Genomic DNA, 281,138 nt, shown 5'->3' with positions numbered 1-281,138 from the left:
GATACCATAGTGAAAAACCATACAAGAACCTCTGTTACTCTTGTGTGAGCAGGTGTGCAGAAAAAAAAAACACTGAATGTCAAAGACATGATTCTGTTGGAGATATTAACCCATCTGGCCTGAGATAATAACATAAAATTTTGTAGTGTCTTTTGATTTAGTAAGTCTTTGATAGTTTATGCTTTCTGAAGATGTGTGCCAAACAGAGTATCATCATCTTTCAGTTAATTTAAAATGGGAGATGGGTAAGATCCGTCACCCTTCCCCTGTGTTCTGGCCCAAGCTTGTCCTGGAGAAGATAGTGAAATGTGTGCATGTTGGCTATCATGTCACCCCAGCAGGCACAACACCAGGACTAGACTGTAATCCTTATCACATGTACATTAGTATTTCCTTTCTCTCCAGTGGAGTTTCACTGCTGTTATGAGGAACATCAGCTACAATTCCCAACGGTTGGAAAGCAACCAGAAATTTGGTTTCCACAGATGAAACAGTATTTTAAAGCAGCAGTGTTTTAAACACTGCTGTTTTATCTCAGATTCACTAAGTCTTTGAATATCAACAGGAAGCTTGATATATAAACCTAAGTTTTATGGCTTTAATCTTTATAATTTTAATATATCCTTATTTCTAAAATGGATTTCATTCATGTAACCACTGTGTAGTAATGCCTTACAGGCACTGTTAATTCTTTATCCGGGATTACAAATATACCTAAGAATAAAATGGAAGTAGATGTTAGGGTATTAATTTATGCATTTTTTGAAAACGTCAAAATCATATAACCTTATGGCTAATGATTTAATTTAATTATATGGCTACATTTTCATCTTCAAAGAAACCTACAAACAATGACTAATTAATCCTTGCAGCAGCCCTTTGAAATAGATAGATAGACATAATTAATCCCATCTAACCAAATTCTTGCCCAAGGTAATACATGGAATCAATATTTAAACCAAGATTAGAGGTCACTCTTAAGCTTTGCACTCACTGTTCTCATAGACCGTGGCCCATATCAAGGTGCAGCCTATGATCTGTTATTGAAGGTAGAGGTTTCTGAAAGGCTTTGCAGCATATTATGAGTTACAAAAACAGTTTATAGGTTCAAGGGCAGACATTGTCTTTCCGGTAGTATTGAAGTCTAATGAAATTCATGAGTACAGAGATGAAGAGAAGTTGACATAGTAACAAATAATATTACTTGCCTTGAAACTGGACTAGTGATAATATTGACTGGAGTGAGGCGGTTCTGAGCACCATAGTGAGCAGCAGGGATTGCAAAATGACAACAGCTGTTTGTGGCAGATTGTGATAATATCCTGATTTGACAGAAGAAACTTATTCTGCATAGCATGTAGTGATGGATGGGGTACAAGAAAAGAGAGGAAAAAACAATGGAAGAGGAGATTCCCATCTCATGTCATCAAAGTATGGCACGAAAACCTGAGAAAGTGCTAAAAACCTGGACTTCCCACCATGGCAGCATTTAAGATCTCGTCAAATCTTATTGGGCTTTATCTTTTCTTATTGAGTAAGAAATAGAGTTAATGTGATGTATCCTGTAGCTGTAGATAACAAAGCCACATTTGTATTTGTGCTTTGATGTAATATGTCAGACTAGAAAAGGTATTCACAGTGACTATAGAGATACTGCTCCCCAACAAATTAGTGAAGGGACCAGAAGTATTCCTGCAGGCAGCTGATCCGACTGCTGTAAGTTGACATGCCATAAGTTGACATGCCATACTAGTTGACATGCCAAACCTTCCTCATACTCATAATTTCCTTTACTTTATAGAAAATGTTATGTTTTGATGTGACTGCAGGAGAGAGAAAATAAGAGGATACAGAGAGAACCTGAAATTCTCCAGCAATGTTGCACAATATCTAAGGATATATTCCTGATACACTACTGCAAAAACTGTGATTTCTCTCAGCATTCCCAAAAGTATATGGCTGAGACTGCATAGCTATGTCTGATGCTTGATTCGATTTTCTTTAGAAACATGTTGGATGCTCTGCCCCTGACTTTCAGGCTCTCTGTAACTGACTAAAAGGGCAGATAGCTTCCTAAATAAATAGCCTGATTTACCCACAAATTGACTGAGCTTTGACTAAATAGAATTTTATGTGGTGCAGAAGGTCAGATAGATGATTATAATTGTCCTGCTTGGCTTCAGATCATTGGATTTACTTGGGTACTAAGTCTCTCCATTCAGCATGATTCATGAGAGTAAAATTCTGAGCTCCATAAAATAGGAATTGTCCATTCAACCAAATGGAGAATGGCTGAGTATAGACATATGGCAGTCATTTTTTTCAGGCTGTTGATAATCTCAAAGAACATGTAGTAACAGAACAAATCAGCATGTTGGTGGAGGTTCCCCCGCCACCCACAGCACCTGATATTTTGGGGCATATAAACAGGATTGAGTTACAGTAACACATCCCTTTCAATCTGAGTAATTTTTACTGAAACCCAAGATGACTACTGTCAAAAGAAGATGTACAGAGGCATAGTCTTCTTTCTTGTTTAAAATAATTATATATTGCAAATACGTGCAGGAGAAGGCAAATCGCTTAAGGACTTGTCTTGGAAGAAGTAACATAGTGGAACTATGAATGCGTGTCAGTTTCCTGACATAGTTCAAATGTTAAATGACAGATAACCTACTATCACCCAAACTAGATGGCAAAGCTGTATTGTATGATACTGTCAATGAAATCCTGCCTCTTGACAATTGAATTAAAACATTTTTTTCACAGCCATGTTGAAGGTTGCCGTTCCGATACTTTCTCTTGCACTTACATGACTCCCAAATCTTCATTCGCGAAGCCTAGCCATGACATGACTCTACATATGTATAAGTTATGTAGAGCAAACATAACAGTGCAAGATTTGCTGCATAAAATCTTGAAGGAAATTTTCTTCTAGTCTAGGAATATATTTTTTTGATTTCTGGAATTAATTGCCTGATAGCATCTTATAAGCACAAGGCAAAAGCCTAGCCCCACTGAAGTGTTACCAGGTACTTGCTCTGTAGTGAACAGAATCCTTTTAAGATGGTGACTGCTGAGATATATTCAGTGGTCTGTGTCTCCCTTGAACAGAAAGGGAAAAAAGAAATGTCATCTTTTTACTATGCAAATTTTGCAGGCAGTTTACTGTGTTTAATGAACTGTTACAGCATATGCAGATGAACACTTCCTACCCGCTCTCCACAGATCTGGCACATGTTAATCACTTGTCCCGTATTTCTCTGCTATATAATGGCTACGTCTGCTCATAGAAACACAGTCCTCAAAACTGAAACAAGGTCCCCACAGGCTTCAGTAAGCCAAAGGTTAAATCTGTCTCCTACTGTCAGGCCAGGACATGAGAGACTGACTGGTGGTGTCTTCTCAGCTTTTAAACAAAGCCAAAGGTTAGATGGCCAGAAATAAAGTCTGCTGCCCTTTCTGTCCTACAGCAAAGACCAAGCAAGACCATTATTTCTTTTTGTGTAGGCTTTCACCTTTAGAGCCACAGAACTCACCATGGAGCTTTGAGCTCCATCTGACCACAGTGACTTTGCCAGGGTAATACTGGAATTGGGATAGTCCTACAGAAGCAGTGCAGGTAGAAGGAAGCAGGTTAAGTGGGTTCTGTGAAGTTCAACTCATTGCAGAGAAGACACAGCCATCAGTAAGGTGCCTCTTGAGGTCAGTTATGCATAACCACAGCCTTTTTTTAGATCTTCTTTTTGCTGTCTTCCATGTTAGGCATAGCACTTCCATTCCTTCCTTTTCTGTTTTTATTAATATAAAATTACATCCACACTTGTTTGTTCAAGAATATTTACTATCCAGAGCCTGTAGATAACTGCATGATAGCTTCCTGTCTCTTAGCGTAAGTAGTGCTAGTGCTGCATGGGTTATATCTGAGTATGAGCAAGAATATATAATATCTACATATATACCTTATACATAAAATAAGTATACATGCACATACATACATATATAGACTGTATACACTGGCATTGCCTCCAGCAGTAATGTACTCCAGTTGTGGTCCAGACAAAATTTTAAAAATATTTTAAGGAATGGTTCAATGGATTTAAGTTGCTAGCCTTGAGACTTGTTAAGCATGCATGCTTAGTGCACTGTAAAGATCAGACTGTTTATCCATCTTGAGTTCAGTCTGTAAAATGAAAATATCCTAGACCAGTAGATCCTATTGCATGTTTAGGTCTCATAGACCTGTCAGATTTTGTAGTCAGAACCTTTGCAGATGAAGGTGCTCAAAGTCCAGATTTTCTGGGAAGCTCTTCCCTTTCTTGAACCAGTCTTTAGATTTACCTGATGAATTGGATAGGAGACCTGATTTAGTTGTAAAGAAGTCATCTACTCTTGTGCTAGGTTGGGCTTTAGTTAGATCAGCTCCACAAACCTCTGCCTGATCATTCTAGGCTGATGTAAAATAAGGTAGAAACACATGACAAGGCTTAAGAAAGACATTTAATTCCTAGGTTGCTGTAGGATTTCACACTTACTTTCTAGTGTCTTTTGTGCCTAAGAAGAACAACTTATCTTTCTCTTGGTTTTCCCCCAGGCCCTTTTGATTTTACCTGCAGAACAGTGCAAGTAGATACCAAAATATTTTGCAAGATAAGAAGCACTTAACATACTGCAGAAGTGATGTAAAAAATAAATGAGATCAATGCAGCATCCCTTTACTCTGCTGTAAATCAGCTTTGGCTCAGCCTGACTAGAAGTTCTTTAACAGTATCTGGCCACTTTTTCCCCCATAAGCCTGCAAAGACCTCTGTCTTCTCCACTCTAATGGAGAAGGATCTAAGGATGCAGGATTGTCTCTCTGCATCCTGTAAAGAAACCAGAGAGACACCTGCAGAAAATCAAAGGCAGCAATTCCTGCAGTCAAGATGGTTTTTTTAGCCTTTGCTCCCAGTCCTTGCAAAACTGTGTTATATTTAGTGATGCAACAAGTCTGACATCATAGCCCCTGCACAGGAAATAAAATCTTAGTATATTCATATGAGGGATGAAAGACATTGAAACACTGGAGAAGAAGTTGAAAAAAATGGGAGTATTGTTTATCAACAAAATATATCAAGCTACCTGAGTTGCCAAACCTTCAATTTCAAACTTTCTTGTGAAGTTTTCAGAGCTTTTGTAGCATCTTTATCTTGCCTGATATGCTAGGTGAAACTAGAATAGTTAGGCATTTTTATAACTATTTGCTTCTCCAGCTGCAACATAAATCAGTTTATATTTTTCATAAATTTAAAATACTGTTTTTTCATCAGCGGTGGCTTTAAAGAAATACCAGTAGAGGGCAAGATGACAGCTGTAAGCCATTTGAATTTTGCTATTTCAGTCCTGCAGATGTTGAGGTTGATGAGAAATTATTTACTCCAGTGGTGCTAAAACACCATTATCTTCCACAAATTCTTAAAAATTCCATTATCTTCCACAAATTCTTAAAAACTCTGCCAAAACCCTTAAATATAGAAAATAAGCTATTTCATTTAAGCTAACATGCTATGAATAACTGTGAAGTGTAATTAACAAAAATTATATATATCATCAATCAATATTAAAAAAGCAGATACAAGTATCATATCAAATGTCCTTCTGAAATTGCCTGGAGTTCCCCAATATAAATAAACAGCAGACCTTACCAATTCTGTGATAGTTAAATAAGGTATTTCAACATATATACTTTTATATACACACATACACAAATGCATCCATGCCTACACATACATTACATTAACAATATAGATGGAGTGCTGAACAAATATGGAAAAGCTGGTTTTGATTCCTAATACTGTTTTATTGTTCCTTAGAGCTTCAAAAAATGCTTTAAAAAGTACCTAATGCAGTCCTACAGCCAGAGGCTTTGAGCTTGTCAGATGCCATAAACAAAGCCACAGAGGTCCTGGTCGCACTTGAAAGAGAGGCCTCAGAGGCAAGAAAGGAGTCTGTGGGATGCATGTAGTTTTTGCTTTTAATCCTGCTACTATTTCAGTCTCCCACAGAAGTTCTTGTATTTCAGTTTGTTCTCATTGTGAAAGCTTTGTTTCCTTTTCTCCTTATATTTTAAAAAGAAAATTGTATACAAACAGTGGGAAAAATCCTAAATTACCAGCTCATTTTTTATTCTAAACACTACTTGCATAAGGCTTCAAAGGAAATAATAAGCAGTGTTTGAAATAAAGTCTTTAGCATTTGGCTCATTGTTAAAGGATGCTGGGGATAACATTTCAATTACCGAGTTACTGTGGCCTCCACCTGGAGCCATTTCCCTTTAATTTTGTCCCACAAATGCGCATAACTGTGATAGTACTTTTTTGTTACGCTTATACAGTATTCTTTGCTTTAAAAGTCCCTAAAGAGACTTCATGAGGCATACAGCACGTTGATATAGTAAAGGGGTTTCCTGCTGCAAGAACTGGGCATTAAGCCTTGGAAAAAATAAGAACTTCAGCACAGCTTCTGGAGGCTTCCTCCTGATGGAACACCCTGAAACTTTGGGCTCTTCTTGCATGACAGACCAGGCCTGTAACTCACGCCCGTCCATGCACCAACAGCCTTTAAATCTCCAGCTTGCATTGTCAGATCCAAAAGCAGTATACTTTTGTGTCTGATGGGTCCTTGGGGCAGATCCTGTTGGCTACAGATCCAGCTGAAATCCTGCCCTTCCTCTGCACAACTCAGGTCTCAGAGGATCTCCAGGACCAAGCCTTGAGGACCAGCCAGCTCCTGCACAGCACAGACATAGTGACACCACCTCCTAGGGATGTTGCATGAGGCCCCTTTCCTATTGAAGTGACATCCCTGGTGCTTGGAAAAATGTAACAATGGGCTGCTAAAGTGGGGTGAAAAGTCAGATGCTTCCTTTTACGACAAGGTGGACTGTGCAGATGTTATTTGTCCTGTTTGTCTATTCTTTTGCAGTCGGTCTCTGAGCCAATCCAACTGTTGGTAATAGCAAAGCTATCAGAGGCACAGGCAAGGGGATGTAGGGGATATAGGGGAAAGCATCATGCCTGTGATTCAAGAGGGGGAAAGAGGATCCCGTTTGTGAAATCCTGAGAGATCCTCAGTTACTGATGGAATCCTGCATGTGGTGATTGCAGTGCCCCACGGGGTAATACTGGCATTAGAGACCAGCTCTTATAAGCTAGCACAACTGAGGAGCCCATCAGTTTTGCTAGGCTTCTGTAGGACTGAGTCATTTATTTGATAGATAGTTGCACAGCTAGTATTTTTCTAAGGAGCTACATCTGTAATGGGTGGGGTACGGCACAATTAGAAGACTTGACTCTGCAGCAGAGGAAATTTCCGAAGTAATTTGGGGAAAAGTGTTTCTTCAGTTTCTGTAATTTGAAGTATTCTGAATATAAGTTTGCATCACCACTGTTAATCATGCATATTTGAATAACTGTGTGCCCTGTACATTAGGTGCCTACATGGGATAGTACTATCTAATGATGATCTTTATAGCTAGTTGGGTAAAGTATGGCTAGTTGCATTTTTCAAAAGAAGTTAAAGACTAATACCTATACACAGACACATGCACACACATATTCTGTGAGAGTTTTCCAGTGACTATTTTATTATTTTATTTTGCAAGTAATAATCTTCTTTTTGGTCCAGTTTATCCATTTATCCCATATCTGATGATCTATCTGATGCTAAATAATGCTGATCACTGGAGTTCATGACAACAGTGCACCGGGGGAGGTGGGCTCAGGACAGCAGACCGAGAAGAGACAAGGAGTAATGAAACTCACAGGACACTTGGGTGCATTTCTAAACGTAAAATTTTGAGGTTCAGAGAAAATGTTTTGTCCTTCAGGTTTTCATATTTTATAGAAAAATCAAATGGAGCATGAAAAACAGACCTTGGAAAATTAAACAAAGCCCTAATTTTCTGCAAAAAGAATGCTTCAGTAGAAATATTTTCATCAAGCTGTTAAAATTATAAACCCTGACAATTCAATATAGTGCTCTGCTCTGAATTGGAAAAATGAGTACAGATTCTTATACATTTGCATATATACTAAAGACGCAAGTCAGGTTCAAGCAGAAGTTTGTCTTTATGCAAGATGTCAGTCCCTTGAACTCCACTGAAAGCTCTTACTCTCAGGCAAGGCCTGGGAGATCTGCTTCCAGCTCTTAATTTTGCTTTTACCTGATCTCTCTGTTAGTTAATAAGAAGCTATTTGCACTTCATTAGTAAGATACTCCTGTCAATATTAAAATATAATTGATCCTCAAATTCACCATTTACACTGGCAACAAAGTTAAGTGTACATTATCTTTATGATACACGTGCTTCAATTGGGCAGTGGTTTGCATCAAACATTTTCTTATGCTAATGATATCCTTGCCTTCATAATATAAATCAGCTAATTGTCAATCATGACAATCCTGCTATGGGTTTGAATAGGGCATTTCATGCCTCTGTTTATTAACCCTGTTTTCAAACAGCAAACAAAAACAATGACTGGTCTCTCTTAGTTACTGTTGCTTTGGAAGCTAGTTACATGCCTTTATGTGTAAACTACTATTCTTAAAAAAAAAAAGACAACCTAAAGAATCTGCGGGGGTTTTGTCCTATCTTTCTTTCTTTCTTTCTGTATTATTATTAATATGCTATGTCCAAGAGCTCTATTTCAACTTGGTAGGATACAATTCCTGAAAACTAATTAACTCATAATTCGATTTAGAGCAGGCATTTCTCAGCAGAAACTTATAATCAGAGACGAAGGATGGTGTAATGACTAATGAAGTCTTGTTCCAAGTCCTTTACCAGTCTTCCTCAGTGACCTTAGCAAATCTCTGTGTAAATACTGTTATTCTCTTTTCCTGTGTCTGGTTTAGGGAAGTATTTTGAGAAAGGACTATCGCTGTATAGGAGAATGACTTCAAAGTGCTGCTGTCTTGTCAATATTCTTCAGATATGTTCCATGTTGCCTTTGAGTCAGTAATGGGTCTCTGGAGTTTTTCCCAACATAACCAATGTAGAAGGGTCCACTGTTACTTAAGGTCTTGCAAGTTAGAAAGTAGAAAGCTTGGAAAAATCTTTCATATTCCATGATAATATAGTCTCCAGTATAAAATCTTAATGCTGTATATTTGTGATTGTAGATTTTAAATGCCATTTTCATTTGGTTTGAGATGTATCTGTCTAATTCATGAGACTGAGAAGGAACTTACATGGATATCAGGTCCATGTAATTTTTTTAATAGTTTTCATGAAACAGAAAATTTAGAACAGGTACACATCCATCCCATGACTTATCCTTTAAATACACTGTTAGAAACACATCTTTACCTAACATCCAGTAATTGCCTCATTACCTCCATCCATTGGATGAGTACAGCACTGGCAGTGACTGCTCAAGCTGCCCTGCTTTGTTCTATTGCCATCCACTCCAGGCAAATGTAGAAGATCCACCCATAAAAAGGAGAGAGACAGCCTTCATGATTTCATACTAAAAAGCAGTGACAATTCTGCAGTGCTTCTAAATACTAAAATCCTCTATTGGAATGACATTCAAAATCACTACTTTTATTTTCATCTGTCTTGACTGGTACCAGTTGATGATAACTAACTCCACTAAAATAAGATATTTTCTCCTTAATCTTTGTATAATCAATGCAGAGAGGTAATTTCTGCCAAAGTAAAATTCAGAGCAGGACCCTAAAGTGAGGAGCTGCAAATCTCTCATGTCACTCTGCATTCCCCATCAAATTGCCAAAGATTGAGTGTGCCAACAACAGACTTACAACTCATCCCACCAGGCTCCCTACAAGTCCTGGAAGTGATTACTTTTTGGTATTCTTCTAAACTACCTGAAAGGAGGTTGTAGTGAAGTGGAAATTGGTCTCTTTTCCGAAGAAGCAATTGTTAGAACAAGAGGAAATGGCCTCAAATTGCATCAGAGACGTTTAGATTAGATGTTAGGAATAAAATCTTCACTGGAAGGGTTGTCAAGCACTGGAACAGGCTGCCCAGGGAAGCAGTTGAGTCACCATCCCTGGGGGTATTTAAATCATAGAATAGTTTAAATTGGAAGGGACCTTTAAAGGTGCAACTCCCCTGCCATAACCATGACATCTTCAACTAGATCAGGTTGCTCAGAGCCCCGTCCAATTCGACTTTGAATGCTTCCAGGGATGGGGTATCTACCACCTCTTGGGCAACCTCTGCCAGTATTTTACCACCATTGTTGTGAAAAAGTCTTCTGTATATCTAATCTAAATCAACCCTCTTTTAGTTTAAAACTCACAAAGTTTGTTCCCATCTTTGTTGTAGGCCCACTTCAAGTACTGGCAGGCTAACCACAAGATCTCCCCAGGGCTTTCTCTTCTCCAGACTAAATAATCCCAAGTCTTTCAGCCTCTCCTCATAGGAGAGGTGCTCCATCCCTCTAACCATCTTGGTGGCCCTCCTCAGGACTCACTCCAACAGGTCTATGTCTTTCTTGTGACACAGATGTGGTACTTAGGAACATGGTTTAGTGGGACTTGGAAGTGTTAGGTTAATGGTTGGATTCTTAAAGATCCTAAAGATCTTTTCCAACTAAGCGATTCTATGAATTTATGATTCTGAACCCACAAGGTTACAGTTCTCTTCCCAGGAAACATCTGTACAAGATATAACAAGAAAAGTTATATGAGTAATGTTGGTCTTGAGAATGCACTTTTTCATTTCCACCTCCTAAAACACTTCAGCAGAGGAATGCTGGTACTTTTTTAATATTCTTGAGCAAAGTATTTGATTTCTCTTGAGTATTGCCCAGGACACTGATACAAAGAAGTCATACATTGTTATAGTATTGATATAATTTAATTTTACCCAGATATTCTGAATTTGTAATGCAAGACAAATTATGTCCAAAGCAAACAACAGTACTTATTTTTAAAAAATGCCCAATAAATGCTATTGTAAATATCTAATAACAGACGAGCAACAAATATTAAAGAAAACCATGGGTTGATCCTAATCTTGTATCTGGAAGTCATCTAGCTCACAAGCCATAGACGCTAACAGTTACGTAGTCCATATGATCCATATGATGTAGAATTTTCATACAGTATCTACAAACAGGTTGCATTCATGAGAGGTGATATATTAATGATGGACTGGGGAACAGCAAATGCATTTCTGTTTAATTTTCCTTGATGTTGCCCACAAGGGAGCAGGAAGGGACTGAGACTGGGGTTTTCACTGAGATTTCTTCCTCCTTTATGATTCCTGATCCTAAACTTACTTAAGAAGGATGTTGATCCTCATAGACTGCTTTTCTTTGTATGGAAATATTAATGCCCCTTTTACAGTCATCGCTCGGTGGTAAACATGGCTTGTTTAGCATGGCTTGTCTAAGCTGCTAGCAAATCTTTACTGTAGTGAGAGGTAAAATGCTCTTCATACCCTGGCATTTTGTAGAATTCATCCCAAAACCATTCTATACAGGGCACCTTATATTTACTGCAAAAATGTATCAACATAGGATTAGAGCTGCATCTCATTACTATTGCTCTCTTGAGACTAGAGGATTTGATAATCATTTTGAGATAGCTGATTTCCAAACCTTGTCCCTAAACAGTACAGTGATACTACTGCATATACATACACATGCTCATTCCCTGCCCAGCAAACAGCTCATTCACTGCCCAATACACTTCTTTGTTAATTAACCTCAAATTTCTTAAGAATCCCTTTCAATTTGCTACTACAAGATACATGCAATCAAGATTATGAAGCTTTCAGAAGTCTGGGTGTTAGATTGAAGCATGTGACATACAAGCATCAGGCACTGGAGACAACAGCTTAAAGTTGTAATGATCGTAATTACTCTTCCTTTCTCAAATAAGAATTCTTTATTCCTGTTTAGGATCTATGTGCTCACATATTTCACAGAAAATATTTTGTTGGTCTTTGAACTGCAAACTCCTCAGGTCTCCATGGGAACATACATTAAAGGATGAAACTAGATGTTCTTGTGAAAGCTGAAATCTGCAGGCACTGAAAGACTTCATTCCTAAAAATATGCCTCTTGATCTATTGTGAATCAGCTATCTCAGTTTATCCACTCCCCGCTTAATGCACTAATAAAGAAAAAATTCCAAATGTACTAGAGATTTCTTCAACAGCACAACAGAGTAGATAGTATTGTTATTCTTTTGTAAGCATTAGCTACAGAAACTTTGAAATTCAGAAAAAAGTGACCTTCAGCTTACTATTCCCAGCAAAGGTAATGAACGGCATCCTGGATATAAGAATATATTCACCTCATCCACATTTAAGGCCTCTTTTCACTTCAATGAGCTTGGCAGAATAGTCAAGGATTTTTGTATAAATTATCTCATTTTGTTCCTCTTCCAGGGACTAGTACTTACTGTTCTAGGCGTAAATTTTGACTTCCTCAGAAGAAAGGAAATTCTAAAGTGTTTGAAAAGTATTTACCATATTATGCTTGTTGTTACAAATGAAAAATATGCCTGGATGCACCTTATCAGGCGAAACGTACACAAAACAGTTGTTCATGCTGACGATGAGGGAGCATCTAACATGCTGAATGTCAGAAAGAAGGGAAGAAAAAGTGTTGCCCCACAATAGTTTCTGTCAAATGATAGGGAACAAAATATATATCCCAGATTTTCTCTTTTGGCCTGTGTTTGACCAGAAGCCACTGCATAGAAAAGGTGCTGAGTGACACAGAGTCTTAGGAGAAAAGCCGAAATGCTGAGAAGAAGCAGAAGCAGAGAAACTTTCCATTCTAGCATGTTCTGGAGCTTGTAAAAAATGCAATCAGAGCCTTTTTTCACTGTGGATAAAAAGATCTTTGAGAAGTGTGTGCTCTGGTTATATTTTGCCTCTTAACGATGCACCAGGACTACTTAATTGCTCCAGCTGCCTAAAAACAATCTGCCTTCCCAGCACAACATTAAAATCACAGTGCTCCTCCTAAAACAAAAGGCCTGACAGTTTTAGAACATATTAACTTTTCACATATCCTTTGATTGTTTCTAGTAGAGATTAAAAAAATGAAAAGCTACATCTGTGGAAAGAGCTGTGATCTCTGTTAAGATCCCTATCCAGAAGTTTTGTGCTTATTTAATGCCTTAAGTTGGTAGCTAGCTTTCACAACGTCATTATCAAAGACACAGACAAGACATCATGTATGGCTTTCTTGGAAAGCTTTCTGCAACAGCATCATACTTTTTGAATTGTAAATAAAGATATAAGCAAACAATGTACAGATAAATGAAAAATATTATTATTTTAGGTATCTGACAGAACACATCTTTTTTATTTCCAAGTAGTAAGTAGTGAGGTTCAAATCCAAGTGCATGGAGACCAAGACAACACACGGGACTGAAACCAGAATCTTAGAAATATTCAGTTTCTCATACTGGTTTTTTTGAATGACAACAATATACTTTCCTGACATTTAATGGCTGCTTTCCTAACTGTACCTCTTACTTCCATCTTTACCCCACGGAACGTATTTTGAGTCTAATACGTTATAACAATATTGTTTCAAATTAAAAGGTTCTGCTTTAATCTAAAATCTATCTTAAGAGACTCTTATTTGTGGTGATGTATTTTCTTCAGGTCTAACTGCACCACATCTAGTTTGATGTTTTGAAATATGATTCACATCACCTTTGCACAGTTAATGTAAGATAGTTTTATAGTTCATCAGCAATTAGAAAACAGAAGGACATAGGCCTATATTAACAGGTAAGTGATGCAAGTATGAAGCAGTGTCACCATAGCAACTCGGCTTGCACACAGAATGCTGTATTTAACCTTGTGGAGCTCTTTAAAACTCCTCGTTACTGAAATAAGTAAACACTATGTGGTAATGGGGCTGTGTCTTCAATGCTATAGAATTAGATTTATCCTAGAAACATGCAATTGCTTTGGCCCAATATAACTTCTAAGAAACCGATAATGTATGAGCACTCAAAGAGACATGCCTCATGGAAATCATGATTTTCTTGTATAAGTGTGCGAGATTCCTTGCTCTTTTGCAACTTGGAAGGAATTATCTGTAGAGTTTATTGCAGTAAGAGAGAAGCATCTTAAGCAGGAAAATATTCCTAGGAATGACTCTTAGATTTTTATTCAATTTTCTTCTTGCTAGTCCACACACATGCTTCTATCTGCACAGTAACTGTGAGCTTTGTCAGCAAAAGGCAAAAAACATACATGCTTTCATATTTCTCTTGTGGGTTTGAATTTTCAAGCTTCTAAACTAGCCATGTGGATGGCATTATTTAGAAATCTGAATCTATATGCCCTCAAGTCAGGTAAAAGTCACGTGAATTAGCTTCGCTAGAGGATCATGCTGCTTGTCAAAAAAGCTCTAGGCAGGCAATTTTTGCAAAAAAAATTATATTTCAATAACTTTTAGTAAAAAAGATAGGAGTTTTAGAGGTGTGAGATCATAGGATAAAAATGAATTCTTAGAAGAAACAAACAGTGACAGGTTTGAATATTGTGTGGGTTACAACTTCCCCTCAGCAGTCAGGCTAGAATGCTTCACCATTTCTTCATCTAGCTCAAGACTGATTAATATAATAGAATACCAAGGGCAAGAGACCAGATTTGTTGGAGGACTTCTTGCCTAACTACATTTTAGGGTGCTGAATCACATATCATTAAGAGTTTCACAAAAACCTCCTGAGCTACTTTATGTGTCTACAACCCCTTGGCTTTGTGTGTCTACAACCTCAGTTTCCAGTGGTAAGTTGCTTCACGTTCTGAAATTTCTGTGGAAACAGTGGATACTCAACCACCCAATGTCTGCCTCATACCTATGCTCTGGAAAGACTTCCAAATGAGGCCTTTCCTGTCTGTAAAGATAAGATAAAAGATAAGATAAAAGTGCTGATTCTTTATATAAAACTATTTTCTAGGGAGAATCACCCATTTGGGACAAGGAAATGAAAAGGTCTGTCAGCAGAAGAGACATATTTATTGGGTACATAAATTCCAAGGGAAAATTTAACAGAAAAGCCCCTCTCAGCTTTTTAAGGAAATTATTGGCTAGTTTACCAATAACTGACAAAACAATGGTGTTCATAACATACAAGAGAAAAAGGAGAGTCACTGTTACAGAGCTATATCATACCTGACACAGTGTGGATTTCAACTATATAAATAAGAAAAATGTATAGAAAGAGTTGTGTTAAATGGATTTTTTCTAAACTCTGCTATAGCACTGCTGTTCAGGAACATGTGCTTGTACTATACTGTATTTTAGTAACCTGTCTGAACAGATAATTTAAAACTCTCCATTATACTTAAGTGTGTTTTACATTAGTTCACACTCGGAAACTGTTGCGAAAGGAAAAAAGTGCTGAAAAAAATCTGGTAAATAAGGGAGCAAAAAGGAGTGTGAATATTTTTAAAATTCCTACCAACTATCAAAATCGGGTTACGTGACTAGCTGAAAGTATTATGGCCAGCCCATCAGTTTCCAAGTCAGTAACCTGTAAAAGCTGTGGGTTCTTTTAAGAGTCAGGTCCTGTGCCTAGTGAATTCAGATGCCACAGGTTCCCCACTGACTTCAGCAGGAAAGAAAGGTAAACCTCCTTCAGGAGGGATAAATGCTGAAAAATTCCAGCTTGAAGACAAATAAGTTTTGGCCCAGCTCTTCAGTAAGGTACAATCCTATTATTTGCTATGCTGCTCCAGTGACAAACTTCTCAGTTGATGACTGTGATTAGAGACTCTCTGTCTTGGGGCCAGAGACGCCCATCTGCCAGTCTGACTGCCCTGCTGGGACATGGGCTTCTTGATTAATTCAAAAATCATAGGCACAGTGGAAAGATTGTTGAGGCATATCCAGTCCCTTACTGTGACTCATGCTATTCATGTTACTCATCCATGTGGGCACTAATGAAGTGACTGTGAGGTTCTGGGAACACAGGGGATAGAGTCCAGGTCACAAATGATGCTTGCCAATACTCCCATTTGACTGCGGAGGCCTACTCTGGGTCATATGAGTCATGAATTTGAATTCAGATCTTTACTAATAGTGTCAGCGTTGGGCTTCAGCTTCCTATAACATCCTGCTTTTTTAAGGCAGAATGGTGAGAAGAGGGAGACTGTGACAGGGAAACTGTCCAATACCAGTGCTCAAACTTTGCGAGAAAACTTTGATCTAGGGTTAAAAAGATGTGCACTCAGTCTCCAGAGAAGTCAATTAGAGTTTCAAATGCTGTTTTCAATGCTATATGTCATTCACAGTATTGCAGAGACTAGCAAATGTCTAATCTAATTCCCAGACTGGCCTTCACGTTTTTTCAATAGAATGACTGCAGCTTTAGTCTCAATAGGATGACTTCAGGCTATTTAAAATTATTATTATGAAAAATTAAAACTGCTTAAAAAACACTCTCTGAATTCAAGCAGAGACATCTAAAACAAATAGCACTGTTTTATAAAATTAATAGAATCACAGAATGGTTGAGACTGGAAGAGACCTCAGGAGGTCTGCAGTCCATGCCCCCTGCTCAAGCAGGGTCGGCTACAGCAGGTTGCTTAGATCCGTGTCCATTAAGGTTTTGAGTGTTACCAAGCTGGAGACTCCACAAGATTTTTGGGAAACTTCTTGAAGGGTTTGGCCACTCTCGCAGGAAAAAAGAAATTCTGTGTTTAAATGTAATTTCCTGTATTTTGGCTTGTGATCATTGCTTGAAATTGCAGTGCCAAACCAACTACATACATGCAAACTGAAGCAAACCTGCTGCTTTTTAGCAAGCAGAAGATAAACTTTGGCTAAACTGAAAAGACACAGGCACCCCGATGTTCTTTAGTTAAAACCTTTCTCTCTTTCCGGTTGGATGGGCTGCACTCAGAGCAGGCAGATCCTTTTCTTTCATGGAGCTATCACTGTTTTCAGTCAGTGCAAACAGGCCACTCATTCTTGTGAATGCTCTGTAGTTCCCCACTAGAACTAAAATCATCTAGGAATATAATGTTTTCTTTATTTTTTAAAATATAATTCCAAATGGTCTAATAGATAGTGCATACAGGTGCCATAAAGCATTTTTATTGCTAAATCTTAAAACACTGTTGCTCCATTTTGTTAAATTCTATAGATTTTGTCCCTAAAAGAAGCTATGCCTAAATGCCTTGCTCCATAGCAAGGTCATTTCAGGGCAATATACAGAAATTTCTCAACCTGTATAGTTTAACTTTGTCAACATCTCTCTAAATGATTTCACAATAAACTTTGTGGGACAGATTCATTCCTGAGGAAAGTCATCAGAAGTCTGTATAAAAAGACTTATATGAGAGCATTTTCACCAGAGATGAATCTATCAGCCATTTCACAGTTGAAAAGTTCGATAGTAAGGCATCAGAGAGTGAAAATTAAAACTTAAGACAAAAGATACTGTCACTGACTGATAGAACCTATGTTAAAACTGCTAGTGTTCCTTCAAACCCAATTCATTCCAATAATTACACAGTCATTAAAGCAACAGTCTAAAGCGAAAAATACCTCCATGGAAGTGTTCATGTGAACAGTTATTTAAGCTGCTTTTTAGAATATCTAGATGAGTGGCTTTTATGCTGAATTTAGGACTCTCTATTATCAGATCCTTGAAGTCATTCTACTTAATTACTTCTCTGCCAGGATCATTTTTACTCTAGATCTCTATATAAGGCTAGTTTAGAGGGAGAAATTTTAATCTTGCAGCTGTAGGAGAGCCATTTTCATCATTCTTTGAGTGGTTTCACAGTGTATTTTCCTCACATTATCCAGCACTAAATAGACAACTATTAATTTCCAGATAGCCTCTTCAGTAATGTGTCTGAGGGCTGCTGCCTGTTTAATCCCCAGTGTGACCTCCTCAGTCCCAAACATAGATCAACACCCTTGCTGTGCTGCTTCTTAGCAAGGTGTGCTCTCATTCCAAAAGAATATGTTCCTCTTACCCACCTTCCCCACTAAGCACCCTAACAACCCAGTTATAGACACCTTTCTGCACTTTTATTCTCTCAGGAGCCTGATGAATATTCATTCCATGCAAAGTGGAACAGTTTGAACAGAAATAATGGGATGCCTCACCCTTGTGCCTTAAAATAGCTGACCTTTTGTGATCAGCATATTCACCTCCATGTGGGAGATACCAGGTCAGATTCCCTCAGGCAGCAAAAGGAATTTAATCCAAGCCTCCCAAAGTCTTGCTGGGTCAGGTGGGTTTTATGATACCAGCTTGTTCTTTGCTATATCTTTCTGGTTAGCTTGGCTTAGCTTATGCCTACATGTAACTCTTTATCCCTTAAAAATATTGGTCATTTATGAAATAAGTATGACTTCATCTGCATTCTCAGAGAGAAGTCACTAGCAATCAAGGACGGGTTGGATGGGGCTCTGAGCAACCTGGTCTAGTGGAAGATTTCCCTTCCAATGGCAGGAGGGTTGGAACTGTATGATCTTTAAGGTTCCTTCCAACCCAGGCCCAATCCATTCTATGATTCTGTGATACAATGCTGTGTGCATAAAAACAGGAACTCTTTGTCACTTCCATGTGTATATAGAAAAGAAGCAAACGTTTAGGAATAGTATTTCTTTTCGTTTGTGGCCCACAAAAAAAGACTGTAGTAATTTCTTTGTGAATGCTTGTATAATATTAATAAACAATTTCGTGTTGCTTCTCTTGACTTACAGCTGAACAGGACATCACAATCGAGGACTATGTAGCTGACACCTTTCACAGTTCACCTTTAAAGAAAGGAGGCTTGGCTTCTGCTGCAGCAATATCAGCTACCAATGGGCCTCAGCAAAGAATAGGGGTCAAATCTCTATAGGAGAGGGATTTTGTTCTTCATACCTTATTCAACTCACTTCAGACAAATAAAACAAGAAAGGTAGTTAAACCTATAACAATAAAACAATCAGCAAAAATCAGACATGCAATACTTAATGTTACTATAGACTGCCTAAAACACAGACAGTATACTAACCTGCAATCATTACATTTCTTGAAAATTCCTATTCAAAGTTTGATCTTTGTTGTTATTAAGATGACAGTTTGAGAAATCCAGAAGTCAGAATTACAGCTGGAAAATTTGGGGAAAATAAAGAGCAAATATATCATTTACACAAATAATGAAAAGGTCACTAGTACAAATAATTATAAAGATAGGGCTGTGAAACATGAAGAAGGGATGTGGTGCTCACCCTCAGATCATGCACATTGCCCTCTTTTGCCATACAAACTAAAAAGAGATGGGGCGGAACTTTCAATATATATCCTTTAGATCCTGTGCAAAGTACTTAAAAAATCCTTGCACTGACACAACTACTAAAAGGTTCATAAGATGATTTGTGATCCTTCTTGAAGAGTAGTTTTTATTTACCCACACAGAAGAGATTAATTACTTCTCTGTTTTTTCAATGTTGATTTCTATTGGTGAAGAAGCAGCAGACAATGACTCCACTAAAAAAGCTAAAATGCTCAGGAGAGGGTGTAGGACACTTTTTTTTAGTTTGCTCCATGTAGAAACAGGGTCCACAGAAGATGGGGAATGAGTATTTTCTTAAAAGAAAGATGTCTAATGCTGAGTTAGCACAAACTTTAAATTAGGTAGAAGATAAACTTTAATTTTACTTTGCCTTTTATGTAGCAAATAAATTCTTTTCTTAAGTTGTTTCCATGGATAATCCCCAGCAGACACTGGTGAAATGATCTGAAGGAAAACAGAGCAGGGCTAAGCTTTCATCTTCCTTCTGGGAATACCCAAGCAGTACACATGAGAGATATGGACAAACTGGCAGGGCAAGAGGTACTGGGAAACCTAAGCATAAAAGGATATGAAAGGTATGGCAGGAGAGAGAGAGAATTTTTAAGTGGAATACAAAATTATGCAGAAATCATGTGGGTTATATTCTCTCAAAGCTGAAAATTACTCATCCCTTTCAAATGCAAATGATGTAAAGATGTCTTCTATCTGAAAAGGTAAGGCTGCTCACTCACTAATGACACATAATATCAAACATATTTTAATTCAGACTATGTCAAATTTTCTAGTCATAAAATTGATCTAGGCAGCAACAAAAGTCATTAGAGATATTTACAGAGGTTTCAAAAATAGGCTATACATTTTTACCAGAAGTCTGTATTCGAGAAGGTGGTAGCTAGAATTAACTTCAATTTCCTTGGTGACAGTAACGGCTGAATGAAAGTTTTCCTGTAGTGTGGTGAAGCTGGTGCTATGGAACATCCTTGCAAAAAGTTATTCCTTTTAACCCAGAGCTCAAGAGAGTTTAGATTTTAAATGAAGCGAAGTTCCACTGCAATTTCTTACACTGAAATGTTAAGTGAGGTGTTTGGGGATTTATTTGCATGTAAAATGATTGACTTACACTTGAGAAGGAGGGGGTAAATTGGGGTAACAATCTAATGAAAAGAAAATTTACAAAAAGTGCAAGTTTAAAAATTCGGTGTCTGACTTTATTTGGCACATTCTCCAGTGAGTCTCAAGTTTAATTCTCTCTGGCTGGAAAATTATTAAACCACACAAGTTCCTGTTGGGATACATTCAGGAGGGTGTCTAAATAGCTAGTCTACAGAATTATTTGCAATTGTCAAAATGTTCAAATGAGCTATAAATAGTCAGAAATAAAGTATAACAACTTGCTTACTCCACAAAGTTGTATTATTGCTCCCTATGGTACTTCATGCATATCAGGAGATTCTTTTGTTATAATAGGGTCCCTGTTCCTCAGTAGTCAAAAATATCTGGGAATAATTCAGTTTGAAGACTACACTGTGCAAACGTGTCCCTGCTGTGTCATGGCTGCACTGCTCCCTCCGAGCCGGCCCTCCACCTCCGCTCTCCACTGTCACCTGCAGCGTGGCTGTCCTCAGCATGGGCAGAACTCATGCTGGCAAACAGATACATGCATGTCATGTTTTTCCAAGATCTTCCTTCTCAAAGATTTCATCAAGCATGCCAAAATTGCTCTGAGTTGACAAAATTTCAGTGACATGAAAAACTGTCAGCAGTTGTAAGAGATCAGTGTTAAGACCGTGTATGTGTGGATCTTGTCCTCTGTAATGGATCTTGTTAGGATAAGAACATGCAAAGCAGGTTTTGGTAATAACACGTAAGTACCTGCTGCTGCATCCATTTTCCAAGGGACCACAGGTGGAGGGAGAGTTGGGGGAACAGAACACTTTCTCAAGAGCAGTGACATGCTGCCCAACATTATTCCTCTCAATCTTCTGGGCTCCCACAGACCACAAATTCTCTAGCTCAGAAATTTTAAAGTCTGATCAAAAACCTGCTGAGGTCAGAGGTAGTCCTTTCCTTTTTGAGGGACCGAATGATAACTTTTAGCACATCAGTGATATTTTTGTGCATTTAAAATATTCACATATTTTGCTAAGTATGTTTCAGAGGCAGCTCATCAACTTGTGAATCTATAATCAAGACAAGCTCGATGCTAATAACACTATGAAAAATTTATTTCCTTTTATGCTTTTGGTGGGGGTCCTAATATTTGTCTACTGTGCAGCCAGTCAATGTCACTCAGTGCCACGTGTGTAGGATATAGAGAGAATTCAGACTGTTTGCCTCCCTCAGTGAGACTGAGTCATGGAAGAAAAGGTTCCCTTCAGATCTTGCAATATCATTCATTATTTAACACAATCCTATATTTTGTTTTGTAACAAAAAAGGTCTTTAAAAGCACTGAGTAAAGGTAATCTCCATTTGTGTATGGAAAGGTGTGGAAAACCGTTTGGCAGAGTGTGACTAATGCTGCGGGAAGCTGGTTTTGTTATTGGGTTTAAAGAGGATTATGCAGTAAAACTCTTTGATTTTAGCAATCAGGAAATTTTAAAAGAAGCAGTCTGATCATGGCAGCTCTGTGTCTCTCTGGAGTTACACTATTCAACAGTAAGTCAGGCGTTGCTATGGTAATTAAGCATTTTTCAAGGTTTTGGGGTTTTTTCAGATTTCTTAAGTTATTAATAATTTTCCTAAAACAGTTTGGAAAAATACTGGTACATTAAAATATCACTTGTTCCTAATAAACGGGCCAGTTAGAGTCTAATCCTTGTCTTTTAAAAGTCTGTGGCAAATCTCCCACTTACTCTTATGGAAACATGACTCAGCCTTAAGTATTTGGCCATTTCTGTATTATTTCCTTCAAGTATATATTTTTTAATCAGAAATATTGGAAATGCCATGGTTTCTGACACACTAATTCCATCAGGGCTTTCTCAGGCAAGTGTTTCTGGCAGCACAGTTCATCTAACTTGCGAAGCCCCAAGGCCCCTTTCACCCCTCCTGCTGATGCAGAGTTGTCCTTTGAGGCACCACAGCACCTGGCACGGCTGTTTTCAGCACACTGTCTGAGAGGCTGTGAAACCACAACTTCTTGTAGGAACAAGAGAAGAACTTCACAAGAGGGAAAAAATAAGAGGTTATCATAAAATCACAGGATGATAGCACAGTAGGTTGGAAGGGATCTCAGAGATCATCTGGTCCAACCTTTCTTGTCAAAGGTACCGCCTAAAGAAGGCAGCCCTGTCAGTTGAATCTTAAAAGTGTCCAATTTTGGGGAGTTCACCACTATAGTAATCCCTGGGAGATTATTCCAATGGCTGATTTTTTCTCATTTTAATAGGCAAAATGATGGTGTAGTCTGGCAGCTTTCACCATTGACATTCACTTCTGAACTACCTCTGTCTCAGGGTGTCTTTCCCCCATAACTCAGTAGCAGGATGCAATGGAAAAATCCCTCTACAAGGAGATCCTGGAGGCAACTCCCGGACTGGAGCTGAAGGCTGTCACCCATCACTGCAGCATCCAAAGTGAAGGTGTCTGCTCCTGGGGGAATCCAGAGACACCAGAAACTGCCCGGGCACCACCAGGCAGCTCAAAACAAAAGTCACAGTAGTCAAGCACAGGGTGAGGAGATTCCTGCCTGTGCTTAGCTCAGACTGTCCTTTTCAGATACACCTATCTCCTCTTTACTTGGCAACTGCCCTGATAGTTAGGATATTGTATAAACAGTGATCAGTCATTGCTGCCACTGCCATTAAACAGCAGTTGCTGTTGCCATTTCATTAAATTCAGTGTGTGTGCAGTATGTGCAGAAAAGGCCTCCAGATGGGTCTGGTAAGAGGCATGCCTGTTTTGTAAATCTTAAGATGGAGATGGAATCTTTGGGTGGAGATGGGGTTGTACCAAATGTTCAGGTCAAGCAAGAAAGGAATATCTCTGGCCATTTGTGATAACACAGCATTTGGCACTCCAGAAAGTTTTCTGGATAAAGCTTAGGTACAGACAGACTTTCAGGCATTAGAGGAGGAGGGGCAAGATTTTTTCTTTTTCAATCCCTGTCTTGAACCTTTATATCTTCTACTTCAACAGTGTTTTAGACTCCCAAATGAGTTTTTTGGAACTTGTCCTTAAGGAATTATGAGATGGACTGTCATCTCAGTTTTGCCAAATATGTAGTGTCTACATACTGGAATCTTTATTAAACTTCTGCAGTAAGGTGAGACCAATATAGACAAAGTTTTCAGTCTTATTTTTACTAATTGGAAAATCTACCTCTTTATTAAAAGCTCAGAGAAAGAAAACAGATGGTTTGTTACAAGATCATTTATTGATGATTTAGATGAGGGGATTGAGTCCATCATCAGCAAATTTGCAGATGACACTAAGTTGGGGGGGAGTGTTGATCAGCTGGAAGGCAGGAGGGCTCTGCAGAGGGACCTGGATAGGTTGGAGAGTTGGGCTGATTCCAACAGGATGAGGTTCAACAAGGCCACATGCCGGGTCCTGCACTTTGGCCACAACAACCCCATGCAGCACTACAGGCTGGGGACAGAGTGGCTGGAGAGAAGCCAGGCAGAGAGGGAGCTGGGAGTTTGGATTGACAGGAAGCTGAACATGAGCCAGCAGTGTGCCCAGGTGGCCAAGAAGGCCAATGGCATCCTGGCCTGGATCAGGAACAGTGTGGCCAGCAGGTCCAAGGAAGTGATTCTTCCCCTGTACTCAGCACTGGTGAGGCCACACCTCGAGTACTCTGTCCAGTTCTGGGCTTCTCAGTTCAGGAAGGATATTGAGGTACTGGAGCAGGTCCAGAGGAGAGCAACTAGGCTGGTGAAGGGACTCAAGCACAAGTCCTATGAGGAGAGGCTGAGGGAGATGGGGTTGTTCAGCCTGGAGAAGAGGAGGCTCAGGGGAGACCTCATCACTCTCTACAACTACCTGAAAGGAGATTGTAGCTGGGTGGGGGTTGGTCTCTTTTCCCAGGCAACTATCAGCAAGACAAGAGTCCATGGTCTCAAGTTGTGCCAGGGGAGGTTTAGGTTAGAAAGAAATTCTTTACAGAGAGGGTAATCAGACATTGGAATGGGCTGCCCAGGGAAGTAGTGGATTCTCCGGCTCTGGAGGTTTTTAAGAGACTGGATGTGGCACTTAGTGCCATGGTCTAGTAACCGCAACAGTAGTGGATCAAGGGTTGGACTTGATGATCTCGGAGGTCCCTTCCAACCTGTCTGATTCTATGATTCTATGATTCCTCAAGTTGAAAGAAATCTCTTTTTTTTGTGATAGAGTCACAAGATCTGGAGCACATCATCCTTGAGGAAACTTCATCCCAACATGATTTTTCCAGGCTGTCTTATTTAACCAGGACAAAAATGATTCCTTGACACACTACTAACTCTAGTCTTCCATTTTCAGCTCTCTGATTTTTAAAACAGGGTTCCTGCAGTATATCTCTCCTTTTTTCTGAAACAACCTGTACAGATAAGATGTGTAAGTACCAGCATAGGTCTTCTCAGCTTCTCCTCTCTTCTTCCAGAATAGTAGTTTACAGTAATTTGATGCAGTGTGCCTTACAGTATATCTCCTCATTAGTTTACTCAGCAGTTAAGGATCTGCATCTTTAATTGCCTACAGATTTCACAGAATATTCTGAGTTGGAAGGGACCCGTAAGGATCATCAAGTAGTGAGCTGAAACCAGTATGATACAGAGAAAACTAGTTTTAACCCACAAAGACAGATGTATAACCCAGCACCCTGAGACAAGAAGTTCAGAAGAACAAGTTCATTAACCCCTGTTCTGAGCATCATTTCCCACTTGTTTCAGTTAGAAGCAGCATTAAAAATAAATGATACTGGGGTTGTTACCCTATAAGTAAAAACAATGGATCCTAAGGCCCTGCTTTTTACTCAACTCTTTCATTGATAATGTAAAACTTGCTGTTACCAGAGCTTCCACTATTTCCCCATACTAATGCTAAACCATATAGCAGGTTTATTGTGTTAAAGACACCTTTCTTAGAGCTGCTTAATGTACTGTGTTTTTATTCAGGGGTTGCTTCTTGCAAAAGGACAGGATGGTTGCAAACAGGAGATGGGGAGGTCTGTAATTTATTTATCTATTTAAAAAGAAAACACGATGTTTCCATATAACCATAACAGAGAAGGAAGACTCCACTTAATAAATTAACTAACTGTATTTATACTTCATTCAAAAAAAATATACTGAACATGCTAGTGGTGTTGCACAATGTTTAGCTTGTACAGTCTGAACTCTGTGTAGATCTTGTGTGGGGCTCTGGCATTTCCTTTCTTATGATTTTTAATAGCTTCCAGTTCATGCATATTGGAGCATTTAAAAAGCCCTGCACCTTATATTTGTTATTCTTTATTTCACTCCAGGGTCAATCACCCTCTACAGGGGCCTTCTGCATTATCCAAAGGACAAGTTGTTTAATGTCTCTCTTCAGTATATGAGTGTATCTTTACTAGCAAAATGTGGCAGATGCTTAGGGATGCTCAGGGATTACTCTTCCCTGGAACTAGGAGTTCCAGGGTGCAGCTGGGTGTTAATCAAAATGAGAGCTAGGAAAGGCTTTGGGGACAGCTGCCCCTCTGCCATAGGACTGACCAAGAGGGAGCAACCAGAATCACAGAATCACAGAATTGTTGAGGTGGGAAGGGACCCCCGGAGATCAAGGTCACCTAGAGCAGGTAATTAGATGTCTGCGGTACCTCAGGCCTTGAGCCCCATGGAAATGTAACAAAACAGGCAAACATCAGGCTGCCAAATCTCCCAGACACTTTCCTGACCATAAATACCCAAAAAAATGAAGATTATTAATAATATAAATAATAATGTGTCTATTATGGAACCTGATCTTTTCTCAGTTGAAGGCCTGATGTGCTGGAGCAACAGCCCCTCAGCACTCACCATTTGGGCTGTGTAAAGCTCTGTTTTTCTAAAAAATTATTACAGTCAATGCATCAGACATCCTTTTTGCTGCTGCTAGCTTACCTTGCCTGCTGCATTATTTTGGGTTAAGTCTACTGCATAATGTATTGCCTCTGAAGTGCAGGAACACCAGACTGTGGGACAAAATGAGGAGAATAATTTCTGGTTAGCTAAAAACTCAGGTTTTAGTCATGTCACATCATGTAATGACAGGTAAAAATATTCTGTTATCAGAATTATTGACTTCCATGGCAATACCGGGGGTTCCCGGTATTTTATATCCACTACTTGACTTCTGGAAGGAATAATTGCAAGGAAAGGTAGATAGACTCACACTTAATCTTATTCCCAACCCAAGTTTGAGATCTGAACTGAAAATTATAGACAGGGATAAGTTTTTTCTCTTTAAAAATCTCTAAATACTTTTATTTAGATATACACTCTGTATCTCTAAATCAGTCTGATGGAAATACTCTGAATTTCATGTCAAAAATTGAGAACAGTGATCCTGAGTTGTATTTGTATCCGTACCTTGAGCTGATTATGACATCGTAATTCTGAAAAGGCTAAGGCCTAGAGACATGATTTATTTCTAATGGTGACAGTATGACCATATGTAGCATCAATACTCATAAACAGACATAGAGAATTAGTAAATGGTGGACCAAAATAAACATTTAACAATTCTTTATCATGAGAGAGAACTCCCTGGATTGTGATAGGCAAGGAAGAGTCAGAAACGCCCAGCTGTCTTTCAGGCAACTGGACTTGTGAGAAGGTCTAAGAAGTAAAAAAACATTGAATTGTTGATGCTGACTCAGATATCAGCTAAATTAGAGAAATAGAGATAGATAGAAGACGGCCAAAATAAAATACATTAAGTGAAATTCACGAAATTAAGGAAGATAGTTCAGTCTGCAGGATGGGAGCAGAAGTAAGAGAAACAGGTATCAGAGTTAGAAAGGAAGGTCTTATGATGGGAGAGGACAAATGAACCAAGACTGAAGCTTAATTAGTCACTGAGGTATCAGCACATTAGTAGGAGAGAGGATCAGAAGATGAGAGAACAGGTGAGAAATCATTAAAAATAATGTCTGAGAAATTAAGGACACATCAAGCATAGAGGGAGTAAATGGAAATATGAAGTTGAATTAGAGAAAGGAATAAGAGAACAATGTCCAGTGCAGGCCAAGTATGTGAACAAGAGTGTTGAACTGGGGCTACCTTTTCAAGGGTAGCTGCTCTTAGCAATATAGAGTTACATTGTGAATATTTTCCATTTTTATGGAAGGGAACATCCAGTGCTTAGCTTGTCACACTCTTTTTTTTCTCCTTCTATCACTTCCAGAGGTATTGTGTTTGTCCTCTGGAAATCATCCTTCTCCAGTAAGATATTATGCAGCACAGTTTTCTCAGTGCCTGATAAAGAGCTGAAATAAGATATTTCAGACTAAGGTATTTTTAGTGCCTCACCAGTCACTGCTGTAACAGGCTTTTATGGCTCAGCATGAATTCCCTGCAGGTAGATACTGAAAGCCTAATCCAAAATTGCTTAAGGACAATTAAAAGAAGTAACATAATATTTGCAAGCAGATCTGCAATTCCTTTGTCCTGCAGGAATGTGATCAGAAACCTAAGCTAAAAATACATTTGTTGAATATGCTCATCTTAGACCTTTGAAAGGAAAAAGAAAGAAACAAAAGTATAAAAATAGATATAAAAGACTTAAACAAGAAATATAGGGGATTAGAGCTCTTGTTGCCTAGTATAAAGTATAGCAGAAGGATGTCAGGTGCTGCTAGATGTATCTCCATTGCTTGATAGTTTATAAATGACCGTTTCTTTTCAGGTAGCAAATCTAATGATTCGGAAGTTTTAGTCTTAATTTTTATCTTGGGCTACATTTGAGCTGTTAATAGCATCAGGAAAAAAATCACCTTAAATCTTGAAATGTCCAGGTGCAGCTGATCTAATTTAAACAGGAACTACATGACTAGACACAAAGTCATCTCTTTTTTATTCAACAAACAGCTGTTTTATTGAAACTTTCCTACTACCAGCTGTGTGATAACTCTTCCAGAACATATCGTGTTCCTTATGAAGAAAACTGTTCACCCCAGCTTTTTAACTCATCAAACCATGGCACCTCCACTAGCAAAAGAGCACAGGCAGTTGTGGATCCCTGCTTCAAACTCCTTTCACACCCACCACCCACGTCTGCTTTCAGTGGTAGGTTCTTGGCCATGGAACACCTAGTGGGATCTGGCACAGTGATGCTCCCTGAAACTAATGAAAGCTCATTTTTCCCTTTAAAGTACACATGCTAAGCTTATCACTCAGTCTTAGTGTATATGTTAGAGGGGTGATCAAGAGCTTCCTTGTGAAATTAATCTCAAATGAGAAATTACAGTTTTTTGGAAAAGAGCTCCTTGAGCTAGTTCTGCCAGTTCAACCTTCTCTTTGATTATCTTCAAAGCCTCTGCTTGTTTCTGGTGAGCTGGAGGTGGGTTAGGGTTTCCAAGTGGTCACAGGGAATAGGTACATATGTATCTGAACAGTACATAACTCAAGTGTGTTGAGTTATGTACTCATGCAGAGTGAGGGTTCCTGGCTCTCTCAGCTGGCTGTCTCTGCAGATCTCATCCCAAATGCTGGCCTTCCTGGTGGCAGTAGACTCTTGGTCATCAGGAGAGTACGTTGCTGGTTAGGTGGGTATCCCCTACCCAGGGTGTCCATATCAGCCCAGTGAAGAAGAGAGCAGCAGTCCCTTGGTCAGTCTCTCTTCCTGGTAGTCAGCAGGTTTCAGAATTTCTCCCTCATGGTCTCTAGGCATCTCTTTCTGCAGAACAGGCTTTCAGCTCTGTGGGACCCTGCCTGCATAGCAGGCAGCCAGAGGAGATAGGCAGCCCAGGAAACAAACTGAAAAAAGCGTCCACATCCTTCCAAAGAAGAATTTTTTCAGGCTTTTCCCTCCCACAACAATGTTCTGATTGTTAGCTTTTGTGTCCCAGCTTAGCACAGCTTTGCTTTTCTTTAAAAAATAAAGCAAGTTGGAACAAAAGACAGTCTTCTGACCAGCTCTTGTTATTTTATTTCCCTTTTTGGGCTATACCTGGATACTCGCCAGGATACTCTAACTGGGGAGCCAGAAGCATTAGGCTCTTTTGGAAACTAAGGCTGAGATTTCCATCTCTGGATGGAAAACTAACCCATGGAGAATTAAAATGACCTCTCTGGATCACAGTGAAAGCTTGGACTGGTGGCTCTACAGTTCTACAATAAAGGAGAAGGCTAAGCCGGGCAGTATTTGATGGGTGGCATAAAGCTGTTTTGGCCACACTCTTCTTTAGCTGATCTAATGATGTTCAGAAAAGATAATTACTTCAGCTATTGTCATGAGTATAGGTACTGCAATCCATGCTCATAACCTCACAGAGGGAAGGAGTGAATGAGAAACAGTGAGACATTTAAATAGCAGAGCTGTAACTGATTATTGTCAATATGCAGGCAAAACCCATGTTAGTGGAGCTCACTGATAATATTCAGCAACAGTAGCAATTCAAGGGGCATCTAACAAGCTTTACACCCTTATAAAACTCGTGCTGACACTGTAGAGCTTTTTGTGTGGTTTGTTTTTTTTATTGTTGTGTTTGGTTTTGTTTGGTTTTGGTTTTGGCTTTGGGTTTTGGTGGGGATTTTTTGTCATTGTTTTTGAGTTTGGAAAAATTATTTAAATTTAACTATTACATGATGTGTATCATAAGGAGATGTTTAGGTGTTAAATGTTTAATATTGCTCTTAGTTTTGTCATGGTAGGAAGAATTACATACATGTAGCTACATATTAACAAGATTAACTAAAAAATATTATGTGATTATATGTATCACTTTTTTACTGAGGTTTGCACTTCTTATCATTATGATTTCTTAAACTCGATGACCATAAAATTGCGATGAACACAGTAATTATGTTTTATTTTTCATAGTAAGTGTTTTTCATAAATATAGCATTAAAATGTTTGTAGTAGCTCTTCAAAGATCAAACCTCAGAAATGGAAAAAAAGTTTGAGAAAGTGTTTTGATGAGTCCATTAGCTGTAAAATGCTTTATTTGACCAAGTAAAGAGGAAATTTAATATTGTAAAAAAAAATGTGAATAACAATATATTTAAATGCTTGTTATGGAAATTTGATAAATATACTGAGTAAGCAATCTTCAGTGAGCTTTGTCAAATATTTAACATTTTACCATACTAAATATAGGTGCCAGTATTGCAAAACATGTATAGAAGAAACAGTAGCTCATCTGATAAAAAATAGTTGTCAAGCACCTTCCACCCACTTTCTAGATGGTTCATAAAATCAGTAATCTCTCCCTCATTTTGGTAGAAGATCACACTGGACATCTTTTAAAAGTCATCTATCGAGATGTCATGGCTTATAAAATATCCTTTAATTGTATTTTGGTGACTGATTAGTGACTCCAAAATATTTGAAATTACATTAAACAAAAGTTATCAGATGAAAATAAGTGTGTTTTGTGAGGCATTAATTTCTGCTATTCATTGTTTTCATGATTATGAATTTGAGAAATTTAGCAACTTCCAGGGAGTCAGCCAATTTTTAGTGTAAAATAGGCAAGGTTCAACTGTGCTTGAAAAATTACTCTTGTACTTGAATAAACTTGAAAGAAGATAAAATACCAGTCTGCATGTAATTCTTTTAGTATTAATTCAGACTTTGCAGTTGTCTAAAAAGCTTTGATTTTTCACAATCAAGTCTTTCCACTCGACCCTAAAGTGAAAAGTTCAATCTTGTGTTTCTCATAGAACATAGCGGTGTAGCAATGAATGCCACTAATTCATCTCAAGATTGGGTAGGAGGAGAAGTGGGCTTACTCCTCACCCATCTTGTTCGTATAAATAATAATGCTGCCTTCCTTTTCTCACTTTGTTTTTTTTTTTCTCAATCTGAAATATTTGGCAAGAAGCTGAGCAATCTAGACCTTGCAGTCAAGAAGAGTTACAAAGAGAAAAATTGCTGTCCTGTGCCTTCCCCTACCCTGCTGTGAAGCAGCCCTGGCCACATGCTGACCTCTCCCTTGTTGCCCCTCAGGAGGCAGCCACCACCCTCCTGTAGGCTCCTGGCAGCAGTACATCACCTTCTCCCCTGCACCTTGCATCACCTCCTTAGCCCCTGCTTATATTCGTGACATGAATGACTTCTCAAATGTCTGTGCTGAAGCACTACAAGTACAGATAAGAAACAAAACAGCTGCCCTCCCCAAGCCCATAAATCCACAAGTCTGATAGAATCAGACCTCTTTTTCTCATCTTAGAAACTTGTTCTCATCTCTAATTGTACATAATAATTCAGTGAAGTCACTGGCATAATTGGCCATCTGTGTACTTTCATATGTGTGAAATGAATAGTGGGAAAGGTTACACAGGCTGATGCTTCTAATGCTCATGAAGGAGTGATGGAGACTAATCTTAAGGGCTGGATTTGAGCTGAAATTCATTTTGGAAATGAAATGTGATTTTTCTTTTTGGCTTTGAGAGTTATAAAAGGACGAGACAGTATGACAGCAGAGCCTGATGGCTGGTGGAAAAGCAAGGGTGGGACCAGAAGGCTTGCAATTTGTTTCAGGGGAAAAGACAATTGTGTTTTTCATACTTGTTGCTCAAGTTTTGATTTTCTCCTCGACAACTTCCATTATTAATGAAATAAAGGACAGTGTTTCAAAAATGCATCTTCAAAGTTGCCTCTCTGAGAAACTCCAGTAACAGGCCTTACTACCTATTATGCCTTTTTTCAAGCTTTTCTAAAAATTTAAAATTAATATGGACGCAGTGAATAGAGAGGGGAGAATCCTCATCCTTATTTCAAAAGGCTTCATTTGAATAAGAAATCACTGCAGAAGGCTACCAGGCTCAGAAAGGTTATAATGAAATAGTGATACGTTTCTTGTGAGATAATACTTGATGAATACAAATAGTGGACAATTACATCCTTCGCAAAACCAGTCATTAGCTCCCTGTTTAAAAAACCAACCCTTCTCTTAGCAAAAAAACGAAACAAAAAAAAAAACAACTTGCCAAGAGACCAGTTTCTGCTTTACCATATAGAACGATATTGCTCAAGTATAGGGATGTGAGCAGTTGAGGTGGCAATCTTACTTCTGCAGCAGAATGAAGATAAATTTTTGAAGAGCTGCTTCTTCAGATCCTCTGTTTGCAGTTTGCTTGTCTGCACTCCCAGGACCCCAGCTCAACTCTGCCAAAGGTTCAGAGAGTGTTCCTTCCAGCAAGAAAGCTTTCCAAAATGTTATTAAATGGCACAGGAAGTGGTGGCCAGGAGAAAATTGCTGCTGTAAAGCAGATGCACACTGCCTTAATGCACCAAAAAGGGATGTCTGCTTTGTGGTCCTGCATTTATCGCGATCTCTCAAAGGTTATGTATGCATTACATATAGTCAGATCTCTGTACACATTTACTATATCTCACTCTTCTTTGAACTTTGAAGTCAGAAAGGCATTTTGATATTGAAGTCCAGCCAATGGGGAGTCTGAACTCATGCTCAGACACACACACACATACGAGCCAGCTTCAGCACATAGAAACAGTGCCTTACCAGCATCCACATAAACACACAGCAGTCACAAACAGCACAGGCTGCCCAACACTGTTCCTCCTCTCCAGTTGAATAAGATTCAAGTCCACTAGTGCAAAATATGTGCGTGTTTGTGTACATATTTTTTTAAGTATGTGTATATATATAAACACATTCTGGATCATTCCAATAGCAGGTCACAGATTTCCTAGTCTCCCCAGGTGCTGGTACCCAGATGAACTAGGTATGGAGTTTCACATTCCTGCTCTTATTGCTGATACACCCATCTCTTATCTTACTTGCCTGCAAATCCATCTTGGACCTCAATAGCATCCACACATTTCTACTAAGAACAGAAGATCATGACAAATAGGATTTAACCAGAGTATTGACTGGACTATGGTGAGGAAGTACAGAGCTAAGTTGGGAATTGCACTGACTAACAACCTGTTTACACATAACCAGTTCCTTTTGTCCCCATTTATCTCTATTTTCACTTGCTTGTTCTTCCCCAATCTATGTTGAAGCTTTCCTTTCTTTACCTTTGTTTCATCTTCTAGATGTCCCATGTCATACATTCCCACAGCCTCCTTAAAAATCCGACCTAATAAGTTGCATACAACCCCCAGATGCCCTTCCCGGTGTCCTGCAGTGAGTCCTGTGCCCTTGTAGACAATAACCACTGGCAGTCTGCAAGGTCTTCTGGGGAGACAGCTTCTTCAGTTAACTCATCTTGGTGGGTTTCACACCAGACATGGTGGGTGAATGCTTCTCCTTGGATAGTTTTCAGAGCAGCCAATTCAGCATGTGCCACAGAAGGCCATCACAGTAACACCACCGGGATGTGCTTGGCAAGATGTCGAGTCCCAGGCTCTCCTCAGAAAACAGCAGAGGTGATGAAAGAAGAGCACAGGAAAACGCCACTGTCTTTCCTGAGGCAGAAGCAGTTATTTGCATTCTTGAATAAATACCTTCTATTTGGTTACCATCACTATATTTGTCTCTGCAAAAAGCTGCCATAAAACCTTTTGCTAATAGAAAAATACCACACTGGTAGAATGGTTGTTTCCATACTAATGTGGAATACTGGGATATGAAAGCAAATTTTTAGAAACTTGTGAGACAGAAGTGACAGTGCTCTTCTCAGGTAATATGCAAAAAATGGAGCTTGTAATTCAGAATGGATTTTCAAAAGATATTTTGGCAATCATTTTAAAACTGAGTCCCTTTAGTGACTCACTAGAAGTCAGATCAGAGACACTGAGAAAAATGGTTCTTAAAACACTAAACAACTCGGCTAGGAGAGACCTTGCTTCTTAAGAAGCACTACAGAATTTAGTATTTTGAGATTATTGGTTTGTTACAAACTTCTTTTTATCTTCGACAGGTGTGCCTGTCCACAGAAGGGGAGTTTCAACTAGATGATCTTTAATGTCCCTTCCAACTCTAACCATGCTCAGATTCTATGATTTATATTGTAATTTTTTATATACTTATTACAGTATTTATTTCCTCTATTTTAACATAGTTTTAAACAATGTAGGCTCCACCTGTTTAATATAAGTGTGAGCCATTTCAAGTATTTTTTTCATTAAAAAACCCACATCTTGACCAAGGGACATTACAAAATATATGGCCAGAGTTTGTGGATCTCTGAGTGTCCTTTGGCTATGGAGGAAATTGCTTTTGACTACCTGCACAACAGTTTGTGCTAAGGCTGGGCTTGGCCTATTTCCTGGCAATCCTGGTACACTGTAGGTACATCAGAATGGCCATGCTGGACTGCAAGCATGTGCTAGCACACACTAAAGTAGGAAATGGCAATTCAGGGCTGTCACCAGAGAGGTAAACTGAGGTCTAATCTACTCTTCTGCCACTATTTAGCATAGGTCACTCTGTGAGAGGGGTTCAGCAGCTTGCACCAAAACATCACGTCATGGCAATCACTCCTATTCTTTTGTGTGTGTCTTGCCCAGATTCAGGAACACAGTGTCTGAGAGGTTTTTTATTCCGCATTATGCCAAGGTTTTCTGTGCAGTCAGCTCCACTCCAGACCACTCGTTACCTTTTCCTTTAGAATCATAGAATAGTTTGCTTTGGAAGGGACCTTTAAAGGTCATCCAGTCTAACTCCCTTGCAATGAGGAGGACATCTTCATCTAGACCAGTTGCTCAGAGCCCCATTCAGCCTGACCTTGAAAGTTTCCAGGGATGGGGCATCTGCCACCTCTCTAGGCAACCTTGTTCCAGTGTTTTACCACCCTCATTGTAAAAAACTTCATCCTTATACCTGGTCTAGATCAACCCTCTTTTAGTTTGAAATTATTACTTCTTGTCCTATCACAACAGGCTTGGGTAAAAAGTTTGTCCCCATCTTTCTTATAGGCCCCCTTTAAGTAGCGAAAGGTCACAAATGTTACCTTCTTATTTTAGCATGTTACTTAACATCATGCCAGCTGGAGTTTTAAATATTTCTTTAGAAACTAGATCAAGAAACTACTGCACCTTGTGATGAATAAATTAAGACTGCAGAGCTGCCACTTTGCCACATGCATTGTCACCTAACTAAACGATTACACAGATGCATCACCAGAGCTGAGCGAACAGTCTAAACACATCTCTATAAATAATTATCTGAAAACCAAGCTATGAGTTCATGGCACTCATATTCACATCTAAATAAAGACAGGCTATTAAGTTGCACATTCAATCTAGAGGGAAGTTTGGCAATAAATTTCCAGTGGTGTATGTGATGATGGCAATGAGAACTTGCCATTTGCCTTCTACTGTGTTCTCTAATCCTGAGGCAAACCTAGCAATGCATGAGTTACAATGAAGTCCAAATAACCAATCCTTTGTTACAAAACACTCACAGGCTCTGCACTTGGGAAACATTCTGCAAAACAATATGAAAATAATTTTGAATGAGCATATCTGAGGATGTCATAATCTGCCTGCACACATTTCTCAAACAGAGGAAGAAGTGAAAGGCAACCATTTTTACATGATGGATTAAACAAGGAAAGTGTCAGGATTTAATTTGCCTGGTGATGTGTATGTCTGTAAACTCTTAGGCATATCTCCACTGCTGACTTTGTGCCCAGATAGGCTTTTGATGGACTAAATTTAAATGGTTTTTCCTGTCCTTAAGGTAGGCATGTGTAATCTGCTTTCTGAATCAGCTCTTGGACTGATAAAGCTTGCAGAATCATGTATGAGGATAAATGAAAATGAGAATTTGTTTACCTTCATTGCTCAAAACTGAAACAGATGAGAAGATCCTGCCTGGGGAACAATGACGGCCATGAGAGAGAGGGGCAGATGAGGGTAAAGGACTTTGAGTTGACCCTGCTGTCTCAAGTACAATTGAGGCCCTTTGCTTTCTCAGCTCTTGCCCCTGCTATTCCCCTCCTCCACCCGTGAAGTGTTTTCTCTAGATCGCACATAGAACCTTGAGGCCAAGAATTGCTTTTCTTTGGACTGATGATTCACCCAACTAAGTCACAAAGGTGCTGATAACTCCCTGCCTGCCTTCCCACAACTCTCTTTGTACCCAAAAGGACAGGCAAGTTCATTGGTATGAAGCAAAAACTCTCTTTATGGCTGTAGAAATAGGAGCAGATCAATCCAAGTGCTATCAAGAACTATCTTTTGGAGAGGGCATAGGGACTGAGAGGTGGAAATGATCCCATTGAACCTGGTGTAACTGAAGAGCTCAGAACTGGGTGGCCTCTTGACCACACAGTGTAGATCCCCATGGTCATGGACATCATCTGCCTGAAAACTCCCCCTCTCTGTGCAGAAGGGTCTCTAGTAGGTGCCTTTCCGTTTGCCCTTCTGAGCAGGGTAGCCTGCCTGACTCCTGATGCCTAGCCAAGGTGCCTTGGTGAGAAGTGTCATGCTCTCCTCTCCTGGTCTCCAAAGGCCAGTGACTGATGTGTAGACATCTCCAGAAAATGACTCAGGTTTAGGGGCACTGAATTGTCTTCTCGTGACATCTTCATCTAGTCACTGACATAGGGACACTGAGTAGGCATCTTAGGTGCCACAGCTGGTGCCTAAACTTAGGTGGCATTGAACTCTCACTGCTCTGTCCCTTCTAATCCCCAGCTGCCATTTGTCATGTCTTTACATATATATAGCAGTCTTCCAAAGAAAACAGTGAGATATAAACTCAGAGATAAAAGAAATCAGGCTGAAAACACTTTTGTAACTAATACTCCCACAGAGAGGTAAGAACAAAAGAAGAAAGGCCAAAACAAAATATTTGCAAGTGGTGCCAGGGAGATGGAGGAGGGAGTCACATGTCTACTTTTCTATTGCCAAGCAACCAGGAAAAAACCCATATGATATATCACTGATATAAGGGATTTGAGCTTTTCTGTTTTTCTTTGCATATAAAGCTTACAAAATAGGAACACATTTGCAGGAAACTTGAAAGCTGTGGCATAGACCTAGAAGAAATAGATAATTTAAGAAGGTATTTTTAAAAAACCTTGGTGCAAAAATTTAGGAATATTATCTATTGGGCAAGAGAAAGGAGACAAATATACAAAAGTGGAAATCATCCAGGAAGAGGTAGACAATCCTTTGAGTTAATCATCAACCAAACCATCTACTAATATAATCCAGATTTCTCACCCATCAAACAGTGTAGGCAAGTGGCATTCCACTCTTTACAGTTCAGAAAAATCCCAGATTGCAATCACTGTAAGAGGAAGAGCTGACTTGTAACAAGATTGTGTTTGACCTCCTCTACTTCTTTCTCTCAGTTTTTCATTAATAGATAGTGTCTGACAAGAGAATAAATTATGTGCATATACTATACAGTAGATGTAGAGGTTTTCTATTCATAGTGTGTTGTGTCACTGCATAATTTGTAGAGCACAATATGCTTTATTTATTACTCCTGAAACCTGGACCCAGAGTATATATCAGTAGGTTTCCTGTGTATATCTGTGCAACATAAGAGGATTAAATGTATTTATTTAGGACATATCTCCTGTTTGAACTATTCTTCAACCCTTCCAGTGAGAGAGACTGCTCAGACAATATTTTCCAGACAGTATTCTTCCAGGTTCCAGAGCCCCTCAGATATCTTTTTTGCCCTAAAGTGTAATTTGAGTCATCAATTGCACCTTTGTAATTTCTACCACACAGGGCAGTTTATATCTCCATCTTTGCAATTGTTATTATGTACTTCAACAGCTGAACTTAATTTTCTTCCTTTTACCTCACATGTCAAAGTTTCTATCCACCTGATTTTTTTTGTTGCTTGCCTTGAGTGAGACTACTTTCTTGAAGAGTGGGACCTGTTGCAAGACAGAGTTGGGCTGCCCAACTAAGGACCTTTCAAAGCAGAAGAGACAGATTATTCCTTGCTTTGTGCAGATTATGTGCCAGTTCTATGTTCTCAATATGATATTTGCCCACTTCTCAACAATGACATTTTTTTCTGGTTTACATCTGCTGTCCATGACAAGTTATTAAATTGCATCTTTAAACTACAGAATATAACAGAAGGGCTGACTACCATGAAGAGTAACCCTCACAGCTAACTTGAAGAACTTGGCATGGTAAGCATGAAGACTTGCAGAGTACATTGTGATCCTGAATGTCAGATGTGTGGTAGGAGAGAAAGTCAACCAAACAAACCAACGTTCAGCTTTGTTCTGCCTTGGATTGTGGTACTTTCAGCTATTAAGGCTACTTTTAGCATCAAAAGTATTGATATAAGGTGAGGCAGGTTAAAAAATTAATCCATGTTTCTTATTTCAATAGGTACTTAACAGGATATGAAGGCAGACAAAATCAATGTGATTTAGAAGTGGCTTTTCCAGAACTCTTGGAATATAAATCCACCAAACCACTGTCCTTGATTTTTGTGAAATCTGAGAAGTGTTCACTGTTTCTGTCTCACACTTTTCCTTATAATTCCATTTCTTTTTCCTTCTGCTCTCTTCCAAAGCAGCTCCGCAGTTAGTCTTGCCTTCACCATGCCATCACCCTCTAACCTCACTACTGTGATCTCTTTCCAATAAACACCTCAGCTGCTTTTATATTCTCTCTCCTGACCTTACAATCCTTCTCCAGTCAAGCTTTTTCCTCTTCTCCAAGCCATCCATACTACTGACTTTATAGCTGTTCAAGATCTCCCTCCACTTGCTCTCCCACAGCTCCAATACTCTGCCCAACCTTCACTGCTTTTGAGGCCATGGTACCATCTGCCACGCTACTTGCCAGGTCTGACATCTGGATTTCCTGCCTCTGCTCCTCCGCTGGAAGACAGATTCTGGTGAAATGACTGTGTCCATGCACTTTCTCTTGCTACAGCAACTCTGGGTAGCAGCAACACTGGGTAGCAAAAAGCTAAATAAGATGTCAATTTGGTAGGAAGTAATTTTTCTAAAATATATATGATACTAAGATCTTAGGCTGTAAAATAGGAGGGGGATGCTTAACTGTAGCTGCGGCATCATTCTTAGAAGCCTGAACACTACTAGAGTAAAGAAACTAATTCCCTGCCTGCGCTTTTATGGCTCAATGTCTCCGAAAATCATTCCAAACAGTAGTGTTTGCCTAGAAGTTATACCCCTGAAAGCAAACAAAATGCTGCTAAATGTCAGTATAACTTCACATATGAGGACCTGAAGCTAAAAACAGAACTGACCAGCATACATTATAAATAATATCACTGGAAAATAAGAAAAAAGCTCAAGGACAGACAGCTCAGAAAATTGATTTTTAAGCACTCCTGGAAAGCCCAAAAATGAAAAAGTGAGAAGGATTCAATACTTGAATATATCACAAAAAGGGTAAAAATAAAGAGACACAAGTGCATTTGCAGGCCATGCAGTCTTTCCCACTCCAGAGACTGTTTGCATATACACATTCCCTAAGAGGGTGCAGAGGCAGCTTGCCACACAGTTAGTTGTCACTCAGCAGCTGTACCTTTCCGGACACAGATTAAGTGATTTGGAAAAGGAGAGAGTCTGATTCATAAAAAGTCTGATTAATTTGAATTTTGTAAAGCAGGGACAGTTAAAATCTTATTCATGAAAAAACACTGTGATCAACCTCTGTTATGGTGATGGTGACAGGGTTAAAAAGAGATCATCAGTCTAGAAGACCCTACTGAAGAATAGATAAGTGGTGAAAAAGACTTTTAAGCATGTGACTATAAGATATATTAGTTATGAAATTTGCACCATAAGCTACGTACTTTCCTTACACAGGTTTCAGACAGAGCATATTCAATAAATATAGAATTGGGGATGTCCTGTGCAGGACCAGGAGTTGGACTTGATGATCCTTGTGAGTGGCTTCCAGCTCAGGACATTCTGTGATTCAGTGATCCTAACCCAAATCAGCACTTAGGTGATAAAACTGAAGACATATTGTGTTGAGACCTTTGTCAGACAACAGATTGTGTTCAAACTTATGTAACCTGCATACTTTTTGCTTTGCACATCTGAGGCCCAAAATAGCAAACAGGCAGCATAGTGACTTGGATGAGAGCATATATAACAAAATCTCACAATATAGTTGCTTTTGCACTGGGAGTCTAGGTCAAAATAACTGCCTGATCAACAGCACACAGTACTTCCACTGTATTGCAAAAATGTAGTGGAGTGTGTTCATAAGACCTTTAGGGAAGAGTAAAAAAAGTATTCTTAACCAGGTCATGTCTCAGTTTCATGTTGTTGGAAGTAAAGCAAAAAACATGCTTAAAATTTAGGAAATGACTAATGGGATTACTGCAAATTTTTTACATTAGTGATTTTCTTATGACATTACTGTTTCACCACCTATAGTATCACAAATTAATAAGAGAAAGAGAAAATATAAGAAAAAAAATCCCTATAGGAGAGTTAACAAGTAAACTAAAGCAGCATACAATTAACATATCCAAATCAGTTGTGCGCAGGCCTTCTCAAATCTAGCCAGAATCTCTAGCTAAAATGTAGTGTTATACACATGTGGAGCTATTGAGACTGTCCCCATGCATTCATGTTGCACTTTTTACAAATGTGTCCTCCTTGAATCAGGAGCACAGAGCAGGAAGACCTCATCAGGGCAGCAGCACCCTCTAAATTACACCACTTAGCATTAAAGTAAACAGAAGAGAATTTATCTGAGTTTAATCTGTTGTTTTCTTGCCATCCACAAATGATCAGTCCATATTTGAGGCATGTATGGTAATACTTTTATTTAGCTCGATTCTTCTGTCTAGGCTGAGCAGTGGCTTGATTCTTTCTTCATGTCCACAGAAAGACACAGTTTTCTTCTATTTCCTGTCTTTTTGAACTGCTGCATTCTGCTGTTGGGACAACCCGCAACTCTTTGACTATGTTAGGTCCTCTACTTTCTCCCTTTAATCAGCTTGCTCCTGAAGTTTCATTATTTTTGCCAGTCAGAGTTAAGATGTTTTGAGCAGTATAATTGGCATGTACCCATCTTTCAACTGCCTCACAAACATTTTCATAAATTTTTTTTGTCCTGCTTCCATTTTCTGCAATGCTTCCTATTCCACAGTTTCATTTTATGGCCAAAATTTCAAATCATGAAAAGGCAAACATCACAGTTGTTACAGAAATCAAACACAAAAATGACCATTTTGCTCAATTTCTCTCTGAAAAATGGCATATGAAAGACATCTAGGATTTGTATTTCTGTTCACAGCTACACTAGTGAAAGCAAGGAGGTTTGCATCTTTTTGTGTTAGCTTACTTGGGATCTCATCTGTGCTCTGTACGTTAATGGACGTTTCTTCCCAAGACACAAATTTGTCAACCAGGAACCTCTTCATTACCCAGAGATTGTTTACCCATTAATATTTCTTTTTTAAAAGTTTGAATAATTACTATAATATTAGCTGAAATCTACTTTTTCATTTTTCTGAGGACCTGTAATACTGCAGAAAACATATAACAATGTGGTTTGGAAAGTATTTCTTATAACTGCCTAACAAAACTACTTAGCTTTAGTTAAAATTAGACCTTTATTTCTGATTGACTTGCATTATCAGTACTCCAGCTCTTCATCACCTCTTGAACTAGTTTATCTGGTTTTTCTTTTTATCCTTCTTTTGGTTAAATTCTTTATTTACCCATAGCAGACTGCTGTGTAGTTTTTATCTGTTGACAATTTTGTGTAGCACCATAAGAGTACAGAGAAATAAATGCATGAAAATCATATATAACCTAATAAGTGAAAGGTAGGTTTTATGCTATAAGACTTTCCTTTATCATTTTTAGTCCTGGTCTAATTGGAGCTTATGGTTGGGGAAAACCAGGGAAGCACTAGACAAGCTGTTGAGAACAAACCTTGAAGTAAAAAGTGAGGAGGCAATTTATCACACATAGTGGTGGTCCTGCCAAAAGCCAGAGAGCTGGTAGGCCAGAGAATGAAAACTTCAGAGTCACTCTACAGATAGTAACCCGTAATAACACAAAAAAGGAGGGGCCACAGTTTGCTGACTTAGGGAAAGAAACACAGGGAGACTGTATAAGAGTGCTTTGAGGCCATCCTGAGCTACAGCTGAGATAGCAGAGCATATATAGCCTATTTTGAGACCTGTTTTCTCAAGAAATAATACTTGGAGACAGTTGGCTGGTTTTAATTGCTCTTGTAATTACACCTGGAGGGAACAGAATTGCAGGCACTGAAAATAACTCAACCCTGCCAAAGTAATCACTGTTAGTGCTGCTCTGTGGGTTAGTTAATCAAGTGACTGTGTGGAGGTGTGTGATGGTGAAGGGGTAAGCTCTGATGAGAGCTATGCTCAGAGGCTAGTCTGTAATACCTGCAGGGTAGACTGGACCACAGTGCTGTCCTGAGTACCCCTATCACAGCAGCATGGACACTTGCAATTTGATTTTTAGAATACCCAGAGACTATTCCTAATTTGTCTTTACATGCTGGGACTGAGGCACAATGAAAAGCCTGGCATGCTTCCTGACCTGTCTCAGCGTATCAGGAGGACTTTTGCACCTTGAGCACCCTACACATACACCACTGCATTAGGTGACACCAGTATCCATCCAATTACCAGCATCAAAGACATGATAGAAAATGTTGAAGTTAATACCAGCCTATCTGCCTCTAGATAGTCACTAGGTGTGTACTGTGGCTTGACTACATGATATTTACCTGAGTTTTCTCATTCAAGATTGTCAAAAGTCACCTCTAGCCTGTGTCCAGTTGTGCACTTGCACTACCGTGACGTTGCATCAACACAAGGTAGTTTTTTCTTGCTACCCAGAATAGAAAGGAGACTGAGTGTGCTGAGATGGACAACATAAGGCCTTTCTAGGAAAACCTCTGAGTGATTCCCCTGTGCGTTACCAGCCATGAAACTCCAGTGACGTGGTCCTGGGCATGTGCCATAACCACGGTCATCTGTGGTATCATCATGATATTTCCAGACTGTGGGGAGTGATGAAGCTAAATGTGCATTAACAATTATGGAAACGAGTCCCTCCTCCTCCTTCCGTGGTGTTGTGGAGCTCATCTTGGAAAAGGCTGATGTCCAGATGGGATAGAAATTTGTTGGAACTGGGGCTAAGTAAGGATTGGCCTGTTTTTGAAAAAAATAAAGGAATAAGAAGTATGACTGACCTGATAATTGTGACAGATACTACTTGTTACAGGACTTCTGTAGACATTTTGTAGCATTTTGACTAAAGCAAATAGTCTGTACAATTACAGTAATTTTCCTGCCTCTGTACCTGGAAGCAGCAGGTTCCTACTAGACTGGAACTCCAACTGTCTTGCTTCCCCTTGAAGAATTCAGCTCTGTTAGAAGCAAACGCATTCTGAAACTCAGCTTTAAAGGAAAATTTTCCAGTAATATTCCTCAGTATGAACCATTCAAATTCATAATTTCAAAATTATCTTTTAGATAAGGTCATTTATGTGAACATAAGTAAAGCCTTTGACACTGTTTTTGACAGGAGTGTCTGTTCCTGGAGACACTGTCTGCTCATGGCTTGGATGTATGCATTGTTCACTGGGTAAAAAAATGGTGAATGGTTGGGCCCAGAGAGTAGTGGTGAATGGAGTCAAATCCACACAAGTGTTGTTCTCTGGGGCTCAGTATTGGGGTCAATTCTGTTTAATATCTTTACCAATGATCTGGATGAGTGGATCAGGGGCACCCTCAGTCAGTTTGCAGATGACACCAAGCTGGAGTGTTGATCTGTTGGAGGGAAGAAAGGCTCTGCAGAGGAATCTGGACAGGTGGTATTCACACAGATGTTATTTACAGTATGCAATGCTTGATTATCAGATTCAATGCTTGATTGCCAACTGTATGAGGTTCAACAAAGCAAAGTGCCAAGTCCTGCTCTTGCATCACAACAAATGCATGAATTGCTACAGGCTTGGAAATGAGTGATTGGAAAGTGACCCAGCATAAAAGGAGCTCAGGGTGTTGGATGACAGCTGGATAATCATGAGCCAGCAGTGTGCCCAGGTGGGCAAGAAGGCCAATGGCTTCCTGGCATGCATCAGAAATAGTTGTCCAGCAGGACTACAGAAGGGATCATCCCCCTTGGCAATGGTGAGGCTGCACCTCGAATCCAGTGTTCAGTTTTGGGTCCCTCACTGCAAGAAAGACATTGAGGTGCTGGAGTGTGTCCAGGGAAGGGCAACAGAGTTGGTGAAGTGTCTGGAGCACCAGTTTTATGAGAACCAGCTGAGAGAGCTGGGATTATTTGGTCTGGAATAGAGAAGACTGAGAGGGGACCTTATCATTTTCTACAACTACCTGAAAGGAGGTAGTGGCAAGGTGGGGGACAGTCTTTTCTCCCAAGTAACAAGCCACGGAACAAGACAAAATGGCCTCAAGCTGCCCATGGGGAGGTTTAGATTGGGTATTTGTAGCAATCTGAATCAGATATCAGCAAAAAACGATCTGATAGGATTATGTAGCAGGCCGTGGACAATAGGAGCTGGAAGAAACTCCTTACAGTTCCTCACAAGACCTATTGATATTTAACTATGTTGATTGGCTTGTCTCCTGCAGCAAGATACGGAGAGACTTTGTGATGATGTTATCAGATCATGTTGAAACCCCTTTTTTCTCTCCCTCCCATGTAATACTGGTTACCAAAAGTGTTAATCACTTGTGTAACTGTAGCAGAAACTTGTGTAATCCCCCAGTTAATATAATCTATCCCCTAGTTAGCATAACCCATCCTCCTCATTAACATTCCTGCCCCCAAGACCCTTATATTGCATTTTGCGTGTTCAATAAAGATTCCAGTTTTCACCCCCAAAATTGGGATCGTGTAGTTTTGGACCATTACAGGTATTAGGAAAAATTTCTTCACAGAAAGGGTTATCAAGTCTTGGAACAGGCTGCCGAGGGAAGCAGTGGAGTGACCATCCCTGGGGGTATTTAAAAGACATGTAGATGTGGCAATCTAAATGATTCTATGATTCTATAATTTAAAAAATATACAACTATTAACATGCTGTTCCTGCAGACTGTCATATCTGCTTACAAAGCTGTGAGTTTCAAGAAGCTGAAATTGAAGCAGAACACTTCCACTGAGATGATTAATGTTTTTGCATAAATTTCCTCCAGGAAGGATTGCAACTTTTTGAAGGGAGAAAGTGCTTCTAATCTAGAAATAAAGTAAATTTCGGGATTTCAGTTTTCTCCATGTGTCAGGCTTCCTAGTCTTGCAAGAACATGTAGTGGTGAAGCACAAATGTGCACTTAAATAGAATAGGATCCACATCATAGCCTTTTTCTGATGTAGCTGCTTGATACTGTACAACAAAGATAGCTGGCATGACTTTGCTTTACTAGCTATCTAGGTGTTCATCTTCTCAGTAATTCCCTGTATATCCACATCTGATAAAGCAGATCTTCATGCAACCTATCATGGCTGTTGGTGCAAAAATAACCTTAAGGAAGAAGAATGACATGAATGAGAGCACCTTGGTCCATTGTGGTGGGTCTGGCTGAGCTGGAATTTATTTCCCCATAGTAGCTCTGCATTGGTAGCTAGAGGAGTGTTGATAACACACCCATGTTTTGGCTACTGCTGAGCACAGCACTGTAACGTTCAATCAAGGGTGAGATCCTGGGAGGGGACACAGGTAGGCCAGCTGACCCACACACACCAAGGGGATATTCCAGACCATATGACATCAACCCAGATATAAAAGCTGAGGCAAGGAGCTGGACTGGAGGCACTCATTGTCTCTGATGGCTGCCTGCTGACAACCATACACGTGCTGGAGCCCTGCTTCTCAGAGAAGTGGCTGCTCATTGCTGCTTATGGGAAGTAGAGATTAACTGCTGGCTTCTGCTTTGTGCGCACGCACGCTGCTTTTGCTTTCTTTTTTTGCATAAATATAAACTGCCTTATCACAACCCACGATTTGTGTTGTTTTCCTTTCCCACCTTACTCTCTCGCCTGTCCAGCTGGCAAGGGGAGGGATAGAGTGGCTGGGTGAGCACCTGGTGTTCAGCCAAGGTGAACTCACCACAGTTCATTCAAAGTGCAGCAGCCTGAGCGGTGCATATCTTTTGCAATGCAGATCTCAGGTTCCCCTAAGAATCACAAAGATAAAGGTATATTTGATTCCTTTGTGCCAAGTACTGAATAGGAAAGCATAACATCCAAGGCAATGTTTTTGTGCCTCAGACAACAATGTTGTGTTAAAAAAGGAAAAATATACCTGCTTGAACTATCAAATGACACTGCAGATATTGAAGTGTAGGTCTGATGAAGCTTTTTATTGGGAAGTTTTTCATTTATAGCCACTCTAAAGAAAAGAATTCAGAAAGGTGTTTTCAGAAAAGAATTAGGCTTCGGGTCCTCATTTGTCTCTGTCTAGGCACTATACATACAGTGGCATTGTCTATATATACGTCTATGTCTATGATTATCAAGCATGAACTAGATCCCCGTAAGTCTTCATACAAAAATCATGTTGGACTAAGAGCAATCTCTTCAATAACATTTCACTTATTTTACATTCAGGATAGTGTCTGAGCAGGAGGCTGCAATTAACGACCGCATTAATAGGCTTAGCACAAACAGGGTATGTGTACTTTCCTCTCCATTTGCAGAGCATCTGGTAGCAAAATTAACTGACCTGTGATTCTTATGCATTGTTAGCGAGTGCAGTACCAGTCTGTCACTGCCCTTATGCCTTCTGAAAGCCAAACAGATCTACTTTTTTGTAGTCATTTGCTTTTATATAGAAGGCAAAAGGTAACAGTAAGATGATATTCACAGAATCACAGAATATGATGAGTTGGAAGAGACCCACAAGGATCATTTAGTCCAGCCCTCAGTCTTGCACAGAACCATCCCCAAGAGTCACACCACATGCCTGAGAGTACCATCCAAACACTTCTTGAACTCTGTCAAGCTTGGTGTGGTGACCACTTCCCTGAGACGCCTGTCCCAGTGCCCAACCACTATCTGGGTGTAGAACCTTTTTGTAATATTCATGGTATTCAATACATGATTATCAAACTTCTGCAAACTATGGTTTAAGTTTAATGTATGATGCTTCTTTCAAGCAGAAATATGGCATGAGAAGGCATGCCATATTCATGACAATCTGAGGTTTTTTCTCAGCAACAATAACGTCATAAAGTAGATAGTAGCTCTGTAGCTACTCTAAAGAAATGTTCTCATCTAAAATTTTAGCCAAAACAATTAACATTTCATAGTACAAATATTTTCTCTGTAAATCACTTTGAAGAGCCATGTCCTGGCTCCATTGAAATCTCCTGCAGGAAATCATCAAACAGGTTTCCTTACGGTTTTTATTTACTAATATATATGTTTATCAGTCAGGTAAGCAAATGATCCCAAGCCACTCTAGCCACATAAACCCATGGAGTAACTGGAGAACTAATTTTCTCTAGAGCAGATAAAAAACATTACTATGGAAAAGAACAATAAAATACACCTGGCTTCCAGCAATTGGATTAAAATTAAACACCAACATGTTTATAGGGCAGGTAGCATCCACAGACTTGTTCTTGGGAGAACTAGGCAAACTCCAAGCTTCAGTCTCCAGCCTGAGACATGGAAGAAGCTGCTGTATTACTGGGAAATGCTTATTCGAGCACAGACAACAGCTAGAAAAGATTTCCAAGTGCAGATTAAACTTTCAAAGCTTAAATGTTTGCCATGTGCAATCACTTGATTTTGTAGTTGTCAAAAAGAATCTGTTTCTCTGTTATTTCTGGAAAACAAGCAAATCTCTGAATTGTTAACTTTTGTGGTCAGCTGGCCTTGAGATGCCAACTTTTCGTTTGTCCTAAACATTATTTATTTGTTTATATTCTTTCCTGGAAGAAAAGACATATATACACATGTACCCATCACTTTCACTGAAATACAGGCCCTCAGTTTGGCCCTCATTCTCCTTTCAGTAACACTAGCATGGATCAGGTTTTCCTTACCTCTCCTCAATGTGACTTATTTACCTCAGTATAGAACTGGTAAAATTGAGGAAAGAGCAAAACCTCTGTTCAGGTGAGAGTTTTCTAGATCAGAATCTTTCCTTCGGCTCTGTTGTTAAAATTGGAATGTAATATCTTCTGAACTTTGGGTTAAATAATGATCAATTTTTAAGGAACTCCTTTTTCATACCTCTAAATTTCTCAGTTTTTAGGTTGCATCTCTCTCATATTTTCAAAGTTTGCTGGTTTGCTGGAAGGTAACAGTAGATCTAGTTTTCTTTTTGCTGTGAGTTTTTTTTTCTTTCCTGTTTTTCTTATTATTTCTTCTTGTCTTTCCTTCTTTAATAAGAAAGGTATGCAGTTTCTTAGTTTAAGCATCCGATATTTTTAAAAATATGTCTACGGTTGTGAAACTCAACGAAATAGTAGCAGGCAGCCCTTCTATTAGGGACAGCAAGGAAGGCATGAGTACCAAGATAACATCAGAAGCAAAACTGGGGGCGTAAGAAATTGGGAAGGGCAGATTGTAGGAGGGAGTAGCAGGATTAGTGACAGAGACTGCAAGTATTTTTAAGATCCTCACAGACTTTCTCTGATGCCAAATGGCACAGAAGAGCCTGCATCCATATTACTAAACTCTTCTTCTCCAAAACAGGGCAGCAATATGCATATATACTACTGCAGGTAGTCCCTGGCTTGTGCTGGTTCCTGAACCACACCTGGGAGAACTTTGAAACCCTTGAATTGTTTGTGAGTTGTAGTTTACACAGGCCAACCTGCACAAGGGACTTTTCTAAAGAATTGTCAGAGTCAGTCAAGTCTCTGGGTTCACCTCACTTATTGATATTGACATTGCAGAAATTCTGGGGCAAAGGAGGCACCTGAGGGCAAATGACCATATTCCTGTTTCTATCTACTAGTGCGTGTCGACCAATCTAAGACTGGGGGGAAAGGTCACAAGTGATAGATGAGAAGGTGTTTAGTGCTTAGCACCAAGTCTGGACCCCTAATATGCATTAAATTCTTTCAGAGGACCATTTCAAGCACAAAATGGGAGGTGCAAAGTCTTTGATATCCTCTCCATCCACATCAATGTGATTACCAGCCACTAAGGTTGAGCACATGTGATCAGAAAGTAATGACACAGCCATCACAGCTGTGTTCCCCCAGATGGACTGACAAGTCACTTTTAAGAAACTTGCCAGATATTACAGGAAGGTTTCACATTCACAGCACAGCATGGTAGTAAAAACCACTGAAGTTTGGAAAGAGGCTCTCACTGTGGCATGAGAAGTGAGAGACTGAAGGCTGCTGCTGCTCTGAATAGGGAGAGAGGCTGGGAGAGAGGCTGTGATTTCATGATACAGCAGTTTTGGAACCATTTGGTGATGTTTTAAAGCTCAGTGTCCTTAGTGCAAGCTGTTACCTGGGTGTGACAGGGAGGCAGCACATCACAGCAGGAACTGAGCCACAGGTAGGATACAGGTGCTGGAGTTGGTGTGGCTGTGGATCACTGCACTGTGAAACCACACCTGAAGCTTGCTGGAGGGCAAAGACCTCTGCAGTCATCCCAGCTGCCCAGGCAAATAAAGAGTTGAAAAGTTTGCTTTCAACAAAAGATACAGAGTCAAGAAGTGTACAAAAACAACATCTTCATGCAAAGTGCAAATCGCACAACTGCTGTCCCCAGCTCTCGTGGTTGCACATAGGAAACAGAGCAAAGCTTGGCTATCCAAAGGCTGTGCTGGCTGTAGTCCTCACCAGCAATCATCTAAACAAGTTGTCCTGCTGGACAGCACATCCCAGAGATGGAACAGAGGATCACCTCTGTTTGCTCCCTCCATGGCCATTCTCCTCATGTCATCCTTTCCCTCCTTTGGCTTCATGCTAGCTGTTTGCCTAACCTATGTGCAGAGTTCTCAGCATCACTCCACAGTCTGTTCCTGAGCCACTTTGATATCTCCTGCTTTGTGCTGACACTCTCTACCTTTTAATGCACTCTGCTTTCATTTGACTATTCATTCTTCTCCCAGTCATCTGGAGATATTTTATGTGGGAAGATTCTAAAGTCACATCTTCTGAAAGAGTGCTTTTAGCTGCAACCAGCGAATGGCTCCTGACCAGCTTGAAGACATTTCAGAGGGCAGTCAGTAGCAGCAGATGCCTGAGAGTGCAGCTGCTTTCACAATCCACGGCACAGACTTGGCATGTCAAAAACAGATGAAGGTTATCTTAAGAGGTGAAGAAACTGATGTTATCTATAGTGAGGGGATTTTATTAATGAGTATTTGCTTCAGACCTCAAATGCTAGAACAGAAGAAGGCAAGGGTAAAAGCAGAAAAATCACAGTTTAATAAGCAAATCAAAGAAGCAAATACATGAAAGACTGGGATTGGGGTCAGAAAGAGGCAAAAAAATACACTAAGTTACCCATAGCACTCCTTTAAGAAGGATCTTGCACCACATTAATCCCTGTAGACTTTTATCAGCCAGCCTTTAATTCCTCCAGTGGAAATGATAAGCCACCTCACTTGACAGCATATTACACTGCCTCTCTGTTCTCTCAGATCGGCTACCAAAAGCAGGAGCAGGGCTTCTGTGAAAGTGTGCTTAGGAAACTGCTTTTGGAAAGATGAAGACGAACATGGCTGCCAGTGCTTCCCAGCCTTGTGCCCGGGCAGCTTCCCAGGGGCCAGATGTGCAGCCATGTGCCACTGGAACTTCTCTCCACACCACTACTAGAGAGACACAGACTCTGCTGCTTCCCAAAAGTGTTGGCATGCCAGGTATCATGTAGCTCGAGACAGGGATAAGTGTCAGCAGCTTCTGTGTTGTACTTAGGAAAGCTAGAGGCAGAAATACCACTGGCCATCAACAGAACAAGCCCACTGCCTTCCTCGAGCCCTGTGGTAGCTGCACTATGGTGCTCTGGGGACATTTTATGATGCTTTTATGGAGATGGTTTCTACTCTTTAATTCCTATCAATTGTGTGCATTGCAGTCTCCTTCTATGGATGCCACTTTTTCAAGGAGCAGTCAGATCCTCAGGTAGCAGTGTGTTGTTGTGCTGCCGGCTATTGTTGTTATTACTTAGTATTTTAATTGTTAGTGTGACGCTTTAACCTGATGAAAGTGGGATTTCCAAATAAAACCTGCAAACAGTGAACCTTTTGAAAAGTATGTTGTATAAAAATGAATCCCACTTCAAAGGCCCTACTCAGATTAATACTGCTATAGCTTAGAGCGGAATTTAGTCCCATGTTATTATCTCTGAAGACAGATTAAGGCTCAAGATGCAATTAGTTTCAGTTTAGTGAAAAGGGCAGGATAGAACAAGTATGCTACCAGTAGAGTATTTTCCATAGGAGAACAAGGAACCAAAGACCATCTCAGTTGGTATCTGAATTTTACCTGTCTCAAAGTTTTCTCTAAACCTTTCACAAACCAGTCATTAGATTGTTTGCTTTTGTATTTCAGGGGATTTTTTTTTTTTGTATTCTGAAATAATCGCCCCTGTAAAGTTCCTGGCTTAAACACAAGAATATTGGTATGAAAATGTTTTTAGGAATAATGAACTCTACTTATATAAGCCCACTGATAGTGGGTATAAACACTTTTCCCCAGATACAACTGATGCAATTCAAATCTTTATGTGAAACAGCCATTTTCCTAGTCCCATGTATCCCCTTCAATCAGTGTGAGGAGGAGGAAATATATGAGTCACTAGAAATGTGCTTTTTGCTCTCCAAAAAAATTTAGATTTAGGAGATGTAAAAAGTGTGTTTAGTGTCAATATGGTGCTGTATTCTGGCCCAGCATTTCTTATTCAATAACATTCTCCAAACCCCACAATTTTCTAATGCCTTAAAGCCAGAATGAATCAGGTCTAATCTTTGTTCTTTGTCTGCTACAACTGATCATTTCACAGTGATCAGTTCCCCTGTCTCCTTTGCATCAAATCAAAATTAGAGAAAACCTTGAAATGTAAGAAAGATTTAAATGATTTTGCTCGTATTGACTGTACATTTTGGGCAGGGGCAGGGTCACACTACAATTGCTAAGTCTTTCAGCTCTGAGTGATGACATAGGATCTCTACACATTATCATAGTCTACATGTTATACATTAAATATTTGGTTTGCAAATCATTCTGGAGGGTATTTCTCTTTGTTTTTTGAGAACTGAACTTCATGGAATAGGCTAAGAAGAAAGTAGGAATGCTTAAAAGGAAAAAGAAAAAACATTTTGAGAAAGTTTCATTTTAGACATAGTAAATACAATAAACTTCACTGCCTGAAGCAAGTAATGCTTAAATATAACTTCTTATAGGCACTGTAGTTTGAGAACAGGCTTTGGGCTTACTAAGACAGTAACTGGTTGAGAGTAGCAAAAGCAATAACAACAAGTCTTTATCAGAAGAATGTCCAGCTTGAAATTCAAGCCCTAGCTGGTCTAGACACCAGAGCTTTTCTTAGAGAATTTAAGGCCCCCAAGCACCCTAATTTATGAAAGATAGAATGTTTTCCACTGGTCTATGGAGAGCATACAGACTATTTTCTGGAGAAAACATTTAAAAAAAAAATTTCATTTTTCTCAGAATCAGTTCCTTCCTAATAGTAAGGGTGACAGGAGTAAGAGTGTGTCTGCAGCCTGCCTGGGAGCAGAGCTCACAGTTTGTGTGCTGTAGTGCATTAAGGTGCTCTGTGACTATTTCCTCGGTGAATGATGTAGAAAATTGCTTGTCTTTCTGGGTGTGAGCATAAAGAAAAGACAGACTCTGTAAAGTTATTTGTTCTTGTATGGGTTTTCTTGCATGTCCATTGCAAGGCATGCAGTCATCACCAGCTGAAATTGGCAGCCAGTTTTCAGCCCATCCCTGGAGACTGGAAAACCAGCCTGGTCTGAGGTCAGTGTCAAGTTCAAATTCTCTGACTTTTGACATGTGTGACAGAGGTTCCAATGTGTCAGTACAAAGTTGAGATACATCCAGCAAAGACTTAAGATCTTGAGAATACCATATTACCTATGGTCTTTCCCTCTATCAAAACAATTTCTTTCATTCCATGACCCATAATATTTCTTTGCATTAAAAACAGGGTAAATAATACTCCTGATTTTTTAGAAAAAACTAGAAATGCTTTTCCATATCCTCAATGATCAGGCATACCCTTTACTGTATGGTATTCAAATTATGTGAATTTGATTTGAATTAGGAGAAAGCATTAGCTCTCAATTATCATCTGCTAGTTCTTTTCAAATATGTTGGTGCTTTCTACCTAGGTCTCTTTAAAGAACAACCTGTTGCATAATCAAGTAGGAAGTAAGATAAAACAACAACAAAGTAATAATTCAAAGCTCTTGAGAACTTTGCAAGACATCATTTATCATCATTGTGGATGTTGCTTTTTCGAGAGGCTAAGTAAAAGTATTTATAACATTAGAGTAGTTCAAAGCCAGTTGTGTTAGATGCTCAAAGATGAAGCTTGGAAAACCAGGAGCAGTGGTCAGCCAAAAGCTTACACAGAGCTGATCAGATTTATAGAATGAAATACATATAGTCTGAAAATCATCAGTGGAATATTTTTGTACAAACTCTGGAGCCTTAGCTGCTTGCAGTCCTTCACAAATGCTTTTATTTATTAGTTACGTTTGGTGCAGCTGTACCTAGGGACTAACTCGGAAGCCCATTTGGACACAGAAGAATGCAAAGGATATGCATTGAAGGGTCTTAAAAGTGAAATAGATGTAGGGAAAAGACATAATGTGAAAATCAACTAGGCAATGCTTGAATGTCATCTAGTTGTTTTTGAGCACTCACTTTTAAGTGGATTGCAAAGCAGAGTAACAAGTAAATTGAAACAAAAAAGCATTGTACTGGGTAGAAAAGGGCAAGAAGGAAAAGAAGTGTGGCATGGAAACATGGATGTAACAAGGTTGTGAGGAGAAGGGAAGGGTTAGGCAGGAGAAGAAAACAGAGGAGGTTTGTGGACACAGAAATGAGCAATGCTCATCATGATGCACTGGGTCCAGTGTCCCAGTGTATGTCCAGCAAGTCCCTCGCACAGACACATGCACCAAGCCACCAGGCTGGATACACCAAAGGGCTTGCCTTTCCCTGTCCTCTTACCTCTTCTTATCCCCTGTGCCTGGCAGGGAGGAGGCCTTCAACCAGATGTGGACTGGGAGGAGGGCTAGGCCCCATGGGGGTGCTGAGGCTTCTCCAAGGAGTGGTCCCACCTTTGCAGCATATCTCTGCCAAAATCAGCTTGGTTTGCTCCTCTCTACAGTCTCTCCTCATCATGGCATGCCGCGAGAAAAGGGTAGCACCAACAGAGCTTGAATACTTGCTGACAGACTTGTCAGTGAAGGCAGGTGCTGGGGGCTGAGTGCACCAGCTCTTGCTTTGGGAGTTGTTGTAGATGCACCAACCACCCGGACTGCTTGTACGCAACACGAAATGCACTTTCCCCACAGCAAAACAGAGGAGGATGTGTAGCCAAATCCTTTTAAGACCGACTGGTTGCTGGGGCTATCATAGATTTTTCTCGATTTTTGCAAGTAAATGGTCAGTTGTTACAGGTGGCTTCATGGAACACAGATGCAAGATAACAGTGTTAGCATGACATGATAAAATTTTCTTCAGAAAGACAGTTAAAACCTTGTACAATTATTTGAAGCAGCCTCTGTGTATTAGCTCAGTTTAGTATTTTGCCTACTGCTACAGAAGCCCCCCCTCAGGAGCTGGGAATATCTTGCAACACAAGTAAGAAATATTATAAATACAAATCCATTATATAGTTGGATGTGAGAAGGACCAGAAATAATAAATGCATGTTGGTTAAAACATAACCATACAGAAAATTCAAACTTGTATAACTTATATGCATTTTTGTCAGCCTGGCAATCTGGAAAATGCCCATGTCAAGTGCAATTTTATGGAAGGCAGAATAGCATACTGGCAATCCAGATTTAAATTCAAACACAGCCCCAGGTTCATGCCTGCAACACCCATTTATGATGAAACTGGAAGCACATTGTATTAATGAATGCAGCTTATATACTACTGGAATAGATGGGCCACAGATGGAGAGATCATGGTGGGATCAGCTTGAGATGCATATATTTTTCTGATACATTAAGACGTGGAACTAACTACAGTCGAGTTTCTCACGCTGAGGTATTTTTGACATATTTTTCCCTAGGTCTGCTTGTAAAGACAGAATAAATTGTCCTTGACTTTCGTAAACATATTTCTTCTGTCAGTCTGTGCCCCTTCCCTCTCTATGTGATAGCCCATGGAAGTAGTGTGTGGGGGAAGCCGTGCTTAGTATTCTGCAACAGTGAGTGCCTGAGAGCTCTGAAATGGGAAGCTCTACCCTCCAACAAATTACTGCAGGGATAAATAGACCATGCTTGCTTTCAGCCTACAAATATTTGCCTTTCTGAAGTGTAATGTAGTTTGGGAAAACAATGCTGATGGCATTTTCAGATGAATCTGGATTTCTTATATTACTGAGTAGTGAAGAAAGATGAAGAGCTGGGCCATCCAGATTATTCTAGCTAATGACATATTCCCTGGACTATATTTGTTTGCATATTTATATGTATGCAGTCTTCTTTGTACATGTATGAAATCATGCATGTGTACATTATAGAGCATGTTACCACCAAGAAGCAAAGATCCTACCTCATCATCTAATGATGCCATGTGTAGTCCAGCTTTCTTCCTTTTTGCTTTCACTCACTTTACATAAAGAGCTCATTTGAGGCAGAGACTGATGTTGGTCCTTTGCAAATGTAAATCCATTTCAAAAATTTGTCAATGTTAATCTGTCACACAGGTCTCTCCTGAAAAATTTCCTGTCACAGTCCCCTTTGCAATTCTGCTTAACAAGAACTTAAATGTTTAGGCTGATGGTGCTCTAAGACCCTTTCCTGTCATCCTAACAAATACTGCTGCAGTGTTCCTTAGGATTTCTCTGCCTGTCTGGATTAGTCTGCTGTCTCTAGTCTTCTACTTCTATCACATGATTTTTTCTGGTTTGCTTTTTTTGGTGATTTGTACACATTTTCAGATAAGGACTATTGCTCCTTATGCATTAAGATAATGCAAATCAATAATAATGAATCAAAAGTGAAATCATTAATAATACACAGGATGAGAAATGAGCAGAAAAGCCTGAAGGAGTTAAATTAAATTGAGATCGACAAAAGAGAAAGAAATTCAGGAAAAATAATCTGTGGGTTTTTGTGGATTGTTTTTTTTTTTGGTTGGTTGATTAGTTGGTTGGTTGGTTTTTGGTTGTTTTTTTTTAAGATAAAGAATATAATCTGTTTTCTATCTGAAGAATGACAGGATTTTTGCAAGATCCTTGTTGGCTAACTTAGACACACTAAGATACCAGAATTTTATTATTATACTCTTCTCTTTGAGTAACCACTAAGACAACAAGCAGCTGCCTACAGTGATGGTTTCACCTATTCAGCTCTTTGCACCTGAAGAAACCTGCAGAATGTAAGGTGTATTTAATGTAGAGAATAGGCATTATTTGCTCACAAAACTGCCATGCTAAAATGCCACATGTATAGCTGAGCTGGTCTGCACTCTGTGATCCAGCTCACAACTGAATTGCAGCTAAAATGGTTAAACCACTACCTTGCCTTTGTGTCCTCCCTTTCCCTGTTATCCCAGCCAGTGCAGAGGCAGAGCAGAAGGGGCGGCACGTGGCTCAGCATTCCTCAATTTCAAAGCCACTAAAAATAAATCCATTGATAAACAGGCAGGCAGAAGATGGCAGCTCGTGCTGCAGTGAGCATGGATGCAGCAGAGCCTGCAGGAAACATGGAGGTGTGAGTAGGTGGGAGTGCTTCTCACGGGTGGTACCCAGGCCCCAAAGGAAGACAACTCATAACATGTAGATTGGCACTGCACATTTGCAGTATGTAGTCAGTTTAGGTTGCGTGGAATGTGGGACCCAAACTGGCTCCACTTAACCCAAAACACTGCATCCAAGATGCCTCTGCAAGCTCCGTTTCCATGGAAATTAACGTTAGCATCAGCTTCCCTTGTAACATGACTATTACACTGAGTTCAGTAAAACAGGTATTTTATCCCATTTCAGTCTGGGAGAAGATAAGGATTAGTTCAAAATCTGCATGTGGCATTATAAGAGCATGATTTGATTATTCCTTCTGGGCTTTAGATTGTGGCCTACTAGGCTGTATTACGTAGGTAGAACAATATCCACTAAGGCTGACTCATATGCATTAACTCTGCTAAAACCTTATAAATCTTACACCAAAAGGAGGACAAAATAAATTTGAACGTATTTGCCCTCAAATTAGGCTTTATTACTGACATGATTGTTCTTCCAAAAAAGTAGAACTATTCTGATTTCAATAGGCAAAAGGTTGCCCAAGTAACTTTTTAAAGGATTGGATGTATTTCCTACAAATTAACTCTCTTCTTTACCACAACATTAAATTATTAAATCATCTAAGTAAAGTGAAAAACAGGCTTTTTCTGTAATGCCATTAAATAATAAGATAAACTATATCTCAAACATGAAGCAACGGTGGGATTTGTATGGATTTAATCTCAATATACATTACCAGAAACACTGCCTGATCGATTTCTCTCCAAGCTATTGAACAAATGGTAAATCTCCAAGGAATATTTTGGAAAGGAAGTTTTTAAATAAACCAAAAGAGGTTTCAAAGCTATTTTCAAAGCAAGGTAGATCACTGAAGTTTGACAGAATAAGTGCAGTGTTCACTCAGTTTAAATGTGGTAATCTTATTTAAAGTGGTCAGTAAAAGGGCTAATGCAGAAAAAACGGAACAATTTTTCACATTCTCTCTTCATACCTGTAAGCACTGGAGAAACACACTATCTCTGGGGGGGTCATTGTCCCAGTCCATGGTTTATTAATATGAATCACAAATAGAAATGCAGCTGCAGAATCATTAGTTTCCTTCCTTATGTGAGAGAAATGTAATAAGACTTCAGATCCCAGCTTAGATTTATGGAATTTGGTTCACATTTAGTAAAATCAAAGATTATTTGGCCCCTTGGTCAGAAAGCAATTAAATTCTTTCTAATTTTAAGTGTGGTTTTGGTTCTTTTGAGGCGAGGTCTTGACACAAAATAACAGAAGGTTGTACCTGGCCTATTATGCTAGCATGACTTCTGGAGTGTAGTATATGCTTTCGTAGGAAATAAAGTGAGCACAAGCAAGGTGCCTCTCCTTAAGTGCGGGAGTGATCTGGTGAATTCAGGAACACCCTCCCCTCCCAACAAATCCTGCAGAGCAGAGTGTGACCATCATCCCACTCACATTATTAGCATCTTACAGCCATGCCATCCTAGTAGCTGATTGGAACAGATATTGACAGAATTGATGTCTTTTTTTTTTTTTTAAAGCTGAGGAAATTTTTTCCCTAAGTCCAAATTTTCCAAGACCTTCTGTGTAACACCTGTACCAGTAAAGTTTTCAGGCAAACATACAGAGCCTTTGTTCCAAGTCATTATTCCTTCCCTTGCAAACCTAGAAATATACAATAAATCTAAAATCCTTAAAAATGCATCCTTCTGTCATTCTAAAGCAAATACATATATATAAAAAAACCTTATTTAAAAATTCCACACAAGCAATAAAATTCTTTCTAACAGAAATGAGGTTATAAAGGTGTCTTAGTTTAACACAGCTAATTCTATTGGGGCATAACCTGATCTCCTACCCTGCGACAATATACTGTTTATAACCTGTTCTTTTAAATCTGTTCCTGATCAAATCCTTCCCCAGTTCATTAAAAATTATTGTACAAGAGTAGCTAATAAAAGAACTAATTGGGACACAGGCCAAATTCTCCCAACTTCGTGATAGAGTTCTGACATGTTAGTACTTCTAATGAAGTGTATGTGCTGGCATTATAGCGTTCAATAAATTCTGCAGTAAAGATATGGGAAAAAATTCAGAATTCTTTCTTTAGGGAGGAGACAAAGTCAAAGTTTGGTTTTGAAACAGATGGACAAAGCCCTCTTAGTCTTCCTTTCTTGAACAAATGCACCAAATTTTGGAAGCTTCTTTCCTCCTCTTGGTTTCATAGTCCTGCAAAATCTTCTTTCTGTTTCTCAAGCTTTTAAAATTTCACTGCCTGTAACAAAAGAATACAACTTTTTTTACTTGGTTTTATTTCAGTAGTGATACCATAAGCAGAGATCTGAAAAAGAGAATGAATTCTGCAAATACATTGAATTTCTGTCCTGTTGCCAAGATCACTTCATATTTTCATTTCTCCTCTCTTTAGTGTCCCACTGTGTTTGAGATACAGTTTATTCTTCTTACAGCACTTTCCAAAATCTTTGTTCCCATCATCATGTAGGTCAATATAAGTTCTGCAGTGGACCTCTGCACAAACAGGCTCAGCCTGGACCACAGATATGTGCATACAAAGGGACAGATCATGGACAGAAAATAGGAGGGGCCTAAAATGACTAAGGACATCACAATAGGGGTAGAAATCTTGTTCATGCCCTTTCTATCCACACACAAAAACTTATTGCTTGACATGCCAGTGGCCCTTCCAACTGACACAGCTGGAGGCTGGGATGAAACTTTGGCCGGGAATTCACTTGGACCAACAGCTTCCTAGAAAACACAGATGTGCACAGTGCCACACATGACATGATGGGCAGTTTATGCCTTCTCGCTATTTAAGTCAGAAGAAGAAACACGTCTTTCTGTAACTCAGCGGGAAGAAGGAAGCACCAAGGAGCTCAGGCCAAGGCAACACATAAGACATGCTGCAAAGACTCCTGGCTGCCTAGAAAGTCTGCAGCATGGCTCTGCATATCCAGGTAGAATCCAAAAAGTAGCTAATTTTCAGTATAGTTACAATCTGAAGGCCATTGTCATCTAATAAATATTTCCTGAATTCAATCAACTAAGAGATTTTAACCCATTTCCATTTCAATCCACTTATTTTAACTCCAAAGCTATCACAGGTATTTCCTTTTGTTTGACCTTCTTAAGTCAAACTTAGCTGAGTAGGTAAATACTGGGTTGACAATAAGCAACTTCCATTTCACCCTTATAGACTGAGTCTCTGCCTGTGTTCTTGCCTCTGTAGCGTACATTTGTTGTTTAGAATAAGTTGGAGGAACAATGTGGAAAGTTGATACTATGTCTGCATATATCTTTTTATATTTCTAAGAGATCTTGTTTTATGTCCAACATTGCCTGTAGGATACTTTTTATAGGCATATAAGTCAACTAAAGGAAGCTCAGTGACATTTAACACAGAGCTTGATATATTTCATATATAAAAGTTTTAACTATTTTTAAGTGTTTGTATTTTGAACAAGGATAAGTGACTGTAATTATTATATCACAAGTTGTAATGAAACAATTAAAAGAAGAAACAAAAATAATGGATTTGAGATACATTTATCTGTCGACTGTTATATGTTTGTTACCATGCTAAAAATCCTAGACAACAGCCACAAAATTTAGGTTAAGGAAGATGATAAAGCGATTAGTATCTGATCAGGCATCTATAAACAAGCAATGTAAAAAAAGCTTTTTTCACTAAACCCTAATTACTTTGGGAGAAAATCCTTCTTTGCACACAGAAGGACAGATCATGTGCTAGCTCTAATTTATGCTTATCCTTATATATTGTGAAGTAGGGATATGCCTTATCCCTTGGCTGTCTCTACGTGACATGCAATTTTTCACAGTACTTCCCAGTGATTTTCAGAATCCAGGAGCAATTCAGCATGGAGAATAATGGCAAGCAGGACCTGGTGAGTTGCTCATGGCAATGCAGTTACGTTATCTTCCAGCATCATGAAAAGAGATTGCATATTATCATGACTACCACCTGCTCTTGTAACAACGGTAAAGTAGCAAATAATTCCTACATTGTCTTTCACAATCGAGACATGTCTCCTTTCTAAAGTAATTTTAATCTTTTCTCTCTCTTCATTATTTATTCTGTATCAACATCTAAATTCATTAAGGGGATGAAGCGATGTAACTTCATCTACAACAGCTATCAGATTTATTCTATCAAATACAAAATGTTTCTTCATTATAACATTTATGTTTATGACCTCTGAAGGCTCTGCAAAATCCTTGGGTGATATTACTGGTACAGTGAGCATGGTTATTTTAGGTATATGTTCATATTTCAAGATTAGCACAGGAATTTTTTTTAATATGGCAGTTACTATAGTGACAGTTTCAGAGAGGAAAGATGGTATTGCGATAAAGATATTGTACTAAGATTCAGCTCAAATTGTCAAGAACTCTTCAGAAAGAATCACTTATATCTTTTTACTTTCTAGTATTTTTTAATGTGGCAGTGCTTTGGTGAACAAGTTGTTGATCTGAATTACAGAAGTAAAGCTGGCTGAGAGCTGTTCCTTCATTCTGTAGAATTCTTCTACATTTAAAAAATGTTTTTATTCTGTATCAAAACAAACCCAAACCTCTTGAGAGCTGTTTTGTGTTAGTAAAATTAACCATCCCACCAAAATCTGGTGCTGAAGACCCATACTTTGTGCTGAAGGGGGAACTGATCCCAGGCTGTCAACCTGTCCCAAAAAACCTAATACTGCTACAGCAGTGAGGAAGTTCTCTGATTTATCTTGTTTTGAAAAGGAATTTCATTCTGGATTTGGAAAAAAACCCACTACCTAAAATTTGTCTGGCAATAAATTTGTCATCATTCTTTGATGAATTTCTATTGAATTAGTATTTTTGCAAAGACTTTCTTTTCCCTAGAAACATCTGTAGCCTACACAACTGTGCTGGTCAGTTTACAGTTATCTACATAAAAAACAAGAGAGAATTGATCTGTATTGATTTCATTAATCAGTGTGTGTAATTCTACATCTTATGAGGCTGAGCTCTAATTCAGGCTTGGTCAGAAGGTGCCTGTTTACATATCAGCCTTTCATCCATAACTAGCAAGCTACAGAAAGCCTGTTCTCATAGTTGCAACCAAATATTCTCCTCACACTTGCCCAAGATGCAAAGATGAAGCTCTGTAGTCCAAACCTCTCCAAAACAAAACTTGTAAGGGGGCTGCCATCTCACAATGAATTGTCAATGCCCATAATAATTATTGAAGTAGCCATGGTATGATAGTATATCAGTGGCGGCCCAGGTGGTCCATTCTTGCCTCTAAAGAGCCTTTGACAGCTTAAATTTACTGTACATATGGAATCATTCATGGCTGCTGGCAGCTGAAATGCTCATGGCTATAGTCCCAGTTACAGCTGAGACAAGGTTCAGGCTGCTGATCTCTACTCCATTTCAGTAGCTGACTGCCAACTTAGAGCTGGTAATTAACTATGTGAAGCATTGCTATCTCTGGCCTGCAAGTGTAAGCCATCGGTGGACACAGCCTAGCAGAGGATTGTAGGATGCTGGTCACCAGCCACAGCTAGGCAGCATCAGAAGTCACTGATTTTTCAGTTGACTCCTAAGAAAGATCAGCATCCAACTGAATGAGCTGATAGAGAAGATTTAAGACCAGAATTTTTGCCCAGTTATAACTGAGAGACCGATTCCTTATCTCTTCACCTCTTAGCTACCTGTGAATACTCAAGGGGAAAATCTACAAGCTCAGCTTACACCACTACAATGTTCATTGAACTGTGAAACACTGTCCTGGAGGGACTGGAAGTGTCAACATAATCAATTAGTGCATCTCAGGAAGCAATTCCAGAGAAGCTTTCTAGGTTATCTCTGTACTGAGGTCTTCAAGATAAAGCCTTACTCAGTGCACCCTCCCAGCAAGTACAGTATGTTCCAGAGTGTCATAATGCCACATGGTAGACTTCTGGTAATACTGCTGTGTCCAGAAACATCAGAATCTCCTATGAAGTGGGTGTTGGTCTTTGGTAACATGAAAAGCTTATTCTCCCATTTTTCTTTTTTTTTTCACCTTCCGGCTTTGGTAATGTTGCCTCTAAGAGAAAAATGATGATAAACTCTCTCCCTATGCAAGATAAAGAAGCCAGATTTCCTTATTTACACAGTGTTATTGGAGTGGTGTGATGACAATATTGTTATATCTTATTTGGAGGTGATTTGGCTCATGTGGGCAGCATTGGCATTATTGCCATTTGGCATGGAGCTGAAAGGCCTAAAAAGCTGATTATACTGAAGTGTTTGAAGGAGGGATTCAGGACATAGCCCCAGGAGCATTATAATCCCGCTCAAGCACAATGTCCCTTTAAAGCCCACTGTTCCATTCAGTTGTTTCTTCCTTATGCCTGTAAACCTTCTCTATCCTTCAGACCAAAGTTTATTTCTTATTTTGAATAAGATGATATGAGGTTTGAAAGAAATATTGTTGCCACCTGAGCTTACTCCATAAATTAGCTTTTCAAAGGGCTATAGAATGAGAGCAAGTCTCTGTTGGTTCTGCTGGTAGAGGGTGAAACAAACGGTGTTTAGGTTTTGAGAATACAATTTCACCTGAGCTGGTTCTTCAGATGGATCTGTAATGTTAAGTAAGATGGGTTCAATAGGTCACATTACCTTGGATGAGTTGGTTCATAAGTGTGACCCTGTTCTGGGTACAAGCTCTGAAATCTACCACCAGAGGAAGACGGATGCTGGAAATGGTTACATACTTTATAACAGAGTAACAACAACAACAATAATAATAATAATAGGGTTATAGAAAACAGGGTTACATCCAGGTGGTATACAGTTCACTAGTGGGGTTCTGTAGGGCTCCATTTTAGGGCCAATGCCCTTCCATGTCTTCATAAAAGACTTGGATGCAGGACTCGAAGGAATACTAAGTATGTTTGCCGATGACACTAAATTGGGAGATGTTGACTCCCTCAAAGGCAGAGAGACCTTGATGGATTAGGGGGCTGGGCAACCACCAACTGTACGAAGTATAGCAAAGAAAAGTGCCAGATTCTGCACCTGGGACAGGACAATAAGAGGCTGTAGAGCAGTGCCACGGAAAGGAAAAGGGACCTGGGGGTCCTGGTTGATGGCAAGTTGAATATGAGTCAGCAGTGCCTTGGCAGCCAGGAGGGCCAACCGTGTCCTGGGGGGTATCAGGCAAAGCATTGCCAGACGGTTGAGGGAGGGGATTGTCTCGCTCTGCTCTGCACTGGTGTGGCCTCACCTTGGATATTGTGTGCAGGTTTGGGCACTGCAACATAAAAAAAATATTAAACCATTAGAGAGTGTCCAAAGGAGGGCAAGAAAGATGGCAAAGGGCCTTGAGGGGAAGCCATACAAGGAGCGGCTGAGGTCACTTGGTCTGTTCAGCCTGGAGAAGAAGGGACTGAGGGAAGACCTCACTGCAGTCTACAACTTCCTTGTGAGGGGAAGAGGAGGGGCAGTCACTGATTTCCTCTCTGTGGTGACCAGTGACAGAACCTAAGGGAGCAGACTGAAGCTGTGTCAGAAGAGGTTTAGGACAGATATTGGGCATAGATTTCTCCCGCAGAGTGTATTTGGGCAGTGGAACAGGATCCACAGGGAAGTAGTCACGGCTTTCAGAGCTCAAAAATGCTTGAACAACTCTCTCAGACACACGGTGTGATTTTTGGGGTTGTCCTATATAGGACCAGGAACTGGACTTTGATGATCCTTGAGGGTCCCTTCCAACTCAGGATATTCTGTAATTCTATGATTCTGTGATTCTAGCCTGTTATAAGGGGAAGGTGAGGTTCACAGTGGGAAGAAAATGGTAAAGATGATTTATGATTGTCATGACTCAAGCACAGCTGGAAATTAAGAAGCACACAGCTGTTCATTCAACCCCCCTCTCTCCCGCCCATTCCAGTGGAATGGGGGGGAGAATCAAGGTAAAACTTATGGGTTGAGATAAGAACAGTTCAATAATTGAAAATAAAATAAAATACAGTAATAATGGTAAATGATGACAATAATAATGATAATAATAAGAGAAAAACAAGCAATGCACAATGCAATTGCTCACCACCTGCTGACCAATGCCAGACTCCCCTTTCTGAACCCAGATTGGCCCTGCCCCCCTTCCCAGTAACTCCACCCCATTTATATACTGGACATGACATTCTATGATGTGGAATATCCCTTCGTTCAGTTCTGGTCACCTGTTCCAGCTACGCTCCCTCCCAATTTCTTTTGCATACCTCCTCACTGGTAGAGCATGAGACTCCTGGGAGCAGGGATGGAATTGGGTCTTATCCACCAGGGCAGAGACTTAAGCATGGTTAAGTCAGCACTCATCTTATTTAGGCTCTTTTTACACCTTCACATCTTCCTATCTGCACAGTGGCCCAGGTTAAAAATGGAGCTGGAAAATAATCCCACCACAATCATATCATTAGAGCCACCACCCACACTCATGAGGTGGATTGGAAACCATTTAGGTTGAGGAACCAAAATTTATCCTACCAGGCTGGGTGATTGCTGCCTCCTATAATGTATTGCTGGTTTGGCACATATTCCCCCAAGAAATCAAAGAAGAGCCTGTTTGGACACAGATTATGCCTGGGGTTTCCTGTGGGTTAGTCCTTGGCGTCTCTCTGCACAACATTCAGGATCATTCCATCATGCAAGTTCCTCAACACCCTACAGTTACGAGAAGGAACTCAAGATGTCATCTGAGGTACCTCACTGTTTGTTGCACTGATGTGTTTGTCTTAATAAAACATCTGAACTGGAAGGCAAGGCTCGGATTTATCTCACCCATATTAAACCATCTGGAAGATAGATGCTTGGTCCTGACTAATTGTTTCAGCTCTGTTATGTTTTAGCTCAGTTATGGCATAAGGATACCTCCAGGGATCAGTTCTCATCTGTCTCAGATACCTGTTTCAGTGTACTCTGAATTTGCCTCTGCAGCTGCCTGTCTCTCAGCAGTGATTTCTTAGGGAGATTGCATCATTATTTTCAACTGGATCTCCACTTTTAGATGGGTTAAGGTGAGTAGGATATCATTCATTTCTACAGCACTACATCAAAATCTGGTATACTGTAAGTCCATACATGAGCCACAGTGGACTAAACGCTAGAACTGCTAGATCACCAGTGCACAGCTTCTATTTTTTTCTGAGGAGCTTTCAGTTAAAAATCTGTCAAAACTGATTCCATATAGATATTGGATAATAAAGTCCTGAGCCCTGCCAACACAATCTTATTCAAATTAACTGAAATTTGAAAGGGAATGGAGAAAATGGTGGTCCAGGATCTACACATTAGCACACACAGCACAACAAACAGACTCTCCCAAAGGGGAAAATTATGAGGTTGTAACTTTTGCAGTGTTTGAACTTTAAAAGAAGTTATTTAACAACACTCTTCAGACATAACTATGCATTTACACATATGTAGGACACTGAAAGAATGTAACGATTTACTCAAGGGCGAAGTGATACCCCACTTGCATAAGCTGTTCATCCCTTAGGCAACGTGAGATTATACTGTCTTTTCCACAGAAGCCTTACTTGTGGCATTTAACACACTTGCTATTAAAGAAACAGTGGGAGCTACAGTACCATAAAGATTAAAGGAAGACTGCTTAAAGCGGAGGGATTTTATCATATTCTAATAGTTGTATTTACTGCAGTTTAGCTCTTTGGATAGTATTTAATATTATTAAGAGATAGTTTTCATAGCTTTAAAGGATATGCAAAGGTACTTTAAAATAATGCTTTTAATATCTGAAGGGAAGAGGATTATGCATGTAGTTTGTGTAGGAACTGTTGTTTTCAACTCTCTCTTTAATTATAAAAGAATAGTTTTAAGAATCCTGATGTTTTAGACTGGTAAGTTTACATATTAAGCAGCTTGATTATCTCAGAATAGGAATTAATGGCATAAATCCTCTTCTGGTACCTGAAGGGCAAAAGTATAATTGAGGAACAGTTTGCAGTGGTGGCTGTAAGCCATATGAGTGCTGCTTGGTCTTAGACCAGCTGTATGGTGATCTACTTTCCAGTTTCAACACAGTAGCCTCAGGGCTGCTCTTGCTTGTACCAGTTTCCCAAATCCCCAGCACTGCTGCTGTGATTGCTGAGAGCACAGTGAGACACATGGGACACATGGAGGGGGGAAGGTGCCCTTACCAGAAGAGCCCACAATCTGGAACCTTCCACAACGTCCTGTGCAGAGGAGCAAAGTCACCTATTGAATTAGACTGGCAAAGTTGCTTAGATTTTACAGATTTTTCATTTTGCTGCTAGAGGATTTTTGTATGGATTTTTTGTAACACTATTGTTCTTTGTTTGTATTTGTCTGCAGTGAGGTTGTACTAATTAATATTGATCACTGTGTTTTCATATAGCTTTCCACTAGGATGGGAAAGTTGAGATATAAATATTTTTCAATCATTTGGGTATCTTATATATGAGATACTTTCAAAATATTGCTGGGAGATAATTTAAAAAAAAATAAATGAAAGTGATACTTTCCTTCTCTGAACCTCTCTTTTTTTTTTCCTTTTTTTTTTTTTTTATGTGACAATCATCACATTTAGTTCATTTAGTTCCCCACATTTTTGCAAGAGGAGGTGAAATGACTGTTCTATCTTCAAAGAGGATGGGCACAACAAAATCTTCATGCTCCTGGGCACATATCACTGATGTTAGTGCAGGTCTTTTATCTAGATGGGAGATGCTTAATGCAGTGCAGAGGAATTTCTTTACTGCTTTTGGTAGAGTCTATGAAGCAAGTTTGTATTAGAAATGGCTGTGATATTTCTGCATAAATGGCAATTTTTCAAATGAAAATGTTTCAGAAAGATGTATAAATTTTAAACAGAAGAGAGAGAAGGAGAAAGATTTTAGCAGTATGGTTGGTAAAGTACTGGCCCTGGGAAGCAGGAGGTGGCCAGTCAAGGCCTTGTAATTGCTTCAAGATTATCTGTGTTAAAGAACTTTCATTCACTGCATGTAGATCTAGATTTGAAGCTTTGTCACTCTTTGAGAGAAGTTACTCCAAGGACACTCTGTATCAAGGCAGAGCAGCAGATCCCAACACACTGGCTTTTACTGAGGCAGGAGTATACCAGGGCAGTGGGGAGAACTGCCAGGAGCCAAGAGTGCTCTCATGGAACAGGACTGATTAATGTCTTTATTGCTTACGTAGACAAAGGGATCAAGTGCACCCTTAGCACATTTGCAGCTGACACCAAGCTGAGTAGTACAATTTACATACCTGAAGGATGGGATGCCATCCAGAGGGACCTGGACAAGCTCAAGAAGTGGGCCCATGGCAATGTCATGAAGTTTAACAAGAGCAAGTGCAAGATGCTGCACGTGGCTCAGGGCAGCCCCCTGTATCAATACAGGCTGGGAGATGAACAGAGGAAGAGCAGCCCTGTCGAGAAGCACTTGGGGTGGATGAGAGGCTGGACATGACCCGGTGATGTGTGCTCACAGCCCAGAAACTCAATTGTGTCCTGGGCTGCGTGGCCAGCGGGTCAAGGGAGGGCATTCTGCCTCTCTACTCTGCCCTTGTGACACCCCACCTGGAGTGCTGCATCCAGCTCTGGGGTCCTCAGCGCAGCAAGGACCTCCACCTGTTGGAGTGAGTCCAGAGAAGGGCCACCAAGATGATTAGAGGGATGAAGCACCTCTCTTGTGAGCTAAAACTGAGAGAGTTGGAGTTGTTCATCCTGGAGAAGAGAAGAATCTTGGGAGACCTTATTGCAGCCTTCCAGTACCTGAAGGACACCTACAAGAAAGATGGGGAAAGATTTTTACCAGATCCTGTTGTGATAGGACAAGGGGTAATGGTTTTAAAATAAAGCGATATATAAACAACTATATGTTGGATAAAAGGAAGAAGTTTTTTTACAATGAAGGTGGTAAAATACTGGAACATGTTGCCCAAAGAGGTAGTGGGTGCCCCATCCCTGGAAATGTTCAAGGTCAGGCTGTGAGCCTCTCATCTAGTTGAAGATGTCCTGTTCATTGCAGAGTGGCTGGACTAGACAACCTTTAAAGGTCCCTTCCAAACCAAACTGTTCTATGATTCTATCATATCCTGGAACATATCCTAACCAATTTAAGACATCCATCTTCTTGATGAAATCATCAATATTTTTCACTCGATTGTGCTCTAAAGAATCTCTTAGGAAGGTTTCAGGTTAATTCTACAGTGTAGTGGAACTAAATAGTTAACCCCCAGCAGGTGCCACAAAGCAGAGTAATCTTGAATTCTGTTTAGAGTGGATGTAGGTTAGTCTAGGTGTGGGAGTAATTTTAAGAGTCTTTCATGATGTCATTCCAAAGATGCACACCTGTAATGTAAACCATATCTGCTTACATTCCAGTCTTAGTAAATATGAGAATCATATAGTCACATATATTTTAGTTTGTTTCCAGTATTAGCTAACAGCATCTCTTTCCCGAACAAATGCTCTTCCCTGCAAATACACATAAAAAAGATATTCAGCAAACTTCATAATCTTAAAATATAAGAGGTTTTCCACTAATTAAGTGTAATATTTCATGACACTATAGGTCCAGAAATAACAGCTTTATCCTTTTGAGTACAAGAAATTCACAGACTACCAATGGAACCCATAGCTAGTTGTCCACCTAGGTCTCTCGATAATGTGCTCAGAAGGCATAATATAGGTTGTTTTCAGGTATTTTATGGAGTACTGTTAAAGATAAATAATGTCAATTTAAAAGGAGAAGGATTTGAAAGTAGGTGCAGTACCATTTCTAAAAATCCCCTTAAATATTGTGCTTTCCCTGCCCCCATAATATGTGTGACATCTCCCAACATCATATGTTCTGCTGGAGGTGTGAGAATTTTGCATACGTAAGTTTTCTATCAGATATTTAATTGGTTCATGATTTACCACCTACTTGTAGATAACTATCCAAAATCCTGATGATATTACTTTTATGTGTCATCAGATAATTTTATATTGAACTGCAAAATCTTTAATAATTTTTTTAAAAAAATAACTATGATGTATAAATATATATGCATGAGTTTCCTCTCTTGTTTTAGGCTTTAATTTTATTCACAAATGTCCCTTGATAGTCACTGCGTGAACATCTATAAGTAAAAGTTCTGGTCCATATCACACAGAACACAATGTGGGAAATTTCCTCAATGGAACTGAACAATTTGTATGAAGATTAATACTCATGTCTAAATCTTGACAGTAGTATTTTAATCACATTTCAAACAAAACTATACACAGTATGAGAAAAAGGGTTAATGACAACCTTCCCTGGAAACAACATGGACAAACACAGTTCATCATATAATTTCATTTTTAAAAACTAGATTTATAGATTACATCCAACTGAATAAATTAGTCCTGTAAATAACTGTCTTTCCAACAAGAAGCAGCTGTGTTTTTCCAATACTATTAAAATTTGAATTAATACTTAAAGAAAGAAAAAATGAAGTGAGTAAGTGGATTATAGCCATTACTTGTTCCAAATGACATAATTCCACCACAGGCTCCACACTAAGTATTTATGGTAAAATGATACTTCAGCTTTAAACTATGATTTCTGAGCCCTTATTTGTATTTACTGTAAACTCTTCTCTATGGAATTGGCAATTGCTCTCAAGAACAAAAGAAAGAAGTGAAACTCAATATGAATAAAAAGCTTTTAGTTTAAAATGTGATTAATTAAATCTCAGCTCTGTTCTTCACAGATTTCTTTCATGAGGTGATGGCCAGTAGGGACCGGTATAATCAGTTGGTCTGACCTCTTTCTGCAGACATTTGCTCAGAAGCTGAATTAAAACACATTTTATAGGAAGATGCATAATAATTTCTTGAAGGTCTAAGGTTGTGATGAATTTACAGCCTCCTGATAAGTTGATCCAATTTTTACCTACCATCACATCCAGGAAGTCACATGTCATTTTAGGGTTCAAAGTTGTTTTTTTCCCCCTTTATCTTCAGTCCCAGCCACTGGATTGTTCCAATGCCTTTGCCTGCAGGACAGTATGTGAACATGGATCACATCTTAAAAAAAATCCAGAAGTAGTCGTCAGTTTGCACATTGTAAATTGTGTCTATTGTGACCTGAAATATTTGTGGGCCCCTTTGTACAATCTGCACTTTTCACACTGTTACTTAAATGGTACCGTCAAGAATCAGAAACAGGACCCTGGTAGTGATCTTAGCACTTCTGTGTTCAGAGACAAAGGGCCTTTTCAGTTTATTCTCATGTTACCCTTGGTGCATATGCAAGCTTCTTACTAAATGCTTTGGCTAGAACATTGAAATGGGTTAGTGAAGAACACTTGGGTTTTTCTAGTGAATCCTTCAAAGGTCTCTCACCTGGGAGACAGCTGGTGGTCTTTGTACCCAAACACACTACACAGCACTTGCTTGAATTAGAGTACATTTTGCTGGACTATGATCAATAACTTGTCCATAATCTCATCATTTACTGCCCCACCCATCTTGGTGGTATTGTTATTCTACAGTTGAACTATATCTTCTGTGGGTCATTGATAAAAACATCCAAAAACATTGGAACAAACTCTTCTGCAGGTTTCAGGAGGTTTCAGAAGACACTGTGGGTGCTGGATCTAGGACTAAGTATGAGGTAAAACTCACTAATACCTTAATTTCATTAATATCTTAGTAGGCATTCCTGAGTGGAGATTAGCTTTTCACCTCTCCATTGCCATTCACTGTACCTTGCTTTTGCTGCTGTCAGCATTTGTAGAAGTTTTTGAAACAATAAAAGAGGGACCCTTTAAAATCAACGGTGGTTAAACTTCTCCAGGACAGGAAAGAACCCGTATGTGGTCAAACAATGTGACCAAAACACAGATGGATTTGGTTTATCTGTGCTACCATAAAGAAGTATAAGAATAAGGCAAGGCACTTTAACAAACCATTGTTCACAATGCTGGAAGAACAGCATGAAACTATAAGAGCAGTGGAAAAGTCAAGGAACAGAGCATTCATTGGGAAGTTTTGTTAGCAGCTGCAGTGAGATTGAGCAGAGCACGAAGACCATGCCTAATAAGAACAGTTAATAAGTAGTCATCCCACAATGCTGTGGAAAAGTCAAAAAGATACAAAGAGTATTATTATTTTATGTAGACAGAACACACTATTGTTGAATTTCAGACCCTTGCTAAGTCAACATGCAGGTTTTACAAATAGCTATGCAACAATCAATCAGATTTAGAGTAATGATGTTTTTTTTAGCATGTCAGTTCTCTGTGGTGCAGGTCGTATCAGTAATCAGGCAAAATCTCTCACAAGGTGGACATTGCAGAGTACTGCTGTGAGAAAGTTCACTGACTTATCGAACAGCCAGAGGAAATAGGTGCACGATGAATGATGCAAAAAAAAAAAAAAGGTAGGCAAGAATCTAACAATTTTAATGAAAGTACCTCTTCAGTAACGTATGGTTTAGGCAATTCTTCATATGCAGTTCATAGGCTAAACCCCTCCTCTCTTGCTAATGCTTTGTGCTACATAGATTGACCTAAGGGCAGGATTTGAACATGATGTTGTCCTTGGGGCAGGGATTTTGCAGCCAGAAATGCAGGAATTAGCTTTTTCTCCCCTTTAATATAGATTTACCACCAACACAGAAGCCTGTGACGCATTTTCCTCTTCTACCTCTAATGACACAGATGCCTGAAGTTCTTAGCCTGAAAACCTGAATTTACCTCTGCTTCTCTCTCCATGTAGGATGAATGATTCATTTTGTTCCATGACGCTGTTTCCAACTGCAAAACTGTTACATAAAGGCATTCAAGCCTTCTGCTTTTCATTCAGCTTTGGGAATTTCCTGTACTTTACCACCAAAACCTAAGTAGAGTGAACCTCAGGATGATTTTGAGTCAGGTGCCAGCAATCCACGCAGAGTATATTTTTTTATATTTGTACTATTTTCCTTAATAGTGCACTTTCTGATATTTGAGTCATCCCACTTCAGTATGTTCAATATATTCAATATGTTTAAGCTAAATACTGCTTCATCTTGTCCATGAAAGATCTCATTTCATATCTATATGACATTTACTCAGTCCCAGTTCAAGAAGATTGTCCTTTTCAGGAAGGAACTCGGGAATCTGTTTAAATCACAAGACTAGCAATGGGAAGAATATATATGGATCTAACTAATGAATAGGAATGGCTCACACTGGGAATAGGTTACTCCATAGATTAACTCGATTACTTCTTTTTCTTCTTGTTTATTTTTAAAACAAAAAGTGTATATATTTCTTTTAATTGTGAAGTTCTTAGTCCTAATTATCCTCCTGGTTCTCATTATTATTTTTTACTTCTACTCGTGAGTTTTATGCTTGTCCATAGATTCAAAGGTACTTAAATACCCTGACTTGGTAAGCCCCACACATGGGCAGCATCTGTTCAACACAATGAGTCTTCACAGAGATGAGAGCTGACCTATACAGAGATGGGTAACAGAGAGATGAGGTCTTGTCTTGCTTTCTGACCCAGGTTTCCTTTCTTCATGATAGACTAGGCCACTGCTTTGATTGTAACACAATCACCATTCCTAACAAGGTGATTTCCAGTAGAGGAAAATTTTCGGTTTATTAATATTTTTTGACTTTGGAAAACTGATAATTAGTATATGCTAAGACGGTATACCTCAGGCTTTCTACTGTTACTTCTGAAACAGGAGAAAAAAAGCCAGGAGTAATGGAACACTATTAAATTTAGTTTGGAAAGTGTTATTAATATGCTATATATAAAATAAAGCAGCTATTTCTGTGCACTGTAAGCTGTTATTGAAACAGATTAAAGGCAATCACCACAGTATGCTAGACATCATACTATTCTCTGTCAGTGTGTTATTAAATAGCATCATATATATGTCAAATGTGTTCTCTAAGCATTTAAATGCTTTGTTTTGTTTGGGGGAGGAGGGGGAATGCAGCAAAACAGTACTATCAGGCTGTATTTTTAGCTGCTGCAAATTAACATAGCTCCACTGGGAGTAGTGCCAGGAATTTAAAATTATTGTTGAACTTTACAGTAGAATCAGCTACTGTGGTACTTCAATTATATGGAGGGCTGGGGTGTAGGAAAGATTTGAAAGAAAGCATAATAGATTATTTGTGGATAAGCTTTGCTTCAGTGCCAGGTGAGCTGAATAAAACATTTCCAGCTGCAGAATATTGAATGTCTGTAATATGTTTCAGTACTGGCATCATAAATGCCTTATAAAGGAAAAACCGGTACAAAACCTATACCTTTCTAAAACAGTAGAATTCCCTGCATGCAGACTCTGAAGTAATGGCTAAAAACCCTGTTGTTTATAATCACCATGGGGATTCATATATTCTCTAATGGAATCCCTGCAAAACAAGCCATATGGTTGTTACACTATGGTTTGAAGCAAGAGAAAGGTATTATTTTGAATCGAAAATCAGATAAAGAAGCATAAGATGGAACCGTTAACAATTTTCTTTTTTTCAGCAAAGTGATATAGCAAAACCTGTGTTGTAAAAGTACAGTATATTAGGAAAAAAACCAGCACAGTTTGGAGCCATAATATTTTTTAAATGCTAAGAAGTGAAATGCAACATATATTCAAAGAAAGGTACTAAACTGTTCATGCAGTGTGGCTGAACATTAAATTGATTGTATCAGTACTGAAAAAAGCATTTGGCACCATGGAGGACAGGTCAGTATAGTCATTGCAATCCAGTGTGAGGTCCTAAGAATATAGACGAAACAGAGTAGAAAACACAACTGAAAGTAATCTGATATTGTGTAAATCAATCTTTCCTGGAATGCTTTGTTCAGTTCTGCTCAGCTTGCCTTAGTAGAGCTATAAACAGGAAGAAGGAGGGTTCAAAACTGGGTCATTGCACCACAAACACTAGTGGAACTCATCACTAGCAGTCATCATTAAAACCAAGACAAAAAAAGAGGAAGAAAAGGATTAATCTTATGGTGAATAAAGATTGAAAACATCCACAGTTATAACAAACAAGTCACTATCTGATAGAGAGGAAAACCAAGTAAGGAGTGAGCAGAGCCAACAAGGGTTCTTCTCAAAGGTTATAAGTAATTTCCCCCAGCTGCTATCAGTTCACTGGCTGCCTCACCAGCTGGCTGGACAAGCTCCATCTACATAAACTAGAAACAGGAATTGTGTCCTTGGTAACAATACCCAGTTCTGGCTGTAAATCTCAAAATGAATAATTACTATGGAAAACAAAACTGAGGTGCCAAAGTAATTCCTTGGTTTGTAAAGGGGACGACTCTTTGAAAAAAACATATAGAGGATATGATAGCCATCAAATAGCCTAGAATTAAACAAAAGGGGACTTGGCAGTGCCGGGTTAATGGTTGGACTCGAGGATCTTTCAGGTCTTTCCCAACCTAAACAACTCTATGATTCTATGAAAATCATAATCCTTAAAGAAGAAATAAAGCCTACAGCTGGTTCACTGATACCAGGCTGGTGTACGAAATCCACTTCTATGTGAAATTCAGCCACTGCTGGAAGTAGAATCCCAGTAATGAGACATAAACAGTTTTTATTAATTTTCACCCCAAATTATGGCCTCACCATAGGGTTCTGATTTTAGCCCTTTGGAGAGTAGAAGTGAATGAGGCACTTTCCTCACTTAAGATGTAACATTAATGTGCAGCCTCTACTAATTTCTTTTAACACACAATTGTTTCTTCCTTGATAAATTTCAATTAATTGATGGGATAATGAAGTAGCTATTCCCCAGGAATTATTACATAACTTACATTAACTTGTCTTAATACAATGGGAGATAATAAAGTTAGAAATATTTTATTTCTTTGATGTTTTCAGCTATTTTGCTCATTCATTTTAGACACTAAATATTCAGTATTTTAAAAAACTTCTAAACCTCATGCATGTGGTGATTTATCAGCACATCACTAATTTGCTCAGTGAATGTTTGTTTTGTTCTTATTAATTACAAATATGTATGTAATGATACACTGGTTTGATTTCATTATGTTACACAGGCTATCTAAAGCCACTGCCTAAGGACTATAATACAACCTGGTGAGCCCTGGGCAGATTTACAGGCTTCTCTGCATTAACCTGTAGTTCATGCATCACTGAGTGTTTTCTTCTCCAATTAGAGACCAGACAATTGCACTATTTATAATTACTCAACATTACAAGGACTTATGTAAAGAAACATTAAATAAAGGGAGATTTAGGAAAAAACAAAGAACAAATTAAACATTTCAAGGCAAATTAAATACAAGGCACTAAGTTTCAGGATACTAGGATCTCCAAAATGTCCTTTCTATTAGTTTGTTCTTTTGTTGTTTGAAACTACTTTCTCCAGGTGGAAAACACATTGACATAGTCATAAAACCCCCTCAGAGTCTTACATAGGAAACACTAACACAAAAAATTCTTGATTTGAATAAATATGGTAATGTAGATAATAGTATTTCAAGCTGTGCCTCTTAAGAAAGAGGAGTATTTGTTTCATATTAAAAGCTAAAGTCTGTTAAAATACAGGATTATTGGGGTGTGTTTTGATGGTGTATCTCCTCTTCAGATTTCTTTACACAAATTTTTGTGAAGGTAATTCAATTATTTATTCATACTAAAATTTGGGGGAAAAAACCTGCAGAAAGCATGTGCGAGAGCAAGATGTGCTCTTGCTACTTTCCTGTGGAGCAAAACTATTTATAACCCGGTCCAGATCAGAGCTAAGCACTTGAACTTTCTTTGCTTTTGTATCTTCTCCTTGTCTCCAACAGATTTCATATCACAGGGACTAGGGCAACTCACATTGGCTCAGTAAATCCAGTTGCTTGAATGATTTCTTCTGTAGCAAACTTAGACTAAACTCTTAAGGACACAAATATGCAAGTAATTGCTCCCTTGTTCTCTGATGCAGTCTATCTAGTCAAAAATAAAAATAATTTAAAAAAAGGGCTTAAATGTAGCGTTTCCCTTAACCCAAGTCATACTGACAACTGTCAGGGGGCAACTGTCTGTTACGTTATGCCAACAGATCAGAGCTGAGCATCTGTGAGTGTGTGAAGGAAGTGACAATACCCTGATCAGCTGCAGTCAGTTCAATACATATTACCACAGTTCTAGGAAAGGAAAATATTTGTTCTATTTTCAAAATATTTCTAACTTTTCTGTGCTCATCATATCTACAAAGTAAATCAGAGGACGAAAACTGTTTTGCATAAAATCTGATCTGGAAGTATCTTGGGAAGGATAGAGTAAGATTTACATTCAAAGGCAGATATGAACAAAGCTATGAAACTTTAAATCCTAGCAAAAATAAGATGAAGAAGGAAAGTGTTTTGGAAGAACCAAGACAACAAACATAAAACAATATTGCACTTCAAAACAACTAAGCAATAAAGAACATAGCTCATCATTTGTCAGCACATTTTTGAGTGCTTTCAAACACTGCTCTTTAACATTGCTCAACCTATAATATTTACACAAAAACAAATGGATAAAAATGTACCACCAGGAAACTAGGGGCTGCTGTCTCCCACATGTCAGGGCTAATCTGTGCTACAAATCTCCAGAGATGAAAGGGCCCAGGGGGAGTGCCTCTAGAGGAAAGAGCACAGGGTTCCTTGTGGTGTCTCTCCTTATGCTGATACTGTATAGTCCCATTTGCTATTGAGAGGATGCTGTACACTGAGACATCAACACATATTACAAATGAGCACTGGTTATGTATCAATTGTGTATCAATAGTGTAAAGGAACAGCAGAGGAGAAAACCTTTATTCAGCAAAGGCATGGATAATGTAGAAGCAGTAATGAATCTATAGCAGCATATGTATTTACTTGGAAAAATGTGTCAATAGGTCTCCAAAGACAAGAGATGAAGCTCTAAGAAGTAGTGGGTGGACTGTGGCTTCATGTTTAACTTCAAAGTTACACTTCCATCTAATCAACATATTTCCTAATATAATCCAGTACAATCTCTGTTGAATATTTCTAGACTACCAGTGCATACCACTGTGCAAAAAAACCATATATACTCTGGCCTAATTCAATATACTGGACTTCTTTCAAACTCTGTAATGCACATTCATTTAAAAAAATATACAAAATCTTCAGTGACTTTCTACCAACACAGTTCTGTTGCAAAACAGAATGAGAGGACAAAGCCAAAACCAGTTGGATTATGCCAGTGCTGTGGACTAATGGGGGCTGTTGGAAGGACACACAGCAGGGAGGAAGCAAGGTAGTCTCACACACAGGCTGCTAGTTTCCAGCTGCAAATATCACAGTGATCATATGAATCCTGCCTTTGACACAAAGGATTTTCCTTCGTGATGCGTTTGGTGTGTTAGTTTTGTCACCCAAATTGGTCTCTTGTGAAACATCATGTACCTTCCTGATTGTGCTGAGCAAGGTTGTTCCAGATACTCAATGGCTATTATTTTAAAATGCAATTCTCCTTCCTGAAAAGATCATTTCTTTCTTAGAAGATAAACAGTGGAAGGTTAAAGTTAGCCTGAAGGTAAAGTAAGGTCAAAGCTGTTCAGAGTCATCAAATAATTTATCCTGAAAAAAGAATACTGGTAGGCTGAGCTAGTCAAAGAGTTTGGTTGACTGAACATTGGCTATCATGCTATGGCACTCTATTGACTTTCCAGAATTTGTCGATCCCTTCAGCCTCCCCTGCATTACTGCAGCCATCAAAGAACGATGGGAGCATCAGGAATGCTGCTACAGTTGTAAATGAAAACAGGGCAAATAATTCTGAAATACTGCTCAGTGCCCTTTAAACCTAAGCATTTCCACAAGCTGACAAAAAACTTTCTAAGCTCAGTAAACTATTTGGAAAAAAGTCTCTTTGCTTTCCCAAGGAACGTCTGGAAAGTCATGCGGCCTTGATGTGCCTGTGAAAAAACATCAGTTGTAAAAAAACCTCTGCCCTCCTGCCCCCTCACCGAATCCTGACAGTTGTGCAGTCTTGGTTATATACTTGTACAAAAGGGAAAGGGAATAGCATTTGTAATTTAGGTTATATATGATCTATACAGCTATGTTTGTCCTAAAAGGGAGTGCCTATTATCAGCAACTGTTATTGCTATACTGTATTGCTCCCCTGATGGTTTACAATCAAGAATTTCAACCTCAGCTTGTGTTTTGCCTTTATTTACAAAGACTTTCCTTTGCTAGCAGTCCCTGGCTGCCACAAATCTTTCTCCTGTTCTACTGAATGAAGATCTTACAGCTTTACTTCTCTTCACATGAACTGCAATCCGTTCAACCTTTTATATAGTCTCTTCAGTTTAATGAAATAACATCCAGTCAAGTGCTGTACAGCTCAAGAAGGAATTAAAATTTGTAAGAAAAGGATCATTGTAGTCAATGGCAAGAATGGGGAAAGAAATAACTAACCATATTCAGAGCAAGAAAAAACTCCTTAAAAAGCTCCTGCCCTCTCAGATAAACCAGATGGTTCAGGACTTACATGGTGTATAGCTGTGTTGCTATCTGAAAGCTAGAGAATTTATAGAGCTGCTAGGACAAATCCTGCACTCACCAGACCATAAATCTGCAATAATTCCATTAGCTTTTGTGGATATATGCCACTGCAAGGGAAATCAGAATGACTCTTTGTTTTCCCTGCTTTATATGATGAATAACATGATCATCATAAATACAGAGTGTCAGGAAAACCCAAGTGTTGCATCACAGGGATTAGAATAGATGTCCTTTAATGTGGCTGGGCAGCAATTCTGACAAATTAGTGTTCCTGATGAATACACATTCTAATGTCCAGCTACCGCTCATAATACAGCAAAATGCAACATTGTTTTCAAACTTGACTTTAATCAGACCTAAAACAAACCTGGTCATTTGCAGTCTGCTTTTCCTAAGAGGCTTGCCCTAGACAGTTTTTAAATGATAGCTTAGAAAGTGTGGAAAGAAATAAACAATTTAGGTTGACATTTTTAATTCCCTTTAGCTGGATTTCAGATTTTTATGGGACTAAAGTGTTGCAACCTGATGATCCATCTTCCAGTGTTTTAAGTTTAAACAAAGGTAAGATCATAATAAAAAAATAGGACAGTGTAATAACCCTTGTTCATCCTTGTCTCTATTCTGGGTATTAACTGATTTTTTTTTTTTAAGGTAAAGAAATTAAGTATTTTTTATATATATATATATGTATGTATGTATGTATGTATGTATGTATGTATGTGTATATATATATATATATATATATATATATATATGTGAACCCTGGATGCCCAAATACAAATTAGCCTTGTACTGGACAGTACTTAGAGTGGAAAGTCAAGGTTAGTCACTTATGGTGACCATTGGAAGGCTGAACTCTTATATGAAGGTAACCATGACAGTCTCCAAGCAGGGAGCAGCTTGATGTATCGAAGTCTGAAAAAGGAGCTGTGAAATGATTCGGCAACAGACGGGATGGTAAGCATCAGGCCCAAGTTTCTATCTGGGCTACCTAGGCTCATGGATCTCCAGTTTCTGATCCTGGCCTAGGAGCAAAGCAGGTCATCCTGAGACTATATGAGCTAAAAGTGGTGCTTTGATTCACAATCTGAAGCAGGTCACAGACAGAGATATTTGGCTCTCAGTCTCACTGTGCTGCTTCTGGAGCTCTGCGACCTGGTTTGGGGAGGAGCAGGGAAGTAAGGAGGGATGTACATACTGGCTATTTTAGAACAGCACAAAACATGTAAAGGTTGTTACCACCAAATTAGTCTGATCTCTGGCTTTGTGTCTGAATGTGCAGGAGTTCTGAATCATTAGAAATCAGTTCATAAGCCAATGTAACAGCTTGTTTATCTAGCACGCAATTATTCTAATTAATCGCTTCTAATAAATGCTTTTAGGGTTAATGATGTATTTCCCTAAATAGCATTCCTAGAAGCCATTATGAGGTCAGAAACTAGTCATGATAGCAGGCATCCTAAAATAAGATGATATCTACTATCAGCCAGGCATGGATTTACCGAGCAAATATATATTTATAGGCCCATATTAGCACAGCGTGAAGCACCAAAACTCTGTTACACACTGTGGAAGAGATGGTGCCATGGTTGCCACCCATTTCAGAAAAATCAGGAATGGAAAGGAGATGCATTGCAGGCAGCAATGGTTTACTGAAAGATGACAGGTTTTGGCAATAGTACTCTGAAAGGCAGATTTATGCCATAGCAAAGCTATGGATGGGAATGTCACAGCACCTAAAGAAGGAAAAATGTCTGAAGGTGTCACACTGCACTGACCTCATGACAAAGGAGGTAGAGGTTCCTGTTCACTATTAGGCCAGCCTGCAGGTTCTTGCCATAGGCTCCAATGGAAATATTTTGCTGTTTCTAATCTAAAGCATATCTGTAAAAGTGTATGCCTCATTGCTCTTACTGCCAACCATTTCTGTTGATGTCAAGATGGGCACTAGAGTCAACGGTTCAGCTCTCTGATCTAACCCATCTTTCTGCATTGTACTATAAAGTAAAAGTGATATTGCTTTTATATCCCATATCATGGCTGAAGAAAAATTAAGGTAATGCTGTTGGTGGCATACACAAGTTTCCATTTTTTTCATAATAAGAGATTCACACCTTTATTTTATTTTAGATATAAAGAAGCCTCATATTTTTACAGTATTCATAAACAATTAGAATAAAAGCGTTAAAATCTGAATGGCACAAAATTCATACTTTGATGAAGTTCAAAAATGCTATGGACTTCTAACCTTTACTAGACATGTCTGAATGTATTAATGTGTTGATATATGTTTGAGATAATCTGCAACTCCAATGACATAACAGGAAATTTGTATTTTGAAGTGCACGATTATTCTAATTCTCTGCCAAAAGTCTAAAAATACAACACCTTTATCCAGTTGCCAGAGTTTGTATGGGCCTTAGCTGCAGAAAATGGACACAATGAGAAGTATCCCAGCCAAAGACTTCATGGAATTGATATCAGCATAAATTTCTGTTTATCTGAAGTAAAAGTTATTTCTTTGTTTAGCTGAATTTATTTCCAGACCTGACAGAAATTCAGAAGCTTGTGAATGAAAAATAGACAGGTTTATGAAGTAAAAATGTAATAGATCTTATTTTCAGGATGATTCTAGCTGTTACCTTATGTATTCAAAATTGGAGTGTTCTCATGTTAAAAATGTACATGTACTAAAGACCTTTTGAGCATTTCCGTTGTACTGAATTTCCAAGTGGAAATCTTCCTTAAGCTGAAAAAACACAGTAGAGAGCTGTAAGTGTGTACACAAGAGGATTACAAACCAGATAAGCTTGTTTTGAATAGGACATTTCACACACTTTTTTTTCTCTTAGAAAATTATAGAAGTCCATTCTATTTGCTAGAAAAATCTTAAAAAAATTGAGGAAACACACTTTAGAAGAATCGTCTGATTAAATGTAAGGTCTCAACAGACCTGAACACGCCTTCAAGCATTTTTTTTCTTAGCTACTTGAATGTGTTATCTGATATAGTGCATTTGAATTGTCATTTAGAGAAATGCCCTTCAGTAACTCTAAGGAATAAGGTGATAGAAAGATTATCATCTATTGGAGTTACATTTGCATGCCTTGAAAAACTGATTGACATTTTTCATCTCTGTATGGAGAAAAAAAAAGAGAAGATTTTTTCTCTGTAGAATAACTACTGATATAATAAGACATTTCAAAACCTGAAGCAAGCGAAATAAGTAGCCTGCTGGTAGCTGGTCATTTGGGAAACAGAGAGGGAGAGCAAACGTGCAGGCAAAGAAACTGGGAGCAAACATTTCACAGCAGCATGCATGGTGCCCCGTAAGAGCCTTCAACAAAAGGTACATGCCATTCTGTTTCCATATCCCATATTAAGACCAGTGCACAAGAAGATGTATGAGTAGAATTGGGTACTTGACTGGATTTCTGGGAAGTCTCATTTTGTGGTCTAGGCACCAGACATAAATTCTGTCACAAAAAGCATTTTACACCAGTAGAAAGAAATAAAATTGTGGTGATAGTAGTGGGGATCGTAGGAAAATGTGATCCGTACGTATCTGGGGATGTAAGAGTTTTAGTTTATTTCTGTCTCTGAAGTTCTTTTTTCTGATGTATTACTTTGATTTTGTGATTTATTAAATAATCTGTTCCTTTGATTACATAGGTTAATCAAATACAGAACCTATGGAAGGTGAACATATTATCCTCATCTAGACAAAGGTATTTGTGTATGAGCGTGTGTGTATTTAGGGACAGAAAGAAAACAACAAATTGTTTTTATTTCTCTTAACTTGGGAAGAAAAATATCCATTATTTTTATTGGAGGTAAATTTGTTTCCAATAATATTGTTTGTGTTGCAGTAGTGCTACAATTCCAACTACAGATAAGGGCCCCAACATGGCATACGTTATACACATCTATAACAGAAAGTGTGCCTGATCCCTAAACCTTATCATCTGCACAGTTAATGACAGATAACAGTGGATACAATAGGCCAGAGCAGAATGAAGAAATGGAGATACAGTTTAATCAGCATAACAGGCATCAACCTGAAATGAGCCAAAGACTGATCTTACACTGCTTACATACAGCGTTCTGTTATCTTCAGGCACCCCTGTTTTGCACTGTGAAGAAGGAAAACGTTTTAGAAAGGTCATTCACTTTCTGCCATCATTTGTTGTCAGTGATTTCAATGACAAAAAGAAGACTATCACTAACTCAGTATATACATATTACAAAGAGAGGTGTTTACTCTGATCCATGTGATCATGGCAATTAAAAAAAATTGGAGTCTTCCTGTACAAATAATATTTTAGATTTCAAAAGATGGTAATACAAATGGCAGTAGAAAAGCAAAGGTGTTCCAAAGGAAAGAGGATGTACAGTCAGATTTGCTAGTAAGTAAATAAATGTTCATTTCCACTAGATAGGATGAGATAAATCAAGAAAATGGTAATATTCTTTACACATATTTAATACTATCAATGTGCATACTGCTTAGATTGTTTATAGCTAATAGTCCCATTCAGTGCATATGATGTGTGAGAAATTTTGACCATGTCATACATTTTTATTTAATTCCTTTTAATGGCAGATATTGTTGCATCAAGCCAATTTCTAGCAGACAATTTTCACACTACCAAAATCACAATGACTGAGCAGATATGGTCACTTAGGTTGTATTTTTAGTCAGTTTGGCAGTTGCCAACCTGTTGAATGTTGCAGAAATGAATATATTTTGTGGTAAAAATTCTTTCTAGGTAGGAAAAAATAATTTGCCATAATTCACAAGCTAACACCCACCTTTAATTTTGAATGTATTGCATTATTGAAAAACTAGAAAAAGTAAAATTATAGCTTCTGAAAAAATATAGCTTCTTCAATATTATAAATCAAAAAATCTTTCTCAAAATATATACTAATAAAATAGATTTTTCCTGTGCATTTAATACATAGCTAGTGACTCATGGATTATAGCTCTTAAGCACCAAACTGGATAGCCGACAACCCACAAAGTGAGCAAATGCCTTCCCTCTCCTCTGGACAACCTTTTCCCAGGCCTTCCTGATGAAGGAGAAGAAAAAAGGCTTCACAAAATGTATTTCTTTCCCCAGTTATTGGGGGTAGATTTTCGTTGAATTCATGATTTCCTGATTTTACACGTTATAACAAACTGTAGATTTCTCTAGTATTAGTACCACAGAAGCTGCATGCTCCCCTTGTCCTCTTTAGGCTATCTTGCTGCTCAGCCTGCTTCTTCTGATGGCCCCCACCCACTGAGTCCCATCAGGAATGGATGTCCTGGAAATGGAGTAGTGATGAGGTTATAGCAGAATGAACACATTGTCAAACTGAGTTTTTCTTTTATTTATTGATTGAAGGAAAAGACAGCTACATATTGCACCTTTATAGTAAAATAGTTTATAGTCCAGACCTGAGCTAAAATATGTATGTAGCAAATTCAAAACATCACGTAACCAGAAATCCAATACTTAGAGTGCATAATACCACAGCACGTTGCTGGGGCTAGTCTAGGTCCATACGTGGGTGAGGTTTGTCTGAGGACATACATGTGATTACAGAAAGACACTGTTTTCTGGCTATTTTTTGAAGCCGAAAACAATCCTTTCCAAAATATATAGTTTTGCATATGTATCGAGAAAAGGAAGACATGTGCCATTCATTTGATACAAGGATGGACTAATTATCAGGCAGCCAGATGGCAAAATACAAACTGTAATTCACAGGCGAGCATTCAGCACAGATCAACACCTCCTGTATGGCTCCCACACCATAAAAACACAGAGCTGCAAGAAACCATCTAGTTCATCTTCTTGCATCCAACAGGGAAATTTTGGGGCAGTGCAATACAATTTTATTCCACAAAAAAATGGTATGAACAAAAGGTTTCAATAATTAAAAATTCCTTAATATGCAAAATGTACAACAACAACAAATACCCCCAAAAACCAGAGCAAAATCTTGAGGAATTCACCAAAATCCAAACCACAAAAACCTCAGAGGAGAGAATAACCACAACACACATCCTGACTGCTGCAGACACATGTGTTTCTTTAATGCAATTACAAGAAGAGCATGCAACAGGAACCATTTATTGCATTTAGGATCATTCGCATACATACTGAGCAAACAAAAAAATACATTTCTATAACGTGCAAAAACCCTCAGCATCTGACAGACTGTAAAATGAACTTTGCTGTAATAGGCTCACAGAAAGGAATGTGATGGACAAGTTATAAGAACCTGAATAGAATATAAACAACGTTCACCACACATCAGAGCCAAGAAAAGGCAACTGAGGAGTCTGCACAGTCAGGGATGCAGCTGCCATGGGCTGGGTGGATGTGGGACAATGTAGGTGCTCCTGCCCTGCCATGTAACACAGACCATGAGCTGTCCTGGGCACTTGCAGCAAGAAGGGGATCCAAAACATATGAACACTTGTAAATTTATCCTCATAAAAATTGATTTTAAGGGACTAATTCCTATTCTTGGCCTGGACTCATACATATGCAAGTCAGGGGTCTTCTTTGTGTAACTCTTGATTTGTACAGGCACACCTGAGAAACATTGCTGTGGCACCCTACGGTGTGGAGATCGGTTTTGGGTTTGTCTGCCTTTGTGCCATAGAGCTGGGTGTACAACACACCACCCACTGACTGCTAAGGTCAAATGGCAGAGGATGGCATCTTTGTGGTGTTTAATTAAATCTGTATTTCTGTGCTAGGATGTGTAAGACAGAAGAGATGGTAGAAAGCTTTTTATGCATTTGCAGTTATCTGCAGAGAATATATGTGTCTGCTCTATGCTCGGAAGAGAAAATAAGAAGTCAATATATGTACTTAATTAGTGCCATTTCTGCACAAAACTCCTTATTAACATTCATGTTAGTCTGATATAAGAAACCGCTGTTGTTCTTATTTCTTAGATTTGCTGTTCATTTTTTGTGTGGTTTTTTTTCCCCTCCCTGACTAAGAGAAAGCAGGTCAGGAATTTTGAGTTTCTTTCCCTCGAAAACATTACTGATGAACACTGACCAGAGCCACTTCTGTGCTGGCTCTGGTGGTAGACAAGATACAGCTGTCAAAGAGTCCTGGGTTTTTGGTGCTCTCCCATGTGAGCTGTGTGTGATGAAGTCTACTCTAAAGTTGCAAAGTTGCCACAGCTCAGGCTCCTGGAAGCTTGACATTCATAGGGGATGTGACACCAGGAAGACAATGGTGAGCACTGCAGGATATCCTTGACTTCAGACACATGTGGGACATGCAGATCACAACTGCTGCATGGTTCTGCAAGCTAATGGGTTTTACCTGTCACCTTTAGACCCAAATCCAGTGGAGCTGCCTGTTTAAATGCTGGGAAAGGGTACATACACTAGAACATTGCAACTAGATCTTTACCTAGGACAGTTTTTGAGGGAAGGTAAAGGGTTTTACCTTTGAAGTTTAGCCTTCACGCATTTGCACAACTCCTGTGGCTATCAGTGGGTGTTAAGGGCTTTTCTCCTGGCTGGTGTTTTGAAATTTAACTTTCTATATGAACTGCAAATGTAATAGGCATATACCTTTTGCTTACATTTACATTTACAAACTGACAAGTTTAGAATATTTTGTGACCTAAGTACATAATGGAAAAACAAGGTATATCAATGAAATGGACACATAAAATGTGGGAAATATGTTTCTGTATGCATATATATAGTAAGCCACAAATTTAACCACCTTTTGTACAAGAGCTACTGAATAGCTAGTAGCAGATTTGTTTAAATTAACCTGGCTATATGAGATTTAACACTGGGAAGAAATAAGACTGGAAATGTCATTTACTTAGCTGATATACAGCTACCTTTCATATTCATATTCTGCTGGAATGCTAAATAGAAATTTGAATTTCAGGGCCTTGTTAATAGATTAGACTCTGAGCGCTACCTTCATAAAAACACTTCCCCTCCTCCTCCATTCCTCCTGTTGGAGATGACCTCTGCCTGAGTTCTGCTCTTCCTACAGTACTTTAGATGCTCAGGGAAAGGTTGCTGTAAGTCAAGAACCCAGAGGAACGAAAGCGGCTTTGTTGTACAATGTGAAAACACTTAGGAAGTATGTGAAGTGGGTGCTATGTACTTAGTTTCCCTGGAGTTTCATTTTCACGAGATTACAAAACAGTGTATTTCAAATAACAGACCAGACAGGCTGTGTTTCAATGACTGCACAGCTCAGATGTTCCCAATAGCTCTACTTTCCAAATGGGAAGGATTTTAGGGCTCCCACCATGAACTGTCGCTCCCTACTTCTACACACGCAATATCTTTGTGAGAATTCATATTTTTTGTTGCAATATTTACATAGTGCTCGACATCTGCAAGGTAAATTCACAATCTTAAGAAATATATTCAGACAACCATATATTTCTAGACACTTTTTTCTTCAAGAAGCCCTGTAGCAGATCAAAGGGTGTTTGTTGGTTTTTTTGGAATACAAAGTGCCAACCCATGTAGTAACAGCATCAGAATCATGTAGTCAAATGACCTAAATACTCCAGAATGAGGGTGGTTGCTCCTGGAATTTGATAGCTACCTCAGAATTTCTTGATTTATATCTGAGGCCAACTCTGCATTTGAGCATGAATTAAAGATTTCTGCAGTCTTTGTGAATTATTATTGTAACTATTATAACTACAGAAGATATTTTAAAATACTGACACAAAAAGCTTCTCCTTCTTCTGAGCAAGTTTCTGTCCTTACTGGAAAAGTAAGTCAGAGGGCAAAGGAAAATATTCCAATTGCAGCTGACCACTTTGCTGAGAATAAAATAGAAAATGTATCCCATAGCAATGTCTCAGTGACACTCAGTCTGGTACACAAGTGTAATTACTGTGAAATCATGTCCTCTGTAAGGCCATTAGCAAGAACTGTAAAATTTTGTAAAATCTTTTCTATGTATTTACCCAAGATTAAACCTGATCTGCACTGTGACATTACCTTGATAAAGCAAAGGATCCTAAAAGGTTAAGACAAACATGACTTGAAGTCAGGATATTTTCTGTCCAGAACATCCATATTCACATGAATTGTCAGCTAAAAGCACATATGATGTGTGCTACAGAGTCATGACTACAGTGGGGCAAGAGAGGCACCAGATGGTGACAGATGTGAGGGCCATCACCTCGAGGTGCTCCGCAGGTCCAGGGCAGACTCTGGAAGAAGCATTTGGCAGCTGAGAGGAGCAAAGAGGGCAGTGAGACCAAGGGGAGAGAGCTCCAGAGAAAAGAGCACTGGGGGAAAAAAAGCAAACGTGACTGGCGTACCAAAATGTCCTGCCCTTGTCTGAACACAATAAACAGCCTTGCGCATGGACCTGCAAGGCCTGTGTATAATCAGTGCTTGGTTAATCTATCTTATTAAAATCATTTTATCTGAGGAGAGAGAAAAACCCATGAGCAATTACTGCATCAGAAATTCACTCCTATGAACAAAACCTCTAGCATTGCTTTACATATGATTTCACTTACCTCTATTTCATACTACTGTAATCCCAGTTATTTCAGAATACATTTTACACCATGACATCTGAGGCCAGAGTGAGTCCCTTACAAAAGACTTTAAGTATTGTGATACTGGAGGGGACCTTTCATCTTGTGGGATAATTTTTTTTTACTGGGAATATTCAGACCATACTTTTTGTAGACAGTGTATAAGGGGCCATAAATAGCCTCTGTGGAAATGAAAGTTTGAAATCATTATGCTGAAAGTTTCAAATATTTGTGAGACACACTATTCAGAGCTTGATTAGATGTACAATCCTACTAGCAAAAAGGATTGTTCTCTGCAGATTACCTATTGTTTCTATTTATGCCTATCCCTTCTCACGGATGATGCATTGCATTAAGTCTAACATGTAGGTCAGAAAACTAGATTTGAGATCTTCTCTTTTAATTTCTCAGTCTGCAGTATTTGACATTAAACAAAGATTAATTTTTGCATATTTAAATGTGGGTGGTGATTTTGTTGGAATCTTAATTAAGGGGCTTTAAGGTAAAATTCTAACCTCTGTCATGCTTAGTTTGTAGCATTCATGGAAAAACATAATGTATACTGTGCATCTTCATAAGGGAACTTCTTTTCCTTAAACTTTTTGCATTAGCAACATGGTCCCCTGTTAAAATAAAAAGTCTGCACAGAAAAAGTGAATAGTGTAACTCCATTAGCATCACTCCTCCCTCTGTCAGTACTGTGTCCTGCTGCTCTTCATTCCACATCCTTAACTATGTGCTGCAGGATGGTGGTCACTATTCTGCTAAGAAATGTCCTCTGTAATGCTGAAATGCTGTTAAAATGCGGGGAACGTGTCTAAATCCACTGCAGTCTGCTGAAATAAAGTGAAGAGCATTATGAGCATCACGCTCCTCACTGTAGCACATGCATTTATAAGACTCCCTCAGGCACTGCATGACATTGTGAGGGGACAATGACTGAAATAATGAGTAGCCGCTGTGTGGTAACATGTCATTTTACAGCAGGGAACCTGTGTATGGTAGGCATGGTGCCACACAAAGATTGATTAGAACCAGATGGTAAGAAATGCATTGCAGTTGGCACCCTGATGAGCTTGCTGCAGTGAACATAAAACAGTGGACTGGTCCTCCTGAAGCATATACACCTTCCCTTAGGCACTTTTCCAAGTTCTAGATACTGGTTCTGGGATGAAAATTGTTGTAGTTGACCACGCTGATGTATAAATGTAATTCTATTGGTGGTGTACAGTACAGAACTCACATGCCTACCAAACTCCAACCAAGACAAGCGTTCCAACATTCCCTTTTCTGTTCCAGAATTCAGAAAACCTGCACTCAGTTCCTGTCTCTGCTGTACCACTGCAGTATCATCCTTGTGGGTAAAAGCCTAATCCAGTTACTGTTACTGGCAAAATTCCCACTGACCTGCATGGAAGGAGATTTTAATTCTTAATCTTCGTGTTTCTCATCTAGTAAATAAAGAAGATATTTCATTTCTCCTAGTACATCTCTTTATCTTTTCTTTATTTAGACTATATAATCCTTTCGGAAAAAGACTCTTGCTAATTTGTGCTGTTGTCTAAAATTAATGTCAGTAATAATCCGTGTCACCCCCAAATCATGTGACAGCCCAAATATCAGTAGGTTTCTAAAAATCAAGCACGCTTACCAACGGGTAGAAAAGTACAGCTAACAATTTGCCAGAGGCTTACATGATCATGCAGTGGCATGCAAGTGGTCCTGTCCTATGGTTAGTCATCTGGTACTTTTCCCACATGTTCAAGATCAGCACTGCACCAAATGCCCAGAAAGAATAAAGATGCTGTCCTGCAGTTCAGTGGGAACCTAGAGCAGCTCATCTGCCCCAAACACGTAGAACAACTAGATCATTCTCTATACTCTTACAAAGTCTGATTATTGCAGCACAGCTGAAGCTTTGTAAAGTAGCCATTCTTTATTGAGCTAGATTAGTATGGTTTAGAATATTAAACTTAATCTTAGATAATATCTAGCACAATATCTACTTCAGCCTCATCTGAGATCTTTCTGGGTTATAGTGATATAAATAATACTTAAGTAATTACTGTGGGAATTAACTGATATTTAACAATTTCAGTTTTATTACATCACTTGCCCTTCGAAAGCCAAAGATGAAGTGATAGATTCTATAGGAATATTTGATGCTTGTGGAAACACAACTGTAATTAATGATAACAGAAAAATCTATTGAGAAAAAATGGAATGAAATGTCATCGCAAGTTTACAATTAAAAAAAATATATGCAACACTAGCACATAATAAGAGAATTTGTTTTACTTGTTCTATGTGTTCAACTGAAGTTTTAAATATGTAAGTACCGAAATCATTCTTATTCGGTCCAGAACTGCTGAATTTTAAATTTTATTTGTAGTTTTCCCTTCAGTGCGACAGTCCATTCCACTGGCAAGACCATGTATTTTTACAATCTAGTAATATCTTCTTTTAGTGTAATAGATTTTGTCTTACACTACAGTACAGAGTGAATATTTTTCCATTATAAGTAGGACTGTCAGCAGAAAAACAAAATGTTTCATTTTCATACCACCAGCATTTCATTTACTTTGGTCTATTTTTCATTCTAGTTAGTTGTGTAATTCATGCCCATCTGTTTCTCTGCAAGCCAAGTGATGGTTTTTATTTTTGAAATGTGTTCTTCTTTTTGTATACTGCAATAAATCTTAGAGTAATATTTTGCCGATCGTTTGACTATTTCCACTTGTTGCAGAAGACATTTTAAAAAAGAGCACTAGAGAGTTCCTTAATATCCATGAGGTTCCCAGTAAGTGCAGAAATTTTCTTCAGTCACAGTAGAAAGGAAAGCAGGAGTGCCAGGTTTATGCTATGCATTCACAATCAAAGGCAAGTTCTAGTTTCTAAATGCAAATCATTTGATATGGTCCCTCAGCCCTAGAAGAATATAGAAGAACAAGGAGCAGAAATCATACCTTAAATCCACATGGCAGAATTCTGCTCAGATCATGAATAGACAGTGGGAAGCAAAACACACAAAAAAGGAAAAGAAAAACAAAAGGAAAAGGGAACCAGTTATTTAGCAGTAAAAATAATGAAATTATTCTTGGGGGTCACTTTTAATGGAAGATTAGATTCTATAGTTTCAGGTGAAAATAAGAATGTAACTTGAAATGGTGTAGAACATTTTTATTGGCATAAATTATACTGTTTTGTCATAACTTGTCCTACCTGTCATCCACACCAATGGGAAAATACTTGTTCCCGACCTTAGAAGCACTTCTCAGCTTGCATTCCAGCTGCTATGTGAGAGCAAGATCTCTTTACCTCATTCCCTTCCCATGTGGGAGAGACCAGAGCAGCTACTAGATTCAGATGTTCACAATAATTTTCTGTGTCCCATACTCAAGGGAAGAAGGAGAGCTCAGTGTGTCGGAGACCAAACCACCTCCAAGGGTTGCTCTTGGAAGGAGTAGGTTCCCCAGTACACTTTGCCCTGAGCTATCCTGAAGACACAACATAGTCTTTGGCTTTTAGGCTCCTGTGGCAAATAATCTTTCTCTTTTCAAACTTACAGAAAAAAATCAATTGCTTTAATAAGACATTTCAAATAATATCACATGGTGGTGAATAGCACTGTTGGCAGCAGGATATCACTTTACTGTCCTTCTATAAATATAAAAAAAAAAGGAGGGCTCTGCTCTCAGACCTCACTTTCATTTGGAAATAAGTTATTGGCTCCCTAAATTTGTGTTTTCTACTGCAGGGCTCCTGTAACAAAGTGAAACAATCATTCCAGAGAAGAGCAACGAGGCTGATGAAGGGACTTGAGCACAAGTCCTATGAGGAGAGACTGAGGGAGCTGGGGTTATTTAGTCTGGAGAAGAGAAGGCTTAGAGGCGACCTCATCACTCTCTTCAACTACCTGAAGGGAGGTCATAGCCAGGCGGGGGTTGGTCTCTTCTCCCAGGCAACCAACAATAGGACAAGGGGACATGGGCTCAAGCTCTGCCAGGGGAGGTTTAGGTTGGATGTTAGGAAGAAATTCTTTACAGAGAGGGTTATCAGGCATTGGAACGGCCTACCCAGAGAGGTGGTGGATTCACCATCCCTGGAGGTTTTTAAAAAGAGATTGGACGTGGCCCTTAGTGTCATGATATAATAATTGGAGTTGGATCAGGGGTTGGACTTGATGATCTTGGAGGTCTTTTCCAACCCAATCTATTCTATGATTCTATGATTCTATGATTCTAAGCAACTCTGAAGATACAGTAGACTTAGTTTTGTCTGGTTTGGGGTATACTTGCTTTATTTTCTAGCCTATCTTTCCAATGACATGAAGTTTACAAAATTACACCCTTTGTTTCTTCTTTTAGCAGTCTGGCAGGCAGTTCCTCCGCCCACCCCCCTCACTTCTCATTATTTTTTATGCTCCTTGACCAATTTCAACCCTATATAGCAGATGGTTAGAGATCTCAAATACAACAAACGTCTACACTGAAATCTAGCTGCTGATTAAAGAAGAGAGACCCTACTGGCACTTCCTCTGAAGTAAAGGCAGAGAGAATTCAGTGAGATTTCTTTAGCAGCATCTAGCTGGTCAATCAGCAGACATGCCCTGACTGGCCAGTTAGCATCCACATTTTACCAGGTTATACAGCTAAAAGCAGAAAAAATAGCTCAGACTTATACAAAGTGCTGGTGTGTCGTTGTGGGAAGAGCTGGGTTAGGGAGGGAGGTAGGCTGGGGGACTACTGTGATGTGAGAAGAGAACATAGCATGGGGCTTTGGGAGGAGGCAGTGTGTACTTCAGGGGAAGATAGGAGGATGACAGGTATCACGGCAGCAAGGCAAAGGGACATAAGGATGAGCTGAGTGTATTGTGGTGAGAGTATTTAAAGTATATACTTAATTCACACATACTACACAGACCCTAAGAAATTCAGCTTCACCAATTCCACTAGCTGTGGATTAACTGCTTTACCATAGTTACCTCACCAGGACTTCAGGAGTGAGAAAGAGTCCATAGTTTCGAAACCCTGACAGAACTCAGACAACTGAGCGTGCAGTATGGGCCTTCCTGCTGTTAAGCAAGCAGGACTGAGAAAGCCCAGTAACAAGTTCAGGATCAACTCCAGCAATGCTGATTCAAAGGGATCCAAGAAAAGTCAAATGAAACAATCACTTTTTATTTTCCCTGTACAGACAAATCAGTCTGGGACTAGACTGCATATCTTTTATGTTGTGTGACTAAATTTTACGTGGCTCATTGCATTTCCATTTTGAATTCATAGCTTAATTCTCTACTATCTTAATGTGCGTAACTACATTGTTTATTAATTTCCACGGATCTGAATCAAGAACATGGAAGAGCAGAACAGGAAGCGATTTTCCAGTCTTGCAGAATTCTCAGCCTTCATTCACACCTTATCTAACTGCAATTGATATTTTTCAAAAACATCAGAGGAAACAAGACAAAATGTATACCTTCATGCTGGAATAACCCTATGATGTGGGGATTCACACAGGATCTGCATCACACAGGATCTGCATCACCACCTGAGCATCCAGAGGAGTTAATTTAGAGGGATTCATATACAAGCTTATAGCAGTTTATGAATGTTTGATCTTTAATACATAGTGTGTGTACATAAACATACAAAATACAAAAAGACATATGCGTGGATCACTTGTCTGTATAATGTGCGATACAGAAAAATCTGCAAAACCTGTCTTCCCAGCCCTGTCATCAAGCATTTCCAATTTTCAGATTTTTGATGCATACATGTATTACCTGCATGTTTGTGTGTGTGCATATATATAAATAGAGACATGCATATGCAAAAATTTGGTAATGTTGTCAGCTTGCAAGTATGATTATGGAACAGTTAAGTCAAAATCAGTGCTTCTGCATGCAGCTCCAAGTGCAGTGCAGTGAGGTTGGATATCTGTTCACCTCAGCCATCAGTGAAGCCACAGGCCTGGGACAAGCCTAGCCCCACACGGTTAAAGTGCTTTACTGTTTGTGTACTCTTTTGTTTTCCCAGTGAAGGTAATCTGTGAGGGCAGCTAAATTACAGAATGTGATAGCAATTCCCTCTCTGAACAGGTCCAGTGTCCTAGCAGGCTGTAACAGTCCTTGGTTGGATTCATCAGCCAAAAGGGAAAGCAGCGCAGAACAATTAAGAGAGGATTATATTCCTGCTGAGTTGTACTGATGGGCAGATAAGCTGCTGCATTACGCACATGTCCTTTAATAGATTAAATAATTAAGCAATAGGTGGACATCCCTTCCTTAGAGTTTAAGATCATTAAGCAAAATTACTTGGAAGCATTCCTAGACTTGCAATTATTCCTATTAGATTTGATAGTATCACAGAATTATGTGGGCAGCCAGCATCTTTTCTGATTCACTTCAAGTGATGGGCTTCATGCTGTGTAATTTGAAGTACAGTCATATTACTACGTGCCTTTATTTTTTTCCACATTGAAATATTTTTCTCTCAGCACTGTGCATACATGATATCCTAGTGCTGGAAAACATTTGTGCTATCTGCCTTTCAACAAGCCCTCCTTGTTCACCAACAATTCACTTAAAAAGTAAATAGATCAATAAAGCGACAAAGCAGTTGAGCGGCCATTGCTGACTCCCTCTTCCTTGGTAACAGTCATCAGGCAAATATACTGGCATGACTTTTCTACATAAGGAATAAAAAGACAGCTAACTGTACAGACTACCAATATGAATGATTACCCCATCTCCCCTGGAAGATAATATAATGAAATAATCACACTTTATCTCCAAAATGATAATATTCTATGCAGTGCTCTGGTAATAATATTGTTGTTGCTTCAAATTATATTATATAAAGGGGCTCTTTTTTTTTTTCTACTAGTACTCACTTCACATTTATCCAGAACTTGCCTGAGATCCACCTTTACTGCACAGAGAAGAAAGAGCAGTTGCGTCTCCAGTTGTTTGCTCAAACCTCTGTGAACTTCTTCTGACCACCTGGAAAGCTCCAGCCACAAATGAATGTTACAGGCACATCACTGTTCTCTCCCTTTGGAAAGATCTAACTGTCACTAAATTTGGAATCCAGATGAGCATAGGAGGGGAAAGAAGAGTAAGATGAAAGCATAAGTAAAGTTCTACTTCTTATACCAGTCCGTGTACTAACAGGCTGTTTGTGTAGCAACTGGTAATGGTCCCTTTACTGTCTCCAATGCATCTAACTAAGGGTGTTTGCTGAAGGAGGCTCTTGCTGTATTTGAATATGTAACTTTATCCATCACTGAAAGTTATTATTAGAAGATGGTGTCTCTCAACATTTCAAAACATTTTATTTAGATGAAAATTAATGATAATTTTCTAGCACCAATTCTTAATTTTATAGTATTCCATTACTTAAGAAGTTAAAATACTTACAATAGAAATTTAAGTGGAAAATATCTAGGTCAGCTCAGAGCAAGTATGGTCCAGCACAGTGTCTGTCTTTAACCTCTCTGAAACAATTTCTTTTTGTCTGCTACACCTTCTTATAAAGACATTTTGGTCCAAATGCCCTAGGGTTCCAAAGCTGTTGGCGACTATCTCTGACTCTCCAGTTGCTTCCCCTCTCTAAAAGTTTATTCTGATTGGAAATCTGTTTTAAAATTAACCTTTATTTATGACTTAAAATAAAACAATAAAATACTAGTATGTATTTCCGTTCTTCAGTTTTTTCCTCAGAATAAGCACTTTCTAAGCTTAGATCAGGTTCCTCTTCTGTTTCTAAAATATGGCTTCACCTCTAGTTAGTCCATTCCCTTTCTTCTATGTTGTCCTGATTGAGCTTATTCTGAAGGAACCTCTTGAATATCTACCTTGTATTTCAGGTAATTTTATGCTCAGTCAGACAAAATGATCAAAGCTCTCAGGAAAAAAATCCATTGTTCTTTTCAGATTTGAAAAATCTGTCTTGAGAAGTGACCATTTCTTTCACTCAATGATATCCCATTTGAATGGATCACCACAGAAGTTCAGACAGCACATCTTTTCATGTCCATACAGGTTACAGGACTTCTCCCATAACATCATGTGACAGGAAAGCACAGGAGGCTGAGTAGTTCCATGTTCGAAATAGAACCTATGGTTTAACATAGATATACAGAGGAACCGCACAAACTTCACCAGATGATCACATGAGGTTTACAAAACCTGTTTCATGATAGTAGAGCTGGAACAAATATAGAAGGGTAAGTAACTGTAATTCTATCATGAAAAACTTTTTCTTCTTCAGTTCCACTCATGTGTAGCAACTGGAATCATAAACATTGGTATGGCATTTTAAGTGACAGGATTTCTTACTGCCTTATCAGTAGGGGCATTGGTAGCTGCTTTCTTTCTCTTCTGTTGCACTCACAGACTTTGTGCCTTTCTTCAGTTGATTAGTATTTTGAATTTTGCCACAAGATCATTCTGTTTCTATAGTGATCTTGGCACCACTAGTGTAGGCTCATTTCCTATCAGTCATGGTTTACTTACATCAGCAAGTGCATTATTTTCAACTACGTTTCTTTCATTCCTGCATCATGTAGGTCATGACATTTATACAGAGTCAATAAGACCAACAAGTTTCTAAAATGGCCAGAATATTTAGAACAGTCTGACAAACTGTACTATGTTCCTGCCTATTAATGTGCCATCAGGTTGGGAAAACAGTGCATAAATAAACACTAATTAGGAAAATAGGTAGAAAACCCAGACAACTTCAGTACAGTGCTCAGAAACAAAAATCTAAGAGATCCAGAAGTTAAAAGGCCAGAGCATACTAGTTTTACAGAAACATAGGTATAGCGTCATAAAAACTAAACCAGGGGCTTAACAAGAAAAAGAAGAGGAAAAAAAAATGCTAAGAAAGTCTTCAGAAAATCCATTATTACTGCTTCTCCTTAGTTGAGGCTCTGGCTATTACTTACCATAGCACAGGGCAGATCCCATGTTCTGAACTACCTTTTAAGTTGGCAGCTGTAAATCAGACAAATGAGCTTTTCTAATTCTATGTACTGCAAACACTTCACAATTGTCTACACCAATCTCTCTTTTTAGCCTTCAGCAGACACCATAATGATTTTTTGTTCTCTTGGACTACGAGTGTATACGATGAAGGAGGCCTCTGTTTCCAAACAAGGAGGGAATTCAAGAAGAATTTGTCACTGAATGGGACAGCTAGTAGACTAAAAAAAAAACTTTCCCCAGAAGTGTTCTTCCAGTACAAATAATACAAAATGTACTGATGTAGCTTAGCTAGGATAATGAAAAGAGGAATGTTGTTCAGTTTATTTAATTATATTTGACTTTCTCTGATTTTAGATTATGTTTTCAATAAAAGTATTGGAATTCTAGATTATCTTGAGTTAAGCCTTTGCAAAGGAAATTAAAGCAAGTAGAAAATGCTTCCATGTCAATGGCATACAACTAGAAAAATGTAAAGTTTTGTAGTGATAATGGGTAAATTCCTTTTGGTCAATGTGTTCTACATTTCAGTAACATGCATGTGAAGAAAAAGAAAGGCTAATGAGAATGAGTTTCCAGGGACAGAAATTGAGGTACAGCTACTGAATGTCATGTTTCTATTACTTAATACACACCTGAGAAGGAAACTTGAAACCTTAGAGAAATTTATTTCATTTTGAACCTGAGTACATCTCTAGCCCTGTCATCAGTATTGCTAGCTGTTTTATTAAAGGTACATCCATTAGAAACAGACCTAAGGACTTTACAAAGCCTCATCCTGAAGCAACATTTCTGATGAGAAGAAAAATGTTTATTTCAGGATTTTTAAGGTAGGGACCAGTTATCATTTGCATTTGTGTTTCTCTCAGCTCTTTGAACAAATTATTGCTTTCCTGTAATCCTGCTGGCTAAACTGTGCAAGAAAGGTTCCTCTTGTTAAGTAACAGTATAACCTTCAGTAAAGTTGTAAGAAAAAGTGAACTAGATGGGACTAGATGCTTTAAGCACTTATTTCCAAGCACTGTGGAACACTAAATTGAATTTTTCCCTTTTTTTCTTTTTTTTTTTTTTTTTCTAATAGGTCTCTGAAAAATACTGTTCTGGCTTAAGCAAATTACAGGTCAGGGTCAGGTCTGCAGTTAGTGTGCAATGGCATTGCTTTATTCTTTTGGTTGTTTATTTTGTACAACAGCCAAGAATCTGGTCTCCATTAAATATAAAAAGGTTCAAGGATACAAAAGAAGGTGATATCTCTACACCTAGAACAGCTCATGTCCAGATTCTCTGAAATCTATATGAACAAAGCGGGACTGAGGCTTCAGAATCTTAAAAAGCCCTGCCCCTGCTGTCTCTTTCACAAAATAACCAGTTTCATAAGTGTAAATTCCTAACCTCAGGTGCTTGTGATGCTGGATTTGGGCATCTCCAAAGCTAGCTTCTAGCTTGCTGGGCAATCAGGCAACAGGTTTCTTTGTGGATCTGGTTCTGAGAGAAAACATTGCTGAAGACAACTGAATCAAGCATAATAATATCACAGACAGACACTGAAGTGGAAATGAGACGACAGTTTTAGTTATAGTCAGTAATTAAATACAATAGCTGACTAAGGAAAACTTCTGATCAAAGAATCTTAAACCAAATAAAACTTATTCATAATGAGAAAAATAAAGGAAGTAAACAAGATACACAACAGGAAATAAATAACTTGAGGCCCATGATTCACTGCGTCAAATTACTAGAAAAGGTGCAGAGTAACTCAAAGCAATATCCCAAAATGTAAGAAAAATAGAGAACATCAATACACATAAATATAATGTTCATTTATCTGAGGTTTTTAAATCAGGCAAGCGAGAAAAAAGACAAACACATTGATCAAATGAATATCAGGTAAGGAGGAGGAGGTTTTTACAAAGATGCATAAGATTGCAGCAGGTAGTCAAAAATCAGTATTACAAATAAGGAAGGATGTGACTCACACTTATTTGTAGATTGCTGTGAGTTCTGTTACATAAACAAATTGGTCAGGCTCTAGTACAGACACATCCTGAGCCAGCCTGAAATTTGTGGTTGCTATCATGTAGTACATCTTGGCTCCTCAGAACCAAGGAGTGACAGCAAATCCATGTGCTTTGGAAGTGCTATCAAAGGAAAACCTCTGCTATCTGAAAGAAAAATCTTCCTAAATATATAAATATATGAACAATAGGATGTTATATGCATTCACATTAATTATAAAATTACAGTATGTTAGTTTCCTTTTTTAAGAAGACTAATTTAATTTCTTCATTTCTCTGCCTTAACATGTCTTTGTGGAATAATCTTTTAATTTTTAAAATACCTGATTTCCCTAACATACTACTTCATTAAAAAGTACACATACTTTTGAAGTGGTAAGATGCAATGCTTGGACAACAACATTCAAAAAATGTTTGTCTAGCTTTCATGGAAGTGTATTTATCTCTGTGAAGGGCCAAAGGATTGTAATTTTGTCTCAGTTGCATGTCTGTCTAAACTGTGAATGAAATAACTGCTCCTCATATCTTTCCAGTTGGAAGCAGTGAAAAGAAAAACATTCAGTGGCCTCAGCAATTGGGCACTCATGTTTTGGAACTGAGAGCTATTATGGAGACTGCTGCCCCCATTTGATCGAAATGGAATGTCTGGACTTCTTCACTGGAAGAAGACAGGTTCAGTCTTTTTCTGATTTTATCATTTTTGTTGCCTACCTGATAATTTTGCTGGCAAGCATGCTCTATGGGTATTTGAAGCAGCATAGTACCAGTCTGATTAGTGCTCCATTTACCGAAGTATCTCAAACCAAATTTTCAGACATCAATATTCATGACAGTTTTCTGCCACATATCTGTCTAAAGACATGCAACTCAGGAAACAGAGTGGGAGCTTTACCTTCCAATATGGGTCTCATCTGCAGGTGGCACAAACCAAGTGTTTCCAGTTCCCCTTTGCTGCATTTCACACTCTCTCTGCACAAATATTAGTGTATTCAAGATGTGGGAGAAGGCATTCTTCTCTGTAAAAATATTTTCAGTTACACAATCTCTTACTAGTGTCTCCTTGAGCCTCTCCCATCCACAGTCTCATTTTCTTTCTTCAACTGGAAAATAATTAGCACTTTTTCTCTTCCACTAGTTGATAAAAGTCTAATAATTTCTTTCTCTAATTTTCTTATTACTCAGTTCATGTCCTGATACAGTAATTTATTTGCTTTGTTGTTGGTTATATTTTGTCACTGCCACTTCACAGGAGTTTCCAATATGCTGCTGATTACATTTTCCCCTTTGGTAATGACTTGCTTTAGTACGAATTCCATTTTTCTTTGCACTAACTGGAGTATCTTCTTGGCTAACCTGTTTAATTTCATGGGGTATAACTGGTCTCATACAAGGGATAAGTATCCTCTTAAAAGTGGAATGTACCATGTATATGTCCTGTTACACTAGTGATGACTAGCTAGGCAGGCAATGCTAGAGAAGGAAGAGCAGCTCTCCTTTCCCATAAATACAAGCCAGCATGATGAATGAAATGAAGAAACTTATCTCAAGGTAGACACTACCAGACTACACCCTGCCTCTTTCACAAGATTTAATTTGTTGGTTTGTTTGTTTCTACATCTGTATTGCAACATGCAATATTTTATTTTATACCTTTCATGTTCTAAGGCTTTCTTTTTTTGTTCAACTACTGACCTGAACTACTCAAAATAAAGTGCTGGTAAAGATCAGTTTAGAGCTAGGCACTTTAATCAGGGAAACAAGCGAAACAATATTATATTCCAGTTCAGAAACTTTAAACAGCTTACTGTAACCATATTTTTGTTCAAATCCCCTTGCTGCGATTGCAAAACAATATTGTGATAAAAATAAAATATTAGACTTGGCACAGTAAGTCATCTTTGAACAATTTATCAAATTCTGAATTTTCTGCAGATTAATAACGCTTGTCCATCAGAATGCAAAATTACTTATACTGTGATGTGTCTAATTGCATATTTTCATCTTCCATGGAAAAGGTCCATGACGATAATTAATACCTAATGCTATATACACTGCAGTTTGGGGCGTTGCCTAGCAACCAGCATCCTGTAGGCTTCCTAAGGGGCCTCAAATAAAGGCAGGGGAGCGATCTTTTCACACTGTCATGGACAAGAAGCAGCTTTGTTCTAGGCTGCTGCTCTGTTCTGGTTGTTTCTAGAGTGATCTCTGCAAAACAACTCTCCCTTAAGAGGTCATATATCTGAAAAGCTTTTCAAAGGCTAAACAGAAGCCAAAAATCCCACACATGCTGATTTTTTTATACTTTGGGATACCTTTTACCTTCGGAAATACAACCACTATTCTCTTGTTATACACCAATAAAGAGTCTTGTTTTCAAAAGAAGTGTTTCTGTGAGTTCATTTACACTTCTAATTGGAATAGCTTACCCTCCACGACAGGATGTCATGCTGATGTTTTTCACAATCAACTGTTTTTTGGACAAACTACATATTAAATTTAAAAGAGGACTTGCATTGTGAAGTGCTTTTCTATAAATACTGCTGTATCTCAGTGGTATATACAGCAGAGAGTAGAATAAACTTCATTGCAAAGCAGTCCTTCTCAGCTGTAAAAGCATTCCTTTTTGACAGTGTCATTTTTTAAAATACCAGTTCATTTCCACTGCAATTTCTTTATCTTGGCACAGGGACATCTAAATCTCATTTCATTAAATGTATATATTTACTCAGATGGTCACTTCAATAAGAGCAAGAAGCTGGAAACCAGTATTCCAGGGTTTCCTTTCTCAGCTACAGTTTCCAAACTGTTCTGTGGTCCTTATCAAGTCACTGATCTTTCCTTTGTCTTTGTTTTTAGATTGAAATAATGGCCCAAATATTGTCAGACCCAGAAAGACTGTGGTGCTTACTTAGTAGCTGTTGTTTATTTGATAGCCCTTAAGAAAAAGTTACCAATATCTATCAGGACATATTTAATTATGTCATAAATAATGCAGAATTTATATAGTTTTAAGCTAACACATTCAACATTATTTGAATAGAAAAAGATACAGCAAAAATTCTGATGTTAAAGTGATCATTTTATAGACAGGACTATGTAATACATATTCCAGGACCTGGAAGAGGTTAGGCTGACTGATTGGTAATCCAGTCCTAGGTTAGTATGAATCATATTTTGTAGCTGTTTTAAAATAACACAGATCAAATATTACATACATATTTCTCACTCCAAATCCACTGACTTTCTTTTTTTTCTGTCTTTGTCCTGCAGCAAGATTATTCAGTCTCTTGAGATATTTTGTAAAGTCATTATATTCATACAGATTTCTGGCTGCAGTAGATCTTCTATAGAGCTTTTGGTTTTATATTCATGGTCGACATTGAAACCTCAGAGGAAATTGTCAAGGCAGAGAAGGCAAGAAAGTCCCCAGCATCCATTGAAAGCTGATGAAACTCAGGAGCCTAAACATTCTTTTTATTTTTGAAATAAAGCTAGTTCATATTCATTTTTTTGAATTTAATTCCCACTTATTTCCCAGTGAGGTAGGCAAATGACACATTGGGGACCAAAGTCCCATACAGTCTAAGTGACGGTGTACAATATATCAGTCTTGAGGGACATGCTAGGCAAAATTCTAATGAAAGATAATCTTATGGATATCCAGAGTTTAAATGGTACAGCAAAGACAGAATCCCTAATCCCTGACTTAAAGATTTTAGTGCAGTCGTACATTGAAAGATGCTTGTGCTTGACAGGAAAAACTAGACAGGGTTATCTCTCTCTCTTGCTCATTGCTTTTCCTCTGTCTGCCTCATTTACATGGAAATAAGTGAATTTTGCATACATACAGAATGCCACATGAATTATAATTTCGCCTTTTTAACTTATGATTTCACGAAGTCTGTTGCAGTGAATTATTTTTTTCTGATTAAAACATTCATCAGAACTTGTGTTACTCATAAACTTGAACCACAGACTCACATGTGAGTTACCTATCTTTGGGTGGGTAACTATGAGTCTTGGCAATATGATCACGTTTGTTCAGTTTATGGACCACATACACACACACACACACACACTGAAATCTCTTGTCTTTTCATAAGATAATTTTTCAACTTCGAGAGTATAAATAAAGTTACATTGCAAAGGTTGAATTGCATCGGTGAGTAAGTACATCACTTTCCTACAGGCAAGTAATTTTGCTTCCTTATTCTAGTAAATGCTTGTTTTTCAGGTGGGAATTAACTCCTCAGCACAATGATTTCTGTTCTGTGTCAGCAGCACAGGAGCTAACTCACTGGGGCTATGGTTCCACAGTGTCAGTGTCGGAGCTAAGAACCTATTGAAGCAGTTTTGTTTCATTAGCAAGGGAATTTTTCCCTAGTGGAGCATTTCAATACGAAAAACATTTCATTGCCAAGCCTGCACACAGATGTTCAATCCAAGTGCTAAGGTAGTTACCACCTTAGTGAGACTGATCCTTCTTGCCAATGAGTTGATTAACCTTCCTTGATGTTTTATTTCTACAGTTACAGAGTAAAGGTCCTCTTGAAGCTGTTTCATGTGCTGAATGCCCACACACAGTGCTGTGCTTGCCCAGTGAGCTCTTGGAGCCATAGCAGGGCTTTGGCAGGGAGGACAGCCTCCACTGTGTGCACTACCATTTCAATTCTAGGCTAGTTTCTTCTAGAATACAGAGGTCCATTTTGGCAGTGGTACAGCCTCATCTCTCCAGGGGGGCATTTAGCAATCCAATTTTGTTTCACAGGATGTCAACAGCAGAAGAAAATGTCAAAATTAACCTTTTGTATAGTGAAAAGAAGCAAGTGCCTAAACAGTAGGGTTAGCAATCAAGGGATTATTGGGGGAGGGGGAAGAAAAGAAAAAGAAAAGATAAAAAGAAGAGAATCTGCAATAAAGTGATTTAATAATCATTGAAAAAATTAATTGCACCATGTGGTGATTTGTGGGCAAAGAGTTAAATTCCAGAATGAGGTAGTGTACTTCCCAGCACTGCAGATCACTGCATAACTCCTGCCAGTGAAGGAACAAATTCTTCCACGTCTGGCACTTACACATGAATTCTCCTGCCACTACAGCCAATATGATCACAGCAGCAAGCAGTTCTCCTGTGTCCAAAAAAAAATGTGGAATTTTTGCTTGGAAGTGCTGATGCCTGTAAAAGTATGTTAGTCATCATGCCTACTTAGGGAAACTGGTTTTGAGAATTCTTGATTCCTGTACCTTTATTGCTTCAGTTAGAAATCTCTTCTGGATTTACTTCACATTCCTTACTAGTACCAATGAGAAGATGAATGAAAAAGAGAAACAAAACAGGGCTTTTAGCTTTTCCGAATATTTTCATACGTTTTCAGTCTGATAATTTTAACTGTCGTATATCTTTCTGGTATTTAAAAAGCTGTATACACTTCTTTTTGTCTTGACAGCAAATGAGTTATCATTTTCTTCCTCATAGGAAAGCTTATGCATTTGAACTCCAGGGAGATAGCGTGTGATCTTTTTGCATAACACAGACTGCAAAACTTCTCTAAAAGAAATGTTTCGAATTCATAGGCTGTACCCATTTTTAGTTTCTGGATTCTATTCTGGGCTCCAATTTCCAAAACTTAGGCACAGCAAACACTCAGATTTTAGATTCCAGTTGGAGTGAGCTTTCCCTCTCCTTGTGTTAAAATGAGGTCACATTTAGAATCCTCCTGCTCAAGGTTAACTTTTTGACTTGTCACCTGTAATTTTTAGATATTTACAGGATGTTACACTATTGGCAGAATAATGTCATTCAAGGTGAAGGCTCAGTGATAGCAGCTTTCTCTTTCTTTGTAAAAGATACTTAAGGATCTTGTCATTTTGTTCTTTCATATGATGTGAGGTTTGCAGTAGGCACTAAATGCTTCATTTTATGTTTTAAACATTAAAACACAATCCATAAACATTCAAATAACCTTTCCTGAGATGTCAGTAACGCTGACACACAGAACCGTATTTTGATTTTTTCCTTTTTTTTGTGCACTTTTCCCTTTCTAAGCAGACTACAGCCAATTTTCTACACTCCAGTCATGCAAATCATGTTACAAGCTTACAGTAATATTCAGCACCATTGAATTTATGCTCATAAATCAACAATTCCAACACTTTTTCTATCAGTTATGCTCCTTCTACATAGTCAATTAAAGCATCTCTTCTATTCATGCCTATTGGAGATTCTATTTTGTTCTCAATACTTTCATTTTTGTCTCCTTTTCACCTTTCTTTTTAACGTAAGTTTAACACCATCTGAAGCAGCCAACATGCCTTCTAGAATACTGATTCTATTTCTATTGAATTTCACCTGGACGGTGGTGTGCCATCTTCCAAAGAAAGCAACCCTTTCTTCACAAAGCCCAAGTTAATGGTTCAGAGCTCAGTATTGCTTATAAGTCTTCAAAAACAAAGTTCCCTGAAGAGGTAATCAGTGCAGTATTTGAATTTTGTTGTTTGGCTTGGCTTGATGAGTCCTAGATGAGGGTGATGGCAGAAATGTCTAAAGTTTGCACTGGGATGACCTTTGGAGAGATTGTGATGATACAGTGATTAATCACTTTTTCTCAGATATCCAATATTCTGTAAAAATTTATCTTGGAACTTCAGCGTCTCCCGCTTGCTTTAAATTCAGACACAGGCTTTTTTTTTTTTTTTTTAAAGGATAACAAAATACTATTTTACACATTTTTTTGGTTTGTTTTCCCATGTAAGTGGTTAGTTTTGCAGTTTGCTTCCCTACCAATGTAAAGCCAAGGCACACATTTTCTATCACAGCAGTTGCGTGCTAATGGAGGGAATGTGCACCATTCAGCCCAGCAGTTGCATCCTGCAAGGTGTGGACACATTACACTGCTGTGTGCCACCTCTCTCTAATCACAGAAAAGAAATACATTTAAAACTACACTGTAAGGCCTGCTCCTAGGCTTGAGCTTTTCTTTATGTCACTCAAGCCAGATAAAACTAGAACAGCAGAAGAAGAGTTAATTGCATTCAATTTGCCAGCTATGTGCTAGTAGTAAAAGAGTGAGCACCTTCCTCTGAGAAAAGCAACTCCTTTGCCTTACTGTAGTGATAAAATTGTCTGTAAAAGCAAAGGCAATTTCTTCTCCTAGAAGGGCTCTGACTTAGCCATGCATTAAAAAAGTGGTTTGCCCTGTATAATGCAGGCATAGCAATGACAGTGCACTACGGGAGCAGTCATGAGGTCATGCTGTCCCTCACTTTGAATTCATTCATTATGTGTGTAGATGTTGTATTACCAAGGGTTTAAAGCCAGTTCTGAGAGAGGATGTCAGTAGCATAAACCAAATAACCAGGGAATAACTAAGACCTTGTCCAGTGATGCGGTACTAACGATCAAGGAAAAACACGTTTCCTACTTTGAAGATGATCCCAAGTGTGAGGTGTTCTTTGTGCAGGAAAACCACAAACACGTTTGGACTCTACCACCATCATTGATGATGCAGTGGTTGCTGTGCAGCACAAGAATCTACTCCCAGTAGTGACTGGCAATATCTAATATAGATTTTAGTGCTCTCATGCCAACCATAAGCCTTGTTGTTCTCATTAAGAAAAAGAGCGAAGAAGCATAAACATGCAATATAGTCTCATACAATTACAAAAATCAATAATATTTTCAAAATGTTGTGACAATTCATTTTATGACATAAAGAAGAAATATAGACCACTCCTCCTTCTAAAGAATGTCTGTCATCTTTTTGACCACAACAGCAGGTCAAACTACCTACAACACTTAGATGACATGCTGGATATTTGTTGTCTGGGGACAGGCTTTGAAATGAAGTGTTGCTGGTCCATCTATCCTATAAATTTTTTGCTGGCTGAGATCTGAGCACTCCCATCTCTCTCAGAAATCAATCTAAATTTATCTTCAGATGAGGAAAGAGAGATCAGTTCTCAAGTCTGAGATGGAAAGCTATGACTAATCTAATATTCATTGTTATTTTGATAAATGTACGCTTGGTAATTGATGAAATATCAGCTAAACCAGTTTATGATCTCAGCAGAGCAAGAGATAAATAGCGTAGTCTTTGCTGCATCATTGCTGTGATGTGGATGGAGTTAAAAAATAGTACTTACACAGTATGTTGCGTTCATGCTTTGTACCAACTCAGAAAGACACATAAGTAACTGTGATGGTCAGCAGATGATTCTAATGCGACAGGGAAATCCTGGCCATAACAATGGTAGATGGGAATCAATAAGAGAAAAGATATTCTCAATTTAAGAAATTTCAGTTTTTAAAGCCATTCTGGAAAGGAGTAAGTATGACAGAGTTCATAGGAAACAAATGACTTTTCCTTGAGTTTCTTGAAGGCAAAGCACCAAACACTCTTCCAGATTTACCTAAATAATAACTATGAGCCATGTATGTTACTTTGCTGTCAATAAAAGCAACAGTTTATCCTAAACAAATTAAATTGTAACAGAGTGCTGGGAACTGAGAAAAACAAGTTGGTTTAGGCTATGTGTCATCAATAGAGTTTCTCAGCTTCAGTGGTGGAAAGGATGTGAGCACTTACTACAGTTATAAAAATGTAAAACTTCAGTAGGAGGAGACCTAGATAATTTTTAAGGAGAAAGAAAAAACAAACCCTAAACCAGAAAATATCTGTTTAACTCGATTTTATATGCCCCACGATGGATCCTATACACTGCTTTCTACTCATGCTGTTCAGTGCACATTTACGTTACGGTTGGAGTTTATTGTACTAATCACTCCTCAGTTTCCTTTCCGGTAATGTAAAGGGGAAACGTTCATGCATGTTTTTACTTCCATCCTTAGGAACAGCATGCTTAGAAGAACATTTGCTGTCTTTGATCAAGGCATTGGTCCACTTCTGTCTGGTCACGGTGCCAACGGAGTTAGTCCAGCATGAGTCTAGACTTTAGGCAGGCCTATGAAAGAGGAGCCCGACAAGGCCCAGAGGAGCCTGCTGTTTGTGGAAGTTATGTGTGGCTGCAGAGCGAACAGTGTTGCAAATGCAGCTTATAATGGATGTAAAGTTGGTTCCAGAGGAGCATACAGTTGGATTTGGTCTTGGTATAGGTCCCCATTGCGAAAGCAAAGCAGACTTTGAGGAATCTGGAGATGGGCAGTGCAGCAGAAGTGGAGGGGTGCTCCTGGGTGGAGGACATTGAGCCTGTGTGGTAGTGGGTTCAGCTCAGCTGCCAAAACCTTCCTCTGGAGGTGTTAGAACAGGATTCAGCTTTGGTACCTGCCTGGAATGGCAAAGGGCAACCCAATCAGGGTGGGCTTCGGCACTGGGTCTGAGAGGTGCCAAAGCATTGGGCCTGATACGTTGGAGGTCCACCCTTACACAGGCTCTGAAAATATGCCTTGAAAATAATCCAGCAAGCAATGGCCGGCAGCAGAAATGTTCCCCCAAATCCCTCTACAGGGCACTGGGAGGGACAGATGACTCCTCCAGTCAGCACCCCCAGATGATGCCCTTCCCTCAAAGACTTCATCTGGTTTAAGGATCTCACTGATCAGTTAAGCCAACCTCACTGCAACCCCCTTTTTTTTTGCCCCGTCCATAATCTTTCCTTCTCCTGCTGCCAAGACGCGGGGGAGGGCAGGGAGGAGAGCAATGCCTGCGTGGGGCCCGGGTAGCGCGGTGGCGAGGACACTCCCCTCCGCCACCATTGCGCGCCGGCCGCCCGCAGCGGGGTCTCGCTCCCCCTCCGCCCGGCCCCGGGCCGCCGCATGGCGGACGGGGAGCGGGTGGGTGGCGAAGTCCGAGCGCCCGCCGGCGGGAGTCGCTCGCCTCGGCCGGCGCAGGAGCGCCTTGGCTTGGCAGCCTCGCCTGCGCGGCGCCGCAGGGGTTAAGCGCCCCCGCTCCCGGCGGGCTCGCTGCCGGCGGGGAGCGGGTTAAGCGCCTGGCGGCGACGGATCCGCCACTCGGCTCCGCACCGCGCTCCGCGCTGGAGCCAATACAGTGGGAAGATGGCGACGGAGGGAGCGAGCGGCGAGCCGGGCTCTGGCGGGCAGGAGGACTCGGCGGCCACGGCAGCGGTAACCGGCCTGGCGGGAGAGGGGGGTGCGACCTAAGCTGGAGCGAGGAGGGCTCCCCGTGGGTTTGGGACGAAGCGGCGCTTGGAGACCTGCCTCCCCCGCTCCGTCCCTCCGCCCTCCTTCTCCCCCGGGGCGGGACGGGGCTCGCTGCGGGACCCGCCGCCGCCGCCGAGCCCCGTCCCGCCCCGGGCAAGAACAGAGAGGGGCGCGGGATCTCCCTCCCCGCTGCCCTCTCTCTTCCCTCAGCGGGGGCGGCGGGTTCTCTCCCCCATTGTTCCTTCACGCTACTCCGGCGCGGGGTGGGTGTACGGCTCCCATGAGGGACACGGAGGGGGCTCCTCTCCGCGTCTTTTTTCTCTCGCACCCGCCTCCCTTTTCCCGCCGCTTCCAACAGCGAGGGGGCTGCGCTCCGGCTCTCCCGGCGGGCTGAGGTGCTGACAGAGGCCGGGGCACCGGGACCTGTCAGACCGGGCTGGGGGGGAAATGTTGCTCATTAACCCTTTGCCGAGCCCGCAAGGCGCTTGGCTTTCACCTTCCTCCTGTGAGGCGTTTTCGGCGCTGGGGCACCGTCCTTTTCCCCTGCCCCAAAGCCCCGTCCCGAGCCGGGTGTGTGGAAGCGTCCCCGCTCCCGGGCCCGCGCCCCAGGGGCAGGATCTGGCGCCCCGCCTAAAATATCTCCAAAAGCTGAGCAGAACCTCCCTCCCTGCCGGTGTGTCCTTTCAGCGGGTGGGGAGGCCGCTGGAAGGGAGGCGGAGGGATGCGGTGCGGTGCCAGCCGGTGGTTATAGCGGTGCCGCGGGGAGGCTGCACTCCCCTGGGTTAGCGCTGGGCTCCCCGACCCCAGACAGGGAGGCAGGGCTCGTCCCCTCGATCGCTTTGCGCCTCCGCTGGGCCCCGGCTCTTCGCCTCTGCTCTGGCAGACACCTCTCAACCCGGCAGCTCTCCCTCGCCCGGCGCATCCCAGACCTGGCGTAGTCCAGCCTGCCTGGGGACCTCCCGGGCGAACCAGACCCTGGTACTCACCTGGCTGGCAGCCGCAGGTCCAGGGTCAGGCTGTAGATGCTCGGCCTCGTAGAAACATGCAAAGTTCGGGGCAGTAAAACCGCGGTGGTGCGCCTTGTGCTCGGGATCGTTCCTGAAGGCGTTGACCCCCGAAGGGAGGGGACACTAGTTTCTCTGAAATTTAGGTTATTGCTGGCATTTTATTTTTTATTGGCTTGTTTACTTTCAAACAGGCACTACTTCTTATCTGAAACCTTGTTCCAGCTGTGTACTTAATTGTTCTTGTGTGTTTTAAAATCTGCAGTGTTGTGGAAATTGAGTTTTACTTACAAAAAGTAAACCTTACAGAGTGAATATTTATAACATCTGTCTTTTAAAACAATGGCATAACCATGGCATAAATGAATATTAAGATAAAAATTCATAAAAGCAAACAAATATTTTAAAGCCCTGGTTTCGACCAAAAATATTTATGCTAAATTCTTTGGTATACTCATATTAATACTGCCTTAATTTTCAGTTTTAAAGACTCAAACTAGTAGCTTTTAATCAAGTAGCACTTGAATAGTGCCCTGTTAGACAATGCAATATAAGCCACTCATGCAATTTGGTGTTCTCATTGTGAAAGGTAGGAGTGATAGCTCTACACTGCACACTGATTTTAAAATTTGTTTTTAAAACTGAAGAGATGCTAGGATGTTGCTCCCTAACAAAAATAATACCTATACTTGAGCCATAACAAAGTATATTTTTAAAAATTATTGCTTTAATTTGTAATTTGCCTTCAGTCATTAAATATTTAATAGTATTTTTTATCTTTTTTCCCTTACCAATATAGGCATTATATTGTTGATTTAATTTTATCTCTTGTACAGGAAAGTAAAAGGAACATCTCTGTGCAATGAAATTATTTTAAAAAGATGTTCACAATACTCCAGTATTTCTTTTGAAGGGATTAGTATGAATAGCTTATTTTCTGTCTTTAAACTCGAGATACAGAATTATGAATTGGATCACCTTGCTTACTTTTTGGATAACAGTAATCATTTAGGTGAATATCTTTTAATTCACACTAAACTTCAACTTATAACGAAGTATTGTGTTGGGGTTTTTTGTTGGCCTTTTTTTTTTTTAGTTGTCAGAATCTTGATTGCAGAAATGGTGCAGTAAAAAGCTATGAGAACAGTATTTGTAATAGTAATGTGTTAATGTTTAAATTTTATGGTGTAAGCAGAAAGTGTGTAACACAGGACATACCCGTAGGGTTTCCTGATACTAAATACCGTTATTGTGTCTTGATACACTATCAGTAACATTACCGGAAAAAAAAGACTGTTTCTGATCTTTTTAGAAGCACTGTAGAAAAGGAATGAAAGTGCCTCCCTCCCTCCTTTTTTGCATTCACCAGGGAATTTGACTGAAAAAACCTAGACTGTTTTATAATGTGTTACATGTAAGAACAAGGCTGATAATCTTGTCATTCTGAGTTTCCTTGGATGGAGCACAGAATTTGGTAAACCCATCATTTCTTTCTCACAAAATACTGGTATTTTTATCATTGTAAGGATAGCAAGGAAGAATGGCAGGGGAGTGGTTCTGGTCCTTTTTCATACCTGCACAGCATGATTGCACTGAAGTCAGGGAAATTATGTTGGTGCAATTTGGACTAGAATTGAGAGAAAACATCTCTGTGTGTGTTTTAAAACATCTCTGAATTACTTCCATCTGCATAATGTCTACCGATAATGATTATATAGTAGCAAGAAATAATCCAATTTGACAGTCTTTTTGTTGAAACATTGAACATCAGCCTGCTGTGCTTAGAGGGTTGGCTTGTCACACATGATAGCTTTAGTGTAGCTGTAACAAAGCCTATGAAAAGCCTGTTATGTCAATCGTAAAGTTTGTTAAAATTATTCAGTAAAATTTTGCGTTTTATTTTGCTTGACCAGTGATCAAAAGCATAAATGTTATTTTTCCCTCAAAGACAGCACCTTCTACTGTCTGTAAAGCTGTACATATAGTGGATATTGATAGAGTGGAATCTTGACTCCTCTACAATGTGTAGGGATTTTGCTGCTGTCTTCATCAGTGAAAATTACATTGAGAATGATATGTGCACACACTGAAGGATAACTCTGGGTTGCTGTGGGTCACGCAAGAGTACAAAAAAGTTACGCTACATAAAAAACTATCAATAGTAAAAAAACAAAAGATAAGCGAAGAGAAATTCCTTGACACTTTGAGGTGACATTTTGGGGTATTTTATGCTTAGCTTGGTATATTCACTATCTATCGATCTGTAAGAGTGTTCATAGTAGAACTGCCATTCTGGTCAATATAGTGAAATGCTAAATTATGGTTTGATCATATCAATTATACAGGCTGATTTCGATCAGTTGGAAAGATTCTTATCTGGAAAATACTGCAAGTAGCAGAAAATGAGACCATAGCCTTGAAAAGCAAAGACTCCATCTTATTAGAGATTACATCCTGGAAAATGGTCACCTGCAAAAGGACTAACTACCACTGTGCTCATCTGAATACAAGTTTTCAGTGTAGTGTTATTGTTCAGAGAAGTTATTCTCTTCTAGTGAGATGTTCGATGCTGTTGTGGTGTTTCAGCATGTAGGTGAGATAAAGAGAGAGCACAGTTCTGTCTATTTTAGCCCTGCTGCTCCTCTGTGATGAGAGATCAGTCTTGATCCATGTTGCAGTGATATACTTCAAACCTCCTTTCTTTCTCTCCTCCCTCTTCTCCAAACTATGGCACTGCCTTTCCTGTGCCTTCTATTCCATGACCTGCAGCACATCCTCTCTTCCTGTGTTGTGAAGATCTTTGGGGATGAGAAAAGAAAGCCACAGAATGTAGACCACTTAGTAAATGTTCCTTTCTCTTTCAAATGTGGGCTTGTTACACTGTCTGTCATTAGAGGTGAAGTACAGAGGGGCAGTGCTCTGAGCCGGATGTGTGAAAGTGGCATGGAGGTGCAAAGCTGTAGGATGCAGTTCTGTTGTTTTCCCAACCCTTAGACTTCATCTGTGTAAGCATTGCTTTGGCCTCAGAGGGGATATAGCAGGATAGGAATAGAGATGGAAATAGGGACAGGAAGGAAAGAGGTCAGGAAGACAGCAGTCTGAGGTCTGACTCTGCACCTGCTCCTACCCAAGAAAGGGATCAGCTGATTTACAATACCTGTATAATTCTTGAATATGTAAACCAGAAGGTGTCAATTAGGCTTAGGGAAGATGTACTGGTATGTACCTTTAATTCACAAATAATATGTAAATTAAAGCTTTCTTGGGCATTGCTCTTTCAGTTCTCTTGTAGCCCAAAATAACGTGTAAAATTCTGGAACACTTAGAGATAGCTTCAACAGTGTGTACCCATATCTGTACCTAATCATATACTATTTGCCTCAAAAGTGACTTATCTGAAAGCAACTTGCTGAATAGAAATTACACATTAAATCTAAGTAAGAATTTAAACATGATTATTGAAGGTTTATGGGCCCAGATCCATAAAAAAACCATGTAGTTACGTAATCTGCACTGAAATAAAAATAATGAAGTACCTTTGTGGCTGTTAATAGATTGCAAACATGTTTTAACAGCTATGACAATATCTGGGTATGTATAAAGGTCAATGTCTTACTAATTTTGGAGGTTTTGGGGGCTGGTTTTTTTCTTGTTTCCAAAATAAATTTCCCCGCTCTGAGGTATAGTATATTTATGGTTAATGTTGAAACTGTTAAAGGTTTTGCTGTTAGTTCAAGCCAAGAAAACCCACAAACAGCTAAACAAAACCTCCCCCATACCTTTTATAGGAAACCTTTGAAAAAACCCAGAAAGCAAGGGAGCTGTGCTTGGGAAGAGGAGTGCAGAGTAAGCAGGTAACTTCAGGTGGTGAACAGTCCAATAAAAGTTATTGAGCTAATGGGTGGGCATAATTAAATGCATATACAGTGACTTCATGATCCCTCAGGTGTTACTGTGAAATTATATATGAGTCTTGAATGTTAGCATCAGATGATAGTCTCTTCATCAAGAAGCTCCATGTTAGTTGAGGAGCAAGTTCAGCAACATTGCTTTTCCTTGGAAGATATTTCTCTGCCTTCATATTTGTTTCTGTTACTAAGAACATTCCTAAAGGTCATATCTTACTTCTTAAGTTTGTCTTAGGTGAGGTGGGAAATGGACATGTATTTTGGTGAAATTTGGGATCATAGATTCTTACCCTAGTTTCAGACTAAAGAACAAGCCTTCCACAGCCAAAGCAATAAATTGTGGATTTCCCTGAAGTGTTCATGAATACTATGTGATATTATAACCACTTCTTTTATCAGTTTCTCTGTTTGCAGAGTTTTCTTTATTAGAAAAGGGCTAGGATTCATTTGACCACATACCCACTTCCTTTTATAGTTGGTGGGGTGAAGTAAGTGGTTAGAAGGAATAACCTGGTTTAGAAATAAGTTTGTGAACTTCTCTGGTTTTGAGTGAAGTGACTTAGACAGCTGGCTCTTGGAGGTATGGATGGGGTTCAAGACCCTTAAATTTAGGTGTCTATATGTATGTACAGTGTTTAATATCCTGTTACAGTCAGTGGAGCTGTGAGCAAATAGTTCTGGTGGCCGGTTAGCTGATTAGCTTTTTTAAAAGTCTGTTTGACTAGGCTGGTCCCTAAAAGGGACATGAGGTACCTGACTTACATAGCTGATACCATTAGGTACCTCACTTGCAAACATACATTGAAGGCACCCACCTTTAGATGTCTTGGTCCAATCTTGCAGGCTTCCTTTAGCGGCCTTTATATGATGCTCTGGGGTATCCTAGCTGGCCTTCTGCTACTGGTCCAGTTGCCATGGATGATTCTCCTAAGTTCTGTATCGTATCTACCTGTCCTAAAAAGCTATCTCTGATCCCTGGGACATTTCAAAGCTCACTAATTTTTCTCCATAGGCAACTAAAGAGACTTAGTCAAAATAGATATTTATACTTGGTCAGATGAGTTGTACCTGGGGGATATACTTGATGTTGTAAAACATATGAATCATGGTTATTTCCCTGGTGCAGTTGTTTCATGGGTCTGACAGATGTGAGGCCATTGTTATACTAGAAGTTTACTTTGTATAGCCTAATAGGTAATAGCAAACCATTTTTATCTTTAGAATCTTCTCTTGGAAGTCCACTTTCTGAATCCTCAAGATGCGCCTTGATTGGAACTCAATATAAAATATGTATCTACAAATGTAGATATGTACCTTTCCCTTTCCTTATGAAAGGACTATATTTTTTTGACAGCTTTTCCCTATGTGTTTTCCTGTACACCATTTTTATACTTCTCCCAGCCCAACTCCCGCCCTTCCACTTCAGCCCTCAATTATGTTCCATAGGTTTCTTTCCCAAGTCCTGGGTTATTACCCACTTCCAATTTTAAAAAGCTTTCTGAGCAAGAAGGAGCTTGTTTTGTGTGGTCATTTGTGATTAATTCACAACTAACTTGTTTCTTACCTGTGTTCTGTTTAGGGAGAGTACAAAGTTGAGGCTTTTATACTTTAACTGTCTATTCAGGCTTCTGCTGCAGGCAGCGGAGTTTTTAACAGTTGCTGCGATAGCACAATGAACAGAACTTTTAGCTCCTGAGATTGCCAGTACCATCAACTGGGCTAGGTCAGCAAAACCAACTTTTGGCACTGCCAATCCCTCACAATATTATTTTCTATTTTTTTTTTAGCGAGAGCGCTGTGATGAATTTAACCATAAATACTTTTACTGTTTCTACTTCTAAGTTTGTATGCTTGTGGGAAGGAGTCCATTCTGTTCCCGTGCCTCATGGTGACCTTCCAATTCCATCCTCTTTCCATCTTTTCCAAAGGCGATTGAGGTGGTAGAGCGTGTGTCCAGTTTGATCACTGCTGTCCTGAGTAGTCCTTCTCTTGATGCTTTTTTCTTCTTTTTGGTTCATGGCAGAGCTTCTTTTAGTCTTAGCAATGCTAGTATCATTTTGCCTGTACTGTTTTTGTGGTGCAAACATAGGTAGTTGAATGAGTTTTGGCTAATAAGCAGTTTGCTCTATTGTCGGTGCACTTGCTGCCAGGCAACATACACCCATTGCAAAACTGAAAAATAACGTGAAGTTTTAGAGACATAGAGGAATGAAGTAGTCTTTTTAGGGTACTTTATTCTTATAAATCAAATCAACCAGACATTTTAAAGTATGAAAGAGATAGAGAAAAAATTATCTTGTGTTTTGGTTGTTCTTACCAAATGTCTCCCTGGGACAACATGTTCAAATATCCCTGTTACAAAACCAATACAATGCCTGGCTTGGTTACATAGTTGTTAAGCTGTTGGTTAAATTGTTACAGCTTGGCATTCTACCAGAGGTTGTAGCTAAACCCTAGGTGACACATAAGCCTTCAGCTACTAACGCAGTCTTTATTTTCTAGAGATCTAAGATTTATTGCTCCACTGGAAGATGTTAGGAAGATTACTTTTCTAGATCTGACCAGCAGTTTTCTCTATGATTTGGCCAAGCAGTGCTCCCTCTGAATAAGAACTTTGGACAAGCCCACCATGACTGACATCTTGATTCCCAGAAGATGGCACAGAGTGTTTAAGAGCGAGGATAGTTTCATTTCATCATATGCTTTATCTACTCAAATGTCTTAAAGACATTTTTACAACTATGCTTGAGAATATGTTAGGGTTTTTTTAAACAATATATTTTAGTCTAGTTAGGAAAGGCTACATTGCTGCTCTGTAAGTGTTGATTCAGAGATGTGCATGGGAAGAAGGTGTGGTAGCGTCTTCAGTGACTGCCATGCACACTCCTACCCCGTGTGAGTGGATTCAAGTTTGCTTATCCATAGTGAACAAGTCTAAGACGTCCTTAAAGTACTAAGATGTCATTCCAATTTCAGAATTTGTCAAATGCAGTTATGGGAAAAAAACTTCAGTGGGAATAAAATTATTCATAAACAAGACCTGAAAAATGATGGTGTTTGTCTTCATTCTAAAAAGTACCCTTTCTGTTTATGGGTCTTTTCTGGTTGATTGTGGACAGTTTCAGGAAATTTTGTTTGTTCTTCATATGTATGTGAAGACTTGTCTGGTGGAGTGTGTAGCATGGAGAGTGTGGGTAATAATAGGTTGCGTTTCTTGTGCTTAAAGATCAGAGGGCATCAAACAAAAGTAGCTGCTGGCAGACTGACAGCAAAGGTGGTGGTTCTACATATAATGTGTAGTTGTGCTGTGGAATGTTGTGGATTACATAGAGATTCAAAAAGCAAGGGGGCAAACTCACAACAGATATGTCTGCTGAGGGCTGCTACATGCAAAATGACAATTTCTGGCTCAGAAGGTGAATTAGCTGCATATTGCTTGAGGTTAGGAGAGTATTTCTGGGAAGTATCATTATGGGCTTGTCTTGTTCTAGTGCTGATTTCAAGGCATCCATTATTGTCTGCTTTTGGAGCCAAGATGCTCGGGTAAGCAGGTTTTTAGTCAGATATGCTAGAACTGTTCATATAGACAGTGGTTTTGCTAGTTCTTATTTCAAGTTTTTAAAATTAAAAATATAAAACCTAAGTTATGTATCTTGTTGGTATGTTTTTCTATAAACATTTCTGTGTGTTTATTTATATCTAACCATAAATTACCAGAGGGCACTCTTAGTTTCTAGTTTTTGCTGTCTTTTCATATGTTCGTGTGTACTTGAACAAAATTTTATGTAATTGTTTGATCAAATGTGTAGTTAAAAATCTCATCACTGCATCACATATGTTGAGGAACATCTCTGGTTTGTTAAGAACGGAAAAATGTTTTCATTTATGTCTTAGGGAAGACTGCAGAAATTAGGAGTTTCACCTGTGATGTACAGTCTTTTGACAAAGAGCTGTCCTGTGTTATACCTCCTAACAGGCTGGAGTTACTGATTTGGGCGAAAGACTAGGATCATGTTTCTTGTACTGTACTTTTGTGGATGCCTCTCTTAACTTTGTCCCTGTCTATCAGAAACCGTGGGTGACTTTTTGTTGTCAGGACAGACAAGTATATTTAAGAAAGGAAAGGTAGTGATTAAATCATTGAATGGGGACTTAAAAGATTGTTACTGAATATTATATTTTATACTACTTGCTTTATATGTTTGGAAAAAACTATCTCTGCATCAGTTTACCATCTGAAAAATGAAGATTTTTTCCTCTATTATAAAGGAAGTTGTATGAATAAATCAGTTCCTATCCTTGAGCTATTAGATTTCATGAAGTGGTTCATAGACGAGGGAGAGTGGGTCCTACTATCTGACTGAATTAAATTTAATAATTAGAAATGTTGAGAGGGAAATCTGCTGCAGCCTATAAAGTAAAATCTAGTGAATTGACACTAGATTACATGAGGAACTGTGTAAGTGTAGTAACTTTTCATTTTGTATATGTCCTTAGATCAGTGAGCACTGTATAGAATTGTGAGAAGCACTGTGAGAAACTGCTGCAGCATATATTGGAAGAAAGCCTTCAGAGAAACCAGTTGTTTTTCTTGATCCATTGGCATGGAACCTAAGAGGTATATTTTGGATTAGAGAAATAGCGGACCCAGGTAGCAAAAAATAGAGGATAACTATCGTTCAGTCTAAAAATTTTGGTTAGAATGGATGGCCCTGTCCTCAAAACAGCTTTGCTTAATAGGAATAAGGGGCACTGGAGCATCTCTTATGAGGACAAGCTGAGGGAGCTGAGCCTGTTCAGCCTGGAAAGGAGACAACCGAGAGGGAACCTCATCAATGTATATAAGTATCTGAAGGGAGGGTGGCAAGAGGATGGAGCCAGGCTTTTCTCAGTGGTGCCAAGCAATGGGATACAAGGCAATGGGCAGAAACTGATGGACAGGAGGTTCCACCTGAATATGAGGAAGGACTTCTTTACTGTGTGGGTGACTGAGCACTGGAAGAGGTTGCCCAGTCCAGGTGTGGAATCTCCCTCACTGGAGATATTCAAGAACCGTCTGGACACAACCTGGTGCGATATGCTCTAGGATGACCCTGCTTGAGCAGGGAGGTTGGACCAGGTGATCCACTGTGGTCCTTTTCAACCTTACCCATTCAGTGATTCTGTGAAATTATTGCTCCTCTTGTTGATCCATGTTGTTCACCTAAATGGAGAAGCTTAATCAAATGTACATTGAATGTAAATAGCTGAAGTTCTGGCATACAGTTCTCACTAGCCATTTGTGCACCTCTGTGTGTTTTAACTACAAAGTAAAAATGGAACCCAGTAAATCTAACACAGTTATAGCTTTTGGGTATTTTTGATCTATGGTTGTCTAACCTGAGGGAAGAATAACTGTTGTGCTATCCTCTTGCCTTGAGAAATTAGAAATGTACTTATTTTTTGTGCTGTACTTAAACTCCTGAGTAGCTGAATGCTTAGCTTTTACGTCCCTCAAGGAAAATAGTATATCCAGATACACTGTTCACCTAATTTGGCAACAGATTACTTCATACTGAAGATAGCTGAGTGTTTGCATCACAGGGCTTTTCTAGGAGACCCATCTACGTCATAGCAAAGATTCTAATGTTTCCCTTGCAGAGAATAGCATATTGAAAATCAATCTAGGCAGCTGAATCTAGTACATGGAATAAAAATTGTTTTACGTCCCTGCAAGTAATTCCCTTCTAAATTCATTAAGTGTCTACTTGTGTTAGCATTGTGGATATTGATGAACAACAGATTTGTATTAAACTTATCTACCTTTGTGTTTTTTTGAATATTATAACATTCCCCTCATCCCATTTCCAAAATCAAGACTTCCAGCCTTGTAGTCTTTCCTAATATAGTACTTATTCCTTCTCTCTGCATTCTTTTAGTTAGCCAACTCTATGCTTTTAGATGAAGACTTTATGCAGTACTTGAGATGTGGGTTTACCAGGAGTTTATATAGTGGCAAAATGAGGCTGTTCATATGTAAGTGAAGAATTATGTGCCAGCTCCCACATGAAGTATCTGTCCCTGCCACTTCTCTGTCCTTTTTCCAGGTTATTGACAAAGAAGTTGAATCAAGCTGGTCCCTGAGGTGCCCCCTGCTTACCTGTTTCCATATTGAAAAGTGGCTGTTACCTATAATGTTTACTTGCTGTCCTTGAAATGTCTTTATTCCAATACAGTTGGATAGGAGTTTCTGTATAATATTAGATATAGAGCTTTGTCCAAAACTTTTTGAAAATTCAAATACATTGGTGTCCAGTGGATTCCCTTTACCATTACTATCGACATTGTTACAGAACTGTGGCATTTTGTGAGGTGTTTATGCACGTGCTCAATGATCTTATCAGTATAAACTCATTCTCTTGTTTTGCTCAGGGTGGCAGTCAGACTTACACTGGTTTGGTAACTGTGGAGTCAGAAGATATTGTTGCTATGAACCGTCATTTGTCAGTGCCTCTTAAACCTGAACTGTTCCCTTCATCCACAGAAATAGGACTGCAAATAAAGCCTACACATAAGATTTCTTGTCTTTTCACAAATTGTGCTTCAGAAATTCATAATCAGGCCAGTATATGGTGATGACTTGGTAGCTGTTTGCACAGGTGGATTAGGCATGCTGTGGTTAAGGTCCTTTCCTTTTCTCTTGCCTTTCTCCCTGATATGCTATTTCAGGTCTGCTGAATTGTTTCAGCCTCTGTGAAGCTGCATACAGGAATTGTCAGTCACAAAGTTAGCTGCTTTACCATGTCACCCTTACCATTCACAAAACTTTGCAGGATCTATTCCTTGCAACAGTGCAGTTTGAAACAATATCATACAGGAGAGCTTTAATTTCTTCCCTTCAAATAAAAAGAATCGGACTATTTGCTATTAATTTTGACTTTATGTAGTACACATAAAGACACCTCAACTTTTGACATCTATAGATGGATGCTCGTGTATCTGGGTTTCAAATCTGCAGTAACTGTTGTAGTCAATGTGCTTATCAGTGTTTTATTTCTTACAGACAAGAGAGTTTGATGTGGATAACCTGAGCAAGGCAGAATTGCGAATGCTTTTGAGTATAATGGAAGGAGAACTAGAAGCACGAGACCTTGTGATTGAAGCCTTGCGGGTAAGTTACTGGGTTGTCGTCATTTGGTTTTTGGCTTTATTTTAAATTCTCTTTTGCCACTTCCCTTGTATTGTACACAGAATATTATTAGTGGAAGAGTAAATTGTGATTTTCAAGTTTTAGTTTGAGTAAATCTCAGTAATCACAAAATATGTTCTTGTTTAATTGTTGCCATTCAGTAATTCTATGTAATTTTCTATAAAATGTCAAAAAAATTCAAAGAAATAAGTGAAAAAACTGCAAGATTACTTCCTCTTTAAAATCTTTTATATTCTAGACTCTTTATTTGTGAAAGGAAGGAATATCTTCAAAGGAAAATTCAGTCCATTCATAATTTGTTCTAATGGTCTGTATTTGCTTGTATTGCTCTATTCAGTGCTTTCATTTTCTGTGAGATGGAAGGAAGGACAAAATCAGATAGTCACATCCACTTAGGGAAAAGGTTTTGTGGTTTTTTTTTTTGTTTGCCTCTGTTTTTTAATAAAAGGTGAAATATGAGATATATACTCTTAACTGCGCTTGCAAGATTTGGTAGGATTTTTACTGTGTTAGGTGCCTGTAAAGGTTAGTTTTCTTCTTCAGAAGGTTACAGTCTGAAAGGCAGCTTAGAAAGTTGACTGGAAATGTACAAACAAAACTGCCTTTTAATCAAAATATGATTTTTTTAATGACTGTATTGATTTTAAAGTCAATCTGTAGCAGAATAAAATTTAACAGACCTGCCAAACAAACTATAGGTTTAGGGAGAAAAAGAGTCTTACATGGTTTGAAAACATTTATAACTTCACAGGACAGAGGGAAATTGTGCCCTTTAAGATATTGTAAAGTAAAACCTCAGTGTAATAACATATATCTAATACTAGCTTTTATTAATATGTGTAATGATTATTAAGCAGTGTGGGAACATTTTTCAGTTGTAATGTCGCAGTAACAGTTGTAAATGCATTTTTATTCAGTTTTAAGTTGTTTTGTGATGGATTCAGATCTCTTGTTGCAAATAGAGCTTTAAACTAGCTGTCATTGATGTACTTGCATTAATAAGTGAAGACTTTACGGGTATAAACCTCTCTTATAAAATACAATTTTCATTTTGTAGTAACAATAGACACTGGAAGCAATATTCTTCTGGGGGATTACTGTACTTTGAAGTTATTTGGTGTTTGGCCTTCAGTTGTATGCATATGTTAAAATGCACTGCCTTTTCATCTAGCTGTTTTACAATTTCACAGCTCATTTGCCTGGCCTAGGATTTTTTATTTTCCCTGCCTGCCAGTTAAGGTTTTGTGGAAGTGGAAACAGTGTACACACCACATCCAGAATCTTTTTTTTTTTTTGACTCTTCTAACTTTGAAGGAATGCAGAGATTATATTCAGGCAATTTTCTCTAGTATACAAGCTGCTGCACTACATACCAAAGAATGTATGTGTTGAAACTGAGCAAAAGGGAGGAGAAAAAAAAGGGGAAAAAAGAAAAATGCAGTAAACATTTCATGATAGTAAACATTAAACTTGCACAGTCCCAGGAATGAAAAAGTCTGTATGAGATTCACATGCACCTGCTGAAATGGGTAGTATGCATGCAGTGGGTTTTGATGATTAATATAGATTAATATAAAAAGTAGGTCAATTTCACATGAGGTATATAGGTGCTGAAAATTGGGGGTTTAGGGTTTTTTGTTTGGCTGGATTTTGTTTGGTTGGTTTGTTGTTTTGTTTTTTTTTCTTTTCCTGTATGTCAATTTTCAGTTCCTCTAAACAAAGTTCATGTGTAACTCAAATCTTCCTGAAGGCTTGCCTGGCTGCCCGCACTAGTACTGGGGAACTTGGAAGTTATACCTGCTGAAGAACTGTTGACTGATATGTTGTAGTATAATACTTTCGGATCTTCTGGCTTCTTATTTGGGAAGGCACAAGTCTGCAGTATTAGCAAGTTAGAGTCTCCAAGTAGCACACAAAGTAAGCAACTAGATAGCCAAATACAGTTATACACTTTTATAAAAGTGTGTAACAAGAGAATTCCATTGAAATTGTGTCAAATTTGGTACTTTGATTTGCTTCAATACATTGGCATACATAGTTTGCATATCCTTGAAGCAAGAAACAAATGGTTTTCATATAAGAGAAAAGACTTAAGTTGTTGTTTCAAAAAGAGATGAAGGTCTGTTTCAAAGTTAGAAAAAGTTTGTGAGTATTTTTGCAGGAGTTGGTTTGTTGTGGGGTTTTTGTAATCCTACTAGTAGTTCAGGGCTGTTTCAAAGCCTAATTTCTATGACAGGTCACAGCCTGAAAATTTCCAACCCTATACTAGAGAATGTATATGTTTTCTTTTCCTCTTAGGTGATCCTCCTGTCAGCTTAAAGTCACTGGCATATACATTTATTAAGCAGTTTTTATATGGTCTTGGTTGTTTTGCAAGACTACAGAACTGGATCTTTTAATCTTCTCTTAAAAGCAGTTCATCCTCTGTTCATTCTTGTGGTGGTGTCATTTCAGATTTTTCTCAATAATGATGTAAGCTTAACTACATCATTCCTAAATGTGTGTGCCCTTATCTGTACTAATTTTGCAGGGTTTCACGGAGCATTTGTAAAAATTGTGCAATAAATAGTACTTATATATCTATTGTAAATACCTCTCCTGAAAAGTTTTGGCACAAAAGGTAATCAGCCTTGACTGATCACAAAAGAGCTGATAATAGTGAATATAATTGAAGACTGACTCACATGGTACTACTCTTAATTTGCACTTAGTCTGTATTAGTCTGTTCTTTTCCACTGTATAAATGCTTACACTGATCTCTCTTGTTTACCACATCACTAATTTTGTGAATCTGTATCATGTGCTCTACCAAAGATCTGAGGCAGATCTTTTTTTCTCTGTCTAGAAAGCCAGTTATGTAAAAAAACCCCACGCCTACCTTCAATATCCATTGGTAGGATTTTTTTTCAGGCTGAGTCTTACAGGGACATGGTTCTTACAGTGCCAAAGGGGTTTTTTTTCTTGGTATACACGTCATATCATCACAGTCTACATCAGAGAAAATGCCTACTAACTTCTCATTTAGCACTTTTAAGATGTTGCATAACTTTTTCCTGCCTATTTAAAGCTTAGTTTCAAAAGGGTGCAGTCCAGTGAGAGTAAAGAAGAAATGCTTCAGAGTTTGTTACTTGACTTTGAAAAGATAGAACTAGGAAATTTCAAGTCTATCCACTGGGTATTGCTCAGAGTGCAGAGTGTCCATTCTGCCTATTCTGTGTAAATAAAAAAATAAAAAATTAAAAGTTAGAAAGGCCAGCAGTTTGACATTATAGGAGAAATCATAGTCATCCTGGAGGCAGGGTGGGAGTGGGGAGGGAAGATAAGTTTAGTTAGTAAAGTTTATAGTGTTGATCTTTATTAGGGCACTGGAATTTGTGCCACAGGATAAATTAGAAAGAATCAAACCCAGTGTCATATATAACAATTAACTCTTTTTATTGTGTCTTTTTTCATAATGTACTGCAGTTTCCATGGTATTTTATGTAAGGTTTTGATACCTTGAAGACCACTTTTGAAACAAAATCAAAACTTCAAAATCAAACTGCATTTGTAAGAAATATGCAGATGACATCTGTTTACTTTCATGTTTTCACAAGACATTGATGTTCATTTATAATATTCTCAACTGATTCCTGCTTCAGCACTAGGAGAAGTTACAGTAATTACCAACCAGACCAATTTAAGTTGCTAGACAAGTTCAGCCCTGTGAGAACCAACAGCCTTGGAAAAGCAGACCTTTGTCATGCTTAGGGTCAAATTTCCAGCTTCATTCTCCAAGTGAACAGTTAATTTACTGTGGAGAATGGCATCAGGATTCACCTCAAAGGAGGTGATCTTCGTGTAAATCTTTGTGTAAATCTTTCTCATTAGCACTCTACTTCTTTTTTTGAAGCTGTTATTTCTGTATTTTAGTAACTTCATGACCATGGTTGCACTGCAATTAAAATTAGATTCGGATTAACATTTAAATCATTGAAGTTATTTCATTGATGAGAAATAACTTGCTGATTAATTGCTATTGGGAGTGCATATAGTTAAAAAAGGAGGGAGACTTAACTGTAGCTGCTGCCTTCATCTGTCTCAATTATCCAAATAAACTGTCTGCCTGTAATAAGGAGATAATGTATTCCTAATGTGGTAGTAATGTGGCCACATAATCAAAGCACAGGTCTGGCCTCCCACAACTGTGATCTCAAATACAGCATTCATTTTTTGTTATTTTTTATCCAGCTGAAAAGTGGTGGTTGTAGCTGCTTGCTCTAGAGGAGCATGTGAAGAAATGATGTGCTAGTGTTAGCTGTCAAACTAACTAACTAAATACTAAATGCTGCTTTTAGTGGTAATTCTCTCATAAAGTTAAATCATGAGTAGGTTATTTTTCATCTAAAATTTTAAAGCCCCATTCAGTTTGGATTTCTGTTTATTGTAAAAATAATTTTATTTGCCTATGTAGATTTCATTAGGTGTTGAATGGTAAATTGAAAATGTATACTTGCTTCTATGGTATACATTAATTAACGTAAACAAAAAAAAGCAAATTCTTACCATATTAGATTCTTTAATATACCACATTGCATGGATTTAGAACAACTTTTTTGATTGATGGGAAAATCACTAATGAAATAAAAAAATGTCTAAAACAACTGCCAGTACCAACGATGGATATATTTTTGTTTAATTAAAATTAACTACAATATCAACGACATTACTGCGGAGCAATATCTTTCTCTGAGCTTAAGAGAGATCCAAATCAACAGGTTGTGTGTATGTCATGGCCAAGTCAGAGAGACAATATGTGAATGGCAAGGTGAACTTGGTTGTAGGTGTTTCTTCAATGTTGTAAAGTCCTACTGTATTTAATTTCTACTGTAACTTCCTAAGGCATGAAAGCTTATCTTCTATGTATGTGTTTCTACCAACACCTGTTTAATCTTTTACCCAGTTTTTGCAAAATCTGACAAAATGCCAAGCATTTCAGAAGTAGGTAGTATCGTAAAATCAGGCAGCTGAGTAAGAAAATTTATAATGTTATTAAGGCCTTAGTTGAAGGAAAGGCAGATATTTGTGCTTTTATTGAGCATTGTGTAGCAACTGCAGATACAGAGTTAGGGAAAATCAGACTTGGTCTGTTTAACTGCTCAGAGAATTTAAGTTAGACTATATAAATTTATAAAAAGATAAGAAGAGAAAGATCTCTGCCGTGGAAGTTAGTTCTGTCTGAATTTTATCTCCCTGAATCTAAGCATTTTAACAGGCCTGCAGGTTAATCAATAGAGCTGGAAATGAATCATAGTTTCTATATTATGTCCGAGTAGAAAATCCATATAAAATAATAATTACCCTAGCAAGGCATCTGAGTTCTTGAGGAGCAATGGTTGAATTTTGTAATGAAGCTACAAATATTAAAGTAATGAAATAGGTCAAAAGACGGGAATTAATGCATCCTGTAACAATACCTCATAGACACATTTAAGTTTAATAACCCATTATATTAGCTTTATTTAAAAAGCTTGCAGTATAAAAATGCAAGATTTAAAATTAAGGATAAACAGCTTTTAAGAGAGTATGGTGATTACTGTGTAGTAGTCTGTTTAGATTTGCACAGTGTTTCTTTGAAGTAGATAATGCATAGTGTGTTAAATGCCAGTTTTCAGGTTCCAACTCTCCTGTTAATCATTTTAGAACTATTGAGATATCAGTATGCAATTGCCTGAGAAATTTAGTAGTTTAACACAAGTCTTCCAAAAAAGGGGTTTAATACTTTTTAGGAGGATCATTTGTTTTGGAATGATCAGGTTGTTTCAGAAATTTTCTAAATGACTAGTTGCAGTGAAAAGACATTCCATTAGCAAGGCTATAATGGTATCATCCAATATAACTTATAAACCATGCTCTAATTTTAGAAAAAATATATATAATCAAATTGAATGTTGATTTTGTAAAGTATTGCATTTTGAAACAACAGATAAAATGTTTCTTTGTATGAACATTCTATTAGAAAATTATAGTGATATGGGTAGCTTATAAGATGCTAGAGTTTATTATGATAAAAGCTGTTTTTTACATATCTGTATAACAAGTGTGTGTGAATGAACTTAGCATTCCAACCAAAAGCGTGCTTTAGAAGAAACTCAGTCCATTGTTCTCACCTAACTTTGATTTGCCTCACAGATTTGCCTCAGACTCTGTAAGCTGAACTGAGAGCAGAGTTAGTCCTAAGTAAGACCTTCTTCCAAAAGGCAGGACCATAGGCACATTCCCAGGGCCAATTATGTGGCTCTGCAAACTTGTTGCTGTTGTGCTGCACTACCTGCTGATATGGACACAGTCACTGTGTACCTAGAAATTCCCTTTTCCAGGTTTTTTTGTGTAAATATAGTATGAAATATGAGTTGATTTGGTATAGATTTAAAAAACCCCTTAAACTTGATATCCCTCTGTTCACTTTCTAAAACCAGAAATTCCCCAGTGTTTTCTACCATTATGATAATTCTTGAATTCAAGACCTGGCTTGTGAAACTGCCAGTTAGGTCATTGCAAAATGCTCTTCTGGAGTCTCTTTCTCCCCAAAGGAATTTGCTTTCAAGTCCTGGTGAACTCATCTTTCAATTTTGGCTGACAATGATTAAACACTGAACAGTATAGTTTTATTTTAATTTCATTGAAAACATGAACTATTTTGATGGTAACTATCAAGTGTGCATATTTCTACACCACTTTTGCAATTCTGTAAGCATATGTGAAGATCAAGCAATATTTAAAAAGACACCCTGAGCATATCATAGTGTATTATAACAGTATACTGTGTAACTAAGTTAGATTTTTGGGGGCTAAGAGAGAATGATACTAGAATTTCAGTGCAAAAATGTGGGGCCTTTCATGCACAGCTCTGGATTTTCAATAATGAAATTTTTTTTTTCCTGGAAAAAAAAAATAATTTTGGAAGGAGAGCTGTAGATATTTGCAAATTATTGGAAGGAGAGCTGTAGATATTTGCAAACTGCACTTCTCTACTTTGACCTATCTACTTTCCACTAAGTTTTGTCTAGCAAACTGGTTTCCTTTACTTGGTCAAGACAGACTTCTGTCTACTGTAGGTTGAGATGTTAGCTAAAAAAATTTGATTTATCAGTTAGAGCTTCCATATCCTTTTAATGTTATTTGTTGTCTTCTGCATCTTGTCATGGTGTGATACTTGGTTGTGCCTGTAATTTTTAAGTTAGATATCAGAATAGAATTATTATCAACACAATAATTGTCAGTTGTGTATGAATAAAGTTTTTATCCTGAACTACTGCATAGAGTCAGCAAGACTTTAAGACTTAGTACTCCTAGAATGAATTTTTGGATTAGAAGGGGAGAGCTCTAGGAGCTATCAGGAAAAATGAAATAAATCTTTATAGTTTAGTTGTTCTCAAATTGACTGATAGGTAGAAAAATTACATGGATATTAAGTGTAATCTGTCAAAGGGAGCTACAGCACCTATAAATTATGAAGACCCTTACTTGCAGTTATTATGCTAAATTGTGAATTTAAAATGCAAATCTGAGCTTCTCCTCTATGTATGAATCCCATCCAAAGTGGATATAAGTGCACACAAGGTGGCTTTAGAGGTTTCTGGCAGCCGGTAGGGCAGCCTGTTTTGTAGCAGGTGTCTTTGAAAAATGATAACCATGTAGAAGGAGGAGCAGTAGATGTTACACTCTGTGTAACAGAAGGTTATTGTTGTAGATAGTATGGTGGCAGTTGTTGGCCATGGTGGCAGAAGTGAAGCATGAAATAGAAGTCAGATAATGCCTTGTTTGCGTTGTCGTTTTTGCATATTGCAATTTCTTCACCTAAAAATAATTTTTAATAAATATTTTGGAGTTAATGATCTGCAGATTGTATCCTTTCTCATCTGATTACTACTTTTGGTTTATTGATTTAATGGTGGTTGCACAGGCATTTTCTCTGCTCCTAAATATAGTTTGTCTTTACCTGTTCAATGAGTCTGGTTATGATTAGAGCTTTTACTTTCTTAATAATGGTTTACTGTACTTTTCTGAACATGTCTTTGAAAAAGTAGTATTTCACTATTGCAAGCTATTTAATATTGATTGCAAGGAAAGAATGAAATAGGGATAAACCTCAGACAGTTTAGTAGATTAAATGATTAGTTTGGAAGTACTTAGTTTGGAGTTGTTTCCTTATCTGTGGTTTTTTTCAAGTTTTAAAGTAATGTAGTATGCTCTTTGAACCTAATTGAAAAAGTGTTGTTTGATACAACTTTAATGTTCAAATTTTGATTTGCTCCTATTTGATCCTGGTTTATATACTGTCTTTGTGTTAGTTTGTATTGCATTGTATTTGCTTTTCTTATATTCAGTGGGTTTTGTAGTAATAGTTGTGTAAGCATACACTTCGTTATAATGGAACCAAGTCTCACCTTTTCCAAAAGATGTTGGGACTGTAGGAGCAGCAGTCCCTGGACTGATTAACTTGGATGATCTGAATGATCCTGATATTTTGATGCATATAAAGGCCTCTTATAGAAATAGCTGACAAAATTGGTTTTCAGTTGTGTTATATCACTTCTTATGGTAGTTATTTGCTATTTGCCAAAAGGGGACATTAAGCACTGAACAAAGCAAAACTTTTGGTAAACCATATTAAATCAGTCCTGTATCTGTGTTTTTTTTAACTAAGCTTAAGATTACTACTGAGGTAAATATCCTTATTCCAGGCTGTACTAAAATTGGAGACTACAAGCATGAAACTATGAGGCTTGTTTTCTACCATGAAAACATTATGGCCTTGCACTGCTAATATCCTTTTCACTCTTCATTCCAGCAGCGACTCTTAAACTGATCATAGTCTCTTTTTGTTTTTCACATAAGATCAGAATATCTTTATTGTTGGCAGGCATGTAACTATTAATTTAGCTAGAAGTATTCTGCTGATTTCTTATTTGGATAATTACTTTGCCTTTCCCACTTGATTCCTCCTACCCTCGTTTGATCTTTCTGCATAATCCAACATAAAGTGAGTAGAGACAGATACACACAATATTTGTAAAAATAATAATAAAAATTTCCAACATCATATTGATGTAACTGTTTCTCCATTTCTGTGATCTTTGTGAATTATACAGATGTGCCTTTGTTGTTAGAGTGACTTATTTAAAATATTCTATCTGTTTGCCATCATTACTCACATTGCTGACAGTGAGAAATGTAACTGGGTCATCCTATCTGTATTATTATGTTAGCTGAAATTTTCCATTTTTTAGTTAAGGGAACTAAGTATAGGATATTTCCTTTAAGCTAGTAAATGGTACAGTTAATTTTGCTGAAGCAACACTAAAGTGCAGCTGAATACAGCTTGGTTTGTGTGTCTCTTCATGTTACTGTTGCTAAAGAAAAAATGTATAAGGTTTATTCTTGATTCTTCCAAAAATTATGATAGTAATTTGTAAAAAATAATTATGAATAAGACAAGAGATTTGATTGGGGTCCTTTTCAACACCTGTGAAAATATTCATACAGCAGCAATTACTTTCATTATGCTTGGGTGTATGTGTTCTCATGCTTTTCTCCCTCCTGCCCTGTTTTGATGCTGTTGTGACTGGTGGACTGATCTTTCCACCTGCTGCTCTCCCAGGCAGAGACATCTTAGAAGCTCTGGCAGTGTAGTAAAAATACTTAGCACTAAGTCTCTTATTAAAGCCAGCATTCTATTTTTATGAATAAATGGAAAATTTGATAAAATAGAGCAACAGTGATTATAGAGAATTCTCTCTGAAATAGCAAAGTAAAATTTTACCTACATATTGTGAAACTATAGACTGCTATATGAAAGTTTTTAAACTAGTAACTCTCTTGGTGTTTGCAAAGGGAATTCTAGCTGGAAAATTGCTTTGAAGTTTCAATAAACAGCATAAAATCCAAAATGTACAATGTGAGTGAATATTGTGTGTACTTTAAAATGTTCCATTCTAGCAATCAAAATTATTAATTACATGTATTTGTTCATTCAGCTTCTTCACTAGAGGTTGTAGCAAGAATAAAATTCTTCTTGAAGGTAATATATATTGCTCTCACAATTTACCTTCAGTTGAATACTGAAAATAATTTGAAAACATGGAATCCCCTTAATCTACCTCAAATAAATCTATATTGTAAATAGATTAGACTAGTTGAGTTGAAAGGGACCAACAATGATCATCTAGTCCAACTCCTGATCACTTCATGGCTGAACAAAAGTTAAAACATGTTTTCAAGGGCATTGTCCAAATGCCTCTTAAATGCTGACAAGCTTGGGGCATCAACCACCTCTCTAGGAAGCCTGTTCCAGTGTTTGACCATGCTCTTGGTAAAGAAGTGCTTCCTAATGTCCAGTCTAAACTTTCCCTGCACAGCTTTGAACCATTCCCACACGTCCTCTCACTGGATCCCAAGGAGAAGAGATCAGCCCCTCCCTCTCCCCTCCCCCTCCTCTGGAAGCTGTACAGAGCAACGAGGTCACCCTTTAGCCTCCTTTTCTCCAAACTTGATAAACCCAAAGTCCCTCGCCACTCCTCACAGGACATTCCCTCCAGTCCTTTCACCAGCTTTGTTGTCCTCCTCTGGTCACATTCAAGGACCTTCACATCCTTCCTAAGACATGGGGCCCAGAACTGCACACAGCACTCCAGGTGAGGCTGCTCCTATGCTAAATAGAGCAGGATTTTGCCCAGCTGGTGATGCTGTGTTTGATGAGCCCCAAGATGGAATTTGTCCTCTTTGGCTGCCCAGGCACATGCTTCTGATTTATGTTGATCCTGCTGTCAGCCAGCACGCGAAGATCCTTCTCTGCAGGGCTGCTCTCCAGACCCTCCTGCCCCAGTTTATGCTTGTGCCTGGTGTTACTCCATCCCAGGTGCAGAATCTGGCTTTTGGACTTGTTAAATTACTATTAATCATGGCCCAGTGTTCCAGTCTGTCTAGGTCCCTCTGCAAGGCCTGTTGTCCTCAAGACAGTCAACAGCATTTCCCACTTTGGTATCATCAGCAAACTTTGTAATGGTCCATTTGTCTCCTGCATACAGATAATTGATGAATATATGGAACAGAGCCAGCCGTAGGATTGAGCCCTGAGTAATACCACTGGTGACTGGACACCAGCCAGATGTAGCCCCATTCACTACAACCCTTCAGCCAGTTCTTCACCCAGCACACTGTGATCCCACTCATCCCACAGCTGGAGAACTTGTCCAGAAGGATGCTGTGAGGAACAGTATCAAAAGCCTTACTAAAATCCAGAAAAACTACGTCCATCACCTTCCCTTCATACACTAAGTGGTTGACCTTATCATAGAAGTATATGGAATTAGTTAACAGCCCTTTCTCTTTGAGCACCCGTGTTTACTGTGTCTGATGATGGCACGGTAAATGCATACTTTGTGTATTTTTCCATTAAAATAATTAAAGCCTGTTAATAATTCAATTTCAATGCAGTAATGTGGGATGGTATTTTAACTCAGATTTTGATAGCGTGAAAATATGAAAATCTAAATGCTCTAAATTAAAAAGAAACACATTGATTTAGTAAAAGTTTTACTGCTATGCTTTTGGTATGTTTTGTTACTGAGCTGAAGAAGCTTTTTAACTGCTAAGCATGGAGGCTAAAGTGCTCTTTTTGATTAGAGATGAAATCAGATTTCCTTCAGTTCTTCTGAAGAATGGCTGACGGATTTTCATGCAACGAATTATGAATCGATTTGCATGAATTTGAACTATAAATTTGAACCTGGAAAAAAGTCAAGATGACAAATGGTTATTTAAAGTAACCAGAGAGCTCAAGTCTCTTCTATGAGTTGAGGCTCATTATGAGTATGAAAATCTGTATTATTTTCAGAAATAAATGTCTGGGCGGTTAGATAATCAGAGTATCAAACAGTGATACTTCCTGACAAAATATTGGCCTGTAATTTTCAAATGTTTTTTGCTTAATTGAGGAGCTCCAACAAGTCATTTCAAGAAACTATATAATGCCACTGAAGATTTATAAGCCTATTCTCTTTCAGCCATCTTCCTCTTAAAAAAAAAAGAAATAACTATTACCCTTTCAGTTTTATTTAGAATGAAGGGCTCACCCTCGTCTTTAACATCACATATAAAATACATTTTTACTGCCTCATCTTCTGTTCTGGTTAGTTTCAGAAAACCACTCCCTAATTCATATGTCAAGAGAAAATATTAATATGAACCTGTCAACATCTGTTGAAACAATTTTCATATATGTGGAAAAGGAAATCAGTCAGAGGAACAAATGCTCTTGAAAGGAAGGAAATTTTGTTTAAGGGTTCTAGGGCAGCTTTAATTCAGTTCCATTGTTCCATAGCAGTGTAGGACATGCAGTGCTATTTTTGATGTTTATCATCGGTTGCTCCATGGAAGACTTGCTGAACTTGGCAGATAAATGAAGAGGAAACTCTGAGATACACTGGGGGGAAAATGCAGTATTGATTTTAAAAACACTGCTGGTTATATATATTCTGTTACTGGTTATGTCATCTGATTATGAAAACTTATTTCAGTAAATGTGTGCAACTAATATCAGCATAAATTATTAAGTAAATAAAAATAATGATATAACTTATGCACTTAATTTGTTTTGTTTTCATTATTTGGCTTATTTTTTATTTATTAGTTGTATAATAATAATAATAATAGTATTTCTTTTTCCTAGCTTTTTTATGCTTTTAGCTGTAAGTCCACAGTAAGATGGATACTATTTGAAGGCCTCCCTGCCCCCTTACATTCTCGCTTCGGTAACAGGGGCAAAGAATCTAATTAGACTTCATAATTTTCAGTTTGGTTACTGAAAACAGGTTTTTGTTTTCTTCTGAAGTGGAATGCAAGAAACAAATGATTACAGGCAGTTCTTATATAGGATTTCCAGCTTTTCCCACAGGCTATCATCCAGATATCTCTACTCCTTTTGTTCTTCTCCCTGCACACGCTGCTGCTAATCTTCATCTGCCAGCAGATAAATGGGGTCAGAGCCTGCAAAAGGTCAGCTTAAGACATGGAGGTTTCTGTGAAGGAGCTTGCAGATAACTTGAGGTAGCTTGAAAAAAGTTGGTGTAGGGATGAATGAGGTGTCTTGCTCCATGTGGTAGGAGGCAGGCTTCCTGAGAGAGTCATAAAAGAAGCAGTTTATTTTACAGCCTGATCCTTCAGATTTTTGTTGGCTGCAGACTTAGAAAATTTGAGAATAAACCTTTCCCTTGTGTCGTACAGCTGTGTAATCCCTAGGGATTGTTAAGTACTAATTTTTTATTTTTGAAAATATCACAGACTAAAAGTTTCCAAGTCATCAAAAGTATTTTCATGATTCAAAGCAAGACATAAGACATGTTCTACCAATAAGTATTTGGTTGTTTTTCCTTCCTCTGAGAGCTTATTTTTGTCATTTGTTAACTGAGAAGATAACCAGCACCTACAAGCTAAAAAAATAATAGTCCTTGAAGAAATCACTAATCATGAAGTAATTAGATTGGAAGGCACCTCAAGAGATCATTCAGTCCAGTCTTCTGCTTAAAGCAGGACTAAGATCAAATGTGGATCGAGTTGCAAATGGCCTTATCCGATCTGGTTTAGGAAATCTTCCAGTGGTAGAGGTTATATGTTTTCCCTGGGCAATGAGTTCCAGTGCTTATCTGCTCTCAGTGAGAAGAATTTGTGTCCAACTCAAATTTCTCTCATTAGATCATGGGACAATTGCTACTCGTCCTGCCAGTGTACAGACCTCAAGCATCTTTCTCCCTGATTGCCCCTATTTCTCACTGAAATGTCCTATTTCTATTTAGCTCTTTCTTGAAGAGAAAGATATATGTTTTGATCATCTTTCACTCCTCTCTGAAGATGTTTTTCAGATCAACTCTATTGTTTTTTGTAGTTCATCTTTGATCTAACATAATATAACAGACAGCCATAAAGAAACTTTGGAGTTTAGTTTTTTTAAGTAGTAGTAGTTTTATTTTAATCTTTTGTATCTTGCATAAGGATTTAAAAGTTCTATATAAATGTGATGTTCTTATTGGACTGAATTAAAAAGCTTTAGTAAGTAAGTTTAAGCTTTTGTTCTATTGCAGTAGTGAATTTCATTAATTAACTATTTAAAGGGGTTTTATCTTTGGGTTTCAATACTTTATCTTGATTTCCTTGTGCTTACAGTCACTTTTCATTAGCAGTTACCTGTTGGAGGATTTAGCTCAAGTCTTGAGTCATAATTTTGTGTACCACTGATGTAGTGTACACTGCAAAAAGTATCACTTCCTGTGGACATATTTTCATGCTTTTAAATACTTCCAGTCTCAGTCCTTCCATTAAAAGGCTCATTGCTGTGCAAGCAGGTATGTGCAGAAAACTAAATCTGATGGTTTATAAATTCATATAGCACCTTTCACAATGCAGCAGTCCTCCTGACCTCCTATAGCGGGTGGATATTCTGTCTGTTTCTGAAAATGTTCTGTTTGAAAATTAATTCAATTAATTATTCCTAAATCAACATTTTAATGTTACTTTCTGTATATACTGCTGTGCAGTTGAAGTTAATATATGAAACACTGCTAATGTTGCTTTAACCCAGCCACCAAATTATGCAGAGACTATTTTAAAGGATATGTATGATATTAGACTGTACATTCCCCAGATAATGACTGCCATAAAAGCAGTTATCTTGGTATTGCTACTAACTCTTATGACTTGAAATTCAGTGCTGAAAGACGATATAAGAGAGAAAAAATTTCTCATTCTAGCATTTCTATTTCTCCCAACTGAGGTACTTTAGTGAATTGAAAAGGGACAGAAGTATTATTTAGAGGCTGGAGGAATCATGTAAAAAGCTTCAAGCCTACCTTGTCTTTCTGCCACTTTGTGTCAAGTTTTAGGGAATTACTCATCGTTTCCTTTCTATCAAGCTTCTGCTTTGTCTTTTATTCTGGTACCTTCTTTTTAAAACGTACATCTTCATTCCATCATTGTGTTTTGTATATTTAGTCCTTGTATAGAAACATGGAAACATTTCTTTTAATATTTTACATTTAGCTCCCTTTTGAGTTGGAAGCATTTTTAGATGATTTTGCTGTCTATGGTTTAAAAGTTGCCAGTCTGTTTTACCCTGTACTTAAGGTTATGCAGTTATGGCTTCAGCCAGTCTGTCATCCCAAACCATTTACTGGTTTTTCTACAGTCTCTTCCTATAGCCACTTTAATTCTTGTTTTGATTTTCATTCAGATGGAGCTCAACCCTACTATATAGTTTCATCTTTTCCGTAGTTAATGAATCCAAACCCCTAGTCCTGTCACTATTTTGGCAGATCCACACTGAGTCTTTTTGTCTTGCTCTGTTAATCACTGTGCATGTTAGAGAACATTTAACAGTATATTCACATTGCATGCATACAGTATGTGCCAAGAGGACAGCTGGTCATAGAAAAAACTGGAAAATACACATTATTTCACTGATTGACAATCTGTGTTTCCTTAAGGGCACGAGTGATTGCCTTTGCCTCTAAGATAGGTTAATCTTCTTGGCATCTCTTTTTTTGTTGGTCTCTGGATTTAAGGATGGGGGCTCTGGTGGTCTTTTTTTATTTACAACTGAGCTGCTACATCTGTTTTTTCCTTTACTTTGATATCTCACTTTGTATAAAGTAAGTGGCTTTTACATTGTTGATAATTTATATATGGACTGTGCTTCCATCTCCATTTAAATTCTTAACCTGCTTTGGTTTGTCATCCTGTTTGGCTGATTAGCAAAATAATCTGTTTATAGTTAGATTTTTGGCTTTGATGGTGTCCTTTACAAGAGGGTTGAATTCCTAAGCTGCATACTGTCCTGTATCTTCATCTTACAGAACCATGAGTTACAAATACAGCCCTTCTCCCTGGGTTTGTAATATTAACTTTGGAGCTAGCTATTTTGTTTTATAAGTTAAAAACTAAGGGATTAAAATATTGGACTAATTTGGGATTATTTGCTAGGCACTTTATAAAAAATAGCTAGGTTCTGTCAGTTTGTTTTTGTCTCTTCAACCAGTCGCTATCTGACTTTGTAAGCCAAACTAGACTTTAGGTCTGAGTGAACCCTGTAAGCTTTTTCTGAAGTTATATTCCAAAGACCTGGTTTTTTTAATAAATATTTTCAAGTTCCATTTATACTATCACACTGAAAAACAGACAAGAATTATTTTAAGCATCAGAATATGTAGGCACATATTTACCGACAGATTCTCATTTACCACAACATTTCAATTTTGTAGACAATATATAGGGAAAAGTTGGGCATTCACTAAGGTATGTTACTTGTAGTTAGTCTTTGGGGAGTTTTTCTGACATAATTCTTATGTTCTTCTTTGTTATCTCATGCCCTGAAATGTGTGTTATCTTTTGTGAGCTTTTCATATGTTACAATTTTAACTTCAAGCTTTCCAAATGATCTACTAACCCATTTGGTAAGCATTCCTCCTTGTTTGTATCTCAGAATTGGCTTATTCTTCCTCTTTTTTTTGCTTATTCTTCAAAACTGGATTTGAACCAAATCACAGATAAATGTTTTATCTATTTTTGGAGGATTCTTTTTTCTGATGGTGTTTCTCTGCACTATGTGTTTTTTCCTGATTTTTTGAGATAGATTTTTCTTTTAGAGATTGTAAATTAATAGCTCAAGAAAATACATTAAAAACTTTAATGAGTAATTTAACTTTCCCTGTAGTTTAAGTCTTTTTTATGTGTGGATGTACTCCAAAGAATGCATTTACTTTTATTTCTCTGGTTTTGTTTTGTTTGTTTGCTTGTTTGTTTTTTGTTAGGCCCGGCGCAAAGAGGTTTTTATCCAGGAGCGATATGGAAGATTTAATCTGAGTGACCCATTTCTGGCTCTTCAGAGAGACTTTGAGGCAGGTGCTGGTGATAAAGAAAAGAAGCCAATGTGCATGAACCCTCTGTCCATTTTAGAAGCTGTTATGGCTCACTGCAGGAAAATGCAAGAAAGAATGTCAGCTCAGTTGGCTGCTGCTGAAAACAAACAAAAAAAGGTATCCTGCTACTGACTTTTTCCTTTTCCCTCTCCTGATTTGATCTTTCATGCCACTTTTTTAATTTGCATCTTTTGTCTTGATTATCATTGCAAGTGTTATCACTTAATTGTCAAATAGAGGGAGGTGCTGGTTTTCTAGCGATATTTTTTGTGCACACCTCATTTGTTCTGTGAATTTAGCTCTACTTATGGAATAAATGAAATATAACTGGTACAAGTTGATGCAGTGGATATATAAGTAGATATCTCAGTGTGAGTTGAGACAGCATCATCACAATGTATTTTTAGACCAACACTATTGAAGCCCTGAGGAGTACCGTTATTTTTGTTCTAACCTAAATAGTATAAAATAAATAATTTATTTGCATGCTATATTAGGTGGCTCTATTTCATAAATCAGTAAAAATGAGTTATAACTCTAAAAATCTTTTTTTGCGTATTTTAACATTTGCTGCAAAAAGAAAATTATTTTGGAACAAGTATGTTGCAGGGAAAAAAGTGTCATGTTGAAGATAAAACAATGTCATTTTGAAAGTGAATGGTTGGTGGCAAATATTTCACCAGTATGTAAGCCATACATTCCTAAAGTATAGCTAAATATGAATATGCAGGAGAGGGGTTTCTGAGAAAAAAAGAGGGGAACAGTAATATAATAGACTAATTAGACCAGGTATTTTTGAATAATTAGAAAATTAGAAAATAATTAGAAAAAAAGTGCTTTCTTTGTGTTTAGTCATCCTCACTGGGTAGAAGATGAATAGAATGTCTTCTGCAGCTGTGAAATAGCTTTTTGGTGACAGTTTTACATGGATTTTAAAAAAACCCAAACAGCAAACATGCTAAGACAATTGACAAAGAATGGATTTTGGTAGTGATTGCTCTTTGGGGAAAAATGTGCACACAAAAGTACTAGAAGTTGCTGGAAATACAAGCTTAAATTAAATCAGCAAACCTTTTCTTATTATTTTAGCTCTGTTGTTTAGTTTAGTTTATGCATCCTTGCTCTATTAAGACTTCAGAAAAACAGATACTGCATTAAAAAAAATTAATATTACTAGACTTTATGTATGATATGTAAGTCTTCAAACAGTTTAGTGCAGAGAACTGTTACTTGTACTTACCTAGCACTTCTTTCTGAGAGCTCTTAAATATTAATTTTCTCTTTCATATGGTTTTTCAGTAAATTAAGGTTTTGGGAAGGAGATTGTCTCAGCATAGAAAAGAATGAACAAGCTTACTTATTCTGGCTGAAGAATGTGTTGGGAGAGACCCTGACGCATTTACCAGGACAGTTGGATTAGTGTCTTGTTTCGGTGCATGGCCACAGGTCTCTTCTTGTTACCTAAATTCTTCATCTGTGTCTGGCTTTTAGTATATGGACAGATACATGTGCCTAAGATGGACTTACATATTGAGAATATGTCAGGGTATTGATATGTAAATTCAAATTTGTCCATTTTTTTGGCTCAGGCTTATTACCAAAGTATCTGTAAGTCTACTTGTACAGGAAAGGATGCTCTTGTCTTTTGCTTTCTAGAAGAATATATGAGCTTTTTTTTCTTTAAATCTTAATTTTGAGGATTTGAAAACAAACCACATATTGTTGAGCAGCTGTGTACCTGACTCTCTACAGACCTTATATCTTCCTCTTTTAAAGCCAATAAGAAATGCTATTTGTGCAGGGCACCCTCCTAAACTCTTTGGGTTTGAGGCAACCAATGATGTATCTTTCAACCATCTCCATTCATTCACAAACCATTCATTCAGTGTTTTACATTTCTTTACTTCCACATTTTTCTGTCTGTTCTTCATCTCTCAAATCCTTCCATGGAAGAGGGTGATGAAGGTGTTTTGAGGGCTTTCTAAAAGTGTGACCTAAATACAAGCACCTCCTCCCTCAAAGAATGGTTCCTCCTTCTCTAAATGTGTGATGCCTCTATCTTCATGTTTGGAATTGCCTCACTGTCTCACTCTTACAGCAAATAATGAAGTCTGTCTACAGCTGTGTTTATTTTCTCTGGATATTACTGAACTTTAAACAGGCTCAGACTGAACTCTTATTTCTGAAGACTTAATATCTATGTATATAATTACCTCAAAAGTATTCTATGAATAAAATTTTTATTTGATAACAAAAACCAAAACGTAACAGTATGCCAGACCATAGAATCAAGGAGGTGCACAAAGAACTGTCACACATAGGCTTACCATATGCAAACACCTAATTCCCTGATGTCGTCTGCTTTGTGTTAAGTCTTCATCCTCTTCCCTCTCTTTGAAAGCTTTTCTCGTAGCTGCTGTGGAAATTAATTTTGAGTTTTCCTGGGAACAAAAAACAGATTATCAGAATGATAGTTCTTGATTTATCAAGAGTTTGCTGGGAAGTTAATATTGGGATGTATGCTCAAAAAAAGACAAACATGCGTTGGAAAAGGCCTGTTGATGTGATTTAGTCTAACTTTGTGCTTAAAGCAGATTATGATCAGCAGTACATCTGGTCATCTGTAAATTTGTGTTGCTTAGTCCTGAAAACCCCCAGGAATGGCAATACTACAGCTTTTCTGCACTGGTATCCTTGTGAAGAACTTTTTTCCAAGACTGAGCCTCTTCAAGGGCAAGTTTTCTGATAACCTTTTGTTATGGGGCCCCACTTGCCATTATTAAGGACAATTGACTCTTGTCATCATTGTAAGGGCCCATCAAAAAGATCTGGTATGTTGCTGCTAGATCATTCCACAGTCTATTTTTCACTAAACTATGCAAGCCAAGCTTCCTCAACATTTTCTCAGAAGGCATGCTGTCTCTCACCTTTGAAGGGCCTTTGCTGGTTAGTTCTTTGTGAGTCACTGTATTTTTTCTCAGTATCCTTTTTACCCCTTTTCAAATCCTTCTTGGACACATTTCCAGATGTTTATATTACTGATATGATTTAGTGTATGCATATAGTACATTTTGCAAAAATCAGGTTGTAGTTAGTTCATAAATTCATAAATAATTACAGCTAGTTCCAAATCTGTCATCTGAAGGAAAAAATGCAGCATAAATATTCAGAGGTTTTTCCTATTCAAGATGATGCAGCCAAAAGAAGAACAGGGGAGAAAGAGAGATACACATAGGAGACAATGAAAAATGAGGAAATAATGCTGCTTTTGTATTTCAAAATCAAATAAAATATTTACATCTATATTGGGGATTATAATAGTATGGTAAGCTGATTTCATGCCAGCTATATAGTAATATCTGCTTGTAAATATTTGAAAGTAATATAATTTCACAACAATTAACTGAAGAGGTGTTGCTGCTGATACAGTTTGTTTAGCAATGGCTGATAATGCCATAGCTTATTTTTCATATGTTTAACACTGTTTTGGGGGGCTCTGAGCAACCTGGTCTAGTTGAAGGTGTCCCTGCCCACGGCAGGGGAGTTGAAACTAGATGATCTTCAAGGTCCCCTTCCCACCCAAACCATTCTATGATTCTCTTTTTAAGAAAGGGTGGATGTTGTTTGTGAAATGCTTTGTACAGGGTGTATTGATCAACCTGATAAAGCTCTAAAACCCCGGTGGACCCCCTCCACTGCTAAACAGGTTGTGAAATATTTGAAGCCAAGATGATGTTTAAAATGCAGGTATCATTTTCCAGAGTGATTTCTTCCTCTTAGTTCACTCTTACAATGATGGTATGATTTCAGGAAGAAATTTTTCTATTAGTAAAATACACATCACATTAATATTACCATTATGTCTTTATGCTTTTTCCCATTCTTCTGAAGAAAGGAAAGAGGAACTTACAGTCAGATAACATGATTAGAAATGTTGGAAGATTGAGACACAAATTCATCTATAAGTGTAAATTGATGAAGGATTTATTTTTTATATCATTTCACATCCCTCTCTCAAGTGTCCTCTTGTGTTTGAATTCTACTTTAATGTGGGAAAAACTTATCCTGGGAACAATGAGCTGTCACAGGTGCGACTTATTTCTGTTACGACTGCAGACTGCCTCTTGTGCTCATCGTTTGATGGCATGAGTTTTAACTCTAGTCTATGGTATAACTGAAAAGTAGCAAACTGATATTTAAAAGTAGTATTTATATTAGCTTTTGTGTAAATGCAGTTTAGTTAAAAATTAATTGTAGACACATGTACAATGACGTGGAAAAAGCTTCCAGAGCTAAGAAATTTAATTTCCTTATAGAAAGAACATGGAATAGTGTGCTCTGGCAACAGGCTTCTGAGAAAGTTATTACATTGTAATGCCTGGGGTTTTTTTATGCCTTTGTGTCTGTTTGTTTGTTTTTGTCTAGCAACCAAGACAATATTTTAAACTTTGACTGAGAGAGAAGATATTCCATAGTTATTACCTGTCCCCTAGGCCATCTTTTTTCCAACAGGATAGCTTACAGTAAATATATTCACGACACTGTATTGTCTTAAAAACTGAAATTAGTATCATTTTATTGTGACACTATAATCTGATTCTATAATCTATGATTCTTTTTTCACCTGTTGAAGTGAATCACTTATTCCAAGATCTTAAATGTACTGCTGTTTGCCACAGCTTTTCTTAGATTTTATTTTTTGAGTATTGTGAAATGTGCTCATATTGTAGAAGCAAGAAACAGTTTTCTGTTGCAGTCAAAATTAATCATTCATGTTTGTGAGGACTTGATTTATTTTTTTCGTAGGTACCCAACAGTATTTTTCCAGAAAAGATGCCCACTTAAAAAATGTACTTTAGTGGTACAGATCTGAATTGTTTTTTCTCTATCACTGTCTACATAAACATACAGTAGAACTGACAGGACTAAACCAATAAAAACAGTAGAGGAGAAGGAATGGTCACCAATATCTTGGGGTTTTGATTGTTTGATTTTTTTATCAGTCATTCAGGTGAGCCATATAGGAAGCTACTGCAACAGTATGTGAAGGGAGGAGCAGGAAGAAAGAAAATAATTTCTCTTTTATTTTTGACTTGTGAAAAGTTTTCTTGGGAAAATTTAAAGTAATTTTGGTTACACTATTATTAGTAGGTATTTTAAAAATGGTGTATTAACATATTTTTCCATTGCTTTTCTAGAAAAATGTCTGTGAGTAAAAGCATAAATGGCAGGCAAGATGAATTAGAGGCAATGACTACATGAATTAGGGGAAAAATTATTCTTATCCATTATTTGCATTTTAGTAGGTAGTCTTTTTGATTCTAGCTTATAACATAATTTATACATCACTGATGTCAATGAGATTTTCCACTATTAGTAAGTACAGGAAGATATTTGTGCCTGTGCCAAAAAGTTGGTCTCAAAAATGAATGTCTTATTTATAAATGTTAAAATAAGACGTAAGATACTAATTATGGTCATGATGGACTTAATCTCCTTCAGTTGGAGGAAGACCTAAAACCTAATCCTTTAATTTCTAGTCTCAAAGACTTTTCACAAAGCTCATCTCTTGCTTCCATCTGGTTCCTTAGCTTAAAAGATGACTTTCTATTTTGTCTTATGTCTTATTTCTGGAGGACAGGTGGCTCCATCTCTCAGGAATCACAAGCATTTAATCACTTTGGGGAGTCTCTGCGTTGTCAATGGAGGAAAGTAAAGTAGTTTCTAAATTGCTCTTCAAAGATGGCTCTCTCTTTCTTTTTCTTGTGGAAGATTATGTGCACTTGTGTTAGATATCACAAATCCCTTCCTGGGTTCATTTTAGGCATACTCCTAAATATCGGTGTCAAGTTAATACTAGGTTATTATGAAAGTCTCTATCTCATTAATGAGAGTTATTTTCTATGCTTTCTTTACAGTTGGAAATGGAAAAATCTCAGTTACAGAATCTAGAGCTGGAGCACAAAAAGCTGTCCGCTTGCCTTGAAGAAGAACGTGGAAAGAATAAGCATGTAGTATTGATGCTAGTGAAAGAGTGCAAGCAGTTGTCTGGCCGAATTGTAGAAGAAGCCCAGAAACTGGAAGAAGTGATGTCAAAATTTGAAGAGGAAAAGAAAAAGGCTACTGAATTGGAGGAGTCTCTTACAGCTGAGAAACAAAGGAGTACACAAATGGAAGCTCAAATGGAAAAGCAGCTGTCCGAGTTTGACACAGAGAGAGAGCAGTTGCGTGCCAAACTTCATAAAGAGGAAGCACACACCAGTGACCTCAGAGAAGAGAGAGATAAAATGATCAAAATGATTGAGCAATTAAAAAAGGAAAATGAAAGCAAAGCTAACCTTTCTCATAAAAATAAAGATAGGAATCTTGTTTCTGTTTCAGTTGAAACAGAAGAGACAAGTTCAAAAACTGTTGCCTGCCAAACAGATACTGTAGTGATGGACAGTAGCACAGAAAATGTTAAGAAGTTGCCTTTGACTGTCTCTGTAAAACCTTCTACAGTGACCCCACTAGTGTCTGGCAATATAAAAATGAATGTATGTGCCAATGCAGCATTTGTGAAGCCTGTCATTGATAGGCAATCTTCATCTAGTGAACTTGTCCCTCCTACAACTCCTGTTCTTGCACAGAATCAAAACAGAATTGAGGAAAATGGACCAAGTACAGCCTCATCCCCTGATTTACCAAGTAGCCCTTCCCCTTTTTCAAATAGTAATTCTCTTTGCACCTCTACCACACTGACTGCCACAGCTCAGAATTCCTCGCTCACTTCGTCTGTACACAATTTGCATTCACCAACTGCCAATACTACTGGCCATCCAGGCCTAAATCCACGAATCCAAGCAGCTAGATTTAGATTTCAAGCAAATGCAAATGATCAAGACCAAAATGGAAACACAACCCAAAGCCCTCCCTCAAGGGACGTATCCCCTGCTAGCCGTGACAACCTAGTTGCCAAACAGGCAGCTCGGAATACTGTTACCCAAGCTCTTTCAAGATTTACAAGCCCCCAGAGTAGCGCTCTGTCACGGCCGGGGACGTCGCATTCAGTGGAAGCTGGCACTTACCCCCCAGTTGGTAGAATGACTTTAAAGACTCCCAGTGTATCAAGAATTGACAGAGGAAACCCTCCACCTATTCCTCCTAAAAAACCTGGGCTTTCACAAACTCCTTCTCCACCACATCCACAGCTTAAAGTTTTAATGGATAGTAATCGGTCCCCAAATATAAGTGCAAAAACTGACAGCAAAACCGTGACCTCACCTCTTTCAAGTTCACCACAAGGAATCAGGGTAATAAATGAGGAAATTATTTCTAAGTCCTCACCTCAGCTGCCACCAAAACCTGCTATAGATTTATCTGTGGCACCTGCAGGCTGTGCCATACCAGCCGTAGCCTCATCTCAGGTGGGTGCCTGGCCTTCCCACTTTCCTGGACTGAACCAACCTGCATGTTCAGAAAATTCCTTTGTCATTTCCACCACCATTGCCTGTAGCTCCTCCATAAACCCTGTTAGTGCTTCATCCTGTAGACCATGTGATTCAGACAGCCTCCTGGTAACAGCATCAGGTAAAGGGATTGATATGCTACAAACTATCTCCCTCAAAAATAACATTGTGGTTTTCTTATGCATCTCTTGTTTGCTTTATTTGTCTTTTTAACTTTCTCTTTTTTACTTTCTAAAAGTTGAAATTTTCATTTATATTTTTTCCACATTCCAGGGGTATGGGAATTCTTTTGCTGATTTAGTAATGTTATAAATTAGTTTGCTTCCTTAAGGAGGTCTCCAAATTGAAGGGTTTTTTTTAAAGGTAAAGAGGACTGATATTTAAAGTAAATAAGCTGCAGATTATGTTATGTTAAATAATCTCCTTTTGATTGTTTTAATTTATTTTTGGTTAATGCTGTTATTTTGGACTTCAAAATGCTTTCTCAGTCTGAAATTATGTTTTGAATATTACCTCTGCAGGTGATCTTCCATGGAATATGTAGTCCAGTGCTTTGTGAATCTTTTAAGAAATAGGGCATAGCTGGGGCTATGGTGTTCTGCTATGGCATTAGATAGTTGCACATTAAGCCATATAATTGCCTGAATAATAGTGCACTTTCCTATATATCACTACATTCCTATAGAATATGTTTCATTTTTATTTCTATTTTTCTATAGTTCTCCTGGGTTTTGTTGTAGGCTTTTTTTAATACTCATGTATGGCATCTCATAGGTTTACTTCAATAGATATGGGCAAAAGTTTGCTGTTGGAAAGTTAAAGTCTAACTGTTGATTGTCTGGAGTCAGTGCATGTGTCTGCTACTCATTTTGCATTGTGGGGACTTTCTGGTGCATTTAATCTGCCACCAAATTCAGAGAATCTTCTTGATGGCAGTTAAGTAAACAAAGGCAATGCTGATCTACCTTTCAATTAATTGTGGGTCTCCTACAAATCTTTTTTCAGCATATGTCCCTGCTGGGATCAATAATGCTAGAACATTAGGTAGAAGCTCCTCTTTAGCTTGAACTGCAATGAGGAAAAGGAACATGCAGTTTTGGAACACTTTAGACTTTCATCAGCATTGAATAATGTTTGAATTGTCTCAAACTTTCAAGAGTTATTCTCAATTCAGTTATGGTACTTCAGTCCCTCATAACACTAGTCCCTGCGTCATCATCATCTGTGGGATATAAAAGCCCTGCACAGCTAATCTTCCATCACACAACTAATCACTTTCTCTTGGTAGCTGCACCACTAACTGATAAGGCAATTGAACTCATTCACAATTCCTGGGGAAGCTGTTCCAAAAGCAGTGTGTGGCAAGCTGGTATGTGTATATATGGGAGATTCCAGGGTTCTCGTTATTAAGCAATTTTTATTCCCATTCCACTTCATTGAAGACTTCGTACCTGTATCAAGAGTAATTTAGTCATCCTTTTAACATTTGGTTGTGGCACCATACTATCGTAATCCCCTCTCCTTTCTGAACTGTGCCATAAAAATATGAACTCAGAAATCTTATCCTTTTATTAGTCTACTACTTCTCAGAGTCAAAACCAGTGGGATTTGATGACTGCCTTTTAGTTTGCTGTTTTTCATATGGATGTCCTGAATTTTCATCTTAAATTCCTATTCCTAGATGAATATGATTGCCATGTCAGATAGGTCATTTGTCTTCCAGTATTCCAGGTATTTTCCAAACTTAATTTGCCTTTGGGTGCTATTAGGCTTCATAATGGAATTAAAACTTCTTTAAAAAAAGATAAATCTAAGATTTTATGAACATATAACAAATTACTGGCAAAATCAGCTCCAAAATGAATATTTTTTGTAGACAAGAGATTGTCTCCTATCAGCGTTACGTTAGGCTGTATATTTCAGTTAGTATTACGTTAATTATATGATATTTGGTAATAATTTAAGATAGTTCTGGGTTATTCTTTAAAAAAATAAATCTCATACCGTAAAAATGAAATTACCAGGGCTTGACTTCATTACTCCATGTATTGTTATTGCTTTAGTTTGTCCTTCGAAGTATAAACTTTTTTCTTAGAGCAATCAGCCTTTTCAATAGGACTCCTCCCCCAGATAATCAGTTTGTGTTTCTCACAAAGTTTGTGACAGTTCTCAGAGACAATTCTCAAAGATAGGATTTTTGTCAAAAATGGTTAGTTTTTTAAAATTGTGTTGTTTTGTGTTAAGATTGCCTTTCTTTCTTTAACTCTCTTCACTTGTTTTTGGGAGAGATGGAAATATTTGCGTTCATTTAATTCCCTTACAGTCCTTGCTCTGAACATTTGGCGCTTGTAGTAGTTTGTAAGCAGCACTGCTTTTTGTGATTTTTTGCAATTGCAGATGGGAAACATATCCCATGATCTAAAGTCTGCAAAGAAAGAGTGCGTAAACTCTACTTAGTTGTAGGCTGTTATTAATATAGAGATGTCATTTTAGTATCTCCTTTACTGACTACATACAAACTCAAAGAATCTTAATATCTGTAATATTCAGGTAAATATTCAGGAGCTTCTTTATCTTTTACCCAAACTAATGCTTATATTTTATTGCACTTATTTTTCAATTCCATTTTATTTATATTTTTAAGGGAACTTAATCTATTTTGGCCAAGTGTTCTGATAAACTGCAGAACTAAATACACTTTGAGCAACAGATGTTATGCAAGTACAGAAAGACATTTCCTTCAAAATTTTATGCTAAGAAAATAGTTAGATTTTATAAATATATATGGAAATAGATTTTTGTCCTAGGAAAGATAAACCAAATTTAATAACACTGTTTTTGTTAAGACGATGTGGTCAGTAATGCCTGAATTCATGTCACTTATTCACTTCTTTCAGTTTCTTTTTTAAGTATGACTTTTCTTGAGGTGAACATCTAACAAACTACAAATACTGCTGAAACCTCCTTCCCATATCTGCGTTTTTGTGCCCTTTAGGGACAGATTCAGTTAGTTTTAATGATCTGGTTGATTTTAATCTGTTTTATTTACTTTATTTTTTAGAAAATGTTTAGAATTTCAATTTTACTTTCAGTTAAAGCAGAGCACAGTGAAATCTTATTCATATTTTTTTGTATAGTAAGTAGAGAGCTTCAATCAGAATTTTTTAATATTTTTAACAACAGAGCAAACCAAATTTAACATATTAAAAGAATCCTTCATTTTTGTATTTTTTTTGTTTGTCAATAAGTTCATGCATCTTTCTTCTTACTGAGGAGTCAGAAAAATTGATGATAATAATATAATCACTAAAGTATTTCAATTATTAATTTTAAAAGAGTTTCCTAGTTAGTTTCTTTAGGAACATATCAACAGCCTGATTTTCAGTAAGGACGTGTCTTGGTTCTAGAAAGAGCAACTTTTAAGAGCAGACTTAAAATCAGAGCAATGATCTTGTCAATTATGTATTCTGCTAAATAAATGTCATAATAACTTCACTCACAGATGGGGCATTGTACCATGTGTTGTTCTTTTTATCCCTGGTAGGAAAAGACACCGGCTTTTGCCATTAATGTTAAGCAGACTGCGGGTAGAGAAATTACAAGGAACATTTATGACACGATTCAAAATCTGCAACAGTGTTTTCATTAACTTAACAGTCTTTGAACAGGTGCCAAAATGCTTCTGCTCTGTTTGGATTTCCACATTTCAATGGCTGTAAGACCTCAGAATGGAAACAAATGTAGGCATTTGGATTTTCGTACCCCTGGGATTTCTCCCTTCGCTTTCTTCTTGGTTTTGTGCTTTCTATGTCATTCTTCAATGAAGTATATTTTTTTATTTTGCTCATTTGTATAAATTTTTGTATAAATTGATTTATTCTCTCTGTACAATTGGCTTTGAAGATAAAAGTGGGAGGGGATGTGAAGGACTCATCTAGGCTCTGAAATTAACCATCTCACATTCTGAAGCTGATGCCAGAAGCTGTTTTTGACTGTCCCTCTGCCTTTCATCACTGCATGACCTACAAGCTTTCACAGATGCTTCACATTTCCTAACTTTTTGCATCTGTAATGATGTGCCTTATTTATTGGTATCTTCTAATGTTGGTGTATTTTATTGGGTTAATTGAACTTTATTATGTTGCTTTACACTGATAATAGAAGCTAAAGTTATATTTATGTTATTACCTATTCTTTTATCTTTTTCAGTAGAAGGTTTGCATTTAATGGTAACCTAGTATAATGAATTTCATCACCGAATTGCAGCATCATATTTTTCATTTCAAGAAGGTGAAATGAAACTTAACACACCACATGAGGCATAAAAAACTTCCTTTCATTTTGATATTTCTGTAAAGGATGCTTTAAAAACAAGCAAACAAACAAACAAAACACATCAAAAATATTTTCAAAAAGGAAGGGAACCCAGAAATACTATTCATATTACCAAAATTCCAGTATATCTTTGTTAACAAATGTTAGTAACTCGAGTGCCACCCTGAGCAATATCCACTCTCAGTTAACTGTTATAGCAAGACAGTAAAAACTATGCAAGTACTATTTTAAGAACATTTATATATGTATGTATATATATATATATAAATAGCTGCAGCACAGTTAGTTTCAAAGAATAACAAAAGGTTGAAAAAATAAAACCACTTTTATAATGGAAAGGAATAAGAAAAGTTATTCTTTGGACCTTAGGGAATTTTGCCACTTAAAGGATGCAGTTTACTTTGTATATTGCTTATTGGTTTTTTTAATAAACTTCAAACCTCAAAATTAAAAATACTGGACAAGCAAATATTAGTAAGAATATTGATAGTCTGAAGTGAGCTTCAGAATTGAAATTATATGAAGATGCACGGAGTTAACTCTACAATTTGTCATTGATTTAAAGTTGGATTTATAAGGTAACTTCATAGCTCTAGTGATGACTTCTTATAGTGGGTATCAAAAATATAAGTTAAATAATAAGCTAATATTTGTGAAAATACTGCAAATGTGTTTCCTTTAGATACTAAACTAGTAAACTTAATTTGAATTGACAAATTTAGCTTACTTTAGAAACAAATATGAAAATGCTCCAAGCATTTATTGTTTTGGTTTTTTGAACTGGAATCAAGCTACATGTTCTTCATTGGCGCTGCTCAGGTGATGAATTCTTGTGTAAGTCTTGACATTAATTAAAATTTATCCGGATCTTACATTCTATGGAATTCTATTGGGCACTTCCATTTAATTTCGTTTTCCAAGATGTGAAAGAGATTATCATGGCATAATAGAGCTGCTGCCACGTACTGTTTCTAGTTCAAGGTGTTGAAGGTTGGATAGCACTTGATCAGCTTGAATGGAGCTGAAGATAATGCCCTGCAGCTCCCCTTCAGTCTTGGACGTTTGAAAATCACATTAAAAGCTGCATAAAACTTGCTTTGTATTGTCAGATTTCAGCCTCAAATAGTAGCCTATTTGTGGCCACAGAAGCCAAAGTTACTTATTCAAGAGATAAATATAATGTGGATTTTCTAAAGGTAATGGTGAAAAAATTATAAAACCCACCTTTCTCCATTTTCTCTTGCAGTCCTTGATCAAGGAAGAATGCACAAAATATTCCATGCCTTATGCAGCAAACTTCATATTCTTAACAAAGTCCCTACTAAAGCTGCTAAGTAATCAACAGCACATTTAACAACAACTCCTAAGCTTTCAGAGCCTTGGATTGAATATTTTTTGTTAATGGGGTGACTTGAAAGCTTTCACTCATAAATTTTATATAACCTGTTATTCATTCACACTGGAGCATTTTATAATATGTTGTTTAAGTATTGCTGAGTAAAAGGAACATTCTCTTAGGGTAGAGTTCAATAATTAATACAGTTATTTCTGTATTATTTGTGTAAATGATTTCTAAGTTTTTTTTCAAACTTATTGAAAGACACCTAAAGTCATTAAGGGCTCTCTGTGCAATTTATGTTTTTAACTGCAAGCGAGTTATATAAATATTAAACATATAAATACTAAAATTTACACTAAGACTGTGAGGAGGATATTTCATATAAGTACTTTGTTTTGAAAACCTTTATATAGATACTTTAAATAAAATCTTCCCAGCCTATTGCAAATAAATTAAAACTTGTATAAAACTTTTATTAGTTTCTGAATTTGAATAATATAATTTTTTTGAGACATCCATCTGCAGTTGATAACAGGTTCCACATTGACCTTTTGTAATGAAATCCCATTCATTTGCATTAACAACTGTCACCCCTGAATGCAGGTTTTATTTTTCAGAATACCTTCTAATGTGTAGACAAAGCATCATCATAAAACTTGTGCTAAACTAACAATTGCTGTCATTTTGAAGATACTTTTTAGCTTTTAAAAGAAAACAGAAAATGCAGGCCTTTATTTATGTGTCTTCCATCTAATTTCTGTTGCTTTAACTCGCAGGCTGGTCTTCCTCCCTAACCCCTTTGTTAACAAGTGGTGGTCCTGTCCCCCTGGGTGGCAGGCCCACCCTTCTTCACCAAGCTGCTGCCCAGGGAAATGTCACTTTATTATCAATGCTGCTTAATGAAGAAGGACTGGACATTAATTACTCTTGTGAAGATGGCTATTCTGCCTTGTATTCTGCTGCTACGAATGGACATACAGGTAAATTATACTAAGTTTTATCATGGCATCCATGTAAAGTAGTGAAAGCTTATTTCATAAGTTTTTAGTATTCAATTAGGTCAGATGCATGTTTCTTAAAAATATGAAATTGAAACTGAAATATATAGATTTATATGACCAAAGTCATGGTATGGTATAGCATATATATATAAGCAATGCTTCTGGAGGCAGAATTTTGTAACACAGAAAGCATTTGAAAAGAAAATAGCTTGTGGTAGCATTCTGCAGGAACATCCATTCTAATTCTCTACTCCCTTCCTATAAAAAGCCACCAGATATCATCACCCCCTGTTCTGTGACGAACTAAAGATCTTTTGTAGCAATGGTAACTTGAAAGAAAGAACTTTCCAGGGAGTAAGCAGGAAAGAATAGGTCATCACCAGGGTTTTGATCTTCTTCAGCAGCAGTGAAAATGATGAAAGATATTGTCAGAATAGTGTGTTGCTTGGGAAATAAAATGAACTGTCTTTATTTTTGAAATAAATGAAATAGCCTTTGTTTGTTGTCTAGGTTCTCCTGACAAAATTAGCAGTTTTCTTTTTCTTCCCCCACTACCCCAACCATCCTCTGCCTTGAACCTTTCAACAGTCAGTCTTCATGTTTTATGAATATATTTATGAAATGCAGCAAGTATGTTAGATATGAATTTCAGGGATACAAACTCCAAGTAATAATTTTCAGGCTTTTAACATAAGGCTTTGAACAGCAGCTTCCTTTAGAAGTCCAGTGCACATTACCGTGGTTTTTTCTAATTATGTAAAAATCTCCTAGTTTCTTATTCTGCAAGTAATATCACTGTGCTATTTTGGACACTAAAGATGAAATCCAGCAATACCAATGACAAAAATTCCATTAATTTTTAGTAAAGGCAAGATTTTATTTCAGAGTAGAAGGTGAAACATTAAAGCCACTGCTTTCAAGAGTACTTTGTGGTTTTATTTAACAAAATATTTGTTAGTAACATGGTTAGAAAACCTTGATCCAGTGTTCAAAATAGTATTTTGAGAGACTATTTCATAACTTTTCTCAGGTATTTTAAAAAATAAAAGTAAAGTTAGGCTACAAGATCCGTAGCTAGGCATATAGTGTATATTTTTTGACATGTTCAGGGTTAATTTTGCTACCAGGCATATGGAAGGAGGAATTTTCCCTTTGCTTGGAACAATATATTTTGTCTTTGCTTGCCTAGGCGCTATGGCCTATTTTGTAGAAACAGCTGGGCCTTTTCACCTGATAGATTCTTTCCTGTTGCCAAAATCTTCAAAATAGTGGAAAAGTCCCTTTTTTTCTTTTGCGTTTTTTTCTTTTTTTTCAACTTTTTTTCTGCAGTATTAAGAGTCCGAGTTTATTATATTGTGTGGATTTATTTTTCTCCCCTCACTGAAAGGATGTTCAGTGGATTCTTCTGGGCTTACATTGATTTATCATTGCTGGTCTTTGTGGGAGATCAAAATTGACCCAATTCTTCTTTACTCATCTTGTATTCCAAAAATGTTTCAAAGAAAATACCCCAACTTTCAGTTACAATTACTGAGCAGCTCTTACTGACAGCAAAGGCAATTTGGTTTCTTGTTTTATTGTCAAAATTTCAAATACAAGAGGCACTTGACAGAAGTGTGAAAACACAGTAATAAAAACAAACACATGCATATGCATCCTGTAATTGTTTAGTATCTTTTACTTTTTAAGATAAAAAATATATTACAGAGGTTACTCTTCTATTTATAGTTGACAGGATGTCAAAAATACTTTTGTTGTACAAATCATCACATTTTAGCAACTAAATTAATTGTATGAACTCTGAATTAGAGAATCACACAGCAGCACTGTTGATGTTTCCTTAATACATTACATGAAAACTGATAGTAGCATTATAATATTTTTGGAGGAAGATTTTTGTGCTTAACTTTAATATATAATCCTTTTTCATTACTTGCTTTTGCTCCCAAGTGCATGGATATATGCAACAATTCAAAATGGAGAGTTTTAAAAACAAGTTTATGTAAAAATATATAGGTTTAAGAAACAAAGAATAGAAATAAATATTATTAAAAGTTCTTTTCAATAACTCTTTTCAACTAACCAGGAGGAAAGAAATTACATTTATTTAATTTAAGGATTAAATAATTTATTGTTCAAAGTTTTCATTGTGTTGAGTAGGGTTGTCAGTGGTAAGTTTATGTCTTTTGACTGGGTTTTTTTTCCTTAGAATCAGACGATCACTTAGGTTGAAAAAGACCCTTAAGATCAGCAAGTGTAAACAAAAGACTTAACACATAAGCTTAACTTAGTGGGTGATGACACCATGATTTAATTTACTGTGAATGTTTTCAAAATGGAGTTAGTGACTAAGTGGATTTGGAGATTTCCAGGACCTTTCTAAGTCAACTAACCAGATTTTCCTATTTCTCCTGGAAAAGATTTGGCCAGAAGAAAAGAGTAACTCTAAACTTGGTAAGAGCAATCATAGTGAGTACCTTCCTTCAGAAACAAACACCATGTTGCAGACAGTGTGAGAAGAGTGAAAAGTGAATGATTTCCGCACATTTTCAGTGAAAAAATACGGTATTTGAGACATGTAGATAACTAGAAAATGGTAGAGCACATTGTAACCAGCATGGTGGCAGCAGCTGTTGCATGCTCTCATGAATTACACAAGAAAAGAGAGCACTGAAATATTCTGTCCTAATTAATCCTTATTGCAAAATATGTAGCTTTAGTGCAAAACAGTTGCCTTTTGAGAGCTGCAGCAGAGGATTTTTCCAGCTCGTGAAGTTAATAGCAGATGCTTTGTTTCTGACACACACTGTCCCTAATTCTGTAGGTCTGAGAGAGAGAACTTCACCCTAAAAATAGACACTTTCTTTGTGTTTGAATGGACATGAGGAAACTGTTATTTTTATTATTTTTATTATTTAATCACTAGATTTGGATAGCTGAACAGATTGCTTTGTCGGGCTGTCTTGGTTTGATCCATTAGCAAAGCAGAAGCCGCTTCTGTCTGTTATGCACTTAACATGTACAGTAGTTCTCTTAGCTAATAGATCTGCATAACTGTATTGTGTTGTAAATCCTGACCATTCTCTGCCATGTGAGGTGGTTGAGAAAGACAGAATGAAACAATAAAGAGTTCCTGAACCTGAGAGATGTGAAGAGAATAATAATATCCTTTGGACTCAGCTATGTGCTAATCATATGCATTTATGATATAATTGATTCTGTTCTGTCCTGAGTATTTGGAGGCTGTGGCATCCTGAGTGATAGGAAAAAACTGGAATATGTGGGAAGTAGAAAGGAGTGAGGTGCAGAGACATACAGCTACACGGAGTCAGCTTTGTCAAGCCACCGGATGTATCTGCATGGTGTTTGCCAGCACTCTGGAAGAACTAACTACCCGGCTGTGGTGGAGAGCAGTAAAGTCTCCAGGTGTTTGTGCTAATTCACTTCCATGTTTTGCTTTTATTTTGACCAAAACCTTTAATTGAGTGATAACATCAATGTCTGTCTTGTGCCTGCCCTTCCACCCAGTGCTCCCCACTGCTGATCATTTCTGTGGCAGACAGGAGTGAACTGGAGTTAATGAGCCTGGAGTGACCCAAATTACCCAAATCCCAATAAAAAGTCCATACAGAGGACCCAGGCTTCTTGGAGATAATTGCTCTTTTACTTGACATGCCACCAGAACATGTCTTGTAGAGTTTATTCACTCACATGGTGTGCGTTATGGAAGTAGCTGTATTTCCTCATGCCCACACTTTCCCCTTAAACACCTCTTTTCAGTGAACTTCTTCAGAAACAGTATTTTCACAGAGATAAGCTACCACCTGAATGGTCTGCCAATCAATAAATGAATTAACTGTACCTTTCTAGAAAGGTAGTCTTGTTCTGTGTGTTCTTCATGGCTTTTGCATGGCTAACATATGCTTTATGAAGAAACAGAAGAGTATTCTAGTCAAATACTTGAAAGTGCTAGATGAAAATTTCTACAATATCCCTCATAAACTTTAGAAATATTACAGGATGTCAAACAGGAATCTGTATTTTCAAGTTAATCATTAATTATAAGACTGGGAATGATTACGAAAAGAAAAAAAAGATAGGTCATTCTTAGCAGAGGTATTTTTTGAGTTAAAAAGCAAATGAAAATATAATTTTATTTTAAGTTGGTATTATCTTACAATTGGAAGGACTGGGTAAGTTAGTTAACTGAGAGCTTCTTTGTGACTTAAAAAAATATTACAGATCAAGTCCTGGTAGCTTATTGTGACAACCAACTTTACAACAACGACAACAAAAAAGTCATTTCAGATCAGATTACTTATTTCAAAATTAATCTTAATTTACAATATAATAAGGTAGAGTGTTTTAAAATCTTATTTCTTAATATTAAATTATTTATTCAATAAACTCTCCAACATCTGTATTAATATTTGAAAAAATTATAATGGGAGTAAATACATTAAAGAGTGGTTTAGATTAGTCAGATTTCTGCGTAATTCTTAATATGTGTTTCTGGTGTCTAGAGATAAACTTCACCAGCAAAGCTTGGCTTCATGATCTTGCTGAGTGCTGGAATAGCATTCATTAAGCCTGCTCAGAAAACAGGTCAGGAGTTTATAAATGATGTTGTAGCTGAGCTTATTTTCCAAGTAATAGTTTCAATTAAAAAAGACTTGCTTTATTATGGTCTAGAACCAATTTCAAGAATGAGGAGCAGATTAAGTATTTTCTTCAAACTTAATTGCATCAAATGATATTCCAATTTGTGGATGAAAAGCAGTCTAATTACTATGTAATTAATTATCTTAATTTAGCTGTAGGGATGGTGAAATCAGGCTGATACTATTTGTAGCATGTCATTTTGGAAATATATGAATGGGAATGGTTTCCGGAGGTTTGTCAGCTTATTTTATTTGTCACTGCACTCCTCAATCAAAGTGTCCTAAAACAAGACTGACCAGTGTGTTGCTTGAGTTATGTGTGGCTTGTGAACATTTCCTCTGTGGCCCTGGTATTTGGGATTTATCACTTGACTGCCAGTAGGCAATGATGCCTTTAGGGACTCCTGGATAATTCAGATTCCCTACTTTGGAGGTAAAATAGGTAAAAACACTGTGGGAGTTGCCAGCAGTGGGCATGTATTCGAATCCCAGCAGAACCCAACCTAAGGCTTCTGCAAAAGGGTGGTGGTGCCCCCAGGGAGTCAAGTCTCACCTCTGCCCTGCAAACTTCTTCCTGTCCCCTAAGGTGTGTGACCTGTAGTCCAAAAGACTGGCTGATGTTGCCCCTTGAGCCTCTGGTAATTTTAACTGCTCGGTTTTGTTGACTCAGTCTATGATTCTGCTCCATTTTTAGATTGTGTGAGATTGCTGCTGACTGCAGAAGCACAAGTTGATGCTGCTGATAAAAATGGCTTTACACCCTTATGTTCAGCAGTTGCCCAGGGACATGTTAAGTAAGTGAAGTCTTTGAGATTTTGGCTATCAGCTGTTATTCTATTTTATATTCTTAGTACTTTTTTCATTACGTTATTGTTGCATTCTTAGGTATAAATGCATTTAACTATAATTTATTGAAAGCATCTACTTAAATGCCTTTTTTGTTGTTCAGCTGAAGGTTTTTCTTAAGCAACTGTCATCAAATGCTTATCAGGCTTGTGAAATTCAGTGTTTTACATTCACAGTTTTTAAATATCTCTACAGTAGTTTAAGATTTACAGGTTTAAAGTAACCTGTCTTTATACCTATCTTATAAAATTATATCTTATACTTGTCTATGTGGGGTGATCACAAGTAGATCTGTATCTGTAAAATCAGTACTTTTTAAAAAATATTTAAATGTTGTAAGTTATGAAGAGGTTTTGGATGTAAAATATAAGACAATTTTACTGTTTTATTGTTTGCTGTAGGTGTGCAGAATTATTAATTATGTATCAGGCTGATATTAACCATGCTGCTGAAAGAGGACAGACGCCTTTGTACTTGGCCTGTAAAAATGGAAATAATGATTGTGTTAAGATATTGTTGGAAGGTGGAGCAGATCGAACAGTAAAAACCAATGTAAGTTAAAATAGTTCGTAAAGTTAAAGTACCTTGTATAGTACTGAATATTTACATTAAAATATTTATTTAAAGCTTTCTTTAAAGCTGGAATAAACTGTGTTATTTGAAAATAGTATTTTGTTCTTTTCATGATATTTTCTGGCTTTTTAAAAACTGTATATTATCTAAAATCTCCAAAATTATGTGACTTTCATATAATTTTACATATTTGAGATTTTACCTGCGATTTGCTGCAGACTTTTCTCCAGCACTGCATTTGTAAAACAGAACTTTTTTGGTCTGACTTATTTTTAAAGTGGAGAAGTGAAAATAGGGATTTGCTTCCACTTTTTATGTTAGGTTGCTTTATGGTTGTCCTTGAGGGGACAACACCTCAAAACTTTTTTGCCAGTATTGTAACATCTCATATATCACAAATGAGAGAAATGGCAAAAATAATTGTATCTAGAGGAGAAAGGGGAGGAGGACTGTCTCAAAATTAACATCTATCAATTGCCTTTTTCAGGTGCTTTCCTAAGTTTTTCTTAAGACTCTTACGTAAACATGACAATAAATGTGGGTGGTAGGCTGTCCAAAAATACAGCACAAGGAGTAGTAGCTTCACAGAACATTCTGCTCCTCCTGTAATTATTACACTGAATTTTTTATCATTCATTTATTTTGCATCTGGAAAGTAAATATATTGGACTTGCAATGAGAGAAAGTTGTGATGTCAAAACCATGAAACTGACTGATTGATTAATGCAAAATGAAATAATATTGATAGTTAGAATCATGTTAGTTTAATACATTATAAGGAAGCAGTTTACTAACAGCATCTAAGTCCTGTATCACTTAGACTCTTCTAAAAATTTTGAAGACTTTATTTGCTGGGCTGTCCTTGGAGAAAGCTGTAAAATTTTCTTTCTGTTACATTTTCTTCCTTCTCTTTCTTCCACCCCAAAAACATACAAGCAACAGTTTTTCCAAAGGATTATTATGTCACCTCCCCTTGCTTATCTTCTTAATTTCCAAACAGAACCTTCTGTTCAGACTCATTGCTGATATAAGTCTGCAAGCATTCTTCTATGTGTTTGGTGGGAGTGTGCTGTTTGATTTTGGTTTTTTTCAGGATGGCTGGTCACCAATTCATGCAGCAGTGGATTCTGGTAATGTTGAAAGTCTCAAGCTCCTTATGTACTATGGAGAGCCAAACAGCAGGAACTCTTTGGCAGATGCAGAGCCTAATTTAGACTACTTTGGTTTGGAGAAGAGAGGAGATGACTACAGCACTAGAGTAAAGCCTGTTGTTTCTGCAGATCTCATCAACCATGCTGACAAAGAGGGTTGGACTGCTGCCCACATAGCAGCATCAAAAGGCTTTAAGGTCAGTCTGTGTGAAAAGTTACAGTAACCTGATAGAATTTAGGCACGATAAATTCTTTTATCTTTGAAGTATTAAAATTTAGATGTCAAATCGAAGTTTATTATCTAATTTCTTGGCACACTTGATTTAACAAAGACAGAAGTATACTACTAGTGGACAATTTACCCCAGAACCTAAGTGTCAAATGGGGTGAATTGTCCTATTTAAATGTTTTGTTTCTTTGTGGACAACAATAAAAACACAAAACAAGTATTACTTGAGATTCAGGTTTTCAAAGTTAAGGTGAGGTGAATCCCACCCTGAATGCCAATTCAATGGGTGTCATGTACTTACGAATGTACATTAGGTGAGCATAGCTTCCGGTTATAGGTAGGGATGATTTAGCTATGCACAATTCTTCCTGTGGGTAGGAAGGAGAGGAAAAGCAATTTGAGAATCAGATTTGTGCAGTAATACATTGTTTAATTTATTATTTCAGGCAGCTTTTTTTGGCAGGCAGTGAGTATGGTTTTGGGGGGTTGGGTTAACTGATGACATGGAGAATGACCTGACAGGTTTTACTGATGACAAGCAGGAAGATTTCTGGAAATTGAATATTACTTGAAGATTTTGACATCAGAAGTCATGCACTTCTAATGCTGACTGTTTAAAGGACTTCTTTTTATATGACAGCTGTCAGTCAGATCTTACCGTGAAATTTTTACCCAGGAAGAAAATGGAGGATGCTAAACACAGAAGAGAGTGAATTTTAAGAAAATATAATCTAAGACTTCAAAACTCAGCTTGTGATTACATACCTAGTTCAGTATCTGTCATTATGTTCATTTTTTTCCTGATATATATGATACATATATATGATATACTATGATATATTCAAAATAGATACAGATTTAAGATTCACTTTATTAAGTTACGTTTTTTTAGGGACCAGCCACTGCTTATTCAGAATTTTGCATTACAAAAAGTCAGTGTTCCATTACCAGTGTCTCTTAGGCAGATGCAGACTCTTATTCTGGTTTCCACTCATCTGAATTTAAATGGAGTTTAGTCTGGAAATACTTAATGTGCAATATGTTGGCTCTTTCTGCAATAAGATAGTCCTCAGGAACTTGGAAGCTAGGTTTCATTTTCTGTCTAAAAGTTGCTTTGAGGTGATCTCTTGAAGGTTCTGACACTGGAAGTCTTCATGTATATCTTTCATTAATAAGTCAGGGGTTTGAGTTTCTGAGCACACTCCAAGTCAGCTGTTTGAGGTTAGTCTCTTAGGTGATGAAGGCAGTATATAGCTGGCAGGCAGATTGCTGGTTTTAATGTTACAGAGACTTTATGAAACTGTATTTGATTAAATGCATTTATTGACTTGAGGTATGTTTGGGATATTAAAAAGCTAAAATAGCCATTTCAAGTGCTGTTAACACTTTGCCTTCATTCTCTAATCCATTATCTACACTGCATATCGTTCATTCTACCATATGATAGCTGCTATTATAAGCAGTGCTGGCACTTGCATATTTTTGTTCCAAGATGGATAGGTGCCATTCTTTACAGATGCTTTCTGCTAGGACATTTTAGCTGTTCTTTCATAGGCAACAGAGCCAACAAAAATCCTCATTTTACTAAGGAAATAGGCTTGTTTCTTTGTTCTGACCCACTTCTTCCTGCTTTACTTCCCACATTCAGCCTCACAATTCAGTCCTCTGCCTTCTGCTGTCTTTGCTATTCATTGCTCCCATTTGATAGTCAACGTTAATGAACTAACCTGGCAGGAAAATACATGCTTTTTTCTGCTTGATTTTCTTCTGGCAAACTTAGTGAACTAATCCATTTTTTAAAAGCAGTTGCAAGTGCTGGAACTACAGCCTGGTAAAATTTCACCTCACAGGCAAATATACCTTGAATAACTGCTATGTTTATGAAAGGTCTCAGGATGTCAGATATACTGACAAAAGTTTCTGGTAGAACAGCTACAAAACATTAGCCAAAACTGCAAGAAGCCACTGTTCTGCATCAACATACTTAATAGCTGCTTCTCTGTGTTTTCAAGGTTTTGTTTCCCTGCTATGCTTAACCCCAGAGATTATTAATACAGTATTAACTGGTATAATTTCTGTTGGCATCTTTTTTTTTTTTAAATATGGCTATGGGACCTTTAATATTTTTATACATCTTACAGTATGATTGTACCAATCCAAACTTATATGATATCATCTTTCTAATAAATTTTAAGGTTTTTTCCTTTGGATGAGTATATGACTTTTTTTAAGAGGGCATCATGTTGTTGGCATCCACAAGATGTTTATACTCTGACTTAATAAAAATGTGGGTTTATTTCACTGCATTGTTACTATGCTTGCAGAAATTCAGGTTTACCTGCCAAAGAAGAGGCTTGCAGGGTGATTTTAAAATGATTATTTTTCTGTGTCCCAATGAGATATCAGGCGTGATAGAGACTCATACTTGATTAATTGCAAAGTGAAAATTGGTTTTATGGATTGCTATCTAAATAGATTCATTTATTAGTCTGATTAAACTTTAGAATTGCTTATTTGATGTTACTTGAACATTGAGCCCAAGATATTCAAACCAGGTTACGTAGATGGGCTTCTATTTCCTTATGAATACCTAAACTAGTGGCCAGATATTAGGAATTTCTTAATTCAACTGATCAGCACTTGATCAGCTTGGAGACTGTAGAAGCCTGGCTGTGTATGTTCTGCTTTTTCAAAATCATAATTTGAGACTTTCAGGTCTGCTATAAAATATTTTTACTCTGGTTTTCAACCTCCTGCGTAACATCATTTGGATTTTCATCTATAGAAACTCCGTAGCTGATTATCTTTGGAAATGCACGTGTAAGAATATCAGTTAGGAGTCTAACTGCATATTGGTAGAACACTTTAATGCAGCAAATGGACAAGCAAATAATACAGTTCCTACCTTTGCAGAACTGTCTAGAAATCCTTTGTAGCCATGGTGGACTAGAGGCTGAGAGAAAAGATAAGTGTAATCGAACATTGCATGATGTTGCCACTGATGATTGCAAACATCTCCTAGAAAACTTAAGTAAGTAAATGCTATCAACACTATATAAAAATGTTTTTAATAAAGAACTTGTGGGACAAAAATGAGAAATATGGAAAGAGTAGTTGTCACTTCTTTGGCACCACAATATTAAGTTTCCTTAAGCTAGCAAGTTTCTATTCTTCAAATTTTGCAAAAGCATATGATAAAATTTTGTTTGAGGTTATTAAATGACTCATATCTTTGTTTTTAAACCATTTGAAAAGATGGTACATATTGTACATGTGCAAACATCCATATTCTCTTAAAATTTCTGAATTTAATATTAGAATTACTTTTTCCAAAGCTATTATCCTCCTCTTATCTTTTCTTCAAATTCTTGCAGAAGTAGTCACTTAGTGGTGGATAACTGTCAAATTTCTTCAGGCTAAGACAATCATCTAGTCACATCTGAATCTCTTTTTAAAATATAGTTTTATTTGTCACTTGTTTATTGTTGAGGGGATTGTTTGTTTGATTCTTCAAAAATGTCTTAGAGACAACATCGAACAACTTCTTCTTTCCAACATCAGTAACTTCTGTCAGAAGATGGTTATTCAGTTGAAACCTGTTATCTTCTTCCTTTTCTGTAAATTTTCTCAAAATTCAGTAGAGCAAACTGACCTGTGTATTTCTTGAGATAGGACTTAATCCATCCACTCACTAGTTCCGTATATATCTCGATGCATTTATATCTATATATTCAGAGAAAAATATATCTATGTTTCTCTGTGTAGTGAGAAGTATTGTCTTTGTAGATTTGTATGCTTTTTATTTATCTACTTCTTTGTGTTTGTTTTGTGGGATACAGAGATGTGGGTAGTTAAGTTCCCTGATTATCAACAAATTAGCAAAGCTTTCTGTCTGCTGCTTCTGACTTTCCTCTTCAGCTATTATAAATCTCAGTTCTTACCATTTTACTGCAGGTTCAGAGGGGAACAGCTTACTTTCTGATAGAAACTTCTCCATGGTCATCTTCTTTATCGGACTGAAGGCAATTTCTGATGGCTGAATCTGTAGCCTGTTAAATTAATGCTTGTATTATTTTCATCAGTCTTAGCATTCTGTTTCTCTGGTCATGCTTGTCATGGATCCAACTGCTTTTATCAGGTCAGAACCTTTGGTCTCCCCTTCTCTTCTATTCACCTTAAAAAGCCAGGACTGCATTTTGGGTAAGGTGTGTATGTACCATTCTCTGCCTTCATCACAGTCCAGTAAGGTTTTCATTGTAAGGAATTACATGCATGTAGGACAGGAGGATGTGCTGCGAGAGATCGGAGTGACTGGGGGCCAGGATTGCCATCTCTGCTGTAGAGGTCACATGCAGTGAAGTTTAGACATTTACTGTACCTCTGTCCTAGGGGCCTGTTTCTTCGTGGAGAACCCTCTGTACTCCTTACAGTCTGTGCTCATTTCCCTGAGGTCCAGCCATCAGAAGGGCAAACCTTTGATACATTTCTCACAATTCCACATCTGAAGGATGCCTTTGAGTAATCTTTACCCTATGGTAGGCTACTATGTTTAAATCAGAGCTTTTCTGACATCAGAAAAGCTTCATTGGTTTGTATCAGCTGAAGATCTGGCTTCTGAACACAAAAGCAAAACTAAGATCATGTTGCAAGATTTCATAATAAGCTGATTTTTTTTTAATAGTGTACTTATTTTTAATTTCAGGGATAATTTCTGAAAGGTATTGTTTTGGCATGAAAATTAGAAGATAGTTTCCTTTTCAGTTTTAGTAACCTAAATGATCCCCAGAGACTGCTGCTTCTGTTGAGTTGTATTCCAAAGAGCAGGATTTAAAATAACTTCATTGTGTCTAGAATGTGCATGTATATTTCCTATTTTCCCTTTTTAGTATTTTGTCAATTTATTCTATACTAAATAAAATATACACTTTCAAGTGAAGTTTTTCTCCTAGCTCTTAGCTTTTTATTTAAAGATGTTTGGCTCAGCTGTGTTTTCCACTTGTGCACTAGTGCCAGAAAATTCTTTTCTGAATTGGTAATAAAAATGTGCACAACAACAATAAATTAAAATATTAAGACACTGTCCACCATCTGTCTTAATTTATAAGCAACTAGTCTGTAAAGAGGAAATATAAAAAGTACGGTTTTTCTTGCTTCCTATTATTTAAGCATAATAATCCTGGTTTGGTTTTTTTTTTTAGAGATAGATACCTTGATATTTTCATCACTGCTTTGATGATGTGGTGGTGATCTGTGCTGCACTTTGCCATTTGCTTCTCTGTAGCAGGAGTTATTTTGTAGCTTTCCTTTGTAATATTAGATGTTGGTCTATAATAATGGGATTATTTTAAATTGAGTTTTACAGTTTTTCTCATTGTTGGTATTTTGTTTTTCAACAGATGCTCTTAATGTACCTGTAAGGATTTCAGTCAGTGGCATTGAACTAGCCCATTGGGGTACAGAGGAATTTGATACAGAAAACACAATATGTGCTTTAAATATCCGCAAGCAGACGTCATGGGATGATTTTTCAAAAGCAGTGAGTCAGGCAGTGACAAACCATTTCCAGGCAATCGCTTCTGATGGATGGAGGAACCTAGAAGACCTGTCATTTAACAGTGCTGCAGAATCCAATATTGGCCTCAGTGCAAGCAGTATATTATCTGTCAAACTAGGTATCAGTATTGGTGTAATATAAGAGCAAAACTTGGGGGTTTTCTTAAATTGGTGAAATCTTGTAAGATAAAAATATCTTTAGATTTCTGGATCTTTTAAAGCTTAGACTAAGAAAGACCAGTACTAGCTATGCACCTTTGAATACTGTTGGCATGAAAGCATTCTTTACTTTTATCTGTGTTTATGGCACAATTCATTAAGCACTTTGATCTTGGGGACCATGAGGCCCTATGTTAATTAGTCCTTTACTCAATTTAGTACTCTAGAGGAGAAATCAGTATCACAGGTGAAACAAAACTCTCACCTTGATATTGTGTGCAGTTTGGGGTTCGACGGCATAAGAAAGATGTTAAGCTCTTGGAGAGCATCCAAAGGAGGGCAACAAATATGGTGAAGGGCCTTGAGGGGAAGCCATAGGAGGAGCGGGTGAGGTCACTTGGTTTGTTCGGCCTGGAGGAGACTGAAGGGAGACCTCATTGCAGTCTACGACATCTTTGTAAGGGGAAGAGGAGGGGCAGACACTGATCTCTTCTCTGTGGTGATCAGTGACAGGACTTGAGGGAACAGCCTGAAGCTGTGTCAGGGGAGGTTTAGGTTGGATTTCAGGAAAAGGTTCTTCCCTCGGGGTGTGTTTCGATACTGGCACAGGTTCCCCAGGAAAGTGGTCACAGCACCAAGGCTGCCAGAGCTCAGTAAGTGTTTGGACAATGCTCTCAGGCACAGGGTGTGATTCTTGGGGCTGTCTTGTGCCGGGCCAGGGGTTGGACTTGGATGATCCTTGTGAGTCCCTTCCAATTCAAGATATTCTGTGTTACTATGAAAGCAATTTGAAGCAAAGCCCACAATGCATCTTTACAGTACATCCAGAATATACAGTAAATACAGACTGTAAATCATTGGCATAGGGAAACAGAACTACTGTTTTCTATAACTTCATTTATCAAGGTAAAAAAGAGAAATCTTTAAAATTGTGAGAAATCAGCTGAATTGTGGTGGTAGTAGTAACAATTGTGTAGGTTTCTGAAAATTCTTGTAGTTCATCTTAAATCTTATTCCTTCCTCCACCTGCCCATCAGCCAAAAAAACCCCTATTCACATTAGACTGGGCAAATATCCTATTTTACTCTATTTTACACGTAAAGATGTAAAGACAGGCTAGCTGTTAAACATGTTAAACATGTGTCTCGGTTGACAGAAGACATCAGTATCCTCAGTTGTGTATCAAATAATAGTGTGATTTAGTACATCTCATACACAGAACTGGTTTGTTTGTCAAATTTGTTAGCGTATGCACACAATCTTCATAAGCAAGTGAATATATTTGAGCATAGGACACTTTATATAGATACAGGGAATATCTCTTTTATTTTTTTTTTTTAACAGGAAACGTTTCATGGTCAACAGGTCAGATTTTTTCCCAGCCCCCATGGGACTTTCTGAAGAACAACAGAGCTGAGCATATCACAGTGGTTTTGTATGGTAATTTTCAAATCATAATTTTTCAGTTTTGAATGTTAAGAGACTCTGTATAAAATACATATTTTGAGAATCATTTGCTACTGTTTTTTTCTTCAGTGCTGCTTGATTCTCAGAAATATCATATCTAATTAATTTTTTAACTAGATTTGAAAGTACTGACAATATTTAGAAAATATGCTGGCATATTTTTGCATAAAAGGTCCTACTACCTTTTCCAGTTATTTAGTAGTATCCATATTGCTTATGTCATGGATAGGCATGGATCTATGGTGCTAGGTAAATGCCTTTCATTTATTCAGCATTTTAATTTACATAGCCTCTAATTTTATGAACTTACTGTAGAATACTGCATGAAAATCATATGTATCTGTCATACACGCATGTAAAACATGAGAGATTTAGAAAAGTTATTTGTGTATCTCGTTTTAAGGACCTCAAGAAGGCTGTCTAAATAGTGTGACTTATGCATCCATGATCCATCTTCAGACACTCCAGAATTACCTACGCCTGGTCAGTACTAAGCTAGCTTCTTTCGGTGTGCTAATTGTTCATAAAAATACTTCTCTAATAGTGTTGACTTAAAAAAAATCATTCTTTTACTCCATGAAAGAACGTCAAGACTTCTAAAAAAATTAAATGGGATGAAAGCTGGTATTTTAAAATAAAGTTCCCCCTGAATCTTACCCTTAAACTTTAGTCTCATGAGGGCGTTAACTTTCTTCTTTAAATAGCTGCTGAGTAACTGAACTGCTTTAAAAATATATTAAAAACTGTATGATATCTTATTGCTTTCCAGAGTTCTTTCATTCCACTTTTTGAGGGAAAAATAAATTAGAATAACATTCACAAAAGAATGATTTGAAACTTGAATTTTATTACTAGCTTATATTGATATCTCCTGTAACTCTTAGTCTGTTTAATACCTCAAAATATAATGTTAATTAGAAGAGTTAGCTTTCATAGATCATTTGTTTTAACATTGCATCAAATCAGAATTAGACTAGAATCTGCATAATTTTTGCTGTGTCCTTGGATAGTATATGTTGTTAGAAGAGTTGTAATGCCTCAGGTTTCTGCTGTATTCAGCAATATTGCACAGTGATATGAGTGTATTCCCTTACTGACTTTTTAGAGATAAAGCAATTTTACAGTTAAGATAAATAAAATATATTTTATTCTACCATATTGTTAACATGATCCCATTTCTACTGGAAATAAAGTCCTTAGTCTAAGTCCTTAAGTTGGCAGTGAATTACACTGATGATTTTGACATCATTCCGATACATATTTTAATTCCACATTAAGAAAATATTTGCGATTCCTAAACTCATTATTCCTACATGAATTTTTCAAGTTTTAAAATTTGTTATAACAAAATACCTTGATAGGTAGTTTTACAAATTAGGATATAAATTTATCAATATATTCCCAAGATATTGTATGCAAATTGTCTACTTTGAAACTAATATAGTAAGGATTATCAACTCCAGTAGTGCAAAGCAAAGAATTTTGTCTGTTAGGTGCTGAGTGTGTCATCTAGGTAAAAACAAAATAAATAATCCAAGTCTGAACTTTCAAGAATATTTTATTGTCTATCTGTAGGTTGAACAATACCGCAATGTCATTTTCCATGGTCCAGAAGGAAGTTTGCAAGATTATATAGCATATCAGATAGCATCCTGCATGAAGGTATTTACACAAACATATCAGGTAAATTAATCTATAAATCAGAGTTTTCACTATTTCACCAAATCTATAAATTTTCAACACAGCAAAAGCAAGTGGCTGCGGGATCCACATGTGAGATCGTTAAAGTTCAAGTGGATGCTGGTTTCTCCAAGGAGCAGCTTGCAGAACTGTTCATCAGTAGTGGTAAGGTTATTTCAGCAGGACTGATGTTGGTAATTTGTAGGAAATTTTTTAATGGTGCAAAGTAAAGAAATACATTAAAACATTTTGCACAGTGGATGGCATGTTTTAATGGAACCCATCGTTTTTCGGGTGCTTGGGGAAAAATCGTATGAGTCTAAACTGAGGTAGAACTAAGTATGACAGAGCTTCCAATAGCGAGCTCTGTCAAAAGTTCTTGACATTTAAGTAAAATTAATATTTATTTCTGTCTCATTCATTTTTTCCTTTGTTTGTGAGCCTTTAAAAGTTCATTACTCTGGTTTGACTCTCCTGAATCAGAAATAAAGGTCTATTGTTGCCTTATTGAAGCTGTTCTAATGTTTAAAAAAATTTTGTCACCCAAACAGGCAAATGTTAGTGTGTGTGTATTCTGACCCATTACTACAGGACAAAGTAGTAGGATTAACTGTTTTCTCTCAGTGGATGTGAATAACTACATAAAGATCAAAGTCCAGATACTTGGGTACTGCATAATAAAATATTCTCAGAGCAGTCAGTAGGCTGTACCTGTGCAAACTGGCAGTGAAACTGGTGAGAATGAAAAAAGAACAAAATAACCAAAGATGAATGACAGTGAAAATGGGCAAAAGACATATGGAAGCAGAAGAATGGGGGCATGTGGGTCAGTCAGACGTAGTAAGGAGACTGTAAGAAAAAGGAATAGAGTAGTGATAAAAGTGAAGAGAAAAGTAACATTTTATGTGGAGGACTTTCTCACAAGGCAGGTTGTGCTACCTTTTGCCCATACTCATGCATTTGAACCCTGATTTCTTTTATTTTGCCATAGTATTAACCATCTACTAATACTATAGTATATTGTATATCATATCTAATATGTAATATAATATAAAATATATCTTATATAATGTAGGGGTAATATATAATATAATTTATAATATTATGCATACAGTAATAATATAGAAGCCTGAAGAGTGATATGAAGCTTCCTTTTCTTTGGTGCTGTTCAAATTAATTTTGGCTCAAATACAGCTTTACTGTTTGCAGACAGTTCTTAAATATGTTGCTGCTTTCACCTCTTTGCAGCTTTCTTCTATTTTTTCCTGTTTCTGTTTTATAAGTGTTTAGGGCTTGGGGGTTTTTGTTGACAAAAATTAGCAATATAGCTTGAATTTAAACTTGGTAGTAAGACCTCATTATCAGTCAAAAAATTGGACTTTTTTATTTTGATACCTTCTACAGCCCTAGGTTTCTAATTTTACCTCCAATCAGTATGGTCATTCACATTAAAAGTATCTGAGATAAATGTCAGTACTGCTTGGAATAACTTTGTGTTTTAGAAGCTGTGATTTTCACATTTCACTTTCTGTTTTGAAAGAGGCTGAGCTTTGGGCACTTGAAATTATACCAGTTTCAGTTGTACCAATGCAACACCCCTGGATGCATCTCCATGTGCTACCATCATGAAACTTTGAGGCAAAGCTTTGCAAGGATCAGCCCCCAGCTTTTTGCTTCTCCATATGGGCAGACCAGAAACAAAAAGAGGAATCTGAATCTCATAAGCAAATATTTTATTTGTAGAATTACTAACTTCTTAATGGAAAAAACCTACAATTCAGTGAGACAGAATGCTGTCTTCAACCTGCTCTGCAGTTGCAGTGTGGTGACTTCTATTCAAGTATGCTTTTATCCTGTAGCTTTCATTGTCTTTCTAGGTTGCAAGAAACTGAACAATCCCCTCTGACCATGTCTGTGCTCATGAACAAAAGCAGAGCCATCCCATCAGGTCATACAGTGCCATGCAGTGCTCTATTCTGTTTGTTCACATACTTCCTGGTATAACTTTAGTCTGTGGCAATTTTTCTCTAAGGAAATCCTGGTCACAGTTCGGAGGATAGCTTATGCCAGTGATTATTCCCACATGTCATCTTCAGTGCCATCACATTGCTGGGAGGAGAGACCATTTAGTCAGAAATCAGCCAGGCTTTGGTGTTTGGCTTGCAGGCAAGAATGTCACTAATAGTCTGGTTTGTTTACTGGCTAGTGCCTCTTAGGAAAGCTGCTTCTGTATCAGCAACATACTCTTAATTGTCTGTGCTTGCATTTCAGCATGGTGCTGCTGGTTGAGTCTCTCATTTTTCTGCCTGCTTCTTGCCCCATTGTTCTGCTACATTTCCTCTCCTAAGAGAACACTCCTCCTCTCTCTAAATGGATCTATCAGACACAGAGGAAGTACCTGTCTTCCCTGCTCTCAAGCTGTATCCTCCTAGTAAAACAGGGCAGTAATAGTCAGGAAACTGCAAATAAAAAGCAGTGGTCAGATACAGTCAGATGCTGTTAGTTTTGCCCTTTTACATGTCAGTTTCCTTAATGACCATTTTTAGTACCACCTTCAAAAGGTTCTGAAACAATGGAAGGCACAATATACTCAAGATGAGTGTTTTGTTTTATAGATATATTACAGAAGTATTCACCTGGGATTTAGTGTTACAGGAACACATACAAAGGCTGTCTTCTTTAAGCAATAACATGTTAAAATCAGGAAAATTGAAAATAGCTAAAATGTGAAAAAAAAGTATATACCTTATTTTAGTGCCTATTAAGATGCTACTGTTCATGCCTCATACTAGCTCTGATTGAGTGATTCTTAAAGATATTGAAGGAAGTTTTGAAGAGAAAATAGTAGCAAACAAATAGGCAATCTCATAGAATGATTAAATTTCTTATAAACATGGACTATTCTGAAACCTTTTATCACTATATGGTATTAAGAGTACATGTTAAAAGTTTAAGATGTATTACAGCAAAAGAAAAAATGTTTTCAGAGGTCTTTGCTATCTTTTCTGTTGTATTTATTTTCAGTGTGCTGAAATCTTTCCTATCTGTGAAGATCTGTGAAGATCCCATTATAGCTATTTCAAGAATTTATTTTAATCATAGATTTCAATTTTTTTCTTAATATATAGTATTATGTTCTTTTTATTGTTTGATTTTATGCTTTCAGTTTTGAACATATACAGTCTGTCTGCTTCCGTGAACATGTTAAGAGGAAAAAATTCTTTTAAAAATCCTTTGTTGCATTAGTAACAGTAAAAATTGTACACATAAATAAAAGTCAATTTTCCTAAGTAAACATTAATGGGATTTTTATATTTCAGCTTGTCTGATCCCTGTCAAACAGCCTTCTGTAAACAAGACAACCATTGTGATTTTAGAAAATCTGGAGAGAGCTTCTTTGTCTGAATTACTAGGAGATTTTCTGACAGCTCTTGAGAATCGGAGTTCGGAAAATCCTTGCACAATTCAAAGAGGTATTTAAAGTACTTGAGATGGAGAAATGTTTTTACTACAGTACAGTTGTATGACAAACAGGGAACAGGAGAAAAAATGTAATTTGTTCGGGTTTATATTTTATTGTGAACAGTTGTTCTTAACAGATAGCATGTTTTAAAGCTAATTTATGGTGTTTTGTGGGTTTGGTTTTTTTTTTCCTAACTATGTCACTGCTTCTTGCTTTCATATGAAATCATGTCAAAAGTTTGAGTATTTCAGTAAAGTGGTTTTATGGTTCCTTTTTAGCAAATGGAGTTTCTGGTGCTTTTTACTTTCATGAAAACTGCTTTTTACTGGGGACAATCGCAAAGTGTCATCTTCATGGCTCTGACCTGCTGGTTCAGCAGCATTTCCGTTGGGTTCAGCTTCGGTGGGATGGGGAACCAATGCGTGGCTTGCTTCAAAAGATTTTAAGGAGAAAAGTTATAAACAAGGTAAGGACTTGAATCAGCTTCAGCAGTTTTGCTCATCACCAGGTCTGTGAAATATTTATGATGGTAATGCCGTGTAGTGGGTTGACTCTGGCTGGACGCCAGATACCCACTAAAACTGCTTTTTCACTCACCTCTGCAACTGGACAGAGGAGAGAAAAAAAACCAGCAAAGGATTCATGAGTTAACAGCTGGGAGAGGTCACTTACTGATTACCTTCACAGTCAAAACAGACTGAAAGTGGGGATATTACTTAGGTTTATTACTAACAGGATCAGAGCAAAAGAGCGAGAAGTAAAATAATCATAAAACCACCTTCCCCCCCCCCCCCCACTTCCTTCCATGTTCTCACTCCTCTCCCCCAGTGGTGCAGGGGGATGGGGAATGGGGGTTATGGTCAGTTGTTGTTTCTGCTGCTGCTCAGGGAGAGGAGTCATTCCTCTCCTCCCGTGGGGTCCCTCCCATGACCTCTCTGGCATGAGTCCATCCCTTGGACAACAGTTCTTCCCAAACTGCTGTCCTGTGGGTCACTCCTCCATGGGGTGCAGTCCTTCATGAATGAGCTGTACCGATGGGGTCCCCCATAGGGGCCACAAGTCCTTCCCAGGAAAAACCTGCTCCAGCGTGGGCTTTCCTCTCCATGGGCTGCAGGTCTCCAGCAGGACCCCGCTCCATCCTGGGCTTCCCACGGGGTCACAGCCTCCCCTTCATGCATCCACCTGCTCCAGCATGGGCTCCTCCATGGGCTGCAGGTGGGTCTCTGCACCCCGATGGTCCTCCATGGGCTGCAGGGGCACAGCTGCTCCACCATGGGCTGCACCACGGGCTGCAGGGGCCTCAGCTCTGGCACCTGGAGCATCTTCTGCCCCTCCTTCTGCACTGACCTTGGTGTCTACATTGTTATTCCCATGTTCTCACTCCGCTCTTTCCTGGCTGGAAATTTTCACCTGTGCAACAACCTTCTGTTCTTAAATATGTTATCACAGAGGCCTTACTGTCACTCCTGATGAGCTCGGCCTTGGCCAGCGGCAGGAAGCCCATCCTGGAGCTGGCTGGCATTGGCTCCACCAGACAGGGGAAGCTTCTAGAAGCTTCTAAGAGAAGTCACCCCTGTAGGCCCCTGCTACCAAAACCTAAGCACAGAAACCCACTACCTGCCAAAAGCTCAACAGGTAACTAAGTTTTTCAGGAAAAGAAACCCATTAATTTCTGGGAAGATATAGGTTGTGTATCTGTAAATTTTGTGATTGGGTTTATAGGAAGCTGTGTGGCCATGGCTACACACTGGCTGCAAATAATGATACTGTAGCTACTTGCCTACGCACAGCATGAAACATCCTTCAGTAATTTTTTTCAACTTCTGTCTAAGCATGATAGAATCAGTTCAGCAAGTGTAAAATCCCTTTTTAAAAGAATTTATGCTATATATTTAAAATAAGATAGTGATATGTGTGTTTTGTCTAAGTTTTAAGCAACAGAAATACTTTTCATGATTTTCAAATCAAAAGAGGGGTAAAATATATCATTAAGGAGGTTGTCTTGAGCCAATAGGTCTGTTGAATCTGGAACAAGAGTTCAAAAGAGAATAAAGATGGGAAGACTCTTTTAACATTAACAAATAAATGGAGATAGGAAATTAAAAGAAAGATGTAGGCAAAAGAAGAATTGTGGACTTTTGAAACTTATTTGGAAAAAAACCACTCCAGTGTGATAGCAGCTATTGCAGACAGTCAGGCAGTGTTAGACATAGGGAGAGGGAGTTTAATCAAAACAGCTGCAAAGGAAAATAATCTTGGCAGCAGAGTTTTGAACAGGCTTAAAAGGGGAGATTGTTCTATGAATAGAAGAAACTGTCAGTAATAAAGAGTACTGTTGTGGGACAACAGACCTACTGTCAGTTCTGTGTGTTCAGCTGGATGTATCTTAGTTATCCTTGTGGATGTCATCTCCTGTACCCTTTGCCACAGTTCTCATCTATAAAAGCTTACTGATTCAAAGAAATCCTGAAGAGGAAGTGTGTAGTAACTGTACATTTCAGCTATGAAAATGAGAAAATTTAGAAACATTCCTAGGCATTCTTTAATCACAAGAAGAGGAATACAAAATACAAAAAAAGAATCATGTGAAATGTATCTATGAAACTCTTAATAGATTACTTTTTTTACATTACATTTTTCAGGTGCATAGTTATTTATCTCTGAGTCCATACAGGCACGGTAAGCTGGAATCATTGTCAGTAGTTGTCTGGTTGAGAGTATGAATGGTTACCACAATCCTTGCCAAGGATGGGGAGGGTGGCCATTGTTTGTAGGCATGTAATGGGGTCAGTTTTAGCTGATGTCTTGCAGATAGACTGTAGTGTTGGAATGAGGTACAGACCAGAGAATAGTGCAGTAAAAGTATGTAGCAGAATTCTATCCTCATGAGGAGAAAGGCTGTATTCTCGAGCCTACAGTGGAGAATATCTGGTGATCTAAGCCTCTTCATAAAAAGACAGAAACACTTTGATCACAGATCATTCAAGATCAGAGAGAAGGACTGTCTTCAGCTGAGCCAAGAAATGCAGCAATGCAGACAATAGCAGAAGCAGGGGTATTCTGGCTTGCTCACAGTCAGACTTATTCTGCTAAACTGCTTTGGCTACAAGAACTTGCAGCATCATGTAACCGATGTCATTTTCAAGCTGTTTTTTAGGCTTAAAAGAACTCCTTAGTCTCATAGGTTAGAATTTGACAATGTAATAGGTTTCTACCTCTGACTGAAGTTGAACAGAATTTGGGTAGTAATCTCATTAAGTTTATTTTCTCTCAAGCATATATGCAAATGGTGTCTATATGGAGAAAAAAAATGTGTCTTCCTGTATCTTCCCTAATTAAATATTGAAATGCCCAGTGTGCTAGCACATTTTTTTATAATATGTACATGTGCCATATGCAAACTCAAATTCCAGTTGGTATGGGACTTAAAATAGTGGATTCCAAAGTTAAACATAAAAAGATTAGTATGGTATAAAAATCTGAAGGAAAGTAAAAGCACATTTACTGTTTGAACAATGGACTATTTCAAAGATCCTTGCTCTATGTTCTGATAATTTGTTTGTGCCTTAATATTCATTAAGGCACACTATTAGGATATATGGGAACATGTTTTTCTACATTAACTTCACCTGTAGACTCTGTTAAGAAGCTCAGGCTTTGGTGCTGTCAGTTACTATCCCTGCTGTGTCTTTTGATGCTTCCTTTAATTTAAACTGTTTCAGAGGATAATGCTAGGATTAGAATGATGGAGACTGTAATTCAGAGTCAGAGGAAACAGAAGATTTTTCTGGCATTAAATAATTCGCCCATAACAAGGCATACTAAAAAATTTAAGTCTTAGAAACAGGCATCTTTCCTTCATTGCTACTAAATCTAAAATCAATATAGAAATCCACTGAGCATATATCTGGATGAGACATTGCTGTTCGGTGTGATTGGATGTTCTTTCCTATGCCTTATTTATATCATATGCATTGCATAGGATATGGTATCCTAAATATTTTAGAAAAGCAGTGCTACCAAAATTTGTGTCTCAGTTTCCCACAAGAAAGTAAAGGCATGTCAATTTATTGATAAGGAGATATCTTTTAAAGTGTAGTTGGGCAAATAAGTTTTAATACAGCAAGACTTCAATATACTCCATTAAAAAGATTTGACCAGTTTTTGACTGTTCCTAATTTTTGTAATAGCAATACATGAGTTAAAAACCCCACAAACCTCAGGGTTTCAAGGAAAGCGTTTGCAGCTCTGGTCTTATGTCATGTCAAACATGTTTTCTCTCTGCAGTTCAGAGGCAAAGTACCTCCTCCATGTGATCCTGTGTGCAAGATCACAGACTGGATTCTTGCTGTTTGGCACCAGCTGAACTCTTGCTTATCACGTCTAGGAGCACCTGAAGCACTTATGGGGCCAAAACATTTCTTCTCCTGTCCTGTGGTGCCAGGGCACAGCCAAACAACAGTCAAGTAAGATTTCAGTTTCCTGTTTGAGGCTGTTCAGTGCCAACTAGATACTCACTACAAATGTAATAGTTGTGTTTTCTCCCAAAGTCAGTCTTATTGTGATCTTTCAGTTATTTTCTGACACAGAGGTTACAAGATTCAAGAATTCTGAGACTAACAAGTTGGTAGACTCTCCTTTTGAAGTTGTATATGAAGAAAGTTTGGAGAATGATTTCTCACTCATTTAAATACCTGGTATAATTTTAAAACATACATACAATTTCACAGATACATTATCTTAGTAAATAAGGCAGATATATACATTTAGTTATACATATGGCTAGATGTCCAGTAACATAAGAAAATATTTAAAAATGAGGAAAATTCTGACTTTTCTAGCCTGCAATTGCATAAACATCTGCTCACATTCCAACTGCAAATGCTAGCAAATGATACAAGAAATAGTTACAGAATTTTAGATTATATTAATTTCACACTAAGATGTTGTTTGGCTATATTAGAAAGGTAATAAGTCCCTAATTAAGATTCAAACTTATTCAGAATTCAAAGAATAATATTCGATTCTGGATATGTGACATAACTTTTCTCACCGGGCTTCACAGTATTCTCCTTAGTCACCCCACGTCTGTTCCTTCTCTGACCTTTCTCCCTGACCTTTCTTCCAGGGGCCTTTGCTTAACATGTGCAGTGGTTGTCTCATCTCATGTTCTGTCTGCAGATCTTGATACATTTTGCTTATTCACTTTCCTTTTTTAAAAAAAGTACAGATTATCTAATCTTCAGAGTAATTATCAAAGTCTAAATGTGGATATAACATTGACTTGAAATTTTATGGGTGCTGGGAAATAAAAAAAGAATAAAGTATACCATGCATCTATCTCCTGTCTCCCTCTTGAATCACGTCCTCTGAAATGTTTTGATCATTTATTTATTTACTACACTGGCATTAATAGAGGGCAAAAAACCCCTATTCTTTAGATGACTTAATTATACATGTATTTCTCCTCAGTGTAACTTTGACTGGTTTCACAAATGCTTTATTTTGAGCACAACCCCAAAATGTCTTTTATTGTAGTCATATGCCATCTGACTCCTCATTTTAATGTAGTTTTTGTCCACTAATAAACAATTAAAAAGCACAGGTCCAGTGAACTGGACACTTTTAGTTTAGCAGCATGATGGCTAACGGTGTGATCATCCAACTAGCAATAAATAGCTTTTAATTAGCAGCTCACTGATTGCTGTTATTTCAATCTAATAAACCACTCCTGTCCTCTTGCCCCTTCTCTCCACTGTGCTATTCTGCTGCTTTTTGCATTTATTAAAGCTTCACTGAGTCAGTCCAATTCACTGAGGCAGTAGACCGCTATCTACAAACTGGGTTTGTTCTGGGCTCAGTGTCAGCATGAGGCAAGAGGAAGAAGCAGCAGCAGGGAAGGGAGTGAGAAGGCATGACAGGAAATTGTTTCCTGCTGTGTTTCATGTAGCATCACATGTTTTGGTGAGTAAAATGAATAAATAAGGAAAATTTTAGCTACGTTCTTTTCTTGGTTTTGAATTAAAGGGAATTAAAGTTGATGTTCTAACAGCAACAACTTTCGCTTTGCAGAGGCAGGGCTGTTCTATACCTTTCCTAAGTATCAGCTATATTCAAGAATGGGGGATTTATCAAGATGAGTGCAAACTTAAAATTGAATTTAAATACTAGATTTGAATTTTATTCAGGGAGCATGGCATTGCACAGCCCATCAGTTGTTAACTGTTAGATGAGAATGGGCTCAATTAGTTTTCTCTTCGCAGTGTTCATTTCTGATCATTTATACTGGCAATATTGCAAAGTGTCAAAAGCTTTCAGAGGCAGAAGTTGAGGGAGAGAGTTCCTTATGGCTAAAATAAAAGCACTTGTTTATTTTGGTAGCGTAACTCAGCTAGCAGAAGCAAACTGTAGCTGCATCTAATACTGTCTACACCATTATGCAAAGGAAGTTTCAAGCAATATCTCCAATGTGCATTTTACATCATATCTTAACAACTGTGCTAATTATTTTTCTAAGTAATGTAACTTTATAAAGCTTATAAAAGCACTATATAGCATGGTTATATACCATAAAAGCTCAATCTTATGCTTCATAAGTGACCAAAAATACATCTATCAAATGATTCATGCATTCTAATTTCAAAAAATTAAGAAGAAAAAAAAAACAACAACAACAAAATCATCATAATATTTTGGGTAATAAGATGGCTTCAGTGTATCAATGTATTCAACAAAACAGTCCACTTAAGTAAAACATTTTAGCCTTCACTTTTTCCGAATGGATTTCTGCAAAGCTGAACACAGCATGATAGCCTGTAATTTCTTACAGACCTTTAATACAAACCATCTGACTTAATTGTACCATCTTCCTCTTGTAAGAGGGTATAAGGAAAACCAAAAAGAGTTGCATTTGATCTAAAAAAGATTGTCTCAGTTGCAGATGTGAACTGAGCCCTAAGTCTGAAATTCCTAACCTTTATCCCCAGAGAACTCTAAGTTATAAGAAATAACATTTTTTTCCTAACACAAATATGTCACTTCTGTGCTAAAATATCATAATATTTCTCTCTTAGAAAGCAAAAATCCTAGAAGAAACATGTCCCTTTGAGTCAAATTTTTGTAATCAGACCCAGTCTCCAAAGCAGATAATCTGGAAAATCCAGAGTATCCCGGTAACACAGTTTACCATAGATCAAATAAACAGAAGGAGAGTGAGAGCACGACTGCTGTACAGATAGAAATGTCTTGTAAACTGAATGAGTTTGGAAGTGAAAGAATACTGGAAGGAGGACAGTCATAAGTGAATATCTCCTTTTTCCCATGCTGGCAGCAAATAGGCAAGGAGTGAACACCTGCAAACATGGAAACTTCTCCGTGCACTTTTATTTTAATATATATATACATAAGCATGCATCTTTCTGGGACATTCTGTCTTGTAGCCTTGAAGTGGAAAGGATGTTTCACAGTCTTTATCTGAATGAGGAAAAGCATCAGGTAAATAGTTTGCTAAAGCACCAAAGCAACCTAAAGAAAGTTAGATCAAATAGTTTAATACAAAACAAACAAATAAACTTTACCTTAAATAAAATCAGTCCCTCTCTGAAGTGGGTTGCAATACAAAGTCCAAAATATACATGCTTCTTAAAAATGCAAAATCTGATACCCAAAGTATAAAATCTTGAGATTTGAGAATTGTCTGTGAAGTTAAGAGATTGTTTTTGTGCCTACAGGTGGATGTCCAAGTTATGGAATGCTGTGATAGCTCCCAGAGTTCAAGAAGCCATACTGTCCAGAGCCTCTGTGAAAAGAACATCTCTACCAGGACAAGCAATAGCCAAAAAAAGCCCTAGCCAAGGGCAACAGGCTGTTGTTAAAGCTGCTCTCAGTATCTTGCTAAATAAAGCTGTTTTGCATGGCTGTCCTCTACCCAGAACAGGTAACAGTGAACTGTCTGAAAAGCAAGTAGTTGTACACTGCTGAACTGGGGCTTTTAACTGCTTGGTTCCTTTTTTAAAACTTCCACAAAATGTTACTGTAGTTCTGATGGGAAGTGCGGGTTCAAAGTATTTACAGTCATTTAAACTGAGTAGTTGTATAAGGTAGTCCAAGAAGAACCATTTGCAACAGGCAATTCTTCTTAACACTGTTCTATGTTTCTTTCAGAGCTAGATAATTATATAGCAGATTTTAAGGGAGGAAGTTTTCCTTTGTCCATGGCTTCAAGCTACAAAAACTGTAGTAGGAAAAGAGGTGAGAATGCTTCTTGGAGAAAAGTGAGCACAAGTCCTCGCAAAAAGTCAGGCCATTTGTCCTCCCAGTCATGGAATAAGCAGGAGACAAATGCTGAAGGTAAATAAAGCTTTCTATTTTCAGTTCTGGAAGAGGAGGGGTAAGGGGAGATGTTAAGCTGTTAGATTCAAATCAAACATTCTTCCTACATCATGAATTAAAAATTCTCAAATAAATGACACTCATGTTTATGTTCACCAGTAAAAAATTATTTACTTCCCCTCCCCCAAATTATTTCTTTGTGACTTCAAGGTGTCCTAAGTTTGTTTGTTCTAATGCCCTTCCTGTTGTCTGATGATGAGGTAGGCACTGGCTCAGATGGTGGAAAAATAAGCAGTGGTTCCACCTTGTATTGCAGGGAATGATGTATCAGTCTCTATCCCAATATCAGATGAGAGAAAGCTTTATTACTTTATCAATACTCCTTAGATCTGCTCCTGATTTACAGTATACCTACTTCTTTGAGTTTTCTTCAACTTACTTTATAGCTTCTCTACAATAATTACTACTACGTGAATCCAAATAAAAATAAATGAATACATTAATCTTCAGATCATGCATCCCTTCTTCAGTCTTATCAGAAAGATTAGAAAAATTTTATTAGAAAAATTTTCACTTAAATTGCAAAAAATAAATGTAAAAAATTCTGTGTAGTCACAGATACTGTGAATTTTTCAGGAAGTTTCCACATCATTTTCAGTATGCAGCTTGATAAAGAGGACTTTATATGACTGGGTCTGTGCACGTGTATAAATGTGAAAGTTTTATTAGTGGCTGACACTTTTGAAAATTCTTTCCACCCTAAGATCTTAAGCCAGAACAAGCGGTTTACTACACAGAGATAATGTCTGAATATATGCAGAAGCAACATCATTCTTTCAAAGGACACATATTTCTAGGAGGAAAACTTAATAATAATGTAACTGAATACAATATGAAACAGGAAAATTTCTAGGGAACAAAATCAAAGTACTTACTTTGCTTTCAGAAAATGAAGGCTGCTCCTTCACAGGGAAGATTTAGGAAAGGAGAGAAAGAGTCTTACACTCACACTTTAGGAACTGTAAGATTCTAGCCTCATATACAAAAGACTGGAATACTTGATGCCTGGTACTTTGCAATGTTAAATTGAGCTATTCATTTTTTCAGCCCTTGTTCAGAAAGAAGTCTGCCTTTTCTGAACTGCAACTCTAATGTCCTCATTGCCAGTTCTCTGTTTGAATTGTGAACTTACCTAATCCCACTAAGAGGATTTAAGAAATAATGAACATAACCTGAAGTAGAATGGTTGATGATGTATTTTGTACCTGAAAATGTTCTTGGAATTCAGTTAATATCTGTGAATATAAGTAAAAAAATGGAATGGTCAATAATTTTAGCAGCCTTGCATTTCTGACTCTCAGAATCAAATGCTGTTCCTGTTTCTAAGGAAGGATAAATTGTTTGATTTTTACCTCCATAAAGCAAACTTAAATATTTTCCTGTTGACAAGTGATTTCTCTTAGAGAGAACCAGTAAGGGTGGTTCAAACACCTCAAACAGAAACCTCATGTTCTGTATTTCACAAAAGCTTGGGCAACTCATGCCCTATTTGCCATTTTAGCAGTTCCTAATGCTACTCTGAACAGTTTCAAGGGATGTATTCTGATCTTTGACAGACTGTATTGACATAATTAGCTAGTAAATGGGAACACATTTTCCCTGTTTATCACAGATTTTAGAATGAAGAAATCAACGCACATGGTAACACACTAAGAAGTCAATCTCTCTTTTATGCAGGTATAAAATCTAAGACTGTGTTGCAACCAAACTGTAAGAAAAGAGCTTCTCCCACCACAAAGTAAGTTTTAATTTCTGGTACTTGTGGCACTTAAGAAAAAATAAAGATGTTAGCATTGTGCTGTAAAGCAGCACATTATAATGAATAGATGGATAGTTTGTATTCGGTAATGTTTTGGTCCCATGTCTGCAGAAAAGAATATTTTTAATTTTAATTTCTGAGAGGAAAATTTATGTACTTTGATATAATTTTAGAATCCATTTCTGTGATTCAAACCTTGCAGCAGTACATGTCTTTTTATGTAACAGAATAGTCTAAGACTTAAGAATATTATGCAACACTTACTCTGCCTTGAAAATTGACCTTATGCTTTTCTCAACTAGCATTATATTTTAAAAACTCCTCTGGCTATTTCAGCTTGCTGAATAGCAATTCAAGATGGTACAGTACATGTTCTTTAGTCTAAATGATACAGAGTTTCTCTGAGAAAGTGCACAAATTAGCCAGAGGGAACTGCATTTGAGACTACTTCAATCTGAAATCTCAGTTCTACCTTATTCACAGGCACAGAGAAAATAGAATATTTATACTTCCAGTATGCCAGAAGTTTTTTTAACTATTTGGAATTCATTCTGAAAAGGAGAGTGGAATAAAATTGATTGCTCCATCTTAAAAAGAGGGGAGTCTTTGAAGTATTAGGCAGAAGAATCCTTTGTTAGAATTTCAAAATGGGGAGAATAACTTGTATAGAAAGATCTGTTATGAGATAACTATTGACAGTTATTGCTGACTGTTAATTAGATCTTGGTTTTTGTTTGTTTGTGGTAGTAAAGGTCATTTGGAAAGAAATTACTATTTTTCAGGTATTGATATTTTTAAATGCTATATTGTAGCTTAATTTACATGTTCTCTCCATTTGTTTATTCGGGTTTTTTAACCAGATCTTCAGGGAAGGATCATCTGAGAACATTACATCTGGAGCAAAGGCTGTCTGTTGGGTCTGATGATGAAGTAGATCTTGTGCAGGAACTTCAGAGTATGTGTTCCAGCAAATCTGAGCCTGATATAAGCAAGGTAAATGCAAAGCTTTTAAATAATTTACTACATTACCATATTCAGTCGTTTGTTACATCTTTAAACTGAATTTTTAATTTACAAGCCCTACTTGAACTGAAGAAAATTATTAAATTATTTGGGAATAAGCCACAGTCAACTAATAAATTATACATTTGAGGGTAAGTGTTCTGGTTTAACATACACTACTTTAAATTACACCTTCATCAATTTTTGCAGCGAAGGCTGAAATTTACAAGTTCATAGACTCATAGAATATGCTGAGTTGGAAGAGACGCACATGGATCACTGAGTTCAGCTCCTGGCCCTGCACAGAATCACACCATGTGCCTGACAGCCTTGTCCAAACACTTCTTGAACTCTGGCAGGCTTGGTGCTGTGACCAGTTTCCTGACAAAAGGAAAGTGGTCTTTGCAGTACTGTTCCCTGAGTTATGTTTCATGCTATCATTGGTTCCACTGGGAAACTGTTTTGTAGTCTTAAAGACACAGAAAGCTTTCCCTAATATGTATTGAACATTTGATTTGTTTAATGTAATCCTATCAGCCATCACAGAACTGGCTCAGAGCTCCTGTGCTGTATAGGCAAAATGCAGTTTGCTGCCCCAAGCAAGAGAGAATGGATTGACCTAATTCTTTTTCTTTAACAGTGGCAGAAGAGGGTGAAGGATGCTTGCAGGGCTCATAGATCTGGGCTAAGTTCTACACTGGAATGGGCTATGGGTGGTTATGGGAGGCCTGCTGAAGAGAAGAATCTCTCATTTTTCCTTCTACATCAATAGCTGAAGCTATTTATTCTTTTCCATCTTTCCTCCTAACACAGCTGAAGTAGATGGCTGTGACAGCAGGCTGTGTTCACACCAGAGCAGCTGTTGTAAATCTTTTAAACACAGATAGAGTCAGTCTTAGGCTACTGTCCAGTTAGGCTGTGCATGATGTCTTCTAGGATTTTCCTGAACAGGAGATCCATTAGTTTTGCTTTGTTAAGTATTCTGTTTATTCTTAGAAGACAATCATGTTTTTATTAAAAAAAAAGAAATATTGTGTTTGGGAAGATTTTTCAACCTATTTAATGAAACTCTTTATTATGGTGTTTTGTTTTGAGTTGTTTTTCTTAAAGTATTTACGGTAGTTGTATGAGTCACATGCACCAAGCTGGCAAGCTAATCACTAGTCAGCAGGGATTTACCGTAGCTATCCTTGAAAGAATGGGATGTGCTTAAAGAAATGGTAACCAACTTAAAGTTGTGTTTAATAACATGTAAAGTGTAATTGCTTGTTGATGACAATTCAAGGAAATATGGGTTAGATAAGGAAGGAGATAGATGTCATGTCTTTTGTTCGGTTTCCTCACCATGGGTGGAACCATCTGTGGCTGGAATTTCTGTTAATTCTCCAGCTGCCTAGTAGAGCCTTGCAGAAGTAAGGGTGCTATTGCATGTTTTCTTTGTGTGATGTTATTTCAGGCTGCCATCAGAATAAGTACTCTTGCTCATTAACTTACCCTTACACTCAAATATGATCCTGCTGTCTCCATTAGGTTGGGATTGAGTACTTTTGCAGTTGCAGAGTGGAATCAGATCAGCTTGCCCCAGGATACAATACTTAGTTTTAAGTGATGACGCAAGGTTGAGCAGGCTCTATCTGTTATTTCCCGGTCACAAGGCTTGATAGAAAATAGTAGGGAAGAAACATAGCAGGAGGAAGAGAAACAGATCATGCCTTTCTCTAGTGTTCCTGAGGGCTGGATAAAATTTAATGGGAAATTGCCCTTAAGCTCCACTGAATAGTAATTACTCTGAAAACGTATGTTTAATCTTCCTCTGACAATAGTCAGTTTGAAATCTCTATCTCCCACCTACAAATGCACTCAAAAGTAAAGGAGAGGTATTTTAATTGTTCTTTGGATATTTATGCATTGCATTGCACAGAAGCCATGAAAATAAAATCAAGCCTCCAAAATTTGTTGAATTGAAACATAACCTCTATGAATAACCATTTTCTTATCTTTGTTTAGATTGCAGATTCTAAGGATGAGTTATTGATGTTCAGTAACTCTCAAAACATTCCTGTATTTTCACTAAGTGGTACTAACCCAAGTAAAACAACAGCACAAAAGGTAGGTGATATGAGTTTTGCAGCAGAATAGGGAAGATGTCTTGAGTTTCTCCAAAATGTGAATTCCTGATTGGATCCTAAGAATTAGTGCTCTGTTTATTACAAGAATAAACTGTCATGATTCTTAGGAAACTTGCTAGACATACTATGCCAAGTTTCTTCCATGTGTCTTAATAGAAGCTAAAGATTTATTAAAATAATGGATGTATTTACTTCAGGTTTTATGTTTATGTAAAGCCCTAAGCCAAGTATTGTTGAGATTACATAGACATTATAAGTTATTTGCATCAGATATGAAGACAAATAAAAAAAGGGTTTATTGTTTCCCTTCAATTAATGTAATTCAGTAAGTTTGTAAAGGGAAAAACTTTTAAAATTCTTGATCTAAAATTGCTGGCTCCTCTGCTGTCAAACGTCTCCGGGGCAGAAATATTGAGAAGACATGATGTTGCCAAAGTGTGTGAAGAACAGCATTTTTTAAGGCTATTCAGTTCCTTTTTTTTACCTAGCTACTTGTTAAAACATACAGTTGTCTTGCCGTATTATTTATGTAAACAAACTTCAGGAACTTCAGAGTAGTTTCAGAGTGGGAAGATAAGCTGAATTCTACTGGAAGATATAATAAGTCCACTATCATTGTCTTTTCAGAAATTTATATTATTGTTTGGGGGTGCTAACATCCCTACTAAATATGAAGATGAAATTATATCCTGCTCAGTTTTCATTCCTTGGGTAATAAAGCAAAAATTATGCTTTCTCTGTTGTTAAACTTCTTCTCCTTATCTTTTTTGCTCCTTGTGATTTTGAACATCAAGAGAGCTTCTAAGCTCAATTAACCTTAGCCAGGGCAGAATCTGTGGTCTGTGTTCCCTTACCAGGCCCTCTGTGTTCCCTTGGTATGGGTCTTCTAGTGGCCAGTCGCGATGCTTAATCTGACTGTGATAAATTGTTTTCTAGAGACACTATTTTCTGCAGATACAATGAAGTAGCCCTGAAAATAGCTTAATTCACACACCTTAGCATTAAAAACACTTAAGTTGGATGAGTTACCACTTACAATTCTATTTCTCCATATCCAAATATTCAAAATGTTAGAATACTTTCTGTAATTTTAGTGAAATCCAGAGAAGTCTCCATTAATAGAAATAATATTAACCTTGCAGATCCACATGTAGGTATATTGCTTTTGAATATTTCACTAAACATATAACTTTCAGGCATTCCAAATCACATAGTAGTGATGCCTGGATAATTTGGCAGGTCAGCTGACCTACCTGTTCCTACTGTAAATTTTTCCTAGTGATTTTTTTTTTTCTTTTTAAAATTCCTGCTAACGATGGAAGGCATAACTCCATTGATCTGCACGTAGACAAGCTTACCTACTTGGGAGATTTTTTAAGAACTTGGTCAAAAGATTTCATAAAGATTTTTTAAAAAATTATCTTTGTGGGGAAATGTTGGCCAAAATGAAGGAAACACAACCCAACCTTCTGTTGTAGGGGAAAGAGATCTAATAGAATGACAAACTTTGTTGCTAGATTTAGTGATTACATCAAAAATTTAGAAGAGCACGCTCTCCTTTGGAAGCAGAAGTCAAACTTTTAAGGGCAATTGTAGTGATGATGAACTGATGCAGCTGCCAGAACTGGTGAAGGAAGAAGGGTTTGAGATCAGAAAAGCATCCTTTTCTGAAAATGAAGAGAATCCTTTAGGTAACAAAAGCAGCACTGCATGAACAGAGGAGATCTTATCAATGGTAACGAGACAAATTACTTAAAAGCACAAAACACCCGTAATTAATTATTTGTTTTAATTGGCTGGAAGAAAAACTGCTTTCAAGTATGTGAGGGAGAAAGACAAAACTGATGAGAGATGCAAAATCTTTGATCCAGGATGCAAACAAATTGATGGACTCAAGGATTAATAAGGATCAGACCCCATGAATGAATAGTGTTTTCATGTCCCCAGTCTTTATGTGAAAAGCAATAGCTGATGGTGAAAATGAACTTTTTAATATTGCTGCCCAGAGGGGGATGTGGATCCAGCTGATACTAACAGATAAGGTCCTATTTCTCCTTTTTCTCATGAAAGATCCATGTAATTTAGGCCTAACTACCTTCTTTCTCCTTGCCTGTAGAGGAAACAAAGAGTGAAAGCATACCTAACTTTGGCATTTCAGATATCTAGATTTGGGAAGGGTGAATATGGTCCAGATTTAAAGAATGGAGCTTCTTAGCATAAGTAATTTGAGACACTAAAATCTAATTTTAAGAAAACAATCTGTAAGATTATGGATTCCAATCTATAAGATTATTATTACAATCCATAAGATTATGTAACAAGCATTTCAAGTTCCATTCTTGAAGTATTTTTTTTTCATGTTGTTATTCATGGCCTTGATGGTACAAAAAAAAAAATTAACATCTCTATTCAAGCTGTAAACCTGATTTTTTTGCTTGCAACTATAAATTTCCATTTTTCCCTTTAGCTGTGGCTGCAGCTGTCATTTTTCGACAGTAATGAAAGAAAGAACTTTTTTTTTTTTTTGATACCCCTGAAATTGAGACATCTGAGAATCAAATTTAAGGCTTTTTCAATTGCCTTATATCTAGGATGTTGATGATGTTGTCTTTCAGTCAAAGAAGAAAAACGAGCTATGGTTTGGTCACCAAATAGTAAGACGCTCTCATATTAAAATGCAAAAGATCATAAATAACAAGGGTTCCATGGGGATGGTTTGGTGGGTTGGTTGGTGGTTTTTCAGGTCAAACAGTGATACTTATTTATACAGAAAATGTTTTTTTCTTTATTCCTAGGATGGAATGCGTCCTCTCAGCAGCAGTCGAACTGTGGAAAGCAGCATCAGTAAATCAAAGACAGAGTTGGGTGTTTCAAGAGTTAAATCTTTTCTTCCTGTTCCTAGAAGTAAAGTCACCCAGCCTTCTCAGAATACTAAAAAAAGCAGCAGCAGTAATACAAGGCAAATAGAGGCAGATAATAACATAAAAAGAGAGAATTGGAATTTGCACAAAAAGAACAAATAGAAAAATCCAATAAATAAACCTGCCTATCTTACAATTTTCTGTGTTCATATAATCTCTATTGCAAAGAACCAAGTACTCAAATATGTAAATATTTTTTAAAAACAAACTGTTTCCCTGTCATGTAAAGTTTGTACAGGACCACAGTTTTATTTCTATGTACATAGCTGGAAATTATATTGATTTAAACTTAAGAAATGGGCATTTTGCCACCTCTATAGATGGTTGGTTTTTTTTCTTCTTTTATTATAAAAATTACTCATTTAAATGATAATATTCAGGGTACCTACCACAGGATTCTGTTTGTGTATATACTGTACATAAATATATTCTATTAAGTTCACATGTTAAACTGCATTCAGATGAGTTGCACAATATGTACAACAATGGCTTAAAGCTATTGTTCGTGAGTTTAAAAGACGTTTTTATCTTTGCTTAATGAAAAATTAACAGAATGTGGCAATAACTAAAATGATTGGAAATGCAGATCGATTGCTTTCAGCTACAAGCCATATTAAATACTTTGATTTCCCCATCATCTGCCTGCTGAATTGTGATTTTGTTTTTCCCAAGCTTCTCTTCATCTAAAATGTCATGGATTTCCTTTACAACTTTTATCTTTTAAAAAAATGAAAGAGATTGCGAAATTAAAATGCAACAAAAGTTATTTTTCCTCAGACTCTTATTCTTTGATAGAATTGAAGAAAATATCATTTATTAACTTAGTTTTTCTTGTATACTGTAAAAACTTTTATATACTTCATTAGTGTTTTAAAAGCATCTGAGAAATAACAGTGTTTTACAGAAACAGATTTTACTGAAAAGGAATTTGAGCAAAAGCTTAACTACAGTATTATCCAAGATAATGTAGTAGCGATGAGTTACTATGTAATTATCAATTTCTATTGTGGGTTTACGATGTAATTGCTGTGAAATGATTCTTAAGTTGCAGTTAAAATTAACTCTTTGTCATTTTTCCTCAACTGCTGAGGTGTAGATGATGTTCCCATGAGGGAGGGTTTCTACACAGGGTGCATTTCCCCAGCCTCTCTCTCTGTGGTAGCTGCAGTTACATCCTTGTGATTTGTAGTAACGTGGAAATGCGTGGTCGAGATACCTCACCTGTCAGGCAGGGGAAGGTGCAGAGTTTTCTTGAAATCAGACTTATATGCCTTCTGCTGGGCTACTGGGAGATGGTTTGGAGGGCTTGGACAGTGACATTGGTCATGCCTCTTTATTTCAAAAGGAGCATTTTTCTCAAATTAAGCCTGAAGGAGGAAAGGATTACCTGTTTCCTAATGCTTCACCTTTGTATGTAAAACAGCCATCCCAGACTCATGTCAATAAAAGTTTTGTATGGCATATTGTCTTTCTGTCTCCTAGTATGTATGTGTTAGCTCTGTAGATATCAAATACTGGAAGCTTATTTCTGTAATCATTTCCTGCACAATATATTTAGAAAGTAACTTGTTTTATTAAGACTTCCATTTGCTGTGTGATAGTAATATGTAACTGAATACAGACCATTTCTCTAGAGGTTGATTTTTAATTTTATTTTTTTTACTAATTTTTGTGCTGAAAAGTGGGATACTGCTTTTGCAGGTAGTTCTTAGCAGAATGAGTCAGCTACGAAGTGCTGCAGGTCAGAGCAGTGGGTCTCATCAGGTAGGATCCCTTATGTTCCGAAGAGGTGAGCAGTGGTGTGATAGCTTGTGTCAGAAGCTCAGGCATGGATTTCATGGTTAGAAGGAACACAAATTGAAAATGCTTCAACATCAGGATTTGTAATAACAATAATTTTTTTTTTTAAAGAGCTATAAGAAAATTAAAATCCTGATGTGCTTCTAACTAGGTTTGTTCTGCATTGAAAATACACCTTGGAAATGTCAGACTTCGTTTAGATCAAGAGTTAGCAGTGTGCTTCTGTGTGGGAAGACCTTGGCCACAGTGTCCTAAAGCATGTTTTGAGACATATTTTAAAACTATATATTGTCTGTGAGAATCAAAAGTCATCAATGCTGTACTGTGAGTGAAAATCTGCAGAGGACAGAGTAATTTTGATCATCTGTTCATGGTATGAAAGTTAGGTCTCTTGCTAAATTTAGCATTGCCTTTCGATGCCCTCATTATCCTTCCTTTTTAGCTTGATGTCCTAAACTCTCTCCATCTGCATTTTTTACCTGACTTCTGTCTACATCATTTTGTTTGTCTGCCTGTCAGTTCAACACAGTCTGTGATCTCCGTACAGGTTTAATCACACAGTATTTTGCAAATCTCCTAATTGAATCTTCTCTTCTGCAGTAACTGCTAAGCTCTCTCATTAGGCCACAGCAGTTCCTGCCCTCAGATGGTGAAGACCACATAACCATAACACAGTTTGCTTGTGGACATACTGACTTCTCTGCTGGCTTATCACTTGGCTTGTGATAGATTGTGCAGAAGCAAGGCCAGGCTCTATTTATAAGCTCAGGGTTTTACTGTGTCTTCAGGTTCTTCCTGTGATGCTACAAACAGCACTCTTCATATGTGACTTGTAATACCAGCTACTCTCATTTTGGGTTAGTAATGGGCAAAATCCTTTCTCCTCTTTCCTTCCTGTGTCTTAAGGAGAGAGGATTGAAGTGTGCTATCTCTGGTGGGCCATACTGCTCCATGCTGCATTCTGCTCCCAGCTATTACCCCTTTCCATATCTTTAAAAGAGGTAAGTGAAGAGAGGGATACCCTGTCTACATGGAGGAGTATCTCAGAAAGTACAGGGAAGCTTCTAAGGTTGAATCCATCTCACAGGCCACTGAGTCAGTGAAAAACTTTTAATTTAGGCCCCATCTGACTACACTACACTCCTTATACATGGCTCAATGTCTTCAACCAGAGGAATATGAAAGATCCTTCTCATCTGCCAATGACCTTGGTAAGTACTATGGTTCTTATTTCTTGATGAAGAATGTGGAATAAGTTCCTTAAAAGAATGTCTGAGTCCATCAGACAATATTTACTTAGGTTGTTGGGTTGCTGAGTATGAACTCCAAAATTAAAAGCGTGAATAAACCTGCTCCATTGTTCAACAAAGGTGAAAACACTGATTAGTAACAGCAGGATCAGCAGGCCTGAATTTCTGTGTTGCATCTCTTCCCATAATACAGCTCAAGTGATTTACAAAACACATCAGTGTAAAACTGGAGAAGAAAAACAGCCTCTGCAGGTGGAAATGCCTGGGAAAAGGATGAGGGACCACTTTCTTGGTGCTAACTCTGGCTAAAGTGATATTTATTATGGTCGAACCATAATTAAGAGACATTACAAAGCAGGCTGTTTTTCAGAAACTTAAGTCAGAGAAACTGTTGAAGGCAGCACAAGGTGTGTTTGTACTGGGCTGTAGCATCACTCAAAAACCTCTGGTTGTGTTTCGTAAGGGTTGTATTTTGAGGTTGAAGTAAGCATGAATAAACTTAGTAGAAATATTGTTTATCCTAGGAACAGGGAATTGGTTTAGGAGAACATGAGGGTTTGTAAAGGAAATGTGTTACTGTATTGCATTGCACATTGCTTAACTTGCAATATTTTTTAGGCAGCAACTAATGGTCCATTAATGAACAATTGCACATCAGTTTTAAAGTGCTTTTTTTTCCCAAATGTTTAATCACAGCCAAGTAATGGTAGAGCTAACATGCCCAATCTATAATAGAAAAAGGAGAAAATAAATAAATAAATAAATAAAATGCAACAAAGGATGTAGTTCTGAAATTACCTCCAGCAAGTAACACCAATTCTGAATTAATGTGAGGAAATGCCTTAAGAGGACCTTTTTATAAGGTACATTTCAGAGAAATAACTTAAACCTGTTGCTTAAACAGGGTAGAATTCAAGTAGTGTAGAGGCCATTGGGTGTTGAGCAGCTCTGGTGTAACAGGCTGATGGATTTGAAGCTTGTGCAACTAGAGGAGGTGGATCTTAAGATAAGACTTTGGAAAACAGATATTTAATGAAAAAAATACAGCTGGTAAGACACCAGTTAAGCAACTGTGAAAGCAAAATTGTTTTTTGGAATGGCAGGCTTGTTTGACCTCAGTAAGATATGAGCAGTTCCTGCTAATGACAATTATCAAGCTGCTTTGGGTACTTATTTTGTGTGTAAGATTTATGAAGAGGGCTAAGTGTGTACAGTTCAATTTTGTTTAGGCTATCCTTGCTTGGCCTTTGCTGTCCCAAGAGCTTATTAGTCCTGTACTAGCAGTGTGGACACCCTTCTCTCTTCTCCACTGTTCTTAACAACAGCAACAGAACCTCTGCAGAGTAATTTCATTCTTTCCAACTTTTTTTTGTTTCTGTTTTTGTTGTTTTTTCCTAGCAGGGTGTAAAATAAAATCTCCTCCACATGTACTATTAAAGTTAGCATGCTCTTCTCTTTGGCTATATATTATACACACCTATATTTTAATAGTGGAAGTGGTCTTAATGATTAAGTGGTTTGGTGGGAGAATTTTTTTTAATTGGTTTTATCAAATGTATGCAAAGCAAAGCACATGAAAAGAAAAATTCTCTTAAATAATGCTCAGCCTGTGTTTATGAAGGTCATTGCTCTTTTCTTCCACTGTGCTTAGTTTATGGCCTCATTTTTTTTTCTCTTTCTCTTGTGCTCCATTTTCCACCATGAACAGCATGTGCAACTTCCCAGTTTAGCTTCAGGCAAACAACCCTGGGAGCTGTCATGTCCCTGACAGCAAGTACAAGAACATTTACTCTAGAAGGTAACGTGCTCTTCTTGACCTTTGTTGGGAAGGAGAGATTGTGTCCTCCTCCTCATGGAGGTTGGTACCAACTTACCTCCTGTTCCAGTCTGAACTCCAAAGGAGCTGAAGCATTGGTTTGGGATCTTTGAAGGAAATTGCCCTCTGAGGGCAAGTGGGAGAAGAGCGTGCTAAGAGAGAAGAGCTTATGCAGTATCTTGCCTGGGCTCTTGGGGACAGGCAGTGTGGTGGTTGTAGCTGGGTACTGATGGCAGAAGCTGTTTCGACAAGTAGTGTGGCCCAGGGTGGGGGCAGTCAGTCCACTGACATTTTTCCTTCAGAGTGCTCTGAGTGTTTGTATCAGCAACTTCCATTCCATTCCATTCTACTACATGCTCCTGCTGTATTTACCTTGTTCTTTCCTGAAATGTCTCCTTGTCTGCTCAGTCCAGCTTGGCACACTCTAACTCCAACAATGACCCTAAAACATTAACACTAATAATTGTGCAAGCTTTGAAGCATGCACTGATTCTAATGACATAATAGTTCTGCTGATTTTTCTGTATCATCTTGTTTATTTAGATAACAGACTCTCCCACATGGAATGTCTGCTACCCTGAGTAACATCCTGAAAAAGAGTGATCCTTGGCATGCCTCCTTGGGCTTGGCCACACTCTGCAGCAGCCCTGGCCAGATTTGGAGAGCGGGCTGTGTGAGAAAAGGGATATACAGCATGAGGTGAATGACTTGAGGGGATAGAGGGAATGGAGATGGGATTCAAAATGATGCTATGTCAATATACATTTAGTTTTCCATTGTTATAAACACTAAACCAAGCAGAGCTTAGTGGCAGAGAAACAGTGACATGGCAGAATTGAAACTCGAGGATATCCAGAATGCTCTGTGAGCAGGAGACATTGGTTTGTGGAGAAAATCAGGCAGCAAAAGGAGGTGTCCCCACAGACAAAAACAGACCCTGATAAGTGCTAAAAGACAAACAAGAATAAAAGTACAGCATGAGGGACCAGGCGGGAAAAAAAACCAAACAGATATTGCAGAGGAAATGTGTAAAGAGGGACAGAAAGTATGCAATGGGGGCAGAGCTAGAGGGAAACAAGAATGATACAGGGTGAGTTCCAGTGCTCGTGGGCTCAGTCAGACCCAGTGGCACCTTGAGCGTCACGCCCAGCACTCAGCCGGAGGCCGCTGCAGGACGGCGGCGCAGCTCCAGCTGCTGCCACGGGATGCCCAGAAGAGTTTAGTTCAAGCCTTGCTGTAGGGCTCAGGCAGTGCGAGGGACCCAGAGCTGAGCACCCACTCAGCTGTGCAGCGTTTGAGCTCCGCAGCACCACCTAGTGCCGCCCAGCCAGCTCTGACAGGCCATTTTACCCAGTGGTTTTATAATAAATAGAATGTAGTTACTAAAATTATGTCCGTGTTATGGAGATCCAGCAATGACTCAAGTAGAAGTAGCAGAATTGGTCTGCAGTGACTGCCCCATGGGGACAGGGGTGCTGTAACGTGTCGTATAGGCAGGGCTTTTTGGGTTTTGTTTGTTTGTTTGTTTTTATTTATTTAAAGAAAAAATAATCTAAAACACCTGTATCACTAGAAGAATACTTTAGTGCACAAAGACAGCAGCGGACAGTACCTGGCCTAACTCTGGGGCTGCCCTTGTTTTTAACAGCCTAGTGAGACATCAAAGACTAGAAGCAAACCCTCCCCCCCAACAGTCCAAATATAAAACTTTTTGTACAAATATATTTTTCTTTATAGTAAGTAATCACTCTTAAAATACATAATTCCCTTAGCAAAAGTTTGCAACAATATTAAAATAAATAAAATATCCTAAAGAACATTCAGTTCCATAATAAAACTGCAAACCAAAAGAGTATAAAAATTATTTCATTATTCAAATCTACTTCTAAGAGTTTTCTTTCTTCTTTTTTTTTTTGTTAGGCCAAAGTAAAAAGCATGTAAAGGTGCCAGACCTATGCAGTTCCACTGCCAGAAGTCCTACCTTTTGCTAGATACTGATGTCAGCCTGCACTAATCCCACTGCGAGTGTGTGCAGGGTTGGGTTGACAGCTCCTAGGTTTTAAAAGGAAATACCAATTCTCCCTTAACTCCAGAGACAAGACAGATGTTGACTGGCTTCCAAGTCAATATCGTCTTTTCTTTCATTCTCACCTACACACGTGGCATTTGGCCTTTCCTGCTAAGTTGAAATTACAGTTGCTGCATGGAAAACAAAAAGGAGGAAGTTTTCTGTGTGCCTTGCTGATAGTGTCCCTTAATTCGTTTGCAGGAAGTGAATCCAACAAAGCTGGTTTTTCTATTTTCCACCCAGGTTTGATTATTTTTTTTGCATTCCTCACTGCTGTCTTGTCCTCTCACCCCAGCAAGAACATTTCTAAAAGTTTTCTGAAACAATTATGTCAGGCTAGGCAGGTTACTTCTGCTTGCCATCTCGTTTGTACCAAATTAGAGCAGCTTTTGAAAGGAAATCTGGTTTCATCGTTGTAAGTGGCAAAACTTCAAAGAATGTACTAACTTGCACATGATTAACCACAGAAGGGAAGTAATTCCCACACTCTCATGTGGTCGCTGCAGTGAACACCTCCTTCAAGGTTCAATCTGTGCATGGCTCCTGCAGGTTCAGAAGTGCTGGTCCTGTCATCATGGGGCGCTGCTGACCGTTCACTCCACAAAGAGAGTGTCTACACAGTGTCTCACAGCCTTGTCTCCTGCACTTCTTCCTCTGTCTCCTCCTGCAAGGCAGTGATTTGGGGTCGAGGTTTGCGTTTGCTGGAGTTTCTGTGGTGTGCTGGGAGTAGCTTAAGGCGATCGGCGTGGCTGATGGCCTGCCTGAAGGAGCTCTTTTCGTTCAGCAGCTTCTGAATGGACTCGTACTGCCGCAACTTATTGTCCTCAATTACCTGAAGGAACATGTCACTCAGTTAAATGCTCAGTGGTGGTGCTGACAGAATTCAGCTAGTGCAAGTACTGGAGCAGGGAAGAGAGAAGATGTTTGCTATGCATTCATATAACAGAAAAAACGCAATTTACAATTCCAATTTCTAATTTCTAGTTTGTTCTAATTACATCCACAAAAATATACATTAAAATTTTAACATGTGGAAAAGGTGCCTATTGCCCAAGTTAAAAAATGCCGCTGGCCTTGCTAGTTTCTCCTTGTGACTTAGTTTTACCTCTGAGTCCATTTGTTGAAGTCTTCAAGGACTGTGGCATTTTCCTGGCACTGCTAAACCACCCAGTTAAGAAAGTGTTAACTGCAGAAAATAGTTATATCACAAGCAGGGGGAGAAGGCTGCCAGCAAGGTGCCAGGCCTTCTCTACTTTCTTCTTCCCAAACAAGGAAGTGCTGCTCACTTCTGTTTGAAGGAGACAACAGGTTTGCCCTGTAAGGCTGTGCCAGCCTCTCCTGTCAAACAGGAGACAGGGAAAAATCAGGCTCCTTTGCTGGCACTGCCATGGGGTGAGGGTGAGGACACAGGTCTGACAGGAAAGAACTTCTAGCACCTCTGTTGCTAAAATGTGGTCTGGAGGGTTGGAAATCTGTTCCAGGCAGAGGCAGCCTGGTTGCCAGGGACTGTGGGCTGGAGGTGAGGCTGAAGTCCAGCACAAATAGAGGAGCAGCACATCCAAAAGGATGCACAACCTGCCTATTGACTTGCCTGCTTCAACTTCAGGCTGTTCTTCCTGATGTGCTAATGCACCCCATCAAATACAGGAAATGATGTTTCCCTCTTCATAAAATGAAGATCCCCTTTTATAAAAGAGTGAAGAAAATACAGAGGAAGAAACCTTATTTTTAAGAACAATTGCATTACTTGCCTTTTCTTTCCTTTACTAACCATTTTATATAACAAAAGAAAAACCCCATGACACTTTGTCCCCATGATAAAACATGAAAGGAATATTTACATGGTTTCTTGAAAGAAATCAGCAATTCCGATCATCACATGTTTTCTTAGGAAACCTCTCTTCCCCAAGCAGCCCCCTATTGCTCTAGTACAGCCATTTCTGCATTTGCATTTGTAAAGCTCTGTGAGATGCTGAGACTTTTCTGGAGCTCCTGAGCCAATAAAAAATAGAAGGCACCTGGATCAGCAGCTGGATAACCTACCCAACTTTCCTTCTGGTTGACAGAGGGAATCCTGCTCCTCCAGAACATGACCCAGCCCATCTGAACACAGGTGATTGTGACAGCTCAGGTGAAAGAGCAATAGGAGGTTGTACAACTGCCCGGAATGACCTCCATTCATTAGAAAACATCATAATTTCCACTTGGTGCATTTTGCATGTTCATCAAATGTAATGAAACAACAGCAAATGAACCTATGAGAAATGCTCACCAAAAACCGCTGGCACTCCAGCATCGCCTCCAGCCTGTGTTCGGAGAGTATCACCGTGCAGTTGGCAAACGCGTGCTTCAGGGTCTTCCTGATCACTTGGGAAGTCCTGAAAGGCAAACATTGGCATTCAGACTGCAATGTGCATGCCCACAACTGTATTGACCCTATGTAACAGTCTGGCTGCGTGTTGCATAGCTCACATGCACGGACAGCAGCGCTCTGCAGTGCCTCAGCATGCTGCATCTCTGCTCTCAAAGTACCTATTAGCCATAAAGTTAAGGTTGTAACCACGCTTCTCTGATCCCCCATGCAGAATTACTAACATATATTACTGAAATCAGGTTTAGTAACAGACCAAACAAGTTACAAAAGGCCTCTTTAGATGGTGCTGCCTCACTGATTTTCTTATTTCGGATTAGAAGACAGAACAAATGAACAAAACGTACACAGGGTCCAGGTGAGCACTTGGTTCATCGAGCAGCAAGATTTTAGCTTTGCTGAGAACTGACCGGGCAAGGCACATCAGCTGTTTGTGGCCATGACTCAGGACACAGCCTCCATCAACAAGAACAAAATCAAGCTTGCCTGGAAACTGCTCAATTACAGACTTCAGCCCAACCTGCCAGAAAGAAAAAAAGACAGGAAGAACTGGTGAGATATAGTTACTGCTGATTGTGGCAATGTACGTTGTTGGAAATGCTAAGGAAAGCGATTTTTGAAAGGAAAATAGGCCTCTTTAGTCACTAGGAGGTTAAAAAGAAATGACCAAAATTCATATTCTACATTAAAGCAACAGAGAAAATAACCCCACTCACCAAGGCCACTGTCTCTACAGCTCTGAGAGTGTTTCCAAATGCTCCTTTTGCTACCCCAAAGGCCTTGTGCACTTTGTTTATACTAATGGCATTAGGGCTTCCCTCTGGCACTGTGACAAAGCATTTAAAGGGATGCCCATGTCAAGTGAAGCTGCTGCCTTTGGACTAGAAGCCAGAATCCAGCCCAGGAGATGTTTTCTGACTGTTTCTTCCAGTGTTCCTGTTTGCTCTCATTGGGAGATATACACTCCAAAACAAAGATTTCCATCTTCCACAGATGTGGAACACAAACTGCGTTCCTTGACCTTATCAGCAGCATTTACAGAGGCATTTTTGTAAAATATGAGAACTAAGAAACATATGTGAGTTGCACAGCTCCAAAAAACATTATAAAAATGCAATGCAATCCCAGCAATTTATTAAGAGCCCCCTCTTGGATTTTTTAAATATTACTGATCTGCAATTAGTTTGCATTCTATGCAAAACAAAAAATTGGAATTCCTACTTTGTGTTTCCATTTTACATGGGTACCACATTAAACTGTGGTTTGTGGGTACACGTTGAGTTTCTGAAGAGGTCATGCTTAAATTTCTAAGCAAATTGAGGCCAGTGCTTTTTTCCTTGCTTCTCTTTTGAACACATCGTGTCCTTTAATGAAATTTTGCATCTAATGGCTGGAAAAGTTGCTTTCTTCTTAAAACTGCATAAGGTGTCTCCATGTACCCATAGGGTCCAGACAGCTGATTGCAAGAGTAAAACTTAGCCTCACTGACACAAGTCTGACAGATTCAAGTGCTGAAATATGGGGGCAATAAAAAATGAAACATCAGACAAGGCCTTGCTCTCTGCAGTTGGTTTGAGGAGCATAAAAAGCTGATGCTGATCTCAGCAGGATCCTTAAAATCCTCAGCAGACAACGTGAGTCGGGAATAAGCTGACAGTTAATTTCTGTGCCGTGCTCCCAAGTTACACTGACTCACTGCCACTAATGAGACTGACTTCAAGAGCATGATCTTGGTAAACAATCCAATTGCTCCTAGTGAAAAGCATTACAGCTCTTTTTCTTTTCTATTTGCTTTGCACTCTTGGCTGTGCAATGAAAACCTCAGTGTTACATATGGATTTGCCAAACTCCTTAATGATAAACACTTAATTTATTTTTTTTTCATGCCATTGTAAATGAGGTTTAGTTCTTTAAAATTCCAAGCTCAATTCACACACACACTGGAAACAATCCTCAAAAGCAGGAGAGCTTGTCTTCTTCAAGAGAGAAGATGTTGATCCATTTTTTCCCTAGCCTCAAAGAAGCAGAGAAGCAGCACTGAGCACGCTGTTACCTTTGCTAGGACTGTATGAAAAGCTGTTGTCGCACCACCTAAACAAAAATGTCATGATGTTTTTATTTGACAGTAAATTACTCACAGAAAGTGTCTATTTTCCATTTTTCCAAATGGAGGGAAGAAATTAGATAAACCGAAGAGAGCAAGCAGAGACAGAGTTTTAACCTCCTGGATGGGAAAGGAGGAAGCTTTCAGATTGGGTCTCACACTTGTAAGCATTTTCTGATACTTGAGACTTGCAATGAACAATGAAAACAGCACCAATTCATGGTTAAGTCTGTATTAATTAGATCATCTGTATGCTGGAAAAAGGCATCTGCTTCCTAGTCTGCAGTCTCTCTCCTGTAATGCTCACCTGCCTTTCCCCTAGGCATTATGGACACCTCTGCAATCTATAAAGTACCACCAGAGCCAACATGTGGCACCTGACAACTGCAATACATGGGGACCAGTGCAATGTGGAAACAGAATACGGCCCTTAAACTTGGGGACTTTGAAAACAAAAATATTGCTAAAATGTCAACATAAAACTAGAGGAAAACCTTCAGGTTTCTGAAATCTAATATTTCATAATTCTTATTTTCCATGACAGAGAAAGCTCCCATGATACAAGCAGTACGTAAGCCTAAATGCCTTGTCAGAGAGTGCTCCTCTCAGCTGGCTTCACATTGGCATGAGAATTGCAATAACTATATTTATAACTAATAAGAAATATTTTTTATAGCACGGCATTATTTTTCCTTCTTTCCTAAGACTTTACATAAATGTAAAATATGACAATCATTTGACCTACACTGCACCCTTCTGTAACCACATCACCAGAGGGAGACAAATAACACTAAACAGTTTTACCTCCTCGGCAACTTTCCATATTTCTTCATCATTCCACTGCCCATAGGGATCCAAATTCATCCGGAAAGTTCCAGAAAATATGAACACTTTCTACAAGAAAAAATATAGATATATGTAGATAGTTAACTTGAAACATTGCATAAAGCATTGGAAATTGTAAAGCGTACAGAGAAAATAATAACCTTCTGCAATTACCAAATAGAGCTTACTGCAGGTTTTTAATTTTTTTAAAACATTGTTCCAAAAAGAGTGATTTTGAAAATCCTTGGCGACTGTCTTAAAAAAATCTTAGCCAAACTTGTCTGAAAATGAGCAAAACCCAAATTTCAACAGTTTTCAGAATAAAAGATTTCCTGTATTTTCATTTTGAAATAAGCCTTTTAAAAACTAGTTTTGATGCTTCAGTATGTCAAACATATTCAAACATAAAAACCCCCTTGTTAAACCGCAATTTTGTTTAGAGAGAAAAAAACTATTGGATATTTGTCAAAATTCAGGGACACTGTCCTAAATTGTTTTTCATCAATGAATTTCCCTTTTTCTAATCAAATGTAGCCAAATATGTATTTCAGCATCATTCCCTGACATTTACCATGTCCCAGTCCTATCTGAAAAGAGGTTTTCTTTCCCTCACACTATCACGTCACTGAGATGTGACAGAGCACAACCAGGTTCATGGCTGCAGCAGCAACAACCTGCTCTCCCTGCTCTGTCTCACGCCGGCCTTCTGCTGCACAGCATGAGGAGGACGCATGTTTTCTGGCACTGAGAATGCACCCTTCTTGCACAGAAGGTTACTACTCACTTCTGCTTTCCCCATCAGGACAAGCAGATTTAAGTGAACATCCCCTAGATACATGTTTTGTGGCTCAAAAAGCAATGATTCAGACAAATTAAATATTTGTTTAATCTCGTTTTACATGGGGTGGGTGTGTCAGATTCTGATGGAAATTAGATTCTTCGAGGGACACTGAGGCTGTACAACATTTCTTAACAAGCCATTGTTTTCTATGCTGTGAGGTACACCTGCTGTTTGCAGCAGGGAGAACTTGCTCTCAAAGAATTTAAGTGTCTGGTTGAGAAATACGACTATTTGCTTGCTCTTTCCTTGTACGCCACAAATACCAAGAGGAAAGATTTGAGACAATTATTTTCTTCTGTCTTTTTAAATAAAATATTTATTTAGAGAAAACATATTGAAATGCAAGTGATTCACAGCCACATAAATTCTTGGAGTCTTGGTAGTCAAATGCTACCAAAAGCAATGAATGAGTAGCTGTACCAGCAGAAAATAGCTGAGAGAATACAATTAGCAAGTGTTTTCCCAGAGTTTGGTTTGTCTAACACAATTTCCATTTGACCTAAAATGGGAATTTGGCATTCCTTCATCACTTTCAAAGTGATTTAAACACACATTTATATTAATTGTTTAATTATGATTAATTAAAAGTTTTAATGTTGCAGAGGAAAATAAATTACATTAATTAATTTGCTTGATTAAGATATGTACGCCATTGCCAACTTATTTGGTGCAAGAGAGAAGGAAGTACCTGATTCAAGAGACCAGAGGAGAAAAGGAGCTGCACTGTGGTGCCCTGCAGTCAGTGGGATGGGTTAAAGTGCAATGAGACCTTCACTGCATGGCCAGCAATACACTGACTGAGCTGCAGCAGAGGCAGCAGCACACAGAGCTAAAAATTATATCATTGAAGTACTTTTTGTAGAGACAAGGCAGAAAGAGCAGACTCTTTCCTTTATAGTTGTTCTCCTTAATAACAGTGAAAGCTTTGATGAAGTACAGCGTAGTCCTTTTCCCATGTCCTACACTGGTTAGGTGGCATGAGCAGGGTGACATATTTGCAGCAGGATTAGGTTCTTCCAAGTAATGGGTGTGGTGGAAACAACAATGCTGTGGAAACAGTGTCAGACATGGGTTTGTTCACACTGTGAGTGCAATACATTTAACTAATGGAACAGGTATTTTCATTTCTCAGTGGTAAAGAACAGTTAACTGAAAAAACCAGTTCTGAAGATAGGGCTGAATAACATTCCTGCTGAAGTACAGCAGGCAGAGCAATAAAGGGTACAACTTTCTTCAGAAGCTGCTGCTATTTCTAATAACTGTGCTTTTGAGAACCAGGGCACTAAAAGCAAGCTATTCCCAACAGCAGGGTTGGTTATTTTTTTTTTCCCCACAAGGTAAATATTTCATTGTCCTGAATTCTGGTACTTCTCTCTTCATTTCAACACCTCCTTCCTCCCAGCTCATTAGAAACCACATAGGGTTCACTTGAGTAAATACCATGTGAGTCACACAGGCAGTTTAGAGTCTACTTACAAAGGGAAGCAGAAATAAATCTTTACATATTCTTAAAAACTAGAAGTCTAAAGTGAAAAAAAATACCAAGTGAATCCCAAAGACTTATGTTGTTCATAAATACGGAAGAAGTAGAAATAAGGAGAGCATTGGAAGGGGGAATGGATGGCTGGGGAAACCGGCAGCAAATCTGCCAGGTCTTCTAGGTCACTTGTTCAGATTCACACAGGATGATAATGGGTGTGATCATACAACAAATGGTTTCTTAGACCTGACATCTACCCATAAGCAAAACACTCTGGAACATAAATATGGTCATGTTTATGTTCTGACCACCCCAAATATTGTAACTCAATCCCTCTGAAGGGCATTAATCCCCATCAGCAGCTACAGCCATTGCGTGCCAGCAATAAGCTTCCTAAGCGATTTAAGTGCTATGTGGAAAATCAAGACCCTGAAGTATCTCAGCAATTGCATACAGAAGAGTTAAGGATCAGTTGACAAAAGGCTGCTAAGGAGTGAGAGTATCCTAGCTGTGAGTAGCTGCTGCCGCTGCAACCTGTGTGCAGGTCCTCAGAAAGACCCATGGCCCCTTCTTCCCACATGCCCCAGGGCTGGAGAACAAATGCAACATCAGCTGGAACCAGATAGCAGCTCTATGCAGCCTTCTGTGCTTTGTCTGTATTATAGCAACAATATCAACATGAAACAAAATCAAGTTACTATGTGAATGCTTTAGTATTAGGTGCGGAGTTAGAGGTTTTGTTTTCAATAAGTGTCCTTTAGGGACTTCACATTGACATTAAAATATCGACAGGCAAGAATAAGAGCACAGGAGCAAGGAAAACCTGAAAGTTTTTTGGGATCTGTTCTGTAAAGTTCTCCCTTGGAGATGCCAAAACATCTGCCTCCAATGGAGCTTAATGGTAAACGTAAGTGCTGTGCTCCTGGCAACACTGAACCCATGAGGCAGAAAGCAACCTATATACTGCCCAAAACGAACCCATGGGGTTATTAACTACTGTCCCCAGTTGCTCTGTGTATAGGTCTGATGCAGCAGACGCTCCCCAATACGGTGATACCAACTCGTCCCAATGCCCTGCAGGAACCCAGCCTCTGCAGGACCCTCTGTGGGACCACCCCGGGGAGCAGCACTGCTCAGCAGCTGCACTGGACACGAGTGGGCAGGCACACTGCAAAACAGCCAACCTCCAAAAGTGAGCAGCCCTGAAGGGTATGAGAAACAGTGCTGGAGACAGACAGACAGAGACAGAATCAATGAACACAGTGTGATAGCTGCTGAAAAACTGGAACTTCAAATACAAAAGTCGTGAAATTTCACTTCTTCGGTAAAAGAAAGGAGCAAAACTGATTTGATTTTTTTTTTGTCATCTGGCAGTCCCACAAACTATAGTAATCTTGTACTCTATGCTAAGCTTGATTTTAACTCTATATGGAGTATTTACATGTAGAAAACAGTGTAAGATCTTCTAAGATGCAGTGGAAGAACACTCAAGTAAACATCAGAAGTCATCCCCTTTCTTGGAGCTAGCAGCATGGGTGTCAGCTTTCTGATCATTTATGTCAATGGGAAATTGGCTGCAAGTTTCCTGTTTCCATTCAAAGCCAAATTTCTGAAGACATTTTCTGAATCTAACTCTGTTAAATACTTCAGGATGCAATCTGCATGAGGACCTGTATACAAGAGAGCCTCAGTGTGATGAAATCAAATGCAGCTGGAAGTCCTCTCCCTGGAAATGTAGTGGGCAAACGCCTGCAGAAGCATCATCAGAAAGGTCAGTCCAGAAAGAAGGGATGATGGGTGCAAAGGTACAGCCTGGTGTTGCTGGTGCAATTGTTCTGCAGGAGAATGACAAACAGCCTGTAGGAGCAGCGCTGTGGGTAGGCTGTGCTTCAGAACCACAGCCATGTGAGAAGGTACAGGAAGAAACTTCCTTGTGGGTGCTTCAGGAAACATATTTTACCCCTTCACACCACTACAAGGCACTGACAGCCAGAGTTAAGATACTGAAAGAAACAGGGGTTTTGCCTTTGCTCCAGTTCAGTGTGATCCCTGACCACACTGCATGGAGCAGACAGCAGTGTCTTAGAACACTGTCTGTGCTGTGCAGTTGTGCCACAGTGAGGTTCTCACGGAGGAAAAGCACTTCTTTTCTACTAAATTGGGAAACTTAGGGTTAAGGAAGAGAAGGAGAATGTTGGAAAGTTTTCAGGAGGAAGCATGCCTCAGGTAGAGCTCCATTCTCCTTTTGTTAGCAAAGACTCTCCTGGAGACAGCGAATATCCAGGTGTTGCTGGAGGCGAGCCTTCCAGGAAAGGAAAGGCAACTTTTTTTTTTCCGTTCTGAAGCTGTAGGTGAATGGCTAAGAACAAAAGGCTCCCTCTGTTCTGCCGGGAAAGGCAGGGTGGCATATGCAATTTCTCTTTCCTGCTGAGAAAGTGCTGCTGAAAACTTCATTTTGTTCTGAATGTGGGAACTTTTGAGGCATAATGTGCAGTTCTTTGGCAAGGCTTTGGGACAAGAGCTGTGAACTGAAGCATGCAAACAGGCTGGCAACCCTCGTGACCTTCCAGAGAATGGAAGGCTGGGATTATTTGGCACTGATCCACATATCAGGGACTTGTGAACTGAACTAAATGTGTAATTTTAACAATGAACTAGCAATGCGCCTCACTGGCAGAAGGGCAAGTTACACTGCTCATGTAAAAAATGTCTCTTGAATTTTGCTGATGGTTGCAGAATGATAATTTCTATACCATTAGCAAGTCTATAGTGAGTACTCAGCTATGAGAATTATTCCTCATATTTTTCAGTGGGGCAATGACTACTTGTTATCAAGCATTGAGTTTTCTTCTCAGTCCACGCATTCCCAAGGACAGCTGCAGACAGAAAGCAAAAACCCTGCTGGGCAACCACATGCCAAAGGGAGAAAGGGCTGAGAGCAAAAGGATGACTATGGGAGAGACAAGGAAGCTCCTTCCAATACAGAAAGTTATACTTGGTCATATAGGAAAATTTTGCAGTGGAGACATAGCTTGTACTCGTAAAAGCATTCTTCATCCTATACAGCCATGCTTTGGAGGACAGCTCTGTAACATACCTGTCCTCCAAACTAAAGAGATGCAGCTACACATGCAGTTCACTGCATAGCTGCCTTGATCTAAGGGGGGACTTCTTTTCATAATCGCAAGCAACAATCATGCTGCAGAACTGAGCCAGCTATAATAAAGAAATAAAAGTTTAAAGGAATAGATAGATGTGAAAATGTTGAAGAGAGGACAGAAAGGGTGACAACAGGTCAACTATCAAAGGCCAGCTTGCCAAGCAAGCCTCAGTTCAGCAGGCAGCATGTGGCTGGTAGACCTCAGGTAAGAAATTAATCCAACCAGTGGACTCACCAGCCCTGTTGGGCTTGTTTTGTTGAAGGAGTAATGTGTCAGTAAAGAAAGGGTGGGTTCTCACAAGATCAAAGTGCTAAAAAATTGCTGTCTTTGAGGAAATTTCAGAGTATGATTGTGGAAATGCACAGAGAAGAGAGAATTGTGCTTTCTTTGCACTCCTATTTTAAATAAATGCCACTAGGGCTACTGTGGAACATTTTTGAAAGGGAAGCTATCACAACTCAGAACTGATCATCAAGTAGAAAAATTTAATTCCGAATCCTCCTTGTCTTTGTAAAATCAAGGCCATTGTTTTTCCAGCATGATCATTTCAGCATCTTTTAACAGCATCCAAAGCTGTAAAACTAACAGCATATTTTTAGTTAAACTGGCTGGGTGTCCCAGAGTCTCTCCAACTATTTTAAAATTCCTCATGTAGTCAGTGCACAACAGCTTTATACTCAACATACACTCACCAGCTTTTTAAGACAGTAACCACCTTTCTCAGACAGGACACTACCTGGAAACAAACCATATGCACAGAAACCAAATGCAACAGCTTTACGGTGGAGACAGGATGCTGGGAATAGCACAATTAGGGTTTGACACCTAACAGTTAAAAGGACATCCTTGGTCACCCTGTTTGGCACACCCCTTGTGGGTCTGTCAAAGAGAAGGTCACCCAGGGTGGCGAAGGATCAAACCATATTTGTCAGTCTCTAGGGTTAGTAGCCACCCCTCAAGTGTGGATAAAGGTGGGGCAGACTGCATGGCCCCTCACAGTGTGATCAGCTGATCTGCAACTGCTCTCCCCCTGCCTCACAATACTACAAGTGACCCATTGGTAAGATTGCCCTCAAATATTACATGAATTAATCTGCCAACATTAATTCAGTCAGAAGATTTCCAAAGATATTCCACTGTATAGAAAAGACTGTGTACATTTTATAGCTGAAGAACTATCTGAGGTAGAGTATTCAAAGAAGACAAGGCCAATACGTGTTACTCATGTATCAGCATTGTTGGTAAGGACTGACAGCTTTCAACAACAAAAATACAAAACATGGCATTAAAATTATGCAGTTAATTCCTTCAGTTTTCATTCCTACCCTTACAATAAGCAATCACTTTTTAGTGTTACTGTATGCAGACAATAACATTAATTTTTCAAACAGCTAATCTAATAATTAGCTGTAACTAATACAAGACACTGGTCCAGTGGCAGGGACATTGGCAAGGGACTCAGAAGCCCCAGGTTTAATTGTTTGCTGTCAGCCTGTCAGGGAAAACAGGCAATGTACAGTATGCAGATGTTAACCATAACATGTGATGTAGAGCTGAGGACACTTACTGTATTTTTTCTTCAAGGGGCACTATCTTATTCTGAATCAACATGCAAACAGTGTCAAAGGAGCAGGGATAAGCAGGCTAGAAACCCTACTGCTTAAGTGTGCTGTACCTTTCCATTTCTAGAAAAGTTCTTGTGTGAGTGGCATAGAAACCCTAAAAAGACAAAGTTTGCTGTGAATCATTGCATCCATCCACCCATTCATCCATGCCACTCCCCTTTTCACAAAATCTGTGTTCTGTTTGTTTCTCTACATACAAATAACAAACTTCCATCTTGAAGGTAACTATGCACATATGGATATAGAACCAATGAAAACAAAGGCACAAAAATATACAATAATCTCATTACCTGAGGAATCACTCCAAATGCCTTTCTCCATTGCTGCACACTCACTGTGTTCCAGGAAACTCCATCAATCTGGATATCCCCTTCTGTATCCAGCAGTCTTAAAAATGCAAAAAGTAAGGTGCTTTTTCCTGAGCCTGTTCTTCCTAAAAGGCCTACCTGCAATGCAAATTGTAAGAGCCAACATTTAATACTGTTCATCTATTAACCACAGACTAAGGCAAAAACCTTAGAGATCTCATCAGTGAAGAACAGTCCAAATGGATCTCAATGGGATAGCAAATGTCATTCATTTGGGAGTGATAAAAGCCTATATCAAGGGCTGAATCAAACATTGGGCCAGACTTCTTAGCTTTGTTAAAATTAACTAAGATGAAAAATCTGATAACCTACCCTTAGCTGAAAGTCAGAAATTTACTTATGTATTATCTTGTACTGATTAGTCCAGCTCTTTGTACCTTTTCCCTTCACTTTGCTATGAAGCCTTCTTCAGCAAAGTCACATGCAGCAGACAAAAACTAAGTAGGGAGTGCATTTGAATCACCCTAGTAAGCTATTCCATTTTCATACAACCAAAAATAGAGAGCATAACTCTGATCAGACCATGAATTTGTAGTGGGTAGCTTGGGCCTGAGGCAGTGATTCCAGCACAAACCATGCCATTGACCACTCCCAAGCAGCTGTGCAAGTCCTCAACCTGCCCAGTTGATGAAGACTTTCCTTATCTCTAGGATGGGAAGAAACATAATACATAGAGTTTTCTTTAAAAAAGCTCTTTTCCCCTTGTACTGTTGCACTGACCAATTAAAGGAGCAAGCAATATCTGCAGCAATCCCCAGCAAACACTGAAATGCTGCCTTTTCCAACATCTGGGTTTACATGGCTAGTGATGTCCTGTCTGAATGTGGTCTGCTTTTGTAGGGTGACCATGTACATCCAAAGGCGAAGAAGGGGATTCTTCCTGGTGCCTGGCATCCCTTTTGTAACAGTACCTCAGGCAGTCTGTGCTTTGTTGCACCTATCTACTGACTGTGTAGATTTGTATTCCAGTCTACAAAAAGAGCATGAGGGAACTACAGTCCTGTTAGTCTAACCTCATTTCCTGAAAAAATCATGGGGAAGATTATACAGTGTACTACTGAAAGGCATTTAAAGAATAATGCCATCAGGCACAGTCAACAAGGTTCACAAAGAGAAAGGGCTGTGTAACTAATAAGATATCCTTCTATGATGCAGTCACCCGCCATGTGGATGAAAGAAAGGTGGTGGATGTAGTTTTTTCTGGATTTTAGTAAGGCTTTTGATACTGTTCCTCACAGCATCCTTCTGGACAAGTTCTCCAGCTGTGGGATGAGTGGGTTCACAGTGTGCTGGGTGAAGAACTGGCTGAAGGGTTGTAGTGAATGGGGCTACATCTAGCTGGTGTCCAGTCACCGGTGGTATTACTCAGGGCTCAATCCTAGGGCCAACTCTATTCCATATATTTGTGAATGACCTGTATGCAAGAGTCAAATACACCATTAGCAAGTTTTCTGACGATACCAAACTGGAAATGCTGTTGAGTCTCTTGAGGACGTGAGGCCTTGCCAAGGGATCCAGATAAATTGGAGCACTGGACAATGATTAATGATATTTAACAGGTCCAAATGTCAGATTCTGCACCTGGGATGGAGCAATGCCAGGCACAAATATAAATTGAGATAGGAGGGTCTGAAGAGCAGCCCTGAAGAGAGGATCTGGAGCTGATGGCAGGATCAAGAGCTGGCAGCCAAGAGGACAAACCCCCTCCTGGGGTTCATCAAACACAGCACCACCAGCTGGTCAAAAGGGGTGATTATCTTGCTCTATTTAGCATTGGACCAGCCTCACCTGGAGTGCTGTGTCAAGTTCTGGGCTCCACGGTTTAAGAAGGATGTGAAAGTCTTTGAATGCATTCAAAGGAGGGCAACAAAGCTGGTGAAAGGGCTGGACAGGATATCCTATGAGGGATGGCCAGGGACTTTGGGCTTGTCTAGTTTGGAGAGGAGGCTAAGGTGCAACTGATCTCTTCTCCCTGGGATCCAGTGAGAGGAAATGGTGGGAATGGTTCAAAGCTGCATCAGGGGAGGATCAGACTGGACATTTACTAAGAAGGTGGTCAAACACTGAAACAGGCTTTCTAGAGAGGTGGTCAATGCCCATAGTCTGTCAGTTTTTAAGAGGCATTTGGACAATGCCCTTAGACAATGCTTTAACTTCTGGTCAGTCCTGAAGTGGTCAGGCAGCTGGACTAGATGACTATGTTATTCTATTTTATTCTATTCTATTCTACGTCTCAACATAGCAGAGCTCTCCCCTCTCCTGTTTGGTTTACATGTCCTTCTCTGGCGAGAGAAAAATCCTCACCAGTTTAAGGAGCATGCTTACATCTAAACCCAGGGTACATCACCCAATTTGAAACATAGCCCCTGAAAAAATGATCTTTGTTTTTACTGCTCTGCCTTCTCTCTGTACAGTACAAAAGTATCTTTTATCTTTCATACTCCATTGCTTCATGGGATTTTCCAGGAAGGAAATCCACCAGACTGCAGCAGCACCTGCATCTCCAAGTTCCAGGAATCACAGGTGTCTCTCTTTCAAGGCAGACTGGCTTCAGGATGGTGCTACAGGAAGTCAGAGTTCTGGGTTCAAAATTTTGGTGTCCTCAAACTTAGTAGATGAAACATTCAGTTCAGTTAAACCAAGAGAGATCTACCAAATCTGTCAGAGACTGGTGATATCCAAAGCCAGGGAGTTGTCACTGGACCTGTTTTCTCATCTATGTGGGACAGTTAAAATCTCCTCTTCATCTGTATGGCTCCAGCTCAGAAAATCACATCAGCCTCTCTTCCCATCCCATCAAGGCTGGTACTTTAGCAAGAACTTGAAGCAAAGTGTTAAACTTCTACCTAAATGCTGTCCTTAAACTAGAGCTCTTTCTTGAATCCAACCCCAAACACACATGAATATTAACTAGAGGTTTGTCAATCCTCTAAAGAATACAGCTCTTTATGGTCTGTAATATAATAATTCAGGGTGGCATAGAGCCCTGATGGAATGGGCAGGACGGCACCTCCACCCTCCAGCTGCCGGAATCACCAGTGCATTACCCTTGGCACAGCAGCCAGTATTCTTTCATGCCCTGCCCCATCTGGGTCAGGCTGCCCCCAGCACCTGCGCTCACCAGCAAGCTTCCTTCTCCCCAGGAGAAGGTGGACAATTTCAGGCACAGGAATACAACTTGGAGAACTGCTGCATACATATTTTATCAGTATATTCTGCTCCTTATGACCAACAAACATCCCCACTGTTCTTCACTGAGCTGTAAATAGTGCCAAGACTTCTAGAATAACTGAGGCAGATTTTCCTTGCCTTCTTTTTTTGTTTGTAGTCAATAAGATGAGCTCTTTTTAAAAATAGACATAAGCCATTTCTGTTCTTCAGGTACTTCAGATGATATTTTGTTTTGCAAAAATTTCATTTACAAAACCTTACTGGACTCAAACTCCCCATTAGTCAATGAATAGATTTATAATGACAATTCTATAGTTAAGCTAATAGAAGTCAGAACAAACACAACAAAACAGTGTCTTACCCTCTGCCCTGAACTTATTGAGAAGGAAATGTTTTCTAACACAGCAGATCCTCCTTCGCCGTATTTGGCCGTAAGGTCTTTCACAGTCATTTGGCCCCCGGATGGCCAGTTCTTCTCTTCCTTTACATGCCTGTTTTCAATTACAAGGGCATCTGAAAACTGATTATTTTTCTGTGGTTTAACGCTTTTTGTCTCTTCTGTTGGCATGTCGATGAATTTAAATATTCGTCCAACAGACCGCATCTGCAAGTTAAAACAAACAGTATTCTAACTGTAATTAATTCTAAACTATCAAAACAAATGAAATAAAATTATTCCTAAATCCTAGCCAGAACAGGGAGTCTCATTTCTGTGTAAGCTATACTATGATATAATTTTCAAAGGTATGATACTTCTCGTACAGAGCTCTGGATTGACAGAATCACAGAATATTCTGAGTTGGAAGGGACTCACAAGGATCACTGAGTCCAACTCTTAAGTGAATGGTCCATAGAGGGATTGAACCCACAACCTTGGCGCTATTAACATCATGCTCTAACCAACTGAGCTGATCTCAGTAGTACATCGTGCTTGTACTACTGGCATTGGTCCAATATGTGATTCCTCTTGCTTCCTTTTTAAATTGATACAATAGCTCTTTCCACCTTTAAAAACATATTTTGAAAACTTGTGATGACCCCTGTATTAACCTGATAACCTGAGTAAAGAAAGTATAATCATAAAAGCAACCCTGGCATCTTAAACTCCTCTCCTTCCTGCTGTATGGGGTTGCCCAAAACCTGAAGTTCCTTGAACAATGACTGACATCCAAAGATCAGCAGACTGTGTGGAATTTTAAAGATGCAAAGCAGTAGCATCAAGAAGAAAAAATCATCGGACAGTAAGAGTTGAGTATTTATGAGAAATTATCTATAGTTTAAAAAAACTTAGGAGGATGTTCCATGATAATTAACTTTTTATCAGTAGTTATATATATTTGGTGAAATAATCAAGTCTTGTAGTTCATGAACTTCAAGAAGTTGCTAGTAGCAGTCTTGATGAATTTTCAAAGGAACATGGGACTATAAAGTGTCCTCTTGATCTTATTTTTATTAAATGGGTCAAGGATCAATTAGTAAATAGTTAATTCATGTCCTTCACTACAACTTCACTGCTCAGGCGGTCAAAAAACATATTTTTTACTTCACAGACCACTTTGTTGTTAAAACTGTATTAATTTTAAATTATAGAGAATAGTTTTTCCTAGCTGCTTTCTCCATCCATTTATGGAGGGATACCTTAGATCCAGCCACCCTTTGTTCCCCAGGACTAAAGAAAATCCAAGTTTAAGCCTCTTTTTTAACATATGTTCTCCTTCTCCAAACACCCTAGTTCAAATCAAGCTTTCCTGTCTAACCAGAATGTACACAGCATTTTGGACGATGTTTAACAAGGACATTGTACAAATGCATTGATATTTCCTTATCTATCTTAGGAATATCTCCATTAACACATCCTAGGATGTGTTCACAGTCACATCTTATAGTCACCCTTTGATTTAAGGGTGGTCAGCTAAGCTTTCCTCCATCTTAGACATTTCTAACCAAGGAGATCCTTACTTACAACTGAGGTTATTCTTAGCAGTCCCTAAATTCAAGCCATTGCACTTTGGTTACTGATATCTATTTTACATTTGCTATTTGAGGTCACCTAATACCTTTCAACTCCCAGAATCCTTCATGTCAACATTGCCTTTCAGCTTTGTGCCTTTGGCGGATTTCTTCAACACATTTTTTTCTTTGTTGAGAGCATTAAGAAAGATTAAAACTAGCTCAGTCACAAATCTAATCTTTGTTGAGTAGCCTCCCTACAGCTTAATGCATACAGCTTAATGCCATTTCCTTTCTGTCCAACTCATTAACGATTTTACAGTTCCTTCATTTAGGCAATTCCTGAAACGGAGCCACGGCCAATGCTTTCCTGAAGGCAAATGAGGTCGACTACATTACTTCTGTCTGGAAAATAATCATCAAACACAGTTATCAGGTTAGTGTGATGCAACCCTTATGTCACCAAACATAAGTGACTCCACTCTATAAGCATCACATTTTAATTAAATCTTAAATATTGTTTCTAAAGAATGTTTCCATCATACTAACAAACTGATGGCAGCATCAATGGCGGCATCAATGACTTCTCATTTCTCCTTCCTAACCAAAAAGTGAGAGATGTTATTCTATCACGTGCCACCACCACTGCCAGCTTGTTGGATTTATTTGAAGTGGCCATTACCAGATTTCTAGGCTCTCACCCAGTTCTTCCTGAAGCCTAGGATGGGATGTCTGGTCCTACCTGGTCTGGGCAGCATTGTTCCAGTCTGTTTTCACATGTTTAACTGAAATGTCCAACAGCAGAACCCAAACACACCTAGTTGAAGACTCCAATTTTATATGGACTGACTCACATGTGATGCGTGTGTCTCTCCACAAACTGTACAGGAAGTTTAAGGAGACCGGGATTCTAGCTGGTTTTGCATATAATTCCCACCTCAGATATTATAAGTCTCATTTCTACCTTCTTCTCCACAGTTTAGACACTGCCCATTTACTAAAAATTGAGACCAAGGATTTATTCAGATTTTGAGCCATTTGCAGGCCTAACTCCAATTTTGTTAAGTCTCCCTTTGCTATCTGCTTCTTGACCTCCCACACATAGCTTGTTTAGGTTAACATTAAAATCCATTCTGTAGAGGCTTTAATTTCTAATACACTTTCAGAGAATGTAATTCATGCTGGTAGTCCTAGAGTCTCCAAAATGTCCTATTTTTCTCCTAAATTTCAGCTCTTTACTTGAAGATGACATAACTTTCCCTTACATTCAGGTTCCTAAGTGCCTTAGTCCAACTAACTTAATTAACTAGATTTCTTGTTTTACAAAAACTTGTCTCCATAAACAACATTAGTTCTCTAATCAGTATTCAGAGTAAAATATCTCTAGTGGTATTGTGGAAAATTCCTTGTACATCTTTGTTCTGCAAAGTGTCTCTACTTGATGTATTACCATTCCTTTCTGCTCTTAGATCCAGACTGAAATACTGTTAGGTAGATTTTCTATGTAGGAGCAAATTTATACACAATGCAAGGAAATACTGGGATCACAGCTTATATCTCAGCATCTTGAAACACAACTGTTTTAAAAAGCATGCTAACACCCAAGCCTATGGATTATTATTTCCATCTCAACCATTGTACAAGATGGAAAGGCATCATCACCATGTTGATGTACATAAGTAATCTCATTTTGGTGATACAAACAGGAAGACCTTGGATCAGACTGACAATTTTCTCCTTAACTGACTTTCTGTAGTAAAATCCCACAATGAGCACCATGCATTTATTTAATTTTATGGTACATTTGTTTTCAGAAATCTTATCTTCATAGACATATAGCCACTTCAGAAATGAAGGTCTTTCTTGGCTTCATCAAGAGCCGTGAATGTTTGTACAGGCAGAGATTTTCCATTATTTCCCATTATTACCACTACACACTAGCTAATATCAGCTATGAAGCCAGCTGGACAAAAAGTCTTCCCATACAACAGAAAATTTCATCCCTATGTCCCAGCTACCCTGCAAGATTTATTAGTCACATATGCAGATAGTTTAGATTGTTTAATATTTTTAAATCAATTCAGAAGGATGCTTTCCTTGTTCTATAATTTGAATTACGAGTAAGATCTGGGCAGAATGCAGCATAAGTGTCAGTAACATTTTACAAAAATATCTGTTCTTCCTTTCACAGGCAAAAATCTGTCATTCACAATGACAGGTATAGTGTAAGTGACAGCAAGTTTCTTATCCATTATTCCCATCAACAATGTGCCTGTTACATTCACATTCTTTAACCTTCTTGAATAAAGGAGTATATTTACTACTTCCATCTAAAAATGTCTAAAACATAGTACACTATTTTTAGCCTTGCCTAATTGTATTCTACTGAGATTTTAATAATACTGAAAAATCTTTAATTTATTTTCTCATTAATATCACTTAAACTCCTCTTAACATTGAAGGAGAATTCATAATATAATCATGTAATGTATATTTCCAGAAGGTGGAAGAAGTAATTCTTCTACAAGTAATCTAATGCAATTAATTTATTCAGGCTCTATGTTCTCTTCTGCTAAAAAGAGAGCAGTCACCCTCTCCAGACCACACATGTTGCAAGACATCACCTCCTCACAAATATGCTGCCTGGAAAGTGCAGTGTACAACTGAGAGATCCTATGAGAGGCTGGTCCAATGGTTCATGTTGTAAAAAAACCCTGTGCATTAAGTCACTGCAAAAACTGACTCTGTAGGCAGCCCATATGGTTTTACTGAGTTTAGATATCTTCTGCTGTTACATTTTGGGTGCACTTATAGGACATACACTTCTCTTCGAACCTTGAAAAATGAAATATTTAGTTCATGTCAAACTTGTACTGATTTTTTTTTCTCTTTTTCACACTGCTATGCAGGCAGGCAGAAAAGAAAATATTCTAACAAATTTTTCTTGATTCTGTTCTCTTCCAGATGACCAACACTCAGTTTGAGAACTGTCATTTTCATGCAGATTTTTCAGTCAAGTATTAAGTCTACTTAAACTTTGGAAATTAACAATGTTCTCAGGTTTTCTGCCAAAAGTAGTAAAAGGTATATGAAGATAATGTCCTAGATTAAGAAAAAAAAAAATTGATTGAACAGATTAAAGGAGAAATAGTATGGGAAAATAAAAGCATGAAAATCAGCTGTAAAAGCATCATTATTTTTTACAGTTGTACTTTTTTTATTTGATCCTCTTCTCCACCATGTATTACTTTAATTCTTCAGCATCCCTGATGTACAGGGTGGGGCACCATGAGGTTTAACAAGTTTGGTTTTAATATCTCTTTGGGGGATTCTTTTTATATCTCCTTATATAAGTAATCTTGGCAACAATAAAAGCATGGCATTTTCTCTTTCCCTGATAAAAGGGACTGTCCTTTACAGTTAAAGCACTGCTACTGCAGTATATGTAACAGCGAAGGAGGAGGTTATAAAATACTAAAATAGTCCACTGGGACTAGCTAATGCTTCTGTGAAAGCAACACTTACTGAAAACTTACTTTCTATTTCCTTATGAAGGAAAAAAAAATAAAATACTACATGACTGTCTAGAGGTATACAAAAAAGACTGAAAACCAACTAAAGGGATATTAGCAGAAATTATCAAAGAGAAAGAAATTTAGCCTAACTGGTAGCTTTAAATGAAAAAATGTATAGTTGTCAGAGCAACCACATACATTTGGGAATTTAAAAAAAAAAAAAAAGAAGAGAAAAAAGCTGAGCAGATAAAGTATCAGGGCTGTAGAGAATGAAATGCCAAAACCATTAAACCATTTTGGGGAATTAAGAGATAATAGGGATTTTTCAGTTAAAGCCAAATCTGTTCAATAGAAAGTGCTTCAAAGACAATATCTATGTGTGTAAAAATAAAAACTGACCTAGAAACTCAGAATTCTTCAACATGCGTGCCAGTGTCATGGAAAACTCAAGATGGAGATTGTGTGGAATAAAGTCAAAATTGCCACCCACCCCTCTGTTTGGCCAGTAATTCTTCCAATACATTTTTTTACTTTTTCATATGATCCTGTTTCCCTACTCTCTTGTCTTTCTGTCCTTCTGCTTGCATTTATTTCACTCATGTCCTGTACCCTGAATATTTTGTAAAACAACTCAGTAGGAGCTTAATATTATGTACTAAGTTCAGCAGCTACTCCTTTGGGCATGGCTTTCAACTATGCAGCAACCATTGCAGAAAACTCCCACTTATCTGACAACCAAAGACTGCTACCTACAAATGTGCTATTCACTCAGGCATGCTTGTCTGCAGTCTTGTAAGCACAGATGTCACAGCTGCTCAAGGAAGGGTAATAGTGATGTCACTGAGCGGTGCATGCATATCTATAACTGGAGACAGGTGGAGATGTGTCAGTTCTAGTCGGTGTGGTCTTGTGGGGAGCTTCAAAGTACTCTTTGAGAGAAAAACAGAGTATGACCAAATAGACTATTAAGTCAGGCAAAACTTTGCAGTACATCTTTAACCAAATAATTGTAAAATACTTTAAAGAGGGAAGTGCTAAATGCAGAGTACTACAGAGTAGAAAATAATACATCTGCATCACCCAGTAAAGCAGTTTTATTGTCTTGACACCGTTAAGCTATTCTTATCTGCTTGTGCACAGGAGCAGCTTTTGAATGTTAGGAAAATCATACTGCCAGCAATATCTATTAGTTTGTCATCTGGTATACCTGAAAATTCATGTAATGGGGGTGGGTAGTTACTCGCTGCTAAAAGATGTCCAGGGGATTCACCAATAAACTGATGTACCTTAGAAGGCTCTCATTAATATAATATAACCAGTGCTCCAGTGCAGTAGTTTGCTTAATATAGAGCAAAGTACTCAGAAATATCTGGAACAACTTGAGATTTTCTTTTCAGGGAAAAGGGAGTTACTTCCTTATTGCTACTAATAGATTACATTTTAATATCACTCTATTTTTAAAAAGGGGAAGTTCTTCTTTATCAAAACACCCTTTGAATTCTACAGTAAGACTTCCTGTTGCTCTTGTGAAACACTTTCAGTTTGTATTAAGCCATGTAATATGTGCACATTATTTGTATACAGATTGTTACGCTTAGAGTGATCACATTACACCTTACAGGGCTAAGATGGAGTTTACAAATGAGAGCTGAGTGAACATTGTTGTCACTGTTGTATTTTTGCAGGCTGACCTACTAGAAAGTAACTCTGCAGAGAAGGACCTAGGAGTCTTGGTGGCTGACAAGTTGACTATGAGCCGGCAGTGCCCCTGTGGCCAGAAGGACCAATGGTATCCTGTGGTGCCATTGGGAGGAGTGTGGCCAGCAGGTCGAGGGATGTCATCCTGCCCCTCTGCTCGGCCCTAGTGAGGCCTCATCTGGAGTGCTGTGCCCAGTTCTGCACTCCTCAGTACAAAAAAGACAAGGAGCTACAGGACAGGGTGCAGCAGAGGCCACAAAGGTGATTAAGAGTCTGGAGCATCTCTCCCATGAGGAGAGACTGCGGGAACTGGGCTTGTTTAGTATGGAGAAGACTGAGAGGGGATCTCATTAGTGCATATGAATATCTGAATGGTAGGTGCCAAGACGATGATGCCAGACTCTTTTCAGTGGTGCCCAGTAACAGGACAAGGAGCAAAAACTAAAACACAAGAAGTTCCATCTCAACACGAGGAAGAACTTTATGTTGAGGGTGGCAGAGCACTGGAACAGGCTGCCCAGGGAGGTTGTGTAATCTCCCTCTCTGGAGACATTCAAAACCCACGTGGATGTGTTCCTGTGTGACCTGCTCTAGGTGACCCTGCCTTGGCAGGGGGGGTTGGACTAGATGATCCTCAGAGGTCCCTTCTAACTCTAACAATTCTGTGATTCTGTGATTTATTAACAGCACATTTTACTTCATTATCAGTCATATAATCGCTGTTCAGCACGTCTAGTAGTTACAGCAACAAAGCCCTTTCACAAAGTGCTTGCCCTTCAAGACAGGCTCTTCTGACAAGCAAAGAAAGAGCCAGCATAAAACATTTGGAGGACAGAAAAAAAGGTGTCCCTGAATGGCCATCAGCTTTCTGGACTATCAGCAGTCACATGTGTAAACAAGAGATTAGGTGTTGTAAGTTGTTAATTCCCAGTTTGGGGGCTCTTAAGGATTCCTTCAGGATTACTTATTAAAAAAAAATATGTTGGACTGCAAATATTGCTTCACTGTCACCATCTGCCCCAATTACATATTTTTAATATGACAACACATTTAAACTAATGAGGATTTAATGGTCTCTAAGATCTGCAGTATTTTTTTGTTTGTTTGTTTTTCAATACTGAAATGGTTGGCTCAAGAAGCTAAGTTAGGGTTCGGAGAAGGTATGACTGGATGTGGGAGGGTTTTTTTTCTCAGAAAGTTTTTTATTGGTTTATTAAGGCTACTGTATTTTGTTACATGACTTCTGCCTAAAATACATCCTAGAATGACTGAAGTGTAATGAGACAAGTAACTATTACATTTTAACATAACAGCTAAAATTTTCATATATTTAAGTCAATGTATGATAAAAACTGTAAGAACTCATATTCTTTTATGAGTTTACTGTCTGCTTCTCATATCTCAACAAATAGGTGAGGATGAGTTAGCCTTGTGAAATATTATGTTTTAAAGCTAATCCTGCCTTTTAAAATTAAAGGGGTTAATACATACAAAGCCTTATGTCAGAGAGTATTTTAGCTAAAACCAGAAAAAGACTCCCAAGGAAGTCAAATGCAAGTTGCTTATTGTAGGCCAGGAAAACTTTTGATCATGGAAAAACTCAGTTTGAGCAGTACCAAAGCCAGTAGGTTGCTTCCAAAGGTATGAGGGGAACTTTTCTGACACATCTGCCTGATATCCAACTCAAGATAATTCACTGCACAACCATAATCAACCAAAAAAGGCAATTCCTCAAAAGAAAGCACAGCACAGTGCATTTTATGCTTACCAAACTATCAACATCGATGCTTGAGTTTACTGCCCACTGTAAGGTTCCCATAATGTTCATAGCTAAAGTAAGAATAATCCCAACTCTACCTGGTCCATCACCTGTGGAGAGAAAAAACACATTCAATTTCTATGCAAACAAAAAATCAATAGAAAATTAGCACATACATCTTAAAATGCATATCCATACTCTCTCTTCTTTTGTATCATGGAGAAAATATGGATTTATTAATCATACAAAGGACTGTTAATCACCAGTTAAACACCTGACTTTGGCAATGAACTCACTAGAAACCCTCATCTTGCTCTGACAGAGGAAAAAATTAAATCTTGGTACTTAAGTTGTAAACAGAATCAGGTCTCTGTAATCTTTTTGACCTTCTTTTCCCAACAGTCATGAATCTGTGAAATGACTCTTATCTAACTAAAACATCAAACGCAGCTAACAACTTCAAAATTCAAAACAGTTGAACTGGTTTGCATTTTCATTTCTTCAGCAAATAGAGGACATCTTCTTACTGTTTCACAAAGATGCAGATATAAATTCTTTAGCTTTAACTGTCTGCTGTTACAAGTGTGGGATTTCCCAGGGATTTTGTTTTATGAGTTCATACAATACAATACAATACAATACAATACAAGCATTTAAACTACCTTACTGTTGATTTTTAACCTCACTATGTGCTAAAAGGAATTGAGAATTTAAGCCATATGCCTTTGTATGATTTCTCCACTTCTTCTATGGTTTTCTTCAGCAAACCTCCTGTTTTTCTTATACACATCTTGTTATCAGAGTAATTACAGAATTAAGCAATAAAAGCAAAATATTCCTCATGAAAGCTGACAGATTCAGAAAAGCAATTTACTGTTGCTCCAAGGGCCTATTGCCCGTAACAGTAAAGGTTACAATGGTAGCAAGATGACAAATTTTAACATTTTTTAATAGTGCTTCTAAGTAAAATATCCAGAAAAACAATAAGACAAGAAACCCCAAACTAGTAAGGGCACAAAGTGAGAAATGAGAATCATAGAATCATAGAATCGATTGGGTTGGAAAAGACCTCCGAGATCATCGAGTCCAACCCTTGGTCCAAATCCAGTCCATTTACTAGATCATGGCACTCAGTGCCATGTCCAATCTGCGTTTAAAAATCTCCAGGGATGGTGAATCTACCACCTCTCTGGGCAGCCCATTCCAATGCCTGATCACTCTCTCTGTAAAGAATTTTCTCCTGATATCCAACTTAAATTTCCCCTGGCGGAGCTTAAGCCCGTGTCCCCTTGTCCTATTGCTGAGTGCCTGAGAGAAGAGACCAACCCCCACCTGGCTAGAACTTCCCTTCAGGTAGTTATAGACAGTGATGAGGTCACCTCTGAGCCTCCTCTTCTCCAGGCTAAACAACCCCAGCTCCCTCAGCCTCTCCCCATAGGACTTATGCTCCAGTCCCTTCACCAGCCTTGTTGCTCTTCTCTGGACCCGCTCCAGCACCTCAATATCCTTTCTGAACTGAGGGGCCCAGAGCTGAACACAATACTCAAGGTGTGGCCTCACCAACGCAGAGTACAGGGGAAGGATCACTTCCCTGCTCCTGCTGGCCACGCTATTTTTGATACAGGACAAGATCCCATTGGCCTTCTTGGCCACCTGGGCACACTGTTGGCTCATGTTGAGCTTCCTGTCAATTAGTACCCCCAGGTCCCTTTCTGCCTGGCTGCTCTTCAGCCACTCTGTGCCCAGCCTGTAGCGCTGCATGGGGTTGTTGTGGCCAAAGTGCAGGACCCGGCACTTGGCTTTATTGAACTTCATCCCATTGGAATCAGCCCATCTCTCAAGTCTATCCAGATCCCTCTGCAGAGCCCTCCTGCCTTCCAGCAGGTCGACACTCCCTCCCAATTTGGTGTCATCAGCAAATTTGCTGATGATGGACTCAATCCCCTCATCTAAATCATCAATAAAGATGTTAAACAGGACTGGGCCCAACACTGATCCCTGGGGAACACCACTAGTGACCGGCCGCCAGCTGGATGCAGCTCCATTCACCAGCACTCTCTGGGCCCGACCCTCCAGCCAGCTCCTAATCCAGGAGAGGGTACACTTGTCCAAGCCATGGGCTACCAGTTTTTCCAGGAGTATATTATGGGAGACAGTGTCAAAGGCCTTGCTGAAGTCTAGAGAAGGGCAGCAGGGGATGTTTCCCTGTGAATTTTAGGGAAACTAATAGTCTATTTTGTAACAAAAGTACTGTACATGCCTATTTTTGTACAGAAGTGATTGTGTGCTTGGGTTTTTTTATAAGGAGAGCTCCTTATACAAAAAATAGAGGATAGCATTTCATAAACTATACAATATTTGATAAAATGCACACTTTTACATAACTCCTTTTCAACACTGAAGTACGATTGAATGAAATTTGAATATTAGATTTAAAAACCCCTCCACAAATCATCAAATTCTTGTTCATCAGTGACCATAGTATTGGTGACCAGATCCTGCACACAAAGTTCAGTGTAAAATCTGGAGAAGTAGAACAATGCCCAAACATAATGAAAGCGTAGTGAATTAAAAATTGTATTTGAAGTAATCTGTAGGTGAGTTTTTCCATAGAACAGAATTATTCCAACATTTTGGGGACATCAGCTTGTTGGAGGCTGGCTACACCTGGCCAGTCAGGGGCCCCAGCTAAAATTCAGACAGCAACATACAGTGTGATTCTCATTCATGTACTGTGCTTACTAGGAGTTGTGAGTCATTTTTGAGGGGATTTTGAATGGAATTTGCAAAACTTAACATAGAAAAATGGGCCAGTGGGTTGGGAATTAAAGAACTGGATGACTATTTCTGCTATTGTTGTGGCTTTAAAAGATCATTAACGTTGCATGTCTTAGCCATTTGCAAGTGGGAGGAACTTATATTTACTAAAAACCTTTGAGCTATACAGAGGATAATCAACATCCAAGCTGCTCAGTACAATAATGTGGTTTAAAACATGAGATTACTTTTACAGCAATTACAGTCAAGAAAAGGAAAGCTCTGTCTTTTCAGTTATTTTCAGATTAATCCCTTTAATGAGTTCTCTACAATATCAGACTGCAGATAACAATGGTGTAATTTCTATTTTAATTAAATTGTGTTTACTATTACAACCTACTTAAATCAGTGACTCTTATGAATGCTAGATTTTGTAATAGTTTATTTCTCTTAGCAGCTTCCAAAGCTGAGCTGTTAAAGAGAAGAAGAAGGCTTCCATTTCAGTACTCCAGTAAAGTTACCATACCTGTAGTTATGATAGAGATAAACGCCACTGCAACAAAAAAGACAACAAAAATCATTTCTATCCTCATCTGGAACCAGCGCAGTGTTGATAGGTAGAGGAACCAGTTTGCTGTGTGTAGGTTCAGGGCTTTGTGAAATAAGGTCTCAAAATACGGTTGCCGTCCAAAAGCTCTCAGTGTCCACAGCCCTTTTAAGCTTGTTACGAGATGCGTGAAAATTGGACTCCGAGCTGTAAAGTGTTTAAATTAGAACAACATAAACATAGATAAGTAAATACCTTTAATATAATGCAAACACACCCCTCTATGCTCTAACTCACAGTAGCATAATTACTGTCAGTGTGTGATTTACATATGTTGTTGGAGTACATGACTGAAGTAATCCTAGCACAGGATAAAAACCAAGTCTTTTCAAGAATGGGTTGAAACTGCATTCAGTGTATTGACAGGAAGGGATCACATTACTTCTTATAGTTAGCACACTACCTGGGGAAGCTCCTGGCCTTCTGTAAGATGCCACAAGAGAAAGGCTACTCCTCCCCAGCCAAAATTAATTCTTGTAATTTTGATAACTCCCTCATGTGAAGGTTTTTTAGCACAGGCAGAGTACTTTAATGCTCTGGATTTTGACTGTACTGACATGGTAATTTTAAGCAGATCTTGCATTACATGAAAAGTGGTGAGCCAATATTGGTTCCCTGTGAACATCAAAGAAATTTAAACTTTGATCTGAGGAACTTCAGAATTACACTTAAGTAAAATGGAAGAGGATCATCACTGTTTAAGATTCAGGACTGATTTACTGAGGATCTGCCAGTTTGTTGTAGAGCCAGGCAGCAGTGCCTGCTTCTACAAAGTCTCACTTCAGAATGAGGTTTTCAATTTTATTTGGAATATTTTGCTCTCTTAATGGGGGGTGCGGAAGGAAATTTAGTCAAATAACTTATTCAGAAGTAAGCTTTCTTTGCAATCAAGATATATCAATTGTAATTTTTCTTACAAAGAAAGAAATTCAAAGGGTACATACCAAGTCTGATCGCAATTTTGCAAGTTACATTTACTCTCAAGAAAACTATATGTCAGGCCTTTATTTGTTTTCAGCTGCAGTGGGCTTTTAAAAGCCCATCTTTAAAAAGACCTTCTTTATTGCTCTTTGGCAGCAGAGCACTCACTACTGGCTGGATCAGTAACAGCCATCGCTTTAAGGAGATACGTGTTCTGCTCCCAGAGACAATGTCTTGCAGGAGAAAAGGCAAAAAAGAGGAGAAAGGGGGAATCACTTCTCAAATGATCTGTTGTGGATTTAGAAGTCTACCAATTTTGCTGCTCCTACCTTCAGATTCCAGTTGTTTCAGCTGCTGAGAAGTGTGGAGGAAGTATGCCCTTAACAGAATAAAGGCTGCTATCACAGGCACTGATGCCAGGAAGATGTAGGGTTGTAATATTGAGACTACTGTTATAGCGCCAATCACAATCAGTATTAACTGCAGAATGAAAGAAAAATACTATTGATATAGTAAACTTATCATTTTATAGACTAGAGATTGATGATGAATCTCCTTCCCATGGCAACCATGTATTGTTTCAACAAACACAAATTGCTAACCTAAGTAGTCTTTGCAGCTGAGAACAAACCTCCATGAAAAGATCACAAGTAACTTGGACCAGATTTATTACCTGTTGGAAAAAGTTGCCATCTTTTCTAATAGATGAAAGAAGTGTTTTCTGTAGTACAATCAGTATTGCAGGCTTCTAAATTATTAAGCCACACAAAAACAATGGCAACTAGGCACTCACTCGCCAGTTAAAATTGTAAGAAGGACACTTGCAATATCTGCAGCCACCCACCAAACCCACTGATGCTGTCTCTGTCTTGCCTGGACTCTGTCCAAGACTGTCAGAAGCTGAATGCCAGTCTCCTGAAGGTTCTGGGCAAAGCAATTTCGCTGAGGATCAGAAAAAGTGGCAAGTTGTACCTCACTGCTTGCTCAAGGGACTGTAACCCACATATGAAACTAGCACTACTGTTCATCCTGATCAGAAGACAGGAAATAAGTTGTACGAGAACTTGTGGTATGACAAATTAGCAGTTTCAGAAGAACAAAAAGGTGGTTTAAGGTGACAAATGACTCAAAAGGAACAAAATCGTTCCAGAGTTAATCTATTTAACCCACCAGAGACTACCACCATTCTACTTATCATCAGTAGGTCCAGACAGATTTAGCTAAATCAGATCTCAATCTTTACTCTAGAAGCACCTTAAGCACCTAGACTATTTTTGTCTCATATCTAAATCTAATGAACATCAAGTATGTCAGTGTACACAGAATCGCAAAGTACTGCTTTGTATCAGGTTGTTACTTTTAACACTAAACAACTACTTTAAGCTGCATACTTACCAGCATAAATCGACTGCAAAATGACAATTTGGACAAAATTATGAACATTGCATTGAAACATCACTGCAAATGACCAGTCAGCAAAGAAACAGATGGAAAGCAAAAGTAATTTCATGTTAGGAAGAAACCCGCAGTTGGTGTTTTTGCTACTATGTTTACATAAATTCAAGGAAGGATTTAAATTACCAGTGCTCCAAGTTAGAGTCTTCCATGAACAGGTAAGCGCATTCTAAGTTTCCTACACATTTTTTTTCATCAGAAATCTGAGTAGTGCAACAGCAACATCAAAGTCTATAAAAGAAAATTACTGCAACAAGCTAAGGGCAGAATGGCTTTAAACTGAAAGAGTGTAGATTTAGATTAGATACTAGGAAGAAATTCTTCCCTGTGAGGGTGGTGAGGCACTGGAACAGTTGCCCAGAGAAGCTGTGGATGCCCCATCCCTGGAAATGTTCAAGGCCAGGTTGGATGGGGCTTTAAGCAACTTGGTGTAGAGGAAGGTGTCCCTGCCCATTGCAGAGGGATTGGAACTAGAAATTTTTAAGATTCCTTCCAACCCAAATGATTTTATGACTCTGTGATTTCTTTCACTGTTTTTCTTATTTCTCTTTAAAGAATGGTGACACATGTGGGTTATGCTTGGGCAGGCTGTATAGCACTGGTCTGCACCAATGCAAGAATGGATTTATGTTTACTCATTACTTCGAATTGCAGAATTTAGTAACACTTGTATCTCTAACTGTTAAGAAGCAAATGAGCTGTTCAATTGATATTGAGCCAAGTTATACAGCTCTCATGTTACTTGAGATTACAGTCACTCAGTGACTGTTATAATTCCCATTTATGTCATTTACTCAAATTTTGCAAAGGTCACTATGATGCCATATTGTTCTCACTGCTGGTCCCACAGTTATTTCAATAAAAAGCTGAATATGAACATTTGTGTTACTTCATAAACTTCAAACACAAAATAAGTGTAAAGTCAGACAGAAGATGATACCTTCTCTAAAAAGGCAAAAGCAAAAATCTAAAACACAAGCCAACTATATTGGCATATGATTGAGGAATGGCTGCAGAGGTCTCATGCAGCCCAGTTAAGAGCCACAGTGCTGTGCTGCAGTGACCCCAGATGCTGAGCTTTCAGCCCTGGGACAAAGGCCAGAAGGGGAGACATCTTCCAACATTTCCCAGTTTGGAAAATGCAGCTGGTGGTAGAGACAGCAACTCAGCAATGGTTCAGGGTGGCAATGACTGCAGTGGTCAATTTGATTAACAAACCCAAGTTTATTATTTAGGGAAAACCAGGCATAACCATAGGCATAAATGTTCAATGAGTTCACTATGACCTTTTGAGTGTGACTATATTAAACCTTAGGGATAGCACTAAGTGCTAGTAGCATCTCACAACAAGGATCTCCAAGAAATGGTGACTGCACTGCAAACACTAGTAGAAGACCAATATGAATGTTGAGAGTAGTGGTAATGTTACTGCAGTCATTAGCTGGTCGATGGCTGTCAGAGAACGTATCACAGATGCTATCTCTCATCACTGATGGCAAGGTTGATGCCACTTCTTTTATGGGCAAGTGGGTATATCCCAGGGACTGGAAAGTAACACTCGCCTCTTTCATCCTGAAGCCTCATTAATCATGGATGAAAAGCCTTGCTTCCTAAAAAGGAAGACCCTTTGGTATGTCTAATGCCCCTAAAAGTACTAAGAAGAACTATGGCATGATATCTACAGCTGCAATAGAGAAGAAGGCAGTGTCCCTAAACAAGCAGTTAGCCACAGTCATCCAACAGCTTGTTCTCATAGAAGAGGGAGTAAAAACCAGCTCTACAATTTTGTATCAAATTCTCAGGGAAGTCAGAAGGATGAACTTAGCAAATATAAACTGAAGGTTAGCAGAGATTGTTTCTATCTCCACCAGGCATTATACTAATGATTCAGAGTCTCAGTGTCCGTGTTTACTCATTCAGCAAGTCTTCACAATGTCAGCAGGGCATGAAGTAGAGGTGTAATGTACTTGAATCTCTTCCTGTCAAGCTGCACTGGCCTCTCTGAAGTCATGAGCCAAAGCTATCAATTACTAACAAACATATAAGGAAAGGAATACTGTCTTTATCAGATCATCATGTTGGTAGGGACTGAAAAGCAGAGCAAACTCAAGATGGAGACAGGCAATCTGTACAGCAGAGTGTTTGGGTTGATTAGGTTGGACCTGTATATCACCTAAAAAAAAGGTGGAGAGGAACAGGGGGGCCAGGAAAGATTTGCTTTTATTCTAAAAATTTTCTGGGAACCAGTTCCATCTAAGGAAAAGCTGGCATTTCCATAGAAGATAAAAGAACAGAAAGCCAACAATACATTCAATAAAAGAGAAATTAATTAAGGGTGATGCTAGCAAAATGGGAACAGAAGAGCTTAAGGAGGTAAAGTCATGTAAATGATTGACTGCAATCAAAAAATAGCATGAAAAAAATAGTAATCTCGAGCCAAGATAACTGAAAGAAACAAAGGAATGCCCTTTATGTCTTGCAGTTAAATGTGGTCAGCAGCACGGATATGCACCCTGTAGGACAAAGATGTTTCTGAGCCTGAGTATCAAGAGTGATTTGCACAAACAGTGGAGGTACACATATAGGCAAGTACTCAAAAAGAAGCAATAAAGTTGACTTATAGGATAAGCAGCTATATAAATAGATATATAGACTGAAAAAAATTTGATATGACTTCTTTTGCATGGTGTACAACTGAAAGCTTACACTGCTATAAGACAGAAAAAGTTAGAACTTTTGTTCTACAAACCTGAATGAAGTCAAATACTGTAAGTGGAAGTAAGTCATCCAGTACTGCCGTATCTTTTGAGAATCTGTTAAGCATACCACCTATGCATTAAGAAATAAAAAGAAGTCAAATTTTTTAATACCCCCAAAATGCAAAATTTATTACTTTAACAAAAGGTATATTTTTTCTGAATATAAAATATTAAGGATTAGTACAATATTTTTTCAAGTACAAACAATTCCATTCCAGTTTAGTGGAGCTATAGCTTCTTTTCCCTTGGAGGAATTTGGCTACACAACTTCTGCTTCAGATCTTGGAAAAAAGCTAGGAAAATGTAATAAAAACAAAGGAACAATTATAAAGGGCAGAAAGTGAGGCACAAAGCATAAGGTCCATAGCCCTTATGCAGCAGGCCCTGCTGATATGCAAACAATTTGCACGTCAGCATTTGTATGAGTTTGTAACCAGTTTGTTTCTGAGCAGAATTACTGTATTAATCATCAGGTAATAGAAAATGAAGGAGAAACTGTATGTTGTATTGTCATTTACCAGTGTCTCTTGTAATCCAGTACACATCAGTAAGAAGCATATGAGATAGGAACTTCATGTACAGTGGGTGATGGAACTTGTTGCACTAGTTATATAATGAGCTTTGTTTCAGCTCCAGAACCAAATCTGAATATGCATATCATTATTCACACTAGCTGATATTTTATGCCATTTTAGTAGGACTACTCATGAAATAAAGCACTATTTATCATCCACACCTGACTTCTTGTCACTCACAACATAGCTGACTATATCTTTTCTACTGCGGTTTTAGACAAGGTCTATTCATTAGTAGTTATTCTAGTTTTATTGCCTAGAGCGGTGAATAATTCATTTTCTCCAACTTGCAAGGTGATGTTTCAGAATCAGAATTGACAACCGAAATATGTCACATTTAAGTGCAATCAAGTTTCATTAAGAGATTCACAAATTACTTTATGTAACAAACTTTTAACATTCCACTTGATTTAAAATGTAAATGTAAGGAAACAGTATCCTTTAACAAAATGAAAACCGTTTAATTGACATGAAGTGCATAGATGAGTTGCCATCTCAGTTACCTGCTTTCCAAGAGTTAAATGTTGACATAGGTGCATGAAGAACTGCATGCACCATCTTTTGATGAAGAGTTTTAGACACTGTTATAAGCGTATGCACAAGGGGTAAGCCTCTGAAGATTCCCATGGCAAGCAGGGTATCTGCCACTCCCACATAGATGTAAATGATGTAGTAGCTGCTAGTGTCAGTGACAATCACAGGAGGTCTGTCAGAGGTATTGTTTTCTAACTGTGTTGAATTTGCCTTCAAAGCTGTCCTGTGTGATGGAAATTAAAAATAAATACATTACTGTAAATTGTACATTTTTATTTTTTCTCTGTTAAACAAAACCAAATAGTACTGCAGTGCTAATTTGTTTTAAAACTATGTCAATGGTTATATAAATACATTTCCAGTCATTTTTTAAATATTGTCATGTATGTATAAAATATAAATTATGAATGGCTAATAAATCTACTGCCTGTTTAATCACTGACAAACCTAGCCTAATCAAGGAAAACACGACCAATTCTTTTAAGCAGGAAAAATAAGTCTTGAAAAAACCTGAATTATTATGGAAGTAAAATGCTTCAGATGTACTAAAAAAAAAAAATCAAAGGCTTTAGTGACCTATTGTAAATGGAATCAACATAAATCCCTCTTCCTCCAGATCAGACCTAAGTCACCATATGCTTCTATACTCAAAGACAGACTTATCACTGCAGGACCAAAACAAGGATCAAAAGCATTAACCCAGGAAAAGCCATACCACTGCTCAGTATGGTTTAACCTTCAGTTGCCTGACCCTGTGACTTCTAGGAACCTTTCATAGGTGAGCAGAGGAAATTGTAAAAATGGGGTCTTACAGAAACTGCTCCCTCAAAATATTCCTAAGCAAAAGTCTCATCTGGCACCTCTGAAAGACAGCAGTGAACTACAGCATGTTGAAGATGTATCCCAGACTGAGCTGACCCAGATAAAGTCTTGCATACACTGTTGTGTACTCAATTACAAGGCACAAACCATTCGACTGTTAGCACTTGAAGAAGTATCATTTAAAGGTACCACCGACATGAGATATTTAATCATCCAGCTATGAACCATTTTGTTCAATATAAGCTAGTGCTTATCCACAGAAAATTCTGGTAGAATTTATTAATTATTTACAGTAAAAATCAATACAAAGGAGACCTCAAATTTCTTGACAAATCATCACCACTACTTACTTTTTAAGAAACCATAGCCCAACAAGAGAAGCAGCTACCTGTGACCAAAGAAAACAGAGTTAAATTTTGTCTTATCACTTTATGTACTTTTTCTTACTTATCTTCTTTCATTGACTTTATACCTGTTTTTAGAGGACGAATACTAAATGGATGGAAGTCAAACCTCCCTGAAGCAAAAACCTTGTCATATCTGCTTCTTTCCACAGAAATAATTTAGTGCATCCCACCAGGAAAGCTACATTTAGACTTGTATCACAATCAGGCTCTCAAGTGCCTAAATATTCTTTTATTGTTTTTTACTGTACTTTCATAAAGGCTTGCTAATGCATTCCCAATGACAACTGTATGCTTTAACGTATTTTAAGTTCTAAAGATTAATATTTTTAATGACTATAAAAGAGTAAGTCTCTCAGTACCTTCAAAGGCAGCTATCTAAATATGAATGTCAAACTTTGAACACAGTTATTGCTGCATTGTTGTTCTTGCTAGCTGATAGCTACATTTGGTGTATCTATTTGGCTGATATTGCTTGGCTGCTTAGTTTTACATAATTCTCCACATAATCTATTGTAATATTTTTAAAAGGTAGAATTAAACCCTTTTTATTGTGAGGTGTTCCAGTGCTCAAAAGAAGATGAGTCTATAACGCATTCTCTTGTCTGTCCACTGAAATACTGGAGACCTTCACCTCATCTACCACCTTTTCAATCTGTTCTATTTCTGCCTATGATCTTTTTTTCTAAGGGTTGAAACAGTTTCTACATTTCCTCCCCATAAATTTTTATGTCACTGGTACAGAAATATATTGTAATAATACCTCACCACATAACTAATGTCTTCTCATAGGGAGCCACTAACTTTTGCAGGTCTTACAGTAAATAACTCAAGATTGACCATGATGTCTTGCATTAAGTATTTAAAAGAATTAATCTTCTTTCACAATAATATGTTTACATCTCCCAGCAGAATTCTGTTCTCATCTTGACTCCTCAAAACAGAGGAGTTTTTTCAGCTGTGATGATGAAGGTAGATAATACTGTGAAGAATAGTTTCACAAAGCCCTTCTCTATGTTTCCACTTGTAACTACTTTTCTTCCAGTTCAGCAACCCTAGTCTACGGGTACTACATCTAGGAAACACAGTTTTGATCTGCTGAAGTGAGCTACTCGCACATACACACACCTTGCAAATCTAGGAAGTATCATGTTGAAAAATACCAAGAGAAATCAGCATTGTATTTTATAAGTTGACATATGAATACAGTCACACTGATCTCCCAGTCTGAAACATGCTCCTTCCCTCAGAAAAACACTTGATTTAGGACATTAAATGTAAAGGAGCATACTGTGAGATTCTATATGCTATAAGCCTTTCCTAAATTGAGAGACAAGATAAAAAATGGGCAATTTCTGTTATATGGAAAACAGTCAGACTTCCATGAACAGCCAGACATTCTTCAGTGCTTTTTCCAATAGTGCTTTACACAGTACTTGGAAAAAGTGTTCTTGGCATGCTGCAGGAATACCCCATCCATCTTTAAATGCCATCACAGCCATTCAGCACTCCGCCTTACTCACCACTTTTCTTTCACTAGGAGCAAAACTAGTGACTCATTTTTCAAAGCAATTTTCCAGAATTTATGTACGTGTTCATAAAAAAATTACAGTAATTATTGTTGTTAATTCCCCGAGGCTCTGGAAATATATATTTTAATGGAAAATGAAAGATTATTTACCTGTGAAGGAGAAACCTGCATAGGGCGACAGTTCTTATTTACGGTAACACGTAGCAGAAAATACCCAGGATATTTTGAGAAGTTGAGTCTTCTGCTGCTGTGCACTAACCACTATCTTTGGTAAATAAATGCTCATCTAAGCAGTAGAAAAGTTATTGCAATATATTTTAACAGCAGCTGTCAATAAGCAATACCTACATGAGCTGATGCCTTTATGCTTTATCCATTTCTCACAAAGAACACAGTTTGAACAAAAATAATTTGTAGCAACATGACAACAAGCCCAGATTTTCTTACCTCAACTAAGAAGACGATCACACACAAAATGAGAACAAAAATCAAGTTTTTGTGGATGGTAAAGTATCTGAAATAGGTATTCCATGTAGTAACAGTACCCATGCTTTCGGGATCATCTATGAAGCATTCCTATCAAAAAATCAGTTAGACCATACTAAGAATTATAATAGTATCTATACATGAGAATTTCTGACATATGAATGCTGCCATTCTTTCTGCTAACTCACTCCAAATAATTGAACTGCAGCATTTAAATCAGTCGATAATGGCTAGAGAGCAAGGTACTCACTGGGTGAGTCATCTTGGATATAAAAATACAATTTAGAGATTATTTCAAATTTTCAGACAACACTGAAAGAAAGAACCAAGATTTGTCCAGCACTACCAGAATCAAAAACTATTAATCAGTACCTATTTTCTTTCAATGGAGATTAGTATTGTAAATTTGTAAACACACTGAGGGTTTTTTTTTCTGCTGAAATCACAAGAAAAAATAGGCAGTGCTTCAGCAAATTATGAGTTTAAATATTTCTTAGAGATTTTTATCCACCTAGGAAACTCCTTCAGAAAATTTTCCTATCCTGAGAAAATAAACTGTTAGTTTTCAAAATGAAAATAGTTCATCATGACAGACTGACAGTTATTAGAAAAAAAAGAATTTTGGTCCAGTTCTTGGTATAAAACTCACCCTTAATTATATAATTTCCAGTACATCCACAAAACTAGAGTAAAATCAAGCTAACTCCTCTGTTCAGTATCTATATCAGGATGCAAGAGCTAAGCAGTCTGACAAATCTGCCAAATTAAATTCCAGTTCTAAAAACTGTGCTAGTACTTCAAACACTTTATTTTTTCCATGAGCCTTAACGTTTCAAAGGTCAATTTTACAATATTTAGGTCAAATGTTTTACAATGATGTTTTTCCAAGTTATGGTTTCAAATTTCATTTTAGCATAAGTGATCTTAAAGGTAAAGTGCAGGAGATGAAAACTCGGTATTGAAATTCTTTACAGATAACATTCAAAAATTATAAGAAATCAGGTAAAATAAATTTTTGAGGATTTCAATGATTTCAAGATAATATTTGAGGTTAAAAATTTTCACAGGTACTACAAAAACATATTCCACAGAGAATGTCTACATTAGGAATGAAATAGTAGAGTAGAAAAATATATCAGAAATATATTGCACTAAACTATCACCATATCAAAACCAAGCTGAATGTAAATCAACACACACCTTCAAATCCTCTTCATTGATTTCATCAGTTATGTCCAAGATGCTGTCTCGAGACACGCGCCTGGTGTAGATATCTATCTCAGAAGACAGGTTTGTCTGAGGCACCATAGACATTTTCCGAAATGTTGTACTTCCCTTTTTGGAAAAGTTTGGTCCATAGTTCACGGAGGTGCCTGTCATCAGGTTTAACACAGATTGCCTCCTCCGACCTTGCAGTATATGGTCAGTGCTTAGCATGCTACTCCGAAGCAGACCTACATCTCCCTGTTCCAAGTCAGGTACCAGTGAGAGCCTCCTTTCTGGTGGGTCGTTGTGGCCATCGTCTATCCCATTGACCTGCATCCCATTCCTCTGCACTACTGAGAACTTCCTATTTGCATTAACGGGGTTAATAATTATGGAATTCTTCCTTTTGTCATTAAAATCTGATTTTTGTTTAAAAGATTGTTTCTTTATTTCATTTCGTGATCCCATGCCTTCTCCTTCAATGGAAAATCGTCGGAGAGTCTCAGTTAGAATTGAATTTCTTCTCTCTGCACTGAACTGATCAAAAGAATCAAATCCCATCAGCTCTGAGCTGAAGTCTGGCCGTTGACCCTGAAGTTCAGAAAATGTTCCATAGAAATAGCAGCTCCCTTCATGTAAAATTAATATTTTGTCAGCAATCTTTAAATGCTCCAGTTTTGAAGTAACCAAGATCCTAGTTTTATTTGCCATCAACTTGCACACACAGCTGTAAAAGACAGAATTGTTAACATTTAGGGGGTTTTTCCTCATGATTGAATGTTGCTTCTATCCCTTTCACTCTCAATCTATTTGCTCTTACCTGCTTCTCTCCCACTTCTCTTGGGTGGTCCCTCAAACTACAAAGGAAATGGTAGAGCTAAGATGTGTAAAGGGTGAGTACTTTATCGCAGGAATCAGAAAAAGGGATACAGTTTAATCAATTTCAGGTCAATCCAAAAAGTGCATTTCAACCTGAAAATGAAGTATTTCTTTCCATCTTAGGGTTACTCAGATCTTTTGCTGCCAAATTTAAAAGTATTAGCTGATTTCAAAGCTTCAAACTTATGGTGACTAAAAAGTCCATGGATGGCACTGTTTGTCCTTACTCTTTTGATCAACTGGACAAGCCAGAGGTCTCTGTCTTGGGACAACCTGCTACCAATCTCCTGGTCAGCGGGAACTTTCATGTGACCCAACTTTCAGTGATTAGAAAAACAGGACAAAATATAGCTTTTTGTAAAAATTTATACTCACAAAGCAAGTAAGTGTTTATAAATGAAAGCCTTTCTGGTACACACACACACACACCAGATACAAAACCATGCACACCGGGAGTAAGAGATTATAGCAGGTTCAATATGTTGAGATGGAAGAGGGAGCAGTAGTGCTCACACCTGAACCAAGCTTGTTCCCAGTGCAGTGTACTATCCTGCTGCTAACACAATATACTCAGCCACGAGAATCCCGAAAAATAAATATCCTCAAAAGGTATAATTTTGATCACTTCAGTATTTGTGTACTGTTATTAAATTCCTGTTCTTGATTTTACTTTGTGCTGGTTGGTGACATTCTTAAATACAATCTATCAAAACATACAATACCTTTCAAATATCTCTTTTTCTGTAAAAATGTCCAAATGTCCAAAAGGAGAATCCAAGAGATACAAATCAGCATCTTTGTACACTGCTCTGAACAGAGAAATGGAAAAGACATTTATATTTACAATATTTATAAATTTACATAAATATAATTAAAAAAGAACGCCTTTGCACTTTTATCTGAAAACCTTGCAATTGATAGACTTTTCTACAGCAGCAATATGGAGCTGCAGTTCAACATTAAATGTGCTTATAAGACACCTTTCAATAAAGCCTTTCCTTGCTGGAGACCATATTACAAACTAACTCAGTTTTTCATTAATTTCTTTGCAATTATAGAGCTGCTTTTTATATAGGTTACTCTAAAGATCTGCTGATAGCCTGAATCTGACAGTCCCCATCGGTGTACAGTGGTCATTTAAATAGGATCTGTAACATCTACTGGTGGCTGAGGGAATATTACATACATGTAAATAAGCATGTAAAAAGACTTAGGTCTCAGCACTTCGTTTTAAAAGTACTTCAAAATAACTGGTGAGCAAAGACAAGGGTATTAGTGAGGCATGATCTTCCAAATACTATATAAAGTGCAAAAATTATATAAAATTATATCTAAAATAAATATATATAAATGTACAATATTTTGAGTTGCAGAAATTAAAAACTATTGATAGCATTAAGACTTTAAGCTGTATATACCTGGACATGGCTCACTGAGACCCTAAACCTTTGGTTAAGAGGGTTTTTTTTAAAAAAACAATTTCAATAGAAGTTCAGAAAGAACTCCTGCCATCCTCTGTGAGAACGAAAATCATGATATGGTATCAATCAGTGTATAATTAGTAAAGAAATCTGGACAGCTGCATTTTGGTATTTTTTAAAGTATGTTAATGTGAAAATATCCAACCACCAGCAGAAAAGGCCCTCAATAATAGCTTATTGTGTTAATAAACCAAGGAACTTTATTGAAAAGTTCTCTGTTAAAATGGATTTCACTGACCATACATTATGATGTATGGCTGAATAACAACAAAAAGTTCATATTGTTCAGGGTGCTTTTATCAGCAAGAAGTTTGCAGGATTTTTCATGGAATGATGGTAGCACTCAAATTATTGCTATAATTTATGTGTTAGACTTGGTAGCTATAAATAACCGGCTTTAAGGTACCAGGCCAGCAAGCTAGTTCAAACCCAGGGCATGCACTGTTCTTTTCCCTTGGTCCTTTCTTTCCTCTGGTTGTGGCTACAGGCTCGGACAGTGCTCTGTTAGAAAGACGGACTCGTGTACTCTTCACCTGCTTCTCATGACGGCCGGTTGGTGTCACTCCCAGCAGGGATTCTCATTTCACATGACCTTGCACAGAGTACACCTGATACATGTATGCAGCCAGTCCAAGAAAATAATGTCCAAGTTTATCACCAGTGCAGATGGGTACAACCCAGAGCAGTAATCCTAAATTTTCTCCTCCAGCTTTTCAGAGCCTCATCTGCAACCTACACCTCAATACCTGCATATCTTGAAGCATGCTGAGCTTGGACTGGAGCCCAAACAAAATGTAAGACGGTCACTGTCTTTATGATATTTAATTGTTCTGAAAAATAACAATTACACAGCTGACAATAAATACGTAAGTTCTATAACCCTCCAGGAAATGAGCTGTGACTGTCTGAAAAGTGACAGACATGATTATTCATAGCATCTAGGAAATAGTTCACGTAAATTTTGCATTTTGGATGAAAATCTAGCTATGTTTGTTGGCTTGGGGCTTTTTGTTTTGAAAGTTTTGTCTGTTCCTCCCCTCATCTCTGCTCTTACTGCATAAACCAGAACCATCTATATGCCTCTTCCCTCTCACAAATCTGCTAGAAAGATCCACACTGAAAGATTCTCTATTTCAATGAATTCATCTTTTAGCCTCACACAGACATGCACATCTTTCATGGGATGCCAGTGCAGATCACTGTAATGTGATTTTACTTCTACTCAGTGTTTCTGAGCATGGGAACCCACACAGTTTGCACTTGGCACAGAAATAAATGGGGCCATCAGAGCTGTCATTACTGGATTTCTGATGATAGCTAAGTGATTCTGCTGAAACACATAGCTAATTTATAAGACAAACACCTATGTTATTGTTCTGTAGACCTTCAGAATTACTTAATAACATTGGAAGGTCAAACAGACAAGGCCGTTATTCATAGGTACTGACTAGCCACTGCTTTCCACTTTTTCTTTTTACAACTGAAAAACTGCCAGAAGCATTATGAAACACAGCTTTTTTTTTTTTTCATTTTTTCACCTGAAGACAGGGATTATGTCATTAATCAATATATAAACTGCCTTGAAGAAGTGTCATAGCAGCGAAAGATCCTGGAATATTTATTTGTATCTTTCTGTGGGTTTCTTCAGTACATAGGAAGCTACAGTTAAAGGTCTGAATTTCCAAAGGTACCTTGCATCAGGGAAGAAAAGATTCACCTTATGCTAAGCCACAGCATATGTCTGACATTCAGCTTTCAGAATTCAGTAAATTATTACGCACGTGTATCACAAACAAAATTGCATAGCAAAACTCAGATTTCTGATAGTAAAATCAAGTTTATGATATACCTGGAGGATGTTTATTTAGAAGGACTTACTCCATATGTATTTAAATGCTTAGTCATAATATATTCCATATACATGAAACAGAACATTAGTTAAAGAGCAAAATACTCACCTTGCTAGTGAGATTCGTGCTCGCTGGCCTCCACTCAGAATGATTCCACCTTCACCCAGCAGTGTATAATCTTTGTCTGGGAACTTGGAAATATCCTGTTAACAATTTTTTTAAGAGTCAGACATATTTTCTATATCCAAGAAACCAAGCTACAGACTGGATGGAAGTACAGTGTACAACGGTGTACCAACAGGTTAGAAGTTGTTGTAAAAAAAAAAAAAGTCCCACGGAGGTTTATCTATTTCATTTGTTTATGTAATCAAAAATGGTGATAAGAGAAAGCATATCATTCTGTTGCAGAAAGCAATCACGAGCTCCAAGATCTCAAGAACAAATATTTGTCTGAATAGTTAATCTCCATAAAAGCAAGGAATGTAACTTCATATAATGTCAATCCAAGACATTAACTGTTTAAGTTTTCTGTCAAACAACAATGATAAATGCACTTGTTGCTGCAGCTAGGGAGAGCAAGAAGCAAACTCTAAATCTGAGCTCTTTAAAACTCAGAGAAATCTATACTTCAGGCAGATTGATTAAAAAAGGCTTGCACTAAATTCCCAGCCAGGAATGCTCAAGGTTTGCAAAAGGTTTTGGAACCAAGTCCCACTGTTTGGGCTGTAAGTTACTTATAACTCATGACTACGTTAAAAATGAACCTTTAGCCATTGATAAAAACAGAAAATACCATTTCACTCTCATATGAGACAGAGAAAGGAGAAAAGGACATTTTTGTGCCCAACTGGTAGAGGTGGCTGGAAATCTTCTTGAGAGGAGTATTTAGCATCAAAAGTGATGATTCATGCAAACCACAAAAATTCATGGAAGTGGAGACAACGAGAATGGCTTGTGTGCCTAAAGCCTGTCTAGCTTTTCTATTTTTACAGTTGCTCTAACAAAAAATATTAATTCTGCCCTCAAGCTTACCTGACCTACATCCTTAAGCCAACACAGTGATACCATGATCACTGTATAGCAGGAAGCCCTGACTCTCCCAGAAACTTCCAGTGCCTGTGTTCACTGCTCAGCGGCACCATACTGCCGCTCTTGCTGCCTGTGCACACCCTCCTGCTCCCAAGGCAGGGATACCCCACAGCCAAGGAAGCTGACCGAGGCATCCAATTACAGACAAAATCAGTTTTAGTGTTCTCATGCTTTACACATATTTCCTTTCAGTGCAGCTTCTGGGGGAAAAAGGTGGCATGCAATATCTCTCAGAAACTGAGCTTTTGAGAGCAAGCTTTAGGCAGTGCTCTGGAAGAGGTAGCCTGTTTTGGGGTCTCTTCTCCCAGGCAGCCAAAGGCATGCAGGAACTCAGTTGTCTGCAAGCACTCTGCATCACCCACAGAAATCCTACAGCTTCTGGGAAACAGTCTGGAAGACATATGAAGCACTTACAAGGCAATACAACCTGGGATTCTAAGTTGAGCTGCTCTCTACTAGTTCATATTTTATACAAAGTCAGATACAATCCAATTTTGATGACTCTTGCTATGATTTTGAGGGTTGATCACTCTCTGTTGGGCAGCCTTTTGGCATTCCAGGCCTTTAGGGTTTTGCAGAATAAATTAAATAAATAAATAAATAAATAAATAATCCTTCCAGAAAAATGTTTCCTTTTTCCTCCTCTGCAAATTGCCCTGACCTCAGGAACAGAGTGAACAATGCTGTTCAGCCCTGGAACAGTGACAGACGAAGGGTCCAGTCACTCAAGGGCTAGAAATTGACTGTCTGGTCTGTCAGGAAATGGGAGATTCTCCCAACTCTTTAACTTGATAATAGCATTTACTTCCTGACTTAGAGGATTCTGATCTTATAATCAAGATGCTCTTATGTATGGAAAATCTATTGCAGATGATTTTTAAATGATTCTCATATTAACTAGTTATTTCCCTCTTGTAAAAGGAGAGTCACACAAGCAAATCCCTGGTACTAACATAACAGCTCAGGTATTTGCAGAAAGAGGGGTGTGAAAAACAGTGCCAGCAACAGTTTTAAAGGAAGATTTTCTGAATGTGACAAAATCACGTTCCTGTAAGTCGTGAAGTATTTAGAGAGAACATCTGAAACTCTGACATAAAATATTTTCTGCCATTCATTTGAGACAACCTGGTCAGATCACTTGAGGTTTCATTACGTATGTTGGAGTCCAGTTATTCATCTGTGTCTGAACATAGGGATTTGTACGGTTAAGTATCTAGATCTCTAAGCTGACCTCAGCTATTTCCCAGTACTACCAGTACTGCTGCTTCCTGATCCTACTTCTTCCAAAAAAACCCAGGTGAAGAACTGGGCCCAGTGTGTCTTCTCCTGCAAACAGGGTAAAATCTTAGCCCTACTGAAATTCCAGGGTTCCCATTGTTTTAAATGGTAGTGGCATTTCATCAGATATATTTTTTTGCAGATGTGTCAACATGGAATTTTAATCAGACTTTTAATGAGTTCCCCTTCTGCTCTCCTCTACCCTTCACCTCAGGATAATATATGGCATGGAACAGACAAAGAACTTTTCAGGCTGTAATTACAATAATTAAAAAATATTTAGTAATTTCTTTCAAAGGCGTAAACAGAGTAATGAAGTCCAATAGACACACAATGCTATTTGTTGGAACATGCATGACCTATTGTAAAAAAGTACATAGGGCTGGTCCAAATACATCCTTGCTGTCATTCTATGCAGGAAGTGAAATCAAGCCAGGGACAAACCTAATGTAATGATGTTGAATAGCACAAAGCCCAGCATATTAATGAAGCAGCCACTGAATTTTCTTTAACATATCTATTTCTAAGTGCTTAAATTGAGAAACCTGTTGGCAATTATTCAGAGATTAAAACCCCTACAGTTCCCAAGACATTAATTACTTTTGTGGATGCTTCGAATATCAGGAGTTAAAAAATCTCAAGTTACACACCCCAGGAGAAGGCACCCTTTTTAATAGCTATTTACATTTTTAAGAGTGCAAATGCCATATTCATCTACCTCAGCAGCAAGGGATGAGCCTCATAATACCTTTGGGCTTGGTATGGAAGAATACAGCCAGCATAACTTCAAGGTGAATAGGAAATACAGCCTCATTATTACAAAAGAAAACCTCAGCATGGACTTCACACTCCAAGTTTTTCTGTAGAGATTAATCATTTGATAAATCCTTAGCAACAATTAAGATAATAAAGCATGACAGAAAATAGTCTCTAAAAATCACACCTTTCAGCAAATAGTTGTTTGATACATCCAAGCTCCAGCAGTTCTAATGATAGAACATAAGTATTCTACTTATGGGGCCTCTCTTTCTTCCTTAAATTTGTCCTTAATTATGTGAGTTTCGATCATCTCTTTTCTGTCTTTCCTCATAAAACAGTCATGAAACTGGTGGAACACAGCAGTAGTACTGACTCTCTCCATTTCATCTTCACTCTTTCCCCTGTTTCACTTCTGCTTTTTCTACATTCACAGTTTCTTTGCCATCTTTATCCCCTTTCTTTTCTTCCTTGCCATTAACATTCCCTATCTTTAACAGCTTCTAGAAACATCCCCCACTCTCATTGCTACCTCCTTCTCACCTACCAAAGTACTTCCTTTTTCATCATCTTCTTTTCTCTGCGTATTAGAGAAGCTGCCTCTGAGTACACTTTGCCATTTTTGTTATGTAGCACAGACTGTTTGCACTAAATTTGAAGAAAAATACTGAAGCCCTTCTGTATAAAAAGCTGAACACAAGTTAAGCAGAAGCAGCACCAGGGATTTCAAGCAGAAGTTGCAATACCATTCCACTCTATTCTATAATTTTGCTCTTTAGTTATATGAGAAAATTTAACTGTTACCTACTTTCTGTACTTCCAAGTAATCACATTCAGTTCTTATATACTAATGAGGTAGAAATGGAACTGAAACAGACTTCTAGATTTAGTGATTACTAAAAATCTTTAGATAATGAATCTGAAATGTCATTTTGCAGAAACTATAACTTTCCCTTTGTCCCAATTTTCAGAAAATAAATTATCTTAGAAATAAGACAGATATGAACTAAACCGCAAAATCTGAATTTTTAAAGTTTTAAAATTAAGACTTGTGTTTCAGACTACAGAAAATTTCTGTGAAATTTTAAAAGATGAGGAATTTCCAGTAATTTTTCATATCTTGGCTTTTAGGTAACTAGCTTGTACGTACTTGAATCCTCATTTTCCTGGAACAGAAGCCAGAAAAACAGATTTCTTTAAAGTATTTCAAATCAGATTCTTTAAATACTTTTTTAATTAGGGAACTCTCTTCTCTCTGGCCATGATTCTTGAAGCCAAGGCTTTTGTTAGTCTTTAGCTGAACCATTTATGAAGGATTCATGATCCAAAAGCGTAAGTTTTGTTTTCGCAAGAGTTTGTGACCTTGAACAGAGTGTCAGGCTCACCCAAAACTCACACGAATGCTGGAAAAACTTGCTTTCTCTATGGTGAAATATTCCCACGGAATAGATTTTTGAAACATGAAGTAGTCAGTATGCTGTGTGTGGCTAGGTTAAACCCAGGGTAAGAGAATTAAATACAATTCCAGAAGTGACATGAAAGACAACGTGGAAGATAGGACAATATCCAAGGTAATCAGTCCAGAGCCCTGTGCCTAAGACAGCAAAAGGGGTGGGGAGAGTTGTCTTGGCTGAAACCAGTTTTAACTAAATGGTATCAACACAAACATTGCAGAGGGGCTCTGTTACACACATATACTTGATCACTCATAAACATCTTGAAGTCAGTGCATTTGGGAGTTTGAGGCTGGTTTGTTCCCTAATCAAGATGTTCTACTGCTAAAAAAGAAATGTGCTAGCCTGTTAACTTCCAGTTCACACAGAAAACTCACTATGTCAGCAGCTTCACAGCTGACCTGCCCATGATTTTGGGCCACAGACAAGAATTTTAGTTAGAGGAGTCTGCTTATACCGGGGGATCATATCAGTGTGAGGTGGAAAAAGTACAAAGGTAACCAGCTTTTGGGCCCACGTGTCTGAGATGCAATGGTTGTAGGGGGAGTTTTGACATATTATGTGGACTTTCTGCCTTAAAGAGGCATTTATGCTCTTTTAGCTGTTTACATTAGGATGTGATGAACTTCACCTTGACATACCAGTTGCTCTCCCCAGCTGTGAAGACAGGCTAAGCAACTTACTCTCACATAATTTACACTACAGATAACCAAGCTACCATTTAATATCCTCTTGTAGAGAAGTACGTCCTACAAAGCACTTCAGGCAAGACTTGAACTCTTTATTGTTCCTCTCTTCCGCATACTTTGTAATCTGCCCATATCCCTAGTGAAAACGAGGCTCAAAATCAGGGCATGAAGTATTTCACTCACTGACATAATAACTCTCAATTCCTACTGATTTAGTTATCTGCCAAAAAAAAACCCAAAAAACAAAAACCAACAAACCAATCAAAATGCAACCCCAAATCAGCACAAATAAAAGGGGCTGGAACAGTGGGATGCAAAGATATGTTTCTGTTTTAGGGCATCCTTGACATTGCAGTGAACTTGTCACCCAGGGATGGATGCCGTACTTTGCAAGGAGACATTAAACACACAGGAATACATGGGCTTGGCATATTGACTATCTCTTTCTACAGTTAATCTCTCCATAACCTAAGTTCTTAGATAAAAATGAATCTCCTGCAATCCTCGTAAAACCAGCTCAAAACCCCACAGAATCTGGCCACAAATTTCATTATTACATGATTCGATTATTCAATTATACATTATTACATTACTATTACATGATTCGATTTCACGTGGAAACACTTCCTCTATTTGCGTGCCACGTTAAACATTACAGTCATGAGCAGCTGGTGGCTCTCAAATCAGAATATGTGTTTACTTAAAGAGTGGTAATCTCTCAAAGGTGGTTTGCCCATTATGTGTTTACGGCCTCTTCCGTAACTACTGAAGGGTCGAATGAACTAACTAGGTGGAAAAATATCTGTCTTACAGAGCAAAAAGGTAAAACTGGGAGTCACGGAAGTATGGCTTCAAAACTTATGAATTACTGGACCCCCTCAAAAGTGATATGATGCTTGTTTGTTTTTAAACAAGAATAACTATAACGGGCCTGCTTCTGTAGTTTTGACTGGAAGAACGTCTTCTCTCAGGATGATTTTGTTCAGTGTTAACAGCATTTAAAAATGAAGATTCCTGTGTCAACTTTTTAACTTTTCAAGTGCTAAATAAAACAGAACAAAAATCACATACCCTGCATATAGTTGTCTATTAATACTGAGTTTTTCAACCTAAATATCACGTTATTCCTGCCATTACATTAACACAACCTCCAATTAATACAGCCTCTAGGGAAGTCACACTTGTAGAATTACATCAAATTTAGTGGCAAGTTTCCACAGACATATAAACTCAGGAAATTCCCATCTCTCAGTGGCTTTGGCTATATACTTGTGTCTTAAATTGAAGTGTTAGGCAAAAGTTCACACTTTCTTGCCACAATTTTTTTCATGAATGTGATGAAAGGTACTTGATAAAAAGGGTAAACCTCTCTGTCAAAAGTGCTGCTGAGGAAGCACCAATTCATCTTATCTTACTTTGCGAGTACCTTTAACTTGCCTATGAGGACTGTCTTTAGAAAATGCGCTCAGAATCCACACCAATTACATCTTGTCTTCTCTCCATCATAGCACACCAATGTAAGACTTAAAAGGTAATAATTTTAAGATAATACCTGCAAACTCAAACTCATGTAAATAATTTCAAAAAAGCCTTGAAAAAAAGGACAAATGGTAAGGACTATTGATCTGTGCTGGAATGGTTTGATCTAGGTAATAGCTAACACAACCAGATTTGCCATTCTTTAGGACTTCACAGAATAGAAATCTAACACAAAACACATTCTGACCTCTGAATAAAGATCTGATTTCCAATAGAGGAAATGTTCTATTTTTGGAACTTAAAAATATGGAAAGCTCTGGGGCATATTTACTTCCACTTTCCATCTTTCATAATTACTTTGAAATAAATTTACCTTGAGTACTTAGCAACTCTAAAGAGGCTGTAATTGATAAGTCCTTAGTAAATTAACTATGTACCAACCAAAAAAAGGCAGAAAAATGTAGCACTGAAAAATCTTATGCACCCCAAATTCCTTAAGTTACACTTGCATAGAAAAATGTAGCACTGAAAAATCTTATGCACCCCAAATTCCTTAAGTTACACTTGCATAGTATCACTTGCACATCTCCATAGACCTAAAACGAAGTGCAGAGCACCTTGCATGACATCACCTTGCTTCAGCATCCTGCTCTGCAGCAGACAAGAACAGGCTACTCACTGTGCGTCTGCAAGCCTCAAACCTATGTAGAAGATACAATGTGACCCACATAGAGTAACCTGTAGTATTTTATGCACTAATGAAGACATAGGGGAAAAGAATCAGATTTAGGAATTGGACTAGACCTTTAGTATGCTTCCTCCATAGGCTGATGGTGGAGATAACAAAGCAAAAGAGGCATTTTATAGGTATGTTACTTTTTGCACTAATAACACATCTATTTGCCCACTGGGTTAAAGAACAGAGCTTTGTATTCCAAAAATGTTTTGGTGAGAATGGAGCTTGGAAATAAATCTCACTTAGCCACTGTTAAGAGCTGTATGTTAATTGACTTTGAACATACATGCAATAAGGAAATAAACTCTCTTTTATCACCGATCCTTGGTTCCTTGAAGAGTCCACATAAGAACTAGACTCAGCAACAGGCCTGCATTCAGGCAAACTATATAACTACCTACAAAAGTTGCAGAGAAGGGGGAAAAGTGAACTCACTTAGGCAAAAACCCTCCTTTCTGAAGAACAAGAACACACACGCACAACTCCAATGTAAAGCACTGATCACTGTTGTAAAAACTCCTAAAAGGTCACACTGGCGAATAAACAGGGAATTAATATTTGAAATCCATCTTTCAATGTGCCACACTGAGTCTTGCTTGGTAACTTATATATGAAAGTTAACGAGACTAGAAAGCATAATAATAGCATTTGGCTTCCTTCCAGACTATTCTGCCTTCACTTCAGGCCAGCCCAATTTATTCAGTCCAGAAGAAAATATTCTTATAAGTATCAAACTTGATCTCAAATAATGAGCCCTGCTAGGAGGTGAAGCATATCACTGCACAGAGCTTCACCAACATTGATCAAAGCTGGCTTGATTGAGCCTGTTTGGAGAACAAAGGAGCTGCAGTCTGCTGAGACACTGAGCCATCCCACCAATACTGAAACACCAAGCTGTCCCACCAGCACTGAGACACTGAGCCACCACTAACCACCTGCTGCTCTAGGAAGGGCCTGGGGTGGGAAGCCTTTTTGAGTAAGGGCAGTTTTGAACTGCTGAAACCAATTGTTTCTTGGAGCTTTAGCATTGACTACAACTTTTACAACCAGGGTTAAGAAGCACTCTGCAGAAAGCCTAACAAAGAATTTGTTAATTCTCCTGTCTTCAGAAGCTTTCAAAGAAGATTTCCAGCAAACCAAATCAAAAATCTAAACACAAGCTGAAATGGCCAGAAACATAAAAGAAAATATTACTTTACAGCTTAACTATACCCTGGTCTGACACAAAAAGGCAGTACCTCACCTTATTCTTAAACAGACTGGCTATTGTTTTCTTGCTTGACTGGTGCTAAGGGAAAACACGTTTCACTGTGAGGTCTAAAGAAAAATCCTATTCGGCACAGTTAAATATTTACTGGTTTTATTTGTATATTACAGGCAAAATGCCTGATCTTAAGGCTCAGCAGTAAGTGTGCAAAGGTCTAAAATGCTAGTTCCTTTTGTATCTTGCTGTGTGAAAAGATATCTTTTCCTACACTACCCTCTGTCAACATCAAACACACAGATGGACATTTTCATGTAATGAGTAATTGTACTCATTGTGGGCTACATGTCACATAAGGATCGATCCCGCAATAATTTCCGGTGTGAGAACTTTCAGTGTGCATACAGGAAAAAAAACAGCTTTAGTCAAGATTTTCCTCTAAATAATTCAGGTTTGTAGCATAGAGTTCCAGTCATCCCTGGAACCATTTCTGAAGTGGCAAAAGAAAGGGGGGAAACAGATTCATTTCCAGGAGTGTAAAGAAAAGCTTCTTTATGGGGAAGAAACGTGACCAAAAAAAAGCGTAGTAACAATATACTTTTTACATAATTTCTTTAACATCAGTATGTTTACTCAGGTTTTTTAACTAGCAAGGAAGGCTGAGAATGCAGACACCATATACTATCTAAGCAAGCTTACTTAGCTCCAGGTGTGTAAACTACCAGAACTGTCAACATCAGCATCTCTCCCAAGGAGCTGGCAACAGGCTGACTTGCAATTCCACAAAATTGGGATGCCAGGCTGAGTTCCTTAAATCTCAGAAATGCCTCACTTACTTAAAACCCCATTCCCTGACTTTTCGGGGGGGGAGGGGGGGTTCCATTGGGTGTGGTTGCAGGTCTTAAAAGGCCTAGGTGACTGACCTCTTCCAGTTGGCAGGCTTTGATGACACTCTTGTACCGGTATTCATCATAGGATACACCAAAAATTATGTTTTCTTTTATTGTTCCAGGCATGATCCAGGAGACTTGAGGTGAAAAAGATATCCTTCCACTGTGCTTAATTTTACCCTGTGAAGGCTCCAGTTCTCCCATTATCAACATCAGAAGAGAAGTCTGAAAAATTATTAACACTTGATTAATATATCAGAGATCTGTACAACAATAAGAAATTTTGAACAGTGAGAGTCACTCTGCTAAGTCACTTAAATGGCACAATTGTCTTGTCAAGAGTGCCCCTATAATACTAAACTAGTGCAAACTGCAACTAGTGGAGATTTTCAGTGGTTCTGAAAGGCCTCTTAACATGAGAGAAACTTAATGTGATGACCGATAAAAATTGTGTAAGATGCCTTGTAAAAAAGGCATGCTGCTGCAATAGTATGTAATTTTAATGAAACTTCAGTAATTTTTTAAGGTAAAAGTCTGTGAGACACATACAAACAACATACTAGCATTTATAAAGAATGTTATTTGATTTTTTAAAATTATCAGTGATTATTTTGTTTGTTCTTTGTACAACATAATTCATGTTTATAATTTTGCTAGTGTTCACAGGTATTTTATCTGTATGGCCTTGAAAAATGCAATTTCTTTGTGTAAGTGTATACAATTTCTCAGTGTGATCTGAATTTTCCTGTGTAACTTTTAACTCATCTACGTGAATGTATGACCTAAGTATATTTCCCTTCATAAAAGAATTGATTGCAATTTCAATACTGACATGTTATAATTTCAGAGTTAATCAGTAGCTTGTAGTAACCTTGCCACACATCACTGGCTACTAGATCAAAGAATGGAATTGAGAAATACACGGAAAAATTTGTTACAGAGCCACTGCAGTGGTGTTCTTATCACCAATAAACAGTCAACAAAGCTGGGACGTAACACCAAAGATGTAAAAAAACTACCTAAATAACAGTTTCATGCTGTGAAGCCAAGATTCTTTGACAAGTTAAACAATATACTGGGGGAATCTCATGAGATTCTTTCCATTATACCAGAATCTGAGTTTTCCAAAATGGTAAGTTTCCAATCTTGCAAAGGGCAGCTGATTGGTATGTTTTGTACACTGGATGTTAAACAACTGTATCTCGTGCCATATAACACAAATTGAATAAAACCAAACCAAACCCTATCTAATATTGAAAGAGTATTTAAGAGCTGATGTCAGGCTTAATACATCTTAACAGATAAAACAGTTTGTTTCACAGGCCTGACAACTCCTGGAATGTATAATAACAGCCTCAACCAACATGACGGAAGTCTTAAGAGGGTGTAAGGGAAGGAGAGTCTTTTTTTGTGTGGGGGGGGGGGCGCCGGTGAACCTTATTTTTTGTAAATTTTTTAGATATAACCCTTTTTTTTTTATTGCCTTGGAAAGTGCAAATTTGTTGTATGTACTCACATAAACTGCTCAGTGTAATCTGAATTTTCCTCAATTTCCTATACAGCTGAATAAAGGAGATATACATATGTCCTTCAGCACTTTTGTAGTTGACATTTCTATATTAAAATCATCAGCTTTAGCAATAGCCATAGACAAACTGTTAATTCAGAAGTATCACAATAAAATGCACCTTAACATATCAGCTTGAGGACAATATCATGTTCCGAGTCCCTTGCTCTTTTCATATGGGGATCACTACTGAAAAATAATATAGAAGCCTTGAGCCTTGATCATATTGGAATTGATGGGTCCTTTGTCATTGACTCCAACAGACCAAAGACCTTATCACTTCAAGTAAAAGAAATCAGAATATTCCCACCTATAATTTGTTAAACAGGAGAAGCTGCCATAATGAATGTTTGACTTTCACATCTCCTCAAATAACCCAGTAAAGATGAAAGACTCATCTAATTACTTGCTGTTCAAAGTGAATAGGAGTATCACAGTTCAAGTCATTTTATATTAATGAGGTTAACTGGATGTGTTATCTGCAAACTAATTGCATTAATAACATTTTAGGGTAGTAAAATGATGATTAATCTAAATCACAACTTTTCTCACAAAACCAGCAGTTTCAGCAGCACCTTCCCGGGCTTTCGCATGGGTCTTGGGAAGCCTGAGTGAAGCACTGTAGGAACCAGAGCATAAGTGATCAGCTATACCACGTGTCCAGGGCACATACCTAGCTAATTCATGTCAGGCTTGTCAAATTACTGACCATCTTATGTTCAAATTTTCCTTAAAATGTCAGCAAGGCAAAAAAAAAAATTGCTTTCTAGCACACTGAGTCACCTGGATATCTATGCTATGGTCTCCATTTTTTTCTAAAGGCTGGGAAATTCTCATCATAAGCCTTAACTTTAAGTTTCAGTCTACATTACTCCTGTAAATCTCCTTTTACTTCCAAAGGGAAAACAGTCTGTATTGTTGTATTACAGAAAATATCCATCAAACTCTCATATTGGCCACAGAGTTAAAATTTCAAATTGGCCATTTTATTGAAACTTACAGTTTATCCATACTTTTTCCTGCAGCCATCATTTCTACAGCAAGCACAGGATAGCAAGAATACAGTAGCAATAGAGGTAACAATACACATAACAACATAATATTATTCCTTATAATTATTATGACTTTTGTCAAAACAGCAAAAATAGAAATACCTTGCCTGCTCCAGTAGATCCAGAAACAGCTAATAACTGTCCCTTCTCAATCTTGAAATTTATATCCTGAAGAACAGGAGAAGCATGAAGTGGAAAATTACTGAAGAAGAGGCTGCTGTCGGTGCTAGGAGCTTTGCTGTTGTTGTTTTCCTGGTTTGCTTTTACAAACAGCTCTCCAATTCCCTGCAACATACACAGATATGTATTTGATATACATAAAAAATAAATAAATCATGCATATGCAGACATGCATACCATACTATGGATTTATGAAAGCATATGAACTTACTTTTCTCATGTTACTTTGCTTGTCAATGAAATATTCATTATATTCTTAAATATACATTTTTTAATGTATGCGTTGGACTTTTGCCTGAATTTGTGGACACAAACAAAATTTGCTTATTATAGAGCTGCTTTCCAATGTTTATATATGCCACAGCCTGATTCTGCTTTCAGGATGGCATAAATCAGTAATAACTGCTTATTACAGACCTTAACACTTATTAAAAGGTCTCTTCCAAAGTTTCTCAACTGTGGATAATTTGATATCATGCAATAATTACTTGCCACGTATTCCATGCCTGCTGAGAGCCTACACTAGTTAAAATGAATGACTGTAGGCTGCTCTTTTTAGAGCACACCATGGCAAATATTAACAAAAACAAAATACACTCCGTGTTTTAATATAGTTTGGGTAAAATACCAACCTCATCCCAGAAAGCTGTTACTTTGTCCAGTTCAACCCCAGTGGTTGTTAGATTATACTCCAGAGCTTTATATTCTTTTTTCAGCAAGAAATCCTAGAAACACCATGAAAGCAGATGAGAGGAAACTGTAAAGGACAAGGTTGTATCACAAACCAGTACATACTTGCTTTATTTCTTGCTAATATTTCTGATGGTGCTATTGCATTATAGTGTTTTTAGAGAGATGTCTAAATATAAATTATACATTTACTGAATGCAGAAGGGAATGTTTTTGAAACTACTAATTCTTTCATTGCTGCTGAAAACATAGCCATAAAGGTATTTGGTTCTGATTTATAAAGGGTATCAAAACTTGGAATTTGCTTTGCTTTGCTTTCAAGACTTGTGTCAGGCAGGATCACCCCTCTGACCTTAATCCTTTTCAAATAAAGCTTTGGTTTTGGAGTAAGATGTGGAAGGTTGCTCTTCAGTAAACAGTTAAACAAAGCAGCTACATGCCGCTATCTTCCTATTCCAGAACTGCAAGAGTTTAAAAGCGTTGGAATGATCTCTCTACCAACAAAAATAAAAGGCAGATAATGATCCTGGCAAGTGCAGCACTGAAGAAGCGTAATTACAAATAACAGAAATGAGCAATCTGACACTTGTGTTACCTTCTGGAATAGTATTAAGAAAAACGAGTAAGCCTATGCTAATGTAGGAAAGCCCACCTCTCTCTTCCTTTATTTTATTAAGGTTAAGTAGTCTATAGGTACTACCTCCTTTAAATTGACTTTTTTAAATTACGTGGAAGCAAATAGGTCTATGTGGGCAATACAATGGACAAACTAAGCAGAATTGTGGGAAAATCAGTTCTCTAGAATAAACTTGCAAATTTTCCAAGTAGAAAAAGAAGAAGGGAAAAAGCAGACGATTGAAAGGGTAGGAACTGAAAAACTGGAAGGCAAAACACATACGGTTTATGAAAAAAAAAAAAAAGGAAAGTATAGCTAGGCTTTCATAACAAAGGCGGTGGGGTCATCCAGTGGAGTTCCTGAAGCAGTGATAGTCAGAGAAAGCACACTGATCCAGAAATACTTCACGGTCTAGAAAACATGGGTCTACCTACAGGGAAAATGCAATAACCCAGGGGACATATCTGGTCCAGTCAAAACTCTAAACTAATGAGGAAATTAAATCAGAGAAATGTATAAATGGTTTATTATTTTGTCTGTATGTTTCTTATGACTTGTAAAAGGCTTTAGTGTTCTGGGATTCTGTCCAGTCTGTCTATGGGAACTATACTGAACCTACCACAAAGATTATTATTTATGGAGCACCCATTTGCTACTAACCCCAAAGACAAGCATTCAGTGAAGTGAGGGCAATGGTATGACAACTGGGCTTGCCAGTTCTCTGACAGGGCATTGGATACACTCTTACAGGAAACAGGAGAGACAGGATACCTCCACTTATGCCTAAGGAATATGAGAATACAAGGACTGCCTAAACTGGGACCCAACAAGGCAGCCTTCTGAATGTCAAATAGAAAAGTTTATGCCTAGATTTGTTGTATTTTCTGCCCAGTTGAAAAAGATAGAAATCCAATACCTGCTTCTTATTCTATGCTGAGGTTAGATGTCTGATTAAGATCTTTAACTTCTGTATTAGGTATTTTTATCACACTAAAAATAAAAAAATCTATGTTCTACAAAAAAAAAGAAATCTATAAATATGTAATAAGAAAAGCCTAAAATTTCACACGAAAAAAGACTAAGAATTCTTTTTCTGAAGCGTGATTCAAAACCAGCAGATAAAACAGAGTTAATGAGAATTCACCCTGATTTGACTCTGCAGATAAGCCTCTCATGCTGGTATATGAGCAATTGATCTCAGTAGGTAAGGTGGGTAATAATTATTTTACTTGTATCTTAATTATGTTTACTACTCATAATGAATGAGACATACATTTGCATAAGATGCATAATCTCCCGCTGTTCTTGCCACTAATATCTAGAAAAACAGAAGATCTCTGGAAGCCATGCTATAGAAAACGTACTAATTTTGAATTCCCTTTTCTGAAGGAAAAACATCTCTTAAGCACCATAAATCATTTTATAATTTTATTAAGTTCCTTGTTCTGCAATGAGAATAACTAACTAAATGTCACTGCTTCAAAAAAAAAAAAAAGCAGCAGGTAGCATGAGACTCCTGTGGTTATGCTGCCTGGGGAACCACCTAACAATATCAAGATTTATAATGACATTTCATGGTGTTTAGTCAAAGCAACATATATTCAGAAAGTTTGGATAAATGCTGTGTGCTTTTGTTGATCAACTGAGAAGATAACATGATATGAAGAATTAGCTTACGTACTTGGGAAGATTTTAGTCTATGTACCCTACCTGTATTTTGTTTATTGCTCCAATAGAGTCATACCAGGTCTGTACAGAGCCTGGAAACTGCCTGGTCACTGTCATTCGAAGAACAATGCAGAAGGAAATGGTGGTAAATATTTTTCGGAGAATAATTCCTTTAATCACAGCATACGGAAGCACAGCTAAAAACACCACAAAAAAGCCTGAAAAGAAGAAGGCTGAGCTGTTGAAATATCTCATATAAGCAGCTTTTCGGGTAAGCTTCAGTTCAGTTCTGTTAAAAAAGCAAATACAAGTAATTAGCATAGGATTTCACAGTTTACTTCTTAGAAATATTTTGAATGGAACTGTTGGTATAACAATTAACTCAGAGGCTCACTCATCCTTCTTATTTTCTAGCACTGTAGTTCGAAAATAAGACTCCAAACTATTTTGGGGCCTAAAAATCATCAGAGCCAAACTCTGGCATTAATGTTCAGAGATGTCAGATGAAATAACTATAATCTATGTCATGATTTAGATACCGCATAAGCCACAAGCCTCTACAATTCCTGACACAACCAACCTTAAGCATCTAATGCTGTGGTATGAGATACACTCCCAGAAGCATCATGCCATACTTATCTGGTCATTTAGATTTAGAATTACAGTATCACTTAACCTCAGTTTGAAGAGGTGGAAGGCAAGGAGTCTGCTTTCCACTTTCCTTTCTCCACAGAAGCTCAGTCCATGGAGTAGCTTACTGACTCCTGTGCAGGAATGCAACTGGTGATTCCAGCTGCATTCTAGCTGCTTCCACAATGTCTATGCATCTTACAGCAAGCTATTAAATAAAAAGAGCGATAATCCAGAGAATGTAATTAATTTTCCGAGTTGATAGCCCTAATTGACAGTGCTGAATCTTTCAGTTGAATGCTTTCATTTTGACGCTGTTCACTTCTCATCCCCCAGGTACCCTGCAGCTCAGCTTTGCACGGACAGAGGCACCTCTGCTGCAGTGAAAGAGCAATTGTTCTCCTGCAAGAGCAATTATCTGGGACTAGAGATGGACCTAAACCCCAAGGTGTCCATTCACTGGGTGAGTGCTATAACCACTGGGATACAGTGCAGAAGTTTGCAGCTCCCCACCACACATGCATGATACTTCCATATGCATCCAGCATCTTACCAAATTTTGTCAGCCAATCAGTTCTTAAACAAAATCTGAGCTACCCTTCTTCAGTTTAAAGCCATTCCCCCTTGTACTAGCACTACGTACCCTTGTAAAACATCCCTCTCCTGATTTCTTGTAGGCCCCCTTCAGGTACTGAAAGGCCACAATAAGGTCTCTCCAGAACCTTCTCCTCTCCAGGCTGAATAATCCCAATTCTCTCAACCTTTCTTCATAGGAGAGGTACTCTGATCTTGTAATATTGCTATCATTCTTGTCTTTTAAAAATCCATTTATAATACAATAAAAATGAATTCCAGCATTACAAAATCCACTATAAATTATTATAGAAAATATAAATCATAAAATAACAGTCCTTTTTCTCAGTTTCTGTGACCATTTATTTAAATAATTTCTACAGGATTTGTTCACGTGATGTGGTCTCAGATTTCCTAAAAGCAATGCATGTGACCAGTGACACCAGGGGAATCCTAAACTAGTTCCATCCTCAAGCTAGCACTCATAGCCTGGATTCAGATTGAGTTTTCTCTGATTGTTTATAGTAAATCATTACAAATTCTGATGGTAAAGAACACTTCACTTTCCCTGGATTGTCTTTCAGAAAGCAGCTGAACAAGAAGGCGTTTGTGTAACAATATCATTTTATGTCTTTTATTTACATGATAATATGACACTTATATTTCTCTTATTTTCCCAATCACACACCTGGCACAGAATTTTAGTTCTCTGTAAAGGATTAAACAAACACACAGGACACACGGGACAGCCTTAATTCAGCGTCACCCATCAATCAATACGTCACTCCTCCTCCCTTCCCCCCGGGACACCCTGTTGGTAACAAAGACTTCCTTCTCACAGGTCTTAGATAACTAGGCTGGTACCTTACCTCTTTTCTGCTGCAGGTCTGGTAGTTTCAGTTCAATCTTTACATTAATTGAGGAGATAAGCATTATACAAGGCCATTTACAATAAATGTTTATGCAAATGTGCGGGATGAATACGTGAACCTACTCTAATCCTTTCAAAGATTGCATGCAAATTTTATAACCAGCTTTATTGCATTTCTCAGAAAATGGCTATATAGGATTCATATTGTTTCCTTCACCACAAAATAGGAATGTCTGTAAAGCCTTAAGTAACCATCACAAAAGGGCTTTTTATTGTAAGATGACGATAGCGTTGGCCAGAAACAAACACAGATCCCACAATTGTTTTACCCGCACAAACTAACCACTGAAATATCACTATAACAAATGAGGAAGTAAATTAAAAAAAAGAAAAATCTCACCTTCATAGTAAGCATGACAAATTGGGAAAAAAACCCAAACTGCCGTGTGGGGGGAATGCATGGTTAGTTTATGGAGAATTAATAGTTGTTGCTTTACTTCTTCACCAACAAGACCACAGATGATGTTCATAGCCACCTAAGTTTTTTTCTGAGCACAAAAAAAATTTGACTAACAAATGAGAACACTTACTCACGAATGCTTTCAATCATTTTTTCCATTGCATCTTCCCAACAATAGGCTTTAACTGACTGTATATTTTCAATTATTTCTGAGGTGATGACAAGTCTCTCATTGATCTTTCCTGCTCTCTTATTCCTAGAAAGTAAAAAGGCAGAAGGTCAGTCTTCCTCTTTTTCATACTGTATAGTTAGCTTGTATCTCATTATATCTTATGAAAACACCTTCCATACATGCCTCTGCTTAAAATGTTTACTTTAACAGAATTATTAAGAATAATGTAAAAAGAACTATTAGAAATCCAGAAATTGCTTTACAAAGGCAAAAATACATACTCTAAAAAGAATAAATCAAGTCACTAACAAGTTTTAATTGTAAAAATTCTAAATTTAATTCCAACACTATTTACTGCTTTTCATTTTGTTAAGTCTAGACACCTGCTGCTGAGTAGATGAAGGTTTGTCTGTAACTTTCCCAACACAGAAAACACTCTCTTACTTAAGGTCATAACCAGAGACCTTTAATCAAGTGGTATAACTTCTTAAAACCAATTCATTCCAGGAAAATATATTGAAATACTTTAAAACAGTCTTGTCACCTGTATTTTATCATCATTTGTCCCAGCCAGGCTTGGAATAAGGCCAGGACAACTAGAAAAGCCAGTCCAGAAAATGCAGAAGCTTTTAACATATCCCAGAGCAGTCCCATCAGCAGTGCCACTTGTAATGGTGCAATCCATACAAAATGAGCCAGAGCAAGACCCTATGGAAGGCCACAGCAGAAAATAATAATAATATGAGTTACAGATGTGTTCTGAAAACCATATGAAAAAGAAGAAGCTATTAAAGTGACACTTTGAAAAATGTAGTGAAGAATGGTACAAATATTACCAGTAGTAAAACAAGTTTATAAAGGAGCAATAAATATACATTCTGCACCTAAACTTTGATTTTTCTAAGGCAAAGTTCAGTGTGCAATTGTCTCTTTGTTACATATATGCACAAGGAAAAATCAGAGCTTTGTAAAAGTAAACAGAATTTGGTATCAATGCTGGCTTTTTCAACCACTGTAAGATGCGAAAAACACACATAAGAATCTTCTGAGAGTGCATTAATCTGATATAGAAGGCAAATATTACTTTGGTGAAGAGATGACTGTTGAGTGAACACAACTAATTCAATACAGTTTGCTGCCTACTTCAGTCACATTCCTGTACATTCAGATTTTGGACTGAGTCCTGTGGTTAGACTCCACAGGGGTCTGTGTTAGTGCAGCTACACTGATGCAATGATAGACCATTTGTCTCAACTTATTCAGTGCTAGCTGACATTGCTCTACATAGGAATACATTGCTTGAAGTAAATACACCCTGCAGTCCCAGCCTTGACTCTACAGTCTCTCTGACCTTGCGTCTTTAATGGGAAGCAAACTTTATAGTTCCAATGGGCCAATTAAACACACATTATGAATAGAATTTCATAGAGCTTCCAGTTCTGAAAGGCATTAGCAGGAATTTATCTCTATGTCTTTAACAAAAGAGAAGTTTTACAGGAGACTCTGTAAGTATTGACTAAGACAGATATGTTGGGAATGACTCCTAACTCCTAACACAGTCTTACATCAACAAGCACTTTTAGGACAGTAACAGTAGCATCATGAAGTTGAACCTCATCGCTTGTTCAATGGCAGGAATAGACTGAATCACTTTAGTAAAAACATACAGGAAATAGGATGGAAGGGTTGAACCAGCAAGTTCTGACTTCTATGAAACCAATGTAAACATGGAGGTTTCCTGGCAGGTTCTCACCTGACTGCAAAACAACCATGTTTTTATGATATAAGCGGGTTTTAGATTTCCTCTACTAATTAGCATAGGAGATAAAGGATGTCATAAGTATCAGAATGAGCATTTCCATGACCACGTGCCAATGCATTTCCTTAAAACAGGGAGCACTCTGTTGCAGTTCATCATTTATGCTCCTACTTTCCTTAATATTTGTCATGAATAGCTTGAAGTATTGCATTTGTATTTGATGGTTCACCAGGTGAATTAACTAATGACGCACCTCATCAAATTTGTTCAGATTGTTGGAAAGAAGACTGACCAATTGTCCAGTACTTATTTTATCTAGAACTCTGCTTGACAGTTTTAAGATCTGTAAAAGAAAACAAAACAATAGAAAAGTGGTCATCTAACTCATCCCCATAAAACAGAATAAATACAGATAAAAATGGTAAACAACGGCAGAGTAGTATAAATAATAACCCACTTATCTGTTTATGCTATGAAGAAAGTCTCATTAAACTTGTTATTTATGTCACTTGAATTCAATATAGCCATTAAATTGCTTTACAAATATTGATTTATTGACTTAGTCCTTGCTTTCTGTTGAATATTTTATATATATAGATATATATGCAAATACAAGTTTTAATTAAGCATGCATGCTGTGTGCTGTTGTGCATCCTCAAAAATCTCCTGCCGTGCCCCTCCTGACAAATATTTTGGAAGATGCTTTCACAGTGAGCTTTATACTAGAACAACTAACATGTTTGTTTAAATTAGCTGCTTTTGGCATTGGTAAAACCAAATACCTTTTTAAATCTTTTTATGTGTGACTGTGTAATGCGTCAGTATCTCTTGATTCTTCATGCTATAGAGATCTCCCACAGTATCATTCAAACTCAATCCCTTCAATGCTATATTTATTGCTGAAAATATTCACCTCTAATTCTCTTTTGAAGATATTCTTTGGCCACCAGCTTGTTATTCTTCCTTTGCAATATACATGTATAACAGGAGCACAGTGGTAGAACAATTAAGGCATCTCACCACATATCCAGCAAGTCTGAACTCACATAGAGGTTGAGTTCAGCCAAACCAGCTGTAGACGAGTATTTAGTTCTTTGGATTGGGAAATGGAGAGCTGTCAGAAACTGATGTTAGCCACATTATTCTTCTGTGTGCTTTGTTTACCTTAACAAAGCTATCAATCTTTCAACAAACTAGTCTAAAAGTTATGCAGGCTATAAACAGAGGTTTGGTTTAGAGTGTAAATGAAACAATTACCTTTTTATAAATCAAGCTAAACATAGCTATCCTCATTTGCATTCCAATATGATGAAGACCAAATATAGCAGGGTGTATAAGTAGTGTTCTCACAAGGAAGAGAAGGCACAAGCCAATACCCAGGTAGTAGGCTATGGATCTTTCATCAGAATTATCTGGATCATAGGAAGCTATTATTCTTCCCAGCAGAAGGGGTTGCACAGATTTGGTGACTTCCTGCAGATAGAAAGGAGAAGAATAATTTTGGTCAACAGTTTGTTCATTTTTTCAAAATGGCTAACATTTTAATTTCAAGTCCTACCAAATGAGATTTACAGCTTAATATCTTAAATAAAGAAGTCAGGCCTGTTTGCTGTTCAAAACAAAGAAAATTGCAGTAATTACACATGAGAACACACAACTCACTGCTGTCTAAATCCATGATGCTCCTGCAACTCCACCAAAACAAATCTAGATTGTAAATTTTATTTGATCATTTCTACAAAAGCGACAACTGAGATTAGCTTCCACATTTACTTTACAGAGTTATAATGGATTAGCCATATCATATGACTGAATCCAGTTTATCAGGCTGGATCTCTGTTTTGGCCCCTAGGGAATGGTTTACACTGCACTTTACTGGACTTAGAGGACACAGGAAGACTCAGAACTCCTGAAATGAACACCACCAGAACAACACAATGAGGATACAGCTAAAACCAAAAGTAAATGGAAATAGCTACAGAATAAAAATATAAATAATTTGATTATCCTCCTCAACAGCTCTAGACACTGCATCCAGGTTTGTAACAAAAGCAGGATGAGAGGGAGTAAAAAGTAGTGGAGGCAAGTTTAACAAAAATCACACAAAGAAACCCATCCCTCCTGCACTGGAAGCCCCAGCACTTCCCACATCATGATGAGAAGCACGGTAGAGATGCAGAGTAGGAGAGGAAAAACAGGCAGTATGAACCACCAAACTGCAAGGCATCCAAATTATTTGCTATAACCCTGACTACTTTAGCCTGCTATTACATTTGTCCTCAGTCTCCTTTTCTGTTGTAATTAAACCCCACTAGTGTTACCTCACCTTTGCCTTCCATTTCCCTCTCTGCCCCATCATTCTCATACTTTCACTCCTATAACCTCATCCTTTTCCATCTTTGCCTCTTGCCCCCTCTTTCCTTCCCCAGTCCTTTCCCAAGAACTGCACTGTTTGTGCTGTGGTCTAACACTTTGCTTCATCTTCTGCATGAGCTTCAGAAGGATATGAAGCATGTATGTGCTCTTTTGCTTCAATGTTATGTTCAATGTAAAAATACTTAGTGTTATGAACGTTTATGCTTGTCTCCTTATCCTTCTTTCTGTTGTGTTGCAGCAGAAAGCATCTGATACTTCCAAAGTAACAAGACACCACTGAATTCTTTTTTATACAGTTGTGTTAAATTCTGCCAAAAAGTTACTAGTACTGCTTTCCAGCTGAAAACTACACAGACCACTGTCCAGAGACTCAGAGAGAAGTGAACTGGTGAAGTTCAGCTGTAATTAATGTTCTGTTGTGATAAATAGATTGGGAAAATTCCCTTTAATTTCTTTTCCTTCTCCTTTGGGTTCCTTTTGTTCTCTTATATGAAAGCAATCCCAAATACTTCTACAACCTGTAGCGTAAACCCTTTTGAATGGCACTGTTGGTGGAGCTGATATTCATCATTCACTTTTTTCACAGAAGAGGTGAAATTTTAAATCTTAAACAGCAAACCTGTGCTATGAGCTACATTTCCCAAATTAAATACCATTCTGTCCCGATACAAATGCAGTAAATCTGGAGCCAGCTTTGACAAAGACTTCACTGTTATTAGTAGGCAAAGGGAGGAGTGTTTATTAAAACACACATGACCCAAGCAGCTGTGCTTAGACCATATGCATCCCAAAGCATCAAACCAAGACTCCCCAAAACTCACAGAATACAAAACATTCACCTCTCAAGGACAATGCAGTACAGAGATTCCAAGATAAGCTTTTCTATATAGGCTTAAAATAGCAAGATTTTTTTTTTGTATTTACTTTTATTCCAGTAAAAATGCCACGTTCTGCTGCTGTGTTTGTTGTGACTATAAAAGTATTGCATGCATTCCTAGCTTGCTGGAAAAAAAGGTGATTTACAGACTAAGTGTAAAATAGTGGCTGGCAACAAGCCAACTCATATGCGATCTCATGGGGCATAAAAATCCACTGGTTTACAATGGACATTTATCAACTTACTTACCAAAGATATTATCTAGTCTACATATAAATCAAAGCAGAACTACCTGGTTTTCATTTCTCCTCTTGTAAACTTGAAATAATCTACTGATGTAAATACAGATAAACCAATAAGAACAACCTCCCTAAAAAAACAAATGGGATTTGTGCACCTAACAGAAAATTCACTTTTTAAGAGTCATTTTTTGCCATCTCCTGTCCTTACTCTTCCCTCTGCATTCATCATAGGTCACTGAGAAACTCAGAAATGTCCCCCTCACAGAAATCTCAGTTAAAAGAGCAAAGATCTGAAGAGAAATGAGAGTATGACACAGGATACCATGCTAATCTGACCTGGTATGATTACTCTTACACAATAAGGACTCTTTTGTTACGTGTATCCCCCATATGTTCAAACACTCTGCATTTGAAGACAATAATGCACATCTCTGCTTTGGCATCTGCCCAAGAAGTGCTTCTGGATTTTCATATCCCTCCCTGAGTCCTCACTCACACCCGTGACCCATATGCAGGAACTTCAGGAAATCCTCATTAGGGTCCTTTGGGATATGATACTAATACCACTTCTAAGTTAATGTTAGCAGCTGCTGTGCTTGAGTGGAAATAAACATTTTATGGGGATGAATATAAGATGAAAGTAGAAGTAGAATCAAACTAATCCTCACAGCAAAGTACCTATTTGATTAGTAGGTATCAAGCTAAAAAGAAAGATTTTTGTTTCACCAGCATAACACCTTTTCTTTAAATTGCAAGACTCATCTTCTGATGGGGTGAAGCATGGAAGCTGTTTCAAACAACAGGGGAGCAGATATATTAAGTGCAGTAACTCAATGTGCCTAACATAACACTATTTACGAGGAAGAGTCGTAGTACTCTAGGGGGCCAGAGCACAAGTGTCCACCCTGCGATAACATCATCACCTATGGTGTGTTAGGGAAAAGGGAGAGACGGAAAAAAAGCTAGACCTAATGAGAGCAAAGCTGTCGTGCCAGTTGCAATGACAACTACACAAACAGCAGGGATGTCAGCAGAGTTTAAACTACACTCCAAGAAAGGTGTCGTGAAGACGGCTCAGAGATTAGACAAGAGAGGATCTGAAAGGAAAATGAAGTTCAAAGTACATACAACTTGGTTACACCTATGCCAATACGGCACAACATCCTGTCCCCATTCAAATTGATGGCAAAGCTCCCATTAATTTCCGCAAGCAGGGTCTGAAAAGAACACCAGCAGCTTTAGGAGCAAGTTTTTTCTCTTATAATTCCTCTTTCAAGAAAATTAAGCAGCTTTCAATAAAACGAAGATTAATGATAATAGAATCAAGAATTTAAACTGAATTAATCCTTCCATATTCATTGTGAAAGGGGTAGATTTTTTTACTAGGTGTTCAATTGCACATATCTATAATTTCTTAGAGAAATAAAAAAAAAAAAACAAATCCACAACCAAACAAAAAATATGACTCAAATATCCTGCAGTCTTATTCTGTCTCCACCTGCTCTAAAACCGCACTCCATTAAAATTGTCCATATGGAGAAATCAACCCTGCACAATGACATGTATGCATACTCACACACATGGTCTATACTTTGGGAAAGAGTGTTATCCTCAAGACTGCCTGCAAAAGCCCTCAGACACTGCTTAACTTCTAACATGAATGCATTACTGCAAAAGCTTTGGCTGGTAAACTCTGCAGAAACAGCTATTATAGTGTATGGTAGGCTATTTGGAGAACAGTTTTGTTGTTGGGTTTTTTTTTTTAAATACAAATCTATCATGAATAAGGAGTTGCTGGCTTGGTAAGAAAAAAAATTTAAAAACTACAGGCAGTTATGAGATCACAGAAGCACATAAAAGACATGATTGAGCAAAGGTCCACAAATAAAGGGTCTCATGCCAGAGAAGAATTGACAAAAAAAGGTGAAAGAGGATAGAAAGAAGGGTTATTAAGCAAGATGCCCTGTCCTAGAGGGTGAACTACTCTATCTGGACAAAGACGACTTAGTGTCTGGTACCTAAAGGGTATCCCCTGATACTATGCTAACCTTTGCATTCAGCAAAGGATGAAGACTCTCCATAGCCCTCCTTTTGCTGCCAAAGTATTTATAGAAACTTTTTTTGTTGTCTTTAACTGCAGTGGCCAAATTCAGTTCCAGTTTGGCTTTGGCCCTTCTATTTTTCTCCCTACATAACCTCACAACATCCTTTTAATCTCCACAAGCTACCTGCCCCTCCTTACAGAGGTGATATGTTCTCTTTTTTACTATTAAATCAAAGAAACTTGACAATAACATGGATATTTAATGTGCATATTGTTTAATTGGAATGTTCAGATTTACAGTCTGGCTATACAACACACCTGGTGAGACACCATTGGTAATAAATTATTTTCAGAGCCCCTAACCCCAGTGATAGGATTGTCAAACCAACAGGTGGCATTTGGTAAGTCAGGTTAATCCTACCTAATGTGTTCAAAAGGTGATAAACATAATCAGTTCAGACTTTTACATCAAGTTCCTGATCACACACTTTGGAGCACTGACAGTACTAAGATTCTATGATATGATTTCACATAGTTGTTTACACAGAATTGTTACCACTGATAAAGACAACTTGTTTATTGCATACGTAAACCTCAATAAAGCATTTAACTATGAATGTGTGTGCTAGACACTTTGAAAAAAATTGACTGAATCATGTAAAGTTGCATGGTCATTTGTTTCAATGTAAGGTAGAAAATTCTTTAGAATCTTCTTAAAAACCATAACATGAGAAAACAAGTACTTTAGTTCAGCAGTGATACAGAAATTCAGGTGCTCTACCCGTACTTGGAGAAGCATATGCCAGCATTAGAAACATTTTAAAATTAATAATATGAATGTTTAAAAGATATTATCAGAAAATATTTTTTTAATTAAAGCCCATGAGTATATCTCTATATTTATAACCTTTGTAATCAATCCACAGAGTAAAGATCTGTAGCTATTGAAAGGACTCTGTATTAACTTAGCAGTCTCTAAGACTTGAGTCTACTTATGGAACATTAAAAGTTCACTGAAAAGGAGAACAAACCTTACCCCTAAATACAACATTATTCCATAGAACATAAATTTCCAGAAAAAGCATCGTCGAAGAGCATTAATAAGTTTGGGTTTCTTCTTTGAAGTTGCCAGCTCTCTGTCCCACTCTCTGAAAAGGAACCAAAAAAACAAGTTGTGAGAGCAAATACATGGGTGTATGAGTCTGACATACTTCAATTTACCCAACTATATCCAAGGAGATTTAGCTAAGGTGGCTAATGAAAGAAAGCTTTGCAGAGACCACAAAGACCTGGCCTTCATTGATCAATAAAAGTTCAAACCTAGTTCAGCCATGTATTTGGCAGTTTTAAATACTTGGTCATCCATCACCCTGCAGGGAATTAATTCATTAAAGGGTTACATTGTATGTTTTAAAGAAACCTGCTGTACTTAAAACCAAAGCACAATAATAGGCAAATAAATGTTTTGGAACTCTTCCAGTCTGCAAAAAAGAAAGCACCAACAAAGCATCAAAAATGTGACTTTTCTACTGCACAGCACTATTTTTAACTCGTGTTGCTGGGACAATAACTTTCTATTGAATAATAAATTGCTGATCAGAAGTAATGATGCTCAGAGAGCAGAGTCAAAATTAAGCTCACATTAAAGTACTCCTGAGAATTTCCTTAGCTAACTCTTTTCTCCATTTTGCAACAGAATATTAAATAACCAAAATATTCCATTTATAAACTATCAAAATGCTTTAAGCATACCAATGTTCTCAACATATTCCACCAGTTTTGAATACTTATGCTAAACTGCAACTAAGTTTAATTGGATTGGCACTATGCAGACATGGGCTGCCCCAGAACACCAGAGAAACCTACACCAGAAGCTGGGGGAGAGGGAATGCATTTAGGCACTTGTATTGTAAGAGTTAGTCACAAGTGCAGCACAGTTTCTGAATTAGAACCCACTGAAATAGGGTAAAGAAGAGTGGAAGCCTAAATGAGGAAAGCCGGGGTATGATTTCTGCAGAAACACTTAGTCTTTCAACAGTGGTATCAAAGAAAAATAAGAATGTTATTTAGTTGAAGAAAAAATAAACCAAGGTTTTACAAGGTTATTTTGTGAAGAAAGAACAGCAGAAAGGGGAACTAACATTGAAACTGTGAGTCTAGCCTCTTCTCATCAATGGACAGCTGTCACGGGTAGCTGTATATAGTAATTTAGAGTGTCTAGGTGGTATATCTCCACCCGGGGTCCCAGTCATCTCCAAAGTACAACTGTGTGCAACCAACTTGCACCCAATGCTACTTAAACATGCCATCCAACAGCTTTTTTATGAAAATTGCAGTGTGATTCCTGAAACAAACTTATTTCATGAATCTTTCTTACCTTTCTAGTTTTTCAGAAAGATTATCAGCAGAGTCTGCAGAAGGGATTTGATAAATATCTGACAGCTCCAAACGTCGTCTGTAACCCTTTTTCAAAATTGGTTTTGTCCATCTAAGCAGAAATAAAAATAAAAATTTTAAAAAAAAATCACCAGTTTCTGAGGTTAATCCTGGAGCTGCTTTGTCTCACACTTAGTATTCTGTTCACAGTATTCAAGTATGTCTATGTGCACATGCACACACATACACACACATACATGACATAATACAGTGCAGCTCTGTATTATATTTACAAAACTATATTACAAATATAAAAGAAGAATAGTGAAACTTGCATTTTATAAGTTTTGGGGTGGAATCACAGCCCAAACTTCCTACTGATTCAGTAGCAGAAAATGAACAAGGGATTGAGATCTTTGTACTGTATTTCCAAATATGCTATGTGCTATGTCCATATAAATGAATAATAAATCAGAACTATTACTAAACTGAATGTGTAGGTTTCATTCCTATCTACTCCGCTCTCATGAGACCCCACCTGGAGTACTTTGGATAGCCCTGAGGTCCTCAGCACAGGAAGGACATGAACCTGCTGGAGCGAATCCAGAGGAGGCCACAAAGATGATTAGAGGAATGGAGCACCTCTCCAATAAAGAAAGCCTGATAGAATTGGGATTATTCAACCTGAAGAAGGCTGTGGGAAGATTTTATAGCAGCCTTCTTGTACCTAAAGGAGGCCTACAAAAGAGCTGGAGAGGGACTTTTTACAACAGCATGTAGTGATAGGACAAGGTGGAATGGCTTTAAACAGAGAGTAGGTTTAGATTAGACATTAGGAAGAAACTGTTTACTGTGAGAGTGGCCAGACACTGGAACAGGCTGCCCAGAGAAGCTGTGAATGTCCCATTCCTGAAAGTGTTCAAGGTCAAGTTGGATGGGGCTTTGAGCAATCTGGTCTAGTGGAAGGTGTTCCTATCTGTGGCAGGGGGGTTGGAACTAAATAATCTTTAAGGTCCTTTCCAACCCAAACCATTCTATGATTCTATAGGGGTTCCTTTGACACCCTACATTGCAGTATGCACTTAATAACAAAGAAGGTCTTTCCCAGGCTTCCTCATAAGATTTTTATTGTGTCCATCATATGCACACATTTCACATTTGTTTTTTCAAATGTCATGTTAAGAAATTTAATACCGATTTAAAGACCATGCTGAATTAAAAATTTAATACCAATTTAAAGAGCATGCTAAATTAAAACAAAGCAGAAAAAGCCACTCTAGAAAAAAACTTTAGAAGCCTTGACTAATTTTATAAAATAATTCAGCTTTGGAAAGGCCTATTAATTCCCAAGTGCCAACTTGTAAAAAATTGTGTAGCAGATTCTGTTTGGAAATCTTTTTGAAAGGACTAAAACAAAACATAAACAAGGATTTGTAAGAACTAATGGTCTATTTTGAAACTACACAGGTTTCTGCTTTACTGCCATTGATAAAAAATATTTCCTTAAAAAAGTGAAATGCCTGCAGGAAAAGTAGTTTGTGGTTGATTGTTGTCATGCTTCCATATGTACATAGTTTATAAAAAACCTCATATGATTTATGATTATGATAAAAGTTCTGCAAAACCTCAATCATTTCAAAATTTGCTTTTTCTTTATAAAAAACAGTTAAAAATGGCAAAAGAAATGCAATAATGTTTCCCACAGTCACTTAGAAAATACAAACAGCTTATTGGATATGAGTACCTGTATGCCTGTAAGAACATGTGTCAGACACACAAAGTAATCCACATACTCAATTGCAGCCTCTGAATTTGCAAAGAAGTGGATACAAAGGTAAAAGAAAATCATTAAACACTACACAAGTGCAAAAAGACCTTAGCACAACAGTCGAAGACTGTGTGCAACTGTGTGCATGCACTTGTACACTCTAACATTTACTTTAATGAAATTATTAATTGCATAAGCACTAGTCTGTAATCCCCATAATTCAGTAAGGCACAAAGATATTTCCCAAGTGCACAGTTACATCACACCCACTGCAAAGAGAAGGTGTTCTAATAAACTAGAAGATTTTCCTTCATTTCTGCAGTAACACTATGGTTTCAGATGAATTCCATGGCTTTTAGCTCAATCTTTGACACCCCTGTAGCTGAGAAATAAAACACGATTCAGAGTACGTTTCTAGAACACAGCTAGGAGAGTCCACTTCAGAGAATCATTGGTAAAACATCTATAAATTTTACTTCTACTGGAAACAGAAGCCAATGTTTTCAGGGATGTAATAAGATGGATTAGAAAAAAACCTTTGAATTTAAAGTAACTGTTGTGTGAAAGTCTTTCATGGCCACTGCAAATGATAAATCAGTTATTGATTTGTATTTTGTCAGGTCCTGATGAGAAAGAATCAGCTGCCATTGGCTTTGTGTACATCTTGTAGAGAATTGGCCAACCCTTGTCCTTCAGGAACAGAAACTCTTGTAGACTGCCTTCACCAAAAGTTCTGTATCGGCAGATATTCTGGCAATGATAGAATGAATACAAGTTCTGGGATACAAAACAACTACTGGAGCTAATGCAAGTAAGTAACAGTGCTTCCTAAGCAACTTTAATTCTCAATACCATAGCTAGGTAATAACCTTGCTGAGCTTGTTAATAATGCTTTGAGACTGCAATAAGCAATTCCCAACTTGATAAAAGATAAATGCTTTACAATTTCAGACTTTGTATGTTTTGGGAAAACATTTTCAATTGCACTGTTTCCCTCCACACATTTGATTTTATTTATAGTTTTGATTAGCACCTACCCTGGCATTTTGCCACTGCCTGAAGTAACAAACTGTGACTGCATTTAGAGCAGCGTGGCTGTATTAGCATTCAGGGAAGGCAGCATGCTTAGCAGATCTACTGTAGCCTAGAAATGTCTCGTTTTACTCTGTTCTTAACTAGGTGCACTTATCATTGCCACTGAAATCATGTGGTCCCAAAAACACCTTCCTCTCCCAAGTCTTCGGTACAGACCAAAGAGTGTAGTCCACATCCTCATCTCACTTCTCATCAGGGTAGCTGCACCTATGGTGAATAAATGCCTCCAGCCAGCTAAAGGAGCAGTGTTGACACCTTCCCTGGGGACCTGCTAGTCTCTAGCCAGGTTCTTACTGCAGGCTGCTGGCAGGGCTTACACAGAGAGGTTCATCTCCCAGCTGCCCTGGCTTTGCTCAGAAGTCCCACCCTAACTAGATCTGGCCAATTTGTGCACTGTGCCAAGTGGCTTCAGGTTGGAGTGGTAATTGTGGGAGGAGTTGGTCTGACACGTGATGTTTGTCTCAAAGTAGATTTGCAACAGCTGCTTGCATTGTGCTGTCAAGAACCGTGGGAGACAGTATGTATTTTATTAAAAGGAATATACTAGACCTAAAATACTTAAATATTTCATAAAACCAATCTTTTTTCCAGGTTCCAGTAGCATTCAGATTGCCATTATGATCCAGTTTTGTTGCAAAGTTTTGAAATGCAAAATGACTACAGATCTATTTTAACTGACAATATAATCTCTAGTTATGCATGGTTTTTTAATACCAGGTGACACAGCTCAGTCAGAGTTTGTCAACAAATATGCCTTTTCTATTTTTGGGCTGAATGGAAACAATTTGTCAGCGTAATGATGAGTTTTTTCTTGTGGTTGCTGAGAATGAGAATTTTTTTGTGAAAAGAAGTGAGCAAGAGGAAAGGGAAACAGATTGGCTTTAGAGCATTATGTTAGCAAATACCACTGGATTACTGGCTGGCATTTAATGAACTCTTTTACAGAAAAACCTGTAGTGCTGTCAGTTTTGCCACTAACTAGGAATGTTATTATGGGTACACACACATGAAACCCAGCAGGGGACAAGTTTCAAGGATGTACGATAGAAAAGAAGAAGAGAAGGAAAACAAGTTCCACCTCTATTATTTACTGCCTGTAGCAAAAAATACCTTACAAGTTTGATATGTAAATATCAAATACCTAACATATTGTTTAGTAGATTTCTATTGACCATTTCTTTGTCATTCACCTTAGCAATACGTAACAGATTTCTTACTAATACTATTGCTTTCTCGAGCATGTTCAGACTCATCCCATTCAAGCAATTTGTATCTATAGGACAGATGTCTTTGGCTTTCCAGAGAGTATTAACACAGACAACTTGTCAATAGGATTTGACTCTCCCTTAAGGCTGCTTTGCATCTCCCTGAGGAGAGAATGAGCCTCTGTGTTGCTAAGCCAACTACCCAGATCTTCCTCCCAGCCCCAGGAATACCCTAGCTCCATCAGGCTCTTCAAATCAAGAAGCACAGGGCATTGAGACAGTGACAGAACAGTGGGGCTAAGCTACCTAAGACCTGCAAAACAGAGCAGCTCTCCTCTAAAGGTCACTGATCAGATTGGTACCATTTCAATGGGTGTCCTGTGCACAACACAGCAACATCTACTGAGCAGCACAAAGGCGGCCATGGTTTCACTCCCATTTACCTGTGCACAATATAATTAGGCATAGTGCCTGCAGCTCCTAAGGAACTGGACCTAAATCTCAATGGAGAGGGCAAGAAATGTGCCTCTGGCTTTATCTTATCCTTCCTCCTAACAGTCAAGGGGAGGTGGAGCAGGGAACATAAACAAGCCATTATTATGATGCTTTGGAGCCTAAGTTTTACAAGGTGTTTGTAAAGCCATGAATTTCTACCAACTGCAGGAAAAGGCTGAGGTACCATGTAGATCTCAGACATTTCCAAAGGGTCAAACCAGACCAGACTCTGTCAGAGGCTTTGCACTTCCCTTCTCTCCCAAAAGATACGCATCACTCTGGCAGCAGCACATTATAAATTGTTTACTTTATACTGGAGATGTCAGCTCTACTACATTCAAAACTCTTTCTCCAGAACAGTGTCTGTACCACCAGCTGTTTTCTCTGAGCATCCTGCAATGCAACTGTAAAGGGTGATCTGGGTGATCCTTGCTAACAGATGGGACAAGTCAAGGCATCCATGGAGCCCAAGCACCAGGCATCACAGCCTTATTCCTGCTACTTGGTTACCCTCAACAGTGTAGGGTTGCAGTTATTTTGTTTTGAACAGTGACCTACTGAAATAGCATGTCAGATATTTTGAGAACTATATTAAGACTTTAGCATTTTCTCCTTTAAAAACAAACAAATGCAACACAGCTTAATATTTAAACATAATAATTGCAGGACTTCAACAATGGAAGGTAAACGCAGACTCGACTGATTTCTGCTTTTTTGTTGTTTTCCCCCGATCAAAAAAATTAAGATTTTAATTTCTTCACTAATAAACAATTTCTCCCCATAAGGTGTTATTTGACATGGACAGTATTTAGTTGCAGTGTTATCGACTCTGTCGCTAGCTGTGAGCAGCACCATTTTAAGAATAATCAATGTTCTGCTGAAACCCCAGGATTTCAATAGCAAATCTTAATTAGGATTACTCCATGGCAATTCCTGGGGAAGGCTTGCTTTTTCTGCCCAGTTTTTTGTGAAGTGACACTTATTCAAACTATCTTATCTGTAAATGCTTTTTAGCAGAAATTCAATACTTTTTCCCTACAATTATGAAGGTAGTCATAATATTTCAGTTTGCAGAAGTACTGAGAGCCATTTTTGAGCGAAAACAAAACACATTAGGGGTTAAGTTGTGCGAGATTGAAGGACAGAATACATTAATTATATTAAAATCTGTCAATTCTTTAGATACTAAAGTGTAAGATATGCTTCAAATATTTCTTTAGCAAAGCTAGCAAAATAACATAGTGGTGATGATCTGCTATGAACAGGGTTTGCAAGGCTGTTTCAGCCTATACTTACAGTTAGACTAGCTAATGTTTCTTCATCTTCACTTTTTTGCTCCATTATATATCCCACAGCAAGAAAAAGAGAGAGATTACTTTCTCCCATTCTTTGAAAGAACAAGGAACCTTACAGAAAGTTTGCATCAGCAAAATTGTTGCAGAGCAGTGCTATTCATGATTTAATTGAATTTTAAAATCTCCCAGATGTGTCACTAATGTGATAGCAACAAATTTCATCCAATTTCACTCTTCACTGTCTTAACCATGCATTTTTTAGAAACATTTCATAATAAAATAACATACAGTTGCACATCAGCTGACCTTTTCAAACATGTAGTTTGTTCCAAGCCCAACGACTATTAAGTGGTCAGGTATAAACACCTTCACGAACATGTGAACACATTTGTAATTTATTTTATTTTTATTTTAATACCAAGTATCAAAAATATAAACTGCCATTACAGTAATATGGAATTAATCCTGAGTTAGGTGCTGCTTCTCTTATTACTTGCTCTTCACCATTTTCTCTGTTTCCTGGGATTTGATGCTGCTACTCCTCAGCATGATCCTTGCAAGTTAATGAGAAAATGCTTCATATCTTTTGATTTTCAAAACAGTCTTGGGCTTTCAGTACAGCAACACTGTGGGGGCTTTGTGATTTTGTTTTCTTTGTATTTATTACTGCCAGAGAAATAAAAGTATTCCAGAATTTACAGATTAACCTTAAACTGAGTTAAGGTGAAACCAGTTAAAGTGAGATATCAGACTGAGTCCAATACAACAAAGGTTCACATCCTTTATTTTAAAAGTTGGAAAAAAAAATTAAAAAAGATAAATATCAACATTAAAACATGGGAATACACCTGAAACCAATCACCTTTCCCTGCTGTCACTTAGGATTTTCTCCTAAGGCACAATCTTGCCCATGGAGTCAAGATTTTAGTATTGCAGCAGGCCACCCCAAGCACTGCCTTTCAGGATCATTCTTCACTCCTGCCTACCCTCTCCTGAAGGAAGAATGCTTAGCCATATCTGACAGCCAGGAGGATTCTGGTTGCAACGGAAAAACAATGCTATTTCAAAGTATGTCTCAAATGCCTACTTATTCTCTCCTAATTTGGGGAGCTTCATGACAGCACAGCCTTGGTTCAGCTATTTGTTAACTGAAAAAGCTCATGCTGATCCTTTTGCTTTTATGAGAGGAAATAATATCTAAACAGCCTCACAGCTCTTGCTCATCTCACCCAGGCATACCCCCACTCTCATGGAAGGCAGTTGAACTGCATCTACAAGTTCACACAGCAAAATCTGGCACTGTGTTTCACTGAAGTCTTATATACTAGTTTAATTTGAGCTTTAACTTACTTTAGAGGCCATAACGTGACGTTATGACCCAGATATCAACTTGGCACCCTTCTGCCTCCACAACCACTATACCTACACATATATGCTGTAAAGCTGGAGGGGGGGATAGGAAAAAAAAAAAAAGCAAACCAAGACAACAGCAACCTGTAGAAGTCTTCTGCAACTAGTCACACTGTGATAAGTCACACTATTCTCACTACTTTTAAAATCAGCATATCCAGTTATGTAGATATTCAGAGACTAAGATTCTTCAGTATGAAAGAGGTGATAATTGTTCACTCTAGAAATATTCTGAAATAACTTTGTCACATCAGAAATACACTTGTGCAATTAAAGTGCTGGACAGGAGATCTCACACAGATTGCACTGACGCCACCACATGCTCCCAGGACAAGTCACAATCATTGTACATCCCACTTTCTTCTCTACAGAACTAATAAGGAAACTTATTTTTAGCCCATCCTTTGTACTTCAAGATCTTTGAAACAGACTTTCTTATCAAATATTTTCCAGTGCTTAGTACAGTGGACTTCAAATTTCTTTGAAGAAATACACAAATTTCTTTGCATTATAGAGGCTTCTAAATCTGCATTTAGAAGCCTCTATAATACAGGTAATAAAACTACAATCCATGTCATTGCTTACAGTATTAAAAAAAAAAATCAAGGATTTGGATGCAGTATTTTCTATACCACAAAATCAAACAAGCATGTAGAGAATAACAAGGTACAGACAGGTCTGCAAATCTTTCAAATGCTTGATAATTAATTCTGAGTATCAAGTTATTAAGTCTTCCTCCTGCAGGAGGAAAAGACTCTTTAAATATATTTCAGAAACTCAGATGCAACTTGATACAGACATCTGTGCTTTAGAGTTATAAAGCAGCCAAAGAAGGTCCCTGTTCTATGCAGGGTTTGCATTTCTGCTCGTTAAACCAAAGATGCAGTATCAGGCTGAGCCAAGGATACAATTTAGCTAGAGATACAATTATTGCTAGAGAAGGTATTCCTCTGACTGAAATTACTTCAAGTTTAGGATACTAGACATACTTTCTCCAGTTCACTTCAAGTTTCATTTTTTTACCTTGGAAATAGTAATAGAAATCAAATTTTCAAAGAGTCCAAAACTTGCACACACATCTTTGAACCACCTGGGGGCTGACTTTCAGAAGCACTGAAGGAGCACATGTAATTTGAAGGAGCACACAAGGACCACTTGTGGCAACAGGTAAATGATCAAGCAGCCTCACAGGGTAATATTCTGTGCTGCATCTGCATCTGCTTGGTTATCACTAACAGACAGGATCTATGATTACCTAGGATCAGTGAAAGGCAGCTCCTCAGGGCTAGACATATAAAGGGCCTTCAAGCTTCCTATACAACCTCTGGGGTTTTTAGGAACATAAGCCAGTTTGTGTTTGTAATCAGTACAGTAAACCCCAAACTTCTCAAGGAAAGCTCATAAATCCTTCTCTGTTCAGGATTCAAAATCCTAAGTAACCTCTTGGTATAAAATTCTAAGATACACAATTCAAGAATAGAGCAGGGACTGCCTAGGGCAGGTCTGGCTTTAGTTTCCTTCTCTGAAGGGATTCAGTTTAATTCTCATGAGAATGTCTTTTCAAACCAGAAACTATCTTGGCCAAGACACTCTCAACCTTGCAATTATGACTGAATTAAGCTACAAAGAATGATAGAATAACATGACTGTAGCCTATGGGCTAGGTACTTTCAAAACTTAAGTCTTGGATTCTGTTATCCACCTTAAGGGTTATTAAAAGACTTCATAAGAAGTGGTCTCAAACCAGAAATCAGGACTCACAAACAAGTTCCTTACCCAGCAGACTACAGAATCACTCTTGCTTATACACTTTAAAAAGAGTAGCTGAGCTAGAGATAGAAAACTAAAACACCTTCACCACCAAACACAGGTAACACTTGGTCATACTTCCTAGAAGAGGGAAGGTATAAAATTGAATGCCTTTTCCTACCCCTCCTGGCACATATAGGGCAAAAAAAGGACTCCAACATTTATCCCTTACAGGCTAAATTGTTCTAGGAACCACTGGACAGCTGTATAAAAAGGCAGCAGATTTATTTCTCTCTGGTTTGGAAAGAAAGAAGCAACTAGAGCAGGCCTGATTGACTGAATCCATGAGAAGACTTGACACAAAAGCTGGCTTACTTTGTATTTCTCATTTGTATTCAATAATGAATCAGGCACTAACATACTAGGTCCTGCCAAGAGTTGTCATATTTGGTATGTACAAAAGCAAAAGTATATGCTTAAAGAGTTAGGAGCACAAGGATTACTTTTTGAGGACCTGTTGTTTAGCATCTAAAGTTGCATGTAAAAAAAAATAAAATCAGAGTTATCCCATAGTTGCAGCCATTCTGAAACTCCAGTAATAACTCCATGTGTGGGTACTCAGATAAAAAATTGATTAATTAACAATATTTCCTGATCTCAGTTAATCTTCAATAAAACTGGGTGATTGCAAAGTACTCTGACATTGTTTGCAACAAAAGGTATGGCCTTGACCCTGCAGAACTCCAAAACTACAAAAGAAAGCAAGTCATGGTTATAAAGACAAAAGTTAAGCTTCACAATGAATCTGAAGCTAAGCATATGACGTCTGACTATTTCTGCATAAAACTGTTTTCTTTAAACAAGGTAAAAAGTTGCAATGCACAGGAAAAAAATGTCTTGCATGCAGTTGGGATCAAAAGTGATCAAGGTACAAGGAAAATAAAACAAAACACGAAAGAAATCCTGAAACTCCAAACACTTAGTATGTAGTGTTTTCCAAGTGTCATCATAATGGAAGATCTCAAACCACTTGTCTTCACACCTCATTTCTTACCCACCAAAGCTCAGTTTTTAAACAAAAATTGTTTAAAATTTTGGATGAAAGTTAATTCCTAATTTTGAATACTTTCTATCACGACCACTCCAAGCAATTATCTATTTTTTGCTCCAGTAGCATCACTAATTTTGGAAACAACATAAAAAGATAAGATTTTCTTTAAGATACTACTCCTTGTATACAAAGATAGTTTCTCATTTTTTTTGGCATAAAGAATTAAGAAAAAAAGACAAACAATATTGAAACATGTCTAAATTATTCAGTTATGAGCAAGGAGCTCCATTCTGACTAGAACACATTTAAAAAAATCTCTCCAGCCTGAACAGAATACATTATGAAGCAATAAAACCTTGCCAATATGTTTACACATCTGTAGCTCATAGTGGCTCATATAATATTAAATAATAATATTTATCAGCAAGATTTCCTTAATAATGACAACTAACACTTTAAAACCACTTCTGCTAACATGATCTTCAACTTACCACATTATATTCAGATTGGTACTTCACACATAATTGCATAACAGCTTCCTATAAAAGTTACTTTACTGAAACATTCTGTCATATACTTGAAAGCAATTATTTCATCATCATTGGAAAAAGCAATCTTTTTCCATACATCTCTTTTCCATTTCTCTAGTCTAGTCAATATTCATCATAAACACCTCCTTAATTTTATATACTTTATTATTATCACTTTGGTTACAGTCATCCGACTGATAGCCGGCACAATATAATGCATCATGCATGATAAGCATGATTAAAACACTATTTAATTGACTTAAAGACTATGATTTTAAAAGACCAGCTCGGGTCTGAAGATGGTTACTTATGCACTTAATGAGCTTTATCTTATTGGGTTGTTTTCTTCATACCTTCAGCATCACGGGTTCTAGGCCAATACTACTCTGATGGAAGTTTTACAAACAAATAAAATTAAATAGGACAAGTGGCTCTTTGAGCAATTAAATTAATATGCAGACTTATTTTCTACAGATTCTTGTCATACTTGACAGGAGAACTGATTGAAGTAACTTTTATTGAGAATTTCTAAAGGCTTACACTCCAATTATCCACCCTCCCTGGCTCTAACAGCATTTGACAGCAAGTATGGCTTCTTTCCCGCTGCAGCATCACTGGAGAACATCTCTAGGATCCTCACGTTTACCTGGATGTTTGTAACACTTTAGGAACAGGTTATATATGGAATCCTTATCTACTATCACATCTGGCTAAAATTAGGTGAGGTGAGGTGGGGTGAGGTGGGGCAGGGGGAGGGAGAAAGGCAAACAGAGTGATTCATACAGACTCCCTTCCCTTAAGAAATTTCAAAAAAGGTACAGACCAACCTGCTGAAAGCTATACCAAAAGGATTAAAAAGATTAAAAAGTGAGCTAAAAGCTCCCAGTTGCTCAGGCAGAGACCTAGTGCCAATGTTACAATTTTACACCATGTGCTCCCATTTCAGTCACCATGCTCACATCTTACACAAGATTTCCTCCCTTCCTTCCCTGACATGCAAAAGATTCTCCAGTAACAAAAGGGGGACCCAGCACCCTGGCAAAACCAGTGGCATGTGGGCCAATGCCAGATAGATTATTTGCTCTCTCAAGTGCACAGTGTCATTTCTAGCAATGTCATGTAAAATGTGTTCAGGCTTCCATATTGTCTTACAAAGTACATTTTGCCCCAGCATTGGTATTGGTTCCTTCTCTTTTTATTAGAAGTTCTGAGAAAGAGAAGGCAGTAGGAAGTGTGCTTGTCAGAGAACATTTTCAAGGCTTACAAGAAACTCCTCCCAGTAAGATTGTATATTATACTCGCACACTGAGCAAATGCTAAACACTTAAAAAGCCAAACAGAAGGAATTCTTGCTCTGAGAGCATTTCCCCATCACCCCAGTGTTCTCAAAGTTTACAGTGAAATAACAGATTAACTAGTTGAGCAATTTACCAAAGGTTGCTCAAATTATGCCATAAATTCATCTGTCCAGGTCCAGCGACAGTTTATGACACCTGACAGTCAGAGCCCATTCCTCGTGCTAAAACCCCAGCAACAACAAAAAAAGAGTGATCTCATCAACAAGCGAGACTCCCACCGTTCTCCCCACAGAGCTTTCCAGAATTAATTGGCGCCCAGCGCTCAGCTCCCTTCTCCGCCGGGCGGGTCGGGCGCGGGGCGCGGAGCCCCCTCGGAGCCGCGCCGCTGGTGCCCGGCCCGCTGCCCCCGCCCGCACGTGTCCCGCCGCGCCGGGGCTCCCACCTGAAGAAAAGTTTAGAGAAGATGTTCGCCTTCTCCAGAGGGGACCTCTGCATGGTGGCCGGAGCTGCGGTGCGGTGTGCGGGGACCGGAGGCAACCGCTAATTGCCGACGCCTCTCTCGCCCGCTCCGCTCCCACAGCTCTCCCACCTTATCCGCCTGGCCGCTCTGATGTCACCGCCCGCCTCCTGCCCCGGCCCCTCTCCCCGCCTATGCTTTGCCCCAGTTCAAAGGTGGGTGGGCAGGAGCCCCAGCCCGCGCTTTGCCGCCGCCGCTCCTCCCCCGCCTCCCCGCCGTGCCCGGCACCGCGCACCGGGCGCGCCCCGCGGCTGCCCCCGCACACTTTCCCCTCCTCTCCTCCCCGGCTCCCCGATGACTCTCGCCCAGCCCGTTACCTCCACCTGCCGACTCCGCTTCGCGAATTACTCCACCCTGGGTCCTCAACTTTCTTCCAGTACTAAGCCACTCGCCCGACCAGGGGCCGAGGGGGAGAAACCACCTTTCCAGACGGGCCTTCTGTCCTCGGGGCACGGAGACCCCCTCGGGGCACGGAGACATCCTGACCCTCCCGAGCGCGCAGGTCCTCACCTGCCCCAGCACACTGGCCGCCTGCTCGCACCCCCCGGAGACCCGTAGGAACTGAGTCCTCCTTTAGCGAGGTTTGGCCTTGGTGGGTACCGAGGGCCTGGGCCAGAAGTCCCCGCTCCCCGCCCCGGCTCTGTGCGCAGTCCCGCAGGGGAGCGCAGCGGCACAAGGGCTTGGGGCGGGCGGGCAGCTCAGGGGAGGGTGCACGGCGAGCGCGATCGTACCCACTTGAAAATACACTTGCTTCTGTTTTTCAAGTTTTCTGGCAGGCACAGCTACCTGAATCGAAAGGAATCAGAACTGAAGTTATATCCTTAGTAAGTTTAGCCCAAACACCCAGATCTAGTACTAAAGCTATTTATGAAACTTTATATGTGTGTCATAGAAACAAAATCACTGCTTTCAGAGTGCACAGTAGAAAGCATGCTTGAAAGAGACAATTATGACAACAAGCAGGAAAAAGAAGATGTGATTTAATTCTGTATAAGACTTAATTTTATTTGATGCTTTATTGTGATATTTACACACTCCAGAGTCCTTTCACTTCTGTGATTTAAAACAAAATAGGGATGAAAAAGGCCATGCTTTCTTAAGCATGCAGCCCTTGCCCTCTAAACTGGCTGTAAAGAAGTGAACGTGCCTTTCTATGGACTTATAGCTTGAGCTACACTTTAACCAGCTGTTACTCTTTGCAAACTTCGCAGACATTTTTTTATTTCACCGTTTCTCGGTACACCCGACCGTGTTTTCATAAAGAATTTCTCTCTGCCTTGGCAATTCTCCCTCGCAGGCTG

General features: G+C 38.1%; 2 protein-coding genes and 1 long non-coding RNA gene across 4 annotated transcripts; 1 reads left to right on the top strand and 2 right to left on the bottom strand.

The window, feature by feature from the left end:
- Window positions 1-103,256: 103,256 nt before the first annotated feature.
- Window positions 103,257-111,667, bottom strand: LOC135414810 (uncharacterized). Its single transcript, XR_010430837.1, has 2 exons — window positions 111,457-111,667; window positions 103,257-109,638 (listed from the first exon to the last, which is right to left on the bottom strand). It is a non-coding gene; the product is annotated as an uncharacterized LOC135414810 (long non-coding RNA).
- CTTNBP2 (cortactin binding protein 2) lies at window positions 110,150-191,095 on the top strand. Its single transcript, XM_064656053.1, has 23 exons — window positions 110,150-110,434; window positions 122,425-122,532; window positions 139,413-139,637; window positions 145,439-147,089; window positions 153,419-153,622; window positions 158,999-159,098; window positions 159,552-159,702; window positions 160,817-161,071; window positions 164,017-164,134; window positions 166,500-166,775; window positions 168,160-168,255; window positions 168,686-168,765; window positions 169,858-169,944; window positions 170,028-170,127; window positions 173,283-173,435; window positions 173,704-173,891; window positions 177,713-177,891; window positions 181,156-181,361; window positions 181,589-181,774; window positions 183,494-183,554; window positions 184,436-184,568; window positions 186,585-186,686; window positions 189,502-191,095. The coding sequence occupies exons 1-23, from the start codon at window positions 110,366-110,368 to the stop codon at window positions 189,727-189,729; spliced, it is 4,956 nt and encodes a 1,651-aa protein (XP_064512123.1). The 5' UTR covers window positions 110,150-110,365; the 3' UTR covers window positions 189,730-191,095.
- A 3,550-nt stretch (window positions 191,096-194,645) lies between these two features.
- Window positions 194,646-280,286, bottom strand: CFTR (CF transmembrane conductance regulator). Of its 2 annotated transcripts, none has more exons than XM_064656039.1 (27): window positions 280,155-280,286; window positions 267,426-267,536; window positions 266,085-266,196; window positions 260,767-260,982; window positions 259,763-259,852; window positions 258,295-258,458; window positions 257,709-257,834; window positions 255,087-255,333; window positions 252,703-252,795; window positions 251,993-252,175; window positions 249,305-249,496; window positions 239,805-239,899; window positions 237,088-237,174; window positions 235,481-236,213; window positions 234,242-234,370; window positions 232,210-232,247; window positions 231,007-231,260; window positions 229,919-229,998; window positions 226,044-226,194; window positions 224,713-224,940; window positions 221,439-221,539; window positions 212,869-213,111; window positions 209,259-209,414; window positions 201,841-201,930; window positions 199,280-199,452; window positions 198,834-198,939; window positions 194,646-197,393 (listed from the first exon to the last, which is right to left on the bottom strand). In XM_064656039.1, exons 3-27 carry the CDS (start codon window positions 266,112-266,114, stop codon window positions 197,187-197,189), a joined length of 4,212 nt encoding a protein of 1,403 aa, XP_064512109.1. In that variant the 5' UTR covers window positions 266,115-266,196; window positions 267,426-267,536; window positions 280,155-280,286; the 3' UTR covers window positions 194,646-197,186. The 2 variants fall into 2 exon arrangements, with proteins under 2 accessions (XP_064512109.1, XP_064512108.1); XM_064656038.1 differs by lacking the exon at window positions 280,155-280,286 and adding an exon at window positions 279,763-279,945.
- Window positions 280,287-281,138: the final 852 nt, after the last annotated feature.

Source organism: Pseudopipra pipra, chromosome 5, assembly GCF_036250125.1.
Source record: "Pseudopipra pipra isolate bDixPip1 chromosome 5, bDixPip1.hap1, whole genome shotgun sequence".
NCBI lineage: Eukaryota > Metazoa > Chordata > Aves > Passeriformes > Pipridae > Pseudopipra > Pseudopipra pipra.
Note: the sequence above shows the minus strand (reverse complement) of the source record. Positions and strands in the feature narration are given on the sequence as shown.

Bases quoted from the DNA above. Each gene is read 5' to 3' on its own strand.
- CTTNBP2 (XM_064656053.1), top strand. From the start codon at position 110,366: ATGGCGACGGAGGGAGCGAGCGGCGAGCCGGGCTCTGGCGGGCAGGAG. The intron at 161,072-164,016 runs GTCAGTCTGTGT...CTACCTTTGCAG, and splicing joins CAGCATCAAAAGGCTTTAAG to AACTGTCTAGAAATCCTTTG. The intron at 173,892-177,712 runs GTAAGGACTTGA...TTCTCTCTGCAG, and splicing joins GGAGAAAAGTTATAAACAAG to TTCAGAGGCAAAGTACCTCC.
- CFTR (XM_064656038.1), bottom strand. From the start codon at position 279,815: ATGCAGAGGTCCCCTCTGGAGAAGGCGAACATCTTCTCTAAACTTTTC. The intron at 237,175-239,804 runs GTGAGTATTTTG...TTCTCTGTTCAG, and splicing joins GCACGAATCTCACTAGCAAG to AGCAGTGTACAAAGATGCTG. The intron at 232,248-234,241 runs GTAAGAAAATCT...CTTTGGTCACAG, and splicing joins TGATCGTCTTCTTAGTTGAG to GTAGCTGCTTCTCTTGTTGG.